This window comes from Pomacea canaliculata, linkage group LG6 (assembly GCF_003073045.1).
Source record: "Pomacea canaliculata isolate SZHN2017 linkage group LG6, ASM307304v1, whole genome shotgun sequence".
Classification (NCBI taxonomy): domain Eukaryota; kingdom Metazoa; phylum Mollusca; class Gastropoda; order Architaenioglossa; family Ampullariidae; genus Pomacea; species Pomacea canaliculata.
This window is the reverse complement of record NC_037595.1, coordinates 7,334,194-7,603,876: the sequence shown is the minus strand read 5'-3', so window position 1 is coordinate 7,603,876 and position 269,683 is coordinate 7,334,194. Positions and strand designations below refer to the sequence as shown.

Here is a 269,683-nt window from a genome sequence, read left to right as displayed (position 1 = left end):
GGATGAAGGAGGGGGCAGGCAGTGAACGCAGGACGTTTCAGATACTAGCAGAATGAATTAAGATTCCGGAAAAGCTCTAAAAGACGACAAGGAGATGGTCGCATGTGAAAAAACATTTATCTGTCACAATTCGCCTGCCCATGATGAAGGAGCAGGAAGAGCGCAGGGCGTGACGCAGGCATCCCAGTGAACAGCGCCATCTATCACCAGCAGCCGCCATGCTGCGGCATACAGCGCACCAGCGCCACCCGACGGCCGTGACGAGCACGCAGGTGGCCACACCACGGAAGGGAGGAAGGGAGGAAGGGTAGGAGGGTGGAGAGGACCTGGGTGCCGGCACCAAGACACGGAGGGCGAGTTGTCGATCTCTGCATTCCGTGTTGGTGAGCGCAGCTCATCGTCTCGTGTGTCCGCCATGCCTCGCTCTCTCACATTTGATTCGTCCATATTTTGGCAGAAGTGTGGGTTGGGGATGGGGGATTTTATATCTGTGTGTGTGTGGGGGGGAGGTATTGAGGATGGGGGAGGGGAATAATATGGAGATCATGGACATATTTTAATCACTTTCTCGGTCTCTAAGTACATATACTTATCTTTCTCTCTCTCTTCGTCCCTTTCTTATGTCTATCATCAATCGACTTAATCATATTTTCCTAATAGTTCCATAGCTTTACATGAAATTCTCGCCTAACAATAGTTCTGCAGATTTCTTGTAAAAAGAAATTATGAAAACCTAGTTCTTGAAACATGCACATTCGGGTTGGTCTTTAAATGCTCATGAGGGAGAAAAGCGGGGATGTTGGTGAAGGGGAGGTAGGGGGTGAAATCAAAAATACTGTTCGACGAAATACAGTAGTGTCATGCCAGAGGGTCTTTTGAGTAAAGACAGCAGCTTTTTCAACGAAAATTGGTTTGTTGCCTGCGTTGCTCTGTTAGTAACCAATCAGAATACAAAAAGAAATTTTCACCCAGATGACTGGGTTTGTTCGCCGCTGAATAATATTAGGAAATAACTGTTTTCTTATTTAGTTTTTCTGTTAGAGTTTTGAGCATATCTTGCAATGATGACAACTAGTTTGTTTGACTTTTTTTTAATACACTTGAGTTAGCCTTTAAACCGAGGATGAGGTGCCAACCAGTGCAGCTCGTAGAAGAGCGATGTGACATGGCCAGCCTTCCGCTTAGAGAAAAAGAAAAAAAGTGCATCAGTATTATTTAAAGACTCACAGGAGAAGCCATCCAGAAGCCAACGAGGAAGACAATATATCATCATGAACTAGAAAAGTACATCTGGGATAATACAAACCCACAGGGGTAGCAACTGTTAAGTAAGGTCATTCTTTTTGGCCTACCTCCTACCCACCCGTCCCACATTTCTACCCAGTCGTAACTTATTTTTCCTGCCCCCGCCTCCTATGTCTGCTACTGCGTATCAATCACACTTTTCAATTCTTTTCCTAAACTTTTATTTCTTTCTTCCTCGACATGACCTTCTTCCCGTATACTAGCCCCGCCAGAAATATCTGCGCCAAAGATAGAAGTCTGTCCTTTCATTCCATTCACTAGTTTCTGACTTTTGTTTCCAAAGTTGAATGGATCAGACTAATAGAAATCTTTGTTTTCAAGTCAGGTCGTCGGGTACTCCAGCTGAAGACCTGTGGCGACTCTTGTCGTCTGCCAGACACCATTGGCTTCCCTACTCGAGATACCCGGTGTGACGGAGGTTTCGGGTATATCTGACACAAAAATGTCTGGAATAGTCATCAACACAGAGACAACACGCACGACCGATGATACACGTGTGATTTGAACTGCTCTTTCGGGTATCCAACATACCCCAGGTACCATCCGCTGGTGTCTACAGTCTCTGACTCATGTTCATCGGAGACAGGACGATAAGCTGGGACGGGTATTAATTTATTATTATTATTACCTGTATAACGTACGCAAAAATATCCTTTTTCGTAAGGAGATGGGCGGGTGGGAAGACGGGTAGGATCGATTTGCATGACCCGCAAACCGAAGCTGACCGTCGCAACGGAATAAATTTGATTTCAGGACGTTTGGAGGTGTTGACTTTCAAGAGTCAGGGTTGGATCGGTTCACACCTGGATTCCCCCTTGTCAGGTTACGGTCACAGGAGTAGAGATGTGTGTATTTGCCGCCTGTGTCAGCATGAAACAAGACTCTGGCTTGAGGCGCAGTTATAGGGCTGACTCATCTCTCAGGTCGGAGACCGCGTCGGTCGGGTGGGAGGTACGGAGGAGGAGCTGGGGGGCAACGGGAAGACACACCCCGAGGACCGATTGTCTGTCTGTCGACAGGATGCACAGGTGGCACCACAGTCGACAGGATGCACAGGTGCACGAGGAGTACACGTTGCTGCCCAGCTGCTTGTTTGTAATCACGTGCATCTGTCACGTGACTGACAAGCTGCGCCAGTTCGTGCTGATAGACTGAACTTGATATGGCTGAAGTCAAGGGAATACATTTGTACGAAAGTTTTTTCCCGGCAATATTGAGTTCCAGAATTCTGAATTTGATAAATAACATCCAGTGTCCCTACCACCTCATTTCTTTCTTTGGTCTCACGTGGTTCGTTGTCGCACCGAGCGGGTCTTCTGATCGTGTTGACCGCTGGTCATGTCCCGGATACGCTTCTTCTTTTTCTTCAAATTTTATTTTGACATCGAACTACACCAGTGTTTATATCTACACAAACTCATTCCAGTTTTTTTTTTGTTGTTGTTGTTTAACCGCAGAGCAGGTGTTAATGTAATCCTAGTCCCGGGTTCAATGTCCTATCCACCGCACCTGGCGATGCAGGCGTGACGAGTACAGCACGATCACGTGACAGATTTGTCATCTCTCCAGTCCCTTGTTTACAAATTTCCTAAACGTTTACGACACTTTAATAACAACACATGTAAATACAGACATTGATGACCAACTACCAACAGACTGTCAGTCTGCGATGTGCATTTGTACTTCGTTTCTTGCCTACACCCGAATGTATGCACATACCCATGCACACGCACGATCCCGGGGTATGAACACCCGCACCAGTACTAACGACTTCATTGCCAGCCAGTCCCACCCGCCCGCTGGTTCCGCCTGGCAATGGCACTGCCCCAGACGTTGTCCCCTGATGGGATTTGAACCCACAGCCGTGATGGAGCGGATTAAAACTATAGCTGGCCTGGGGAGAGAGTCCAAACAAAACACAAAACCTCTCTTCTCCGCACTCCGCACACACCTCCGTCTCCCGGCAGGACCCCCAGAGTATCCAGTCACTAGAGGGCGTGCGGTGAGCCTTACCAGGTCGTCCAGGCAACTTCCTCCACTAGTCTCCGATGAAGGCCATTCTATATGTCCAGCACATTTCCCTTCGGGGTAGCCCGAAAAACAGTTGGTAATGTACCCTAAATTCAGAGTAAGGGTGGTGGTGCTGACGGCGGTGGTGGTTTTATTCTTTCTTTCTTTTTTCCCCTTCCAACCACAATCCCCTGTCGTCTTCTTCCATCTTTCTTCGGAGCAGGACCTGGACCGTCTGGGTGCTGATTGACTTCGGTGTTGCCTTTCTGGCGGGTGCTCTGGCGGGCTGCCCTGCGTCTGGCGAGTCTGCGCGCGCGCATACCACGTGATAAAGGTCAGCAGAATAGGTGGGAGAGGTAGTTGGGGGGATGGGGAGGATTCCCAACCTTCGCTCAGAATCAGACCCAGCTGGTTGCCGAGTGTTTGGGTTAGACCTGTAGTAACAATTTTCCTGAAGTAAACCAGGTGTTGGACGTTAGAATTCTTTTTTCTTTTTTTAAATCTGAAATCTTAGTTCGTCTAAAAATATTTTCATAGAGTAGGATTAACCACAAGAAGTCAGATGAAAATCCTTTTCATTGACGATAACAAATGTGAATCGTTTTATGCTACAGAGTAGTTTAATAAGCAAAGGTAGGTAGGTTGTTTAGATGGGAAAGTGCTTCCACCCGAGGGCGATTTCGCACTGTGAGGGAGAGGGAAAAGGTCAATTTAATAAGCAAATAACTATTTTTCTGGTTTTATTTGGTTTGATTTATCCAGACTAAGTTTAGGTTGCAGACAGGTGTGTCCTTCCCAGGGTCCTGGTGTTTGTGATACCATCCGTGACGGCCTGACGGGTCACCTGATGTCACGTGTTGTGGTCAGGTCACAAGGGAAACTTCATGTCCAGAAAAGAAGGTGCCGATCGTGAGGGAGACACGTGATCGTCGTGACGAGTGATATATTTGTTGCTGAGACTGGACAAGGATGATAACAATAACGGCGATGACTATATAGACGACGACACGATGATGATGATAATGATGATGATGTCAAGACGAATGGATGAGGACAAAGAAGACTATGTTGACGACGAAGAGGACTAAGACGGTGCAAACAAACTCTAACTTTTTTTCGAAATTATACATTTCTGTTTATGTTGAATAAATGGTTAACGCATTTTTTAAGTGGATAAAAATAGCGATTCAGAAGACTGTGTTTCCAGCAAAAGTCTGATAGATGTTCACACGTTACCGCCAGGTAAACACCTTACCTGGTCATGTGGCATGCGAGCAAACGTGATTCATAAACACATGCCAACGACCGCCACGACACTTGACCCCCTTCTCTCCATCAGAAACAAACCGCTGCTACAGCAATAATAATAATAAGAGGCAACATCAAAAGACAAGTTGCCGCTATTAACTCTACTTAAGCCATCTAAGTTGTTGTGCTTTTTTTTTTTTTTTTGGCCCGATGTCAGCAAGCCGGAGCGATAAATTTTCATGATGGGTTACAGATCTCTCCTGGCTTACTTCCCCCAAGCTACCCGACCCCCAGCTCGCCATATCTATTTTACCACCACACCTAATCATTTTAATGCATGTGCGTGTGTGTTCGTGCTTGCGTCGCCAAAATGCGATACTCTCGGCAGTAGAGGGTTCGAATCTCGCTGCCGGCGGGTGTCAGGTGGACCCCGGGTGTGGACAAAACCAATCATCATAAGTTTTACTCGGCGGATTAATCACACGTCAGACTTTCGGCCACGAAAATGAATCGCCGGAGGCCAGCGAGGTTCGTGTTTCACACAGCCCTTTGTTTATTCTTGTGAAAAGTCTTTGCCTTGCTGATGTTCTGGGGTCGTCCTGCGAAGTCTAGCCTTATCATGTGATCATATAACCGACTCAGCTGTTGGCTGGCCTTAAATTTTGCTTATAGGCTTAGAGTTCTATTCTTCTGTAGGTTTACTGCGTGCTTTGAAAATACTTACAGTAAGTCATTTCAGCTGCTGGGCTGAATAAGGAATTTTCACACTTTATATGTGTTAATCAATCTTTAACTACACGTTTAAAAATTACAAATACTGTTCTTTATTATTAATGATTCTTTGGATACGAAACTGCACGCCGGTTGTGTAAACTTTGAGAATCACTGTTAGTTACCTGTGACCCGTGAATCCTGTTTTAAAGATGAGCAAATCATCAATTATGTGGTTGCAATGATTATTTTCTAAATTTTTATTTTGATCCACTCTCTAAAGAAATATTATTCGACTGCAACATTATCATCCATAATATTACCACTTGATATGATTAGTGCTAAGTTTTAAAATATTATTTTCTTAATTTAATTATCATTCTATTGCTGATTATATTGCTAATCATGATATTACTGATTATATCACTCGTTACTCTTAGAGATTAGCAATGTAATATCTGGTATTCCAATTATTCTTGACGATTTAGTAATAATGTCTGTTATTATTTTAATTGCAATAATATTTAATATAAGAAAGTCTTGAATCTTTTGTACACAGTGTCAAGGGACAGGTGAGCGCACACGAGGCTAGACAGGTGTAGAACACTCTTTAGTTCACATCCAGGTATGACAAGTTCGCCTGAAATATTTCAGCCTCGGCGCGAGTTTCAGTCTAGAGTTTCAGTCCCACCCATGAACATGATTCTGCATTTGAGGCTACATTTCGCAGCTTTATGTATGAGTCCATAACTTACACACGGGTACACTACCCGTAGGCTGGTCCTGACAGGCAGACAGGAGGGTGAGCTTCTTGACCTGTAACCCCAGCTGGAGCAACCAGGAACATCTTGTTGGACTCCACCTTGGATGTAGAAGTGATGTAGGCACGGAGTTGTGGAGTGGAGTGGAGTTGCCCCTCCTTTGAGAAAATATTCTGCAGGAAGTCTGTTGGTGAGGAGGAAGGAACTTGAAAGTTTCTTTAAAGGTGATCGTCCGCTGAAGGTTGCAGGGTCAAAGGTGAGCGCTGAGTGGAAAGACTTCGACGCCAGTTTGGGAGGCTTCGAAACCTTTATGAGAACCGAAGCTTGCTGCAAGCTTCATTCACTATTATCAAACTTTGCAGGAAAGTGGACATTTCCAACCACCAAAAATTCTCGAAGCAAATCCTGATGACAATGCTGTTGCATGGAGAGGTGATTAACCTAAGTGTGGTTTACCTGTCTACAGATGAATACTAATGATGCTCTTGTGTCGTGGAACAAAAACCAGAGAATAATAACCACGACTCCGCACTCCACAGTTCTCACAGCGAATAAAGATCAGACAATTAAGAGTTTCTCTGATGAGTATGTGCAAAGTTCTGGCACGTGTATATATTTTGTGTGTGTGCGAGAAAGAGAGATCAGGGGAAGATAATATGGAAAATCACATGACATGTCATTAATTCGAGAAAAAAAGTCAAAAAAAAAAAACCAAAAAAAAAACAGTATCTTATCGGTCCTAAATCTGAGACCACCAGGTCGAGGACACTCAGGTTTGTTTCGGGTGTCAGCAGTAACACGAGGAGGTTGACTGATCGGCCTCGGAATCAGCGATTGTACTGATAAGTTTACTGAGAGCGAATTACCGACAAGGCCCGTCAAGTGTCCCTGACGCCAGGATAATTGTGTTGCGAGAGACGGGCTGACAGTTACCCCACTCCACACCTCCACCCCAACCCACTGACAGGGGGGAATCACTCCAACGCTACACAGAGAAAGTCAAGTTTTAAAGGGATGCTGAGGCAGACAGCAACCACGGATTGCAAGACTGAGGGAAGGCGAGAGGGAGCACGTGATGGAGGCCAACACTGTGATCGTGGTAGAAGGTGTTCCAGGAATGAAATAGCAAACGATAATGAAAAATAAAAAAATAAAAAAAATAATGGAAACCCATCCCTGTGCTCACATGCAGACACACATGACACACAGACAGTCTGATTTCCTTGCGGCTGTCGTTGTGGAAATGTAAGACGCCATGACAGACAGACATCGACACCGGCTTTCGTTTTCCCGAGCGTCGCCGTGGAGAACACGTCACTCATCGACATACGTCACGACCAGAGGTGACATGTGCGCCGGCCAGCAGTGCACGCTGCACGTCAACATCAACAACAAGCCCTCCTCGTGTTGACATTCCACAGATCCCTATCTCTGTCGCCCGCCGACACTGCCCGCCCACTCGGCTCGGGTGTAGGACCGTGACAGGTTGTTCACATATACCCGAGCCCTCAGTCATAACAGGAGCCCGCGGTGTCGGTGGCTTAATCTGCATACACCAGATTCGATTGCAGAAACTGGATCGCCAACAGTCAACATCGTTGCTTGGCTCGTCCCTTTCATCTGGCGCCTCGTTGCTGGTCAGATTGGCTTACCGTCATCGGCTGACGGTCGTCGACGTCCCCCACCACGGAGTCCACCACGAGCGGTGTTAGCTTTAGAGGCTAATGTGAAATGTGAAAAGAAAATACACACGCTCTCGAGGTCATAACGTGAACCCCAGGGGTCACAATGCTATCTCTGTCTCTCGGGAGTCGCAATTTTCCTGCCTGAATAGGTCACATGCGCGCGTGCGTGTGTATTTATTTATGAGTGTGTGCGCGCACTTGCTTGCAAGAGTGGATTTCCTACCCAATCCCATCGGCCCTCGCGCGGGACTGAAAATCTTTCGATCAGATTCAATAAATAATGTGATCAGAACTAGTCGGAAACATAAGTTTCAGGCGATGCTATTATTTTGCAGGTACTGATGAAAGTCAGTAGTTAGTTGTCAACGGACTTCAAATAACTTGAAAAATAAAAAAAAAAAAAAAAATCAGCGCTGGAATGTTGAGAGCAAAACGTGTTGAGTGACGATGTTTACAGAAAAAAAATTGTTGAAAAACACTCGTTTACTCGGACTACATACTGTAGTAAGTATAAATTTTTCACCGACATAAGCTGAGGTGTATGTTGAAATATTTCTATTGTTCACTCATCTGTCAAAGTTTAAACAAACTAATAAAATAAAAATATAAATGGTAAATGTAGACGGAGCCACTGGATTAAAAAAAAATTAGCAATTAAACTTTTAACAAAATCTCTTGCAAAAAAAAAAAAATAATAATAATAAACGGTGTTTAGTTTCGAGTTGTTCAGTTACACGAGCTTCCAACTGCCATGAAAATAAACCGTTTGTTAGACTTCTCCGGAAGTAGTGTTTGGTCGTCCTTGTGAGTCTGTAGCCATGTAACCCTCAAGCTGGTGAGTGTTTACTGCTCAGCATTTAGTTCAGCTCGGAGATAAATCACAATGAAAACACAACTGTGTGTAAGAGTGATACCACCACACACACAGGGTGACGTGTACAGCTGTGTGAAGGACGGGGTAGGTAACCGGTAACCTGACCACCAGCCAGTGAGTAGTGTTGGTGGTGTAACTACTTCACTGTTTGGCAGTGTGGCAGGAACAGACCTGGCGGTACAGGATCTGTGGGCTTTTTGTGTGGGGTGGGAGCAGGGTGCAGGGTGGGGTGGGGACACCCAGGGCCCATGCGATCTCCACGTGTAACCCGAGGCCTGGCACCCGGCCAGTACAGTGCTGCGCCGCTGTGTGTTGGCGACAAGTCTTTCAGTTACGCACGCCTGCGGGCTTGGATTTCCACCTGACAACTTATCAGCCCCGACTTCCCGCGGGGATAAGATTACCAAGCAAGCTTAATCTATGTTTTATCGACTGCAAGAGACTTGAAAGGTAGAGGGCGAAAAAAAGAGAACTTGAAGAGAAAAGAAAGGATCCAAGCAGAAGATGGAGAGGAACTGTGTACGTCTGCAAAGGACGCCGATATCAAATGCGAAGACTGATGAGAAGAATGGGTTTTGTGTTTTAGGTTGTTTTTGTTGTTTAAAGGTCGAGGCTTATTGCTCGTTTCAGACATCCAAGGTCCAGGTAAGCCACGGGGTCGACGGTGATGCCGCGAGCGGATATCGGGTGCGGCGCGGTGACTGCTGAGTAACCTCTGTCAACGAGCTCTTCTTGCGAGCAAACTTGCTCATGCCCCGGAAGTAGAGAGTATGGCGTACCGACCAATCATAATTAAAGTTACACGCCTTCACGAGCTCACCTGTCGCACGCAAACGCACACATGTACTTTGTCATTTACTCAAGTGCACCCAACCATCCCATGACACCCTCACCCACTCCATCAGAAGGGATGGGTCATCGTCCTCAGACCTGGTGTAAAGTAAGATGGCCCGGTGCTCAGTTATCACTGATGTTGTCATACTGTGGCACCCTGACTCCTTACAACATGTAAAGGTCCAGACACAAGTTGATGTCAGGGATCAGTAATTATTCAAAAGCTTCTCTACTATATGCTGATCCATAAAACACATCGATGGTATACTTGGGTTACCATAACCGGCGTGAAGAGCATTCGGTGTTAACGTTAGTAACATTCCTTGGTACAAACGACTATAAAGAAATTCACACCACCAAGACATAAATATAATCTTCCTTCGAAGAGGAAGCCACTGGAACTGTCTACTTATAAGGATTTCAGAGCATTTATTGTTGCTGTTGTGTGTGCAATTGTTTACCAGCAAATGTTTGTGCCACAGTAGAAACTCCATTGGCAAACAACGTCCACTAGAAAGACATCTGGAAAATAAGTTATAATGAATAAATAACAATAAAAACACATTTCGGAAATATGCATAAACCTTATCTGCAAGCACAACATCTGAGAAGGAACTTGATTATTTTACCGTCGTCGTCGTCAAGATGTTTCTTCCCTGTTTTATTTTTATTGTTTGCTTTTATTTTGTATATGTTGACGTCAGTAAATGTTTTAAAGCTTGTATGAGTCTTTGTAATGCCGGGCATCGAGCAAAAATGGAGAATCACGCATGACCTTTGACGAGTACCTCAGGCAGCCATCGTGTCTTCTCAGTTATCTGCCAGCTTTCTCCTGACATGACTGTTTCCATATTGGCACAATAAGAGCAATGTAACCAAACTTAAAAAAAAAAAAAACATGTTTAAGGGCATTGACATATTGTGTCCCTTGGCGAGACACAGGTTAGTCGCATGATACCACAAAGAACTTGCTCGCGATGAAGCGAGAACTATAGAGACCAACAACAACAACAACAACAACAACAGTGTCGTAGGAAGACACTATTGGATCTGTGGTCGTACTTATTATTGTGAAACAGAGATGTATCCGTTTCGGTTCGGTCAGTGATCACAGTCCTAGAAGCAAGCCCTCTGTGACCATACCCGCGGACCGCATGCAAGACAGGGGAGGTCTGAATTATTTATTTGTCAACCTCCTACATCGGCGCCTGGTTCCAGTTACAGGACCGCTTGGGGTCCATGGCCAATCCTGAAGTAACATTAGCTCTGCTTGATAAATACAGTCTTACAATATTGCTAAGACCAACAACAGTCTTACGGATGTAACGACCACAGACCAAACCGTTACAACACCCGTTCTGCACTCCCAGAAATTTCCGACATTCTCACCAAGTGATATATGTTTCCCTCTGTGTGTGTATGTGACTCACTCACAGGTAGGCACGCAAACACGTAGGCGAACAGAAGGAAACAGATCACCTTACGCCCTTTTCACAAAACCTTTTCCCCATCAGAAGAGCAGCTCAGCAACTTTTATTTTCCTTGTGAAATTCGACTTCACGCAGCAAGAGCTCTGAAAAGACGAAGCATTATGAGAGGAGTATCGGAAAACAAAAAGAGGTCTTTATTAAAAGTTCGTAAGGAGCCTCCCCAACGTATAGACAGTTGAAATAACGGAACCAAGCCCCGGGAAGGTCAGGTGACGCAGCCAGCAGGCAGTCGACTCGGATTTCCGACATGAAAAGTCGGCGCTATTTATCTTGCTGTCCGTCCCCTGTTTCGTTTATTTGCACGTGCAGCGTGCGTGGCCGCGCAGACAAGTGTATCGTGTCTCGAAAGGCCTGCGATATTTACAGCAAAGGACCCGACACATGCAGCCCTATCACTTTTCTGCCTGGCGATCCATAGTTGAGATAAGCCATGATACCGAGTCGTTCATCAGTGGAGTTTCCTCCGTCGCCCAGCTTCGGTGATGCGGGGCCGACAGCAGGCAGACCCTCCCCATCAGCAGCCCGATGAGACAGCTGCACCAACTTCGTTGCAGTTTTCTGTCATCTCGCTCTTCATCTGTTACACTGAAGATTTGAGGGGTGAGGGTGTTTGGGAGTAGGGGTATGGGCTATCTCGTGTGTACGTTCGGCGAAGAAATTTGTTTAATTATTTTTTTGCTGAGCCAGGTTCAAGTGGCAGGCAGCTGATGTCAAAGAGAGATGTGGTTGGTTCAATTGACTGCAGAACAATTAGTTGCTGGTTCAAAGCCTACTAGGAACTGTGGCTGGAAAATTCACTCCCTCAGTTCACCCAGAAACTGTTTTGCCGGAAAGGGAACCTGATTTATCAGGGGTGGTAATTGCAGCGGAAGGAGAGCCACGGTGAACCACTCTCACTGCTCCTTCGTTTTCTAGGCTGATACCCATTATTTTCACCTTTGCAAGACAGCTGATGTTTCGACCGTAAGTGAAACGCTGAACAACATCTACAACTGCGGCTGAAGCACAGATGGTGCGGTCAGGGTCTGGTGGTATTATCGCGATTTCTCGTTCTCGTTTAGTATCTCGCAAATTCTCGATGAACTCTCATCATCAGAGTCTCTTTCTCTCACACACTCTCTCTATCTCATGTAGTTCGTAAGCGAAAGTCATTGAGTCGGAGGTTTATGAGAAAATTAACTGGAAAACATCGTATGCAAAAGTCCAGTAATACAAGTTCGTGGACTGCGCCTTAGTCCTTTCCTTTCTGAAATCTCTTCTATTGTACCTTAAAGTGTAGATTAATATACTAATACTGTACATGTTTTTAACACATAAAACTCACATCACTACGGGTAGTTCGTGTATTCGTGGAGCTGTGAGGCAATACACTGTGGACCTTTTCCCGTCTTGAAATTATATTTGGTGTGACATTCCCAAGATATAGATGGTGTCACATTTCATTGTATTGTTTTTGCATTGATTGACTGTCCACATGTAAAGTCATACTAGTAACCACAAATATAATACTTAAAGGCCGAAACTGTTCATGTGAAATAAAAAAAAACAACTGCTTTTGAGTTGCTGCACCTTGTATGGTTTATCACCCGCAATATACTTTAAAATCACAAGAAAAACACAGAATGTTCTAGAAACTATAAATACATTAAGTAGAAAAACAACGAGTTAAAAACATCCCCATTAACTAATCCAAAGCACAGAAACAAAGCTAATAATCAAAGCACGACCTGTCGTGTTGTTTACAACCGATTATTGGCGTCTGCTGCCGAAGGGGAGTAACTCGTGTGAGAGGCGCGGTGGGTTGTAGGAACATGAGGCTGGTCAGCTCCAGTTTCACAAGGCCCGCATGATGCACGATAAGACATTAATAAACACGTGAAGTTCTACCTGCGTTAATATGTTGTTGAAACATTTTTCTCCACCTGGAAATGAAGCACACGACGACACACACGGTGCCAGGCGAGCTTGACACCTGATGTGGCCATTACGGTCTCCATCCCTAGGTTATCAAGATTCCATCGTGAAAACGGATACTAGTGTTTTAAGTATTGCGTCGGAAGGAGAAAAAAAAAGTGAGAGAATGAATGAGGGGTTGGTTGCTGGTGGTTTACAGCAACTGAGGCTAGATATTTAGATATAAGTGCCACATACACATTTCTCAAAGTTTAGTTCTCCTTTCCTCTCTCACCCCCATCCCAACCACGCCCACTTTAGAGTTGCAGCGGGAATTGTTACTGCAAGATATTTCCCAAAAAATGAAAGTCTTTAACGCCCTTTAAAAAAATCTCATGGTTTTTACCGCACGTCCGAGAGAGTAAGAGCGTGAGAGAGGAATAAGAGATATAAGAGACTAATGTTTTTGAATCATTCGTCGTTATATAACGGTTCCAGCCCTAGCGTACGCACTGCAACTACTCCCAGTCATTGAGCATGAAATCATGCAATTTATTGAAACGTTTCATCAACAAACATTAATAAACATGTAACAGCGACTCTTTGAAGTCAATTGGGTGCCGAACACAATCACTGCTAATTAAAACATGCATACATTATGTACAGTCGAGTACAGCAGCACACGAAATGTTAGTGCATTTCTTACGTGTCCTCACCCTGCTTAACAGGTGAATGAACGTTTACTCGCGTGCGCGCATTCATACAATGGTAAAACATTTTAGTCCTTTAAAGCTGTCCGTGATTATCTGATATGCTCAGTGTCGCAATGTGTATTGACTCTCTTTGTGACTTTAATAAATTGTAGGTCGGAATTAATCTCAAAATACTAAATCTTACGACATAACTTACACATGAAGCTTCCGAGAAAGTGGCCTAGGGATGCATGGGAATAAACGAAACACTGTTGCTGGATACTGCAGGACAGCGTGACGGGCTGCAACGTCTGCAACACAACGGACAGCGACAGCCGCAAGGCGATCCGAGATGTCCACTTACACTGCAGCACAACACATGACAGACTTCTGCTGCTCACACCCTAGTAACATATATACACAATCACACACACACACACACACGAGGCAAAACTTGCTGAACTTGTGTCCAGCCTTGACTCTTGACCCTCTGATTATGTCGGGTTTTCTTCACTTGGACACTCTCAGCCTCCAAGCTCACCATGGTAAAAATAAATTAGATAAGAAAAGGATAGTGCAGGACTCAACTCTGGATGGCACTCTGCTAAAGGGTCGGATGGAGTGAACGGTTTACGAAGCAGCTCTCTCACCCCACCCCACTCCACCACCACCATCACCACCACCACCACCACCACCACCACCACCACATAATGTGATTATTTCCTATGCCCTGCCCCATTTCTCCTCCACATCCTGACGTTTCTTCTGTGTCTTGCAGCGCCCTCCGCGACTCGCAATCCCCCGTATGTCGCAACACTCCATCGTCGACGCCAACTGCCCCAACTGTCAGGGTGGCGGTCATTGCACTGTCGACACTTGTTTTCTTGCAGTTGACCGCGCCTGCACTCTACTAACACCTAGTGCACGCACGACATTCGTGGTCACCCGGCTAGTCACCTCATCTGCCCACCATGCCAAGCTGTCCTCTCGTCACCGCGAAAACAAGAGATTAAAACAGACAATTGTGTCAAGGGAGAGCAGCTTGACGAGCGGCCCGCGCACAATAAAGTACAATAATACAGTGCACTAAAAGGAAGGGGGGTACCCTCACCCCAAACAGTATTTGCAAACTCATAATCAAAATTCCCCGTATCGATAGGTCACCACATTTTCTCCTTTAAAGATACAGGTCAAATACGTAATCAGATTATTTGAAGTACATAAAAACCTATTCCGCATAACTCTTAAGGTAGGAGTTTATCCTAACACACCAGACAAGCTAAGCTACTTTATGTAAATGCTTTACTCTCCTCTGCATCCTTTTCGAATAGATTTGTCAAGATTCCCTACCCGACACAAAAAACGACAAAACACATAAAACAGCAGGAAACTTGAAATACAAATCAAAATTGTAATGAGAAAATGAATGACCATTGACCATAATACCTAGAAATTACTTTATCCAAAAGCAGAAATACTTTCTCTCTTAGTATCAGATAAAAAAAAGCAAAGTCTTATGTATGTTAAACTATATTCAAAAATGTTACAAAATAATGCCTGAGTTGGCAAACAGTGTTTGGATAGACACACACATGCCACACCAGTCTTTCAAAAATGTAAAATGTAAGCTTGAAAATGTCAGTAACCAGTTCTTTGTTACACGATCACATGTGTGTGTATATGTTTGTGTTTCTAAATGTATGTTTGAGAGAGAATTAGTGACAACCACAATACACTTAGTAAAGTTTTCTTGAGTAGGTCAACTGTTCAGGGCTCAAAAAGAGTCCACCTTGGCAATAAAATGAAAACCCAGTCTATTCAATCCTGTCAATGCATAGCCTCTGAGACATATTTACAGGTCTCTCCCCTCAGAAAAAGAGAGAAAAGATCACAATCTTTTAACTCATATTGCAATTGCGCTTGATTGCTCAAAATGAGTACAAGAAACCATCAACTTCCATAAAATGCCTTTAGTAGGAGAAAAATATCTGCATGTACCTATATGCTTATTTGCATGCCCACACACACACACAAACCAAATCAAAAACAGAACTTAAGACTTCTTAAATATTCAGAACTTTCAATTACATATTTAACCATCAATAAACGACAAACATATTTAACCTCTGGTGCCAAATCATATGCAACATACACCTCACTTCCTCGTGATCCTTTAGGGTTGGTTTCATGCAAAATCTGGTCAGACCACATTAAGGCCAAGTTTTTTGGTTAAACTTCCACAAAACTTCACTGGCATGTATGTGAGGTCTTGAAAATAACTTTTGTTGATGGTATGAAATGGCAAGGTAACTTGCACTTATGATCTCTGACTTAGGGCTTATTTCAAAGACCTTACATGAAAACCAACCCTGGTCTTCAATCTCTCTTTCGCACACATACACACACCCTCTCTCTTTCACCCACACCCACACCCACACACATGCACAAAAAATGTACCCACATTCACATTCAAAATTTGACTCCAAAGGGTCTAATGAATGGCCATATATTACACCCTATTCACCTGGAGACTTGTAACTGAACATTACCATTTTGATTTTCTTTAAATGTAAAAGCAGCTGAATAATAAGGAAAAATAAATCACCGTCAATGGACACGACAAACAATATGTACAAAGATAACTCCATAGAACAATACAAGGCATACATAGTGAGCATGTGTTTGTATGCCTGCCTGCACACAACTGTCTGAAGACATGAAGACCCATGCAGAAACTCCCTGTTGCACCTCCTACTTGTCCAAATGTTTAGGACTCTGGTAGTGCTGGTCCTACCTGTATGATGTTCACATGCAACAATAACAAAAGCACAATACTAGTGCTGCATACATTAGAATATGAGGGTTTAACTGTGCAGGATGAAGACTTTAAAAATTGAACAGAGAAAAGTAAAGAAAAGATGAAGAATATTACCGTCAAGAAATATTTCAAAACTTGACAATGTTATAAGCTTGCATAAATTAATCACAAATATTAACAGGAATCACAAACTGCACCTTTACTAAAGTTGACGCACACAGTCATTCAACAACAGCTGTGAATGCAATCTTTTCCTAAATGAAGGTAATCCATATTTATAAGAATAAACAAATTTCTATAACTGATCAATGCGTTAAGCATCAGTCTTTTTAACTTCTAATTTAAGAACCAAATTTAGACAATGTATGACTAGATTAAACCACCAGTAAGCTTCCTTAGCTAAGAACAGAGGAAAGTGTTCTTTTAGTTTCAATAAGGATTTTTAACATAATTTATCCTTAAAAAAAAAAAAAACAAACTGAAACCTAAATGAGCATGAAAAGGCACTGACATTTGAAGCAAACAACTATGATTTACAATGGAACCTGTTACAGTTTCCTGGATGGATGTTCAACAGAACAGGGCAATCGAGCATGTGCTTATTAAAAAAAAAAAGTCAATATGCATTCATTTCAAAGTAATCATGAACTATTCACTTATTTCCAAAGGCTTTAAAAATATTTAAGTAGTTTACTACTTAAGATATGATTCAATAATTTAAAATAAAAAGAGCAATCGTTAAAAGCAAAGCCAGAAACATTTTAGCATTTACACTACCATTCTGTTTTTAACAGCAGAATCCTAAGGCAAAGTCCTTGAAGTCTTCTTCTTCACCAGCAAAGGTTCATTTATTTAAAGAGAAAAATACTAATCCGTGTTAATGGCCACCACCAGTACAATTTCTGAGTATTAGATCTACACATTTAAAAGTCAAAATAGTTAAGTAGTCCAGTAAATGATTGCAGTTTCATAAATTCATTGGCTATTGTAACACACTGACAATGTACTGCAGCGTATTTTAACAGCCACTCACTATTAGCTGATTGGGTACTATACAGTGAAATACAATCAAAATTTCTTCATATTTTGAATTTTTAATATGATTTGTCCTGTTTTATCCTCAATTCAGAGTTTTGAAAAAGATGAATAAGATGTGTGTCTAGGTGATTTTAATTATATTCCAAATGAGTTGATGTCCTACCTGGTCTTTTACTTGTGCCTCTCCACAAATTCCTGCTGCTAAACCACAACTCCCCATAAGTTACCAGCAGGTTCCAGTGTTAAATAAGCAGTAGTCCTCTAGCCTTTGGGTGGCTGGGGAATGAGGTGTTGAATGCCACACTTTTCTAAGGGCTTTTCTTTTGATTTTTTTCTCCGTCTCCCCTTGGTCATTGCTTTTCCTTTTCCAACCAACTTTGGACACTGATGCTCTGACTCATGTTATGATTGCTAAAGATTGCTCTCTTTCAACAATCTTGTTCTGGAAGCTTCAGGACAATGCATCTTACCGATACAATCTCTAGCTCTACCCAGGCCAAGTACAAGGCACTAGGTCTGGCATATGTCCTACTATCTGTTAACAAAACACAAAATGCTTAAAGAACTTGCATTATTCTTATTTTTTTTTAAACACTGGATCAATACTCCTCCTATCCAACATGGAATGTGGTTTGATTTGTACTTGAGGGGTTGTTCTTTGGCCTTAGGCAGACAAAGAATCTGTACATAAGAGGGGTAAGAAATGTAATGCAAACAAGATACTTTATCATTTTCACTTCAAATCATGGCTGGGAACACTGATAATTTTAAAATAAATAAACTACTTTAGCTCACTAAAGCTCTGACTACTCATAAAGTGTGTCTCATTCAAAATATACAAAGGGTTTTCAAACCTCTGATTAAAATTAGTTGGGAATTTTATTAGATATAACTATTGCGATTATCTCAAATGTCAACTGTATCACTGACATCTGGTAACAAGTATTAATGAAATACAATATTATAAAATGTCTTACACAAATGAGACCTACAATCTAAACTCATTTTCAAAGATTTCAGACATAAAAAGATTTATGCTTTAGACCCCATCTGACGAATGTTCTTTGCAATCTGGATTTCTCTTGCATGATTTACACGTTTCTATGTGATGTAACACTGTTATTCATATTAATTTCAAACTGCAAGATAAAAATTCAATTGATGATCACAAAAAATTTCAAATTTGATTCTAATCAATGTTTTTATCTGTGTCACTCTCTTCCTTTCATTCATTACGAGGCTGCTTTTACCCAAACAGTAAAAGAACATTCAATCTTGCAAATTATATTGCATATATATATCTAGCCACTGAGGAGTACGTGTGATGAGGCGTGTGTTATGTCTCTGCATACACTCACTCACACACTAGGGTTAGGAGTTAACTGTGCAAACTCCGATTCATTCCAAGCATTACAGGCAACAGAAAAGAAATACACAGAGTTGCTGTCTCTGACAATATTATTGGCATGTGGCCAAACCATTTACACTTTTCTTAGACTGGGAGGTTTTTACCCAAAAACTTATTCCACATCAGCAACACTTCAATACTTGCAGCAGCATTTCCACCAAAATCAGACCATTTATCATCTCTCAACATTCAACCACTCACCAATCACAAAACGCTGGTACAACTGCCATTCAGTTTCTCATGCTAAAGCTGCTGGATTGACTCCCTTTATTGGAAAAGGGTGAGCTTCTGTGTTCAGGACCCACTTGTCCAAGGGCAGCAGATCATCTTCAGAGAAAATCAGATACAGGTATTTTAGGGTCTCGGCCAAGAAAAAGCTCTGCTGAACATCATCCAGTGTAGGATTTTCCTGGTAGACATCACGAATACCTGAGTAGCCTCCCTCAACACGACAATGCTTTTCTAGTGCCTGAAAAATGACAACAAAATTTAGTGAAAACTCTGCCATTCCATTTTCTAGAAAATGACATGAACTTAAAAATAAAATAAAAAACTAAATAGAGGTCATAAACTGACTCATGCAGCAGCCTATTTATAAAAGGAGGTCCTAAAGATTACCACAAAGAAAACACTAACTGCAACCTTCCTCAAAATCAGCTTGTCTACAAAACAGAAATCTCTCCTACAGCTTCTGCAATGACTTGATATTACCGTTGAAAGGAAATAGAAAAATCATCTCTTATGGTCCTGGACACAAGAGCCAATCTGTTGCAATCTCTGAACAAAGGTTACAAATGTCTTTTGACTTAATATTGAACTCTAGAGAGATCGCTAAAGAACCAGTTCGTTGCACTCAGATTCAAGACCTTTCGTTATTGTCATAAATTTCAATTTTATGTTTATCAGCTTTTTTTCACACAAACACTTCTAAAATCAAAGGCAACATAAATCTTTTAAAAAATGGCCTTAATCCTTTATGAATATATATATGTAAGTGCATATGTGTTTACATATATCGATGTAAAAACACATATACAAAAAGTTTTTGTAAGCATATAGACATTAACACACATATATATGACTACAAAAAAATTAAAGTACTTTATGGAAATCAGAGACATATTTCCACACAGTAGACATAAAAAGCAAAACACAGATAAAGCTGCTTGAAATTAAGCTGTAGATGTACCATAGTTGCCTCCCAAGCCCAGTCACGATACTTTTGTTCCTTAGTCATCCGCCACATGTAGAAGTATGTCTCTATAACTTCTGGCCGCAGGATGTAGTATTTCTCGTTGGATCGTGTGGCCTGAGCCTCAGTGGAAGAATCAAATCGGAAAGCTTCTGGCCCCAATTTTACCGCTGAAAAGTAAACAACATGCAGCTACAACTGAGAATTCTAACAACCTGTTGGTTGACAACCTGAAAGTGACAATGTATGATTTACTATTGTCCAACCTCTCTACAATCAATGAGTCAATGAGAGAAATCTTCACTTTGTTGCATGCAAAAGATATATGTTTACAAGAATATATCTTTATTCTCATTAATGATTGTTGTTCAATTTTTAATTTTATTAGCCTATTGTTTTCAGTTTATTAGTAGATGTGCACTAACAGAAGAAGTTGGATTTTTGGAGACAGCACTTAATTACCATTTAAGCTGATGGCAAATGCCTGTGAAAGGTTGAGCAGCTAGTGATAACTTCATCAAGCAATGAAGTAATAGCTGTTTCAATTTCTGGATAATTTTCTGAGTAGATCATCCATTAAAGGAAAATTCATTATTATTTGCATGCTAAATGTAATACATCTTTAGACATTAATGAGTAAAAGATAAATTGTTACACTCACACACATTTGCAAACACATGTTGACACACACTGACACATCAGTAAGTTGCAATTACACTGGATTCAAACCAAAGCAAGGCAGAGATTATGTCTATGTTAGTTACAAAAGAATGATTTTGTAATAATTTCATAACAATCACCTGTTCTGTCATAGGACTGGTGGCAAGTGTGAGCAATATCAGCACCAAGATCTGTATACTTCTTCGAATCGTTGAACTCTTTGGCTCCAAGTGCTATTGTGCCACCTGTTTCACAAAACAAGTTAAAAATAGATTTCCTCATCAAAATGATTTTAGCAGGAACACAGGATTAGAAATATGTGTAAGAAAACAGACAAGATATAGCAAAAAACAAAACGGGTTAAAAACACGCTCACACTCTTCCACGCACACACACAAATACTTTCCCATGCCTTAAAGAAATGTACATGTAAAAATAACAGCTTTGTAAAAGGGCAAAAGTGATTAGCTAAAAAAAAAAGCACTTATCAAAATTATAAAATGAAAATGACAAATGTTTATTAATTTAGAGTTTGAAAAATACCCACGAATAGAAAGAAAACTTAATACAGTATTCCATAAAATCAACGATGATAAAGAAAAGATAGGTTTGCAAAGGTTAAAAATTTCTGTAAAAAAACACAAATATGATAACACAGAAACTAAAGAAAAAATTTTAAATAAAAGAAAGAATAAAAACACATATAGAGGACACTAGTTAAAGAAGCCAATGAAAAAAGTGTACCACCTCAGGATAAGAAAACAAAACCAACAGTAGGCCGACCACACAAAACTGGTTAGAAAAGAAAAGTGAAAAATATATATGAGAGACTGCTCTAACAAAAAAAGATGATCAGATGCCCACTTACCAATAAAACATCCCAGGTGGTCCATTTTGTGTTCAAGTCGTCCTGATTTGTACTCCGCAAAGTATTTCATTCCAGACTTTGATGTCTGAAGCAGTTTTTCTACTACATTCTTTAACAGAAACAGAACACAGCACTGATTTACAATGTCCACGTTCACTGTGTCAGAAAACTTGCTTAACCACAGTTTTAGTTAAAAAAAATTCTTGATTACGTAAAGACCGTTCATAAATGTGTCTTCCCTTGTAGATATACATACAATGTCTTACTCAAGGACTGAACATAATCATTAACTTCTGGTCTTACTTTTAATAAGCTCTAAATCAATAACCAAAGAGTATACACAGCAGCATAGGAATTATACATATAAACACACACACACGTGCTTGTGTATATATATATAATTAACTCGTATGCATCATTCTTTACCTTCTGAGATAAGCATGCAATCCCCCACACCTCTGCATATTTATATGCACACAAGCATGTATACAAACACACCAACAGAATCATACACAAATATGTGGTGAACATGAAGAATGGTCAAAACATGTTAAAAGCTATTTTTTCCAACCTTCAGGGCTTCTTCATACATCTCTTTGGCTTCCACATCCTCTTTGCCAGACAACAGGTATGCCTTCAAAAGGTACTCATAAAAGCTGTCACCCAATGCGCCAATGCTGACATGTTCTGCAACAGGGTATTAAAATATTAGGAAATGTTGCTGATATCATTAAGTTCTACCTATATCCCCATATTAAATAACATTCTTGAATAAACCCTGGGTGCTATTTCTCAAATGTTTAGTCTGTCAAAGTTCTAAACGCATAGCAGGTGAATGGAGGACCCCTCCTCCTGTGGTCTTTTACTTTCCCTGATAATTCAGGATCCATCTACTGGTAGGCAGGGAGAGTTTTGTGGCCACAGGCCTAAATTCACCAAGGTGACCTGCTTTGAAGTCAACAGCTCTAACCATCAGACTACGCTGCCTTCCCATGTAATAAAGTCTAGAATTTTCATTGGATCGAAAGAAGCAGGAAATAAAAATCAAACAACAACAAAAATCACACTGAATCTCATGGATTTTAGAAATGGTTATTAGATGTATTACAGCCTAAGACCCTTTACTTTTAATGCAATACAGACACAACAAATCTGACAACTAAATTATATTGCATTAAATAATACCATGGTTCTATAACTTTATTATCATTCTTATTTTTAAATGATTATTTGTATAATAGAAGTTAATTATATGGTAAATATAGTAAGGCCCATGTATGTACAGCGGTGTTGGAAACTGGCAAACATAGTAAAACAAATCAGAAACACTACAAGATGACAAGAATGGATTCATTTCACTTACGCTGTCCCCATCTGCCTGTCTTGGGATTCAGATAGTTAGGATACAAGCCTCCTGGTTTCTCTAGCTGTTTCAGAAGTTCGCGTATCTTTTGAGCCTGCAAACAAAATATTTGCAGTTAGTCGTAAGTTAATTTTCTTGCAGCACGCATTTTGAGGCTGTGAGAGATACTAACCAGATGGTCTAGATATAAATAAAAACAGGTATCTTTTATCAGAACACAACTCTCCGCCAAGTAACACATGTTAAAAAAAGTTTTAAACTGTCCATTCTGGGTGCAAAGCTTTACCTGAAATATTCTGATAGCACAAAAAACATAATATAGGTGCAAATGTATAAGACCTTTGATATGGCATGCAATCACAGTGACATACTGAATGCACTTCTTATGTTTTACCTTCTCCAAATATTTCTTGTCCTGAGTGATGGCAGACAGATAGTAGAACTCAAGGTGCATAGATCCAAACTCTGACAAGATGGAACAACCACCTGAAGCCCAGCCCCAGTTTCGAGAACTGCCACTATGAGCACAACAAAATTTCCAGCAATATGTAAGTTATTTTAGCTTCTAAACCCAAAATAATGCACAGTTTTCTAGAAATGTTCTTGCTACAAATTTAAAATGGCTGAAAAGGGGAAACTTACGTTTTGATGTTGACCATAGAATAAGGTATTCCAGTAGGGGTATCAAATGCTGGGAGAAGTTTATCCGCTATAACTTTGCTTTTGGTTTTGAACATCTGGTGACAGACAACCCGCACACACACACATTTTTTACTAAGAAAAAGGACAACAGGAATGCAGTTTATTCTCAGCACTGCTATTCAATTTCTTGCCAATTTCTTGGCTGTTTCTGATGTTAAATTTCTATATGAAACACATTTTGCATCAGTACGCACACACAAAAATCCTAAGTGTAAGGTAAGCTTAAGCCTTTTAAAAGTTTGTAACATGTGTCTACAGTTACTATTTTGGAATCTTCTCTTTTAATCTTTGATCAAAAAGGATAAGACCAGGGTGTCTAGGCACCCTAGGATTATTACTGATAAAGTAATACAAGTTTTCTCAAAGCAATCAACAATACATATAAAAATATACTATTTTATAATCAAGCAATAGGTAAACATTTCTTTAGGGATATAAAGGGAAAGAGTTAGGGAGAGAGGGGAAGATGAGAAGGAAGGGTGAAGAAAGAACTCACTGGGTGGAAAGAAGAGTAGATAGTAATTAGATAACATAGATAACACATAACTAACCAGACAACAGATACAAAGACTGATCAAATTGCTCAACATACAGTCAACCTTTGAGCTAGTCTTGAGCATATGAGATCCTTCAAAACAGACAGACACACACACACACTCACTCAAAAAGAGATAAAGAAGCCACGTATGACGCAGCAATCACTAAGATCATCACCTGATCCCCTGTTAGTGCATAGGCAGCCAAAAGTCCTCCCACAAACCGGATGTTCGTCTCGAACACTGACAGTTCAGATGACTGCCAAGAAAAAAAAGTACAACTTGATAAATCCTCTAATGTTGTAAACTGCACAATAGCAAAATAAATGTTATCACTACTAGACAGCAGACAGGGTGATTTTACTATACAATTCGATTCTACCATGGGGTATGTTTGTCCACTTCTTGCAAGAAAAGTCACATTTTCTAATCATGATCAAATGCATTCTTTTTTGTGCCGGATAGTGAAAGATTGGCTTTGAAGTATTTTTGTTAAGATACTCTAGATCTGTCCACAGAGTTGTGATCACATTCAGTAAACTCACAGATAAACTGTTTACTCCATCTGAAATAGATTTACGATAAAATTTAAAAGAACACAGACCATACAGAATAAGAATATCCTATTCTTCTGGTATTTTTTTTAAAAGAGAGAGAGAGCAATCCTTGCATCTGCCATACTGATAGTGAGATCTATTTCTTTTAAAATATAAAGAAATACTTTTTGACTGAGATACACATTCAATAGTAAAGTTTAACACTGGAAAATAGTTTTACCCCTTCAAAATCCAGATGCTCTGCAATCCAGTCTCGAGCCATCTTAAATTCCTCATCCATCTCCATGATGTATAGGGTATCGATGGCATCTACAATTGTTGCCCCTAAGGATGAGGTACCAAAAATACTGGCACTATGGCCCTTGCGAGAAATAGGTCTAAGTTCATTGTCACCCCATGAATACTTCACATAATTGTCCCAGGCATGTTTCATCATCTGAAAATGAAAAACTGTTAGGTAATCCCTATGGGATGTTTATGTCAGTAAAACAAAATAATTACAAATAATAAATTTTTGTTCTCCCTCATGAACTGCAACAAAACTGAGAGTAGGAAAACAGAAGCAAGTGTAAAAGGTTTGGGGATGGGGATCAAGAAAGCATAATGCATGAATAGCTTTCAGTTTTAAGATTACATGACCTTGCCCTTAATAATTATACCAAGACAGTACACATTTTACGCTTCTTTAAAAAAAAAATTCAATAAAAATAGATATAAATGGAGATTAAAGCAAAAAGGCTTCTAATGGTCACACTTTTCTGGAATGTGCCCTCATGTCGCCACTGTTATTTTTAAAATATATTTGAAAAATTCATATTTTTAAATCAATGTCTTCCTGTTTCTGCATTAAGGGATGTAACTATTCAAAATTGGTTTACCCAGTTTATCGGATTTCATCCCTTTTTGTTTATGTAGCTTTGACCCAAAAATTATTGAGCATAATGCACATGCTTGTGTGGCCTACAGAATTTAGTTGCTGAAGGGACTGTAATATTTGTACACAAAGTAGTGAAGGGGTTAAATTTCTCAGTTTTGTACATGAGTATGACTGATAACTAGCTGTCTGCATGCATACCTGTATTACAGACCCCATAAATTTGCAAATGTCTATACTATTTCCATAGTTACTATTGCAAAACCTCTATGTCTCTCATATGAACAGAGTGGCTGATTATACAATTATTTTGTTTTAAATAGGCAGATTAAGTAGGACTAGAATAAAGATGCAAAACAGATATCAACCTGTAAAACAAAGGAAAAAAAACCCTATAGATTCAGTTGATACATGAGTGCCTAGCTTGTGCAACAACTGTCAAAGCAACAATATCAGCCACCCACAGCGACTGACTGAAACAAACTCCCTGAAAATTATGAGTTGCTTGAAGCATCTTCAAGTTCAGACACTTCAAACAATGATTACAGCTACTTGCCATGTTGCAGCAACTATTTCACAATCAAATGATGGTGGATGCACAAAAGTTGTCAGCAATGACCATACAGTGTGGGAAGTGGTGGCAAAATGGGCACCAGTTGACAACTTCAGGCTCTAAGCGTTGTGACATGAGTTCCCGCATAAGTTGTCTTCAGAGTTTACAGGACTAGTAATTTCAGCTACTCTAATGACCATTCTTTCATTCCTAGCAACGGGACAATTGGATACATAAGTGAACTGCCAGATAAAAGCTGTTTGTAATCACAACCTAGTGATGTATGATGTGTACAAGACCCCATCTCGTGGCAAATGCTTGACAAAAATTGACATGGCCTGCACAAGGTAAATGTCTCCAGATTTTTCCTATAAGTAATAAATAAATAAAGATACTTAAATGTTGTCATTTGTGTCAGTTGACCCACCACTGTTAAGGAAAGTTCTGTGCACTGAAGACTACATTTTTTTTATCAGATCTGAAACTGGTTTATCTTTTAAAAAAAAGTCTTTATGTTTAAAACTTTAACAATTTAAGATAAAGATTACAAATGTTGATGTACCTCTTCATCTGTCTTTTTACTAAATAGTGTAGTATCAGATGATGCTGAACAAAGTTAAATAATAAGATAGTTTTGTGTGTATTTATCCATTTAGGTAAAAGTTTAATAAATGGTTTTACATATAGTAACAATAGTGCTAATGCTAGTATCTCATCAATAAAGCAGTTTCAATGAGCGTTTGTGGCAGACCTAGAAACATGTACAAATCTATCATAGTTCAGTCATAGGGGTGGTGGTGTATGTTGTTCTGGATCATGTTTATTTTTATGTTTTAAGACATTATTAATAACTTCAAACTGAAAAATACTACACAGAAGAAGCAGTAATGTACCTCTATCTTTCAGAAGAAACATGGACAGCATTGTAATTTGAGATAGTAATGATGACAGAGAGGGAGGGAAAATGAAAGTGATTAAGGGCGTGACTCATATTCTTTGTTGTTAGGCCCTTGACCCTTACAATTGGATTTGTGACCTTCCCATATCAAAGTAGCTGCACCTATCCATGCAAATAATATTACAGTGTAAGCAGTATAACATATCACACGTTGAATTAAACACAGTAACACTTCAATTGTTAACTATTTCCTGTCATCATTTTAGTTTGTAAATTATGAAAAGTATTTCTATATTTTTCAGGTAACAATTTTACCCTCAGATCATTTAGTGATGTGCACATGAATTAAAAATGTATTTCAACATTAAGGTCAGTGTTGCATAAGGGGCATCTGAGGAACTGAGCATTTAGAGAAGCATATCTATTTATATAAGTGAATTTCAGGAGTATCAATCCTGAATTGAATCACAATATTTGTTGTGTTCATTAGGAATGCAATAACAATAAGGCTTAAGCATAATATCAAATTTAAAAGCCCGTATAAGTGAAGGAGGGAGAAACAGCAAGTAATGTGACAGCATCACTCAAACAAAGTTGTTCACTCACTGCCAAACATAAACACTGCTACTGACATTGCACATGATTAGGCTTGACTCAAATGAAGCAACAGAACAAAAGTTTACAATGAAATCACAGCTGTAGAAGGTAATGGTCTCATACTAATTTGCTGTTGTTGTTGTTGTTTTTTTTAATAAGAAACTTCCAAAAAGAATGAAGAAAAATAAAAAAGAAATTTTATTCAAATATTTCAAACTTTATGGCAGAAGATCAAGAGTTATAATGGATGTGTGGTGAATCATGTACAATTCCTATGAAAACGAAACCAGGAGGAGCCTACATTAAATGGTGTCTGTATAAATATTTCTCCCCATATAGAGAGTTAATATAGTTAATATTGCTATCACAATTCACATCCCTTACATTTTTAAAAATCTAACTTAGTGATATGCATTAAAAAAAGTTTCATAATTATCTGACTGCTTTAGACTTATGACAAAAAAGAACAGGGTTAGGGTTACTATCCTCAAAGACAAAACAGCGGTGCAACTTACCTGCTTGACTCTATCTCTTTTGCCCTTTACTTCTGGATCGGCAGGCTGCCCACCTTGTGCACCTGGATGTCCCGAGTGATCTTTCTGAACTTGCAGCGCCTTCTGCTTTTCTTCTTTCTTTTTCTTCTCCTCTTCTTCGCGGTTTCTTAGCAGAATTTTCTCTTTTTCTTCCCGAATTAGTTTTAGTTCCATGGCATTTTCGCCTTCAGTAATGGGACGATTATCTGTTTGTTTCATATTTAGCACATCATTTTCTATGTTTATTTGTAACCTGATCTTATCATCTATTTTGTGTGGATCGACAACACCATCGTGTCTTTTCATTTTCTCCCCTTTTTCTATATCTTCATGTTTGGGAAAGAATAAATCTTGTCCTGCATTTTGGAACTGTTTCTGCACCGCAACCATTGTCACTCTATCTTGCAAATTGGGAAGAAAGAAAAAAGCACCAAAACATACCGTTCCAAAAGTTACAAACACTAACAATATAATATACTTTTCACGTAATCTGAGGGTTTTTCGACTGGCTGGTACAGGTACGCCGTTGACATAACGCTGGTAAGTGGGGAGCACCCCAGCTGCTGCCATGTTGTCAAAACAGCAGGCCCGCACTGAATGCAATGCCGTGTGTCCGTGTCACTCAACTGACAGCGCGCTGCCAACAGTCGCCTAGCACGTACTTACTGGCGATAGTATCTGCCTGTCGTCTGGTTGGTTGAATTTCTACAAAATTCTATATTTTTCGTTTATTTGAGGAAAATAATTTTTGTTGTTTGTAATGTTCGTTTTAAATACAATTAGATCGACTCATCCCGTTAGTGTCACTCAGATGGCGCTGCCCGACTTTCGCTTTTGATATCACAAAACCAAGGACGACGATTAATTTATTTTTAACCAAGGGAGGACGGAGACCAGTTTTTGATGATAATTAAGCTATAGACAGTATTTTTAATCATAAAATATTAAATAAGCGCGAGTTGCTGAAATTGTAAACGAGTTCAAAGGAATGCGGAACCCATTGATAACAGGATGAAGAGCGCTGTCGTTTGCCCGAAATATTTGCAAGTGTGCGTGTCCGCCTTTAGCTACGCCCCCACCTCTTCTTCCCTTAATAGCCACGAACTTGTATTACGGGACTGCTAGCAGACGATTTTTTTTCCTGACTAAAACGAGGCAGATTTGTACAAAGCTTCCTGTTTGCTAACATATCAGATTACTAAATCGAGGCAGGTTTGTATAAAGCTTCCGCTTTGGTCACATTCATTGTTAAGGTTCGCCGAGACTAACAGCGAAGTTAACTTCGCAAGAGGCTAAGCGTTGGTCTCGGCAGACAGCAATCCACCTACACACACACATTAACATCCACCTTCATATTGATCTACCCTTTTCGATAATTTTGTAATTCACAGGGGACAGCAGAAATAAAAATCATCATTGGATCGGAGCCTCCCATAACGCGCATTATTAATAGGCGCCTACATACACCTCTCGAACCCCCTTGGCCCTTGGTGACAAGAAAAAAATGTTTGCAGGCAAGATCGAGGTAGTATATTCCATATATTATCGCTTTATTTTTAATTGCTAATGTTAATATATAACAACCTTCACATTAAACTCAATAAACTGTCACGGGCTTTATGTAGTTAATTTGCTTGCACCACCACACTCTCAAGTCTGAAAAAAAAAAGTGAATATACCGTGAATGTTTCAACAGGTGGTTCAATGTGTGTGTGTGCGCGCCCGTACATGTCCGTAATAAATCTTATATATATATAATAAGAAAACGTATTTTTGTGGATGTAAACAAAGAATTGAATGGAAAGTTAATATGTGTGTTTCATTGCGTTTCTACCCAGGGCTTCTGCAAAGGCTAAATTCTTTGGGGTCCCAGGGACCCCTTCTTCAGATTTTTAAGGGGTCCCTGTTCTTCGCCCAAATTTGAAGGGGACCCCATTGACGAAAATTGAAGGGGTCCTCCGAACTTTTAATGCGTACTGTACGCAATTTTTTGCGTAAGCAGAAGCCCTGCTACCTATCGATTTTCCCTCCCAAGGCGATTTGTTGATCTCTGTATCCCTATCTTTGATCTCGTGACCGTTTGTTTACACCTGTCTGCGTATTTTTTTTAGAAGCGTTTGGTGATGATGTCGATCGTTGATCGTGATAAGCACACCAGCGATAAGCGGGGACGAATTTTGGCTTTTACTCGGTCGCCTCGATCTTTCTCATCGTGTAAAGGACACATACGTCGACGATGGCGTGTATACCCTCCCCGAACTCTCGCTTTAAATTACCCCCCTCTTCATGTTTGGCATGTCACCATTGTGCAAACTACTGAATATGAATGAGGCTCAATCCCATTTTCAAGGATGTTTGAACAAGGTTTTTGCCTCTTTTTAGCTTCCTTTATGTATACCGTACACACCCGGTGTAGGAAAACTGAAATCTGTGACTTATTTTGCCCACTAAACTACAGTTATACAAAGACTCCATTTTCATTGGTAATTTTGCTTCGACAAATGGCTGTTATTTTTTAGTTGGATTCGTGGTTTCTCTCTTGAACTTTCTTACCTTCTTAATTCGAAGAAACTGCCTGTCTGATGCATTATGTAAAACAAATAGAAGTGCCGTTCGACTTAAGTACAGGAAGAAACGTTTTTCTGTGTTGGCTTATACCTTCCATAAGAGGATTTCGCCACTGCAACGTTCCTTTCTTTTTGTGGTGAACATCAGCAGATAGTCTCTTGCACTTGTGTTTTGATGTAGAGTTGTTATGAAGCCTGAACAGCGATGTTTCATCTTGTTGCACAGAACCAATTTAAATTGCAGGCGTTCCTCATTACAAGTTGTGTTATTAAAATAGTATAATAAAATCAGCTGCTTATGCAAACATTTATATTCTCTATAGTTATTTAAAGGTTCATAATATATTTTCACAACTCCTACTTCAGCCCTCCAAGTATTAAAAAAATTTAACAGCAGTCTGTATAAAGTTTGTTATATCATCTACAAAAAAATTAATTACTTAAGTAATTAAAGTAATGATATGGTGACCATGCAGGAGGCCGCTAACATCACTCGCCTCGAGCGCTGGTCGCGTTCTCTGTTTACAAGTCAGCTTGTTTGCATACAGCTGTACAAACAACGGATTCACAAGAGACACACACATGTCAGTATTGCAAACACGTGTGTCGTATACCCATCAACATGTATTAACGTCCTATAACGGCTCATGTTACACGTCAGTGCATGGTTTCCATGGCATCATGAAGTCGTCTTCACCTGTGATCATGGCGTGTGACTGACAGTAGGTAGATGTATGATCGCGCGTTTTACTGCAGATCGATGCCCCAAATTTTCTCTTCTTATAAATATATGATCCATTTATTCCACCGGTAGCTGAGTTAAGATGAATTTCATGTGTGCATTTCTCGATCTCTTCTACCAATTATTGTGAATATATGATGTGAAGTGCTCAGTGATATGCATGATACTGTGTGTATATCGCTGGTCGATTTAAACACAGCTAAGAGTCGAGTTGACCACATTCGGAGCTAATTCGACCACCGATTAGTTGTGTATACTATTATTCGTATGCGAACACGCGCGCACACAAACATACAACAGCCAGGTGCTATTATCTCCATACAGTAAGTTTTGAAGTCTGGGTTCACACAAGAAAGAGAAAGAGAGCAGATGAGTACAGTGTCCGGGATGAATTAATCTAAAGTCCTTTAAGCGTGTATAATTAATGGAAGTGAATAAATTATGCAGTTATAATTGTTTTCCTTGCTGTCTGGTCGATTTGCCGGGACAGACAATACGCGGTTCGTAACATTTAGCCGACAGTTTGGTTTTAGAAATCAGATCATTATGTACAATTTCCCCTCAGTTATATGTTCTAGCTATCATGCTTGCACGTTTAGTGATATTTTTTTAATTATAAAATAATTTTTCAAGCATAAATAAGGTTTGTGAATAATTGTTATTGACAAAATATGGAAATTAAAAAACTAAGAATATTGTATTATTCATATATATATATTCACACTGCCATATTTAATCAAAATAATTGCAATGTATGATAAAATATAGTAGGTCAAGAAACTCCATGAAACTTTTTTAACAATTCATAGCTTACACCATTTAAACTAAAATATCATCAGCTGCAATATGATGAACAATAAAACTGAAATATCTTTATTTAAAAGAAAGACAAATATATGAAATCTCATGAAATGCAAATCTGTAAATGCTATTCAAGTCAGACTTAGGTTATAGTCACTAAGACAGGGTCAGCCAAGACATGCTACTGCATTATCACCTGCAAGGAAAACACAATTCTTGCAAGACTTGGGAGAGCTGAGACTGTTGTCAATGCCTGTGATTACTCCATGATTTGGAGATGGAACTTGTTATCAGCACGTGAGTCGTGCCCTAGCATTTAATGAAGGTTTTGCACTATACGCTTGCCATGGAACGTTTTGCTTTCCCTCTCTCTATATGTGTGTGTGTGTGAAAGATGATGAGCGTAACAGCTGGTTCATCTAGTGAATGTATTTTGATTTGGAGACAATACTGTTTGCACAGCCTAGCCACGTGCAGCAGTCATGAAAGAGTAGCTGTTGAATGAAGTAGACAGATGTGGAGTGATTGGAATGAGGTGTAACATTGAATTTTTTCTGTACATGGAGATGGAATGGTGACAAGAAGAATGTGTGACTTCATTTATTTTCATAATGAATAGTTTCATGATTTTGCCGTACCTTCTTCTTGTTCCTAATCGCCCCCGATGGAGCATAGGGCCGCAACTACACCCCATCGGACCCGGTTGTGGGCGTCCCTTTCCAGTTGGGTCCATGTCACATAAGCTGTCTGCCTCTCTGTGGACTGATCTCCTCCACGTCTGTCTAGGTCTCCCAACCCTGCGCTCCCTTAATTGTGGGTTCCAGCCCAGAGCTTGTCTTGTTAAATTGTCAGCCGGCTTTCGCAAGGTGTGACCGATCCAGCCCCACTTCCGCTTCTTGATGTCTTGGCTGGTTGGTTGGTTCTCTCTCACAGGCCTGTATTGGAGATCTTCTCAGGCCATCTGATGTTGCTTCTTTTTACCTCTGTTACATCTAAATCTATTTAAAACAAATACAAGTTATCATTTTTTGTGATTTAAAATGTTGGTTTGATATAGTTACAATAATGATTTTTGATACATAATATGGAAATACTGATTCCTGACACTGAATACTGATTCCTTTGACATTGGTTAAACAGTATTAAGAGACATCCATGTTGGCTGTATTACATCATACAGTAGACTCTCAGTTAAGGATTAGTAGATGCTGATAAACTCTACATTGACTTGATATTTAAAATTTAATACAGTAATAAAAAGCAAATTAAAACAAACTTAAAGTAAAACAGTTATAAAAAGAGCTTTGTGAATGCAGTGTGTAGTTTTAGATAAATGGCAGATGTTAAACTTTTCACCTTAATAAACTTCACTAGCATTTTTGTAACCCCAAGTAGCCCAAGAAAAATGCGCACTGTTCAATAGAGGAATTTTACTGGGTAGACATCACATCAAAATCAAGTTTGAATTTATATTCCTTCTGACAATTTTTATTTGAAGTATTATTTCTTCAGACTTTATTTTATTATATTTTTTAAAATATGTTTTGGCCAATTGTTTGAGAGTGCTGATCGCTTGAATTCTGGTTGATAGAGAATCTACTGTACTTCAATCTTGCTGAAAATCTCGGGATTGATCAACTTGTTAGCTCACCAGCTGACACCTTGATCAATAAATGTATTTTCTTTGCAATTTCGTGACTTTATTTTGTGACCTGCACCCTAAAAGGCTGTTGTATTCAAAATACTTGTAAATAAAAGACATTAATCGATTTTATGGATAGCAAATAAGTCAGATTTGCCTTTGTGTTACAAATGTTGCATAGAGTAGAAACTGTAAAACACAGCTGCTACAGTTAAAAAAAGACACGAAGGCACCAACCATGGTCAATCCTGACTGAAGAAGACTGTACGAACTCCCTTAGGACCTTTGTGATGGCTTGAAGATGTGAATGCAACAGCAGCAAGGATCAGAGTTTGGTTGAAAGAAGAAATGCCAAATACACATTAAAAATTCAAAGCTAGAGAAAAGAAGTTTTTTATTCTAAAAATAGGTTTAGTTTGTGGGAGTAAATATGACATGAAAAATGTGCTAATGATTAAACAATTCTATTTCATAAAAAATATGGTGAAAAAATTTAATGAATATAATATAATTAACATAATACAAAAGAAAACAAAACCTGGCATTTTGATCATACTATGATACTTTAAGACACAGTGATAAATATCACAGAGTGTAAATATACATATAATTTTAGTGACAGGAGTGTGATAATTGTAATATGGTCCAACTGGATAAAAATACATATATTTACATGTTTTTTTTCTGGGGTGAAACATTATGCTAAGAAGGTTAATATTATTAGTGGCAATTGAAAATCAGAAGGCACTTCACGAACATGAGCAACATCAGTAAAATGTTTCCAATAGTTTCTACAAGACCTCTTGCACTTTAAAGACTTTTCTCACAGTGATCCCCAGTTCAGACTGTCAGACAGCAAGAAACATAGTCATCATAGGGCGACCAGGAAAACCTTTTGAATTGACTGAAGTAGACTGTTTGAACTCCCTGTCTTGGTGATGGCTTGAAGATGTGTTTGATAATGCTTTGAGACAGTGATGAATATCACAGAGTGTAAAATACATGAAGTTTTAGTGACAGGAATGTAATAATTGTAAAATGGTCCAATTGGATAAAACCTTAAAGATATATATATATATTTACATGTTTTTATCTGGGGTGAAACATAATGCTAAGAAGGTTAATATGATAAGTGGCAATTAATAAGCAGAAGGCACTTCACAATTATAAGAATCATAAGTAAAATGTTTACAGACAAAGGTTACTACAAGACCTCTTGTACTTTAAAGACTTTTCTCACAATGTTCTCCCATCCACCCTTTCAAACAGCGACAAACATAGTCATCATATGGTGATGAGGATGACCTTCTTTTGGACCAGTCTTCATTTTCTTTTAACTGGACTGGGCTTTCTCTTAGCTGACAGTGTTCACGTCCACTGGCCTTCAGGTGAAACTGGACTATGGCCTCAAGGTCCCTCCTAATGCATCGTCCATGCCCACTGCACAGTTTAGAGCTACAAGAGGTGAAGAAATCTGTCAGGTTTTTGACATATGGCCCCAGAATAGTGCTGATGTACTTTTGCAGGAGAAGGCACTCATTGGGTGTGTGCAAAAATGATGATGATCCCCAGATTACTACTCCAGCAGCCCCCATGTTTGCTGGAAGGCCAATGGCAAGCGTAAGATTTTCCTTAGGAAAAGAAACAAAAGATCCCATAATATATGAGCATTTAGCCCATTCAAGATGCAAAGATGATATACTGAGCTAATGATGCTGGAATGCACAAAATAACCCTATTTTCCAAAGCAAACTTACAAGAAATAAGGATAAATCAACTGTATCCTTCCTCAATCCATACTGAAATTGCACTATTATAAATCCAAATGAAATGAGATATGATGGAATTCTGAAAGTCTTTTCATACACAGGTTTATGCAGATGGTCACAGTCATAGTCCTTACTACCTTAAATAGATGAAACTCTACTTATGTTGATGACCACTCATAATAATAGATAACTATGTATATATAAATATAACTACCAGCTCTGCAGTTTGGTGCTTCACCTTTGAATTGCTAGCCATTTAGTATTTTCATGCAGAAAGTAGGGTTGCTTCTTTTATTGTCAAACAGTGCTAGTTTGGAAATGTTTCAGCTTGAATAGTTATGTTTTTACTGCTTCATGTCTAAAATATTTGTGTAAAAATTATAACAGTCTGTACCACGTGTACCAGCTGTCTAAAGTGTAGACCATATATGCACAGAAAAGTTACTTAAGAAAATTAAAAGACAGCTCTTACTTCCCTTTCTACAAAATAAAAGTAAAAACAAAAAAAACTAATTTTAATGCTGTTATGACCATAAGCAGAATTACTATTATCCTTTAACAATGGGATGAAATACGAAACATATCAATGGATGATTATACATTTTAAGTTTTAATTAATTAAATACAAATTTGTTAACTGAATAGTATGCATATATTTATTAGTAAAATAATATAGATAACTTATAAGTTAGATATCAGAAAAAATATAATATATATAAAAACATTTATAAAAGCTTCTGAATGACAAGCCATACATTTAACTCTTTACAGTTCACTTTCACAGGCATAAAAAAAAAAACAAACAAACCCAAAACTCCAAAACACGTTCACTCTGTGACAAAACATGAAAACCTTAGCTGTAACACTACTAAGCTAATAAAAAGCAGTGTTCAGTGCATCTACTGTATACATACATATCCTTCTCTTAACTCCCATAGTTAAAAAGCAATTTAAAACAGGTTTTGTTACATTTTGGGATTAAAATTTAAGAATTAAATAATAAAATTAAAACCTCTGAAAAGAAGTTTGTTCCATTCTCCTGACACAATGTATAAGGCAGAATAAGAGTCCCTGGCTCAGAGTACTTGGCCCAAACTCGTAGGGTTTCGTTGACAGTACCCTGTATGTATTTTTCCACTGGCAGGTATGCTGCTTCATCTGACATATAGATCCTTGGATAAAGGCCTGTACTCTTTGTCCAGATGTATGCCAGTCTAAGATAAATACATGCAAAAGTATGAAAATGAATCTTTTCACCAATTTACTGGTCAAGAGCAGTTAGCCATTTTCGAACTAATGTATTGTGAATAGTCAGAGTTATGGGAGGCTAAAAAACACTCAATCTTAAAAAAATCGATTGACAAGCATGTCTGTATTCCTTCTCATTAATGCAATAATGTTAAATACCAAGATTTGCAGCACTGAGCATTTGACAAGGGCATTTACAGTTCATATTGCCTTTTATTAAATTTCATCTTTTTGTATTATATCACATAGCGATGCTTATTCACACACTCATGTGTTCATTTGTCCAAATATACATGTACCTGCACGTTTTGCACTCAGATATATATGCACTACCACTTGCATGTGCACACACACACACATACAAACACACATTTGCTTGCAGCAAAGTATAAGCAGCGGCCAAGGAACAACCAAGGGGAAACAATTGTGAACTTACAAATCATTCTGTGCTTCGCCACCTGGTCCACCCCAGTTACGTGGAAACCCATAGTATCCCCAGTGTCCTCCAGGTCGAAGATCATATGTGGCATTTAGAGTCCCCTCAAAGAAGTTCCTTCAAAAGCAAATGTACAAGCAAACAAAATTACAAGAGTTCCTTCAAGCTAAATGACAGCAAGCTTGTCTTACATAAGTAATTACACAAATTTCTCAAGACTACCTATTTCCATCAACACATACACAATTGCTACTGAAATGGCTTGTGCAATTTGTTACTAAAATACATCTTGTATGAAACTGTTATTGAATTCATCTTGTGCACAATTGTTATTGTAAATATACCTTGCCCCAGCATCAAATTCTCTTTGGGCCTCCAATTCAGCTGCCTTTTGGCTCATATTTGGATACTTTTCATGCACAATTTCCAAAGACAATTGCTGATAGACTGCTAGTGAATCAAAGTTATGAACATAAAGTGGGCGCCAACTCTCAAAATCAATAACAGATATGCCTGAGAAGTTGGATTTTAAGTTCAGAACTTCTTGTTGAACTTCCTTCAAATGGTATGTCAAGTTTCCAGCCTAGAAAAAAGACAAAATACTATTTAAAAAAAATTATAGTAATTAAGAATTTCATCTAGATTTTCTAAAATAAATCCTTTGTCAAAAAATGAATAAGCCACTTATCACATTTTTCTCAGGTTGAAATAAAAATAATCGACAGTATTAAAAATGTGATGAAAACATTGGAATCAAGATGCGCCCTGCCCTATCCTGATGTCTGTCCAGACTGTGTTACAATAGCCAGAAGAACTTAATCTGACACATGGTTGTAACAGTTTATTTTTTTAAGAGATCCCTCTACCTCACCTGAGGAACACCACCATTGTTTTTCACTTTTGTCTTGGCATCATATGTTGGCCAATCTCCAAGACCATAGTAGATTACCATATTGTCCCCTGAAAATGAATCATTGTTATTTTCCACAATGTTCCAAGCACCGAGATTAAGGTTTATTCCATGTGATTCACAACCTCCTGTGGGTTCGTTCCATACAACAAGGAATGGTCTATCTGGCAGAAGAAAATCAGCTGTGCATGCAGCACCTAGATAGCTTGGGTTTTGGGTGACTACAGCTGATGCAATCCATGGCTCAATGCTCAGAAGGAGCAGTAAGATAAATATAGGGGCAAGAGGAATCTTCTGACATCTCATTTTGCTGCTTGCAGAAGTAAGGTTTCGCTTCAGTAAATTTCAGCCTGTTAATTAAAAAATAACATTAAGAAAAAAAACTCATAGTATTAACTCACACATATAGTTTTTGACATGTTACGAAAATACGAATACAGACATAAAAATTAGGGTAGCAATGCATTGAATTTATTGAAAACAAATTGTGTTGGAAATGATAACTATAGTTTCAAGCTGAACAGAACAGGTACTCTTCTCAAAACAAATCAAATTTCTCATAAAAAAGACAACTAAATAAAACATTTCCCTGTCTCTCATTGGTATTATATTACGTTTCTGTTTTCACAAAATCTATCAAGCAGTCTCATTATTTGGATGCAAAACAAATAAGCATATTCATCAACAGACATTACGGGTAAAAACCGAGCATTAATAAGTTTCGGGTTTTTTTTAAAAAAGCGTTTTAGTGGTTTCTCCATATAAGTTTTAACAAATTACTATTATGTGCTTCTCCTTCTCCTTCTCATATTCTCTCCTCTTGCATTTGACGACTTAATTCTTGGTTTGTTGTATAATCGACTGATCGAATGCAAGCCATTCACATCGGTGACAATAACCCAGACAATATCTAAGAGATTATCAGATGGGGGTTGAAAAGGCCGAGGAAATAATAGGCAGTCACTACTAATACTACAAACTGTATAGTGTGACTATCGCACCTCCAGCAGCACGAGAGCTCTTGCGTCGTCTGCTTTTCCGCTTCCTTTGATCGTTACTGGACCACAGATAGTAAACATCTCGAACTATAATATACGTCCATGGTAAACATTATTTAGCATTATGACTGTACCAACAGACTCCTTGTACTGTGACCACAGACATTGATGAGGATTTTTCTTTTAGATGTGTGTCCTATGGCAACATTGAATCAGCAGTTAGCAGTTTTAGTGCCTTGCACATGTGGGTTACTTGGAATACGATGACCGGTTTTTTTTAATGTTATATTTTTAATTAACAGGATGAAATTTACAGAAGCAAAACATTTCTTTTACAAGCAGCATCACGTGTAAACAACTCTATGTTCAAGTAGTGATGTATGTATCCTCATGTTTCCAGTCTACATCACGTGACTGAATAAAACTTAGATATTGACAATCAAATTGTAAGCATATTTATTTGCTGGGAAAATAATTTACGATTGCAATTACAAGGGGGCAGTAGAGGTCGTTTGCCCCTGTGGCCCCGTGTGTAATGGTATTCTAGATATTTGTTTATACGAAAAAAAAAAAACAACAGAAAACAATGCTAGTCAAGGCCAAACCCCACCACACCTGTGGGCCAGTGTACACCAGCCCTCCCTGACCTTCCCTGCCCCCTTGTCGTCAGGCATCCTTCGACGAACACTGTGTGCATTCTTCTTTCCATGTGTCCTTCAGATTCCCCTTACATAATAGTACCATCAAACAGACTTGCAGCACCGACACTGGGTCTGGAAGTAGGGTGGAAGGTGTCAAGGAACTGTGTCCTAGATGTAGGACCAGATGGATGAAGGCTGCTCACTTCTCACACCTTTCATACAGCACTCGATTAGCTACCCATGGTGCGCTCAGCAGCGCTTATTCATCTGCACAGCATGTTGTTAACGCCCAGCTTCACGTGCCTTTAACAAGTTACAAATGGCTGTAAAATAGACACTGAGATATACAGATGTTCAGTCTGATTGTTCGACACCGGGGATAGTCTTTTTGCACTAAAATAATGCAAAAAACAAAGGAAAGATAGAGAGAAGAATAGAAGGAACGTCGAGGTCAAGAGCACGTCAGTGCATGTACCCTGGGCAACAAGCTAATTAGCATAATGATAGAACCGGGCTTGACACACCTTCGACACACCATCTGTTAAAGGGGGAAAAGAGATGAGTGATTGGTGGCTACCTTTGTTGACTGAACGGGGTGTCTGTGCTTTTTTATTTTATTTTTATTGAATGTCAGAGAGAGAGAGAGAGAGAGAGAGAGAGAGTGCTACACTTCTCTCAAATATTATTGTAACTAAGTAAAATGATTCTTTAAAGATAATTGATTTTGAGTGGGACCATGCAGGAGAAATATGAATACTGATTTTTTTTAAAAATTTTACATACCATTGTTACAAGCAAAATAACAAAACATCAATGATGACAACCACGATCATTAAAATAAAACCACCAACATTTGTCAACTGACACCTCCATCTTTGCATTTAGTTACACATAAAAAAATTAATAAAGTGAAGATGAGGGTCAAAGAGCACCGACATTCACCTGGATTGTCTCCTCACAGACACGCTTTTATTTGCGACAGTCGCGGACATCAGAATCGGTAACCATGGCAGTTGGGCGAGGTAGCCACGCTCGTCACACGCGATGACTCGTCGCCCCACCAACGGCTCAGCTGATGAGGGAGGCGGCGTCGACTTCATCATCGGTGGCGGCAGCCAGTCACGCGTCGACGATGGAGCCCCTGGCGGCAAGGACAGCAACAGTGAAATCACTTCCTCGTCAGCCTGCAAAAATAATGTGACTCCTGTATGACCCTGGGGGTTCGAAGTTGGTGTGTGTGTGAATGAGCATGTGTCTGTGTATGTAGTTAGGACTGAAAACTACTCATTAGCAGTCATTTCTGAAAGGAAAGGGAGGCCAGCTTCAAAGGTGAGTAAGATGGAAATGAGGCAAATTTGCATCCAAATACGTAGCACAAAGTTGTAATAAATGATAGAAAGTAAGACAAAATCAAGACAGAGATAGATAACAAGATTTGATTAATTTCCTTATTTATTAGGGCCTTGTGAAGAGGTGTGTGAAATAACACCACATATCATGACAGGACGAGTATCCAGGATCTCCAAATCTGTCCAAGAAATGTGATCAGAGGAAGATAACTCAGGAGATTCCGTTTATGGCAAAATAAACAGAAAAATCTGCCTTTTCTCGCCAATCTTCATTTCCTTATTCTTTAACTGGAGGTACTAGCATTCAACTGACTGCTCTCAAGGATCTCTATCTGCTTCTTCAATTCAAGAAAATGGTCGTAGTCACTTACAGGAGGAGTCAGCACATGAGAATCTTTGATACCAAGAAGCAGATGAAGAACTTGACGGAGCAAGGAAAGCAAAACTTAGCAGGATTCACAAGGTCAAGATGTCCTCATTTTCACTCACACTGAACACCTTGGACCTATTACAGCCATGGAGTGAAGATTATAACATCACAGCCCTCACTTCTCCCCTTTATCCCCTGTCACGTCAAGGATAGACCATCAAGTGCACACTCTGTCGGCCATCTGCCATGGTTCGCATTCCGAGGACAACTAAAATACAGAACTATAAGAAATGAAAGCCTGCAATCCGAAAGAAAGACATGTAACTCTGCTGCAACTGTTGGTTTTGAACTGCTAAAGAAAAAGTTAGAATATTTTTACTTGTGCACTCATACCTTGCACTTAGACCGTCCATCTACATTCAGAGAAGACATGGACAAGCTTCTTCGCAAAGAAACAAAAATTCTTTGCTCCCATCACCGTAGCAGTTTAAGGAAAGAAGAAAAAAAAACCCAACAAACAAACAAACAAAAATAAAACAAAACAAAAAACAAAAACAAATTCTTACAAACGTGTGTTGTGTAACAGGTCCATGACGCACCGCGCCGCTGACGGCTCAGGTGATGAGGACAGGTACCTGAGCATCGATGGCGGCAGCCAGTCACGCTCAGGCCATGGAGCCCATGGCGGGAAGGCCAGGGACACCAGTAAAATCACTTCCTCGTCAGTCCACAAAAATAATGATGCTAGTTTATAACCCTTCAAAACCACTGCTCGAGGGGTGCATGAGAGAGAGAGAGAAATACGTGTGTCTGGGTGTGTGTGCGTGTGAACACTGTTCCTTGCCATGTCTGCGAGGAAGAAGCTGGTTGTTGTGTCAAAACTGTGAGAGTCAGAGGGAGAAGGAAGGACGGAGGAGGAGAACCAATCCGTCACTGCCACAGAGAAAGTCAGGGTCATGAAGGAGGGGAGGCCAAGGTTGCTTAAAGAGCAAAGCAAGTGCAATCATATTTAATTCGCCGATGTATCAGGTACACGACCACGTGACTCGATAGTGCCTAATCCATGTCACGTGAGAAGATATAAGACAGAAGTGATGCTGAGCCGACCTTTGTGAGTCTGTTCAAAGCTGTGGGTGACGAGGGTCTTATCATGACTGTGTGTTTGCCTCCAGTCCCGATGTCGCTCGTGATTTCATTCGTCTTCACTATAGCGTCGATGGCGACATCGACAACAGGACTAGGAGGACATCCAGGATTCGAAGAATTTGTAAGAAAACCCCAACTGAAGTCTCACAATCATACTGAAAACACAGACCTTCCACCATGTTCGGAATCGCTCGCTGAGTACGACCGTCCTTTTCGTGTCATCTGGAACCACCCGGTGAACTGTGACACCAAGGACAATCCGATGAACTTCGAGGACTATGGGATCGACTTCAACCACGGCATGCACTTTATGGGAGACAAGATCAAGTTGTATTACTACTCTGGTAACTGGCCGGAATATCACGGCAACACACCTGTCCACGGGGGGCTACCTCAGGTCAGACACTTTGATCTTGTTGTGGTTTGCACGATTAGGAAATAATACTTTTATGGGTTACTCTTGTAACAACTCTGTTACTGATATGTTGTGTATAGTATGCGATGTTTTTATGTTTACCTTTTACCCAGTTAACATGGTGAGATACTCTCACAGCTAAATACAATGTCCACTCAGTTAATTTCTCTCAAACTGTTCACAGAAAGTTTTATCTGTAGGTATTGCCTCTGTAGCAGCTATGAAACCATGTCCAGCTTAGTAATCTTTCTTTTTAGCATAATGTTATTTTGTAGATAATTAATTTTACACTTTGAGAAACTTTATATTCCATTGTCTTTAGAAACTGGAAAGGTCACTAAAATCCCGAGCGACACCGAAAATGTGATTCACTATCTTAATATAATAATAATTACAGTACATTGAGAATTTACAAAGTATATAATAGAGTAAGCTATTACAGCAGAATGTGTATCATTACAAAACAACTTAAAATCAGTTTATAAAAAATAGAGGCTTGTCAACAGTTGTGTCTAAGTGTCAAGCCGTTGTTTTACCATACATCTTTCATTTCGAGGAGTGCATAAACAGTTTCAAGTAAAAGAAGTTCGCTGCGTTACATGGGTATCGAACCAGCGCATCTCCTGTCTCCAGCTTCGGACACCAGTTCCTTAACCACTCGGCTCCACAGCAACGATGTGCGCAATGTCCTCACAAAAAATGGAAGGGAGCGTGAGTCGAGCTGGCGATCGTGGACACGAAACAAAGACAACAACTCAGACGAGCGACATCAACATTAACTACATTTCCTTGTTCAGGCACTCCAGAAAACATCAATGAATAAAAACAAGTTTGTTACCACTGACAAAAACTCATGAAATATCCTACATTTAACGAGGAAAAGAAGACAATAAAGATAAGAGCTGGTAGCTGCTGATGTACTTTAGTTGCTCGCCGCAGACAACAAAGATAAATACTCTCGGTCCCAAGGACGACGGAAACAATACAACGAATTACTCACATTTTCTCTCTCTGTATATATATGGTGGGTAGGGGGAGAGAGGTTGTGAGAAGGAATTTTTTTATTTTGTTTTTTTTGCATACACACATATGCTATGCACGTGGAAGAAGGTCAGGCCACCGCCAGGAGGCATTAACCTGTGCGCCGGAAAAAAGGCCATGACCCCTGATAACTGACAAAGAGGTGATGAAAGCAGCATATCCGTAATTTGTAATAAAATGAAAAAAAATATATAAAAACAAAGACGAGAAAAATTGTTGTGGCTGGCGGGACGGGACCAGCTTGTCCACCTGTTGACGATGACTTGCACGCCAACCGCGAGGTCAGGGTTCACCGCAGACTAATGGACAGGGCTTCTGCTTACGCAAAAAATTGCGTACAGTACGCATTAAAAGTTCGGAGGACTCCTTCAATTTTCCTCGATGGGGTCCCATTCAAAGTTGGGCGAAGAACAGGGACCCCTTAAAAATCTGAAGAAGGGGTCCCTGGGACCCCAAAGAATTTAGCCTTAGCAGAAGCCCTGTTGGATGAAGATCATAATAAAGCACTAATGTTCACAAATTGTTGTAAAGTACTTGTTTTAAGACATTAATTTCTGTGCTAATAATCTCTGGTGAACGGAACGGAAGTGGTGATGGTGGTGATCACGTGGTGTGTGGAGTTTAAATTTACAATTAGTTTGGTCACGTGTTTGCCGTCATGCGCCTGAATCTCATTTTTATAGCTTGAGGATGGTCTTTTGCTGCAAAAATTCCTGCCGGGAAGATAAAATGGCATTCGAAACGAACGTGAAAGGTACACAGGTCATCTTGCCCTTTTAAAAATATGTTTTCTCCACTTTTTGTCTCGTCGCCGTTTCTGTGTTTCTAACCGAACTTAAACGATAACGGCTATCGTGACCCTGAGCTAGGATTTCATCTGTTTTCGATTTGAAAATTACAAACTGTCTTCGCCAATATCGCATTACAAATGTCTTCACCATCATCGCAGCAAACATCTGCGTCCAAACAGATTTCATCTCATTTCGATTTCAATTAAATTAAGTTTTATAGTACGCGACTGGATTGGCTTTTTATTTGTTAAGCACGCCGGACCGACTGAGTCGACTTTGAGAAATATTTTGCAGTAAAGGCCAAATTTTTTAAAAAGCTGTTCTTTGCAATTAAGTGTGTGCTACGAAGGTTTCTGTTGCTGAGGATGTTTTTGCATTATTCCCGTTGTTCCAGATGTATCAACCTTGTCAGAGCTTGTGTTGTTAGAAACGGTTGAGTCGTATTTCTTCTTGACTTGAATCCTCCTGACACCTCTGCATAAGTATCTGGGTAATGGTAATGCTCAAACTTGTAATTATTTCAAATCACACGCTGTCTCATTAACAATGTATTGTGGTCCACTTCACTATTGTAAACAATCATTTCACAGTATTGAATGCATTGACAGCTCACATTTCACTGTCTTTAGTTGAAGTGCCACCATCAGACTAGATAAGATAGTTGTCAGCATGTTTGCTTTGTCCTGGGACACTGTCAGCTGTTGACAGATAGTGTTTGTCATGGTATCTGACGGCCAAGTGTTTATTTAGGGATGTAACTCGATTGTTAAGTAAATCAGTCATCTCATGCTCTCGTCAGAAAACCTCGATGACAACTGACCATCGCCGGTAGATGTGGACTGTTTCCTAAAAGACGATTGGTTGATTTGTTCGTTGTCAGGCTGGCTGCACCAATCAACATCTAGGATGTTAATGACGTGTACGGTCGATCTCCTGAAGGAAGTTGGGAAGAGCTCGATTAAAAGAAATGTTCATTACCCGAGTCCGTAGTACTCTTCCTCTGGTGTCCGTGGTCTGGATGATATCTCCGGTCACAAATGCCTTGTTCGATTTACAGAAACATATAAAAGTAAGATTGTGATCAGTGAAAGATAACCACTTGCAAAGAATTCTCTTCAAAGGAACAACAGTGTGTCCGCGAGATACGTGGCATTCTGATGTGGACACGTAGATACAACGTAATGGCGACGTGGTCATCGTTCATTACTTGGATCATCATTCTGGCTTTGCCAACTTTCTTATCAGCTGTTGGGAATCCCTCAGAATCGACTATTGACATCGGGCTAGGAACCCATCCAGACCCTGCTGCTGGCTCTGTTTTACCCTGCACAGACCTGTCCTCTCGGCCACTTCCGGAACCCGTTCATCCATTTCGAGTCATTTGGAACCACCCGGTGAACTGTGACACGAAGAACAATCCGATACACTTCGAGGACTATAGGATCGACTTCAACCACGACATGCACTTTTTGGGAGACAAGATCAGGTTGTATTACACTGGGGGCAGCTGGCCACACTACACCCAGGGCAACCCGGTCAGTGGGGGCTTGCCGCAGGTTAGTCGTCCTTACAGAGTTGTCCAATGTTTTCATTGGTCTTCAAGATGAAGACAGTCGTAGTGACACTCGTCTAGTCACATTTTGATGTCTTCTTTTTTGTTGAAATATTTCGAGGCCAGTTCCCTGTCCTGGTTGTAGGAGAGGGGAGTGGCGGGGGAGGCACAGGACATATGCGACATCTGGTGAACGGTAAAAAGGTGGTCTGGCGTGTAAACGCATGTCTTAATTGGAAGTTGATTGCCTATGACCTGTGTTTGAACTACAGGTAATAAAGTACCTGTATCACCATTGCTTTCTTATTTACCATCGTTATTTCTTTCTCTCTCTCGTTGTATCTCTCACTCACGCATCCACACCCCCCTCCACAACCCCTCTTCCAAACACACACATGCAGGCTATGTACATAAGTAGACATAAGTTTTAGACTCTGAGCCAGAAAGTGGATAAGTAATTAGTAAATCCTCATCAAGTCCCAGTTACTTGTTTGTCAACAGACACTAGACCCTCAGCACTACGTCACGACGCGCAACGACTTCATGACCAGCAGAGGCTCCGGCAACTTCACGGGGCTCGCCATCATCGACTACGAAGGGTGGAGACCGATCTTCACAACCAACTATGGAGGATTGTGGGTGTATCAGTTCAAGTCCATCGACCGAGTGCGAGCAATGCACCCGGAATACAACCAAACGATGGTTCGAGAGGAGGCTATCAGAGAGTTCGAAGCCGGAGCTAGGTAAGACATGTAAACAATATATTTACAAGGTAAAGGTCGCCTCTTACCTTTTCACTTTTACACTTACGACGCATTTAATGAAGGCTTATGACAGCAATATGACAACGAGGCTGTCAGAAAGTTACAAATATTTTACCTGTGTTTGCATTTAACGATAAGCACTTCTGTATTTCAGGGAAATCTTTCAAAAAACACTTGCCATTGGCCAAGAGGTCATGCCACACGGGTTCTGGGGTTACTATAACTATCCTCGATTTTGGACAAACGCCAGGTCGACCATTGACATCAACAACAGGTGAGACAGGCATGCAGGTGTGAGAGTAAAGTGTTTGGAGGGAATAAACTAATGCAGACTGTTATCATGTCTTTTGATTATTTACTAGCAGGGGAGATTATTTATCAGGTGTAAATAAATAAAAATTTACATAAAGATATATTTACATATCCCGGGAGTGCCAGACAACTCGACCAAAGTTAACGAGCTCAAGACAACTTGAGCAATCAACTCCCATGACGACGAAGACAAAGGTGCGAGCTGATGCCCGGATGTTTCTGTCCTAGACTAGCTTGGCTGTGGAAGCAAGCTGATGTCCTCCTGCCCAGCATCTACCTGTGGGGATCCGCCAACATCAGCAGGGAGGCTAAGGAGAGGGTTGTCAGAAACGCTGTCGGCGAAGCTGTTCGCATCCAACAAACCTTTTCGAGGCCCAACACCCCTATCTACCCGTATAGCTGGAACCAGCGAGGGTCGTACGATTTTTATTCAAAGGTCCGTTGTTTTTCTTTCTAATTTAATTCTTCTGTACGGATTCTCAAGGTGTATCATATTTATACATAATTTACATATATATATATCTCATTATTTTAATATTTATGAAAAAATCATTTAGAAAAAAGATTGTTTGCAAATATCATATTTTTTGATTATATGTACACACACATAGCACGAATAATCGACTTACAGAGTAATTATCATCGTTATCAGAGTAAAAGCAATGTCGTTGTCTTGGTATGTATGTAAAGATAAGTTCATCATGGAGCAAGTTTATTTTGTAGGAAGACCTGGACGCCACACTGCGACTATCCGCTGACCTGGGGGCGTCAGGGGTGGTGCTGTGGGGGAGTTCTCTGTACTACCGAGCGCACAACCAGTGTCAGAGACTCCGACAATACGTCCACGACCTTCTGGGCCCCTATGTCAGAAATCTGACAGTCTTCATGGAGACATGCAGCTCTCAGCTGTGTGCAAAACACGGAAGGTAACTTTTACGGGTTTTTATGGTCAATTCACTCTCACGATCAAAGGTGTCGCATCAACGAGACTGAAACTCGTTAAATTATGATTTAACAGAGAAACATCTTTTAAGGAAAAATTGGTTTTATAGTTATTAGTATTTTTTCTTTCATTTGTGTTTTATAGATGTGTGCGGAAGGATGTAGACAAGACATCTGTTGTGAATTCTCTCAATACATCTGTTCCCATGAATTTCGAGGACTATCATTGCCGTTGCTATGCTCCGTGGTCAGGTCCCGACTGTGGGACACGACACTCGGTGGATTGTCAACCTCATTCCTCTGGTCACGGTCGGACTCCGATCTCTGGATAGGGTATATATCTACTGAAAAAAAAAATATCACATGTAGCTCTACATTTTTCATACCTTTATGTTTTCTTGGACTCAAAGCATGTATGCCAATGATGATTAAACATCCTTTTCGATTATTTTTTGCTTCATTGTTATAATTTTGTCAATTAGAATAAGGGAGAGAAATAAATCAGGATTAAAATATGGAAAACGCAGTAGTTGAGGGAAAGATAGAAAACTATGATGATGAGAAGGAGAAGGAGTATGAGAATGGTGATGACGACGACGACGATGATGATGATGACCTATATATAAAACATTCTAACATACTGTTTACTTCAATTACTAATTTTCACTTTCACAATTTTCTTCTGCCCAAATGTGAACTTGACAAAATTAATTTAACATTTTGAGAACCTGACTTGTAGATGAACTTTCTCACACTCACAACACAATGTACTTACACATCCCTGTCTCGTGCACCAGACGGGTAATCCACACTTGTTTTCGATATTTTATTTGCATCTTGATTGTTTTCAATTTATAATTATTTCATAACAGGTAATTTATGTGTATAATGCCATCTAGTTTCTCATTTAAGAATGAACAAAATAAAAAATAGTAATATATAACAACGAAACAAACTATAAAATGTTTAAAAATAATTCAACATCGATGACTATTTTAAAGTGTCAATAGGTTATTTACTAAAGTGAAAAGAAATTAAATATCACAGCTGTAGCAAAAAATTTTGACGATATCACAGAATTAAATAAAATAATATACGAGTGTAGAAGGTCATTATATATAAATTATATATATCACAACAACATTATAGAGTAGAAGTGACGTGCTGTCTAAATGGCACAAAGGTAACGCACACTGTACGCACAATGAACCTCAATACTGGCAACATATGAGAAGGAAGAAATCTCTTTATTCTAAAGCTGTATGACCAATCTTAATGGAGACTGCGTCTGGTTAAAATATAAACACAGTATTAGCAAATAAGACCACAGTGCGGCTGTCACGAACACATGGTTCAAGAAGAATTCTCCAGTAACGCGCCTCACATCTGAAGTCCAAAATCTGGATACCTCAGAGGTACCCATAAACTAGATGTCTAGAAACCGCAGAGGTATCCACTAAATACTCCAGATACATCAGAAGTATCCATGGACTAGAGTTCAAGCTAATTTAAACTGAAGATTTAGATACCGATGGACTGGAGGCATGGAGATGTCAACCAATGGCCAACAGCCAGGAAGAGGGGATCTCGATGGAAACCCGCGACATGGACTCGAGGTCTAGAGACCCCAGAGGTACCGATAGAGCAGAGGTATGTATACCTCAGGGGTCATGGCCAAGCCGGTCACAGCATGTGGCGACCTCTTGTGGCAGACAAGTAGTGTATGGCGTTAATCTGTTCTACATTGAGTCTGAGGTTGGTCAGGTGTTTGATGAGACTAGCAATTATGCAAGGATTTAATATAAAAATTACTGGTACAACCAAATGTACTGTGATCTGTAACAATAGAATGAATGACCTTTGACATTACGATGAACCCAAGAGGCTGTTAATTTGCCTTTATGTACAAATAATTAGCTCGGAGATTGAAAACCCATGTAGACAGTTAGCAATGGTAATGTACCAAAAAACAATAGGAAAGGAAATTATTGCAAAATTTAATTTTCTTTGGTTTCGGTATTAAGTCGAGTTAAAGGAAATTTCCTATTGCTGACCAGTCAGCAGTTCAGCTCTGTGAGACAACAACAACATCTTGTCTCAGCGTCAACATGTAAAGCTTGGCGAGGTTTAAGTACAACTTGCATACCTGGGTTAGAGGACAATGGCCGAGGTTGTTTCTGTAGTCACCTGATGGAATAATATTCTTTAAAAAAAAAGAAAAAAATCTCGTGTCGTTTATTCATTCGCAAATGATATTTACAAAGTTCACGACAGAGTAGGTATTGTTTGCAATACGGTCTGCCACAAATATAAACAGAAAAAGACAAGGGAGAGGCAAAAATCGCAGTCTACAAAAATGTCCAAGTTTGCCGAGCTCGCACAATGGTGCAGTTGTCGTGTCACGTGGTGTGAGACATGAATACATAAAACACACATGTCAGGCATGTAGCACACACAGCCACTTACAACAAACCAGCAAGTTGGGCTCAAACGAAAAAACATCGGTTTTGTGAAGTGCTGAGGTGTCAAACTCCTCAACTGATTGACAAAAACATCGACTGTGTGTTAGTAAACAAGTTTGTAATTATCTCGGCGTGCTGACCAACGGTGTCATGTCACCAAAGTCCTCCTCATTGCCTCCATGTGACCATCAAGACTGTTTGGCAAAGCCGGTCAAACATTATGCTATTATGAATCTTATGTTTTATAAAGCCAGTAATTTCCAGTTCGCCCAATTTTAATCAACATTTTTATGGCGAAATCTTCAAATCCAGGATTCCAGTGCTTGGGTGGGATATGGCAGCCGTGAACATCACTCGACAACAGATCATGGCGACCTACGAGAACCAGCCGCACAACACATTTCTAATTTTAATCACTTTTAAGTCTTTAAACTCTTTCGATGATCACATGTATAAAAACACAATACCCAACAACAATTTTAGAACTTAAAAATAATTAAAATTGTGTTAAAGAAGATAAACCTGTTTAATCCAGTCTTTCATCTTCGTCATCACAATTTCCCTTATTGACTCGCGAAACATTTAAATGGAATCAAATCAATTTCCAAAAGAAAGTTTTGTAAATTTGCTTCTTTAAAACAGTTTTCCGTTTTCGAAACATGTTGTGCAACTAGCCCCAGAGTTCCACAGAACCTTTAATTCTGACAGGGACGATTCACACCACGTGATTCCTTCTCATTTAAGCCCAGCTTGCTAGTTGCCTGGAGTTTCCCTTTAAACGACAGATTTAAAGGGATGAAAATGTCACAATGAGCTTCCAAAACTTCACAAAAATATCAGCTTGGTCGTCTGCGCAGCTGGTCCAACTAGTCATTCTGTGATCTTCAGCACATTCATCACTTTCACACCGTCTAGACATTCTGCATTCTCTGTGAACATTCGTCATTCTCACTTTCCTAACATTACTGCTGCTGAATATGTTGCCCTCGTATTCACAATGTTTGTTACTTTAGTTCCCTGCATTCTGTCATGCTGAACGACTGTCACAACTGTCATCTGGACAAGCGTGACGCATTTAAGTGCATCTGTAAGGGAGAGAACTCTTGTATGTAAACGCAGTTATCTACGAATTCCAGAACAGTAGGTAGAAACTGCATCTACAGACCAGTCAACTATTTAACATTTACCTGAGAACGTGAGTTTTTTTTTCTGAGTCAGTAATATAGGGGTGGATAGGGGTTGAGATGAGAGTCAGGGGGAGGTAATAGTGACGGAGGGACCAAGAGCGTGTCAATAACGAATCTGACGATGACGATTCCATGGAATCACAAGAGGTGGAAGGTCGCGCAGATGACGGAACTCTTTGGGTCTGGTGACAGCTTCTGTCGGCGGAAGCTGCACCACGCAGAACATGCGGAGGAAGATGGCGGAAAGGATCCAGTCGATGACGACGACAGCCAGTGCCAGGGGCGGTAACCAGCTGTGTGTGCACAGACTGTCCAGAGCTTTGACTTGAGAAACCAGGACCAGCACATAGACAGAGTCTGAAAAACACAATAACAGATTGTTTACAACTTTACCCAGGATATTTTTTTTTTTTTTGACACCCTCAACCTAACGGTAACAACGGCTGAATCATGACGTTTCTGTGTTTTCATGCAAATGAAATTATTTTCTGGTGTCGATGGGAATTACGTAGGCTTCTGTTCCTCTCTACTCCAGCCTCTTTTACCACAAAAATTTCTTCGATAATTCGACAATATCTGAGAGCATGCATAAAAATGAACATGTATTTGTGTGCGTTTGCGAGTGTGATTGTGATTGTGTACAGTCGACTCCTACATGCAGCAATGAAGGCGAACCCCAGGAAAAACAACTTCTCCATGCAGCACAACAGGCTGTCGATGTCGTCCGATTTCCGCAGGCAGTTGATGAGACAGAAAATTCCCGATGGCAGCATCCACAGGACTCCGTTGGTGACCAGACAGATGGGCAACAGCCACGAGCCGCTGCACTTGTCCACGTTGACAGCACCTGTGAACACGAACAGCACGCGCCTCGTCATCGCCAGAACTTTATTTCGTGAACTGCTTCTTCTAATAACACTGGTTAAATTATTTTTTTTTTTACAAAGTCATGTGACTGAAATTAAATTAGTCCCTACACCCTACGCTGGCATTCACTCCACTTATCTTCGCAATTAATTAAAACTGAGTTAAATAAAACACTTGCAACTCACCAATTAGAAGAGTTGGAATAACTCAACTGCAAAGGTATCAACAATCATGAAACTTTTAATTACTTTGAAGCTTTTAACTCACCGATCACCAGACCTGTCAGGCCAAAGACTCCCAGGAAGAGGACAAACATTGCTGGAAGGTAAACAAATGGTTCAACGTGAAACTTTTACAGTTTTGAAGGTTAGTATAACCGGTGATTCTTTGGACGGTTGAAAATAATAATGACAATTGCAGAAAGCTCGGACTGTTCTAATGTAACATACAGTAATCAACATTCTTAATATTAAACATGATTTTAATGTCATCGTATACATTTGTCGTTTGTTTGTTTGTTTGTTTGTTTGTTTGTTTGTTTGTTTGTTTGTTTGTTTGTTTGTTGTTTTTGTTTGTTTGATGCCTGGATTGCTTGCTTATGCTAGAAAGAATAAAGACTTTATGGTTATACCATTTGTTCAGCTTTGATTTTAGAAGATATTTCTATAACAATGAAAAACGACAATACATTTTTCAATAAACTTTTATTTTCTTTTTTTACATACCCACTAAAACTTTGTAGAGTGTTTCTTCTTTAGCATCGTTCTTGGCCTAGGGATAAAAAACATAACAGTTACAACCTTTAACCATAATTTCCTTTATACCAACATTTGTAAGAATGTCTTTTGTTCTAGTCATCATCACCATCATCATCATCATCATCATCATCACCACTTTTATTCATGTTTACCTCTTCCCTAGCGTCCCTACCCGACGGTTCTTTTTCTCCGGGTGCTAACAGAAAGCGGTCCCAAGAAGAGTTGAGAAAGCCCGGGTGGGGAAGGGAAACGATCAAAGGATCTTTCATCTAATGTCTGATGCACAATATGTGCTCATACATCACCACCATTCCCCGACGACAGCGGCGACTGTCGAGTGGTCGTTGTTGTCCAAGCTATCGGACTAGTCCGGCGGTTATGAGTTCGTTTGATTGACGGGTGTTTGGGGGGAGCCACCCGCTACTCGTCTGGTAGTCCCCAGTACTGGCACCCGGCAAGGAGCTCAGTTTAAACCTTCATTCGTCCTGACGACAGGATTAACCCTCCTGACCTTCTCGCCCACACCCGAGATAAGACAGACCGTTGTACGTGCTTACATTGGAGTGCAAGAGGTGGTGTGTGAGTTCCTCTCACTGGATGTCTCCTTCTCTCTTTCTTTCTTTCACTCGCACACACACAGAGGGAAAGAGCAATGAAAACACTGCATGTCCACAACTGCTTCTACCCATGTATGTACCCGACGTCAAGAGGAAAGATATAATAACCAGAAAGATCAAAGGCTAACAAGAGATGGAACAGTGTGAGAAGTGTACACATTTTTTTATCACATTTCAAAATATTTTTAAAAAATCACAGACATAATTCCAAAGCTTTAATTTATTTTGCACGGCTTGCATGACTTGCAGGCCAGGCAGGTAGAGAAAGTCTGGGTGGAAGACTTTGCAGGGTGACAGGTGTGAATGAGTAATGTTTGCTCGTCGGTAGGTTTGGTGGGTAGATGGCGAAGTCGCTTGTTATCACGGGTATATCCATGGGTTTAGCGAATCTACGCTTCTTAGATAGAGGGAGAAAATACAATTTAAAAGACATCAATATTTCGATAAGGAAACCCTCTTGAATGGAGCCAGCTAGGCCAGGTCTGGGTAGAGAGGAATATCTAATGAAACAGGCAACAAATCATGGCATATGTGTGTGTGAGAGAGAGTATATAGATATGTGTGTACGTTCGTGTGTGTGTGTGCGCGAGAATCCAAGAAAAGGAGAATACGAGAAAGAGAAAACAGAAAATAAAATGAAAGAGAATAGAAAGAAAACGGAAAGAAACACAAAATATTTAGCTAGCACGTGGGGAGAGAAAAAACACATTGTGTGTGACAAAGAACCATTCCTGGTGTCCTGTACACCACCCTGAAGAACCAGCAGCGGAGTTAGTGTCACTAATGCACCGTGTCAGTCACGTGACCGATTATCAGGTGGGCATCGATCCAAAGACCATCGATCCTGGGTTATTAGTGGGGCGGTAATGACCACAACAAACACACTTGACAGAACACCACCAACGCCAGGCTGCACCGACATGCGGGTATCCTCCTCCATCATTAAACTGACCATAAGTCATGTGACCCTATGAGGTTTATGGATACTTATATGTATGGAAAGGACATACGACCTCTCGCTCAGCTGACGACGGTCTTCGCCAACAGGAACACAACTCGTGGGATGGGGGAATGTTGAGAGGGTATTCATACTACATTTATGTACCCGAACTAAACGAATCCTGGAAGCAAGCTACTACGATTCTTCATCAGTGACACCCTCATTACTGTTATTTACAGGTTTCCTAATGTCTTTTGTTTTCATCTGAACGCCTTCCTAGTGTTTCTTTTTGGTTGCTTGGTTTAATGAGAAAATGTTCCTCCTTGTGACGAGACTGACGAAGTCTGTAGGAATTCGAAATACCGAAGAAAACAAACCACCGATGGGTGGGCCAGAATACTTCCAGAGAGAGTGGCCATAGACGGGATCTGAACTCAGCACCTTACGATTTGTACTGTAGTGGTAACAAGCGGGTGTTTGAACACTGACAAAAATGTTCTAAGAGTACTTTAAATGGGTGGCAGGAGAAGAACAACAACAGTTTACCTCATTGAGCGAATGGGGAACATTAATATCCCCAGTTTTAGCAACAGTCTTGACCTGTGAACTGACGGGTTCAATCTTTGTCTAGCGCAAAGGTTGTTTATATACAGCAACGGTGATCTTTGCCTTGTGTTCAAATATCATTCCCGTGCTCCCTTGTTACGAGCTCACACTGAGAAATGCCACAACAAATCAGAACTTGAGACTTTGTATCAATCTTTCTCATCTGTCCGTCCGTCCGTCCATCTGTTCGTCCGTCTGTCTGTTCGTCTTCTAACACACATCTAGCTGACCATTGACTGTTGATAGTTTATATCCAATCACCATCAAAAGCTACGGTAACCACCGACCTAGTCCACCCTGGAACCCGATGCCACCCCGATCATGGAGTTGCGTGGTTGATACAATAACTTGAGGAGACGCTCGTGTGAAATATTACAATAATCCACACAGCCCAGACTTTGTTGTCTATGACCCAATGGAGTTTATGACAACAGCATTGTACAGTTTGTGAAAGGAAGACGAGGTGTTGTCACGTGACTTGACATGTTCAAACATTTCTAAGTCCTGCACTTGAAAAAGGGGGGAGGGGAGAGGTGGTGCGAAGAGGCGCACTTCAGTAAATGTTTACTCCACTTTCCGCGAACGGAAAATAGTTCGGACGCTAGAAACCAATGAGTTGTATCGAGCGGAGATATTTTAGCCCCACACTTGACTGTAAGGGGGGCTGGAGGAAGGGGGAGTGGGAGGAGGCAGCAGTGAACCATCCCCCTCGCACGAATTTAGTTCCGTCCCGTGAAAGTAGTTCTCGCCCTAGAGACCTTGGCACTATTTTTACAATTATTTTTTATTTTATAATTGATGACAGCAAACAAGCGAGTAAATAATTCATGCTGTCTGACAAAATAAACAAAGGAAAGAGTAAGATGAGTGTCGTCTGCTCACCGTCACACAGAAAGCAAAGCCCGATTGTAAGCGTAGCGGTAGGCGTATGAGTAAGAGAAGACTAATATAAGTGTAACAACGGGAAACTGTTTGCTTTCTAGATTATCACTGATACTCAGGTGTTTGTAAGGGGCGCGCAGGTCATCGTCGCTGTCCTTGGTGTCGTTATCACAGACGGCAGACGCTCGTCAGAAGCACTACACCCGCATTAGGACGCATTACTCGTACACAGGGTTGGCTGGTGCATTGGGATCCTGTAATCTCACGGACTACCTCTACCTTTACTCGTGTTGGCTCAAAGGTCTAGTAGGGTGGACATTTTTAATGAGGCAGTGCAAGATATCATTTCCCCAAATGTTGGTGAATAATCCTCTTCCGTTCTCAAGAAACACGTATATAAGCCTCCTCCTCCTCCTCCTCCTCCTCATCATCATCATCATCATCATCATCATCATCTCTCAGAAATCAAACCCTTATTAAGAGAAATGTTCCCATTCACGATTTCCCTCTACAAACTATTATGCCGTCAGCCCTGCAATTGCGTTGAGTGGATACAGCAGCAGAATTAATAATGATCGATGACGATTACGTGAAGCTGTTGGCAGAAAAGAAGTTCCTACGTGTGTACACAAAACTCTTATTCACACACACACACACTCTTTCACACACGCAATGAGAGAGAGAGAGAGTATGAATAAGAGTTTTGTGTATGCGTGTGTACTCACATGTTTGTATGTGTAGGTGTGTATGATTACATCTACATGACTATACCTACAGAATTAGGGGAGGGTGGTTCATCACGAGATTTTCTTGTTAGTGACTGTAACATTCCGACTTAAGCAACGTTCTGACAGTAAGATCAAGAAAGGTTGTCCTCACCATTCCCTGGCGGAGTTTCTCCTCGTTGTTTTGAAGGAACAGAAAATGCGCCGACTGTGCGCGTGCCGGTGAGTGTGTGCGTGCCCGTAGCACGCTGAACCGTGACGGTCGTGTAATGCCACAGGTAAACACCGCCACACTTCTTTGATGACGACGATCAATCCCACAGACCCGCTCACGGCACGGGCGAGCTGACCGCCTTGTGTCCAAGTAGTGGTCTCGACTGAATTGTCCAATCTGAAGACACAGTAACACAGCTTGTGACAAGCTTGCTTTACATGGGTTCAAGACTGTGTGAAAGAGCACCACGATGGGCAGTCAAGCGGAACATGCTCAAACACCGCTAGCTGGGTTCCGAGGTCGACCAAACACGAAACGTGACTTGTCTGGGAGCAAGCTACCCTCCTATCTGTGCACCCGCTGGCCTTCTTGCAGAGTTTCCTCCCAGGGCAGTCAAGTCGGGTATCAAGGCAATCCTCCAAAGAGTATTCGTCACGTGACCAGCTGCCGATCGTGTGCTATCAGCATGCACCACCTTGTGTCATTAATACCCGCTTTTGTCGGCGAGCCAGCCAGCGCTCCGGTCTGGTGTCACCCAACAATTTCTCCGGTCGAGGTTCGAGAGTTCGGAGCATGATTGAATGCGTCTTTAATATGGCAACCTGAAGTCGCCGAAATAGAAAAAAAAGTCATTCGACTGCAGATGTCAAAAAGCTTTGTGGAGGAGGTTCAATTAATTATTTGGGTCTGAAGATATGATGGTTTGGCCTTATTAATGCATTCTTCAACACTTCGTAAACTAATAACAAAGGAAAGCTTGAGATAACAAATACGACATGTAACTAAAATAAACTTATGGGTACAAATAAACAAAGACACTGCACATGAAAATAGAAGAGTGGCAGGAGAACAAAGCAACTCTGTCAGCCTGCACAGAAAAAAGGTCAACATCGTGAGGTCGCAATATGTCGCATTAAAATGTTTCCTAATCTACCATCAGCTGATGCCATGACAACATAAACCCGATCCATCCCTAGTCTAATGCCTTGTATCGTCGACTTCTGTCTGTACACAGGGATGTTTGTAGAGGTGGACCTCGAGAACAGGTGTAGGTATGGTATTCACCCAGCGTTGAGGCCTCTGATAGTGATTTTATCGTAATTTAATTAATGGCGCGGGTTTTTTTTTCTTAATACCAACATTTTGCACAGGTTATTATCCTTGTTTCTTTATTTCTTCAATTATTCCCCGTACTGTATGTCTTAGTGGACCATTCATTACACTTTCCTCATGCACAACCTGGCAATGAGTTTTGCATCTTGCCCGTCGTCACCCCGGGGTGTACACCCTCTCATTTAACTCCCATGTCACTCCATTAATATTCTCTAAATTCTCCCTCTTTCGTCTAAACTGTGCAACCCGTCAACACCTCCATTAATTACACCCTTTAGTTAAATCCTCTCACAGTACCCAGTCGGGATTCTGTGTCCACCCTGTCTTGAAATCATTTGAAAATTTTTCGATCTTGCCTGTCCGCAAATTTCAACAATTTTGTCATTCACGGACTTCCATACAAGACTAAACTTTCTTTCATTAAAGAGAATACTTACGTTTGGCGAAAATTTGAATCAAGAGGGAGAGTTGGGGGAAGAAAGAGGAGTTGGGGAGGTACCTGGAATCGAAATGCACACATCGACATAAAGAAATGTTTCCTCGCGAGGTCATTGACGTAAGCAAAGGTCAACTTGGCAGTCAGCAGTACAGAAAAGTGACAGTCAGTCACACTGGAACATTTACCTTCAGATAAGACTTTTAAACTAAAAATAGTACTCTCTCCCCACCCAGCAGAAAAAAAGTCTCTGACGAATGACAGAAGGCAAAGGCTGTGGAGCGAATTCCTCTTTCCACTTTCCATGGCCTAGTTACGGTGAACCACTTACATTCACTCGGAGAATACCTATTCTAAATGTAATATATAATAATATTCCACCCTTTTCTCTGAGATCCCACGCTGTCGTCGTTGTCGTAGACGGCGACAGCTTTTTAATTTTCATCACACACACACACACACACACTCCTCTGTTCCTATGCTTCTGAAGGTTCTAGAAATGTCTAACTTTGGTCTTGGGTGACCGACTCTTGCAGTGGCTCGATTCTAAATAAAGCGCTGGCCGCTTGTTAATCAGTGAGTGTCAACAAAGTAGCCATAGCTTTCGCACTAGTTTTATTTTTCTGAGTAACTTTTACAGGAAAATGTTTTATACCTTCGCTCAAAACGTGTCTGGATGTTATGTACGACTGTACACACATCTGTTACAGCGTCTCCTCGTGTCAGAGTTGAATGATATCCTGGGAGGCTTTCTCAAGGCCAGTTCAGTGGGTGTGGGATGGGTGGGAAGGAGGAAAACAACAAGGCTTACATGTCTCAATGAAAGATGTAAATGAAAGATGATAGCGACAACAATGTAACAGAGAATTAAAGGGGAGACGATGTTCATGGCACTGACACGTATCCCCGCCAATGCCGCAACAAGCTACCAGAGGAGCAGGCGGTACCGCCACCTTCGCCGCTGTCACCATAGCGACCGTTGTAGATGATCTGGGTGATGAGGAAGAAGAAATGGAGCCATGGAATGGGAGTCAAGGACTGGAGCTAGGTTTCTGGTACCTGTGTGAATTATAATACGACAGTGAGCGTTATTCCTTGGCTGATGAAACTTTGTGCTATACAAATGAGAAGCAGGTTCCTCTTACTTCTAATGACAATACAATGACACAGTCAGAGGCACAGTCATCACTAACTCTACAAGATCTACAACAGTAACAAGATGCGTTTGTATGACTTCTCTTATTTCCTAGTTTGAATCATCTGTGATCCACAGATAACTGAACAGGAGAGCGCGGCGCACGCACACACACACAAAAGCATGCAGCACACATACCATTAAACCACCATAAATTTTATAAATGAAGTAAACTGTGGCAATGTATATTTATTCAGGGTGGAAGGTCGGTGATTGGGAAAAAAAAACTTCCGATTTTTTTGTCCCATCCCTACCAAATACGCTAGAACATTCCTTTCGAATAGAGTTCTATCGTAGGTTGTGTTTGTTAGCTATAATTACCCCGGAAAGTGTTTATTTTTAATGTTTATGTTCTTCATTCTAAGCTGTTACAGGTGGCTTGAAAAGAAGCATAACTATGCAGAAGACTACGAAGAACAAAGGTATGTGAGAGCGAAAGACACGGATCCGAGCGGCCAAATTGGAAACAAGAAGGGAGACAAGAGAGTGGTGTATGGAGGCCGACAGGCCGCAAGATTTATCTCCCTCTTCCCTGAAAAATCCTGCCGAACACACGCTGTAAGGGAGGACACGAGTACAAGTGTTTCCCTCCTTTCCTTTACACTAATGCCAAGAATGAATAACCTGGATTGAAATTTTCTGATAGTCAAATAACAAGTTTAAAAATCAACCTCGGTGGCCAGGTACCTCTGTTATCGACGCTAACCTACAGATAACATAAATGTATAATATACTATAGCATTTTGATAAATGCAAACCAAACCTTAAAGGAAACTTTAATAAGGAACTGTGACATCCTTAGACATCGCTTTAGCATAGATAGAAAGCTGGACAATAATGGGGAGGGGAACAGAAAGTACTGTCCCTCGTCATGGAAACATCTGGATATATATATAAAATCATGCAGGTTTTTTTTTTCCCTCCCACTGAAGTCCGAGAAAATACTGTGACGCGAGCTTAATATGGTTACTGTCAGTGACACATCAGTTTTTGCATAGTCCCGGACTAATTGTTTGACCCACGCATATGTAGTTAGTGCAGTCTGCATTTTAGAAGGTTTCAGGTTCGAGGCCAAGAGACGTTAAATAACGTCATTTAACGTCTCTGATCTGACGCACCGCACGCAGTCACACTTGAAGGGGGAGGGGTAGCGAGGGGGTTTAGTCCATGGGATGACACACGAACCGCTAAACAATATTTCTGATTTTATCCCAGAGTGAGAGAGAAAGAGATTTATAAGAGAGGCTACAACGGAAAACGTTTTACTCACACTCTCTCTTACTTTTATCGCCCTGTAACTGATATTTTTACTTTGTAATTTAGGTTGATGACCACTATTTTCAATAACTTTATGCTTTAATGCGTATGAACATCAAGACACAAAGACAGCAAAGAGCTGTATTTTTTTTTTTTTTTTTTTTTGGTACATATATATATACATGAAAAGCCTTGACATTTGAATGAAAAGTTATCTTGCTGTCGATAAATACATGGACTGAGACATAGTTTTAAAACCTTTGTTTTGACTTAAGATTGGTAATTCGTGCAGCATTATAATTATTAAAAGATGCTGAAAGAGAAAACATCTACCATCTTACTTTTAGCGCCCCTTACGTCGTATTTTTGCTGTGTAGTTTAGGCTGATGACCCCTAGTTTTAATAATTGACTGCTTTCGCGTGTCATAGCTTTCCCTTTACTATGATTTTGTAAATGCTGAACCCTATAGTCCCTAGAGCAGACCTGGGCAAACGCCGGCCCGCGGGCCGGATCCGGCCCGCCTCCTGTCTCTGACCGGCCCGCCCGCTGGCCAGCCCGCCAGTATATATACTATAAATGTAGTATTGGGTAAAACTGAGTTAACTATATTAGTCCGGCCCTCTAGAACCATCCCAATTTCTCATGCGGCCCCTTGGGAAAATTAATTGCCCACCCCTGCCCTAGAGGCTGGCGTGCCCCCGGCAGATGGCAGGGGGGACCAGCGCCCACTGGTATTATACATACTTCACTGCTTACTGGCTGTTATCTTGTACCTCATCTTTATGTTGTTCACTGTGTTTACAAGTACCTCACTGTCTACTGGCTGCTATCTTGTACCTCATCTTTATGTTGTTCACTGTGTCTACAGACTCTACACGTACCTCACTGTCTACTGGCACTATCTTCCATTACACTATCTTCCATTTGCTATCTATCTTTGTCGTGATGCTGCGCGTTAATAAGCTCCCATTATCATTATTATTAAATAACTTGCAAAGGATAAACTAATCCAAGGGAGGTAAGCCACACAAAAGAAGTAGAGCTTGTTATCTCCCATTTTTTTTGTTTCGGTAGTTACGTTATCCGCAAAGTTTTTTTCGATACAGATAGAAAGAATTAAATCTATAAACAAAATTGCAGGTTTCTCACAGTTTTGAATTGTTTATTTAATTTGTCTGTTTTTGTTATCTTTAGCAAAATGCATCCCGAGGAAAAGTTTAGTTTCCAAGTAAATCACGCAGGATTCACGGGTTGATTTTTTCTGTTCATTTAGTCTTCCTAGTCTTTCCGTTTCTATTCTGACGCTTTTCCTTTGAAAGATAAAGTTATGTTTACACCAGATACAATGTTGTCATTAATTATAATAATTTCTTTTTACGATATCGAGTCGGTTACTAGCATGTGGGTGGTTTACCGTTACCGACAACCTAGGTTCTTAATTGTAATACATGTATATAACAACACACACACACCTACGCACTCACGAACGCACTCACGAACGCACTCACGAACACACGCACGCACGCACGCACGCACGCAAGCACGCACGGAAAGAATAAAAAGATAGAAACGGGAGACAAACTCACGAGTTAAATAGACATGAAAAGATTTTGTTTTGCTAAAACCTTATGAGGATGAAACACCATAAAAAATTTTCTTTCAACAGTAAACAAAAACGGAATAGGGTTTGTTTGCAAGTCCTTTATTTTACCAGAACATAAGCTGTAATAATGTATCGAATATAAATGATTCATTGTAAGAAGTAAACTCACTGCCGTTACATGCTGCCCATAGGTAAAGTATTTTTCTAAGGCTTATGTCGACATGTGGCTTCACATCCTTCAAGTTTAATCATGTTCGTGTACCCCTGGTTAGAATCCCTGGTGGAGAGGTGGATCTCTTTCAATGCATCCACTGGCTTGATGCCCATGCTCTGTCCACGTCAGTGGCAGGCTGGGGGATTCGGCATGGGGCGGGCAGGACCCCCTGACTGGCACCCAGTGGCAGGCTGGGGGATTCGCATGGGGCGGGCAGGACCCCTGACTGGCACCAGTGGCAGGCTGGGGATTCGGCATGGGGCGGGCAGGACCCCCTGACTGGCACCCAGTGGCAGGCTGGGGGATTCGGCATGGGGCGGGCAGGACCCCCTGACTGCACCCAGTGGCAGGCTGGGGGATTCGGCATGGGGCGGGCAGGACCCCTGACTGGCACCCAGTGGCAGGCTGGGGATTCGGCATGGGCGGGGCAGGACCCCCTGACTGGCACCCAGTGGCAGGCTGGGGGATTCGGCATGGGGCGGGCAGGACCCCCTGACTGGCACCCAGTGGCAGGCTGGGGGATTCGGCATGGGGCGGGCAGGACCCCTGACTGGCACCCAGTGGCAGGCTGGGGATTCGGCATGGGGCGGGCAGGACCCCCTGACTGGCACCCAGTGGCAGGCTGGGGGATTCGGCATGGGGCGGGCAGGACCCCCTGACTGGCACCCAGTGGCAGGCTGGGGGATTCGGCATGGGGCGGGCAGGACCCCCTGACTGGCACCCAGTGGCAGGCTGGGGGATTCGGCATGGGGCGGGCAGGACCCCCTGACTGGCACCCAGTGGCAGGCTGGGGGATTCGGCATGGGGCGGGCAGGACCCCCTGACTGGCACCCAGTGGCAGGCTGGGGGATTCGGCATGGGGCGGGCAGGACCCCCTGACTGGCACCCAGTGGCAGGCTGGGGGATTCGGCATGGGGCGGGCAGGACCCCCTGACTGGCACCCAGTGGCAGGCTGGGGATTCGGCATGGGCGGGCAGGACCCCCTGACTGGCACCCAGTGGCAGGCTGGGGATTCGGCATGGGGGCGGGCAGGACCCCCTGACTGGCACCCAGTGGCAGCTGGGGGATTCGGCATGGGGCGGGCAGGACCCCCTGACTGGCACCCAGTGGCAGGCTGGGGGATTCGGCATGGGGCGGGCAGGACCCCCTGACTGGCACCCAGTGGCAGGCTGGGGGATTCAGCATGGGCGGGCAGGACCCCCTGACTGGCACCAGTGGCAGGCTGGGGGATTCGGCATGGGGCGGGCAGGACCCCTGACTGGCACCCAGTGGCAGGCTGGGGGATTCGGCATGGGGCGGGCAGGACCCCTGACTGGCACCCAGTGGCAGGCTGGGGGATTCGGCATGGGCGGGCAGGACCCCCTGACTGGCACCCAGTGGCAGGCTGGGGATTCGGCATGGGGCGGGCAGGACCCCTGACTGGCACCCAGTGGCAGGCTGGGGATTCGGCATGGGCGGGCAGGACCCCCTGACTGGCACCCAGTGGCAGGCTGGGGATTCGGCATGGGGCGGGCAGGACCCCTGACTGGCACCCAGTGGCAGGCTGGGGGATTCGGCATGGGGCGGGCAGGACCCCCTGACTGGCACCAGTGGCAGGCTGGGGGGATTCGGCATGGGCGGGCAGGACCCCCTGACTGGCACCCAGTGGCAGGCTGGGGGATTCGGCATGGGGCGGGCAGGACCCCTGACTGGCACCCAGTGGCAGGCTGGGGGATTCGGCATGGGGCGGGCAGGACCCCCTGACTGGCACCCAGTGGCAGGCTGGGGATTCGGCATGGGGCGGGCAGGACCCCCTGACTGGCACCCAGTGGCAGGCTGGGGGATTCGGCATGGGGCGGGCAGGACCCCTGACTGGCACCCAGTGGCAGGCTGGGGGATTCGGCATGGGGCGGCAGGACCCCTGACTGGCACCCAGTGGCAGGCTGGGGGATTCGGCATGGGCGGGCAGGACCCTGACCTGGGCACCCAGTGGCAGGCTGGGGATTCGGCATGGGGCGGGCAGGACCCCCTGACTGGCACCCAGTGGCAGGCTGGGGATTCGGCATGGGGCGGCAGGACCCCCTGACTGGCACCCATGGCAGGCTGGGGATTCGGCATGGGGCGGGCAGGACCCCTGACTGGCACCCAGTGGCAGGCTGGGGGATTCGGCATGGGCGGGCAGGACCCCTGACTGCACCCAGTGGCAGGCTGGGGATTCGGCATGGGGCGGGCAGGACCCCTGACTGGCACCCAGTGGCAGGCTGGGGATTCGGCATGGGGCGGGCAGGACCCCTGACTGGCACCCAGTGGCAGGCTGGGGATTCGGCATGGGCGGGCAGGACCCCCTGACTGGCACCCAGTGGGCAGGCTGGGGGATCGGCATGGGGCGGGCAGGACCCCTGACTGGCACCCAGTGGCAGGCTGGGGATTCGCATGGGGCGGGCAGGACCCCTGACTGGCACCCAGTGGCAGGCTGGGGGATTCGGCATGGGCGGGCAGGACCCCTGACCTGGGCACCCAGTGGCAGGCTGGGGATTCGGCATGGGGCGGGCAGGACCCCTGACTGGCACCCAGTGGCAGCTGGGGGATTCGGCATGGGGCGGGCAGGACCCCTGACTGGCACCCAGTGGCAGGCTGGGGGATTCGGCATGGGGCGGGCAGGACCCCCTGACTGGCACCAGTGGCAGGCTGGGGATTCGGCATGGGGCGGGCAGGACCCCCTGACTGGCACCCAGTGGCAGGCTGGGGATTCGGCATGGGGCGGGCAGGACCCCCTGACTGGCACCCAGTGGCAGGCTGGGGATTCGGCATGGGCGGGCAGGACCCCTGCTGGCACCCAGTGGCAGGCTGGGGGATTCGGCATGACTGGGCGGGCAGGACCCCCTGACCTGGCACCCAGTGGCAGGCTGGGGGATTCGGCATGGGCGGGCAGGACCCCTGACTGGCACCCAGTGGCAGGCTGGGGGATTCGGCATGGGCGGGCAGGACCCTGACTGGCACCCAGTGCAGCTGGGGGATTCGGCATGGGGCGGGCAGGACCCCCTGACTGGCACCCAGTGGCAGGCTGGGGGATTCGGGCATGGGCGGGCAGGACCCCTGACTGGCACCCAGTGGCAGGCTGGGGGATTCGGCATGGGGCGGGCAGACCCCCTGACTGGCACCCAGTGGCAGGCTGGGGATTCGGCATGGGCGGGGCAGGACCCCTGACTGGCACCCAGTGGCAGGCTGGGGGATTCGGCATGGGGCGGGCAGGACCCCCTGACTGGCACCCAGTGGCAGGCTGGGGGATTCGGCATGGGGCGGGCAGGACCCCTGACTGGCACCCAGTGGCAGGCTGGGGGATTCGGCATGGGGCGGGCAGGACCCCCTGACTGGCACCCAGTGGCAGGCTGGGGATTCGGCATGGGGCGGGCAGGACCCCTGACTGGCACCCAGTGGCAGGCTGGGGGATTCGGCATGGGGCGGGCAGGACCCCTGACTGGCACCGCAGTGGCAGGCTGGGGGATTCGGCATGGGCGGGCAGGACCCCCTGACTGGCACCCAGTGGCAGGCTGGGGGATTCGGGCATGGGGCGGGGCAGGACCCCCTGACTGGCACCCAGTGGCAGGCTGGGGGATTCGGCATGGGCGGGGGGATTCAGGACCCCCTGACTGGCCACCCAGTGGGCAGGCAGGCTGGGGGATTCGCATGAGGCGGCAGGACCCCTGACTGGCACCCAGTGGCGGGGGGGATTCGGCAGGGGCGGGCAGGACCCCCTGACTGGCACCCAGTGGCAGGCTGGGGATTCGGCATGGGGCGGGCAGACCCCCTGACTGGCACCCAGTGGCAGGCTGGGGGATTCGGCATGGGGCGGGCAGGACCCCTGACTGGCACCCAGTGGCAGGCTGGGGGATTCGGCATGGGGCGGGCAGGACCCCCTGACTGGCACCCAGTGGCAGGCTGGGGATTCGGCATGGGGCGGGCAGGACCCCCTGACTGGCACCCAGTGGCAGGCTGGGGGATTCGGCATGGGGCGGCAGGACCCCCTGACCTGGCACCCAGTGGCAGGCTGGGGGATTCGGCATGGGGCGGGCAGGACCCCCTGACTGGCACCCAGTGGCAGGCTGGGGGATTCGGCAGGGGCGGGCAGGACCCCCCTGACTGGCACCCAGTGGCAGGCTGGGGGGATTCGGCATGGGGCGGGCAGGACCCCCTGACTGGCACCCAGTGGCAGGCTGGGGGAATTCGGCATGGGGCGGGCAGGACCCCTGACTGGCACCCAGTGGCAGGCTGGGGATTCGGCATGGGGCGGCAGGACCCCTGACTGGCACCCAGTGGCAGGCTGGGGATTCGGCATGGGGCCAGGACCCCCTGACTGGCACCCAGTGGCAGGCTGGGGGATTCGGCATGGGGCGGGCAGGACCCCTGACTGGCACCCAGTGCAGGCTGGGGATTCGGCATGGGGCGGGCAGGACCCCTGACCTGGCACCCAGTGGCAGGCTGGGGGATTCGGCATGGGGCGGGCAGGACCCCTGACTGGCACCCAGTGGCAGGCTGGGGGATTCGGCATGGGGCGGCAGGACCCCTGACTGGCACCAGTGGCAGGCTGGGGGATTCGGCATGGGCGGGCAGGACCCCTGACTGGCACCCAGTGGCAGGCTGGGGGATTCGGCATGGGGCGGGCAGGACCCCCTGACTGGCACCCAGTGCAGGCTGGGGGATTCGGCATGGGGCGGCAGGACCCCTGACTGGCACCAGTGGCAGGCTGGGATTCGGCATGGGGCGGCAGGACCCCTGACTGGCACCCAGTGGCAGGCTGGGGGATTAGCATGGCGGGCAGGACCCCCTGACTGGCACCCAGTGGCAGGCTGGGGGATTCGGCATGGGCGGGCAGGACCCCCTGACTGGCACCCAGTGGCAGGCTGGGGGATTCGGCATGGGCGGGCAGGACCCCCTGACTGCACCAGTGGCAGGCTGGGGGATTCGGCATGGGGCGGGCAGGACCCCTGACTGGCACCCAGTGGCAGGCTGGGGGATTCGGCATGGGGCGGGCAGGACCCCCTGACTGGCACCCAGTGGCAGGCTGGGGGATTCGGCATGGGCGGGCAGGACCCCCTGACTGGCACCCAGTGGCAGGCTGGGGGATTCGGCATGGGGGGCAGGACCCCCTGACTGGCACCCAGTGCAGGCTGGGGGATTCGCATGGGGCGGGCAGGACCCCCTGACTGGCACCCAGTGGCAGGCTGGGGGATTCGGCATGGGCGGGCAGGACCCCTGACTGGCACCCAGTGGCAGGCTGGGGATTCGGCATGGGGCGGGCAGGACCCTGACTGGCACCCAGTGGCAGGCTGGGGGATTCGGCATGGGCGGGCAGGACCCCCTGACTGGCACCCAGTGGCAGGCTGGGGGATTCGGCATGGGGGGGCAGGACCCCTGACTGGCACCCAGTGCAGGCTGGGGGATTCGGCATGGGGCGGGCAGGACCCCCTGACTGGCACCCAGTGGCAGGCTGGGGGATTCGGCATGGGCGGGCAGGACCCCTGACTGGCACCGCAGTGGCAGGCTGGGGGATTCGGCATGGGCGGGCAGGACCCTGACTGGCACCCAGTGGCAGGCTGGCAGGACCCCTGACTTGGCACCCAGTGGCAGGCTGGGGGGATTCGGCATGGGCGGGCAGACCCCTGACTGGCACCCAGTGGCAGGCTGGGGGGCTGGCGGGCTCTTGGCTTGGCTCTTGGCTCTTGGCTCTTGGCTCTTGGCTCTTGGCTCTTGGCTCTTGGGCTCTTGGCTCTTGGCTCTTGGCTCTTGGCTCTTGGCTCTTGGCTCTTGGCTCTTGGCTCTTGGCTCTTGGCTCTTGGCTCTTGGCTCTTGGCTCTTGGCTCTTGGCTCTTGGCTCTTGGCTCTTGGCTCTTGGCTCTTGGCTCTTGGCTCTTGGCTCTTGGCTCTTGGCTCTTGGGCTCTTGGCTCTTGGCTCTTGGCTCTTGGCTCTTGGCTCTTGGCTCTTGGCTCTTGGCTCTTGGCTCTTGGCTCTTGGCTCTTGGCTCTTGGCTCTTGGCTCTTGGCTCTTGGCTCTTGGCTCTTGGCTCTTGGCTCTTGGCTCTTGGCTCTTGGCTCTTGGCTCTTGGCTCTTGGCTCTTGGCTCTTGGCTCTTGGCTCTTGGCTCTTGGCTCTTGGCTCTTGGCTCTTGGCTCTTGGCTCTTGGCTCTTGGCTCTTGGCTCTTGGCTCTTGGCTCTTGGCTCTTGGCTCTTGGCTCTTGGCTCTTGCTCTGGCTCTGGCTCTTGGCTCTTGGCTCTTGGCTCTTGGCTCTTGGCTCTTGGCTCTTGGCTCTTGGCTCTTGGCTCTTGGCTCTTGGCTCTTGCTCTTGGCTCTTGGCTCTTGCTCTTGGCTCTTGGCTCTTGGCTCTTGGCTCTGGCTCTTGGCTCTTGGCTCTTGGCTCTTGGCTCTTGGCTCTTGGCTCTTGGCTCTTGGCTCTTGGCTCTTGGCTCTTGGCTCTTGGCTCTGGCTCTTGGCTCTTGGCTCTTGGCTCTTGGCTCTTGGCTCTTGCTCTTGGCTCTTGGCTCTTGGCTCTTGGCTCTTGCTCTTGGCTCTTGGCTCTTGGCTCTTGGCTCTTGGCTCTTGGCTCTTGGCTCTTGCTCTTGGCTCTTGGCTCTTGGCTCTTGGCTCTTGCCTTGCTCTTGGCTCTTGGCTCTTGGCTCTTGGCTCTTGGCTCTTGGCTCTTGGCTCTTGGCTCTTGGCTCTTGGCTCTTGGCTCTTGGCTCTTGGCTCTTGGCTCTTGGCTCTTGGCTCTTGGCTCTTGGCTCTTGGCTCTTGGCTCTTGGCTCTTGGCTCTTGGCTCTTGGCTCTTGGCTCTTGGCTCTTGGCTCTTGGCTCTTGGCTCTTGGCTCTTGGCTCTTGGCTCTTGGCTCTTGGCTCTTGGCTCTTGCTCTTGGCTCTTGGCTCTTGGCTCTTGGCTCTTGGCTCTTGGCTCTTGGCTCTTGGCTCTTGGCTCTTGGCTCTTGGCTCTTGGCTCTTGGCTCTTGGCTCTTGGCTCTTGGCTCTTGGCTCTTGGCTCTTGGCTCTTGGCTCTTGGCTCTTGGCTCTTGGCTCTTGCTCTTGGCTCTTGGCTCTTGGCTCTTGCTCTTGGCTCTTGGCTCTTGGCTCTTGGCTCTTGGCTCTTGGCTCTTGGCTCTTGGCTCTTGGCTCTTGGCTCTTGCTCTTGGCTCTTGGCTCTTGGCTCTTGGCTCTTGGCTCTTGGCTCTTGGCTCTTGGCTCTTGGCTCTTGGCTCTTGGCTCTTGGCTCTTGGCTCTTGGCTCTTGGCTCTTGGCTCTTGGCTCTTGGCTCTTGGCTCTTGGCTCTTGGCTCTTGGCTCTTGGCTCTTGGCTCTTGGCTCTTGCTCTTGGCTCTTGGCTCTTGGCTCTTGGCTCTTGGCTCTTGGCTCTTGGCTCTTGGCTCTTGGCTCTTGGCTCTTGGCTCTTGGCTCTTGGCTCTTGCTCTTGGCTCTTGGCTCTTGGCTCTTGGCTCTTGGCTCTTGGCTCTTGGCTCTTGGCTCTTGGCTCTTGGCTCTTGGCTCTTGCTCTGGCTCTTGGCTCTTGGCTCTTGCTCTTGGCTCTTGCTCTTGCTCTGGCTCTTGGCTCTTCGCTCTTCGCTCTTCGGCTCTTGCTCTGGCTCTTGCTCTTGCTCTTGGCTCTTGGCTCTTGCTCTTGGCTCTTGCTCTTGGCTCTTGCTCTTGCTCTTGGCTCTTGGCTCTTGGCTCTTGCTCTTGGCTCTCTCTTGGCTCTTGCTCTTGCTCTTGGCTCTTGGCTCTTGCTCTTGCTCTTGCTCTTGGCTCTTGGCTCTTGCTCTTGGCTCTTGGCTCTTCGCTCTTGGCTCTTCGCTCTTGCTCTTCGCTCTTGCTCTTCGCTCTTCGCTCTTCGCTCTTCGCTCTTCGCTCTCGCTCTTCGCTCTTCGCTCTTCGCTCTTCGCTCTTCGCTCTTCGCTCTTCGCTCTTCGCTCTTCGCTCTTCGCTCTTCGCTCTTCGCTCTTCGCTCTTCGCTCTTCGCTCTTCGCTCTTCGCTCTTCGCTCTTCGCTCTTCGCTCTTCGCTCTTCGCTCTTCGCTCTTCGCTCTTCTTCGCTCTTCGCTCTTCGCTCTTCGCTCTTCGCTCTTCGCTCTTCGCTCTTCGCTCTTCGCTCTTCGCTCTTCGCTCTTCGCTCTTCGCTCTTCGCTCTTCGCTCTTCGCTCTTCGCTCTTCGCTCTTCGCTCTTCGCTCTTCGCTCTTCGCTCTTCGCTCTTCGCTCTTCGCTCTTCGCTCTTCGCTCTTCGCTCTTCGCTCTTCGCTCTTCGCTCTTCGCTCTTCGCTCTTCGCTCTTCGCTCTTCGCTCTTCGCTCTTCGCTCTTCGCTCTTCGCTCTTCGCTCTTCGCTCTTCGCTCTTCGCTCTTCGCTCTTCGCTCTTCGCTCTTCGCTCTTCGCTCTTCGCTCTTCGCTCTTCGCTCTTCGCTCTTCGCTCTTCGCTCTTGGCTCTTGGCTCTTGGCTCTTGGCTCTTGGCTCTTGGCTCTTGGCTCTTGGCTCTTGGCTCTTGGCTCTTGGCTCTTGGCTCTTGGCTCTTGGCTCTTGGCTCTTGGCTCTTGGCGCTCTTGCTCTTCGCTCTTCGCTCTTCGCTCTTCGCTCTTCGCTCTTCGCTCTTCGCTCTTCGCTCTTCGCTCTTCGCTCTTCGCTCTTCGCTCTTCGCTCTTCGCTCTTCGCTCTTCGCTCTTCGCTCTTCGCTCTTCGCTCTTCGCTCTTCGCTCTTCGCTCTTCGCTCTTCGCTCTTCGCTCTTCGCTCTTCGCTCTTCGCTCTTCGCTCTTCGCTCTTCGCTCTTCGCTCTTGGCTCTTGGCTCTTGGCTCTTGGCTCTTGGCTCTTGGCTCTTCGCTCTTCGCTCTTCGCTCTTGATAAATATTCATCAATTATCACCATTAATCACCATCCATCACTCATCCATAATCCATCATTGCCTAATCATCAATTATAATTAATCTCCATCATCAATGATCTTCATTCATTATAAAGAAATCATCAATGATTACCATCAATAATTATCAACCAGCATCAATAATCATTTATCCTGATACATCATCATCAACATCATCGATAATCTTTATTCATCACAAATAATCATCAATCATCACCATCAATAATTATCAACCATCATAAATATTTATTTATCATGATAGATCTTCATTATCAATAATCATCATTAATCACTGTCCATCCATCAACATCCATCATTCATCCATAATCCATAATAATCATCAATAATAATTAATCCCCATCATCAATAATTTTCATTCATTATAAATAATCATCAATCTTCACCATCAATAATTACCAACCATCATGAATAATCATTTATCATAATAGATCATCATCATCATCATCATCATCATCATCATCGATAATCTTCATTCATTATAAATAATCATCAATCTTCACCATCAATAATTACCATCATCAATAATCCTTTATCATGATAGATCATCATCATCATCGATAATCTTTATTCATCATAAATAATCATCAATCATCACCATCAATAATTATCAACTATCATCATCAATAATCATCATCATTAATCACCATCCATCCATCATCAGCCATCAACATCTATCAGCATCCATCATTCATCATAAATCCATCCTCCAATCAATCATCTGTTCTTCAATCAATCATCAATCATTTATCATCACCAATAATCATTACCATCAATAACCGGCAATCAGCATCATCCAATAATCATCCATCCAACATCTATTATCCATCAATCATTAATTTATTATCCATTTTATTATATATCCTTTTATCCATCATCCATCCTTTAATCAATCATCAATCATAAATCATTATCATCATCATCATGGCAGATGTACGGGAGCTCGTGTTTATTTAAGGTGTGGTAACAAAGTTTACATAACTTACATCAAGACACATACATGACTGTAAACATACACAACATATCAATGTCGTAGATGACTTTCAACCTCCGTCAGTCAGTTTACCTAGACAACCGTTATGTAATACTTTCCAACATTCTCCCTCGGTCGGATTCTGTTCAGGGAGGTTCACACTCACACACACATCTACACTTCCTTAAATAATCTTTCTTTAAATTTCATTGAATATTCTTCCTTGAAAACTCTCCTAACCTGGGTGCCGCTGGAGTTAAGAGGCCAACACCCCCTCTCTTGGCTATATCTAGGCTGTCTGCTTGTTTGTTTGCTAATCTGTCCGCATTTCTGTCATAACGACCGACACTCTGCAAGCTTCTTAAACACCACACTCAGGGGTAAGGTGAAGGTAGCAGGGAAAGAAAGACAGAATACAGTATGGACATAAGCTAAGTCCTTACTACGGGTAGAACTCTACAGACCCGTAGACCCCTGGACCTGGAGACGGGGAATAAAACGTGAAAATTAACCATAAACATCAACAGAAAAACCACGTGACTCCTCAAAGGACAATCCTTCCACACAACAACTGTTTACAAGACAGACAGCTCCGCAATCATGTCGGGGTGAGCAATCGTCACGGACAATGGCAGATGGGATGTTTTTTAAGCATGTTCAGGTCAGACGACAACAACACCAACCCTCTGCCCCAATACACGGTGAAATACCAAATAATTCTCGCACAGAGAAAACTCAAAGCTAACTATAGCATCTCGCAGTTCTTAGCTCCACGTCACAAAAGTAAAATTTCTTATATTAGTCCTCACGTCTGTCTACTTGCTGATGAGAAGAAAAGAATATCGCCATGAAACTATGTCCGATGACTAGTGGTCACACTGAAAAATTAGAATAAGTCAAAGATAATACTTACAATTCCCGTCATCTGCCATCTGCCATCCCGATGTAGGATCCTCTCACAAACCTCAGCGCCAGGAATGCTCTTCCTTCACCCAATCACTGCCAGGCAGGTGAGCTGTCACACTGGCAACTACACTAACACACCACTGCACTTTTCATGGAAACACCAATGCTGGTGGACACTTCCAGAATCTTTGGCCAGGGCATTAGTGGAAACGTCGACAGGATGCTTGGTTCCTCGACGACCGACAAGGGAAGAAACTCCAGGACTACCCGGATCAGTTCGAGCTACCCAGTCCTCCCTCGGTTGACAGTCACCCCTGGGTGGGTCCGATGTAGGAAGAAGGCTCTCAGGCCCTCCTGTTGTTAGAGATCCGTTTCAGCGGGTCCTCCTTACCTGTTCCTCCACATGAGTTCCTGTAACTGAATGACTAATGAGACTCTACCATTCACTGCTACTATTAGTCTCCCTGAGTTAAACTCATCACGTGATTTCTTATTGAACGTTAAGATTTTTTTCATGAAACAATTTAACAATACTACCATTCACTGCTACTATTAGTCTCCCTGAGTTAACCTCATCACCACATTAGTTTCTGTAACTTAATGACTAATGAGACTACCACTCACTGACTAATGAGACTACCATTCACTGCTACTATTAGTCTCCTTGAGTTAAACTCATCACGTGATTTCTTATTGAACGTTAAGATTTTTCTCATGAAACAATTTAACAATACTTTTGCCGTGAAATCAGAATTTAGAATTCAGGACAATATAAACACATATTTGCTTACCTTGACTGGCCAAGGAACTAAATGCACAGATTCCCCTGTCCGTATTCTCACCTGTACAGGTAGGACCAACCGTCTCGGCGCCTGCGTTGGGAATGTCACTCACTGTTCACTGAGCGAAAAACCTGGAGGTGAGCTGTCGTTACTAGTGTCATCAGCTATGCTCCTGCACGGGGTTTGCGAATTAGACCCCCCCCCCTTTTTTTTTTCTTTTATTCTCAAGCGGTACACACTCGCACACACTCACGAACTACGTTTACACGGGAAATAAAGCATTTCTCTGACACACAACATTATCTTTATCTTGTAATCCTCTTGTAACTAGCACTTGTTTTGTTTAGTTTATTTTTTTACTCTTTTTTTTAGTTTTGTATGTGAGCACACTTGTTATAGTATCCCTGCAAGATGAACAGCGGTTAACGTAAGTTGTCATTCCAAAATACAGATATAAATAATTATATATATTAAAACAGAAGAAAAAAATTGCTAGTCTCTCACTGTTTTAAATTGTTTATTTTAATTTGTCTGAATTTTTGTTATCTTTATCCTGAGGAAACTTTTGTTTACAACTTATCGTGCGTGCACACACAAAACACTACCACTCACTTCGCTGAGTGTTGTAAGGAGGGTAACTCCGTACATTTTATGCAATGGGTTATGGACGCTAGCCTCCCTTCTTTACTTGGGCTCTCAAGCATTAGCAAAGGATAACATGAATCAACTAATTATTAAAGTCTCGAAATCAGAGTTAGAGCTTGCTGAGAAGTTCTAACTGAAGAAAAGTACATTTTTCAAAGTTCTCGTCTTATCAAGTCTTTCATCTTCAAAAGGTAACAGGTTCAGTGAACTAGACAGACAACATATGAATTGGCGAAAGGAAGGATGGTTGGATAGAAGGAAGGAAAGAAGACATCAATTTCACACCGCCCCAATGTCATTTATCAGCGAAGTCTCACATCATATATTCCCCTTTCTGTCTGCATGCAGAATCAAAACTAGTCGATAAAACCTGGAGCTATTTCCCTCCCTTCACAAACTTAATTCTTTAACTCCTCCATTCTGCTTACAATGAACAGCTCAAGGACTCGCAAACAATGAAGCTGCTGTTTCGATCAGCGACGTGTGCAACAATCTGACCGATTTTCTGGTTCACACCTCGCGGCTGGTAGAATTACACGGGGTATTCATGGTAGCCCAGGGTTCTGGCTGGTAAAGATCGGTTAAATATTCAAAGTTTCATGTTGGCTTTCCTTTCTCATGTTTCCAATTTATCGCTATTTGTTTTGAAGGCATTTCAAATTCGTATGGACGTTTCCTGAATGGGGGTATTGTATTACTGGATTGTAAAACAGAGCCGTTAATGTAATTGTTAACCTTTCCCATAATGCTAGTTCTTTTTCACACCCTTCCTTTTGCAATATCATGTTACTCTCAGCTCTTCTTGTTATTTGGTTCCTCTTTATATTTTTTGGTATTTGATTTTATTCTGCACATGCATGTCTGCAAGTATTTCGACCATCTTGTAGTCTGCCTGTGTTCGCCCATTTGCCTAATGCGTTCTTGTAATGTTTGCCAAGCTAACAATTCCCGAGCTTGCTGTGTAACTATTGCCACGTTGACCAGAGCAGGGACCTCAGTCGTTGTTCTCAATCGTGTGTGGAGCAGCGTTTGGGTGGACGCCAGCTGTATGTACAAAACGTACTTAATACACAAGAGTGACAAGACTGTAACCTGCACCATTCGACTCCGTGGCTTTTGAATGGGTCTCTAGCCTCAGACTGCTCAATTATATATGACTTTGTTTGCTCATATCCACATCAACATAACGTCTTTCACTCTGTCCCACAATCCTCCCAAGGGGAAATATTTGCACATGGATGCATGCTGGCATTGTACTGCGCGTGACCGTACAAAAAGCCAAATGCCTAAGTTATTCCTGCTTCACAAGACACGATTTCAAGAAAACTCAAGCGGCAATGTTAACTGCCTTGTACTGTCCAAATGACTAAGGCACACATTCCGAAAAAGAATACAGAAACTTGGTTTCGATTTGTGTCGAAATTCTCTGATCATCTTCTCTTTTCGAGAGAAAACGGCGTTTATTTCTTAAAGTTTGCTTTTGGGGTTTTAGCGCATAATCCAAAATGAGACTTTTTTTTTTAACTGACATCAATGAATTACATATTACCTTACGAAAAGCAGCTGTAAAAACCTTTCAAAGTTGGTAGACACAAGCAACGGGAAGCATGAGTCGACTTGGCACCTTCGAGATAAAAAAAAAGTAGAAGACTTCAGAGTTTGAAGCAAAATAATGAGATTTAAAAAAAGACACCAGTCTTACAACTTTAACCTTCTTCCGCTTTAATATCTCATCTGTTCAACGCTTGATGCTGTCCATTTTTAAACGAACGACGCAGACTTTTGTCGACGACAAGCGACTGACGTAGTGGGCCATACGAGGTGGGACGCCACATGGGGATGTTGCAGATGTCGATGCCAAGCTTCTTCCTCCGGTTGTCGCTATCCTGGCGGAAAAAATAGCCGCACTTGGGTGTGCACAGGGTGTACCAGGGCGCCAAGGAGTTGGACGTCACGCGCACTGTGGCCACCGGTTCTGGTTCTGGCTCTGGCTCTGGCTGAAGAACAGGTCTCGGGGGATGGGCGAGATCGCGGCGAAGGACCCAGATGCGGGTGTGGCGGTGTTCCCACCCCAGTTGCTTAAGACGCTTGTACTCCAGGTGGCTCCAAGTCACCAAGCGCTTGTCTACATCACTGCCACGCACGTAGTCGGGTTCCCTTTGCCTGAAGTCCCAGGGGATGAGTGGTTGAGGCTTAAACTGCATGGTGGAGGCGAGGACACTGCCGCTCGATCCTTGTGAAGAAATGCTACCTCAGCTGAACTGGAATTTCTTTAGAACACTTCATGCACTACTTAGTCTTGCTTGGTTTTAGAACAATTTAGTGCTGTTTGAACTTTCGAACACTTTTTTTTTACAATTTTAGATCATTTAAATGCACTTTGAACTCTGTGTGTGCTTCTTAGTCTCGCTTGCTTTTAGAACATTTGTTAGAACTTTAAAACACTTATTGTGTGTCTTAGAAAATTTCTAAAGGCAAGAAAAGTGGCCAGTATAGATGACTCGTTTGCACAATCTTCCAGCAGATATCCCTGGCTCTTTATTGAAGTCGGTTGTGGTCCCCTCCGTGGCCTTTCACACGACATGCGTGAGACTGCTTGACGTTGGGCAGAACGTATCCGGTAGTGAGGGCAGAACTGTAGAACCCCACGAAGTACATACAGACGAAGCACACGTCAGTCAAAGCATGAATGATTCTGGTAGCCTTGTGGGTGCTGGTGGGGTTGCTATAAGTTCTTATAACGATGACCGTGCCGGCGCACTTACTGCTCCAAACATAACAATGGGTCTTTGAATCGCATCTATCTAGATAGCCACGGATCTCAGGCAGTCTTCACCTTTGGTGAACACCCTCTCCCAGGTTCACACCCGCGGTTCAGTCCCAGCAGATGACAGTCACCATCGGTTCGCCGTGAGCAGATGTCAGTCTGCCCGGACCATTCCCACCGGCAAAGGAAGGATCCGCAAAGCCAAATGCTCCGCTGCTGCTGAAGATGGCTGCTTGGCCGAGCTCACAGTCAGATTTGGGTTCAAGGTCACAAAGGGAATAAGACGTCAGCAGCATATGACGTCATTGGTGTAAGACGTCACTTTATGACCTAAAATGATTTTGATTGCAGAATGACGTACTTCTCAATGTTTGCAGTGACCCTGAGGTCAACATTGTTTTCAAGTCACCATGATCATTACTTTGAAAAAAATCCAAGGCTGGGCCCCCTTCACAGCCGCGGCCCCGGGTACACCCGACCCCTTGGTCCCCCAGTCTCGTCAGGCCTGATTACCCCGACACATCGGGTGGTTGAAACAAGCAAGTAGGTCATGTCTGGCGCAGAACCGAGAATATATAAATAATGCATGCAATCAATATTCGATCCAGAATACGGCTGGTTTTGGAATCGAACCAGTCGAGAACTTGAGTCAGTCAGGCATACGTTTAAATGTTTATTCTCTGTTGTCTCTTGCGAAGTGCACGCGCTCTTATGTAAACGTGATTCCACCCCTCCTACTACCATCCTTGTCATTCTTTTTTTATTATTATTATTATTATTATTATTATTATTATTATTATTATTATTATTATTATTATTATTGACTTAATCTATGTGTATGTACTCAGAAACGTTTAAAAATCTATAAGTATGAACGGTGCCAACGGTTAGTAATGTCCTCCTAAACTAACAACTGTATTGACATATTAAAATGGTTTTCCATTTGTAAAAATGGCTATGCACCGTGCATGCATGTGTGTCTGAGCGTGTGTGTACGTGCGTGTATGTAAATATGTGCACACGGAAAGTGAGAAACACGAGAGAAGGGCAAAGAACAAATACATAACTATGCTCTTTCAGACATTCACGACCACACACACACACAGAGGGGATAGACAGAGAGCAAGGACGACAGAAGTTTGGGGATTGTGCTGACTGTATTCTACACTCCCTATGGCTTGGGTAACAGCATATCTCACATGATGTCTGACAACAATGACATCACATTCTCGTGGCAGCTATCAGTCTGAACGTTGTGAGATCGCTTCAACTCAGGCGCTGTAAAATTTCATTCATGATCAAACATTCATGTAGCCGCACGCACACATCATTGCACACGGCTGGTGGCGACATCTGTCGGCAGAATCCGACAGCAATGACCAGGTTATGTAACCTTTCCATCCACGTGCTCAGCTGCCAACATGAATAGCTGACGAGGCGGCGAGGAAGAGACAGAATGTTGTCCACAACCAACGGCCCTGCGAGGGCAGGTCGAAGGTTCGCTCGAAGACACCACAGGGTGTGACTGCCACCTGCCTGGCTACGTGTGGTTGACTCCATTAATCACACCGAGCTGGGGACGCCACCTCCACCTGCCCACCCCACCACCACCACCACAACACCAGCAGTGCTGTCGCCACTTTCAATTCATTGGTTACAAGCCCCGCTTGCGTTGCCGTGGTCCATGGTCCTACGTTAGCAACCAGGTGGAGGTGTTGGCGTGTTGCAAGCACTGACTTCGCTCTACCCGCGTCCCTCTTGTTCCATACTTGCTGTGTGGTGGAGAAAAATCAGAGTAACATCGCCGTTTACGTTGCTGACAGCCCCACCAGTGGCTTTTCCTACTGAAACATCATTTCTTCCTTCCATCGAGAGCTGCACGTGAGACCTGTCGAGATCCAACCCCAGTGGAAACGTCGGCTTCATTTTCATACAAACAACTCCTGCAATATCTACACATCACAAGTATTTATGGTGATTTCATTCTTGTGTAAAGATTTTGTGGAGGGTTTTTTTCCCCCAGCTGATGAAAGTGTTTTTCAGTGGTGGACCATAACTACAATCTTCTCAAGGAAGTGTTTTAAAGTAGTGGACCAGAACTACAGGGTGGAAGGGGTGGACTAGGAGACATGATGGTGTCCAAGCGACCACAGGCCTCCGAGCTCCAAACGTGGTCAGGGGCCAAGTCCGGGGTATTTTTTCTGCCCGAAAATGACAGCGAAGCACGCGTGCTGGTGTGGAGCCACCTGGAGCTGCAGCGCCTGAAGAAGCTGGGGATGCCGTATCGCTACTCTCGTCACTGCGTGATGCGACGCGAGGCCACCACCATGTCGCCGCGACAGCTGGACGTCGTTCCCGTCAATGTCGTCGACGTCGCTGTGGCGTCAGCAGTGACCCCGCGAGACCGACAGGGCAACAGGACAGGACAGAGCTCCAACTCCTTGGCGCCATTCTACACTCAAGCCAAGCCCACCTGCGGGTACGTCTTCTCCTGGAAGACAGACAACAAGAAGAGAAGGATGGGCATTCCACCCACCAACGTGGTGCGATGGCGCTCCGCTGTCACCGACAACAGCCGCCGATAGGTCTGAGGAGCATGTTATAAGACTTTCCTGTGTCTCCATGACTACAGAGCAAATAGTGATGCACAGAATTAAATCTTCTTTCTAGACGTTTGAACATTTTTAATTATAATTGTTTTTTATTGTTTTGTTGCAACCGGGAATAGGGATTCTTTATTTCTTTCAAAAATATATCTTTCTCTGTATGGTGAGTCTCTCTTCAATTGTCTCTTGGTCTCCTGATATGTAGTCTCACACCTAAAATCGCAGATTTCGAAGGGAACCCAGACGCAATATTTCCAATGAAATTGTGCTACCACCGGGATTTCTGTACATGTATCATCGGGTTACGTGCCACTTGTCGTCAATGGAATGCAGACTTTAATACATGATTCCTATATTTTTTCAAAAAGTGAGAGTTTGAATGATACCTACTGTTCAAGATCCCTTAGGATACACGAAGTTCAGGTTCTGTAACATGATGCTGAAGACACCCCTGGCATCATATCACCCTGTTGTTGAAGACCTCAGTGGGGGGAGGACCTTCAGGCAAAAGAAGCATTCGGCGAACAAGTTCCTTCTCTTCATGGCGTTTCTCTTAATGTGGTCATCTGCCAGCAGGTGTGTTCTTCATATGTAACTGTATGTGAGTGCAATCATAATTAGAGAAAAAGGGAAGAAAGAAAGACAGATATACATATATAGGGAAAGAGGGGCAGAGAGAAAAAATTGGGGATATGGTACAAAAAGGAGCTCAATGTCATAGCCCAACTGATCTCGACTTTTGTACTTTTGTGTTACACTTATTGTCTCACTGAATCAGTATTACTTTTTTTTCGAAAACACTTATCTGTACGGGATTTCAATACAGAAAGTTCCACCGTTTGTCAGTATTATTTCTTGTTACACAATTGGTGTGTCTGACATTTCAGCAATGCTAGGTGCAGAATACTAGTCCCATTTCTGGTATTCACATGGTCGTGAAAGTGTTTGTACAACTGTTAGTCTGCTTGTCTGTTAGTCTATTCTGTTCTATGCGTTGTTTGCCTCTGTTCTGTCTTTATGCCATCAACAGCACTACTTCTGTTATCTCACAAAGTCAAGACAGTTCTTTGTGGTGATGACCCTATTAATATTCGAGTTGCATGCTTGTCTGTCCTACAATCATTGGTATATTTTCCTACTTATTTTAAATATTTAATAATTTATTACATTGTATATTCAAATTATTTAATGTGCTTTATGTGACATTATTTGTATCTCAGAAAATGTTACATGCACGTCTTCGAATCTCTCTTTCACATTCATTCATCTCCAGAGTTTAACGTTTCTGCCGTTGTTTTCTCACCATCCCCATCTACACGAACACTGAAAAGCACGGTATGTACAGTTCTATCTGGCTCTAAACTTCTTTATTACAGCTGATGATTTGAAAAAGTCTGTCCCCCTGTCTTCTTCTCAATATCATGTTGGCCATTCTGTGTCCATACCGTGCTTTTAAATCCGTCCAAAATTGTGTATATGGTGAAAGAACACCTGTCGATATCAGTGTTATTATGCACTTAATGTTTCGTGTTATCATTTTTAGACGAGCACCAGGCACAAAGCAACACCTGTTGCACACCTGCCAGTACTAGAGTAGCAACTAAAAGCATTGCTTATCCATTAGTTTATTATTTATAGTTTATTGTGTACTTGATATCAGTATTATGCACATCGCTGCACACGTTGTTAACCTGCCAGTATTACACAGTTTTAGTGATGTATATGATTTACATTTTTAACTTTTTAAAAAAAAAGTTAATTCTTAAAAGCAGACGATAAGGTTAAAAGTTGACCACAAACATTTATTTATCATATATTTGCTGGTTTTCTGCTTAGAGTGACTATTTCCCAATAAATCGCTTTCATCTTATTTTTAATGCTTCTTTTATTTGTGAAGGTTTGAATTTATGCACGCACACACACGAACACACACGCACGTATCTGAGTAGGACCAGTCAAGTCGTCTGTGCTATTCCGAGGTTGGATAAAAGGAAAGAACCATTGGGGACGGTCTGGGTCACGTTCTGTGTACAGGAATGTAATAAAAAGTAGTTTAAGTAATAAAGGGCTTTGGCTGAGGTTCAAATCATAGCTGGGAAAATCAATCTTTCTCGTCTAAGCTACATTTAAAAAGTCACAGGTCAGGGGGCAGTCTAAATATCCTTTTCTCAATGACATGGCAAGGCGCCAGACTGGTGGCTACTGGCTATGACCATAACTGCAAGCCTGCTTACATTTACATACTCGGGTGGAAGGTGGAGTTGGTGCTTTACCCCGCACCATTAACTAAGAATACATCACGTGCAGAGAAAAAAAAAACATCAGAGGGATCAAGAGAGAGTGAAAGAGCGGTTTCATGGATATATATCTCATTATATACGTCCCTGGTAGTTGCCCATGCACCACGTGATCTCCTCTCAACTTTTGTTGTTGAGCTGTTTACTCTTTTGAGTGTCTGACCTTTCCTGGACGAAAAGGCATTTGACCTTAAGATCAACGTCTCGTGCTTTATTGATCTTGCCGTCGATCAGCCTTCGATGACAAACGCGCTGCAAAGATCGATCACGAAACCCCGGGAGACCAATCAGTGGTCCAGACTGACAACAGATTAGTCATTAAGTTCTGTTTGATATTCCTCATATATCAGGCCAGTTGAGTGACTTGAGCACAGTCAGCATGGAGTCCTCACAATTATGTCCTGGTCTTGACATTAAACCACGGAGAGCTCTTCATTATACAGACAGCCCTTGATGTCAACCTTATCTCCCACCTGTATTCACGAGCAGATACACAAGCATGTATGAAAGCAGACTCAAACTGTTCGACTATGTCGAGTGCAGTGCTAGAGAGGTTGGGGGTTAAAAGAGTAACATTTATCACCCCCTCATTTGAATATTTATAATAATAAAGCACACACTTGACATATTTTCTGGCTTGGCAGTGGGGTCAAATGAGCAGCACCTGAACCCCAAACAGAATTGCAGTTTACAAATAATTGTAACAAAAGATAGAGAGGGGTGGAAAGATTGTGATGGAAGGGAGACCACCTGTAAAGGGAGGTATTCATAAAACTAATCTTATAAGCCTAAAAAAATTCTAGACACTGGAGAAGTTGCACCATGTGAAACATGCATGCTGGAAGCCTGTGCACTGGACAAGACAGAACTGACAGCCTGTAAGACTTAAGCAACTGCAATATGTCAGAATTAAACTTGAGTTATTTTCTGAGCTCCTTTCCTACAACAACAGTGGGTGGACAACTTTATTGGTGGTGATCACCACCCCTTTCCTGGCAACACATTAGACCCCTTACTTTCTTTCAAAGTGTATCAGTCACAGAGCCAATACCACAAACCCAAAACTGTTATTAAATTCTTAACTGCATTATGCTGGTGTGGTTTAAAAAAACCTCCCAGTGACATACTTATAACAGATCTGGAAACCAAGAAAGCCTGGTACATCAAATTTATCATCACACACACAAAGTCAGGAAGCCAGGCCTTGTGCTGGTCGATAACGACATGTGGGTCAGACCAACTTCCCTCCCAAAAGCAAGAGTTAATCAGAGTATAAATTAAATCTTTATTAAAATGTGAAATGCTTGTTACTTGTACAATAGATTTGGGGAAAAAGTTTAAAATACATATAATTAGCTCATAACTAAAATAACAACAGAGAAAAATAACTTCTGGTAAAATACAGACATTTATATGCATCTTGTTATTCTTTACAATCATAACACAACACTTTTCTGTACCATTCAAAGCTACAAACAAATGTTCCAGGAAAAATCTTCATGCATACTGATGTGGGGCAGAAAAAGTAACAAAATAAGAGTGATGCTCAGTTTAATGAGTAGATGATTTTCTGCGACTGTTAAACTTGACGTCCAAAAAATCAAAAGATTTTATTTAGCTTATTTTATTAGAGTTGATCTGAGGCACCCCTATCATAGTCAGTACTACAGGAGCATAAGTATTGCTGGAAGACTAACACATAACTGTGAACACTTATTAATGACGAGAAGCAGAGAAAAAAAGAAGAAAAAAAAATAGATGCTGACCACTACTGACTCAACACAATTCATTAAATGTTCAATTTACAAGGATATCATGTATTTCTTTTATGTGAAGACTGTAGGACCTCGATGCATATTACAGGTAATTACTGTGGCTATTGCTCCATTTCTCCTACTGAAATAAATTTAAGATTTTTAGAAAGTGAAGAGGAGAAATCAATTCAAAACATTTAAATGACAATCACAATGGACAAATGAAGCAAAAACTGCATTTGCCTTTCTAGACAGGTTCTCAGATTCTGCACAAGAGAGGTCACACACAGTGTGACATTCTCATTTACAACACACATGCTCAAGCACCGCTTACAGCAAAAATACATAGTACAAATACTGTAAGCAAAATACACTAATACTGTGCAGTCAATATCATAATATGCTAAAAAAATATATTCCCATTTGTGCACAGGAAGAATATTCTTTATGCTTGGCAAATCTACAACTACCTACATGGAACTTTAATTAAACTAGAATATGCTCTCCAGTTTCCAACAACCTCTCTCTGAAAGATCTTCGTAATTATTTTACTGTCAAATGTGTAAAACATCTGCCAAGAATGTACAAGTCTATATAAACCTTGAATCACAGGTGAATGTATGTCATGAAACAAGTGTATTTATTATACTTTACTATCTGTAGTAAATGTGATACATTAGAACTGAAAACTTGAGGTGCTCTCATTGTAAACAGGTGAAAAACTGTTTTATCACTTGCTGCTTACATTAAAATATTGATGCATTAAAAATACAGTTTTGTTACTAAAATTTAAATGCTGGAAATTATGCAGCATTATTAGTTTGAATATTGCTTTTTTAATTGTAAAGTAACACAATTTTAAAGTCTTAAATGCTCCTTACATGAAAACTTGCACATGCAAGAAAGTGAAGCTACCTCTGCGTGTGTTAAAATACAATACAGGCAACTTTGCAAGCACATACATCACATGACATCCTCCATGTACAGGAATGAATGAGTTATGTTTAAAATGGTGGACATTCTTAACCTTGGCTGTTGTTCATCATCTGCCATTTTCTGCTGTCACTCTGTTTTTTTCACAGAGAATGATGCTGCTGGTGCACACAAACAGTAAATAAACTGATCTAAACAGTAAATAAAAGTATTCCCATATGGTGAGCTGAATTACTAAGTCCTGATAGACTCTTAAGTCACATCAATGAACTTAACTACTAAGTAAAATGGCAAAACAGTCGTCCTGCCAACTGCGTGTAAAAAACAAAATAAGTAACAGTTTGTCTCCCTTGTACGCTGAATTCCAACAGACATTAACAAATTTACAGACATCAACATAACTCAATCTTGATGCCACATTAGAAAAATAAACTTCAAACTCATGGAGAATTAATTCCACTTCAAAATGTAGTAGTTTTTTTCCTAGATAGTAGACAGTTCTTGAGAAGACAATTTTGATAACTAGTTAATCAGCAGTAATACTCAGGACACTGAAATTGCCATTTCAATGTATTAAGACTGAGTTGAATGAATATGTATGACTACACCTAAAATTCAAAACAATTAGGCAGATGGGCATTAAAGCCAGCATAAAAAAAAATGGATGTGCTTGGTATCTTAGGCAAGCGCTAAGGCTTGATGGGCTGCATGAACTGATTCAGCAACACATTAGAGATTCTAAGTTCATAATTCAAGGCTTTCCTCAGTCGCTGTAAAATTTCATTCTAGTGCAACAAGAAGTACAACAAACAACTGGCTTCTATTTGTAGAAAAAATGGATTTACCTAACTTATAACAGACATTACAACATGTAACTCTTCTCCAGATCATCGGCCATTTTCACTTTAAGTAGATGAAGTTTTTACACACGTTGACGCTGTTTGGGGTTAAAATTGATTTTCTTGGCAGGTTCTGCGTAAGATTCAGAGCCATCAGTAGTTGCAATGAAGGAAACTGTATATCCCTGTGATTTCATGGTGCAACACGATGTTTTCAAGCAGTACATCTGTTTTCGTAATTGTTATTGGTGTTGTAGGCCAAGTCAACCATTAATGAGAGCTAGTCAGCCAACCTCATCCAGAGATGAACTTCATCTTGCCGGGGAGGAGATCTAACCATACTTTTCATGGTCCTTACTGCATAAGTGACAAGGTCTTGACCAAAACACCTTGTATGTCTTATACCTAAGTGTGAGAGGATAAACAGCTGTTTAATCAAGATTTAATCACTATTATGCATTCATAAAATTATAGCAGTATGGAAGGCAAAATATTTTCTAAATGATGTAGCCCTGACAATATGTGGTCAGAATCTAAAACGTGCTAAGCATGCATGGTCCAACATGGCAAGAAAGCTTCCACAACATGAAAGTACAACACTGCATAGCTCAGTTATTTCAGACCATTAATATTTTATATATATATCTTTAAAAAAAAATTAACAACATAATCAACCAAGTACAGAACTGGAAAAATCTCAGTTTTAAGTTTTTACTCAACATATTGTTAAAGTATTCCAACTTAATCTAATTTAGGCCTCGAAAGGCAGAACACATTTACTGCCATAAAGCACTACATAAGCAGCTTGTTTACACCTGAGAACAGCAGGCAAGGGCATCAGACAACAGCCAAAAGAGAAATTTATTCTAAGCAGTAGAAGTACTTAATAATATATTACAGATTTCATGAATGTGTGCATGAATGCTCATATTTTTTGTAAATTACAAATAAATATGTCCACATATTTCTCTCTTGAGAAAACAATAAAACCCTTTGCAACTTTCCCAAGTAAAATATCCTTTTACAACATTTCGTACAATATAACAATAAGGCACTTCATTTTTAATGGCAATGAAACAGAAGCATGCAGCATACAGGTGAAAACATGAAGTGATGAACACAGTGTCAGAAAAATATAAATAAAAAATCTCAATCCAGAGAAGAAATGGCAACAGCCAATTAGAAAATTTCTGTTTCTCAATATAAGAAAATAATTTTCAAACATTTCAAGTACAGTACAAGGCAAGGTTAGTTGTGGAATGATACTATTCTAATCAACATTCACGGTTTCCTAAGCTTGTATTTATGGATAACTGTTTTATGATCTGCTGAAACTTCTGTAATCTGGAAGAGCATGAATCTCCACGAGGTGAATATTTAAACCAAAAGTAAAAGCACCAACTTGATGAATTTAAACGAGATTTTTTTTTTAAACAAAGCAATTTAACATTACAATCAGGGAATAGGCCAACCCAGAGAAGAGTATTAATCGTATGGTGTATTAAAAATGTATCATTTAAATATGTCTGTTATTATACCTTCACTGTTGTACATACATATTAAAATCAGAGCAAAGTTACATTAATTTTTAAAAACTAATCAAGACACCTAAACTGGAAAAAAGCATTTTCATATGTTTATAGAATTTAAAAGTATCAGGTGAATCTAACATCTTCAATAGTTATAAACCATAAAATGACACAACACAAAATTCAAAAACCTATCAAAAGCATTTGATAGAACAGCATCAGAACAGATAAAAAAAAATCAGTAATAAAGACATCATCACATCCTGGATTTCTAAAAAGCAATTATGCTCATTTATTATACATACAACTTGATTTATCCTTACTTCATTTTAGTTTCAGTGAAGATTTTCTCTTGCCAGTCTCACATCATACAGAACACTTAATATTTAAGTATATACATATATAATTGTAAAGGTCTGTAAACAGGTGGCCATAAGGGCAGGGCATGAAGATCTTTTAGGGCATGTTTAGTTGATGTTTACAGGATTGCATGTAAAGGGGGAGGGCAATCATTTTCTGCCACATTAAATCTTCCTTGATAAATCAGGTGTTCATTGCTCTTTGCAGGAGGGGAAACAATCTGGATGTTTATGCTTTCTGGTGTTCAATTTTTGTCACATGCTAGAGGTAGCTTCTCTATCTCTCTGTCAGTGTTTGTGGTTCTTTAACAGTAACAAAGTAATTCTCAAGGACTGGCATGCATCCAAAAAAAGCAATAACTTTATTTTAAAAATACTGTTTTTCCTGATAATCATTGTTGTCGTCCCCTGAAGAACTAACTTGTTTTATTACTGTTTCAAAATGTAAGGAGGGGACTTATTACAAAAACACAAAATCTTAATTATTTTTTCTGTGTGTGTGTGTGTGTGACATTTAGTCCACATAAGAATGGAGCTTCCTTCTTTCCTGTTTACTCAATCCATTGATTTAGTTCAATGAAACTCTGCTAAGTTCCATGTTACTTACTGACACAAAAGTACAATATGGATAATATAAAGGTCAATAGTTAAAAATTAAACGTCCCTCCATGAGTTCCAGCATTAGCAGGACCTCATTTAGTCATTGCATTATAAATTTCAGTTTGCATAAATACAATATCAGTACATGTCAAAAGTATGCTTCACTTTGCATAGTGGGATTACTTCTTGTTTGACTGTTTCTGTTCATCTGTGTTATTTCTTTGGAATAATTCTTTGCCACAGTCACTTTGTGTCCATTGACTCATGCTCTTCTTGGTGTTGTAGCTGCTGTAGCTTCTGCATTAAAATTTCACTGAAGGAGTTTCGGTAAGTAGGGCTTACATCATCAAGTAGACTATATATAGTTTCGTGGAATCTTGCAGAGTCACTCAATATATTCACCGTATCAAATTTACGTCCAACCACCTGAAAATATGCAATAGCTTCTAAATAAAATGTGAAGTTTAAGTAACAAATGGAGATAACTCTATAGTGTAAGACCTAATCTATCTTATCTTGTATGTCATGTTGACACATTTATACCTCCAGTGCTTGTTATAACTATTAAATCAAAATTTTATGAATGAAGTGGTTGCAACATGGAGTATTTCTATTGTTTTAAACGTGAGATTTAATAGATGGCATACTATAATATGGTATATCATATAATGTTGCTAGCAGTGGCAGTTCTAAAAAGCCTTCAAAAGTTGTGAAGAAAAAAAGATACAATCTTTGTTGCATCATCAAATATAACCACATGACATTACACATCACTTTAAGCAAAAAACTGTATATAAAAAGATCGTTAATTCAATATTGGAGTTTGCATTATGTAAGTTTGGATAACAGATGAGCACACTACAAAACAGTATGTCACTTTGAGTTAAAGAAGAGCAAGCAGTTCGACCTCACCCGAAATCCTTTCACAGACAATTCCACACAGAAAGTTTCATTTTCCTTTGTGCACAAATTTAAATACACTAATGACTCTGAACTAGGAAGAATTTTTGATATATCAACAAAGGTGACAGCATATGCCACTTCCTTTATCACTTCAGCAGCTTCTATTCTCAACGTGTGTTCCTCATTTTCGTCTGCACATTCCGCCATGTTTGTTTAAGGGACGGAACTCTCATACCCGTGACTACCTTTTCGCATTTCTTTTAGAGATCACCAACAGCAGCCACCAACGGGTGAGCAAGCACTAAAGGACTGACACAATGAGAGAGAGGACAATGTTATGGGTGGTATCAATGGCGAAAGTTAGGCAATCATTTAGTTTACTGGTGTATGCCAAATTATTGATAAATCGTTTTAGTAATAATTCACAAATTATACTGATTGTAATAGTAAATTTTCATATTCATACATTTGCTTCTTTTTGTAGTATAGAGTAATGATTTCAAATCTTACATCAAGAATTCTAAAAAAATGATAAATCACCAAAAAATTTTAAAAATCGAGTCAAACTTGAAATTGAAATGAGGCGTTGGACATACTGACGGGGGTATCTCACTGCTTGGACAAGTCTCTAGGCTTTTCTTTGTCAGTGCCTTTGAGATGATGTTTGGTAAGGATGCCATGGAACTAGTTGTAGCTCCAGTTGTCCTTTACTTCTGCCACAAAAATCGACTAAGGAAATGGAGGAGGGGTTGATTCCCTTAAAAGTTAACTAAACAACGTGGATTTGTTGGGAAGGCATGTGGTGGGAGAGTAGTGTTTCTGGGAGCTCCAACAAGATGTGATTAAGAAACTCACCCATCGTCAGTACACGCCATTTATAACGAAAACGATAACCCCGACTGTCGTCCTTAAACACTGATGTCCTAAAAGCAAAACGTTTTGTCTATGTCATGCTAAATCTGGCAAATACGATCGGCTTGCACTTTGAACAGTATTGAAATGGATTTCTGAACGTTTAACTTGGGAGATAAAAGACAGAAACTCTACACTCCAGAGGTGAGACAACGGCACTACCACTGGAAACGAACGTTTTCGTAGTTGACTGCAAACGTATGGCTCTGGAAATATTTGATGTGCTTGTGCTATCGGTGATTGATTGGTCTTGTATACGTGGGTCGATTCGATTGTCAGCGTCGGGGAGTAACTCATCTCCAAGTTGATTATCTGACCATTAGGTGACTGTGTTTCAAACAAAGTTTGTTCTTGTTCTGTCACAAGTATTATTCTTTCGTCAACTGTAAATAAAACCCTCGCACACACGCACCCTCCCCGCACACACAACTCTTGCCAGTCTTGCTGAGAATTAGTCATCACAATGGATAACAATCCTTAAAAATAAACAATTTGCTGCTCTTAACACTTGCGCTCAAATTTAATATTGGGACACACCCTGGCAACAAAATCCTATTGCGTGATAGTATTCCCTACATCCCTGCATCCTGGAACTCGTCGTCCTCCTAACTCTCGTCATTAGACACCTCATCACAGGACTCATGTGATGTCACCATCCGGATGGGGAAGTCCCAATGTTGTCGCCATACTGTGGAGCACAATGCCCGACATGACGATATTCGTTGCTTTGGCATGCCGAGGAGTATATCTGAAGTCATAGAAGTATATTCTGAAGCACTAGATATTAGAGGGAGAAGCAGAGACTTCTAGACAATTATGAAAACAAAAGAGTGCAGCAGATCACAATCTTAAACCTTTACACATACCAATCACCCATTAAGAAAAACTTGAATAGTTTAAGTCTGACAAAGTAAAGACAGTATTTACCTTAGCTGTGTCTGAAGGCAATGGAACCATTTTTTAAAGAACACCATTGGTTCTCTCAATGGTGCTCCTTGAGAAAAAGTCTGTACTTTTGACCCTTTCTTTGGCTCTGGTGTCTACATTTAGAAAGTGAGTTGTAAGTCAAAACATATTCACCTAGGCGCCTAGACACAAACACACTAAGGTTCTTCTTTATCTACTAAGCCTTATGCTTACAATCTTAGACATATACTGCAAACAATTACCTTTAATATTGATTAACACCTCTAAGTGTAAAAAGGATCCTAATGATATGTATTATATACAATGCCAACTGTTATGATGAAGTAAAAGCTAGATCGCTGTATGCAATGGCGACCAGTCTTACCTACATCAACAGTGGAATGGAGCCTTTCCGTTGGAAAGGATAGTCGATGTCATTCTCAGCCATGTCCACAAGGTCAGTTATATTAGCTCGACACAAGCGAAAACGATTTAAACACATTACTAAAGTGACAAATTACTGTTGACGAATATTCTATTCTCAAAGTGGAGGGTCTTCTGGTGATTTCTTCCCCAACTTACCATCATGTGTTATGCTTCTGGGTCGAAGTGACTGGCGATCGAATTATTAATCTTTAGATGATGGTTAGATCAAGAGATTTTACTTTTGTTATTGGTCTTGTGATATAGGCAACAGATGGAACTGTTTATATATTGCTCCATTAAGCTAAAGGCAGTACACAAATCTATATATATATAAAAACCGATCAAACCCGTCTGACATGTATAACGACGGTAGCAGACGAGAAGAACACGGAGGTCAGAGATTAATCAGTTGTGCGCTTAACCGAAGAAAGAAATAAGAAATAAGAGTCAGATAGTGTCAAGTCTTTTCTGGGTCAGCAGATAAGCTTTTGCCTTTAAAAGTAATAGTGAAGGAGTGCCAGAAGTCGTCTGCATTTTGTGTCGTCTGATCGTTTGTCTCTTACCGGCTGTGTTTCCACAATGCGACATCCAGTCTTTCCTTGGCTTTTCCTTTATTTCTCTACTTCCTCACTCATCCTGTCATCTGCAATCCTTGTGGATGACAGGGCCAGACAGCCCAACATAGTGCTTGTCGTGGCCGACGACTATGGATACAACGACATCAGCTACCACGGTTCTAGGATTCGAACCCCTAACCTGGAGAAACTGGCTGACGATGGGGTCAGGTTAGAAAACTATTATGTCCAGCCCATATGTAGTCCTACACGCAGTCAGCTGATGTCAGGACGATACCAGATCCACACAGGTGAGGCTGATGTTTGTAATTTATTTGGACTAACTTATTCAGAAGGTCAGTCTCCGAAGTCTAGGACAACAAAATAAGTCGTGTCACTAACAAAAATGTACTGTCTAAAGCGGATGCTATTTTTCAATTCTCATATTTCACCAACCTGGAAAACCCGCTCACACATGCTATACTTTTATGTATTGTATATTACTACTTGCCGTGACAAAACTTTTTTTATAATTCATTATTTTTTATTGTCTTCTTCATACATCCGAACCCAGATGTCTGTAGAATGGCAATGAGGTGAATAGTGTCTCAGGTCCTCTCACCTCTGACACGCGAATACCCCGTTAGCGCAGCACTTATATACTGGTCTTAACAAACAGCACCATCTCCCTCTGATCTTCTCAGGTCTTCAACACTCGGTCATCCACCCAGGACAGCCTAACGGGCTTCCGCTAGACAGCCCCACCCTGGCCGACAAGCTGAGAGAAGCCGGGTACGCCACCCATGCGGTGGGCAAGTGGCACCTCGGGCTCTACAAGAAAGAGTTCCTACCCACAAACCGGGGCTTCGACTCTTTTTACGGGTACTACTTGGGTGCGGAGGATTACTACACCCATCATAGATGTTACACTACAGGTGAATATTTTAAGTTGATAATTTTGTATAGTAGTAACGAAACCTTCGTAAGGAGCCTGCTCTTAGCGCTTAAGAAAAGAACGAGACTGGAACAACATACGAAAGAAGGAATGATGAGCAACAGTACTAATATGGTGACTAATAAAAGACTAATATAGAAAAAGCAAAAGAGAAATTTGGGCGATAAGAACTGATACTTTCGTGAGTCTGCAGAGGAAGACGAGTAAAGAAATAGCCAACAGACAAACTAGGGAAGAGGGAAGAGAAGGACTAGCATTGTGTGGACAGTTGTATGGAGAGGTTCAAGGAAGAAATTTTCTTTTAAAGAAAACATACACCACACCGTTAAGGTGTGCTGAACAAAACATTCACTGAACATCAATTTGTACTAGACACAACAATCACTACACAGCAGGTTGTGATAACCAGAACGTGCCCTGTTTCAAATGCTGACCAACGGCTTTTTAACAGAATCTCACAAGCTTTATATCATCGACGAAAGTTGATTTGTTTATCAGGTTGCGGCCTGGATCTCCACAACAACACGGACCCTGACCTCAGCCAAGACCAGGTGTACTCCACCTTTCTCTTCACCCAACGGGCCGAGGACATTGTCAGAACCCACTCACCCTCCAAGCCGCTCTTCCTGTACCTGGCATACCAGTCGGTGCACGCACCTCTCCAGGTAGGCTGTCTGCACTACTGACTCACACACACACACACACACACACACACACACACACACACACACACACACACACACACACACACACACACACACACACACATGCATACTTAAATACATAATCCATACATGCACACACAGAAACACTTAAAAAAACACACACACAAGTGTAAGGAAGGAGTGAAACTATATACTTACAAAACAGGTTGGGCGAGTTGGACAAATATTACTGGATTGGTTGTAATACAGTTTTGATGTAAGATGACGCTGTTGTAGGTCCCTGAGAAGTACACAGAGCAGTACCACGACATTAACAACCACAGCAGGAGAACCTACGCCGGCATGGTCTCCTGCATGGACGAGGGTATAGCACTCAACATGATTCACATCAACACTACCTTCTGTGTTCACACACACACACAAATGCTAACATTCATCTGCAATTAAATTCGGAATAATGAACATTTACTATGATTGTAAGGAAGGCAGGAGTAAATGATTTTCTCTACTGAATGTAAGGGACGTTTAAAAAAAACCCCAAAAAACCCCGATAACAGACAGAACCTCAGTTATCGGTCCTTGGGACGTGATCAACTACAGGAACTTGTCTATTGTGTTTTTTTTACTAGCCTTTTGAAAAAGATAAGACAGTCGTGTGTCGTTTCAACACAAAAGATTGAAATTTTTTCCAGGCTTAGAATTAATATTTCATTAAAAATTAGAAATTACACCATTATATTTGTAGTTCTGGTAGTGGTGGTGGTCGTCGTCGTCTTCTCAACAATAAAGTAAAGGAAGATGATGACAACGGTACCCTTACAATTTAATAAATATCTGGGCGTTAAGATGTATATTCTAGTTACGTATTCCAGGTATTGGTAACCTGACAACCACCCTGCAAGAAGCTGGACTGTGGGACAACACCGTCTTCATCTTCACTACAGACAACGGCGGTCAGGTGCACGCCGGCGGTAACAACTGGCCGCTGAGAGGCTACAAGGATACTTTGTGGGAAGGAGGAGTGCGAGGGGTGGGCTTCGTCCATAGCAACCTTCTTGCCCAAAAACGGGAGGTTAGCAGAGCTTTCGTGCACGTGTCGGACTGGTTCCCGACATTGGTGAAGCTGGCCGGTGGTTCGTTGAACGGCACTCAGCCGCTGGACGGCTTTGACCAGTGGCCGACCGTCAGCGAGGCCAAAGCCAGTCCACGGACAGAACTCTTACACAACATCGACATCCTCACACCACCTTCTGGTACACGGCTGTACCCGAACCTCTTCGACACTCGAGTGCGAGCGGCCATCCGGGTAGGTGACATGAAACTGATAACAGGAAACCCGGGTGACGGCTCCTGGGTGCCTCCACCCGAGATGCCACATTCTACTCATACCACATGAAATACCCTACATAGAGGCAGCGCCACCCAGAACGTGTGGCTGTTCAACATCACCGCCGACCCCGAGGAGCGGGTCGACCTGTCGCACACCCACCTCGACCTCGTGCATCAGCTGCTCCAGCGTCTTGACTACTACAGTTCTACAGCTGTGCCACCACGGTACCCGCCTGATGACCCCAACTCCAATCCTGCGAGACACGGGGGTGTCTGGGGTCCTTGGCAATAGGAGCGTGATAAACGCAAGATGTCTGTTCCTCCTGAATCGATTCGTCGGATTGAAGTTTGTTTCTGTACACCAAGGGAGAATTTGAAAACCCTGGTATAATAATTATTAAAAAATCATTTAATGTCTTTTAATGAAGAATAAAATATTTTTATTCTACACTGCGAGACACGGGGGTGTCTGGGGTCCTTGGCAATAAAAGCATGATAACTACGGGATTTTCTGTTATCCTGAAGAGAATCGTTGGAATGGGTTATTTTTTCTGAACGCCGAAATAGGCTTTTGAATACCATGGAAACCGTGGGAGAAGCCAGGAAAAATATATGAGTGCTGGATAGAAAAAAATTAAAAGTTCTTCTGGAATTTGTGAATATATGTAATCCTTTTAGCAGCAATGTACTTGTGTGTGTGTGTCTAATAGACATGGAAAAAAAGGGTGGATGGATGGATCGAGAGTAGTTGTAAAAATAATGTTTAAAGGATGAACTCGCTTACATGCAGACACAGATAGGAAAACTAACATTTGTAAAGACATGTAGACAAAAGAAGAGAGCGAGAGACAGAGAGGTGGACACAATCAGCTAACATGTTTAACAACCTAGGTATTGGAGACAGAGGTAGATGCAAAAACCTTAGGAGGTATCTCGGATTACAGCACTAATTATTACACATACGTGCAGTGCACAACAAAACATTCATGATTTCAGTCTGACAAGACAATATTTACCTCAGCTTTGCCTGAAGCCAATGAAACCTCTTCTTGAGAACACTATTGGTTCTCTCCATGGTGTTTCTACTAGAGCAGTGTATGCTCTTTAACCTTCACTTGTTACAATGTGCTCATCGAGATGGTAATTTTGAACCAGTTCTTCAATAGGTAGGCATACTGTCACCACGGAATACTCCAGGCAGACTTCCTATATATGGGATATCCCATCTAATACAACAACCAGTTCGTATTCATGTGTATAAATGGGTGTGTTTTTCATGAATGAGGTGTCTCATTGATCACGTGACAGATTTCAGCAAATAATGAAAAGAACTCTCCTTTTTTCTGTCTGGAGTTTTGTCCGTCTGCATATATATGTATGCATGCAAGTGAGTTCATCTCTATTCAAAATTACCATCGACTTATCTATCCACCATTTCCCCGCTCTGTCCATTATCCACACACGCATCAGCAACTCTAAAGTAAGATTAAAGGGAAGTTAGGTATTCACAAATTCCAAAATATTTTATTTTTCATTAAAAGACGCTAAATTATTTTTTAATAATAATTATACCAGGGTTTTCAAATGCCCCCTTGGTGTACAAAAACAAACTTCAATCCGACGAATCTATTCAGGATAACCAGACATCTTGCGTTTATCACACTCTTATTGCCAAGGACCCCAGACACCCCCGTGTCTCTCAGGGTTGGAGTTGGGGTCATCAGGAGGGTACCGTGGTGGCACAGCTGTAGCATTGTAGTAGTCAAGACGCTCGAGCAGCTGCTGCACGAGGTCGAGGTGGGTGTGCGACAGGTCGACCCGCTCCTCGGGGTCGGCGGTGATGTTGAACAGCCACACGTTCTGGGTTGCGCTGCCGCTAAGTCGGGTATTTCCTGTGGTATGAGGAGAATGTGGCATCTCGGGTGGAGGCACCCAGGAGCCGTCACCCGGGTTTCCTGTTATCAGTTTCATGTCACCTACCCGGATGGCCGCTCGCACTCGAGTGTCGAAGAGGTTCGGGTACAGCCGTGTACCAGAAGGTGGTGTGAGGATGTCGATGTTGTGTAAGAGTTCTGTCCGGGGACTGGCCTTGGCCTCGCTGATGGTCGGCCACTGGTCAAAGCCGTCCAGCGGCTGAGTGCCGTTCAACGAACCACCGGCCAGCTTCACCAAGGTTGGGAACCAGTCCGACACGTGCATTAAACCCCTGCTAATCACTCCTTTTTGGGCAAGAAGGTTGCTATGGACGAAGCCCACTGCTCGCACTCCTCCCTCCCACAAGTGATGTTTGTAGCCTCTCAGTGGCCAGTTGTTACCGCCGGCGTGCACCTGACCGCCGTTGTCTGTAGTGAAGATGAAGTCGGTGTTGTCCCACAGTCCAGCTTCTTGCAGGGTGGTTGTCAGGTTACCAATTCCTGGAATATATAGCTGGAATTAATACCTTAGATATAAATAACATCCAGATATTTACTAAAATATCTAAGAATCGTCGTCACCTTGTTTTTCTTCTTCAGTGCCGAGACTTTCACAATCAAGATAAATACCATATCTAGTACGGTGCTTCTGATATCTTTTATTTTTCCTTCTAGGTATTGATGCATAGCCTTGAAATAGTTCCTCTTCATTTTTTTTTTTTTTGTTTCTCTTATTGTTTTATAAAAGACGTGCGATTTTTTTTTCAATAGGCAAATGGTATTGGTTTACTGAGATGCCATAAACAGGCAGCTAGAACAATGTCAGCTAGTCTTGCAGGACTTTTTCTTTCGTTCCCTGAAATTAAGAAGTTAACAAACTTTAAAGTCTCTTATATCTTTACCACAGACACTGCACAATAAGGGCATTGTGAATCTTAACATCAGTGTGTGGGAATGAGGTTTGACTATATATGACATCAGAAGGTTGGACTATCTCCACAGTTATACCCTCGTCCATACAGGTGACCATGCCGGCGAATTTTCTCCTTGCTTTGTTGGGGATGTCCTGGTACTGCTCTGTGTATTTCTCAGGGACCTGCAACATCACACCCAGACTCCACGTGTGTACTGATACCTGTCTACTAGTATGTGTTTAACCCACTTAACCCGCATCGTTAAGTAAACAGTCACACATCCCAGGAGCCCTTCATGAGTGTATATGTCTTTGTAGGTGTGCAGGTGTGCAAGTCAGTAGTGCAGACAGCCTACCTGCAGAGGGCTGTGTATCGCCTGGTAGGCCAGGTACAGGAAGAGCGGCTTGGAGGGTGAGTGGGTTCTGACAATGTCCTCGGCCACCTGGGTGAAGAGGTAGGTGGAGTACACCTGGTCTTTGCTGAAGTCAGGCTCCGTGTTGTTGTGGAGATCTAGGCCACAACCTGATCAACAAATCAACTTTTGTATATCGACGAGGAAGAGGCTTTGATGCTCTGGCGCACGGTAGGTGGTGATCATTTCAAACATTCACAGTTCATATTCTGCTTCGCACAACATGCTAGGATTGTGGAAAACATTCTGCATTGTGTCAGTTCCAAAGAAAAATCCTGTGCTGGAGTTAAATGATTTGCTTTAATATCTGCTGCGATAAAAACTTATAAAATCCTAGTTCTTGGACTAGTTCTAGTTAAGGACCTCTAACATCCTCTACAGTTTGCCTACAGAAGTAGAAGCAGAGTACAAGATGCTATCCTAGATGTCCTAAAAAGAATTTATGCAAAACCCCAAACATTTACCCAAACAACTATATTCGATTAATAATTGCTCTTACTTCTACAGTGATTTTAATGCAATGTCATTGATAATTCAGATAAACGTACTTAAAAATCTTAGTTAATATTGATGACAAGCAGTTAGGAGACCTATGTTATTGTAGACCTTACTTAAATGTAATAGTGGACCTGCACTAATATCGACCGTAATTACAGGATGTTATGTAAGCATTATTTAAAATATCCCTTAATTGCAGGTAGTTATGAAACGCTTATCGATACATACCTTAATTACAGGTGGGTATGAAACGTCAGATAATATCGACCATAATTAATGCTAATTAGCTCTTAGCTACAATTGGCTATGGCACTTTTAATATTTACCTGGACCCAAACAACTACGGTGGGAGTAATGATCCCCCGAACCAAGGTAGAGCCCATAGAAAGAGTCGAAGCCCCGGTTTGTGGGCAGGAACTCTTTCTTGTACATCCCCAGGTGCCACTTGCCCACCGCATGGGTGGCGTACCCGGCTTCTCTCAGCTTGTCGGCCAGGGTGGGGCTGTCTAACGGAAGGCCATTAGGTTGTCCTGGCCAGATGATCGAGTGTTGAAGACCTTGCAAAGAGATAACTGATAGGTCAGAGGGCGTTTGTTCTGTTTGCTAGGACCAGCACTGCTTAGTCACTGATACTAAAAAAAAAAGTCGTCAGTTTATATATATATCTCGTGTGTGAACGAGTTTTATTTGTTAACGAAATATGAGAGTTGAAAAAAAGTGAGATGACACCCGTTTCAAGCAATGGTTTGCCGTTAATAAAACGACATTAGACCTACTATATACGTTAGGCCCAAGTAAATTACAACATCAGTCTCACCTGTGTGGATCTGGTATCGTCCTGACATCAGTTGACAGCGTGAAGGGGTACATATGGGCTGGACATAATAGTTCTCTAACTTCACCCCATGGTTAGCGAGCCTCTCCAGGTTAGGGGTTCGAATCCTAGAACCGTGGTAGCTGATGTCGTTGTATCCATAGTCGTCGGCCACGACAAGCACTATGTTGGGCTGTTTGCTCCTGTCTCTAACATCGCTTGATGCTAACGAAAGAAATGACAAAAGAGCCAACAAATGAAGGAAAGGCCCGAAAATGACTGGTTGTCGCATTTCCGGGTGAGTGGAAATTCCGGCTGTCCTTCGTTACTCGCTGCTTTTATAGGTGAAAGCTCATTTGCTGACTCACTAAAGTCCTTCACCTTCATCTTTCTGTGCACAGGTGAGAGACAAAGAAAACAAACAGGGGACATAGTACCCGCATTCACTGCGAGTGGCAAGTGTATTGTCCGGTCAAGGTGTAGGCTGACTGAAGTTTGCCCTTTGGCCCTGCCCTGTGTTCCGCACCGCGGGCGCCCACCATCACACCAGACTTCTTTAGCCAGTGTACATAAAATCCCACCATTTCATATTAAGTTGTCCAAATGTAGCAGATTTAAAAAATTTAGTAGTAAAGTATGAAGGCAATATAACTGCGCATTTTGTACCTTAGCTCATGTTTAATACATGTATACGTACATACCCATGCAAACTTTTTCTTTTTGTGTTTCTTCTCCTCCTCCTCCTCCTCCTCCTCCTCCTCCTCCCTGTCTTAATCTCTTCTTCACCATTTTCCTAAAGAGTTAAGTCTTTATTTCGTGCTTTCAACATGTCGATCGCCATTCGCGCATATTTTCTCCGAGTTCTCCATGCCCTCTCTTGTAGTTGTAGCTCATTACTCTTCACTCAAGACCATTTACTGGCCGTCCGCTATCCGGAAAATAACACTTTCTTTGTCGACTTTGTCAGTTATATTGCAAGTAATGTCCAGATTCTGCCGACATATCTGCTCTCTCAGACTCTGTCAGGACTTGTGTCTGCGAGATCGATATACTTTTGTATTCGAATAATGATGATCGAGAGAAAAAAATTATTCAAATCAAACTATTCAAAGCATTCTCTCTCTGACACACTCACACATGCGCGAGCGCAAGAAATTTCTGTTTTTACGCTTTGTGGAAGGCAAGGTAGTTTGTCTTGTTTGCTGTTATTCAACTGATGCAATTTTATGATACATTTTATATGACATATATTTCCCTGTTCACCAATTTTATTTATCGACACTTCATTCAACCAATGTGTTACACCAAAACTGGGCGTAGTTTTAAATTTTCTAACGTACTTACAAAGTATGCCTAATTTTAACAGATGAAAAAACTAGTATGTCTCATAGTTGTGATGTATTACAGCTTTATACACTGTACCTCCATCTTCGACAAAAGCAGACGACAGTAACATCCACCGAAAGCAAAGTGATAAAAGACAGGACCGATCATGTGGCTATATACGTCCGTGGTATTCTCTTTCAGTGCCAGATCGGTTCATTCTGATTTAATTATTTTGAGTTTATATTGTTTTATCTTCTTCTTAGCCATGACGCTATCATAATTTATTGCGCTGGTCTGTTTCTAATCTGTTTGCACGTGCAACATACCCTTACATCTCCATTCTTCCAAAACACCTTTCGATCGCTAGCAATAATAATGATAATAAAAATGCATAAAAGCATTCCACATTTTTTCTCTTCTTAACCCAGTTTAATATATATTATCATTAAAAAAAAAACCCACCGAAAATAGTTTTTATTGATACACAGACATATTCGCTCGGTGACTCGATCATCATCAGATCTACGATCGGCGTCGATTAGAACTTTTAAAACATTTGCTAAAGAACGTCATTAATTATACATGGAGCCACAGCTGTTTCCCTACTCTAATCTCTAACTTACTTATTAATAAAACAAACACTCTAAACTCAACAGAAATTAATTTTGTTTTGATTTGCTTTCGCTTATACATGTACAGTATTCCTTGATGCTTCACCGATTGGCATGCGGACTATAGTTACCTCCCTTTAATAAGCTTTTATTTTATCTATTCTTTTTATTTTAATATTTAAACTTAGGTTTAATTTGTTTTAATAATAGTGAGATCTCTTAACATATTACATACTTTTATAATAAAATCTTCAATTTTAAATAATATATTTGTTTATTTAGCAACTTTAATATTTTATAAAATGGGGATAATTATGACTCTCGCCGCAGAAAGTATGGATTTCATGAGGTGCCTGACTGGCGTGACGTCGGTAAAAAGGGCCTTTGTCTACATGGCACTCGGTGTCTCACGACGCTGGGCGGAATCGCAATCAAGAGATTTCGGAGGCACAATTTTTACAACAGAGGCAGTTGGTGCTCGCTTGGCCTGACGCCTCGCAAAATAATATAATGTCATTTAGAAATTAATGAGTAATTGAAAGACCTACACATAAACTTATTCTATCAGGAGTGTTGCTGTTCGCCTTCCTTCCGGCAATCGTTCACCCTGTCAACATTTCACCTGTACCAACTTCTCCCCTTCGACATTGTTCCCATTTGCCAGTGTCCTTGATGGCTTAATTAAACACAAGAACAAGACAAGAAACAAATACAGTAGCAGAGCTGCGAACTACAAGTTGGGGAGAAAAGGAGACCCCCAGCAAATGCTTAGAAAATTTGTATCAGTCAATGCAAGGAACACATCAAACTACAGGAAATTAGGGAAAGAAGTATTTGGATTCAATCATAGGACATCAGCAAGTCAATTGCAATTATTCATGCATCAGTCACACTGGGGTATTCTTGTGTGGCTGACATAAATAGAAGCTAAAGAATCGTCCACGCAAAACCCCAAACTGTCATAACATCTATTCATTCTTGGCTGGAGTTACATAGATGCTATCTGGTAATAGCTGTTCCTGTCTCTCAATACTTGAATGCTCAATTCAATTTTATTCTGACCAGTTTAGCTGTGTGGTAGAAAAAACATCTTGAATTGTGGTAATCATGCACAAAAGCTGCCTGAATTTGGCTCTGCACACATTATGCACAATGTTCTTCTAAATAACAGTTAACAAGATTTGGATTTCTTCGTCCATAAGCACATCTGAAGGTACTAGATACACAGGTGCACACACAAACACAAAGATTTTTTCTCTCAATTTAAAAATAGTCAGCAAAGAACTTATAAAAAAACATTTTTAATTTCTTTTATATGTGGACATTCCTCGTCACCACACACACACATGCACCCACACATAAATGTATTTACATACAGCAGACTACATTAAACCAATCTTGCATTGCGTGTTGTGCACTGTATCTATGATAAAGTCTCGTAGCAGTTGAACAAGATCTTTTCGTACATCAGGAATGTCTACTAAGCGTTTAAGTTTCACATCTCTCCAGTTCCAGTCAAGCACTACAGCCTGCACAGAATCCATCTTCAAGCAGCCTGAAATGAAGACAACAGGAGTATTAACACACAATTTTACTCCACAAATAGTCTACTTCAAGAATTATACTGCATGATGCCAAACAGCAATAAAAAGCCCCTGTTTGAAATTCTCTGCCCCTGTTTCTTTAAGCTATGTTCAAAGCTCTCAAGTCTGGCTTCGATACCAACTTCCTTAGGAAATATTTTTCATAATTAAACTAACTCTTCTAATCACTCAGTTCTTCATATTTATCCCTGGACTTTGTTTATGCTTTTGTCATCCATTTGTAGATGTCAGTTGCTATTTTATAGTATGACTTTAGTTTGTAGTCTTTCATCCAGTGCATTGAGCTCACCTGCACTCTGCTAAATGTGTTCTACAAATTCTTCTTTTTCTTTAACAACAGAAGCATGCTGCCATAATTTTATGCTAGCGCTGCACACCTGAAGAAATAAATGTAGCCATGTTTAAAAACTTGCCTGCTTTCAGTAATGCCTGGACTCTGTTTGGTGTTCCAACACCTGCATGGCAAACATGCTTTTTAAGAAACCGAGTCTGTTCTTCCAGCTGAAACATTAAACAATAAATATCTGCAACTGTCTTCAAATCTGTAAACCCAGTCTTCAACACATTCACTTAAACATGCCAAGGATGACCAATGCATCACAAAACATATGCATGTCATTTAAGTACTTTAACATCTATATGAACATATATATATGTAAACATCCTACTGTGCTCATACCCATAACCCCAAGCACAAATGAAACAATTTCATTTAAAATTTATAACAAAAAAACAAAAATGCAGCATCAGAATTCTGCAATGATTCAACTTACTTTCATATGTTTTGCAAAAAGCTTAGCTGTTTTGCAGTCCTTCCCAAGAAAAGACTTTATATGTCTGCAAATATAAAAATATTAAATCAAAATATAATTAGTAGAAAAATAGGTAAATTGAATCAAGATAAATATCTAAACATTCAAAAGATTACTAACATAATTCAGAAATTTGAAAAAAAAACATGATAAAAAATTTAAAATGTTTAAGGGAAAAATTTCTCTTTTTGTTCATCCACATACATGCCCACACTTACATTACAGTTTAGGATGGAATGTACTTATCTTTTATGAAATGAAGAAGAAAAGAAAAAAAAAATAATTAAGAAATGTACCTGTTCAACTGCACAGCTCTGATGGCAGAACTAGAAAGGATTAGAAGCAATGGTGAGCCAGGTTGTAGCTCAACCTTTTTCATGGTCTTCTGCCAGTCTGGCAAAATTTCTTTTAAATAAGCTGTCCCTTCTAGCTGGTTCACGTTGGATGGGAAGAAGTCAAGGTCTAGATCAAAGAAACCAAACATATTAAATGTTTACGAGATTGCTTTATAATAAGAATTTTTTCAATAATACCTGCATCAACTTCTCTCTGTCTCATGATTTTAGGGAAATCCATGGAGTAAAAACTATGATTAAATATGTAATGCTGATACTGCTTAAAAATAGGAGTAGGTTAGATTTCTTCCTGCTACATTTACTGCAATTCACACACATTATTTAAAGAAGAAGTTCCATTTGCACAAGATATTTAAGTATGCCTTCATATGTGGTTGTACACTGTTAGTCAATTTAGGTAGAAATTAAAAATTAAAAAACCCCCACAAATCTCATTTTTCATGATACTGTAATCATTCACAACCATCAAAATAATGTGCATTCATACCATCATTTATAAGAAATCAATCGCTCCAAGTGAAAACACTACTCCTAGATACAAACAGCCATGTAAACAACCAATTCAAAAAAAAAAATCTTTTGTTCTTTTTACACCTTCTCACTTGATATTTGATAAAGGTGATGTTAACAAAAAAAGAATAAACCATCATCCATTTAAAAATGTGATGAACAAAGAGATGTCATTTGCCTCCTGTAGCAATGCTGTCTCAGTTGAGCAATTTTCATGACAGACTGAAATGGTTTAAGTAAATTAGTGAATGTGGGTAGAAATTAAATTATATGTTCATCAATTTTTTTTAAAGTAGATAATGGTTTGTTCCGACAGTGTTTCAGCAATAAAAAAAGTCTAAGATTAAATGCCCATGTGTGGGTAGGTGTGCGCAAATTAATATGTGTATGAAACCAAACACTTATATGAGCAAGATGACCAAGAAAAGGAAAAAAAATCTATAAAACTGTTATATTATTATACAATTGCCCATTCATCTTTTATCTGTGACATTTGCAAGCCTTTCATTCTCTGATTAAAATGGTTAAGGTAAAGAAACTAAAAATACGCTACCACAATAAATGTTTTACTGTAACCAGAAATATTTAACTGCAGTGAAACTCCAGAGATCAAAAAAGCACATCTGATATGAGTCATTCGTAAGAGTATCATTTTTATGTGACACCTAATCAAAAGCAGAGCTGTATTTGTTTACTGTTTATTTACCAGGGTCTATGGGTTGTGGAACATTTTCATCTGCAACTTTTTTCTTTGCAGTAACGCTTTCCACCAGAGACATCACATCAGCAGGTAATCCACTTTTTAACAGCTTATCATCATTTTCCTCTGTAATTTTTCTCTGCAAATGAATTAATATCACAAATAAAGTATAACTAAGTGACAATAACAATAATCATGATACATTAAAAGGTAGTGTTGTAGGTCCTTGCTATGTGTTCCAATACATCAACAAGGCAATGAAAATAGTGATATGGTGATGGACAAAATTTAACAGTCTCTTCTCTTCAACTTAAAATGAACATATCTTAAAAAACAGTGAAAACACAATTCAGCTCAAAGAATGTGAACCAAATTATGCCCGGACAGGGTCAGTCATACTGCCATTTTGCCTGTCTTTTGTACTGTAAAGGCATAGCACAGCAACTTTTAAGCAAGGAATATCATTATCATATAATGCGATCAGGTAACAATATTTTTACATCTGTGAAAGACAAACAACAGCTGCATCATAAATTATTATGCTTGATTTTAACATTTCTGGGTTAGGGTCATATATTTATATTTTCACATTTCAACTGATACACTTTATTAGAGCTTTTTTTTTAAAAAATGAAAATCATTCTTTCATATATTATCTTGTCCAAATATTGCTATCAGAGGCAGATTCTAATGCCAATTTTAATCCTTCATTTCCTTGAACCAAAATATTGACATAAGCACAAAGGTAATTACTCGTGAATGCTTTTTCTTCTCAGGTAGTTGTTTTTTCTTCTTGTTGCTTTTAATTTGTAGAGTCTTCTTGGGCTGAGGTGGTGTTGTGTCTTTATCAGACTCAGAAGCAGAAACCTTTCGTCGTTTAACACCTTTTTTCTGGTTAGATGAGCTTTGCTTGTCAGTTTGGTCATTTTCTGTATTTAAGACATCTTCACAAACACACACAAGAGGTTATATTGGATTAGTCTATACAATTTTATATAGCTTTCAGTTGTACATCATATGATATGTAAATGAAGGTAATAACTTTTCTGAAGGACAATCAGTCTCCAAATCCTATGCTGATCAGAGTTTGCAGCTGAGGTTTTGATCAATTTAATCTGCTCTTGATGTCATTGTTTATTAATAAAAGTGCTGCTCAGGTAATCTGGACTTGTCCCTTTTTGGTGATATATGGAGGATGGTAATTGACGCAAAGCATAAAGTGAGTCAAAGTATTGGTGATACTACTTTTGCAAACAACCATGCAAACAGTCCTTGGTCAACAATGACTCTAGTCCTAAAAAAATGGTAAATAGGTTTGATTAAAATGATAACTGTGCTCATATCTATAAATTCCCATATTTTTGCTGAGATTTTCACCACTCAAGTTTGCAAAATTATATGTATCTCATTTCAAAAAGAATGTGAAATGTAACACTCTGGGAATGATACCTATTAAGTAACACATGGCAGTATAACTTAGAACCTTTTTTTTTTTTTTAACCATCATTACATTATTTTTAAAACCTTTTCAATTCTTTTGATACGAAGCGAACAGTTTAATTTTCACAATGTTTTATATACTATATCTATGAAAGTTTTTGGATGCTTACATTGATGAACTGTGCCATTTACATCTGCACACTATAGGATTTCTTATGCTCTGTTATGCTTGTGGCATTTTGAAGAATGAACCATTATTTACAGTAGATGCATTGTTCTGTTAGGCCTGTAAAACATCCACGATATAAATCTGACTTTCCTGGTTTTATCTTTCTAAGCATGCATTTACAGATTCTTTTTCAAGACACTTTATAATGATAATGTAGTAATCAGGCCCATTTAAGGGAATATCAAACATTGGTGGTTTCTTTTTTTCATTTAAGAAACAGTAATTAATAATAGACAATGTGCATTACATTTTTTATGTACTCTTCATAGAGGAAAATTAATCTATCAACATTCTTATTTCTCACAAAAATTAAACCTCGATATGTCTCTATAATCGGTTTTCTCCCCTCGCTCACATGTTACCACAAATGTAACGATGTATGTTACACATGTACGATTTCGATTCTGGAGAAAGACAATCTGGCATGAAATAGGAGACGATTTTATTTACGAATTTTAATTCTTTACAATTGTATCCTAATAACAGTCCAAATTACCTTCATCAGCTTTCCACCACTCTTCTCCAAGATCATCCGCCATGTTTACAACACGCAATGTGTTAGAGTACACACATTCTGATGACGTCAAAGACGCGACATCTCTAAAGAGAAAAACCACGGAGTTGAGAAAACGTTTGCTGCAAAACGAGGATTCAAGTTCTTATTGTAAATAAATGCATGGTTTTGTGCTAAAATAATTGAAGACGACAATATCGCGTGGCAAAATGTTTTAAAACCTATTTATATAAAAAATATGATGAAGCAGATTAGGTAGCTGGGGGAAAACCCGTTTCTTTCAAGGAGGGTCCATCAAAGTGATCACTGGCATGAAAAATTTGTCTGACCTCTTGAGTCGACGTTCTTCCGTGAGTGTTCCTCTATCTCAGGAAAACCAAAACTTCCGGCTTACTTCTAAATTTAGTTTCTTTTGATAGCTGTGAATTGAAAGGTAGAGATAATATGAACTCGAAAGATGTAGTTTTAGTTGCAAACCTAGCGCAACTTTTGCGTTTTATCTGCGATTTCCGAAATCTTTGGATACAGTTATCACTTATCAGCTTTTCATTTTAGCGGAGGCCAGTAAATTGGCAGCGTTGGCTAGTTTGTTTGTAAGGTCACAAAAAATGTCGTTCGTTTTTAAATTATTTTTATTTGTTTCTGTTCCAATTTTGGCCGCAAGGAGAATGGATTGGGTCCCCACCATCACCCAGCGTTTGGACCATTTGCAGACACATGCTGTTCGTTTTTATAACAATTTAAAGATTTTAGTGAACAGAATATCTTTAGGGTAAACTTACAATTCATAATAATTACCGCAGGAAGCTACAAGAGTGCTTGCCAGCTGACCGACACAATGCAAGCTTCAAACAGCAGCCGTGAGCGCACCATGTGACCATGCTGTCTATGGGTCACGTGATCTTCAGCTATTTATCGTCTGCTCCCAGCGGGAAAGCCACACATCTCTAGAGTCCAAGTTGTTGCAGACGACCACTCGTCTGCCAGTCTTCAAATCAGAAGGAGTGTGTGCGTGTGTACGAGAGAGCTACTGGCGCAAAGCCTAAGAAGAGGAGGAGTTGTGATTTATTCTCTGACCGAAAATCAGCGATCTGCAACATGCCAACCTTCAATCCGAACGACAAACAGGGTAAGGAGACACGACTGTGGTCGTTTACTTTATAACTCCCTCCCTTTTCTTTGTCGTCCTTTACTACTGTTCATTTTGCAACTGCATTTTTTCCAGCAGACTTCAGACTCTGATTTTCATTAACGTCCGTACAGATGCTTCAGAGCTTTGTTTATGACCTTGCGATCGGCGGGACTGAAAGACCTCGACAGTCATTTTTTTAAACATTTCTGCATAGAGCAGACGGGAGATTCAATTATTATTTTTTGTAAACATTTGACAGCTCTCGTATTTTCCTCGTGTAAACAACCCCTCCCCTCTCCGATCACCCTTCTCGACCGTCGTGTGTGTACCGTGCAACCACTTCTTATTACCCAAATAGGTGATGTTCCTGGTTGAGGCCTTTTTAGCACTGTTTGACTTGACTGTAGTGATTTTGAATCAAACCTTTTCAAGCAGACATACATAATATGACATACTTCCGGATCGAAGTTTCGCTATCTGCATATATTGTACGATCTCGAAACTCTACTGATCATTCATTTTCTTTTTTGTCGACTCAGACACACTAGGTTTTAAGACGACCCACAAAAGTAGTGAGATCGCATTTGAACAAGGAAATTGAAATGCCTTAATTTTAGACAATGAACCCCCTAGACTGGCTAGAGCATCGGTAATGAGAGCCTAGTTCCTCTATTTCCTGTGTCTTGACATCCTTCGTCTCCGACTACCAGTCTGTTTCTCTATTTGTTTATGTGTGTGTGTTCTGACCCTTCTCATGTTCCCTGTTCTCCCCCGCGTGGCAAGACAAAAAATATTAAATAGTGAAAATGAACTCTCGACCCTTCCTGTTTGCGGTTCGCAACGGGCAGTCGGGCTTTATGTTGTATGAGCAAGTGGAGGGAGGACTTTAGTAATATTTAATTAATAAATTTCAGAAACTTTCCAAAGTTCTAAGACAGCATAACAAAGAAAAAGCAGAAGAAGAAGAAGAAGATGATGATGATGATGATGATGATGATGATGATGATGATCTCCATGCCGTAGCGGCAACGATGCTGTAACAGTTGTTACACTTGTAATGTGTGATGTTTGTGATGAGAACAGCTTGTTTGTAGTTACAATAATGATAGCAAGAAAGAGAGTAACACTTTGTGGGTTTTTACACTGTCGGGAACCTTTCTACAGCACAAGGTTGCACATTACTCTGTATCTGCCGATGAAATTTACTTCCTCGAACTTTGACACCGGCCTATAGCATGTAGCTGAATTATAATGGTCCTGCTGCGCGCGAGATCGCTTTGCCGAGTGTCTTCTCCACTGGGTCAGTTTTACAGCGAGGTCATATATAGTCGGCTTCGAAGTGCCTACCCTGTCATTTCTTTCAGCACGTTGGTAGTAACACACGTGTGTGCATGCGTGCGAGTCTGCAGCGTCGGTTGCTAACGGCTGGCGGCGGGAAAGCGATGAAGTCGTAAAAATGCTCGTGAAGTGAACAGGGAGCTCCATCAGGTTCCCATGCCACGAGTGTAGAATCGCGATGCGTAAGCTGGTGGTGCATTCTTAACATCGTCGGCATGGTGGGTGCGAAGGAGAATGGGCATTGAGGTGCATTCTGCGCGTGCATTGCGTTAGAGAGAGAGAGTGTGTGTAAAGGTCATTCATAACCTGAAAAATATGGACGAATATTTGATCTAGTGTGGGAAAAGTTTTACATAACTTTCATGTGAAAACTTTGTAAAACTTTGTCAGATGTTTGTCCATATTTGTCCAGTAAAGAACAGGTTCACATAAACATCTAGATAGCAAGACGTATTCAGGAAGTTAAACTAGTTGGAGTACGCACACCCCTCTCCCCTTTATCCAACACAGAGAGAAAGAGCGCACGTCCGCACACACGCACAGAAAAAGACTCACTGTCTGCACTTTTGTGTATTTTATTCACTGAATGGTGCTTAAAAAAAAACTCCGTGGAACACCCCATGTGGACTGACGACCTGTCATAAAAATGATCTTTCACACACCTGCGCATGCGTGCCTTTTGACTTTGTCTCCTCTCACGGCGTGCCGGAGAAGGTAGTGAGCATTTCATTCACTCTCAACGCCAGGCGTTGAAAGCCCGACCACAGCCCTTGAAATCCTCAAGTCTGGAAATGCACTATTCTTCTGTGGCTAAATCCTGACCCACTTTCTCTCCTGCTGGGAAAATAAAATTACTTTTCCGGCTTCTTTATAATTGAAATTAGTGCATGTGTGTACACGTGCATTCATGTGTGTGTGTGAGAGAAATCCTTTCTGGGTCTATGAACACGACTGATGCCCATTCGATTGTAAAACTGTTTGGTTTGTGGCTCGTGATTCTTCACCCAGGACCGTCTGGTGGCCGTCCGCTTTCCGGAAACTGGCACGTGGTATCATCGGTTATAATGCAACATGAAAATATTCTTCAGAAAATACGCGCCTCATTTCTTAATCTCCGGTTCGCACTTTTGTCAGGAATGTGCTTATGCATAAAGATGAATGGTTGACGCATTATTAAAATCATTCAGTCGAATGATTCAGACGAATAGCTTTTTTCTTTGTCTGCCTGGACTGCCTTACCTTCCCGAACTCCCTACCTCTCCCCCATTCCACATTTCCTTTTCTCTGGGTTTTTTTTTTCTTTTCTTTCTTTCTCGTACACACGCAGACAGAGGCTGCAGGCTACAAAAAGCCAGCCCGGCCAGTCTTGTACTGCCACTTGCAGATTTGCTCGCTCTCTGTGCAGCAGGCATCGTCTGATGTATGGCTCCAGACAACAAGACACATTCCCCTGTTTCAGCGTCTCTAAATTCAGCAGACGCTGCTGCAGAAAATAGTCTGGCTACAGCCGCCCTCTGACCTCTGCCGCTGGAAGAGTCTTGATCAAGGAAACAGGAGAGCCTCGATGCCTTCTGCAGTGTATTTTTGATTGCGGGGTGGTGTTCTATGTGGCGCGTGCCAGAAAGCAACCTGTTTCATAGTGTTAAACACATTCGTGTGTTTATTCAAAGGATGCAGAATATATTTGTAATAATTAGGTCAAGTTCGGTGCAAGATGCTGTTTCCAAAATCTGGGTGAAGATATCTTTTCTGTTCTAGAGATAGAGCCACACAGATATCAGTCTGCACAGAAAGCAGTCAAAGCTGTGAAGTCACTTTTTCACTCAGATACGACCAGTTAACATATCAGCCCCAGCTCTCTCAGTGGCCGAGAACCTCGCAACATGTAACGTATCCATGTAATACAACCCTGACGTCTGTGTTGTTCACCCGGACTTGGGGAAATAGTATCTTTCTCTGAGCTTTGCCCAGTTATTATGTGAAAGTTTGAGACCCCACTAGTCCTTTGAGGTCAGCGGTAGTTGCGGACAAATGTCCAATCATTACAGGGAAAGAGGAAGTCTATTACTTAGGCGATATCATTCTGTATTTTGCCAGTGTTCTGACACAAAGAATGCCGAGAACTTTCCGTTCCACAAAGTGGTTGAGATCATGTGATGGTTGCGATTTAATTTTTTGTCCTAACCTTTAGTCCATTTTACTTATACCTTTTAACCATTTAAACTACTTGGATGAAATAGCAACTCCCTGGAGTTTAAAAAGACCCCATTTTTCTAAGTGAAAAAATTCAGAATTGTGTAATCTACAGATAAGCGCTCGTTTAAAAATAACAGCAATCGCGGCGGCAGTAACAGCAGGCCTGTTGTGCGGATGTACCAGTACTTCTACCTGCAGTTACCAGTCCCGGTAGAACAAAAGCACGTACGTCCTTCAATAAATAAAATTCTAAAGAAACATTAACGATTTTATAACATATCTGTCTTACAAAGCTCTCTGTCTTTTTGTTAAAGTCTTTTTGAAGCCCATTAATTAAAAAAAAAGTTAAGTGTCCTATTCATAATACAAATACTTCCGCAATGCTATTCTAAAATTAATTTTTTTTTCAAACTTGACTTCTGTTCTTTATTTAACTTGAGGAAATCTTTGCAAGAGTGCGAAGAAACTAGGCGACTCGGATAGTCGCGGCATAGTTCATGATCACGACGGGGTGAGTAGAGTTCACTGTGAAAGAGAAGAAAACAGGATCCCTGGAAAATTGTTAACCAGACTGTAGTCTTTGGGATTTTTTTCGTGTTACAATCATAACAGCTTTAATACTTAGTAATAAAAAATCATGGCATGCAATTGTTCGTTTAGGTAGTCATCGCATTGTTATAACAAGGAGAAAGGAGCTCACATAATGTTAAGATGAGCAAAGATTATGAATGATTTTTTTCCCGTTGAGAAAACAAAGTTGTGAGTCCAGACTATGGTTCAGAATAGCAAAATTCTTGAACCGAGACCTAAAGTACTTACTTAAGCAGTTGTGACTCGCATGCCTTGTAGACTTTAGACTGTCGATGCGAGAGTGCAGGTCATCGTAGGGGCAGCCAGAGGGTTAAAGGTCACGCAGTAATATTGCTCTGAGCCGTCAAGTCATGCACTGGTGAGGTGCGTGTTTTTGAAGATGGACTTTCAAAAAGCTTAGGTAGTTACAGCAGTCTACCGGCTTGTGTGAAATGTCAGCGATACCTTTACTCTCGTACGATCATTTTTTCCTCCTTCCGTCAACACTTCTTCCCTATTTTACAGTTTACATCTCTCTTTCCACACACACACATTGATTTATGACTTGGGGGAAAATTCAAGAATAACATTAACAAAGCAAAGCATCATAATCAACCTACACCAAGGAACATTTTCGTTCTATTCGAACCCAGGAATATACCTGTGACTATCAGGAAGCTGTGTATGATCATCATGCATTTATATTCTAAGTGGAGGTATTTTGTTCCGTCTCTCAAGAATGCAGGATATAAGCACACATCCTCTATAATATTATATCTTTTGTTAATATATATTTTTACGTAGAAAGAGATGGGGTGGGTGGGTGGAGTGTGCTGCCCACTTGGCCGTAAAGCGAAGTGCTCGGCGTTTATTCAACAATAAACACACACACATGTTTGTTGTCCTCTTTCTTTCTTTCCTCATCTCTTTCTTTCATGCGAGTGCGAGGTTTAAAGGCAGTGAATAAAAAACTGATGACTGACATGAAGCACATGCCACAACTATTATCAGCCTCTAAACTTCCCTCGAAGATGTTGACGGAAAGCTTTGAGGCAAGGGTCGCCACTCGAGACTCGAGATCGGTGTCACATTGCGAGGCTACTGTAACATGCTCAGGAAATGAATCTTGTGGCATTTGCTCGGTCACCGAGAAATTTATTTCTCTTTCTCTAGGTCAGTCACTTGACTACAAAGATACAAAACTGTAGGCTAGTGCCTTATTAATGCATTCCTTCCGATGCATCTTTCAACGCTTTTACTCTACTTTCCTAATTCCCATTCCTGATCCCGGTCTGTTCTAAGTAAGTGTGAATTTCGCATTTCACGAGTATGACAGGGCATAGTGATGTAGGTGTGAAGTTAACTGGCATGAAAAGTCTGAATTAAGTCGCTCGTGTCTGTTACTACATTAATCACTTACAGGTGTTAAAGCCCAGCTTTGTGTAAGTTGGACACTGACAGGAAAGTTTGTGAAACCATAAGTTCTTTTTAGCTGATGTACAGTAGAGTTTAAAATATTTCTTACTCTTCTAACATCACGAGTTGTATTACATTCACATGTGAACCTCCATGTAAGGGTTAGGCCCCTTGCTGGAGACAGAAGACACGTGGTGACGTTTGTAGAGGGCGCTTGACAGTCGACACCGGACGACAGACGGCATGACGCAGTTTACCTGACATTCAGTAAGCTGAAACAGTTTGCTTTCTCAGTCTGGAAAAGTAATACTCCTCCCCCACTCTCTGTCTCTCTCATGTTTCGTTACTGAGAGCTGAGGCTGTGTCGGTATCGTGCGGACGATTCAAACGAATCCGCTGAAAGCCAAGCTCAAGGTCCGTTGACATCTTGATGGCCATTCTCAGATTGTTCCTGCAAATATTTTACCCGTTTCGTGTATTAAGTTTCTGGCCGTGCAGAAGGCTGTGAAAAGACTGTTGCAAAAGAAGTCAACCGAAAATTTTACTCTTTAATTAGGTTGTTTTTTTTTTTTTTTTTCATCTTCCGGTCATTTTTGGCCACGTAATTAAATAGTATGAGGTCGGATGGATATTATTGAAAGGCGTGTGCTGAGAGGCGAGTGTAAATAACGCCGGAAAAATATTTTTGTTGAAATCATATTAGATCTTCTGTGCTGGAGCAAATTATGGCTGTAATCTCGGGAATGGAACCCTTCGACTGCAGTTGATTATATGATTACAACTCAGCGGCAGTTCTGCTAACAGCGCTGATCCCGCGAGAATTTGCGCTAATTGAAAGGTCTGTCGACAATATCTTCTTACATAACAGCCTCGAGAAGGATCAAATGTAGTATATGCAAAATTAGTAGTTCTCAATCTTTAGTTATAAAAAGAGCTTTTGTGTGTATAGGGTATTCTGGACTCTGTATGGGGTATTCTGGACAATCATTCAATGAGTCTTGACACAACAGTGGACAATACACTTGACGGAGGGAATACAGTTTAGAAGAAGGTAATGAGGAACGCATGTTGCTGAAGTCAACGTAGAGTCCACTACAAGGATGTTGAAGAAGTTGCGGATGTTGCTACCGGGAAGGGGCGGATGTTGAGCAAACGGATTTTCCTGCTCTGCGTGACATGTCTGTGAGTAGCTTTACTATCAGTCTGTGTTATAAATAGAAGTCCCGGCAAAATCCCTGTCATCAGGTGTTTCACTGACTAACTGACGTCACTCTGACCGAAATCTCGTTTACCTGGTCCGCACCCTCCTTTTCCCCCACAACCCAACATCTGACTATGAGGGGGAGTGCGGATGACCATTGAGAGTTTGGTGGGGGGGGGGGAATAATTGGTGGTTTACGTCAGCAGCTATTGAAAGCGGTGTAGAGCAGTTGCGTATTAACGAATTAATAAATATTAATAAATATTAATAAATGTTGTGTAGCCCAATATCCCAACCAGCAGGCAAGCTTCTTGCTGTGCACCTCACAGTAATTCACGATAATCACAGTAAATAATGTAAAGCGAGAAACGATGTGAAGACTAGACGAGACCGAGAGGTTAAAGGGTGAACACTACAGATTAAACGGCAGAAATTTTGGAAAATCTGCAAAAGAAAGCACGAGTTACCCCCAAAATTACCAGTCTAATAATAATGTTGAGATTTATGAGAGAGAGAGCTTGCATGTGTAACCATCAAAGGCTGGCTCCAAGCGCTGTAATAATAACGGAGCTGGTCTCAAACCAAAGAGTTCATCGTGTACCCGGATAGGGTAGCTACTCATATTGGGGAGAAAGTGGCTGCCATCAGCACTGATGTGTCTGCAGCCTTGCTGTTGCATGGAATCTTCGATAAGTCAGTAAAGTTGTGCATGGAAAAGTAGCTAACCGTTATTTTGATGTTTATATGGAAGCTCACTTCACAATCTCTGGTATGGACTCGCTGTAGTCTACTTTTCACGGAGAGAAATATCCCTCCACCAACACACTTCTTGTTACAGCATCACATAACGGTCATTGTAAGTTTAGCTTCCTGGCGATGTACAGTGTCAGTCCAGTCAGACCTATCTTTCCTGTGCACCAAGCTTGCTGTGACAGCTTGACATCACAACTTTATGTTGCTGAAAAAGGAATCGGTCTGAAATTAACACTGCTAATGAACACATCCAAAATCTTAAAGTAATGGCAAGATGGTACAGATGTGTCAGTAGAGATAAATACATAAAGGATGTTGGTTCGTGTTTACGAGGTCCGGTCCGCAGTAACTTGTGTCTGGCCCAGAATGTGCACTCTTCCAGTGTACCACTCACTTATGTCTTGTTCAGCTATATATCTCTGTTTTCCTTATTCTCAGCGAGAAATATATACAGAGTCCATATATGCATGGATATACATGTAATTGCGTTCTCTACCCGCCCCATACTCAGGAGAGTGACAGCTCACGTAAGTGTATGTGACTCGACAACAAGTATGGCGGCCTACTTGAACCTCCTCCGACCTGAGTTTTAATTTACAGTGTCTGCCTGGACTCTGGTCGTCATAGTAACACAGCGAACTCTGTCGGTATTTTGTTGACCTCAGTGTACCGCAAGCCTGTGCCTGTGGTCCCCCCTCCACCTCACCTGTTCAGTGACAACGGTGTGTTACAGCAACCATGTCCTTCAGAAGTAAGGCTTGTTTTCATCACCTTTTCTTCCGAAAAAGACAGTGAAAAAATAAAAATTAAAAACTGTGACACCGTCACTGTCTTCTTCATCCTCATCCGTCTCACCAGCTCCCCATGCACGTTGACACCATGTCTTCATCGATGTTAAAGTTTACAGAAAATTTTGGTGGTGGATCTTCATCATTTCAAGATATCATTCTATCAAAGGTGAATGAGACATCATCGATTTTCAAACCTGTGAGCGGCGATGACATTGATCAAATAGGAAAGATGATTGCCATCTTTGCAGCAGCCTTGTCATCGGTAGTGCGCCAGGTAGTTAACGGGGTGTCTGCCAAACTGGACAGTCGCTTACGTGGGGTGGTCTGCCTGTAGGCCCAGCATCAACCGGCATCAGAGAAAGTAGTTCCTGCTGTACGAGCATTGACTTATGACAATGACAGACTCCAACAATACAGTCGTCGGGAGTCGGTCAGAGTTTTCTTCATGCCGCAGGGACTACAGAACAAGTGGAGCGGAAAGCTGTTAAAGTGTAGAGCGATGCTAGTGTGGGTGTCTCTGTCACTGGCATCGCTCTGGTTCACCGCACAGGAAAGGTAGAGGAGCTCGACTGATGTTGGTTAGTTTGTCTCTAGGCGCAAGCACAACGAAGTGATAATAAAAGAAACTTGAGAGGTAAGACCGGTTATGAGCGCCTCTTCATCAATGATATCACTCCCATTCGCACCAAGCTGCTCAGTCCAGTCGTTAGATAGGTTTTATGTGGGGTGGGCTGTGAACGGCAAAGTCACGTGTGCCAACAACTCTCCCGCTGATCATCCGAAACTCACAGTCATCGAAACCCTAGACGACCTCGTGAAGCTCGGGGTGACAGCCGCTGACCTCGCTTCTGTTGATCTCGGGTACTTGTCTGAAACTCCTGTAGTCGGCGTTTCCTTCCAACCTGAAAATGAAACTCTTGTGATCGGTCCATGGGGTCTAGTTTTGTTTCCCGTACTAGCCAGCCATCTGTGTGCTATTATGTGCCACCAGCAGATACACTTTCTATCAGTTGATGTCACTGTCGTCGAGGTACAAGTCTTATAGTTACGATGATGATGATGATGATGATGATGATGGTGATGTAGTTACTGTATCCACCAGTGATTGAATACATACATATGGTATGCAAGTGGTAATGGTAAGCCGAAGTGCTCTAGTGACAAGGGTGTAAATAATTTTGGACATGCCTTCCTTGAGCTCTGTAATGTAAGGCTTGTTATGATTGTAAATGTTGGGCTGGAGAGGATGTTAGCGGAGGCAAACACATCTGCAAAGGAGTGAGTGTGGTTAGATACACAGCTGTCTCCCCATCTGTACAGTGTGGGAAAGTTCCAAAGGCCCGATCTGTCCATTGTATAAGGGTAGAGGCGATATATTGAATGTAGAAAACTACAGAGTTATAGGTGTATTGAGCTGTATTGGCAGTATATTTACTAGTATTCTTAATACAAGACTATATAACTTCCTGAAGGTCCACGACCTACCAGAGAGTGAGGAAGCTGGCTTCAGAAAAAAACCAACTTCACTGTCGACCATTTTTTTTTTTTTTGCAATACATTGTCTAATTGATATTTATGTAAAGCACAAGAAGAGACTGGTGTGTACTTGCGTAGATTATAAGAAGGCATTCGACAATGAGCAAAGGAGTATTCTGTATGAAAAGAACTGTTTAGCTGTGGCATTAATGGTAAATTATTACTTCTTTCTCGGTGTGTTGATGTATTAGTATTGCCACAAACCTTATCAACTGAATACGAGTTTCATAATGCTGGTCATTATGTTGAATTATTTCTACTTTGTAATCTGATGGTGTATCACACTTAGGGAAACTGAAAGTGATATGCAGACATCACTGGGTGCTCTAAGTGTTTACTGCAAAAACACAGTCTGCAAGTGAATACTGAGAAAACAATTGTTTTTACGTGGCAAGGGTAGACAATTTCCGCATTGTTTTAAAAACGGAAAACAATTGAGATGGTGTGGAATTATAAGTACGTGGGAATAGTTTTTAATTACAATAATAGATTCAATAAGGTTATTAAATTACAGTGTGTACTTTCAAATAAAGCATGTTCTCATTGATAAAGAAATGTAGAAAACTTGCCCTTTGATGAGTAAATTGATCGTTTTGATAGACATACAAAACCTATTTTGTTATATAAGAGTGAAATCTCTTGATGTGACAGGCTACAACTGGGATTTATGAATGTAATGTTGAGTGTAGACACTAGTACACAGTATGTGTGGTGAGGGGCGAACAAGACGGTTTTCCTGTTCTGTCTTCTCAAAATATAAGTTACTGAGCTTCTGGTGCAGGGTCTGTAAACTGTTTCGCGTGTAGCGCTGCTTCCAGGGTATGTTATGCGCCACCCGAATATATTTACATTTTTTAACTCACGAATAGTGAACCTAACGGTCAGTAACAAACGTTAATTTAATTAAGCAAACTTATTGACCTTGCATTGTCACTCTTTAAGTTACTCTATACTCCTTTGACTTTTAGTATGATGTGACTGTTTTATGATAAGAATGTCGTGTTAATTTGTCATATTGTTACTATTGCAGTTGCAAAATGTATGTTTAGGATTGTTCTTATGTGATCTCTCTCTGCTTCGTATGTCTTATTGTTTATGGCAACACGTATCTCTCTGGGCATTTAGCCAAATAAAAAATCGAAATCTTCCGTTTATCTCAGGACGTTTAGAAATAATAAAAGTTTTGTTTAATTTTATTTTGGTCACATTCTCCAGTAGCTGCAGTGTTAGTGAACTATGTCTAATTTATTATAACTAGAGCCAGGAACCCAGCATACTCCACTCTTCCTCTCTCGTTTACTTTCCTCGATAAACCAGACGGTCATTCGAAACTTGTATGAGCGAGGGATTTCCTCAACGAACTTTCCGCCAAGCTGCCATCGAGACCCTCTGTGATCTGAGACAGCAGACAACTTGGTTTTCACACACGTTGAGAGGCTTTTGTTAAAACTGCAAGATATGATGGATGTTTCGGAAACAACGAAATAATGTCACATCGCATAAACCTTTCATCACTGAATTGCATCCCTTTATACGATATTTATACAACTCTTTCATCATTTAACAATGACAAGGTACACGCAGGCAGTTTTTTTAATTGGTGTAATTAGATGTAATGTCACGTGTGTTACACTCCTTTCTTCCCAGCACACACCATAATATATAGTTGGTGTCCTTTTCATCACTTACATTTTTTTTTAAAAAAACCGGCATTTTGATTTTCATAATTTTTGGGCGCAGTGATTTCATTAGCATTTCGTGATCATCCACAAAGGATAGTCAGCTCAGAAACCAGTGTTGTTGGAACATCATTCAGAGCGATTTGTAAATGTTCCTTTGACAACTTTTTCGTCCATCTTGTAGGACATGGCTCCTGTCTTTGTCGAGTTGACTGCAGTGCAAGACAAGGCTTTGGCCACACTGACCTCCTGTGAGGGAAAGTGCATGGGCAGTCTCGCGGATGCTCTTGTTATGTTCCTGACCTGTCCAGACTCCGATCCTGTAGTCAGGGACTGATAACTGAGATCAGACTGAGGAAGGATGCTGATCGTTTTCAAATCCGTGTGTCGTGTGTCGAGTTACTTCCCCCTTGTCCCTAAAAGGGTGGCCGCTGCATCCCTTCTGACGGCCGAAAGTTCTTGTTCTTGATGACTTTTCCTCGTTTCCTGTATTCTGAGTGTTTATTATTCTAGTCATTATTGTTGTGGCTTCACGTCTGCAACAGATCAGCTCAGGCTTTGTCCCTGCCTCTCGACGGGATGAGTGGACGGATGCAGCAGTTAAGTGGAGACTGATCGCAATATCTGATATAAACCTGCACCTACCGCCTACGCACTATTATTAAGACCCTGATTTTGTCAGCTTTTATCAGTCAGTACAATATTACTGTTTTGTAATGCACGTGCCACGGCCACCACAGAAGAAAAGATGAAACTACAGTCGCCATCCACGAGAAATGGTGGCAAGACATCAGCACCTTCCCACTTCCTCGACAGGACAAGACACATCACGGACTGCCATGACATTGTCGCAGTAGGCGTCGGTATGTCACGTAATGCAGTTGGACACAGATGATAGTCACGCAGTGACCTCTGGCCTCAACAGTCATTTCCCATAATAATGGTTACGACGAAAGGTCATCACCAGGTTAATGATGATCACGTGACCTCACCGAATTTCCCGAGGACTCCGACTGGTTATCGACATTTATTTTGATGCTGTCAGTTCATCTTCTTCTCGAACATCTTCATACCTCTCCAACCCTCGAATTACGGCCTGAATTTCTTGGGAGTCCATTTCCCGTTGAATCAACGACCGTTATAATTTATATTATTTATTTTAAGCATTAATGTAATAATAATTAATATTTGATAATTCAATGTCCGTCGTGTGTTTCAACGTATGAACGAAATCCGTCTGGCTGACGATCTTACCTAGGGCTAATAACTGTAAGACCTGTATCACGAGCGTCCTGAAAAATCTGTCTTAGGTTTATTCTGGGGGAAACACGATACATGTATATTGTATGTAAAGCCCTAGTTGATGGCCTGACCTAGCGTCCTGTGTGCTCCTCGTCTTTGGTCCCCTGCACGTGGTGGTAATAGTCCCCTGAATCTTGGGGCGCGCCGACCTGGACATGAAAATACAGTGGTACCTCGACATACGAGTTTAATTCGTTCCGTAACCTTGCTCGTATGTCAAATTGCTCGTATCTCAAAGCAATTTTCCCCATTGAAATTAATTGAAATGCCATTAATCCGTTCCAGCTCCCAAAACACCACCTCAATTGTTTCTGTTAAGTGTTTTTGAATAAGAAAAATGTATTTACAAGAAGAAACATTTAATAATAAATAACAAATACATATTCTATAAAAACATAATAAAAGAAAAAGTGCTTACGGAAGCGCTTAATTTTCGTCACTGGTCTTCGCTTTTTTCGTCAAGCTGTACTCATTTTCACCTGCAGATCGTTTAAAAAAACTGTCCATCTTTTTCATGGGGAGAGGTCCGGAGCTCAAAAATTATTGTAACGCCTTTGCTGGCGTTATGCCCTTTATCAACTCCTTCTGTTAAAGCACAGTTCATATCATTGATGTGCTACACCCATACATCCTCACCAAGTCAATTACTCGCACACCTTGCTCATGTTTTTCTACGATTTCGCGCTTTAATTCAATAGACATCATCTTCTTCTTCGGACCCATGGTTACAAAAATAAATGGGATAATGTTTTGTAAATGTACAAAAAGCAAAAAACGCAAACCCAACTTATCAAAAATGCTTCGAAAACGAGGGAAACAAGCACACAGACTGAGGTCTAGTCTGAGGTGGGAGAAACTGTTAGATGCTGCACACGACACCAACATCTGCCCCGCATGCTGGGGTCGTGTGCAGCGGTGTAGTGTGCGATTCCTCGTATCTCAAATCTTGCTCTTATCTCGAAGCAAAATACCGCTCGCTCGGCGGCTCGTATCTCAAAACACTCGTATGTCAGGGCACTCGTATGTCGAGGTACCACTGTACTGGGGTTGGTTTTTTGTCTCCCTTTCTTTCTGTCCTCTTTCTTTTCCCGTCTCTCTCTCTCACTCTGCATGTACAGTGATACCTCGGTTCTCGAACGCCTTGACTTTCGACCAAATCGGTATTCGACCAGGAAATTCGAGAAAATTTTGTCTTGGAATCCGAACAAATATTTGGAACTCGAACATCCGAACGTCCGAGATGAGCCGAATGGCGTTCATTCTGCCCAGCGCGCCTCGCTTGCGTCATCAGTGTGAGTGCAGAGAGAGAGAGAATCACGTTTTTGTGGAGAGAGTCATGAAATGTGTGCAAAATGGGCAGAAATCGCAAATTTTGTTGACTAACTTCACCCTGATAAAGTGGTAGCAAATAGAGCAGTTAACATTTTTAATGACAATGTTATGTCCACTTTCCGCAAAATTTTGCAAAGGAGAAAAAAACAGCAAACAATTGACAAATTCTTCCGTAAAGAAATCAGACAAGCAACTGCAGAGCAAGATTCTGATTCTCCTCAGCAAAAGATACAGAGAACAGAAACACCCGAAGAGCAGTTACCCTCTGTTTTTATTGAAGAGGACTCCCCTTCAAAACAATAACCATCCCCCTTCCCTCCTCCCTCCACATTCATTCCCTCCTGCCATAAAGTTTGGTACAGGTACAGTAAATGAAACACAATTTACTGTACTGTACATTTTTTTTTTAATAAATACACTTTTATTTCTTATTTCTTGTTGAGACTCATGTTTTTCTACATATTATATACAAATTAGGCCAGTAAATAGGCATTTTCTGGGGCTTGGAACGAATTAATCCAGTTTCCATTATTTCCTATGGGTTTCATTGCTTCGGTTCTCGAACAATTTGGTTCTCGACCGTCTTCCCGGAACGAATTATGTTCGAGAACCGAGGTATCACTGTATATGTGTGTTATAATTTGTTTATTTGAGTGCTACAGAAAAAAATAACAGCATTCAAAACAAGAAAACAGAGCGGCATTGAAGAATACCTCTGATAATTAAGATGATATGCTTGTCGGGTCCTGTGCAGTTTTTTTTTTAAAGAGTGTGTGAGCCAAAAGCAAATGATAAGTGGAGGCAGCAGAAGAAACCGAACATTCTAGTCAACGGGGAAGGTAAGCTTGCGCCCACCGACCTCCAGCAGGCTTTGATTGAGTAGGACCACATGGCGCTAGTGGAGAAATGAGAGCGCATGCCCCAGGAAGACACTTTAGCTTCTCTCATTTGTTCATCCCCTCCTTTTCTCCGTCATTTTTTTTTTCCTCGCCACTCTTCTGCAGCATGTAAACATACGCACACGCGCCTGTACACGCGTTCTGTCACGAATGCTACCGTCGACCAGCACCGTCCACACAAACAGCTGTTGTACATGCAGTTTGTTGTCTGGTGTTTTGCTGCAACAACTGAGAACTACAACAGAGAAATACAGGATACCTCGGTTCTCGGAGGGCTGTATAGAAAACAGCATCCACAGCTGACGAAAAGTGCGCAGTTCTAAAATGAGGATTTTTGAAATATTTTGTTTCTGCAGGATTTTTGTGTGCTGAGCTCGCACACACAGTCCTTGCCCTCCTCTCTCTTTCAAACGTGCAGCGCGTGCGCCACTGGCCACTGAAACCCGCTCAGTGTGTGTGTGAGAGAGAGCATCTCTGAGGGAAGGTTGGCCACGTGACGTGCGGGCTGGTGGTGGGTGGTGGTACTTGGAGACATAGAGGCCCGTGGGTTGCGCAGTTTGCGAAGGCGAGGATCCACAGCTAACAAGCTGCACAAGTGTGTTTGTGGGTATTTTTTTTTTCGCCCAGCAGGACTCAAGACCTCAACACGATGAGCCTGACGATCAATATGGCGGCCTGGTCTAGTTTCCAGACCGGCACTGCTCGCCACCCGTCCTCCTGCCTTTTGGAGGCCAGTGCGCCCTGGGTGGAGAGAATTAGGACGACACGGGGGAGTGTGGCTCACCACTTCTGCAGACCTTAATCAATAATTTACTAAGGAGAGATTCGCTCTTGTCGCACTGATTTCCTTTGTTCTGGTGAGCAAGGAGGATCCCAGTCCACCCAAGAAATAGGAAGAGATCGAGAGACGTAGGGTTCCGTCGAGAAATTGTTTACTGTCGTTATGGCCATGTACAGAATTGGTGTTGTGTTTTATATGTTGTAGAGCCACGCACACCGGAACTATATGGAGGGGAAATACAGTATCCTAATTATCTAAACGTCGGCACTTTTGTGAGCGTGCCCAGCACATTCAGTTTATGTCACCCTCCCCTGCCCCCTGCCCAATTTCCGATTGAAGGTTAATTGCTGCCCTTTCCACTAAACCAGGATGTCGGCCTCTGGAAGTGAAGTCGGCACGTTGACAGATGGTGTGATATGCTGGTGCAGGGCACAGTGCTAGACTGCGCACCGCCGGGAGGGAAGAGAGGATGAGGGAGGGCCGTGAAGCAGTGTGTTCATACGCCATGACTGATGGCGGACGCTGGTGTCAGACGCGCTTGGCCAGTCTGACCTGGGGTCAAGAGTGCAGCACCCTGCACTCTACTGGCACAGGAAGATGAATGTAACCACTCATACAGCATGGGAAGCATGTTGTATCTATTTACATTTACATGTATATATAAACATGCACATATACATATTGTATCTATGTAATACTTATTGAATCTGCATAAACATGCACATATCTACATGCATACTGTATCTATACAAACTTACATTTTGTACCTATATGTTTGTACAAACATGCACATATACATTAGAGATAATGTTGGCGGTTTTGGAGCATGTTAGATGTGGCAAAGCACAGGCATGCTGCAGAAGTAGTTTTCATTTAACTTTATTAAAAGCATCATTGTCATTTAGGATCGATACAGATTTGTTTAGTTCTGTATGACAGCATTTATTAATATTATGTGTGATATTTGTGTGTGTGATTTCAGGAGGCAAAGCCTTTGGAGAATATATGGCCAAATGGGAGAGTAGCCTTGATGAGATAAATAAGGTATGTTTTTGACTCTTTTTTTTAACTGTAAAGAAATTTTTATGTTGGTTTACATAAGTATTTTTTTTATAAAGTGTGCACAATTCAAATTATTTAAATTTTTTCCTGGATAAATACAAGACAGTAGACCATAAAGACCCCCTTACATACAGTGACCACGTAGGTCAAGGGACTTTGCTCTTGTTAGGAACTGTTTCTTGGTGCTGTTTAAAAGTATTATATCAAAACTAAATTCTCTGCTGGCTTGCAAGAAATGCTACTTTGGTGCTCATACCATCACAAAGCATGGTAGACAGATACAGTCTTGTGGCTGTACTATCATTAAGCTCTCTTTTATTACAGGAGTTTCTGGAAAATGAACAATACAATAGTGATGAGGAACTGCCACAAAAACTTGGCGAGTATAAAAGTGAGTAAGCTAGACAATAGGCCTCATATTCGGGCTCTTGTGGTCATTTGAATGAATCATGCATGCATGAATCTATGCACCGATGTGGATACACCAGAACACAAACTAAGGCAATGACATTCCTGTAAATAACACAGATCTAGATAAATCTTTGAGCGTGGTTTGAATTCAGAAAGGTATTGGTTTGAAGCCTAGTTTGGTCTGTATCTAGAAAACTCTTTCCCTAAAAATGTTATAGGTTAGTGGAAGGATAGGGCTGGTCTTTGCTGTGCCATGCTAAGTAACGCTAAACGACTTCCAGTTTATTCACTGCCCTTCTTACCACCAGAACATTCGATGTTTACCTTTATCTGGTCTTTCGTTTTTATTTTTTACCTTGATATAATCAATACATTTTTAGTCTTTTTGTTGTGCATTCTGGGTGGGAGAAAGTAGCCCCATTACTTGATAAAAAACTATCATTTTTTTCAGAAAAATTTATTGAATGTGACCAGGATCTGTCTGGAGACCTGAGTGAGTAAACATTAGCTGGCATTATTGCATACAGTTCATGCATGCGTTGTAATGATTGCGTACAGTTTACGAATTTGTTGTAATGATTGTGTACAGTTCAAGAATGTGTTGTAATGATTGTGTATAGTTCATGAATGTATTGTAATGATTGTGTATAGACTATAGTTCAAGAATGTGTTGTAATGATTGTGTACAGTTCATAAATGTGTTGTGGCATTCTTCACTATGTTGATTCACCCTCTGACAAATTGTCAGCTAATTTACAATCAAATGGCTTAAAGGCTAAAACTTGCAGTGTAAGAGCCACTTACCACAACATCAGCTTAGACATTGTGTACTAAAAGGACTATTTGTTTATAAACAATACTTTAACATAAATTTTAACAAATTTCAAAAAAGTATCATGATCCATGCACTTTTGCCCACCACTTCATCTTTTAATTTATTTGATGTCTGTGCATATAGAGATCAGGAAAAGGGTTGAATGTGGTTTTAAATGAAGCTGGGTGCTTCTATAACTAGTGTTTCCTTATGGTAAGGTAATAAAATGACAAAGAACTGCCATGCAACAAAACTCTTGCTTAGGTTCTACTCTCTTTATCTCAGTCCATCATTGTGTGCCTGCTAATTTCAGATATCATGGATGTCAAGTACATGCTGGAGAAGCTTGGCCAGGCCAAAACACACCTGGAGCTGAAGAAGATGATAAAAGAGGTTGACACTACTAACACAGAGGCCATCAACTACCGGGACTTTGTCCGCATGATGCTGGGCCCTCAGAGCGGTGTTTTGAAAATGTATGTAGATGTAGTCTTGTGGCCTGAAAAATACACCCAACTATCCACTTCCTCATATCTATATATATGTGTATATATATATGTCCACCATTTCTTCTTCCTTCCATCAATCTCTTTCTCCACTAAGTTATCATGTTACATGTTCATACATAATATTATGTGAACATTTTGGCTGGGACTTGCCTTTGCTGAGCCATTCAAATTACAGCTTTTGAAGTTCTTATTGTTACAGCTTGTCTGCACCATTTTGTTTACAGTTAGTCAATAGTTTTAGCTACACCTTCCATAATGCCAATGCTAAACACAATTACCACTCCACATAATATTCCCTGTATACTTTTCATAGGAAAATTGTTTATGTAGTCTGTCTTTTCTAACTGCACACCCTTACTCTATTTATAACTGGTTTAAATATCTCACTGTCCACATACTCATCTGTTTACCCTAACCAGAATTGTTGTATGCAGCAATAGGAAATACAATCACCAAGAATGAATTGTCATTGTCCATTTTCTTTAATCTAAAAATATTGTCACATTTTGCAGGATATTGATGTTTGAAGCGTTTGGCAAAACTCCAGACAAGCCTAAAGGACCTCCACCAAAACGAGACCTCTCTAGCTTGCCATAACAGTTCTGGTCATCTCAGCATAGTTTTAAGAAGCTCAATGGACAGATCCCCCAACTGTCTACTTCCTTCTGATCATTTTTCACTCATCATTATAGCCAACATTTTTACCTTCTCTGCAGTTTATGGAATCCCATTTTTAATCATCCAGCATTTTCCTGTTTCCTAATACCTCACCTGTGTCAAGGTGTATTCATTTTTGTGAGAAGTGAATCAGAAAATGTGTACGTGTTTTATGCTGTTACATGGAAAGTATGGGTCCACGAATGCATTAAATACTTGCAGTTAAATGCAATGTTTTAAATATTTGTTGTGAAAAATAAAAAACGACCAAAGGCTTACAATGAACAAATTTGAAGTATTTGTGTTGAGAGGCTGTTTATAAACCAGTGAAACATATTGGCAGAATGCCTGTGCTGATCTTAAGATTTTATTTAAAAGCTCACCTGGACACCTCAGTCTTTTTTGCTCAAACATCTCGTCAATAATTAACATGATATATGTATTGCAAAATAAAAAGGATCTCATGAATGCTTCATAGGAACTATGCTTGTTTGAGATGAATTGAATAGCTCGCATTTACTTGTACGATACTCAAATGAAAAAATAACGTTCAGGTGTTCTTGTCTGATTACTTTCAGCAGTATCTTGTAAACAGGATGTGGCTCATCTTACATTAATCCTCAGACATTCAAAACCCAGAACAGCAAAGTTTTAAAATGTGAAACATAGGTTTTTCAGGCAATGTATGGTTACAACTTGTTTTTCTTTGTAAACTTGGAATGTGTGAAGTTTGATGACAATGAGTTATCCTGCTTTTCTCCGACTTGTTGCTAAGCATTGAGTGATACCGCAATGATGACCTTTTGACAAAGGTATTATTAGTTTTAATCTTTGAGGCTTTATAAAAACACTTAGAATGTCTATGCACAAACAGTACCTGCCTTTAAATTAATTTTGTTTGCACTTTAGATTAATCCTGGATTGTATGTAGTTACTACTAGTGTGTAGTTACTACTAGTGTGTAGTAAGTTAAGAAACAAGAAAATCTGAGGTGATAACTTTGTTTTTATTATTGTAAGTAATATATAAATCTGATAGATCCTTTAGGTACTGTACTTGAAAATTCTTGGATAACTATGAGATGTCCTTTGTTCAAGAAATTAATTCAGCCAATACTCTTCATCACCGTTTAGATTGCTGTTCTCAGACAAAATTCCAACAATGGTGTATATTTGCTGTTCCCTTCCCCTCTAAAATTTAAAAAAAGCCTAAAATATAGTTTCAGCACCTTTATAAGAGTATGAACATTGTCCATGCATTAATATTTTCTGCTCCTGTGAACTTGTTACACTGTTTTGGACCATCACTGGTTTAATCTGTTAAATACTGTATGTGTACAGCAGTCATCATTATGGTTATCAGTCACTGGCATTGTTGTAAATAGTGAATTTCTCAACAACTGCAAGAAAACTGCTTCAGAGAATATGACAAAAGACTGCTGTTGCTTGTTGGGACTTGGTGAATTAAACCACGATGAATTAACTGTTTCAAACTGTTGTTTTTAGTAAGAAACTTGCATGCATGGACATATCAGGTTAGGACATATGAGTTCGGAAATCAGACCAGATGTTAGCAGATGTATGTTATAAGCATCTGTGACATGTAGGTGCTGGAACCAAGTGGTCAGATGTATATGGTGAATAACAGAGGCTCAAGAGCAGACCTAAGGCACCCCCTACTTTAAGCTTGCATGCAATACAGCAGTCTGGATGTAGTCATTCAGAACTGGAATCAGATTAAAATTGAGCCAGAGACCGACTGACAAGGCACTGGAGAAGGATGCTATGGTCAAGTGTTTCAAATAAAACTGACATTGATAGTAATGAGATGCAATCCTTGGTGCTAGCAGTAAGTCATTGGTCACCATTTGCAGTAGCACCATCTGATCGGTGGACTGAAACAGTTCAGGTAGACTGTGCTTGGTGAAATGGTGCAGGAGTTGAAGCAGTCACATATTTTGTAGTTGTATGAAATGTTCCTGTTAAACACATGCATGCACTACTACATCTGAATGTGCATGAATATGTCCAGGTGCACTGAAGCATATGGATACATGCATGCTCTCTCCCTGACACAAACATGCATCAGACATCTATCATCAGACATCTATATCTGTAATAATAATCACAGGATTACTTATAATGATAACATGACCAACAACATTTATAAACATTTTTTATGTCTGTAAAATTCAATCATGTCACTTTTAGTGATTTGCCTCCAGATACTTTCCAATAAAAAAAAAAATTATACCGTGTCTTAAAATCTCCCACACGAACCTTTCATTGCTTCCTCCCATTACCCCTCCATGTGGCTTCTCAGAAATATTAAAGACATAAACATGTCAAAAGTTACTTTCTGCAGCTCTACAATCACTTTTTCCATCTCATTACTTGGAATGTAGAACTACCAAAACATCATTAACACCAAAAAAAAAAAAGAACAACTAAACAAACTGTAAATTTCAATTACAACCATGCTGTGTTAACTGAAAAACCTTAAAACTATAAACATGGAAACATTTGAAGAGAATAGTGCATTGCAGTATGTCATACCCTTGTGATGTCGTCATTTAAATTCCCACAACATAACATACAGTCCGCAACATGTGGCTACAATGCTGAGAAAGCCACAGACAAAAGTGTAAGACTGTTTTACACATGGAGCTTTATTTTAAGGCCACCCAGACTGGATCAGAGAATTTTTAAGTCATATTTTAAGTGAACAACTGGGATGGTATAAGAGTTATATTATTTGGTCAAACTAACTGCATGAACTAAAGAAGCTTTAAGAAGTAGGAAGGGGAAGAGGCTTAAACTACTCACATGAATAGTGTTGCTTTTCTTGGAAATCAAGAAAATAAATAGCACACCAAAAAGGTGTTTGATGATGTCACAGGTAATGATGGATGCTACAACAATGGAAGGATTACAGCACAAATATGTTTTTTAATGATGAACTTAGTATGCATAGAAACACACAGAATAAACAGTGGAATTTATGAAAAAAATAGGATAATATGAAATCTTCAACTTTTGATGGCCAAGCAATACCATTAATTTTACAATAAATGTTTTTTTCATAACAAGCAGTCTATCAGCTTAACACATTTACAGGAGAATATTACACTTGGCCTCCGAGATTAAATTAAGCTTGGTAAAGCAGATACGAGGTTCTGACAAATGGCTTCTATACTGACGGCTTTCGCTGTAGATTTTTTGACAGTTGTTCTTTAACACACCATTTGTTTTCAACTATAATACAAAGCACAAGTGCACAATGCCTATATATCAGCAAACTGGATTCACTGTACATAGGTGAAGACTTCATAAATAATAATACAAAAATTAAGAAGTGGACCCTGATAATTTCTCTGCAACATAATGTCCATTCTACACACGTAGACTCAAGAATAATGCATTATACGCCATATAATGTTACAGTCCCCAAAATGCATAGTGTTCTATATAACATCAAACAGCTTTTCACAATCACAAACTTCATGCAGCTTGTTTATTTACAATAATTAGGACGAATGACCTCATATTTACTGGATCATAGACCCATCAATAAATAACCAGGAATTAAAGCAGAATTCTTGTCTCGTACATTTTCTTTCCCTTCTGACATTCAGCCAAGGACGGTCAAATGAATAACAAAAAATTAAAATTAAAACCATGGAACTTGCAGAATACTAGTTTATCTGCATGTTTTCCAATGCAGACTTAAAACATACAGAAAAATACTATATAAATATTTACACATCTTATATACTCACTGCTAGATGCATTAATACAGATGAGGCAGGAAACTATGTACAGTTTGATAGTCACCTTCCCACTGTTTTCCCCAAAAGATTGTGCAAGAGAGTTTAGTTCCACAAGCTAAAATAATATTCTGCAGATCTTACTGATCCCCTCCATTTTTACAGATTCTAACCGCTTTAGATGAAACAAAAATCCTATCTGCTAACATGAGCACATAAAGGGGTCACGAGGTGTCATCACAACGTGTTTCATGTCTGTGTTTAAAATGTCTGTACAGCATTAGATGCTCATTTGATCTCTTACCATATCTCACCCATCAATGCAGCCTCCCTTCTCCCAGTACATACAAACATACAAAGATTCACCATATGAGAGAGATCCTCAAAAACAGTTTTACCAAAATACTTTATCTTTTAAGAGTGAGCTCCTACTAACTGAAGAGTCTATATTGCCAGTCATGGATAGCAGCAGTATTATTTTTTTGTTTGTTTCTTCATGAATAAAAAAACCTTGGCATCTGCATAGCCTGCATGTACACTTTCACACCTGAAAAATTATGCAGGTGCATTTTTTGCATGCATGTGCATTCACACACCCAACACAGCACATGCATGTGCACACACACCATGCCTGGAAAACAAGGTAGCAATAAGATTTCAACCATGGAAAACACAACATCCCCAGTCTTCACAATTTCACTTTGTGCACAGCAAATTCAGCTGGGTTATAAAATTTTTATCACCATAATATCAAGAAAAATGCTTGCCATATTATCACCATTTCTCAGCCAAACTGTATCTAAGCAATGTTCTTCTTTGTCAACTTTTGATGTGGAGCTGCTCTTCGCCTGGCTTCATTACATTAACAACATTATGGCACGATCCGGACACAGCAACACCATCACAACTTGTAGAACTATCCAAGTCTTTTTTTTTTTCTCAGCTCAACGTTGACAGTCTATTAGTTTTATCTTCTTAAAGGTCTTAGTTTTTGTCGAGTCTGTATTTACAATTCCTATGTTTTTGCCAAATAACATTTCCCTATAATTTACTCTACCAGTCTTCATCCTCCACCTCCTCTACTTCCTGTAAGGTCTGTATATTTTCATCGTATATGTTTTTGGCATACTTGATTTCCTGAGTGACCTGCAAAGCAGATGTGTACACCTTGACCTCCTGTGTTCATAACCATATATACTGATCAGAAATGAAGAAACATTTCACCAGACAATTGATAAATTGTGAGTGTACTCTTATCAACAATCTACAAATGGCTGAGCAACCAAAAATTCACATTTTGAGAGCACAAATAATTTTGAATAATTAAAAAAAAAATTAACTAGCATATTTAAGTCAGGTGACTGATGTCTATAATGCTTATTTATTTTTACATTTAGGAAAGGATATTTACAAATCACGAAAAGTGAGACTGATGACTGCCTGGGCACATTGTTCTATCAGTAAGATATAATTATTTATAATTACAATTATTGACAAACAAGAAATGTAAAGAGGAAAGTAAATTTGTGACAACCATTCACTACAACATCAGAAGAAATTCTGAAATATGGAATGAAAATTGGTGTTTTTTTATGCAAGCTCGTGATTATACCTTCATGGCTGTCTGCTGACGGTCACATCTGACTTGTGGCTCTTTTAAGTTTGCTCCACCATTGTAGTCTGATTTCATGGTCAGCTTGACATAGTAACGTTTGTCTGCAATGTAAAACAGTCACCAAACATCCCAGACTTTTATGTCATAAATTTAATCAATGGCTAAATTTGCTTTGTTTCAACAACACTAACGAGAAGAAGAAAAGACCTGATCAGGTGACAATTTTTTAAAAGAAATAAAGATTATTAACTTGGAATTCATGGCCATCACCTGTGGAATTTGCTGAACAAGACAAACAGCTATTGAAAACAAATCAGTTACATATATATGTAAAATAATGGTAGCCACAAGTGCGTAGTAAACAGAAAACTGATGTTACACATATATGGAAAATAATGTTGGCCAAAACTGCCTAGTAAGATGAAAGCTGATGAATCAGATTCCCTTCTATCACTTCCTTCACTACTGCATGAAGATGATTGACAGATTTATCTCCCATTTACATGTATTACCCTCCACATTCTTGACAAAGTAGACCAACTTTGCTTACCTTTCTCCACACACTGGCACTGAGACAGCTGACTTAAAAGGATTTGCAGGACAATGTTGTCCTGGTCTGGTTTCAGCTGGTTCACAAATATCACCTGACGACTACTGATGAGGGCATACAAGTTGTCCCCCTTTTGTGGACCACTTCGTAGTTGCTCCGCAACAATAAGGCTATTTTGGGAATATGAAACAAGAAACATACATTTAAAGTAGCCTCTTTCAAATCTGGCTATAAGAAAGATATTGCTAGATTAGTTTTATCACATCAGTTAATGACTTCTTTTTATGCCAAAAGGTGAAAAATGACAACTGAAAGGTTACATCTGCTTACAATTCTGAGTAATCTTGATGATTGAAATCATAGAAGAGTTGCTGAGCTAAAGCCTGGTTTGCAGAATATACTGGCAGCAGATCCCCTGGGCCACGGCAACATCGTGGCAGCCGTCTGTGGGGTGGGGGTTTGTGGGAGGAGCCTCGGCTGGTGTCCCGGAGGGCATTGGCCACTCCTGTGGTTAGGTCTAGCACTCCTGACACTGGCTTGGTTATGGTGCCTAGCACTCCCTTCCCTACTCCTTTGAAAAGACCCTTAAGAAAGAGAAAATATTAATTGCACCTTGCATAGTAACAGTGATACCAACATCTCACCTTACAAAGGCCAAGCTATGAATTCTTAAAGAATGCACTTTGAAAGCAAAATCTCTGTTAAACATACTGCAGTCTGCACACATAAAATATTTTGTCTGAGGGTTAAAGAACTTCACACATTATAAATTACAGTATGATCATTACTGATGCAAAGGCTTACTGACTGATAGGTTCTAATGCTAGGAAAGTTCTTAAAACACTCACACATTGCTCCTCATCTTTCAACTCTGGTAATAGCACATCAAAGATCACTATACCTCAAAACCTTCATCACGCGTTCCCTTATATGCCTGATGCACAAGGGATGTCACTCCACCAAACAGCCCATAACCAAAGCCCTTGATGCCTGCCACCAAATGATCACTGGACCGTCCAGCCTGAACAGCACGAAACTCTTCTCGTGTTTGATTGTGACTGTCATCCATCGACAGTGTGCTTAGCCCGTCGGACACTGTGCTGGCAAACTGCAAAAGGGTTCAAGTTCCAGTGAGCTATGCTGCCATCTAGTTTATGATGCTGAAATTATTTGAGCCTGACATATAGAATTCTCACGATTCTTCCAAAAATGTAAAAGAGATATGCAAAGAAGCACTGTAATTCAAAGATGCACCCTTTTTTTTTTTGGGGGGGGGGGGGAGTGTTTTTAGAAATGTTTTCTTCTAATATGTTTTTCCCTTGATCAAATACACCTCTTCCCTGTTATCTCCCTTTTTGTAGCAGTTTGGCATCATTCCTATGAAGTCATTTGCTAAAGGTATCCCTGTAGATCTCTGACTCTGTGACACTGATTTCCTTACCACGGTGTGTAGAGGAGAAATTAAGCATAGTTATTGCAGGAAAACGTGCATTTCTCACCTTAGCTGTGGTGTTGGAAAGACCATGTGTCACATTCTTGAACAAGCCACTGAGGTTGCCATCATTGATGAGGCCTGAAATGCCTTCTGTAACATCGTTGACAAGCCCCAAAGGGTTTCCTAAAAAGTCCACAGAGCCTAGGATTCGAGCAGCCTGGCTCTTCAGCTCCTACAAATAATGCAATAGGCTAGATTGTGAAAGTATGCTCGATGAAAAATGTGCTTCTGTTATTAGAAATATTTTAAAATGCGTTATGGCATTGGTGCATGGGGAAATGCAACCTTTGGTCAATAAATCCTATAATGATAGCAAAGGTTTGGAGCAAAAGTGTCAAACAGTTGTTACCTGTGTATAGTGCTGAATGACATCGGTAAGCAGAAAATCACTGGTTTCAAAGGGATGGTGCCGTACATAAGGATCTACACAAGCAAAAATGGGCCACAAAATTATTCATGCCACAGATGGGTTGCAGCATAAAAATGTCCTGTGAGCTTAAGTCTGATCAAATAACACTGATATATTTTACTGATCTTCACGCTGAAAATATCCATGTGGCTCACACATAATGGGGTGAAACAAGGCCACTGTACGTGAACACATTTTTTTCAACCCTAACCCTAAACCCAATTTTAACATGGCTCTTCGCAAAGGGCACTGTCAAGTAAAGGAAAAGAGTATTTGCTTTTATGTGCCTGTTCTTTAGGGTACTATAGGGTGATCAATAAGCAATTCACAATAAATCTATAAACAGAAAAAAAGAAGCCATGGCTCACCTAAGTCAACCTTGGCCTCTTCAAAAGCGACCAGTGGCACAGAAAGAGAGTTTTTGACAACTTTGAGGTCTGAGGGAAGTTTGCTGGAGGTTGCCATGCTCAAGGTCACACGTCCCGTCGACAGGCGCAGGACTCCAAAGTAGTACCGTGTAGAATGGATTAATGTAACTGCTGACACAGGCCTAGGGAAAAATGTCACATAAAGATAAAGGATGACTTCATGCATAACTTTCAGCTTAAAAACATAAATCAAAGGTTTCCTCTTACACTCACACTCACATGCACAGGCACCACACCAATTATCCTGTAGTTAATCCACTTTCTCTAGTTCATGTCTGCAGTCACATGAATGCTGGTGCACATACAAACAGGTATCTAATGATACATTTTTTGTTTGTTTGTTCCTATACTACCTTTGCATGTCATACACATCATCCATCTTGTGCATGTCTGTGCTGCCTTTGCCAAAACCTGCAAACTGAAGGAGTTTCCAAAGCAACCGCTCCTCGATGTGAACTGTAAGCCTCTTCGTGGAGAGGCAGAAGTGCTGGAAAAAAAGAAAGATGTGAAACAATGGTTTGAAATTAAATTCACTTTTAGCAAAGATGGATTTCAGCAAACTATTCCTCATGACAATATTTTTCACCTTCAGTTTTCCCTCTCTCCCAGTCTTTTTCTGTATGTGTGCATACTATAAACATATATAGACCTGTGAGAGGAAGAGACCAAAGCTGAGCACCAGGTCTGTGGATTGTCTCACCTTGAAGATTTCTGCATTCCACTTGGCGCTGGGCACCTTTGCTGCTGAGATAGTCAGGAATGGCGTCTTGTCAGCTTGATCTTTACGTGTGCTTGGGGTCATGTACAGCATGACTGGGTACAAGGCTCCAAACAACTGGTTGTCCATCTGCAAGAGATTTCAAGGATGATTCTTCTGTATTCCAGTAACTTCTATCTTAAATTTGTGAGTAAGAAGCACTGCTGCGCCCCTGTACCCAGACTGACATTTAACTATTTCATATTTGAGCATACCACATATGCCATTCAGTACTAGGGACATTCCAGGAAATTATGGATGATTCATGTTTAGTAAGGCATTGGCTCTTTAAATACAAATGAAAGCACAGACAATCCACTCATCTACTCTGTGTGACTTAGGGAAACTATGCTGTGCAACTGGATGTGGATAAGAATTCAGGAAAGTCCCTTCAGTCACAAATGCTGTCGATTCTATTTGATACTGAAAATAGTTACTATGAAAAACTTTAAAAGTTTTGTATTTTATGAAGACCAAATAAAACACTTGTCTTTGCGATGTAATGGTTGTGAGGTGGGCATAGGACTGAGGTAGCTGTGAGGTGGGTGTTGGAATGTGGTGGTTATCAACTCACCTGTACCCCGCCCACACAGCCCTCGAATGTGATGCCTGAAGAGGATGAGTTGACGTCCATCTGAATGTTCCATAGGGTAATGTACACCAGTTCTTCTGGCACGCTGTTCACCAAGGAGATGCCAATGCCATCATGAAATGATACTGAAATCTGGTCAAGAAAAATACACTTTAAAAAGATTATTCATTTTAAAAAAAGACTGTTCAAATGTCTGAGACAAACTAGTGGATAGTGAAAGCAAACATCTAAATTCCCTTTTGCATTATGACTTCAATGAATATGAGGCTGCAAGAAGGAATCAAGAACTTGTATTTATCTAACCATTACTTATTACAGTTTATCCCTGCTTATCCATCATCATGCCAGGGAAGTAAGTAATAAAGAATGGTGCTAAACTCTTCAAGAGCAGAATAATTAGAGTTACCTCTAAACGGCGATATTTTGACTTCTGGGAGCTAGACTGTACAGCTTTTCCTCCTTTAGTGACTTCATCATACACCTCCCAGTCTTCTAACTCTTTTTCCTCTACTGGCCGACACACAATTCGCTGCAAAGAATGAATGAATGTCATCAAAATACACAAGGGTAAAAAAAAAAGGATATAACACATGAATATTAAAAGTATGTAACACCAGCACACAGCTCTAGATCCAAGCGAGAAGACACTTAAATCTTACATATGGCTTCAGCTACAGTGTAGTGTGACATGCATGCTGAGTCTGATTTGTTGAGTTTCATGGTTGTCACCTACTGCTCTTTTCCTTACCTTGTCAATCCTTTTAGAATCTACAGCTTGTTTTTAGATTATCTGTCCGCTCTAGAACTGTTCATGCTTAAACATTAATTAGGCTGTTATAGAAAAAAGCCTAACTAAAGTGAGACAGACTGAGAATGATGGAAAACAAAATGTAATCTCCTCTGTCAATAATAGTAAAACAGGAAGAAAGTGATAAAAATAAGTTTCAAGGATGAAAAGTCACAAACAGCTAACAGTTTTGTGTTTAATATCAAAGATAAGCAGCTACTAGTCACGATCACTGTAGAACAAAAAGCCAATCAAGACAAACTCTTGTCCTCTTCTGAGCTGTTTACTGCTCACCACATTTTGTTCCGTATGATTGATTTCCTGCAAAAGATTTCAGTTACTCATCTATCAGGGCAGGTAAAAACAGCAAAAGGAGAGAGTTGAGGTTTGTCAACCACACACCATGGCCTAGACATGATGAATCACTTACAGTGTACTGCTCCTATAGCCAGCAGGCCACATGACGTTTACCTTTGATATTTCCACAGGACTCCTGCATTTGTATCAGAATTGTTTTCATGCCTTGCAGTAACATTCCACCTACTGAACTTCCATCTCAACCAAAAAAAAACTGTGAGTGGCACACTACATGGACTGGTTTCTGACCACAGAACATATGCTAGAAACCTAGTTGGTTCTAGATATGTTCAGAAACTATGCAGAAATATTCAAAAGTTGAACGAGAAAGGAACAGGGAAACAAAAATGTACCAGCTCTTATTTGAAGGAACTAGAAAAGCATGTAAGCCCCTTTCTGATCTTATTGCAGTTTTTATATTTGGTGTTGGAGTAGGGGACAGAATATTTCAATGGCATGCCACTTAAAGCTGCCTACAACCGAAGTCAAATTCTGAAACAGTCGGGTGGAGTTGTGTGGTTAGGAGCTGAGAGCTTGAAGAGGGGGAAAAAAAAAGCTTTTGTTTGTGATCATGTCATCCAACAGACTTAAAGGAAAATGAAATTAGATACACCACAGATGTCACAAATTAATTTAACACTAACACAGTAAATAGATTAAAATAAATGAGGCACATCCAAGCTCTTTTTTTGTTCTCTTTAAATTTCACAATTATTGCTTTCTCTTCTCCCCAACTTCCACTGTATTCTAAATCTTACACTTGTACTGTTTACAGCCTTTGTTTCCCCTCCTTTTCTCATACTTATCTATGAAGTCCTACATTTGTACTCCTAATCCTTATGTCTTTCATTTCCCCTCCTTATCTTGTCTTTATCACATACTAAATCTTACAATTGTACTCACATACTTTACATTATAGGTGTGGTAAACTTAAAGTTCCATTAAATGGTATTCTACACATTAAATCTTGCTATCTCTTTTTCCTTGGTTACTAGAATTCTCTGGTCAAAAGCAGAATATCAAGCTTTTTGACAACAAAAGCAGCAAGTAAGCAGTAATAATAAAAAAAAAAACTCCACAGAAACATAAACTAAATTTATACTCAAAACAGCCTGACAATTCAAAAAGAAGCCTGTGTTAGTGTCTAAGCAACTGTAGGATTAGTATCAGCTGTGACTAGCAAGACACTTAACAAGCACAGAACCTACATCAGCTAGGGTTAGACCTAGATGAGGGCAAGGGACTGCAAGACTTCACAATCCCACTTTAATAACACCATATCACACAAGGATCAACAGATTTAGGGGTTCTCACCCCCAAGAAGTGAAGGCGCACAGTAGCTCTCAGGGTACAGAGGCAGGGGTCTACAAAGGTTAAACACTCTCATTTCATTCCTGAATCTGGATCATTTACAGAACTCTTGTTTTCATGTCCGACATCATTCGATATACTGATGCTGGGATTAAATTAAATTTTAATATTTGCCAGAACTTGCAATCTGTACTATGAATGATGTTTAGTTCTGTAAAGCAAGGACTTGTTAATTTATGGATCCAACTCATACCTCTTTGCCCAAATCCAAACCGATAGAAAATTCAGACAACACACACACACATGCATATCACTCATCCACAATCATATTCATAAACATAAACAAAAGGAAGTGAAAAGGTATCAGCAACAGATTTATAAATAGTAGCCCAAAATGAAGACTGTTAAAAAAAAATTCTTTTCTTCTTCCTTTGCCATGAACATTTCAAGCCACACATTTGTATGCTGCCAAAAAGAAACAAGCTTTGATTAACAGCAAATTAAGCATTTATAGGCTTCCTACTTCAGCCCCCTCCCCCCAAAAAAAACCTATTTAAAATTTTAAAAAATCTTTTCTGTTTACAATGATGTCCATGGCAAAATGTAGTCTGACCACTAGGACTCGTGTGACAAAGCAAGCAAACAGTAAATCATTCCTGATACTTTTTGACTATTCCTTACAGATATTAGTCAGTTCTGCAAGCATTGAAAGTTTTGCTTGTATAAGCTAAAGCCATTTACTAGCTGTTGCGCACAAAAACCCCAAAAATGGACCTCAGTAATTAGCACAGCTTGCCTCATGGGAAAAACAGAGTCCATAGCACTGTTTCTGTTGCTGCCTTCTGTAAGGGAGCTTACTGGGCCAAGGATACCTCAGTGATGGCTGCAATGATTCATGTTTACAAAAACTTGGGGTCAGGAAAGCAAGATGTGTTTTTTCTGTCTCATAATTTGTGAAGCTATTTGAAAACACTGAAAATGGTCAAAATAAAAAAAATAGGAGCTATAGAAATAAAGTCATTATTAAACTCTTCAATGCCAGTTGGTTTGGTGGATGGGTGGAGAAGAAAGAGTTAGGAAGCTGTTCTTTCTGTCCCACAAACCTAAAACATCACACTTTGTTCTTTCTGTCCCACAAACCTAAAACATCACACTTCCCCATTACAAACACAACAGATAGGACAAATGAAACAAAATTAGGTATTGAAAAACTGGTCCTGATTTGGCAACTGAATTTGGTGGCATCCAAGCTCTTACTACTTAATTACATCTGCGAGTTCTGTACCTGATTATGGTGCACATTTTGTGAACAACACAGTTGCACTGAGTATAAGTAGCAAAAGTCAGCACTTGCACTAAAATATTTAGTGAGAGAGGTTACTGAGAAAGAGTTCTTTGATTTCTTTGTTTTTGTTTTTTGGGTCTGCACTGTTACTCTTTGTCACTGTTGTCCTTCCGTCAAGGCAATGTCTAATTATGAAAAATCTGTCCTTCTACAAAAAAATTGTCACACTCAGGAACAAAATTACATGTGCAAAAACATCAGTTTCACAATATTTGGCCAGTTAATTATATCCCCCATACCCATTTCTCAACATCTTCCAAAAAAATTATTTCCACCAATTTCTTGGGTTGGTTTGTGTATTCTGACACAATTCTGCATGCAACCGAACACAAGTTAGCATCTGTATATTTCTCACATAAATTCTCAGAGGTGACACGCCATACAAAAACATCAAAATCTTAACATCTGCACTTCCTTCTGTTTAAATAAGACTTTACTCATGCTTTCTATGAGGCGAACAGTGCCACCTACTGCAAGCTACACTGGCAGACAGCACACGTAAGTCTTGATGAGAGGGGTTTCTTTAGGTCTCCACTCTACCTCAAGCAGCAAACCTACTAACCTTCTGTACCCACAATAGTGAATACTCTGCAACCTTGTAAATTTCATTTAGCCACTCCTGAAAAAGTTGGAAACCTTCTGCAATGATGTTGCTAAAAAAAAATAGTTCTGAAGCTGAAGGAACTCAGTGTTCTGTGCAACATCAGTGCTCAACAAAGTTTTGGGAATTAAATAACAGAAAACAACTGCCTCTTAATAACGAATTCCATCAAGCTCGCAAAAACTGAGAACCACCACACCACTTAAAGGCCAAGGCCAGATCAAAGTAGTTGACATTTTTCCAGGTCAACAGACTCTAAGTGGGCATTGCACATACCACTGAAAAGAGGCAAAATAAACTTCTTGCCTGGACATTGCAGCATGCATAATGGAGCAGCTTAAACAAAAGTGACAAACAGGCCAGCTGAAAATAATTGTTGAGGACCATGCAATCTTCTAAATCTCCCAGTCTGCTAGTTGTATTGCTGCAAAAGCACCCTTTCTTTATCGTATTTGAAACTTACACTCAGGTCTCTAGTTATTCCTAGAATTACTAGAGGCACTTTTATAAGCATAACTCAACACTAGGGAAGGTTATAGATTTAAAAACTGACTGTTGTATTAAAGAACGAGGCTCTAGTTCAGTAAACCACAAATTTCTTGTCCACTGCCTTAAAAAAAAAAATCAAAATGAAATGCTACAATACTCTAGTGATCACTTTCATTTTTACAATTTTTACATCTCATATTTTATTTACAAATGTTTATAGTAGCTCCATGAGCATTAATATATAGGAATACTGACTAAAAAAATGTCTAAGTAAATAAATATCACAATTACCCTGTCTCTGATATCTGTGATCTGAAGCACCCGAATCGGCCCATCCATGGTGACACGAACAGACAGGCACCCTGAGCCAGCTCGTAGCTTGTGGCGAGAAATTCTCATGTGTGGAGGCACAGGGCTGAGCAACTTGGTGTCGACATCACTGCCCTGGCTGCAGCGACCCTGTGGCCCTGGACCCAGCACAGCTATTGCTCCTGGAAAACCAAAACAGATTTTCATAAAAATCCATGGAATACGACAGTATCTCTCTTTCATGCAACACACTTGTCTTTCCTGTCTTGGTGGGTTTTTTTTTCACAATACAAAACCTTGTGACTGGTAAATGAGTGATATGAACAGTATATGACAGGCCTAAGATTGTTAACTTACCAGTCATGCTCCTTTGGCATAAGCCTTTCTCTCCAAAGCATGAATTTTTATCACTTTAAAGTTGTTAAAAAATAACAAGGTACAACTGCAGTTTTTGTTTTTCTACATATATGTTAGTTTCTGTGTTAAGGTGCATCTCTGTGAAGCTGGAGCGTAGTGATAAGGAGTGAAAGCAGGGGTGAGACAGGGTGAGGTGTGGTGTGACAGTGAGATGGGGTGAGACGATGTGATAATTTATTGATTGGGAAGAGACGAAGTAATAGTTTAATGAGAGAATGACACACAGATAAGTCTACAATTCTATGCCATGACAGGCATATGGTGTTGATTGAGCTTCAACTTTCATTGGGCTGCTGATTCTGTGTACCTGCATGCGGGACCAACAGACTGAGGCTGTCCTACCTTGTTTTGGCCATGCAACTTCTAAACGCTACTGTGTTACACAGAACCATGAAAGTCTATTTCGTGAAGCAAATATGACTGTGTTGCGGTATTGGTGTTTTGTTGTTGTGCTTCCATACAGAGCTGCATCCAATTGCCCTGTGGAATAAATAAAGTCTTATCTCATACACACACACAGGTGAGACAAAGGAGAAAAAGTGATCTATACCATCCTGCAAGTTCTCTACTCCATCGATTGCCTGGACACACATCACACCAGCATGGCAACACAGCATTCCGTCCTGAAAATAGTGCTCACAGATAGAAACACATCACAAACAGGAGCAGTTCTCATACTTCACTAGCAGCCGCTGTGTGTCAATCTTTAAACAGCATCTTGCACAATGCTACAACAATGATTTCTGCATTCTATGTTCTTATTTTTTAAAAAAACGGCTACTGAAATCTTATCATACATTTTAAAATGTTACTTTTCTGAAATGCTAATCTCATGGAAGAGTCATATTTTAAAATTAATAGATAACATGCAACTTAAATTCTTGTATGGGTGTCAAAGACTACACACAAACCCACATTTATATATATGTGACCCACTACCACAAAATGAGTTGTAACTCGCACACAGCAGTTTGGTAGCAGAGCCCCGTTAAGGTGACTAGGACCAGCTTTGTGCTGTTTCACTTTTTTGTAAAAATGAATTCTTCGGTCATTAAACATGGAAATAGATTGTTGTGTTAAAATAGAAGTGATTAATACATATTAATCATGGTACAACATAGCGATCAGTTTCAACTTCTGCAGGAAAATGATGAAATTCAACTGCTACCTCTGTGAACCTCCAGGTCTGTGTAGACTTGCGACGCTCATCAGGTTTCTTAAGCATCAGAGGAACGGATCGCCCAGGTTGGGGGGCAATGTCTGAGATGTCCAGGACTGGTCCCTGAGGGGCAGAGGATTGGGGCTTGCTGGGCTCTCGTGGTGACACAGAGCCCTCGTGTTCCAGCATACCACTGCTTGTCATACGCCATAGCTGACTACGTTTTCCATTCTCCTGTATGGCAGTGATTTGGACAAGGCTTTTAGCACTAGCACCCCTAAGGCACTAAGATTTTAATATTAATAGCCATCAGAAATAAAGGGAGTGAAAAAAACTTAAGAATTTTTAAAGAAGCTACAAAAGCACTAAAACTAAAAATAACTTAAAGACATATAGGTGATTGATAATGTTGAAATCTAGATGTAATTTGGACAATGATGTTCATACATATCATGTAAAAACTTCAGTACATGTTTTAGAAACACTGGTATACAAACTGCGACCAGGAAAAAAAAACCCACAAATTTTTAAATACCTTATCCTACTATTGGAGCCACTAAATCCTGCTATAAGATACTAGAGTTCTAACATTAGATTGTAATATGGTGTGTGAGCAAATTCAAAATCACTAGGAAGGTGGCATCTAAACAGGCAAGCTTCAGTGCTTGACTAAATGAAGCATGGCATTTTTCTAAAAAAAACAACAAAACAAAAGAAGCTTTTATTTCTGTTGTAGCTTAATTTTAAAGTAAATGCTGTTTATCTTCTTTTACGTTATTTTATGTTTGATAGTTACACAGCTATACTAATTTAAAGTGTGCCACTTTATTTCAGGAAAGTGGATATGCAGGATTGTAGTATGCCAAAAAACTTTAAAATTATATATATATAACATAGGAAATATGTCTCCTATTATCAGAATATTTGTTGATTATCTGGAACGAGACACATTTTGACATTAAGGTTTGACTTTAACTAGTATTGTACATATATGATTATACATGCATGCACTTCCACAAACATAAAGAGTTCTTATAAAAAAAGCATGAAAGACCTTGCGCTTAAAAACAATATTGTTGCCATGGACGCAGTCAAGCACTAGTTCTCTGCAAGGTCCAGACCAGTTCCTAGCATCAATGAAGAGAAAAAGAAAAACTTAATTTGTGACAAATCTTATCTGAACACACGTTTTACAAGATTTTGTTTGCTTAGTGATTAGATTGACAAAAGAATTATATTCCTGCTTGCCAACTTGGCAGGAATACAAACAGCTAAGTCTAAATAAAAAAACCAAAAAAACACAAAACAGCAAAAAACCTTAACATGTTATGAACCTTGAAATGTGTGTAACTTTGGGTACTGAATTACAAAATGATCTCAGGCAGTAATATATATGTGTGCATTTGTATTTTCTTTTTGTATGTTGAAATTATAACAACTCACTTGTCAAAAGTACATGATGCCACAAGGTATATGAAGTTCTCATAGTGTAATTGTGGCCCTTCTCCTGGGCGGTCAAGGCTGTATGTGGCAGAGGTCCCTCCTGGGATCTGAAGCTGCAGTTCAAGAGGTTGCAGCGTAGGCTCATCCCAGGCATATGGAGCTGTAAGGAGTACTCCATTAATGATTTATCTTGAGGGTGTAATTATTACTAAGTTGAAAGCTGATTTCCATTCGTGATTTAACTTGCACATACACTTAATACTAAGATTTGTCTGTGGTAGTATGTTAATTGCAAAATTCTGTACATTTTAGAAGTATCGTACAACTGTTTCCTCGGTAACTTAAATAGGCCTTGTGATTATAAAAGACAAACAAAAAATGATGCCTGAAGCAAATGTGACTAAGAAATAGACACGTTACAGATACAGCCACAAAGGATATAAACACACCATGATAATAAACTGAATTTGTACAAGTTTCCCTGTAGAGCTCAGTGTGCTAAAATAGCAATACCAAAAATCAACACACACCCACACAATCCAACACAAACAATAGCAAACAGATGGCAACATCATCAAAGTTATTGAACAAATATGAAGAATTTAGACACTGGAATATGAATTTCTTAAAAGGGTAGTTTTGAGGGGCGGGACTTCAACATTTTGAACATAGACACATGATTCAAAGAGAAAAGGTCAGAGAATTCAACCAGTGAAGGAAAAGAAAAGCTTCCCAATTTCTCTTACACCTGACACATGGCAAGAAAAGGTCAGCACCAGAAGACTGAGGAGAACAAATGGGTTGCAGTAGGACATGAGTGTTGATGTTCACTACTTACTTGATGAGCGTGTAGGTAAGAAGGCCTTCAACTTGTCATCACTTGTGCCTGCCTGACAGTATCGCACTTGTAGCTGTACAGGACATAATATAAATTGAAATATAGATACTGTGAAATTGAAACCTGAAAAATCTCATAATAATACAATTTTAAACTTAGCTGGGAAAGGCATTCTAGGAACCAAATTAGATGTGAACATCAATAAAATCCCCCAACACCAACATAAAAAAAGAGGCGAGGGAACTAGGACACCAAATAAGCAAACAACTGACCCCCCCCTTAATTATTTTCTTGGAGAATGAAACTTACATCTGTCATATTATCAAGGCGAAAAGGAGGTGGCATGACATCAGCATTAGCAAAGACCACAAAGTAGGAGGGACCTTGCAGTACAACTTCCACCTTCAGCAGTTGACACTGTCCAGAAACGTCCCTGTATTTGAACAAGTCAACAGCATAGTGATTATTAAGCTAGCAGTAAATAATAATAATAAGTGGTCAAACGGTAAGAAATTTTCCTCAATTTCAGAATGTACAGAGTTAGGTGAAAAGGAATAAAAATCGTAAGAAGTAAAATTTTGCCTGAAGAAACCAGCCGATGCCTGACAGATCAGCCTTGTTGATCTACTAACCTCATGTTAATATGAAAAGAGTCCACTCGGTCAATGTGAAATCCACCAGACCACCGACAGGAAGGGTTGTCAAGTATGCGCACGCATAATAGCTGATCCAGGTCAACTCGCGGCCAGTGGAAGGGAAGTTTACACTGGGGGAGAGCTGACAGGTACTCCTCAGACACAGAACCTGCACCCTGCAAGTGACAGCAAAGGCACACAGTTTGCTGCTGTCAACACCAAATTATTTATATTACATAAAATTTAAGCTGCCACAGTAAATGAACGAGTCACAGGACAAGCCAAGAGATAAAGTACCTCTTTCTGTGTGAGATGTTTCTGTGCAATAGCCAGTTTCCACTGTGACTGGTTGTCAATTTCAAATCGGGGAGCAAAGGTCACAACGTTGGTGTCTCGGTATCGGCCACGTCCTGGAGTCACTTGGATGCCAACGTTGTACACCCTGTAATACATGATGGATGTTTGAAATGATGATTAGCATCTTTTTTTCTGACATATGCCAGAAGTTGTGAATGTGTGGTGTTACAGTGTTTGTGAATATGTGCTACAACGTGTTGGTGGATGAATATATGTTGTTTAAAATAATTAAATTTGGAAAGGAATGCATAACAAACACTCAGGAAAGAACACATACTTGCCATTGTTAACGAAAGATAAATGATATAATTTCAACAGCAACTAATAACTATGTCAGACTATGCAATAAAGTGTCATGCAGAAAAAAACAGCTACTGATAATAACACAAGACAAGGTTATAGACCATAAAAGTTATTGCATAATCCAGAGAACTCTTGCAGGCAACCTTCATAAGAAATTCATGATGACAAAATTGTACACTGAGCTCATGCTGTAATATTCTGCTTAAGATAAGGAAACAATTTTAACATGCATATTTCTAAATGCAAACCTTTCCCACACACGTGTGTGCTCACACACAGATATTATCACATTCCCTTACTGCAAAACAACACATTTATTGCCATTCAAGATGCATTTAAAACATTGAAAACAGCCTGAAATATGAGAAAAAATAACGAGTTAAAAAACGAAACTAAAAATGGATATGATGAATTAGACAAACACAAGGAACCACCAAGTTACATAGATATTAATGATGACACCCTGTCAAATGGTGCACCCTGCTACCAGTGGGCAACATAACTGAATGCAAAGTAGCCGATGCTCCCAAAGTCAAAACTTCTCACCACTTTTAAAATGCAAGAAGATACGCTGATGCATAAAGGCAAAACAGTAGCCATTTGCAAGGTTCCAAGGGAGCAAAACCAGCGACTCAAGGGTAAAGATGCAGAAGATACAGGCAAGCAGGTCAGCAAGGATATGATAGTGTTTGTGAAGCAACTTACTGCAATGTGTTAGGTATGGGTAGCAGTAGGTGCAGGCGAGCCTGTGTTTGCAACTGTACTAACCAGTCAGGTCGGTTGCTATGGCGAGGCACCACATGGAGCTGTCGAAAGGAGATTCCACCCTCTAAGGAAAACCGAGAGCACCTGAAATGTGAAATGATCATATCCTGCTTTCTAGTTTATTCAGGTTAATGGAGTTTCCTTTTGATTAATCAATCTGCATGGTATTATTCCAGCATCCACAAGGAAGCCTAACAAAAATGAGCTGACACACTTGAGGACATAGAAGCACTATTCTCTCCTTAAATTCATATTCACTCAAATGATGATATTCCAGCTTTCATCTTTGTCGCTGTTTCAAAGAGCAAGTAAAAATCACAGAAAGGAAAACATTTAGTATTTTCAAAGAATGTTAATATCTAATGCTATTTGCTTGCAAATATTAGAACTTGTACGGCTTAGAGAGATTTATAAACATTCTGTGGAGGAAATGAACACTTGACATTTTAGTAAAAACAGGCTTACCACTGTGGTGATGAAGAAGAGCCGTGCACGGACTTTCCTACTCTCATCTGACACCTGTGGGAAGTCATATTTTAAGTATATTATCAATGACGTGATCTGCTGAAAGGTACATTCCACTGCCAATGATAGCTTCTAAGAAGCAATATGCCCTCTGAGAGCATGAATAAAATAACATGTTCTTAGCCATACTTGTAAATGAAGACAACTTTGTGAAATCATTTTGTTGGAGCATGCTGTTGGTATATTCGTATGTTAAATCACATTCCCTGGAGAGAATGGCATGTGTTTGGAAAAATAGAAACGTTTTAATTATGCTGATGACTATCATATTGTTCAATTTATTACATACAGATTCAGGTTACTCTTAAGCTAATTTCATGTTCATGCACTGGAAAGTAGTTCTTGCCTGTGCTGTTCTATCTGCATTAACTGATGAATTATTCTAACTAGTAAAGTCTGTGCTGTCTTCAGTGGACAGTGCATGATGGCCACGTACAAAACTTATGAAAGGATCCTAAAAGCCAAATTATAAAACAACAAAAAGTCCATTACTAGGCCACATTTTGATTGCTATAACAATAATGCCAACCACGGATAAAACTGTATTCATTTTCAGGGAACTTGGTTTTGTGTATGTCCTGAATGGCACAGTGTACTTTGTAACTGATTACTACAACACTAATGTCAACCACAGATAAAACTGTGATCATTTTAAGGGAGCTTGGTGTTTTGTGTGTGTTCTAAATGGAGCAATGCACTTTTTGAGTTGCCTGGCCTTCTCTTTCCCTTAGCTGTTTCACATTTCTTTGACAACAAAATGGTGGTTAACTCTTTGTTCACTCAAACATATAAAAAAAAAAATCATGTCCACTAGACGAGTGAGCAAGAAAGTGGACTAAAAAGTGAACAAAATTACATAATTTTCATGAAATACAACTGTAAAAAAAACTGACCACTATCAAATCAAATAATATGACATGAAAAATGACTAGGAAAATATGAACACAATATTCCTATCCTTGTGTGAGCATGCATGTGCATAACCACGCATGCATTTATTTATGGTATACATGTACATACAAATCAATTTGTGTGCAGACACATAAATTCTAAACACCTGAACCCATACTGTATGCATCTTCCAAACCATATGATAATTCAAAACATATGAATCATTAATATAGAAACTGGTTGCTTACTAAGGAATTAATAATTCAATTAATAATTGAATTAATAATTTAACTCAAACTTTTGATTGCCACTTAAAATAAAAATGTTTAAAAGATTAAATAGAAAAATGATATGGTGTCATATAATGAAAAATCATAATCAACATAAACCATAATTTACATCATAGCACTTCTTCCAGTAACCTAATGCAGAAAACAATGCTACAGAAGACTGAAAATCAAAAATATATATACACACATATAATCTGGAAATAAACATGATAACACAACAATCACTCACAAATCCATACAGCCAATGTTTCCATCGCTGAAAGAAAAATGAACTGTCATAAACACTAACCTCCTCATTCTCTCTCGCTTTCACATGCACACTCAAGTACAAAACAACAGAGATGAAAGGTTAGTGCATACACATTCACTGCTGTGTGTTGTATAGAAATTTGTGAGAAGTTACCGGGTGATCTGTTATCAAGCACACACAAAGTTCTAACACTATGATACCACACTATTTCCAGTTTGTTATAACCACTTACATAGTGAGCAATACAATTGAATTTGTGTAAAAATGATCTATTCAAAGTTTTAATAGTGAAAAAAAACAATATTCAACTGTTGTAATTCCCATATAAACAACATGATAGAAATAAAAAAAAGTTAATACACCTTATCAGTTTGTGATTCTACTTTACTAACCCTGACCATAGGAGGAGTTACACTTTTACATCATCAACCTCTCTAACAGCAAAAGTGAAATGAACAATGCATAATCCTGGTAGCTGCTTCCCTTGAAATACTACCCCTGCTTGTAATAGACCATATGATCGATCAGCTCACAATTTCTATGACTGTTCTTGCAATCATGTATGCTATTGTCTGGAAATTCTGCACACTGGTATTGCTGTTCACAGCTCAAAGTCATCTCTGTTTCTGTTTCAGTCCTGTAAACCGTGGATTTTATTTCTGGACTGGCTGTGCACATGCAAAATCCTTGGCAAATTAACTCACTGTTTGTTATTTGTGGCTGTTCACCTAATAAAAATGTGCGTGTGATGTTTGTGATGTGGCCCAACAGCCGATGGGGGCAGGTGAAGAGGGAAGAACTAAGCTGGGTAAATATATCTACAAACATCCCCATGCATTGAAAGAGGTCACAATCATGACATCACAATATGCCTAATTAAAATATATTTCCACTTCCCCTATTGGCCAAGGCCTATACGACATTAAGCATCCATACACTATCCTAGTCTCTATTGTTGACCTCTTTCTGTGGTGTTTGTAAGGGTGTCTGTTAAGAATATAAGTGAGAAGAGGAATTCAATTGAATATGGGGAAATATTATTTTGCATCAAGTTTGACCCAATCATTAGGGGAAAAATTGCTCTACACTAGTCTTTCCAAGTGTAAATGTTCTGGTCTGCTCTTATCTTTTCAAGTGTAAATGTTCTGGTCATTCTCTTCATAAGTCAGGCAGGTGTAAGGAAGTGGAATCTCCTCAAAAAAAGACAGTGAGGTTAACCTTTTTTTATTGTTGTTAAGAAAATGTTTAGTTGTATGTGACCTTTTTAAAGATATTGTACTTTAGTTCTGTGCTCTATGAAAAAAATGGTTATGTTTATTTAATAGGCGTGTATTAAAAAAAAAAAAATTAGACAGGGCCTGCAGAAGAAAATTAGTTGTTTTGTGTAGTAAGAAGGAAAATGCATATGTCAGGCTGCATGCTTGAGAGAATGATGTGACAGGCAGTCTTTCTCAGCTAAGGTCCTGCTTTGCAAATTCCCCATCCAACCTTCACTTTATGAATAAATGCCTGCTTGGAAGGTTGGAGGCACTTTTAATTCATTTGACCAGCAGATGGTGGCTAGACTCAGAAGCATCAACATCTATTAGTGTTCTGGAAATAAATGCACTGCGGAAAGCACTACTGTGCTGGAAAAACAGTTTTTAGAATTCCACGATTTGTTCAGACGATAATAATCTCCACAGACAGGGAGGCATGATATCCACAGAATTATGGGTAAGGATGATAAAGTTCTCCATCTGTGTCACATAAACACTGAAGTGATTCCAGATCACACAAAATTTTTAATTCAGGATTTGATAGTAGCTTTCCAGACCAATGGAAACGATGTACTATGTGCATGCATTAATTTTCAACGTATAATATTTAGGATTTGTTTTTACACTGAGCTAGTCTTGACTGTATAATCAGCATCTCAGTTTAACTACATTCTCAGACAAACATTAACAAAACAGTGTTGCTGGCTTTTTCTACCTTCCATGAAGATATACCTGTGTACCACTACTTTACATACTGTCTTGTAATTGTGAGAAGAACTGAATGCAAAATGTCAGGAGAAAAAGACCCCAAACTCACAAATTAGGTTCCTCATGGTCTGCGAAGCTGAAAAGCAGGGGAGTAACGCTGCGTGCTTGTTCATGCTCCTCAAACTGGCCAGCAGACTCGCTGTTGGCACCCTCCTGTTTGAACACCAGGGGAAGTCCCGACTTGTTTACCAGCCAAAAGGGCACCGCAATCATAAGCTGTGCCAAAAGACAAGTAACAAAAGTCTATCACCTTGAGTCTATGCAATATAGTCAAGATAAAAGATGATGGTGTACTAGCCATGCAGAAAGCCTAGACACTTTTACCCTCCCTGATGATAAGAATGATAATAACAAAAATGAATACAGTCAAATCTCCCTACTATGCCACCCCGCTACTATGCCACTCTCGGTATTATGCCACTTTTGCTCGGTCCCGACTATAAATTCAATGCAAAATAAATTTACTATGCCACCCCTACTCTCGCTACTATGCCACTTTTTTGTGATTGTTAAAAGGCACAAGTTGTGAAATTCCGTGCAGTGCTCAATCTCGATTATTACATGTATATGGTAGTGTGGGACATCGCAGTTAGGTTGATGGAACACAGCACGCACACAGGGAGGGTGGAGGCTGGCGATAGGGGGTGGTGGTCGCTGGCCGGGTGACGGCCCCGTGACAGAGGGAGAGCGGGAGGGGGTCAACTAGCGACAGGATGCAGGTGCGCGGATGTGGTTGGGAGGGGTGGAGGATGAAGAGGTGAGAGGAGAGTGAGAGGAGACAGCTAGCGCGAGCAGACGATTCTTGAGAGCTCTGGAATGACGGGTAACTTGAGCAAATAAAGCCTTTTTTACGAACCCTCGCTACTATGCCACTCTCACTACTATGCCACTTTTGCTCGGTCCTGGTAGGTGGCATAGTAGGGAGATTTGACTGTATTTGTATTTAGGACACATAAACCTATCCTTGTTTTGGAAGCTCATGGTGTTTAACAAGGGAAAGACTTTATATAACCCTTAAACTCTACTAATAATACACGTGTTTATTTCATCCATACATGATACAGCTCTGACAAACCATTGATAAATGTGAGTACTTCACAACTTTTTAAACAGTGAATCTACAAAAGTTTTGTTCTTTTAAAATGCACAAAATATCAAGCTGTAAGGAGGGTAGATTTTAAAAAAATAAATCAAATGTCTTTTGCTCTGGCCTAAAATTGAACTTCTTAACTGCGTTGTGATTAACTTGTAAGGAAGAGGCTGTCACTAAGACTTAACTTCCAATCTACAGACAAAGCCATTCCCTACTTAAGGTTGTCAATATTTGACATGAAATTTACCCGTAGTGCACCACCTTGATGTTTGAGGATACGAACAATCAGTTCCAACAGACGGTTTTTTAGGTCAAAGAGGCGTATCTTAACTTTGTACCGCACAGTATTAGGAGGAATGACGAGCTCTCGGCAGGTGGGAAAATTCTCCAGGTGAATCCCAAGCTCAAGACTGCTGGCCAAGTCGACCTGCTCACCAATATTAAAAAAAGTATAGGCGTCACAGTTACTGCATTACTCCCAACTCCCCAATAAAACACAACAAGTAACTAGATACAAAGCTAGATACAGTGTGTATTAGAAATGATTCCTAGAATAAAATATAAAGCACGCAAAGTAAAATAAGGATTTCAGTCTTTGATACCAAGCAGCTAAACCTAAAAGCACCTGAGGCAAAATTCACTTGCCTACACTAGTAGATGTACTGTATAGTTATACAGAGGTCTATCTCTTTCTCACACGCACACACACATACTCAACACATCCACAAACACACCCCTTTTTTACAAAGGTGGTAGAAGTGTGCTCACTCCATGCAGTGCTGCTTCTCGCCCTGGCTTGAGATTGCCAGACACCTCGGTCCCTCGTAAATAAAAGTGCAGTTCTAGAGGCAGCAAATTGATGATGGTAACAGGAGACAGCAGTGTCACTCTATGACCCGGCATACTGGTGGTGCTGCTGACAGGATCTTCTGGGTAGTTTTCTCTCAGGACAGAGACGCAGAATCTGCAAGAGAGGTCTAATACAATCAAGATAACTAAATGATTAACTGTCTACTTTTTTAACTGATAACAACATGACAAAATAGCTATTATCACAAGCACAAACATTTCCCACAGACCTCATTCTCTTATAAAAATCTTTGAGTACATAGGCGTAGAAGAGGGCAAACAAATATTGTAAAACCTCCTTCTTAAGACCTTTCATATTACAACTTCCTCTTAGATATGACCCAAAATTTTTCACAGACCTATTTCACCATATAAATGTCATCTATATCATGACTACCTCTCCAAACTAATGAACAGTTTGTGCACTATATATTGTTTAATGCATACCAAACTAAAGAAAAATGAATAAAACTTCATGACATTGAAAAGAAAAACAAAGGAATCACAGAAATTCAACTATCCTTAATTTAATTATGAACATGGTCTGCTAAATGCCAATGTTCTACATTACAAAGTTAGTCTACCACAATTTTATTAGGTTCTAATTACATTTCCCTAAGGTATTGCTGTTTAAAGGTGAATAGTGTTTTGCTGGCCTCAGCTGCGTTATTTTTGGGTTATACAAAAATTGTCTTTCCAAGTGCAAAATGATGACAAAAATGGTCTAGGTCATATAAGTGCACCACAGTGAAATTTGTTTTTGTAAAAATTAATGCAAGATGCATTATTTGAGATGTTATTAGTAGCTGTTAGTGATTATAAATAGTAAGCAAGAATTCATCATGAGAAGAACAACCTCTAGCAGCAACACGAGCGTTCAATGGACCTTCGCCAGATCCAGGGGAAGGGGGGAGTTGTATTCTCTGGCTGGTCTTTCAGGAAGCAGAAAACTCACCGATAACAATCGGGGCCACCCAATGAAGCACAGGAACGAAGTCCATCACTGTGTTCTCCTGGTTTGGTGACATGCTGCCACTGAATAGGCTCATCACAGAAGTGCACCTGCCAGTCTGCAGGACGTGCAAACAAGCGCCTGTGCACACAGGTAAGGGGTATAGGGGTGGGCTGGTCGATAGGTAGGTTGATGATCTGGTGCCTACCTGTTAACAATAATAAAAGGTGGATTACAGCAGCTATGTTTACTTTATTGTATTCATAGCATGATACTGTGAAATTTATTTGTATTTTTGTTTGGATGCCAAGAGGATTGCAAATTTTAATCAAATCTTTAAACAAATGGTTAAAAAAAAAAAAGTTTAAGGTACTCTCCCAGTCTTTCGGTTGTTAGGGAATAAGATGTTTCATGAGGGAAGTGTTGATCTCCTTCCCATTGCTAGCAATCCCTTTGGAAATCAGTTAGTTAATTCCCACCCTGGGTCAGCTGGGATGTGCCACACTAGAACTGAACTGGCTAAGGTGCACACATTGGGTATGGGCTCTAACCACATGGCTGATTCCATAACATCATCTCTGATAAAAGGATGACGATGTCTTTTGCGCAAGTGTACAATGCATAACATTAAAGGATTTATATTGCACATTTTGCCTTTTGTGAATGAAATTCTATGCACTTAAAAAGCAGGAAAAACTGTCACCTGTCTCTTCATATCTTGCATACTTGCACACATAAACATCAGTACAACAACGATAAACAGCACAACATGAAGATATAAATGAGCAATGCACATTGTCCTATGAAGGGAAAGAACAATGAAAGATACGATTTGTCCGACTAGATTGCACCACTTTTTCAATCAAAAAATAAAATTAAAATTAGAATCTGAAATTTATAAATTAGCAACATATTCTGCCATCATAACAAAATTCCACCTACAGTTAAAAATAACCTATGGATGTTTAGTTTACTGATTATTATAATGAAAGCATTGCATCCCACAGTGATGTAGATGTTCCCTAGTCTACAGGGGGTGGGTGTGGGTCAAGGAATCAGGGGTAGGGTGTGAAAAGTTGTGTGTATTAGATACAAAAACTAGTAACACAGACAAGTGAAGGTTAGGTGGATTTGGGTTAGTGCATTTTCTTGGTGGAATTTGATAGTTGGAAAGCAGGTAATGTGTTCAAACCAAGGTGCTGTTCATGTAAAAAATATTTTTTAAAAATCTGGAAATCTTTCAAGTTGACTTTTGGAAATGGAAATGTCAAAGACAGGGACTTTTCCCGTGTTTGTGTTTGGCTCATGTGTCCCCAATTTATGAGAAATATATGTGTGTGTGTGAATTTTATGTCAGCATGCTTGTTTACATAGAAAATTTGTAATTTCAAAAATTTTAAATTGCCTTAATGCCTGATCATGACTTAACATCAACAAAAGGGTCTTCTGTATTTTAAGTCTGAGACAACTCACCCTTTTCAATGGAGTTCTCCAGCTTGAGCTCAACAGCGCTGTCAAGCTTGTTAACAAGCATCAGGGCCGAGCGAACAACAATCAGCTTACGAGCACTTCCCTCCTGCTGAACATCCAGCACAATCCTGGCAGGCAGTGTCTGGTGACATGAAAACAAGTTCCTGAACAAACTAACATTCAATATGGAGTCTCAATATGACCAATAACATTACAAAAACACCATTTCCTATTGATTCACATGCTCGCTGTATGCACTTTTACCAAGATATCACAAGTGAGTCGCATGCATTAGACAAGTTCAATCTTGATCCAAACAATTGAGACTAACTAAATGTCATTAATGACGTGACTTGAAAACAGAGAGATGAGAGATATAAACCACTCACATTGGTCTTGTTTGGCTCTGCATGTCGGAAGTAGATACCCATCTTGTCCACAGACACAGGTGACAGCTTCTGCCATCCATCCACCATCACCACTAACTGGTTGATGTGCATGTCATGTGTTTTCTGTAACATTTTACTGTGCTTGACACATTTACAACAATAATTTGCCAGCTAAAAAAGAATAAAGACAAAGGCAGTTCAAGCATTTAGGACTGAACCATATCCTCCTCAAGTAATATCACCACAGACTCATTTATCAACTTTTTTCCATATGAGACGCTGAGACAGGCAAACCAGAATGTTATAAGTCAGAACATTCCCTCAGAGCTAAAGTGTCTTTCAACAAATGATTGAACCTATTGAATTCGTCTATATATGTGCTTACTGAATGCAGCATTCTTACAATCTAACTTAGGAATGAAGCCTTGTATTCCAAACCTTGTGCCTAAGCTTTTCTCTTCGGTGAAAATGGAAAGGCTTGGCCTCTCCTGGTGCCACACGTTCCCAGCCTGACCCCTTGATGTAGCAGGAATCATTAGACAGGACACTGCTTTGCTGAGTCTCTTTGGGCAAACTGTTATAAGAAAAAGAAAAAAACCAGATGTGAGACATGGAATCATAACAAAACTAGAAAGAAATCTACATGTAATGGGAAACGCAATGCAAAGACTGTAAATGAAAATTGAAAATATCATGTGATAGACAGCCAGTTGCACCCCCCTCCCAAAAAAACCACCACCACCACCACCACCAAAACCAAAAAACCCCAATAGGATCAGTCAACAGAACTGCAAAAGCAGTGACAGTACCTTGATGGTGTAGATGTTGCAGTCATAAACCAGAGAGGAGACCCTGTGTCATTACGTATCTTGTAGGGGATGAAGCGTGAACGTCGATGAAGAATATCAGTGCCCCCTAAACGTTTCTGTTTCTTCTGGTCCTCTCTATCATGGAAAAATAAAAAAAAGGGACAATGAGTCAGAGACAAAAAAAGAAAAGAAAAGAAAAGAAAAGAAAAGGGTGGCACTGCCCTGTTGGAGCATTTATCATATTCATCAGACTATGTAATTTAGGGATGGTGCCTGTCTGGTAATAAAATGGTACTGATTTAAACAATGCTATTGATGTGGATGGTCAAGTTACTGAGTTCTTGCAACATTTTGTGTCCTGATCAGTGAGCTGCATTGACATTTTGTATGCTAGGCAATCAGGCACTCCATGCATGCACATCTCTATTTCTTCTTTGTACTGTACCAGATGACACAACTATATGAAGGGCAAGGCCAAGATGGGGAGAGGAAGCTGAGTTGGTTACTTTGTGTTCTTTGTGTTCATTGGTAAGGTCCATCTGGGAGTTGACAGCTGGAATTGAGGTAGCTAGTCGTGATAACTCAACACAACCATATCTGGTAAATACTTGAAGAAAGGAATTTTACCATAAAAAGGTAATTTTCTGCAATAAATGACCTGCTCTAAAAGAGCCCGGATAATGGTGGGTCAACACATCAAGGCAGACAAAATAATTCCATTAAAAAAATCTATCCCATCAACCTTTGACAACACTGGCTCTGCTGGCTGCAGGTCAGTCCCACAATAACCGTCTGAAGAAGCTCACCTGTACTGCGTTAGATAATCATGGGTCCAGGTGCCTTTGGTCTGACCATACAACTCCAACAGAGTGCGGGTGATGTTAAGGTTCAGAACATCGGCCGCTAAAGAGCATAGACAGCAAGAAGTTGATGGTATGGTTAGCGATCTGAACACATTATCGTAGCACATCAATGAAAAATCACAGAATTAGTTGGTAGATGTCAGCTGATAATGGCAGTGTAATATGCTACAAGCATGTATAAGGTGATAATAATAGTGCTACATGCTACAAGTGTGTATTAGCTGCCAACAGTGGTGTTATATGCTAGAAGTATTAGCTGATAATGGTAATGTAATACTACAAGTGTGCACACAAACAAAACCTTGTTTTTTTGATTGTGAAGCATGCTATACAACAGCACTCTTATTACAGTCAAGCACTTGAGTCCTGCTGTTGCTGGAGAAAGGCACTATACAAATGCGTTTATTATTATTATCATCCCCACTCCCTACACCCAAATTCACATGCATACCTACACAAAATTCTCCTCTCCAATCTGCTAGTATCCTACAGATTTAAATCAAATTGGTTCTGAATTTTAAGCTTCATCATGATGCTCTTGTTTTAATTTTCCAAAGTGGCCATGGTCCTGTTAAATAAAGAGCTTGTATTATTGCATTTTCATATTTTCTCTTTTTCAGTAAATCCTTTAGCAAGCCTGGCAAGTCTTCACATACCTAAAACCTGCACAGCCAGTTTTTTCTCAGCATCATGGTATTGCTTCCACTCAGCATTGCACCTGAAATGTGACAAAAACAGACAAATAAGCCCTTACATTCAAGAACCACATAAATATGTGTACATATTTTCCAACATATTATACATCATTTGTATAATCAAGCATCTGTTTAAACTAAGAAGACTAGCAAGCTTAAATTACTTCTCAGTAAAGAAACATGCATGCAGAAAAATATCCATGACTTGTAAAATAGTGCTAAGGCACATGAATTATTACCCAGTAATTGTTTTCTTTTACTCTTGGTGACAGAATTGGAGAGAATATGATAGCAAAAGAGCAGGAGCTTCTGTCATTCATGCTGTAAGTGGGAAGTTCAGAAAAATATGCAGCACAGACAGCTAAGAAGTTGTGTAATAAGGACACAGATTATATCAGCATCTGTTGAAATGGGTAGCCAAAACACAACACACAGCAACGGTGTTTCCTGATATGTTTTGTGCTCTGAAATCATGATGTTCAGCTCAGGTTTGAACCTTCTGAACCTTATTAGGTATGTCAACCAGAAAGAAGAATTACACTAGTCAAGGTCAGACACACACACAAAAAGACAGACTGATCTTGTAAATATACAGATGTGTAAATCATGCTGTGCAACAGTCCTAACCTAACCTAACCCTGTTTTATAGTTGCTGGCATGGCATAAAACACCAATAAACAAACTGTGCAACAGTCATGGTACCACCATCATAAAACCTCAGCACTAGAACTTCAGGTAAAAAACAGATTTAGGTTGGTTGGGGATGAAACGTTATTTTCTTTGTACAGAGCATAGCTTCAGATTTATTAGTTTTAATTTGTTATGCCCCCTCAGTTGTAATACAAGTTTCTGGGACAGAATGTACTGCAAGTTACAGGATGGATTCAAGGAGAAAAACAATTACTTCCATGGCTCAAGGAAGGGTTCCCAGCCTGAAAAACTGCGATTGTAGTATTCTCCAACAAGCTGCAAACTTGCTTTGCCCTCAATGCTTGGTTCAATGGACTGATCTATGATGATACCTTCAGACAAGCAAACAACAAGACTGATTCAAGTTCAAGTACAAAGTACACTGCCACTGTCAATCTGGTCAACAGTCTATGGTCTACTTAACACAGTGACAATCATCAGTTACTCATGCTGGACATCAATGCCTTCTTAAACTGGAAGCTTAAATGAAGCTGGGTTTAACAGCACCCTTATCTCCTTGTCACTAACCCTATATTACCAAGGCTTGGAATTTTTTGTAAAGATGAACAGTTCTCAGCTCAACACTGCATTTGGTTTTACGTAAGGGCAACTCCAATTCTATATACAATATCAAGCCCAAGTAACACTTGGGTTTAACGCCGTAGAGATTAATGCTGGTCGTGAAAAACTAAAATAATTCACCAAAAGCTGGCTAACTCATGCTGTCCCTAGAACTGTCTCAGGAACAGCAGCTTTTCTTTTCTTAGGGAAAATTGATGTTACTTCAAGTATTACATTCTGCTGTCTAGTAAGTCTAAACTACTAGCACCAGAAAAGGTCTAAAGTTTCTGAATCTGCAGGATAAGAAAATACTTGCTACTTACCATTGCAGGAGATTTCAGCCAGCGGCACATCAGCATCTCCACAGTCATCAATTAGACATAAACATATGCTGTCTGCTTTAAGCTGTAAAAGAAAACACAGTTTCATACATTCGGAAGTCTTTAAAATTTATGTTTGTTAGCGAGCACAAAGACATACTATTGACAAGGGAACAGGGAACTAATATGTATATCTAAAAAAAAACTCATACATATACTTTTAATACTTTCAGTGTATGTTTAATTTTAACTGTACACACACATACCTTTCCATACAGACCCAAATATTCTGATATACATTATTCAAATACATCATCCAAAACAAAGTTAATTATAATAATTATGCTTAACTCATAGCTTTTGTGGTAAAGAATAAATGACCATTTCTTCCCTGCTTATACCCTTCAGGTGATTTTTCTAACAATCTATAATTGTAGCATTGTCTTGCTCTTTAATCTGTAACTTTTGCCTTAGAAGGAAGGAATGGACTAAGATAAAAAATTTTATAAATCAGGGCACTCAGCCTTACATAGATGCAATCACTTGGGAAGAATGACTTGAACCACTGTGACTTACATAGATTATGTTCGAATAAAATCAAAATTGAAAAATTATGGACATTAATCTTTTAAACATATCAGAATTACAAAACTTTATAAAATTAAATTTACTAACTATTCACAGCATAGACAATATTTGTGAATAGTTGTTCACTTTTACTAAATAAAATTTCACACCGAATAATGCAGATTTAGGACAGTAAATGGGAAAAAAAGCAACGAAATTAAGCCCAATCCTCCAAAACAATTGTTAATGTAGTATGACATGGCAAAAGAAAAAAAAATGAAACAAACAATATGTTAAAGCCAGTAGCAGGTAAAGGTGAAGTACTATTTTTTTGTGGATTGCTAGAAAGTTATGATTGCATAACTGAAAAATATTCAAAACACAATAAAGGTGTCAAAATTACAAACAGGGTCCAAAGTGGTTTAGGGGATGCAACAAAATGCTGTTGCATTAAAAAAAAAATCCACATGCCAGTTTCAACCTTTGTTCCTCTCACCCACCCACCAATGTTTTGTCATTTTGTGCTCACCTTAATGGCAGTGACCAAAAAACCACCATCACTTTTGGGCTGTGAAGCAGGGTGGGTTTCAGACATTTTCTGGTTACTGGACCCAGCCAGCCCCTTTGTGGTGAGAACATTCCCACCCACCCAGTTCTCTGGGGAGGTGGCACCTAAATGTGTGCCTTGCGTACTGAGCCAAAGAGCAGCAAGGTTCAAATCCTGCTTACAATTTCTCAATGCAAGCTTGCTGTCCTCCATGCTGAAGCCCATCTCTACAAGACGTTCCACATCCGTTTCTGAGGAGGAGGTTAACATAAGACATGATGGACTAAATGGGATGCTATCTATGCAATTTCAAAAAACAACAACAAAGCCAAATTTCTCGTGCAACCAAGGGAAACGACACAAACTAGCACAAAAAAGAGCCATGCTAATAATACTATCATTCATGGAAAGAAGCTTGCTCCTTACTACATCATTGACTTAATCTGTATACATGCATGCACTTACACGCATGTGAAAACAGCAGCTAACTAATAAATCTTGAAGAACATCTGGCACAGATGGTACAGAAGTTTTATGTGGAAGATGTGGCATGCACAGGGATGCAGACTAGCTGTCTTTCTGCCTTACCTGTGCATTCACAAACATTTTCTCCCACCAGTATTTTTTTCTACTGCCTGAAAATTGTAATGATTGTGAACACAGAAGTCAGCAATACTATCCTTGAAACAGTTTTCAATATGACAAAAAAAAAAATTCTTGCACTACTGGGAAAGACTTTTTTACGATTTTTCAAAATTCTGTGTTAACTGATCCTAGAGACAGAAGTCATTATTATGGTGAAGTATTTCAATTGTTTTAAAAATGCAAATAAATGTATACGACAAAAATCCCATTCTGGACAGAATGATGGTAAAAAAATCAATTTATGACAGCACTGTGAAGAGATTTCATGTTATATTCTACCTATATTTTAAAGTTTTTCTCTTAATGGAAAGATATTAAATTTGTCACTAATATGTGGCTCATATTTGCATAGTTAACTTGATATGACAATTTTCTTATTTGCAAAAACCTACATAATGACAATTGCAGACATCAAATTTCCACTAAGAGTTAAAATGCTACTGGTGTTTACCCCGTCTAAACAACAGACGGCAAAAGCAATCAATGCAAACAACATTAGAAAACATCTCAGGTCTCAAATCACCTTTCATGCTTGATCCACCTTTTTCTGAAGTGGCAAAAGCAGTAGCAACAGGAGTTGCTTCATCCAGGACAGCTATGGCTTTTGAAGATGGTATCGTGGAAGATGGCAGATGATTAGAAGCTGAGGTTTGGCTCTTGGCCCTTAAGGCCTGCGCAGGCAGAGAGTTTATGATGGCCAGAAACATCATCATATCATGGTAGGACACACGGATGTTCATGGTGTTGAAACTGATCTGAGGTTGGAAAGAAAGGAGTTCAAAGGATACAATATTACAGAACACAACTGACCCACATTGAAAGGAGAAACTGATTGAAATAATTAAATACAGTAAAATTTCCCTATTAAAGGTCGAACTTTTACTGTCCGGTAGAAAAGAACACGCTCAACCCCAGTGAAGAAAGGTAGGAAGACACAGTGCTTGCATCTTGCCTGACAGTTACACAGGGTGTTCACAAGCAATGCCCAAGGCATCTTTCTTGCCCAACCAGTACTTGCACTAAAGTTGTGAACATAACTGGGTGAAGAAAAAGCTGAGGAGAAATGGCTTGCTGTCAGATTTAGGACTGTCTGTGTTCTCCATAGTATTATAATGATAATAAACAGAGAGAAAAAAACAAAAAAGGAAGAGAGAAGCATGAACAGTGCAAATGACAAACAAAAAACTGAATATTTTACTTTAATTTTATCGGTCTTGTTGCCCTTTATCCTTTGTTCCTTATTTTTAAAGCAGGGATATTCAATATTTTTAGTTCATTCCCGCTGGTGTCTGACACAGGATACTCTGGGTTTGGGTACAATGTTCTTACTTTTTGAAGGATGCAAATGGGTAGTAGTTCACGCCTGTGAGAGTGCCCATTCCCCAACAAACTTACCTCAAGCAGGAGCTGCCTCATTTGTGTCTCTGGCACTGCCAGTAGCCCCATGCCTGCTGCTGACTTAGTAAAGCAGGGCTCAGGAATGGGGTTGGCATTCAGATCAATGCTGATTTTCATGGGGTCAATGATAGACAGGGCTGTGTCTTCCTCGGCCATCAGGCAGCATGAGAAGACCTCTAGTGGTTTCAAGCTGCAGCTCAGCACCTTGTCCTGAGACTGGGGCTTGTACAACAGGACTGCTGTGCTCTGGTTAGAATGAAAAACTGTCCATAGGTGAACGATTTCTTTTTCTTAGAATGTTTTTAAAATGCATAACTTCTCTTTTGAAAGTGTGGGAAACTTAAGTTCATCATTTTTCTTAGTTGTTTTCAGTGTAATCCCACTGGCTGTCACAACTGATGTCATAACATTTGTGACAATTACCTACCTTCAGAATGACAGCATTAGTGTCAAGCGTTGTACAGTTCTCCACCACTACAAACTGTGTGTTGTCCACTTTCAGCATCAGCTCAAATGGCACCTTCATCTTCAAAAAAAAACCAAAACACCATAGATTAACCTCTATATTTAGAAAAACATTACAGTTTCCTTGTAAAACTGTATGCCAAATAAACATCAAATCATAATTATCTAAGGGAATTTACACTATTTTATTAAAAGATGTGGTGAATAAAGAATTTTAAGAAGGCAGTTTTCAAAAATCAAGGTGGAATTCTGCTCACAAAATGGTTAAAAAGTATAATCAACATTCTGTGACCCCACTTCACCATTCTCAAGGTCTTTTCTACACTAATAAGCAGGTGGAACATTCTGGACTAACCTCTTCCACCAGTGGTCCACGTTTAGTAACGATGCCACGAGACACAGCCAAAGGACTCTGTGTACGACTGGCTTTATTCATTATGGCTGATGGCTGTTGAGGAGCCCGTTCAGGCTGAGGCACATCCTCTACAGAAATATCATTGCTTATTTCTTTTCCTCATGTTAATAACATATGAAATACATATGATTTTATGGCAAATGTGATTAGACTGTATCAAGACATATGGCAACTGCTCTAAGGGAATAATGTGCAATGTCATATCAGGAGACTGTTCACAGGGCTGAAAATCTGGATATCAAGGAGTTTTCTGCAGACTGTGCTGTAAAAATTTATATATTTATTTTTGTGAAGTGCCTTGAGCTTACCCTTAGGGTAGAGATAAGGTGCTATACAAGAGACCCTTATTATTATTGTTGAGGTTAAAAAATAACGTTGTAAAATGGTTCTGGGTCACGATAAAGATTTATTTTTAAAACACAGCCACAACCACCACTCACCTTCAACAAAAGGATTTACTGGTTCTGTCATGAGGAACTCTTGTACGGACATAAGCCAATCAAAGATACACATTACCCTCATGTTGTTTAACAGAACAGTGAATTTTGTGCTATCAGGAGCAGACCGGAAGTGCATTTCAACCTGCAGGCCTCTAGACCCAGTGTCAGAACCGACTGGCGGCTGCAAGATGCTTGTGAACACATTGGGCCTGGAGTTGACTGGCTCTTCTGCCCAGTCAGGAAAGAAATGGTAAATAAAAATGAGGACCAAAAACACTTGCATCTTGCTAAAGGTCAATCATGTTTATACTTACAGTGGTATTACTTACAAAGACAAAATACCTCCCACATAAAAACAGCAAGATTTTAAAGCAAACAGAAAATCAAATGTTCGAGGTATGAAAAAGACGTGCACTACAAAAAGTATCAGAAGATGACATGCTTAAATGGCAGAAGACACAAGTACACAATCTCTGGAGAAAGTGTACTTAATGAACAACTTATACCAATGTCAAGTTCTCTAACAGAAAGCTCTACAGAAGTAAAAAGGACTTAAAGGATGATGTGTCCTTCATCCCAAAGGCTAAGTTGAAATTTTAAGCCAGTAAATGAAAAGATGAATGTACCTTTGAAACGTGTGTCTGAAACCACAATTTCATGTGACACAAGATCTATGTCTTTAGACTGGTCAGAGAAGCTTTCATATGACAAGCGAGAGCGGATGAAGTCCAGGCGAGCCAGGGAGCGTGGCAGCTGCCCAGTGGTGGCATGTGATGTCAGCAGCTCCACTGTCACGTTGTGCAGCTGCATCACCAGGCTGATTGAGCGCCACACCTTACCACTAAGAACTGTCTACAAGATGGACAAGCACCAACAGCAGGCTTCTTATAATTAGCCCATAGAAATCTGACTTCAATTTTAGAACTGCATGGTAATGTTGCTTAAATGAATAGTGAAGTTCTGCTTGTAAAACCTTTCTCTGTTACTACCCTCCTTTCTTCCACATGCATCCAAACAAGTGTGCTCACAGAACAACAGAATAACAACAGAACAAGAACAGCAACATGCATCAATCCACACACACACCACCCTACACAGAAATCTCTACATATTATACAATTATACATAAGGAAATGATGATGATTCCTCATATGTTACCTGTATGCTGGGATCTTGTAGATGTGACATGACAGGCCTTTGGAACTCCTCCACTTTCTCCCCCAGGTTATGGGCAAGGATGCCACGAACCAGAGAGTACTGGTCAAGGTCCAAGTGACAGTACACCGATGATAACTGGCCTGCTGCTCGCCAGTCTGGGGCTGTGTGGCTCAAATCTCCCTCCAGATTTCTTTCCACATGCAGGTTCAGCTGGATCTTTTTGTGAAGTAGCCTTCCTGGCTGTGAAAGGTTTGGGTACACTGATGTTTTTGTCAACAACTTTTAAAACACACTCTTTCTGCTCACATCTTTGTCATCATATGACTCTTAGCATTTGACTTTACTAAATAAATTGCTATGTTTGTCAATGCAAGCATCAAAAATATGGTTTAAATGAGTTAACCATAATGAACTAGTTAAATCTTTTGTTCTGGGTGATGGCATAGCCAGTTTTCCAGTTAGTAGTTCAATGTAATAGTATATCCAGTTTTCCAAACAATAGAATGCATTCTTCAACAATTAAAAATAAAATCCATTAAATATGAAATCAACTAAAAAATAATGACATTAAATAATCTTAAGCAGGAAAAGGCAGTAAGAAAAAATATTACAATAACACACTTCTTACAATCTTTAAAACTGCTTTAGTTTTATGGATTCACAAAATGCATATAGCACAGTAATACAGCTTGTAAACTGTGACCTTCATTACACATTCCTATTAAATTCTGCAAGAACATCAGTGCAGAAACAATTTATGCATCCTAAGGAAATGCCTGATGAGGAACATCTGCTCACCTCAATCTGTATAATGCATGATGTAAACTCCATATCAGAAGCACCTCTGTTATGGCAGTCATTTTTGGCTACCCGACGGGCTGTAAAGAGATCCATGTCTGTTAGAGTCACCTTCATGACATCCAGCAGGCACTTATAGGGAGAGTTACTCCCATCACTGGGACTTTCAGACTCTGTAGCATCTTTATTCTCAGTCTGGCCAAGTTTGCTTTGAAAAGGAGAGTGCCCATTGGTGAAAGAGTGCATAGTTCTAGCAATCTTGCCATTGGGGTCAACACTTGAACCTGTGTTTATTTCGCCAGTGAAGTCTGTGTCTGTGTTTATCAGACTGCAAGCTATTTCTAGTCCATCATGCCTTGTGTCTTCCTCTAGGTTGCCATAAACGCTGGCTGTCATGGGGTCACCTTTTATGGGTGGGTAGTATTGCTCGAACAAGCTCTCTGTCATGCTGTGTACTTGCTTAGTACCAGTGCCAGGTCTCTGTGCCTTTGACCGAACTGCACTGGCTTGGTCCTTGGCCATCTCCAGCTCATCATGTCGCAAGGTGCCCACATTTCCATCCAAGATAAAGCTGTTTGTGATTCGCAGTCTTCCTAGGTCTGTCACCAGCACTTCGTCCGCCTGAGAACTCTGAGGAATCAAGAGGATGGGCGAGTCGGCTTGAATATCCAGTTTGATGCGGGCTCCTCTGGTGGCTGTTTCATTAATCTGCAACCATCAGATTTCAGCTGATCACTGTTCACCCTTTGGACTGTACATAGACATTTCTACACCTTGCTTTTTTTCTCATGCTTGAAATCTTTTTTGAAACATTATTGTTTTCAACTAGAAGAAACTCAAAACTAAAATCAAAACTGGAGATATTAACTTATGCAGAATCACCTTATCATTCAAATTATCAGTAAGTTTTGTAAGTTTAATGTCCATACAAAAATTTTGAACTGATGCTGACTGTATTTATGATTTACAAAGTTGTTCGCATTTCCAGTCCTTGCATGATCTTGTGTTAGGTTTTGCTTGTTCGTGTATGAACATACGTCATCATGAAACTGCATTTTCATGACCAGGGGAATTCTTCTCAAGACATACATTGTTTATGCTGCTCTTCTCCCCCCTTCCCCCTCGTACCAGGATTGGCCCAAAAAATTCTGGTCACCTTAGTCCAGTATTGATTTCACACAAGTTTTAATTTTATCAATGCCCAACTGTTTGTTCGCATAAAACACTTGCTTACCAACTAAGTCTTTATGTCACAGCATTAGCATTGCGTCATTTAACCCATTCATCTGTTACCCTTAGTAACACAGTGCACTTCCTTCTTTTTAATTTTTATGTGTATTTTGTGAAGTATGTAATTTTATTTAAACTTATTACTATACTACTGCCACAAAAATACATTTAGTTTTAAATTGTAATGAAACAAATGCAGCAAATTAAATTTGAAATTCGTGGTACAAAGTGATTTTAGGCCTTATTGGTCTATCATATTTTTTACTTTAGTAGAGTGGTCGAGGTTTGAAATACTTTGAGAACCACTGCCCTTCCCCTACACACACACACATGGTGACTAAAATGTACCCTTTGTCCTGCAGAAGCTGCTCGCATACGCCCCAGCACGTCCTGAAGTTGCAGAAAGTGCTGGCAGAAGGCCACCAGTTCAGACTGAAATCGATTTGTGTGCACATAGCGAATTGATGACATCTTCAGTTCCACCGATATGTCAAAGTCACGGACTTGGGTAAAATCTGGAAGTCCATACCTAAAACAGACAGCCATACAGATTAAAATGTGTTAAAGTTTCTTTTTAATAACAGTTGCATACTATCTTGTAACTATCGTGCAAATTTACACAAAAATGAAAGACCTTTTTCAAGAAAAAGAAATATTTATCTGCAAAGAAGCAGAAAAAAAGAGAAAACAATGAATAGAGAAAAATTATACAGACAAAGAAAAATAGGAAATGAGATAACAGAAAGACTAAAAGTGACTGGACACAAAATTTAAAACTGAATAATGACCAAGAAAACCCCTAAAGGGAATGGGACAGAAGAATAAAGCAAATGATCTGCTTAAAAGAAACTCACTTGAAGATCTTGAACTGCATGACCTGCTTGCCCACAGACACAAAGCGCTGTGTGTAGCGGGAGCCATGGGGAGACTGGTCCAGCAGGGACAGACTACCCAGCTGCCCACTCAAGGACATGTTGCCCTCCCGCAGAGAGATCTGTGTACTTAGGTTAGCAGCTGTTGCTCGGGCCAACTCATATTCAGGCTTGTTAAGGATAAGGGTGAAGCTCTCAACATGGAATTTTATTTCCGAGTTGATCACCTCTTGTAAATCACCTGATGTAAAGAACAAAAATAAAAATACAAACGGTTCACAGTGGTAGAAACAAAACCACCTAGTGTAACCACCATCCACTGTAATTCTATGACTGTCATTGTTATTGTCATTACTATCACTATCATCACCATGTGATTTTTGACAGATTTTGAATTATTATTAGAATAAAACTTAATAACAAATCAAAAAAATTAACATGAACAAGTGAAAAGAAGCAAACACAACTTGCTATGGAAACAAGAGGGATGACAAAAGACATAAACTGGTGACGTCTCAACAGAAATATAAATAAGTCTCTTGGGTTCTAGTTTTATTAAAGCTAATAACCTTTTCTGTGTGATATAATAATTTATAATCATTTAGAGAGTGCAAGTTCCTGCATGAAGGTGAACTCAACTCACCGTGCACAAAAGACTACATACCAATAATCAGTTACTGAGTTAACCATGCAATACAGAAACACAAGCATCAGCAAATAGATAACCCATGGCAAACATGAATAAAGTGCAAAAATGAAGATGAGGAACTGAAGACCGGGAAGAAGAATTCACTTGATTATGATATTTATTTAAGAGGTAGGTTTTGAGGTTCTTATCAAATCTCAATTCCTTTCATACCACTTGCTATGACAGTTGCACTTTTGGCCTCTTCCTGGGCAGCACTGGTGGGCTGATTATCGGCGCTTGAAGCCTGGGTTGGATCATGCACTCGAGCACCCATGCCAAGAAAGTCTAGCAAGACTACCCATGTTTGAAGGTTGATGCTGGTGTCCAGGCAACTGAACTTGACATTTATAAAACGATTTGTCTGCAAGGGAACCAAACAAGGGCTTATTCCACAAAAGTTCTGCAACAATGAGCAGTATCTTCAGCTCTTTTATATCACACACATGTGAGTGGTTCACTGGGTCTAGAGAATGGAAGGGAAGGGTAGAGTTCATCTCTCCTCTGCTTTCACCTCCCATAATAAATTAGGTACCCATTTCTGCTAGACAGCTGCTGGGTGGGTAAAGGGAGTTTTCATGCCAAACGCCCAAGCAGCCTCAAAGAAACCTTTTGCTTTACAAATGAGTGCACTGACAACTGGTCTACAAAACCTCCCTGACAGAGCAAATGACAGCAATACAGCTCAGAAATATTAGTAGTAAGAGGTCTTATAAGGCTAATAAATATGGCAAAACTAATGCATCTTACTTTGTTGTACTTGCTGATGAATTCTGGTTGCTTCTTGTCAACCAGGATAACATCAATGTGGACGAGATCCTCAACATGTAGTTCTGGCTCATGCAGCATCTCTTGCAGGTGGGGGGTGGGTGGAGGAGTGTAGGGGTAGTCACTACGACTAATAGGGAGAAGTGACACTTTACATCAAAAGAAATTTGTGCATGCTTTAATTATACTGAGCATTGTATTTCACTATCAGGTCACTCCTTAGACAACTGATTTCCTACCCAATCCAACTGCCTTTGTATATTACACTTGAAGAAAGGCCTTTCAATTTTTAAGGTGAGTAACTTCTAATAAATATTTTGAAATATAAGGCAGGATTTTATAATGGTGAGAGTGTTGGTGGCTTAATGAAGGCATAGCAAAGATGCAGTTTATGTTTAATAACTTTTGCAAACAGGTTGTACTAAAAAAAAAAAAAAAAAAAAAAAACAAAAACAAGAAGAGCACATTATTTTGTTTCGATTCAGCATTTCTTGCAATTTTTTGTTATCACATTAACTTCCAATTTTACAGAAAAAAGTATTAGAAGCATTGAGCTTACCTGGAAGTGGGGCGCCTCAATGTCTCTTTCTGTCTGCCACTGGACAAACCAGGTGTTGTCTTTGCATGTGCAGATCCAGCATGAAGATCATGGAAGCTGGATGGCAGGGAGCGTGGCATCTGGGGCACAGGTACTATGATGGTGCTGTCAGGACAAGAGGTGGACATGAAGGTTTTGTGCTCATAGTGCCTCTCGTGCCTCTGCTCCAGCTGCGGACTGCGGGAGATCATGATCTGGCGATGAAAGGACTCGGGTGGCTCTAGCAGGTCATCCATTTGCAGTGATTTCAGTCGGACTTTAAGATGAGTGGTGGCTCTGTCATTCTTCTCAAAGTCCACAGCAAAGTCATAGAGCTGCAGGTTAACAAGGCCCTGTTCACCTTCACCAAAGTCCCCACGCAGTTCAACTTCAAAAAGAGGCACCTGGAACTGAATGCGCTTAGCCAGGAAACTGGATACAGATGGCTCTCCTTCAACATGCACAAGTCCTGGTATTGAAGATGCCATACTGCTGGCCTTTTTCTCGTGCTGTCTTGTTACCTCTAAAAGAGTTCCATCTTGGTGAAGGGTCTCTCCAGAGCTTGACCCATCCCTGCTGCCTTTGGTTCCATTACTAGCCAATGAAATGGGCTCCCCTTGAACAGTAACTGTGCTACTTACCTCAGATACATCCTTGCTTACTCTGTTCACATCTGTTAACACCTCTGCATCATAAGTGAGATTGTCCATCGTCTGCAGTATCTGCTCATATACCTCTTTAGACAGCCCTAGTTTGATGGGAGAAGAGATATTAATGGAAATGTCAAGAACTGAAGACACTTCTCTATATTCGTCTCTTTCAGGCCAGAATGTAGAGAAAGATGATGGACGGCCTATTGTAAATGGCTTCAGGCCTGGTCCATCAAGGTTATCCAAACCACTGTTGATAAAAAATGCATCCAGACTTCGCTTGTGAATTGTCAGGTCCACAGCAGTATCATACAAGATGGGCACACCTAGCTCGTGCGTAAGACCAGAAAATGATGACGATGATAGGCTGCGACCAAGCTTCTTATTTTTGTCAAAATCAACTGAGAAGAGATTCATGTTGGTGAGAGAGATGTATATCTTGTCCCTGGCACACATGTCAGCAGCATGTAATGACATAAACTGGGACAACTTCAAATCTTCACGGTTCTCATTTAGATTCATGTGGTCCCGACTGCCTGTGTTGTCCACAACAATCTCTCCAAGGTGAGCAAGAAGAACCTGGGGTTAAACAGTTCACATCAAGATCTGTTACACTTGATTTACAAAATAGCCTTACGACTCTTTCTAGTTCTTTTCCTTGCACAAATGAAAAGTACATACATACCTGCATGTATAAACACATATTTGCATCAAAACTTTCCTCCACAACTACCTCTTCCTATCACAAATTAAGCATACCTACATAGTTACAGACTTAAACACACATCCATTCACGTAAACAAGCATATATGCATGCACATATACACTCTCTCCCTACATGCCAACTACCTGTGGACTGTTTGGTGTGCGTGGAATGATCAAAACAGGAGTCTCCATGCGGGCAGTAAGCATGATGCTGTTCTTGACCACACCATCCTCTGTGATTTGTGCCACTCCATCTCCTCCTGCGTGGCTCTTGTCAATAATGACATCCTCATCAAGAAGCACTGTGGTGGTGATGTCTCCAAATGAATGTTCCCGCTTGAGTGAGGTGGTGGAGTGACCCTCCACAACGTCTTTGTCTGCTCTGCCACCCACCATGCCCATGGCAACTTCTGTGGCAGCAGTTTTGATGGATGTGGCCACTGATGACATATACTCTTTAAATTCTGACACACAGTCTAGAAGTTCATCCAGAAACTTTGGGCAGTGGACGTACCACAGAGAGGCCATGTCAAAGGATGCCTCCACAACTTCTAGTTCGTTTAAAGACTCAGGATTGCCAGTACTGAACCCTGCACCACTGCTGTTGGAGTGTTTTGTGATACTAAATTGACATGCAACTCTTCCACTTGGTTTGATGGGAAACACATCAGAAAACGCCCGCTCATCAAGAGCTGTTCTAAACATGTCTGCATGGGGACAGAAAGAGGCAGATGTAGACAAGGGAGTAAGTGGCAACATGGTGGTGTTAAGGGCAGGTAACTGTGTCTGACCAATGCTGATCACCTTCTGATACCGTGTGCCTTCAGGCACCACATCCAAAAGATGCAGGCCACCTAGGCTCCCTTCCACCTGCCAGGTAGCATCTGCAAGTAATGAAGGAATAATTACAACTCAAAACAAGCAAACTAACCAACAAAGTAATAAAGATCTGCCTCTACCTCAATTCTCAAGCTTGAAATTTTAATTTAAAATAACTATATCACAATTGAATTGACAACAAGATAAGCTGATATAAAGAGAATACAAGACCACTATGCCAATATCTCTTGCGGCCATATGCTCCTCAAGGAGTAACAAGGAATAAACAAAAAAACATGTCGATATTTTATATTTCTGCTGTTCTTCACAAGATGTGACAAAGACAGTGCAGAAGAATCATGTTTCTAGCTATACAGATGAGTGATGGCAAGTAAATTTAAAAAGCTTCCCAATCCCATGTAGCAGTAGATGAAAAACTAAGCCTTTGCACTTAAGAATAAAAATAAAAAAAATAGTACTGCAGTTTTCAGCATGTCTCCTTGTGCCTTCTTCAGTGTAAGAAGAACAATTAAATTTTCTTTCTTTGATACTCACCCAATCACATGTCCATAGAAGTTAGTCTATTGTCAATCAAAATGCCTGCCACAGTTCCATCCCTCACTATAAACTCAAGTGAGGTGTAACCTACCTGGCCAGTTACTTCCCCTTGAGACTTAGTATATACCCTTAAATGGCCCCCGTCTATCAGCTGATGGCCAGTTCTATGTTTCTGAAAACTGAGGCAGCGAAGAGAAGGGAGGGAATCCAAGTCATGTCATCAGGTAAGTAGTATGTTATTTTTTTTTCTTTAACTTTACCCAGTGACCTGATGTCAGGATAACAGAAAATGGGCAAAGGGCTCAGGCTAAGGTAAATCCTGACAAGCTAATGTCCTGACCATAAGGCTGCCCATTTCTGTCACAGGCAGACTCCTGGGTAAGAGAAGAAAGGTTGCAAACCAAAATAAAAGAAGCCTTCTGTCTTTAATAGGACCACCAAAGGAGAGTCATGTGACCCATTCAGGACTGTCCTAACAATTCAAAACCATCAAGGTATGCTGCCCTTTGTGTTACCAGCAAAGATTGTAATGACCAACAAAGGCTGAACTGAGTAGCTGCATGGTCCCTTCTGTCAGCACCAATCATTGTATTCAAAAAGACGTTTCCAGCAGAATGAGTTGAAGGTCAGATGGGTGAGTACACAACGGGAGGGTACTAGCCACCTTGCTCAGTTGAGTTTCTAGCAAGGGAAGGAACTACAGCTGACCAACTAAATGGTAGCAAAGTCTTACGGTTGTTACATCATCAGGTGAAACTGAAGGGGGAAAACCCTACAAAAACAAAACAAACTTCTCACCCAGTGTGCATTGAACTTTGGCACAGGACATGGTTGCTGTAGCTACCTTTCTGGCAACCTTTTCTCCATCTTCTTCAAGTATTCGTAGCAAGAGTACGTTAAGTCGCTTGAAGTTTGCATTAATGAACAGGCTGCTGCTCTCCTGTAACATAAGCATCATCAGAAATCTCCCTTTTCAACAGCTGGAAAGTTATAGAACTACTTTCAGTTTTTTTTCTATTTTTCTGTCTTTCATATGTCTGTGGACTGACAATCATGTTCAAGCTGCAGGTCATAAATGCCCTGACTGCTGACTGTATTTCATTTCACCTGATGGTACTTTACTTGCCTTTTCTGATTTCCCCATGGTCATTGTTTGACTGGCAGAGTGACTACTTCCACCATAAGTTCCTCTGGATTTAACAGCTTCGTGGCTGGGAAAAGTTCGTTTGAGGAATCCTAGAATTTCCACCAAGGTCTCTTGATTAGCTGTAAGATGCAAAGATAGAGTGTAGCAAGAACTAATAGTCTGACATGATGTAAATGCAAAAGTGATTTTGAATTAAAAAGTAAGAAACTACTATTGATAATGCCATAATCTCCTATATGCATTCATCCATTAAGATAAGAAAAGTTTATATTCTCCTATGGAGGTACTCAGAATAGACATATGTAAGTCAGTCACATAAATCAAAAGGGCAAAATATGCATTTCTTGGCTAACCAATGAAATCTAAACTGTTGAACTGCAGGTTCAGAATGTGCATTTCCGTGGTATTTGCTTGGTCTTTAGTTGAAGTTGTCCCATGTGGTGAGGAGGGGGTTTTAATGATCTCAAACTCCAAGAAAATCAGTGCCTCTGATCGTGGTTCACCCCCACTTTCATCTGTCAGGTCTTGCACACAGGGCTTCTGGGCCGCTGACCCTGCATAAAGAAGGACCAGTGCACTAAATCACAAAAGACTGTTAAGGGAAGGATATGACATAGGAAAACATTTCACTGAAAAGCCTAACAGCAGATCTGTACAGGCATGCAGGAACAAGACAATCTCCTAACAACTCATGGAAGATGCACAAGGTAAGATCTAAACTGAATGTCTGAGATAATGATACAATATAAGGGGTTCAGGAGCAAAGGAGCTTCACAAACAGGAAAAGAAAACACAAACACTTTTTCAGTCTGATGGACATTAAATATATGCATCAAATAAACATTCAAAAAGGAACTCAATGTTAGCTGGCAGGAAAAATGTTCATTTAAAATGGAGAAATAAATCAGTCAGACAAAATCATCTGTCAATCTGGTAGGAAATGTGACCATAAAAAAAAAACAATTCTTGTATTTATGCTGTTGTCTATATCTTGCATGTTGACAGACATACCTCGATGCAATCTAACAGCAAGTATATTTGAAAGACATGGACTCATCCAAACACAAGCATCCTATGAAACTCAATGAATATAATTCATATCCTAAGCTCCTTGCAAAAAATAAATAAATAAAATAAGGATAAATTTTTAAAAAAATTGAATGACTGATATGACGGAGACTCAGTTTTGATCTCCCATATTGACAGACACACTTCAGCACAATCTAACAGCAGCTACATACAAAAGACATGGACTCATCCAAACACAAGCATTCTATGAAACCCAATAAATATAACTCATATCCTAAGTTCATTGCAATATATATATAAAATAAAAAATTGAATGACAGAGACTCACAGTTTGGCATCACAGAATGGAGAGCACTGGCAAGTGCATCATGAATGGCCTGCAGGCCACTAGATGAAGCAGACGCTGGCACACCAGGGGATGGGGAGCGTGGTGAGGAGGGGGAGGAAGGTGACTGTGGAGACACAGGAGAACTGATCTCGGATCCACGGATACTTCCACTCAAGCTGTCTAGCCTGCAGCAACAGTAACAACACTTCAAAACATAAGTCAAATGGAATTCTTAAGTCCACAAGCATTAGTACAATCCATCTTCCTTGTCACCATTGATAAAAAACTTGTCAGTACTGCACATACCAAACACCCACTGATCCATACAGTTTATCATGGACTTCCAGTGGTAAGTGTCACTGCATTAAAGATTTCATAGAACATCAAAAAAATTAAAGGAACGAAAGCCTTCTACTCAAAATCAAAAATGCATGTGCACACTGAAAGGTTTTTTTACTATGTGGTTGTTGCGCTATAACATGAACTGGAAAGCAGCACGAGAAGTATGCAGACACTGACCCTCTCACACATTATGTCACATAACTCAACAACAGAAGTAAACCCAGCATACTGCACATTGTGATGAGAGGCAACTAGCAGCTCAAAGTCCTGTCCATAGCTCTGCAAAGCATCCACCACTAACAGACTGTGAACTGTCAAGGCCAGGGAAGATGTGTCTGGTTTCTTCTGGACACTTGCTTGAACCCCAGCCACTCGCAGCTCAAGCAAAGCCTGGCCTGCATTTGGAAAGAAAAAATCCATGTTCAAAAGTAAACCTTTAAATTCCTGTTACTTCTTAAGATGTATCCAGCATTGATTGAGAAATGAATATGCTAGCTGTGACCATCTGTTGTACTGGACAATTATTCAAACTCACTACCTATTGGGAAGTGTGAAAGCCTTTGTTATGCTCTAGAAATGAAATTTTTATTGTTACTTCTCTTTTTTTGAGATGATGTAAGTCATTTAAAAAAAAAAAAGACTGAAAAGAAGGCACTGCACCTTGACTTTGGATCTCTAGGGAAAGACTGTTGATACAAAACTGAAGCAGAAAGAGTTTGTTATCCAAAGGCGTTCCACTGTCTTCTGTCTCCACAGTGATGCTAAACACAAGTACAGGAATTTGTGTGTGATATATTCAAATCATAGTATGGCCCTATTTTTTTTAGTTTCATAAATATTTTAAGCTTTAAAATGTGCAGCTTGTATTTTAAAAATCAAGTAATTTCCCCAGTAGAATGTGCCACTCTTTTCTTGGCAGTTACAACTCTGTAATTTCTGTACAAAAAAAAATTAACAAAAATAATCAACCAACCAACAGTTGACAGATCTGACAATAAAACCAAGTGTAATAAGGTATCAGATCTTTAAACTGCAAGGATTGCTAACATTCAAGTTAAAACTAGCTAAGAAAATGCACTTATGAAATTCATATGCTGGGTACATTCTGCTTGTAATAAAATTAAGAGAGGGATGAAGATACCCAAAAAAGGAAGAAACTGACAGTATAGAAAAAGAAATAAAGTAAGAAAAACAGAGAAAGAAGGAAAGTAATGCACAGGAAAGAATTGAAAAATGTCAAAAATAATTTGGAGAAAAAGAAAATGAGAGAACATGAAAGTGACAGTCAACAACCTTCCAAGCAGACCAGAGCTAAAATAAAAGGTTGTAAGCAGTGCTCACTCAGTCTCACGTGGAATATCACTACTTGATGGTGCGATGCTCATTCCAAAGTTTGATGATGACAAATTATGGGATGACATAAGAGAAGACGAGCTGCTGGAGGAAGACAGGTTGTCTGCACAGGTTCGTAAAGCCTGAATCTGAAAACCGTTCTCATAAGGTTAATGTGATACCTCCTAATGGAGTTAAAGGAAGGTGATTAAAAAATAATACAGCTCAATAAAATAAAACAAAAATCTTACTTTAATGAAAGGCCCTTAAGTCTTTGCATGAAAATATATGCTTAAATACTCTATGGATTGTCTGTTACATAACCGGTACAACTTACAGATTAACCAAGTCAAACATCAAACAAAATCTAAGCACAAAGTTGCTAGCAGATTAACAGACTGTTTGTTATTGAAATGTGGTGTGAATATCTCAATAAAATTTTATCCTAAGGCAGATACAGACTGATCTAAATTTTTATTGCCACAGTTACCAGACATTTCCAGTTCTTCCATGTTCACAAAAAAGCCTTCATCTAGTTTAGAAAATTACACTTAGACAACCCGAGAGAAAAGTGACCAGCTGACCTTTCTCTCGTTAAGGTGAAAGGTGAGAGAAGGTAGTGTGCCCCACATAGTGGCAGTTGGCCATTGTGGGTCAGATGTCACTATCAGCCGTCTGCAAATCACATTTCAACTCAAATTTAAAATCCTTATCATAGCAATAAAGAAAACAATACTAGCTACTTTGAATCAATGAATCTGATGTTTGTTCCAACAGTGTGTAAGGCAGAAACAGGAAAAGCATCTGATTAGAGTATATTTGTATTTATAAATCCTATTAAAATAATGGGTGACCTACACAGAGCTAGAGAAATGGCAAAATGAAAAAAAAAATGCCAGCAAACCTTTCAAGCTGCAGTGAGATACTAAACCTATCCAAGATGTGCATGAGACTGGTGCCACGAGCATATGCATGTCGCCAGTTGTCATGGAGACGTCCAGTAAGGACTTGCATTTCAGTCAACTCTATTTTATATCTGCAACATCCCCCAACCCCAAAATCAAATAAGCAAAAGGCATATTTCGTGGCTACAAATGATGTAGCACAAATAATTCAGTAGATGTCTGTCATGTGGAGAAGATGTAGGGAGTGACAAATCATCAGTACATCCATGCAAAACTAGCAGGTATATGTTAATCATGTACAACACTAAGTTATATGAAAAATAACATATAAAAGCATTTTTTAACATTAACACAAAGCTACAAATATTCTTTACTCCTCTGCAGGTTCTCTGGAGATCACTAGAGACTCCTAATCTCTATTTGAACTTTAAAGTACTGAAAGCACAGCTGAATCTCTCTCCATCACAGACTAATATTTTTTGTATTCTCATAGTCATCTGCATGCACTTCTACACACATATCATGCAAAGACCCTCCCTTTACCCAGTTATAAACACACACCTGGAAATTTTGAATGGTGCAGATGAAACTGTCTTTAACCCTAAAACTCACTTTTCATAGAGTTTGTCCATCATAGCTGCATCAGTAATGTTCAATGAAGGTGCATCTTTTTTGCCAGCATCAGCGCCTGTCTGCATGTCCTGACTCCCCTCTTCATTAGGTGGTGTGGACATGGGGGTCTGGAAATCTTCTATACAAAAGAAAAAATTATCTTCAGAACTAGCTAAATATTAAGAAACAGTCCAACACTGACTATACAGTTGTTACACAATTGTACCACTGATGCATTAGCAGCCAGTATTATTCACATTAACTACCACAGAAGTGGTAAGTACATCAATAAATAAGCTAGAATTGAGAGAATGAGGGCAAAATGCTGGTCAAAATGCCATTTTATTTTGGTTTCAGCTTACTCAACCCAGTCAACACAGCATAATCGTTACTATAGGCAAGGCCGCTACTAGCCCCAGCAAGAATAATTCTGACCATACAGTGGAACCTCGGTTAGCGAACGCCTCGGATAGCGAATATTTCGGTTAACGAACAAAAATTTTGTTAAAAGTTTGTCTCGGATAGCGAACAAAATTTCGGATAACGAACAGCCACGTGAACCACACGTGACCGACCAGCATGTAATCATTCGCGCTCGAGACACAGTTACGATCAGTTGTTCCTTATCTATGCGCATCCTTCTTATTTAGTGATTGTTGTGCTTTATTTTAATAAGATAATCCTCAATAATGGCCCCAAAGAAGATTAAAAGCAATTAATAGCAGTGAGGTAATGACAAGGAAGCGGCCAACAAATGAATTGAAAAAGGAAATGATTTCAAAGTATGAAGGTGGCATGCGTCTGTCGGATATGTGATGTCGTATTACCGAAGTGTTTTACAAAAATGGCAGAAGGAACACACACTGCACAATTTTTTTCATTTAACCTCAAAGCTACAGAAAAAGGAAGTCACCCCCGATTTTATAATGTCACGTGTGCTCATGGAGGGGGAATCAAAGCAGTAATTCCACCCCTTCCTCCCCACACCTGCTTCCATCCACGCCGTCAAAACGGCAAGTGTTCTGATGTTTAAATGCTTTCGTTAATGTTTTTATGTTTATTTAACACCATTTATATTGCATTATAACTGTTCTCATTAAAACAAATACCTATATAGCCTGTAACTTTCAAATATTAGCGAGTCAACAGGGGCTGGGAACCAATTAAATCTATTTCCTTTATTTCTTATGGAAAACATTGTTTCGGATAACGAACATTTCGGATAACGAACAGCTTTCGAGAACGGATTAAGTTCGTTAACCGAGGTTCCACTGTATAACTCAGGGTAGCACTCTTGGTCTGCTAATCATCTGGTGCCTTGATAGAGTTCTCATCCAGTGTAAGTTGTACTCTTCAATCAAAAATCTTTGCTTGAACCATTAAGATTTAGGATCAGTATATGTAACACACTGATACCGACCAGGCCATTTGACTTGGGCATCAACTAAGTTCACCTCATCTCCTTGTGTAAGAGAGGCATTGATGTTCTCTGACAATGATCAACTTTATTTGTCCCAGTGGGCAATTTGAACATTGGAAGGTGTTCTAGTTACAAAGTAAAAGTTAAAAGCTGTCACCAAAATCTTATAACTGTTTCTGCCACTTGTCACCAAAAATTTATAACATATTTCTGCAAAAATGCATGCTGCATGCATGTATTCATCCATCCAACAACAAACAGTCTGAAAACAGGTGATGTACACAGCTGATCTAAACACCAAATACCTAATGTTTACTTACCTTCTGTTTCTTCATGACTGGTTTTGGTTTCTACTGCCTCATCTTCTGCAGCTATTGTCTTGAAGCGAAAATTGCCCAAGTCCATAACAACAAGTGGTGGATTGGCTTCATTCAAGTGTTCTGGTACAATCAGCTTTGGTGCACTTATATCAAAATCTATAAACCATCGCCCCTTCCGGTTCTGTAAAATAAATTCTACAATGTATAGAGTTTATGACTGTAAACAAACAACTGTAAAATTACAGCATGGTCCTGACGTAGGCATTGTTACCACATGCATTATAAAATTGATAAATACAAGACTTTCCCGGATGAGGGGGAGGGGGAAAGGGGGGAAGGGGACAGCTGTGTGGTTAAAGCTCTGGCATCTGAATCAAGTGTCGCTGGTTTGATTCAGACTTCACAGAGGGTTGGGAAAGGTGAGGCAGCAAGGCAAAGATGTGCACCGCCCTTGAATAAAGCTGCTGCTGAGAAAAGTGAGGTCTCTTAGCACTTCATTCCCTCGACCTTAAAAAAGGGTTAGGGGATGACATTTACCTTCATGGTACATCTTCATGGGCAAAGTCTTCGTGGGGCACAGTGCTACCTATTAAAATAAGGGAGCTGTTATAAGCATCCAGCATTGCAAGTCAGATGTACAATCATAGCATTTTGTTTCACAAAACCACTCACTTCCGCTTCTAGCAACTGATCAAGTGTGTGTTTCAACTCATCCTGGGTCTGCTTCCGCAACTTCTCAAACTGCCATGATGTCACTGCAGATCATCAATGAACAAGCAAGTACAATTCTTAGTCAAACATCCTAGACAAGCCTGCTCTGAATGATCTTAAATTTGCAGATTTTTCTGCTTGTGGTAGTCAAAATGGAGAAAAAATATAATCTTTGATCTTTGTTCACATCTGCTTTAGTGTCCACATAATTTTTCACTCTAAGAAATGAGAAAATTCATTCTTTTCAGTTTTTCACCATCAATTTTAATCTGCACTAAAAAGAGTGTATATGCAGCTAGCTGCTGACTGAAGCACTGGTCCATAAGGTGAAATAAGCAAAGGCTCTAATGTCAAGCAAATCAAACTGAGCATACTGCTTACAAGCATTTGCACTCTTGTACAGAGATGTGCTGGGTACAGTAAAGACCTCCTTCATTCTATGCAGCAAGGCTGGGGTATACACAATATCAATGGGTCGGGTGGTCACCAGTGCCCTGCAATTGTCATCAAACATTCGCTAGACTGAAATGTATGCAAAGTTAATTAAGACTTGTACTTTAATCTCAATCACGAGGGGGGAGGGGGTGGAGGGGGGAGGGGCTGGAGAAAGCTATATACTAAAAATCTGCTGTTTATATTTCAACGAGTAGAATGATACGTAGGTTAACATTCTGTTAAAGAATATTAGGAGCAAAAAATGGACAGGAGGGCTGGAGGGAGGCATAACCAAACATACAAGTACATGCATGAGGAAGGAGACTGTTGTCATCACTCACTTGTATTTAAAAGAGCTGTTACTGGGGTTCTTCTCATACACCAGCTTAAAAAACTGCCAGTTTGGATCCGACATTTCTTCCTTTGTCAGCAGTCTCCCCTTCTCTGCTGCCCTCAACTGTACAATGGGGTTCGCTGAGCGGCTGTTAGGGTCCTTGGAAAAGACAGTAATTAGTTTTGGCAAATTAGGCTATGCACAGTCAGGAAAAGTAAAGATCCACACACAGTGGTCAGTAAACTTTGTAAGCAGTTCATGGTGCCTGGAACAGAGCATATGGAAGACAAAAGCCCAACCCTTCCCTTTCACTACATTGTATTTTATCCTGATTTAGAAGGTAACAAATATCAATGTAAGTTAAGCATACACCAATGTCTGGAGTTTTCCAGTAACTGGTCCAAGTAAGCCTCAAACCAATAACCTTCTGCACCAAACGAGCATAGTCCCATAAGGCTAGTGAGCCTCATTTCATACCAGTAGCTGACAACATATCCACCAATTATTTAAAAAAAGAAATCCTTCTTCTGGATAAGACCCTTCATGTTTCCCTTCTTCTAAAGATTTATTTGGGATTTAAATGCTCTATCTCATCATCACTTTACAGAGAGGATGATAAAAGGAGATTCAAATTACATCAGAACAAGATCTAAAATGCAAGCATGTTCTTTAGTCTGTTTTTGCGTGTGTGTGTTGCACACATGTGTGAAGTTTGAAAATGCAGACAAGCTTTCTTTTCACACTAAACTTATATGTCCTTGGAACAGATCAGAAAGTTTACAAAGTTCTGCACATTTGCTTGGTATCCTTAGCACCACTGGTCTTACCTTGGTCTGTGGGCAAATGAGATAGGGGAAGACTGAACTCTTGCTGCTGAGGTCCTCCAAGAAAAGGCTTCCAACTGTGGCTGAGAAGCGCATGGCACTTGTTCGTGGACGGGACTCAAACTCCATGTTGATGGTTGCACACTGCATCTCCGCTAGTGAGCAGCTTGATGTTTCTAATCAAAATGGAGCGTTCAAGTCTGAACACTTTATGCATGGGTATAGCATTTAAATCCATCTATTCCTCTGTGATTTTGTTTCCTTTTTCAATGTTCTCCCTATTCTACCGCTAAAGCTGATGTGTTTCCAAAAGAAAATGGAGTTGATGAAGACAACTAGAACAAGCTATCTTGATAACATTTGCTTGGGTTCAAGAATGAAGAGAAAGCAACAGGTAAAGGCAAGAACAAACCCCAATATAAAGACACAGGAATTGGATATACTTCAAATAATAACTAGGATAATATCTCTTTCTCCATCTCCTAGTATTTAAATCCTTACTTTGAAGTCTAACTTTGCCGGGGCCTTAATCAGTGCATCATCCATGTGATTAGCTACTGTCCAATGAAAATGAAACATATCTATAAACAAAAGTTATGCTGGCCAAGCAGCTATTGGCAGCAGGCATCCACCTAGCACTTCCAACTTCAGATAATTAAAAAATTAGGTAGTATAAACATCTAAATATAAATGTGGGTTAAGTGATAGTTACATCGTTCAAACTGTAATGTTTGTGGGTATCTGAGGTCACAGCAAGCAACGCAAGCAACGAATGATAAAACATAACATACTAACAGAAAAGAAATCTATCATTAAAGAACTATGGGCTCTTTCTTACCCATGTCACCAATGCAGTTTTCCACCAGCTTGAAGGACCCAGTTTTCAAGGCAAATGACATCCGAGCAAACACAGTGTCTTTTCGCAGGAAAGAGCTATTTTCAGATGATTCGTGAATGACATCCAAGATTTCTTGCTCTACAAGAAATATCACGCAATCCAACACCAAATCAGCTACTTTTAGACTGTTTAAGCTTTCTCAAGCCATGATATTACAGTTGAACATATAATGCTTTCTGAAATTTCTACAGTTATTTGGACCTCTTATGTTTTTGTCAAATGTCGACAAGGGAACACTACTTTCATTAGGAAGCAGTAGTTATGCTTATTTCCACAGCCTGTTAATTAACCTTGTCTAATGGGAGAGGAAAGGGGTGTCATTAAACTTGACAGAAAAGGTAAAAATGTGGCATCCAATTACCTTCCAAGTATTCTGTTATAAATAAATGCAACTAAGCCTTTACCATGAACTCACCTCCCCTTTTACAAAAAATTGCATCTACAATACATCTTTAGTACCCATAATATATCATTTGTATTACAGATCTGTACAGTTAGCTTCAGTGTTGGGAATTTCAGCCAGTTTCGTGTGAACTTCACACCAAATGTGAAATGAGCTGTTGTAAGGCAACTCACCAATCTCAGACTCCTCCTCGTATGATGTTACAGGTCTTGGCATTGCGCTGGCTTCTTCTTCTTCTTGGACCACTGGAACCACTGGGGACTCTGCAGCTACCTGTGAAGCTTCTGATGCAGGGGATGGCTGATACCATCCAGACCAACCTGGAAACCACCGTCTGAAAAGACCACCTCCACCGCTGTCAGTGTCTGGACTCTGCTGTTGTTGCTGTTGCTGTTGCTTGGCAGTCTGCTGACTAACCTGTGCTCCATGTTCACTAGTCTGCCCCCTCCTTGTGATCTCAATAGACTGTTCAAGCACACAGCATATGATGCATAACAATAGGGGTATACATGTAACCGGGTGAGAATGCACTACATGCAAATTCATAACAGCACATGTGTACACATCATACACAGAATCAAAATATACATAGAGCGCTCAATCTTATCTCAACACATAGCTGCCTTCCTTTTTTCTTTTCTAAAACAAACAAAAAAAAAAAAAATTTAAAAATAACAACAACAACAAAAGAACTCACCAGTTTATTTTCTCTGCGAAGCTTGAAAAATATTCGTTCTCGGATGACCTTTAGTTCCTCATAGTCCCACTCCTCTTCAATTTTAGCCTTATCCATCTAAAGAGGCCACATTCAATATAACACACTAGCCTCATTAAGAACATAAGACATAAACCACAAAATAAATGCTGTACTATGTGTTATTGCCTCTTCATTTATTCTCCCTGATTCCCCTTAACTTGACTTATAAATGTAATATAATCTCCACAGTGGGCCCAGTGTATGTGATTTTTCTGAAGCAACAAAACTATGAATGGAATTAAAACATTTAAGAGTTTGCAAGTGGTTTCCCGAACCATGGCACAAGCATTGAAAAAGATCAAAAACAGAATTTGTACAGAACACAAATAATCTCTAGATCTCCTGACAGTAGTTGGATTCTTTAAACATCTAAATAGGTTCTAAATCAAAAGAGAAGCCCCCATTTTGGAATTTGTCAACAATAACTAAATACAAATTCAGAGGACAACCCATCTAGCACATGTATGGACTCATGATTCATGCATCATGCAGATCAGGGGTGGGCAAAGTTTTCTTTTAGCGGGCCGCTCTAAATATTCTAAGCTATGCAGCAGGCCAGTAAAATACCAAAAACTCAGGCCAGTTTTAGTGGGATGCAAATACTTTTAAATGACTGCAAAATATTATTTCACAAAATTTGAGTGAATACAATTTCCATTCTCAAGATGCTCACCTCCTTGCATGTGTAAAGTGAAGGTGTTTGAATTTGCTCACAATAAAACTTTAAAATCAGCCTTTCCTTTGAAGGCAGATGCCCTCGATGCTCTCAAATGACTACATCAGACATGTCAGCCGTGTTATTTGTTATCTTTGTACTTTTTCTGTGTTAGAATGCTGCGGACTGCCAACTTCTAATGCTGTTATACTTGATAAATTTCGATCAAATTAACCTAGGCTGAATAAAAGTATGTAAAACAAGTGCCCTTCACATTTTGGCAGATGGGCCGGTCCAAAGACGTCTTTCTAGTTTGCCCACCCCTAATGTAGACAGCAGAAAAATGGCAAAAATGATCAAACCTTTTGCAGTGCTGTAAGTGGCTCACCCATTAGGTGATTTGCATAAAGTCTACTGTATAAGACGACTTGATGAACTCGATCTGTCAGGAAAGATTTTGTCTGCTTTTGGTTTCGGTCATGGATCTGACTGACATGCGACTGAATGGCAAATTGCCACCACCTGGAAGCACTGTTACCACAGAACATAAAGCATCAGAACTATGAAAATATAGAAATTAAATGTTAGTGTATTATCTAGTTTTATAAGTTGGTGGTAAATGGAGTCTTTAACAGCCAGGCTGTATTTTGGATTCAGAAAGTATGCTAAAGAAAATGACACACACTATGTATGCATATTTTCTCAAGAAAACTGTGGCACCACCAAACCTGGTCCATTTTTTTTTCTTTGTGGAGGTAAAGGGAGATAGGTAGATCCCGAATGAACAAAAAGTAAAACTGTACACAGCTGCCTTCTCAAAGTGTGCAGAAGACTAGAAATCTTTTAAATACAGAAAAACTATTCATATGCTGATATTTATAGCATAGAACCACATCCAAACATATGGAGATAAACGAAGTCTTCCATACCTGCATATGTATCTCCATCAGACATGCATACACAAACGCAGAAATGCAAAGACTTACTTGTTTCTAATGCTGCAGCTAGGCCTGAACCGTCTATATCTTCGCCGACGTTCATGGCGCGAGAACTCTCTCTGCCACAAGAGAAGACTGCGGTACTGAGAAGTAGCCAGACAGAAGGCCATCTGGTCCAGTGTCAGCTCCACAGTAATTCTAGGAGTGGAAGCAGACCTCAGTGGGAGTGCCGATGTATTGCGGGTAACATGTGCTTGTGCATTGACAGGCCTCAGGATGTACTCATGTTCCTGTTTCCAAATATGAGAGTGAGATACAGAAACAGCATGCCAAAGGTAAGATAAATGGAGTTAACTTTTTTCCTCTAAGTGCTGAAATACAAAGTACAACAAAAGCAGGTGAAGAAAAACTTCGTCAATGGGACAGAACTTGCACCAGTTTTAGCATATCATTTCTGTTGCAGAATGCACATTTTAAGAAGGAAAAAAATGCATAAGTTTTAATCAACATTCTCTGTACTTACTTTAAACTGACTGTCTTTTGTACGGAACATCTCCCTCTGCAGCTCATCCTGTGCATGAACAGGTATTAAATAAACCACATTTTTCATGCAAAAGCAACTCCGAAATTTTCCATTTAAAAAATGTTAATTGGAAAAAATATAAACTGGCACAAATATTTTATCTTATTATTAATTACTATTAACAATAACTTATTCTCAACACCACTTTGCAGATAAACATTTCAAAAAGTATTGAACCTACTTCTACAATTCTTGTTCCACTTTCCTTTAAAATAAGATATTTAGCTTTTTTTTCCTCTGGAACTATTTAGCAAGCATATTTTTAATTTGTCAACACTTCAAATGTTAAACACAGAAGTGGGACTTACAGCTAGCTGGGAGGGAAGTAAGTCTCCAAGCAGACAGATGTTTGTGTCACAATAGACTCCCAGATCCTGAAGGTCTACTAACTTGTGCAGAATATCAGCCGAGTCATTGCTCACAAACTTTGGAACCTGACAAGCATATTACCTTGTTCAAAAATAGTTTGGCCTGAGACAGACTACAGTCCACATCATTATCTGTAACACTTTTACAAGGACCCTACACAACTGCCTAATATATGGGAAATGACTGGCATTTACACATCAGTAACGATGGCTTTAACAAAGCAAAATCTATTTCTATGCTTATTTAACAGAGAATTACTTAAATAAGAATGTTCTTCCTCATACAAAGGATAAATATAAAAGTGTTAAGGTCTATGCCCACTTTGGTAATAGTGAAATTACATTTAAACACGTCAAGCCCATAGAAATAGGGTGTTCACTTAGCTCTCTTATCCACCCTGACATTTAGTTTAAACACTTACCCATGTGTTGTCTGTACTTTGTACACTGAGGGCTTTGATGGTCAATCCACAGGCAAAAGGGCATGCAGGGTTCAGTCGCTCATCTTCGTAACGAAAGTGCACATCCTTTACATTCAGCTGCAAACAGGTGGCACACAAACCGATAAGGAAAACCCTATTCATCAAGCATCCCAGTAACATTGCTTACTCTTTGTTTTGATTAATGTCAACATTTAAGATAGAGCAGTAAAACCATTTCTCCACATATACTGATCTTCTCCAAACGTAATGTTTGTTACTATTAGCTATAAGTGTAATATAGTTTGTTTGTTTGTTTTTGTTTTTTTTTACTAAATCATGCAACCATCAACAATAGATTTAAATTATCAAATGCACAACCATGCCAAGAAGTTTCTCTTAGATAAAGCTATGTCTGTTTAGCCTGCTCTACTCTTTCAAATCAATATGAATGATGAATAAAGTTGATAAATAAAGGCATTTATGTGAGGTGTCTCGTACTTGGTATCAGCACAGCAGCTTACTCTTGAGATAAAAGCATTTACCTGTATGTTTTCTAGAACGTTAGCTGCCATTGAAGCACCATAGGAGAACCAAGACCCACTGTCAGATTGTTTTGTTTGTCGCAATACCTGTAAAGGAGGTAATAAAATAAGCATTCTCCTGTATAATAATAATTATAAAAAAAAAAAATTCACACAACTTCAAGTGCAATACAATCACAAAGAACTGCTTCATAAGACACAGCACCTTCAGATGGATAGATTTTTTAATACATATCAGAAGTCATTACAAAAATTGCAAAAAAGTACCCCATCCTTGCTGACTTCCTCCAAATGAGCCTGTGCAAAAGTACATTTATTTTAATTTTAACATTTATCATCTGAATCATCGCTAAAGCTGCAAATGCTCACCTGCCATTTTCTTTCAAGAGTTTCCAGCATGGCCTTCTTGAGCTGTTGTTGGACTTGTTTCTCCACAGCTTCATCATACTGCACAGGTAAAGAACACGTGCACATGAAAAAGCTGGCCTGTCATTCCCATCATTCACATTGTTTTATGTTCTTGAAATTATTCACGTCTTTGATAATTATTAACAATGAATCCCTTTAGAAAGTATCAAAATACACTGAAATGAATTCTTTCATGACTGAAGAAGAAAGCTGCATTTATGTCTGCACGTGTGATTACTAGTGTGAGAGAGATTTCTACAACACCCTTTTTATTTTTGCTTTGACACAACAATATGCCATCATGCTGGTTTCAACAGATGTTATATGGTGCATCTGAATCAATTTGAAAATGGTTTTTGCATGTGTGTGTGTGTGTGTATGAAGAGAAAAAGAGTTAAAAATAGGGCAGAACACATTTATAGAAACAGAATTATATATGCAGCCTGTGCATTTAAAAATCATCCTTAGCTGGTACAGTTGGGGCAAGTCTTGTACTGTTATAAAACTTGCACCTGTAAATTTTTCAGTGGTCCAGCAACAAGATAGAGCTTTTCAATTGAAATGACCCAGGGTTCACTGCGAAGACGACGCAGAGGAATGTGAAGTGTTATTTTTCCAATCACACCTATCCCACAAAGAAACATGCATGCTTTACATTTTTCAGGTTTATTTATAATGAGTGCAACAATCAAAACAAACAGTTCAATTATTACCAACCACTATATGGCATTTTACTGAATTAATACAAATTTTGCATCATGAAAACAGTGCCTGGTATTAATTCATATGCATAGTGAGGGGTGCATTTTTACAGATAAAGTCACCCTTGATGGGTCTCTGCTGGAATTAAGAAACACCAACATTCATAAACCCACCATCAACTGGTGCAACGAAATAAACTAAACATTCATAAACACCTTAGCAGAACAAATATTATTAACAATTAGTGCTTTTTCCCTTTCACAGACATCTGAACATGGCATAAATTGCAAAGTACCTGACTTTACTTCAAGAGGAATGTCTAAACTCTTGAGGGCATCTTTTTTAAGTGGCAGATTCTCCAGCTCAACTGCACCTATCAGTTCACAAGTTTAAAAAAGTGTGCAAGAGTTAAGTAAAGCAATAAAATCATTCATATTTTAAAATATGTTGTACTTGACTAAAGTCCATTTCAGTAGCATTTACTTTCTCAATTTTCACACAAAAAGAACATTGGTTACAAAAGCCACTGAAGATTACTTTGTTTTTTTTGTTTTTTTTTTGTGTGTAAAATCTATTAATAGTAAAAGACAGCTTGCACAGTATATTAAAAATTAATGTAATGAATTAATGAATGAAAATTTTACTTAAAAAATTTTAAATTAACAATCACAGTATTCTATAGGCAGCAAGATCAGGGTATCAACTATAAAAATACTCTTTTTTTTATTTATTACACTGTAATAACGATGCTCTAATCTGAAGAAAATATGAAGTTATATAATAACCTAGGCATAGCTATTAGATAAGGATGCATGCAAAGTCTTCTGAAATTTTGGCAACTCTCCCAAAACAAATTTGCATAAATGTAATCTGTAACTTTATGCTTTTTTTTTAGTTGAGGTAAGTTTACAGAAATGTGTGTATACAAAACTTTTGCTGAACTATGGTTACTACTATGAAGTTTATATTGATAATAATAGGATTCATGTAGTGCATTTCCCCACATGGAGGCAAGCTTGATGTGCTTAACAAGAGACCAGGGGGAGTGGGGAAAGAGGCTGTGTGATACAGACATCACAACTGAGCACAAACAAGCACAACATACACTAACGCACCAGTAAACAATACAAGAACATGAAGGAATGCATAGATAGGAGTGTGAGGGAGAAAGTTCCCTACTCAAAGAAGAAGGCTCCAGTTTCTGATTGGTGTAAGTTAATTTTGCAGCGGTTACCAGGTGCTTTGTTCTCTCCCTTAGTCTAAGATTCTCAGTACTGTTAAGTCCATCATCCTCCAAGTTTGGATCTATATATTCAGCTCAGAAAGGTGCTCAATAAACACAAGCAGAACTAGGGACAACTACTAAAGTGTCTGAAAGTCTTCATAATGACAGGAATGTTCTGTCAGGAAAATTTTCCCAACTCCCATAAGGTCAACGATTCTGTGTACCTGCATGTAGGATCAACAGATTGAGGCTGTCCTTTGTTGCTTCAGCCATGCAACTTCTGAATGTTACTGTATGTGAATGAATGCAGCTTTGTGAACCATGAATGTATGAGTCTATTTGGCAGACATAAACATGTTGTAGTATTGATTTGTGCTTTCATGTCGAGCTGACCTAATTGCCCTCTGGGATAAATGAAGTGGCATTTTAAAGTTGAAAAAAAATAAGTTTACCTTGAAGCAATGCAATGGAGAGCTGGTCAGTGTTAAGATTCTCCACGTATTCCCCAACATAGGTGTTGAGGACCCATGCTGCCAGCCCTTCAAGCATGATTGAAGGGTTGTTTTTTTTTGCCTTCAAATGTTTACTATACAAATACAAATCCCTTTCTCATCATGAAACCTGCAATTATACATGTGATGATAAAGGCAAGTCAGCAAATCCTTTCATGCTATTTGTATTAAACTTTCTGGTAAGAAGGAAATGTCTAGCTACTTCTATACTATAGCTGTTCCTCATAGGGCTGCCTGTAAGGACTAGTTTATAGTTAAATCTAAACCTTGCTGATAATGCCACAAGTGACAGAATTAGCTCCAGAAACTGGCAGGAGGTTATATAATAATTATATTCTTAGCATCTTCGTCAGCTCTCGTCGTTTTTGTTTACTTCTACTTATTATAGGGTTATTTACACACTATTCTACCCTTATTTTGGAGGGTGGAAGGTAGAAAGTGTGGTCTGTGTACATAAGGACGTCTGCTTAGAAACAACATAACCCGCAGAATACACTAAGAACGTACATTTGAAACAGTTAATGAACAGTACAAATAAATGCTACAAAACATGATTGAAAGTTTATGACACAAAATCATGTGCTGCATGTCTAATGCATAAACTAAATATTAGAGACAGTAATTGATAAGTTTTCAAAGCCTACCATTATCCACTTAGGACATGTGATTCTAAACTACGCATTTTCTGACTTTATAGAGCGTTTTTCTGTGACGCTGAAATTCTAACTTGTTATTGCAGTATAACGATCCAGAAAGGTTGACGGAAGTGATTAACGGTCACACCAAGGGTAGATTACTCTCTGAAATCTACTTTCTATTTCGACATAACAGAAAAAAAGACAGCAAAATTCTTGTTACGATCGAGGCGCGTAAAAGATGTACAAACCCCTCACAAAAGTGACATCCACCTAGAAGCCATTATCAACAACACAAAAATCTATTGACTCAAATAGTCGAAAGAAAGCAGCAGACGTAACACCTGAGAGGCTAAACTAAGCCCTTTCAATGCTTTTAGAGTAAAACAATGTTTTTATGAGTAAGTCAAGCCATCAGTCCTATCGTTTTCATTTTCCAAAATTGGAATTCGCGTCTCATGTAGAGCTTGGGGGAGGTGAAACCCCAAGCATATTTTTTGGACGAAAAGTTTAAGCATATTTAAAAAAGTTACAGACGTATTGTGCTATTTGCTGTTTCGCTCTCCTTGACAATGAGATTGATTATGTAGCACTTCCGGTTTACAAGTGTGAGTACCTACCTCTGTTGTTATTTGTTTTTCTAAACTCATTTCCAGCAGTTAAATGATAAAATAAGGCCTAATCATTAAGTATGAAATTGATGTTAATTTTCCTAAAATTAGCATTTACCTCTTTTAATAGTGCTTGGGCATAAATGCACTGTTTAATTTCGCATGAGTTTCATTTTAATCTGGAATGAAGATATTGTGATTATAACTTATGCTATATATCTTTACTACATCCTGAAGAATAAAAGTAAAGATCACAGGGAGAATGAATTCATATAACTGGAAAGTGCAAAAGAAGTGTATAAGTCACTTTTTTTTAAAGAATATGGGGAAAAGGTACATTTCAAGCAGTTATTTTATGAGAAATGAGAAAGTAGAGGGAGGGGAAAACTAAACTGTTCGTACAACATTTGTTCACAGCTTGTTAAATTAAAAAAAAAAAACATCTTTCACTCTTAAACACACGCGTGTGCGCCGTGCGCGCATACACACACACATAACACACACACACACACACACATCCTCTCTTTTAGTTTAAGCCTGTTTAGGTGATGCTGAGAAGTTAAAAACATTCTTGGAGCATAAATGATCAAACTATGTTTATTTATTGTTACTCCTCGAGGAGCATAGGGCCGCAACAGACTAAACCATAATAAGTTATATTGAACTTATTAAATAATTGGGCTTCTCACAATATGGTCAGCATTATACTTTACTGTGTAAAAGAAATAAAACCATTTTTTAATTTTTTTTTTAATTTTTGTAAGCCTATCTTAGATTCATTGTTGAATCAGGTTACTTTTTTACTGTCATAAGTATTTTTTTTATGTCACATGCATGCACACAGTCACTTTGTTTCATGTTTGTGTATCACAGATTCTTAATATAGTCTAGACACCCTCAAAAAGTTTAAGTAAAACATTATTCAGGAATTGTGCACTTGTTTGTATATGCCAACAGTAACAAATTGTGTTTATGAAAAATGGTACTGCTTTATAAAGGCATTTCAATCTCATGATAAATGTACAATTTATAATATAAACTTACATTGATATAAAAGTCTTTTCATGAGCAGTTTATTTATTTATGTTTACTTTAAAGTTTCAGAGCAGTACAATGGTAATGTTGTGGTTGACAGCTTCCTGTGGAGTGCAAACAATGGATGGATTATGCCATACCAGTAACATAAGTGGACAGAGATGGATTATGCCATGACAGTAATGTGAGTGGACAAAGATGCAGCTTTCGTGTGTAATGAAGGTGGATATATGGGTGTACAGTTATTCAATATTATTAAAGTTATTGTATATATTGGTTTACAGTTATTGAAAACTTCCATATTCATGGACTAGCATAGAGTATTTTGTACGCAAATTTATTTTTTGTGGAACTTTTAATGTGCATAGTGCCATAGTCTCAAGAAGTATACTTCTAATTTTAGTATTTTCTTACTGATAGTTTTCTGGAAACTTTACAATAATATCCTTAACTATATATTAACTGTGTTATTAATACAATCCTCCATTTTGTGCAGACTTCTAAACATGAAGTGAGGTAACTAAATGTAGAAAATGAGCTTCCATTAACATGGGAGACTTGCTGCCTGCCATCAATGTTGACCAGCTGACTATGTCAGTCAACAGTGCTGTTAGTGGTGGTGTGCTGCCACCTTTCCCTCTTCTTCCACCTCCTCCCACTTCAGTCTTACCCCCAGCATCTTTTGCTGAGGTCTCCCCTGCTTTGCCATGTGTGCCAGTAGCTCGCTTGCCCCCTCTTCCCGTGTTCTCCACGCCTTCTGCATTCCAGATCTCACCACCAGAATCAAGTGAGTGCCTCCACTATACACTGCTTTTTCCATATTGGTTTGAAAGTTTGAAAGTTAATTTGATGCTTTTCAGGAGTTGAGAGGTTTTATTGTTTTAGGTATATCTTGGTGTCCAGCAGCTTAATGTTGATCTATCAATTTTAAAAAGAATGAAATAAGGCTCAGGATATATTTTCAAAACAGAATAGGTCTTAATAAGGTGGCAAGTATTGTAATCTTGGGTGAGGGCAGTCTTAATATGTCAAATGAAAGCAGCGATGGATCAGTATATTTAGTTTATATGCATCATACATGAAAACATCCTCACTCTTGCTAAAGGCCCATATCTCCATCTTTTACTTGCTTTCTCTGTATATATGTAAATACACATGCACACACACAGATGCATACACAGTATTTAATGCCATATATATCAGTTCAAAAATCAAGTAAGAACAATCCAATTCATGTGAAGAAAATTTTACCAAAAGGTCTGAAAATGTAGGATCAGAGAGAAATCTCATCACATGAAACATTTTGCAATAAGCCAGACATATAAAAGCTGATTTCTTGTCATCAGATGTTAGTGACACATTTTAATTGTGTAAAACAGCACTTATACTGTAAAGAATTTTTTTAACATCAAGATCGCTATAATATTGAGACACCTACATTGATTTGTATTTTTTAGGGGGGATGGCTTGATGATAAATATACCAGTAATTTTAACAGGATATCTGCAAACCTTTTGCATCTAATGGATGTGGACTGATACATGTATATGGAGATGGTTTTCAGACAATAAATTTTGAGTGTTTTTGAAATCACTTTCAGCTTGCTCTAGTCCTGTCTACTCAAGTACCTGCGCCAGCCATTTGACAGGTACAGCAACATGCAATTCCATGTCTATCCCCTTGCCTGCAACTTCCTGTGTTCAGTCAGAACATGGGCAACAGCAGTGTGTGTGCACCTCAAGCAACAGCATCACCAACAATAACCAGGAAGACAGCAAATGCAACCGTACCAATGACAGGCCTCCTTCAGTGCCATCATTACCCATGACTCTACCTGTCTCTATGCCTGGGTGCCCACCAATGCTTATCATGTTCTCACTCCGCTTGCCAATGCCGGACATCACTTCAGGTATGGAAAGAGGTATAATGTTTCTTCTTCGTACTGTACCAGATGACATGACTGTATGGAGATCACCCTTTAGCTACCTCAAATCCAGCTGTCCAAACCATGCAACACGGTAGGACTGAACTAAACTCAGTCCCCACCCTACCCCCACCTGACATATCAATGAGCACTCTACTCCAGTTTTCGCCGGGCTCTGACCGCGTTCGGTTGTGTGGTGGCTACCTTGTCCCAGCACCTGACACGCAGGAAGATATGCTCGGCCAGCCTGAGGTCACCTTTGCATTAGTGCACTTAGCACAGCCTCACAACCTTCAGCCTGGCTGGATTTTTGTTCTGCCTCACCTAGAATTACTAGGTTGTTATCAGGAGGGGGGGATCACCCTCCATCCATTATTCACCATATAGTCATGTCATCTGGTACAGTACAAAGAAAAAATACTATTTTTGGTGGTAAAATTTCTTTCTTCGAGTACTTACCAGATGACATGACAGCTAGGTCCCTCCTGCCTCCCTGCAGCGGGCTCAGACTGACTCCAGTTGAAAACTCGAGTGCTCATTGATGTTTCAGGTAGGGGGTGAGCTTTGTCCTACCATGTTGCATGGTTTGGATAGCTAGAGGGTGATCTCCAAATAGACATGTCATCTGAAGAGTACTCAAAGAAAGAAATTTTACCACCAAAAATGATAATTTTTAGTTTATTCTTGGTGGTAAAAGCCTTCTTTTCCCTTTGTACTTTTTTTAGCTTGTGGCAAGTCAAACATGTGTGTGATTTGGTTTTTATAGATCCGTCTTCATTGGGGTCTACTAAGCTTTTAGGCTAGTCCCATCAATCTCTGTAGTCTGTGGTTTGTGAAGTTCATGTTGGTTGGCTAGTGGCTAGTTTTGTAGGCTGTGGAGGAATTTTTATGATAAATGAGATATTCATTCTTTGTATCTCGTTTCTATTATGTTCCTTTTCGAGTCCTTTGGTTTGTTTGTTTTTTTTAACAAAAGCTTATAATTAAACATTGCTAACAGCATAGTTTAATAAATATTTAATAGTTTTTGCTAAAGCATTTACTTACATTTTTGCTTTGCCTACATTGTTATTACAGGTGTCAGTAGAGAAATGACATCACCTTCTCCTTCAGTTGGCTCAACCCCTCGGCTGCCACCATTCCCCCCTCCTTTTCCCTTGCTTTTTCCCATCATGCCTTCTCAGGATGGTCGCCATTCCAGGCCTCTCCTACCCTACCCTGACCTTCCTCCCCCTATCCAAGCCTCCACTTCTCCACAAACAAGCAGCTTACCTTTGCCACCTGTTTCGTTTCCACAAGGTGGACTTCCCCTGCCACCACTACCTTTACAGCTTCCCTCATCACTGACCCTTCCTCCATTGCTGCATCAGCCTCCAGTTCCTATTTCCGATGGCACCTTAGCGTCTTTGCCCTCTCTTCTACCTCAGCCAGTGACCTCAACTCCCCACACAGATCTCACTTTGCCCCCTCTAGTACCACTTCCATCAGTGACCCATCCCCAGACTAACTTAACTTTACCGCCTCTTCTTCCAACACCATCCACATCTGAATCCCACAACAGTCTCCCTTTGCCTCCATTTCCACCTCAGTCCTTTACTTCCTTTGTCCAGAGTGGCCTACCATTGACTACTTTGTCGCCTAGTAGTCTTCCTTTGCCACCCTTGCTACCTCATCACCCACCAGCATCAATTCCTGAAGGCAGCATCGGCTTGCATCCTCTGCCTCAGCTGACGCCATCTACAACAGAGAATTGCTTGTCAAAAATGACAGCACTCTCACCCAGTAATATTCCTTTGGTGTCCTTGACCCAAGGATCATTCCCACCGCTGCCTCCACTTCCAGCCCAGGATGAAACTGCAACCTCTCTACCTCTTCCACCCCAAATATCCATTCCTTTACCTCCACCCTTAACATCACCAGCTGTTGGTGGCCCACAGAGCAGTGTTATGTTCAGCCTGGCAGGGCAGAATGGATTTCCTCCACCTCACCCTCTGCCAGGACAGCTTTTTCACCCACTGCCTTTTATTCATGGTTCTCCTGGACCTCACTTTGTTGGCCAAATGTCAAGACGCATGGCGGAAGACTGTAGCAGACAGGAAGACTGTAGCCAGATGGGTGAAGAGGGAAAAAGTGAGCCTCATACGACTGGTGCCTTGAGACCTTCACCGTCTTATGGTCAGCAGTTTGAAGAAGCAGTATCAACTTTGGCCGATGTTGAGGCAAATACTGCAGATTCTTTTGACAGCTGCGAGTCACGAATGTCTGATTCCTGCAAAGAACAAAATAGTCAAAACGCTGGATCTTTTGATGCTGAAGATAAAAGCAAGTCAACCTCTTTTGAAAGAGAGATCAAAATAGATGACCTTCATTCACCTAGCACAGACCTGGACATAAGTGACAAACAGGTTTCAGAGAAGCCTTCTGCAGTGTTGAGAGTACAACCTAAAGACTGCCACACCGGACTTGAAAAATTCTCGGAAGGAGAATCCAACCATGGCTGCACTTTGCCAGAGACTGCAACCATTCGAAGTCAGGATTTGGTGGAAGAAAACCTGAGGACTGTCTGTGATCCCACATTCATGGATCTGGCTGGTCAAGAGTGTGTCCCAAGGGAGGGTCATAAATCCTCAAACCAAAATTTTCCTCACTTCCCTGACAGTGGCAATGACCCACAGCTGCTGCCTTCCCATTTAACCTCATCCATTCCATCTAAGGCAACAAGGAGTAGTGAGCAGAGTCATCATCCTATGCTGGACCAACTGTCCGGTTTTGTGCAGACTTTTGGAGACCATTCCATTAGCAAACTTCGGCAAGAAGTGTGTCTTTCCAGTCAATGCATGGAGACACAACACTGTTCTCAGGCTGAATTCTTGCCCGTATCTCAGGAAGAAAATTACTCTGCCCGGCTGGCCAGCACCTACCCACAAATGGCACAAAACCAGGTTTTTGATGCCAGTGGTGCAGGAAATGGAACTGGAGGAGTGCAGCCTTCCAGGAGAGGTGAAGGGCACAATATGGCTAGTCATTTCCTGGAACAGACTGAAAGGACGCAACAAACGACATCACATCCAACTATATCCCAGCTGCAGCAGTCCTTGTCCAACAGACAGCCTGCCCATAGTTTTGATTTGTCATCACTGTCATTAGAAGCTGAAAACCAAGGCCATACTCTGCTTAACCATTCACTGTCCTCTGTTCAACAGCTGAGGGAGAGCAATCAGTCCTTGGCAGGAACTCTTACAGACCCACTGTCTTCATCATGTGAGGTGCAGAATTGTTCTCTCCAAAATTCCACCATCCACAGCCACCTTCCTCAACCTTCAGCTAATCTGCTGTCCACTCTGTCAGTCACTCACCATGGCACATCTCATTTAGGATCCTCTTTCACAGCCTTGACAGGGGAGGATGTTGATGAAGGTGACATGGGTACAGCAGTTTCTGCCAGCATACGTATCAGCACTGCTGGCATTAGCTCGTCGGATTCTTCATATCCATTCCAGAATGGCTTACCATCAGACTTTGGTTTTCCAGCTCCGTGCTCATCATCTCCACCACTGATTCAACAGCAGCAGCAGACTCTCCTCCCAAGTGTTGGCTATTCACCTCCTGGTCTCTCTAATCAGGGGCTCTCACCAAATCTTTTCAGCTCAATGGGGATGGGGGGTACGGAACAAAGTGCGGTAGACAAAGACAGTCAGAACCTTCAGCTTGTGAGATCTTCAAGTTTGAATACCAACCTTGGATTACCGAATATGTCTGGTAGGTTGCAAAGTCAGTTTTCTTTTGCTTCCTGCTTTACTAACTGTTGTTTTTGCATGTGCGTGTGTAAATATGTATGTGTGTGTGTTTTTGAAATCTCATACAGTGGTTTTATTTTTCTGTTTAGTTTTTGATTTGGTAGGGAGTGGGTGGATTTATCTGCAGTCACACTCATGGATTCTTTTTTCATCTTGATTTGTGCTATACAATCTCTCAAAGCAGTTAGTCGAGGGGTTAGAGCATCCAAACCCAGAGGTGCACCAGATCAATACCCGTGTGGTGTAGTAAACTTCCCTTCAGTCAGCCCACCAGTCAGGAATGGGTACCTAACTCTGCAGAAGGTTGGGGAAGGTAGGGTAGTGAGGGAGAGATGGGCACTGCCTTCACAAAGCTGGCTTCAAGAAAAGTGTGGTCTCTAATGCCTCACTCTCCAACAACCTAAACAAACAAGTTTCGAGACCACCTTTACTTTATTTCATCTATTTTACCTCTTCCCTATCCTTTTATGTGTTTTTAGTTAAGTAAAAGAAGCATATTCTTAAAAATTAGAGGGCTGATAGACAATTGTTAGTTTTCATTGACCCATATTTGCTGTTTATTACCCAGAAAAGAAGTCGCGGTGTATGTGGGCAATCTAGAATAGGGATTTACCTGAGTAGCACGTGCTTTTGTCTACAAGTCCAGGTATAATTATGATGCTTATCTAGGTTGGAGTAACTGTTATATTTATGTTACAGTTTTGGACATGCTGCTTAAGACAGATTTGACAGTAAGCAAGACTTCAGATGCAGTGCCCAACAGCTCTGTGCAGAAGACAGCTTTGTTGGACAGTGAACTTCCAAGCCTGACACCATTGTTTGCTGGCCATTGTAAGAGAGCTGAGGGATTTACAGAGTCTTGATTTTATAACATATCACCTAGTTATTCAGGTTTCCCCACAGTTATAGTTGGGCTTGAAAATAAATGATTTATTAAGAAGCCCTTTTTATCACATTTCCTAGCCTGGCAGTTAGCTTGTCATGATTTATAAGCTTTATATGTAACATTTTGGTGAGATTGAAGTATTGCAGAGTGCTTTATTCTCCCTTCTCGCAGATTGTGTGGAGTGCAACAAAATGTACCAAGATATCTGTCAGCATCATGGGGCAAGGTATTACTCGGTATCAGATGCACCCCTGCTGTCAAAAGCTAGGGCAACCTTGCCATCCTGCCTCACTTTGGGAGAGTCCAGCATTGTTGGTCATTTGAATAACACAGGTGACTCTTAATTTCATGCTTGTACAGATATGTATTGAGATTCGTCCACTTGTGACTCTTTACCTTTATTGTACAGTGTAGAGATGGTACATAATAGTTTATTCCTTGTTGCTCCTTTGAGGAGCATAGGGCCGCAATAACACCTGGTCAGCGTACCCGGTTTTGAGCGGACCCCTTCAGTTGGACCCATGTAGTTCCGATGTCCTTTGCCTCGCTCTCTATTGTTCTTTTCCAGGTCTGCTTTGGGATGGTGCATAAGGTCTACTTTTATTTGGCCCAAAATATGTTCTTATAATATTTTTATTGTTTCAGATGCTAAACTGCATGTGTAATTGTGTTTTAATTTAATATTTTACAGTATTTACATTTCTAATTTGATAATGTGTATAAAAATAACAATGTGAAGTATTCTTTAATTTGTTTTTAAATCAGGAGTGTTTTCTAAAGGAAAGATACAAGCAAATACAGAATTTGGTCCTCTGCAGGGAAAAATTTTAACTACATCAGAAACGCCAGACATCAAAAGTTTTAGCAGACTAAAAGTGAGTTGTGACACAATTTTCAGATTACTTTCATGTGAGATAATTACTTTATATATTAATATTAACTTATTTTGTTGTTATTCCTGTCATAATTCATTACCAGACAGACACCCCAGTTTAATGTGTTTGGCTTTTGGCTAGGATAGCATTTTAGTTTGCTAACGTGTTACTAAAGCAGCAGAGAGTTAAATGATTTTGAGTGTTGTTTTGAAGTGTTTGATTTTTGTTCTTATCGCAAAAAATTTGCTTAAGATTATTTTTATGTCATACAAGTGCAGTTGCCTTGTCTGTTTCTTTAGATGTTATCTTTCGAGAATTATATAGAGATAATTTTATTCCCACAAATGTTGTCCATAAAAAATAACACGTCAAAATCTAATTTTTCTTAAACTTTGAACTGTAAAAAAAAAAGCGTAAAAATTTGGAAATGTAAATTGCATGTAAATCATTTGCTTCTCACAATATGCAACTTAGTTTCATTCTGGTGGGAAATTTCAGATATTCTATGAGGAAGCAACACAAGTTCTTGACATCAGTGATGAGAATCTGTCGAATTGGCTTATGTTTCTTAAACCAGCACGCAATTCTTTGGAACGTAACGTAGTTGCCTTTCAGCGTGGCACCAGCATTGTGTATGTCACATGTAAGGATATCACTCCTGGTGCAGAACTTCTGTTTTGGTTCTCCAACGAGTATGCCAGAATGATGGGTAAAAAAAAAATTCACACTGCTCACGTGTAGTTTCTGACGTAGAGATTTCATTATGAATATTTAAAAAGTAGTGTTCTTTTTATGGCTGTGGTTGTGTATTAGGCCAACAATTAAAAGTTTTCTTACATTTTTGAAATGTGTTACTATGACTGTCAGTTAATCAATAGCCCTAGATATGTGTGTGTACATTCATGTGTGGTGAGCTAAGTAAAATACTTGGTTGTCAGCAATGCATTGACAGTTGTAAGCTTCTGAGTGTTCTTGGCTTTTCTCCAAGATTTTCACTTACATTACCTTAATCTTTCTCGACCACTTCATGTAAATCACGGCTATGTTGATTCACTTTCCTGCAAGGTAACTCCACTAGCTAATGCATGCATTCATGTATGTTTGTGTGTGTGTGTGTACCTCTTACAGGTCTTGCAAGCAAGCGTGCCACGGCCTCATCGCAGTATTGCCCATGTTGCCCAGTGTGCTCACATGTGTTCATTGATCAGAAACAGTTACGCCAGCACCGTATGAAGGAACATCGAGATCTGGAAGAATCCAAGTGGCCATGCACACTGTGCACAGCTCGATTTCAATCTTCTAGCAGACTAAACTCTCATGTTCGTTCACAGCACATGCATCTCAAGCCTTTTTCATGCCAAATGTGTGGGAAAGCTTTTTCTGATGGTAGCAACTTAAGAACCCACATGGCCCTCCACAGAGGTGAGTTTTATTTTTGTACTTATTATTCAGTTTTTCATCGTCATTTTTTTTCCTCATATTTTTAAAACTTTATATTGATACCTCTAAAAATTTCAAGTTAAGGAACTGATTTTACCTCTTTTTATGGTCAAGAGTGTTTTGGATTATTTCCTGTACATCTAAACTCATAGACCATCTCCCAATTCATATGGAACTCAAGTATTTCATTTTGTTCATTGACGAAGAAGTTAAGAGTAAAAGCTTCGTGTATAATGTTTCAGGATAAATGTAACATTGTTTAACTCTTTCTGTACACTTCGCTGTAGTGGTTAAGTGGTTAAGCAGGCAGCAGTCATGTTGCTTATAGCTCTAATAAGCATTATGACAAATGGCAACTACAATAGTTTACTATAACAGTGTCACCACAGTTCTTCTTTGTCTTGAAAGGTGTGAAGAAATTCACCTGTGATGTGTGCAACCAGAGTTTCATGCAAAAAGCTCACCTGCAAACTCACCAAGCCATTCACACAGGTGCCAAGACAGCTCAATGCCGATACTGTGGAAAACGCTTCAGCCGTACTTCAGACATGCGACAACATGAATTTCAGCATTCCAAAGAGAAGACCTGGAATTGCCAGCAATGTAGCAAGACATTCCATAGACCCACACTGCTTCGGAGGCACATGAAAGTTCACAATAATGAAAAGAACTATGTGTGCGAATTTTGCACCAAGAGATTTTACACAAAGTTCCATTTAACAAGGCATTCTCGGAGCTGCAAGGGCTTAAAACCAACACAGCAGGTGTCATCATCCATTACTTCATCAGTGTCAGTGATGATGTCCTCCGTGTCAGCAGAAGTAGCTTCAGTTTCGTTTGTTGCTGCATCAGACATTTCTTTGCCCCTGTCCTCTGAGGAAATGGGTGAGTTGCCTTCATTGCCAAACACATCATCGATGCTTTCCTTGTCAGCTTTAACAGTTGCTTCGCAGCAGGAAATGTTTAATCCTGTGAGCAGTGGCAACAGTTCAGTTGCTATACCAGCTGCAGAAGAGCAAGGACAGACCCACTTGTATGGGAATGCAATGACAACAGTATCGACTGATTATTGCCAGTCCAGAGACAGTGCTGGACAGTGATTTACAAGCAGTGCAGCCGCAATCTGCCAAGACAGAGCAATATCACAAACATCCAGCATGTACACAGCTAGTCATAGAATAATATAAAGATGTATGACAGCTTATAATTATAATCATCTATTTATCCAACACTGCCTCTGTTTGCCCCAAAGTGACCCCTAGTTATGGATCATATTCCTTCCTCCTATGTTGCTACCATTGCTTCTTGCCCAAAGTTTGTGTTGGATTGATGGTGGTGACCTCAGGTTTGGACTTTTTATGGATCAGTGAAGAGACAGACTAGTGGGGATATTTCCCAGTTATGCATTTACTTCATGGATGTTTTTAAATTCTTCTTGTCCATCAGTTTTCTAAAGTTTTATGGGGTTTTTTGTGGGGAAGGTTATTGCTTCTTGTTCCAGAGGATATGACTTTTTAGTGGGAAGGGAGGGGGAGTAACAGAAAAAATTAGCTTTTCACGATTGATTTAAAAAAATTTTTTTGTTGTTTCAGAAAATGTAGTTAATATGTGAAAATAGTGCCATATAAGAGAGTGGAGAAAAGTAGACCTTTTGTATTACTTGATACGTGTTGATTTAGGAACATGTCTTAAATTATTGAGATGTAAATATTTTGATTCTTTAAAGTCAAACAACTGTCGCTAGAAAATGTCATGCATCTCATGGCATATATTTACCACTCGTTTGTACTCACTTAGTCAATTTTGTAGATTATTGTACATTATTTATTTGAATATTTCTTGTCAGTGACTTTATTTGTAAAACTTGTGATTCCCAAAAAGGCAGATGGCTGCTATGAGTTGAAAGCTGCTGCATTTTCTATCTGTTCAGACCAGCGGATCTGGACAAGCACCAAAACTTTCAGTGTTATGAGGAGGACATAACTCCATCCTGACATCATATAAAAAGTAGACCTTAATAGATTCCTGGAATGTATTCAGCTTTTGATTGCAGGAGTCCATTCCTGGAACAGTTCATTGCTATAAAAGAAAGTATTAAAATTACTGTGAGCTGATAAAGTAGGTTTGTATGCATTTCCACAATCTGTGCCTGGGTGAAAATAAGTTGTGACATCTATGAGTGACAAAGTAAGAATCAGGTAATATTTTTTAATTTTGGAAAATGTGTGAAAGTCTGCATAAAAGTTTGAAAAATCAAATATCCTCCCTACTCTGTCCTAGGGATGTGAAATGCATTAAAATGTCATTTTCCATTTTAGGACCATCTATTATTAAAAGAGTATTCTCAGCAGACTATTCTGTGACAAGTAAACTAAAGATATTTGTTAAAGCAAACATTTATTTAAAGAATTTGTTTCTTGATAAAACTAGCAAACTACCGTCCTCAGTCGTGCACTATTAGTCTCATTAATTCTGAGGAAAATATTTTTGAAATGTAATAATAATAAAGATTACTTACAGATCACTGTTCCCTAATGGCTCACAGTGCTTTACACAAAAATGATTTCTGTGAAATCCACAGCATCAATACAGTAAGGTTTTATAGCATGGAAGTTAATATCCTCAAATGTGGAACAGAAGGTTCTTGTTTCCATGTTTGAAAACTTCCCCTGCCCACCAAGTGGAGATGTGGGTACCTGATTTTATCAGAAAAGGTCAAGGAGGTGAAAGGTGAGGTATGGGGTTGTATTCACTCCCTTGCAACCACAAGGGTTTGTATTCTTTCTTTTACTAACTCCACAGGCTCATTGATTTTATTCCTCCTTTCCCTGGCACCCTTGCTTTCTTCTAAACTATGTCCAAATTCTTAATCTCCATCTCGGTTTCAGTACTAAGGCTCAAGTCATGGGTATTTACTGAAAATGAAAGAAGTAGAGGCAATCACATTTTTCTGTTTAAGAGGGACATTAGAAATGAATTATCTTGGGGCCAGCCATTTGTGAAGGGAGTGGTTCTCTCCTATCCATTGCCAACTTTTTTCACGGACCAGTGCAATATCAGCTGTCATCATTCGTCACAGTTGTGTATGTGACTGTTAAGGATTTTCAAGCATCACCTATCATAAATAATTGAACATGATGATTTGCTCCTCAAACATGTTAAGTTTTTGTGGGGTGTTCATTTGCTGAGTTTGTAGGTAATCAACCGTGAGAGGGGAGGGAAGAAGGGTAAAGCATGTAGGATCCTTTTTTTTCTTGTTGGAAGCAGATCAAACTGGTAGCTCTAAACAATGAAAGAAGTGCAAAGGGTGATATGAGAGGAAGTTCTTTGTGCATACATGTGTTTTTTTTTAATTTCAAAATGCAAATTGGGGAACTTTTTTAATTGTGTTGTTGTTAATTAACAGACAAGTTTGCAATTTTTCATTTGTCTGAGTATGCAAAATAATTATGCATCATTACATGTGAAGAGAAACCGCAATGAGATTTACTACATAATTATTAGTGGAGAATGCCATAGAAATGGCTACAGATAAGACACTTAAGGGAAGTCTATCTTATCCTTTATTTGTTGCATTGCAAAAGTTCTTAAAAATACTTGATTTTGAAAACAAGACAGAAGGGTGTGAAGAAATAGAGTTTGCTTTTGGAAAGTGTATAATTCACCTTTTACTTATGATCATGTGTGATGAAATGTGTGCCCGCCAGCCTGAAATGCTGACAAGTGCTAGTCAGTTGTACAATACTCAGTATTTCAATCAGATGTAGAATTGATCAGGTCAGCACATCATTGCTTTAATTAAAAAGAAAAATGTTCAAGACACTTAATTCAGTCTCCTCTGTTGAAATTAAATAGTGCTACAGGGCTTGCATGAAGATTTTTCTCATTGCCACTGTGTGTGTGTGTGAAACATGGCTTACCCACCCATATAATCGCTAACAGGAAAATTAATTAAGACCAACACAGAGTGCTGGTATAGATCAGCATACAAGCTGTTGCATACGTCATATGCACGTGCTTTGAAAATTATCAGATAAGCTTAAGCTGCAATGACATGTGATTGTGAGTGCTGTTTTGGCAACTGTCACAGCTAGAAATATGTTATGCCACTTCCTTTTGTGTAAAGTTCATTTCTCGGCATGTCTCTGACTGCTTTTTGTAGCAATACTCACCTGATCATAAGACATGTAGAAGTAAGTTAAAATATATATGCACATTTTCGTTTTAGTAATTAGTCACCTGTTCCCACTAACCCCTCTCTAAATCCACTTTGGTGTTTCAGCTTTTGTTCGAAGAATAAACAGAAGAAACCGTCGATTCCGAATTCGGAAAAACAAAACGAAGATAAAATTTTGGATGGGGGGTGACACTGGGTAACAGTTTCTGCTACTGTTTCTTCCTCAAGAGATGGACAAACATAAACCACGAAGTTCACTCTTGAGCACATCTAAGTCAAACATTTGCATGTTTTATTTTGTCATTTTTTTAACGAGTAGTTTATGATTTACAATGAGGTGCTCTTTGAAGTCCAGAAGATTGCAGATCAACACCCACCTGATAATTTTCGTTCACGCCAGCCATAGTTAATGTGTATCTCTAATATCATCTGCAGGAACCGTACTTAGCACCACCCGGAAGCCCACACACGATCATAGTTCGGATGATCTTTCAGACTAGTAGGTGGTTTGTCTTCAGCGGGGACTAGAGTCTGGCGAAGCTGGTCCAGTCTAGCTTTCATCTCCTCTAGCTTCTTCGGCGCCTTGGAGGCGAGATCCTCGTTCTCACCTGGATCCTGCGCGAGGTTGTACAGGTGATACTCGTCACTCTCCTTGCTGTTCTCGTCGCTGGCGTCGGCGGCCCGCGATTGGATGAGCTTAAAGTCGCCGACGCGGATGGCGGACTGATTCAGGTCGATGTTGTAGACCATCTCGCTCCTGGGACCAAGAGATCTGTCGCGGAGAGCTGGCCACTGGTCGACACCGTCGATGCCTACTGGAATCTCTCCGCCAGCCACCGAGAGAATGGTGGGCAGCCAGTCCACGGCGTGAAATAGGCCTTGGAAGACGTAGTGGTTGACGACGAGGGTCCGGCTGGATATGAAGGAAGGAACTCTGGTTCCGCCTTCCCACAGTTCTCCATGATCACCCTTAGAATAAATAAAAATAGTAACACATAAGAGCAAGGACTCTAAACGTAAAGAATAGTAAAGAAAGGTAAATATAGTAAAGAAAGTCATCCTCCTCATCATCACCTCTTCCTCCTTAGCTCTGTAAAGATTGGAAGTTTGGGATGACGATGATGTATCGAATCGTGGCTTATTCACCTACTCATTCACTCTTCGATTTCCAAAGGCACTCGCACTCGCCCAGCTGACAGTAATGCTGCAGGTTCAGCGAGCCGTGACCGACAACTCACCCTCAGGGGGGCATTGCTGCTCCCTCCTGCCGTCAGGCCGCCGTTGTCAGAGGTGAAGATGACGAGCGTGTTTTCCAGCAAACCTTTCTGGGCCATCGATGACAGCACGCCGTCGATGGCTTTATCCAGCGCCGCAGCCATGCCGCACACGTCGCGTCGTGCAGGATCAGTCACGTGACTGCAGGACTGGTTGACGTACGTCTGGATACAGATACGTTATAAATGTAGAATGACAGAAGTACACGAGAAGACGAGTACAGAGGAAGAGAATGGCTGAGGTAAACGTGAACACAGACACACGTATAGGCTGTAGGTGGTACAGGTGCAAAGGATGCAGAAGTACAGGTGGACACAGGCGCTGGGTTACAGAATAATAAGCTCTAGTGGGCATGCGCTCTGAGAGGTAGTTATAGTCGTTGGCGTTAGAGCGGGAACTAGTAACAAATCAACCTACACAAAGAGTGATGACGTAGCGAACTATTTTTAAACATCCGAGTCCTTATCAACTGTTTGTCAGTTCGTCTTTTACTTATAGCGGGACTTCCGGTCTCTTTCCCGTCATCCTGTCTGCGTACTGTATATATTCAGTCACCGAGCTTGTCGGTCTGGTCTCGTGACAGAAGGACACGGCCGTTACGTCAACGGTTTCTCAAGTACACCACGTACCTCTGGTACTTGAGCCGGCGAGTGCATGGCCTGGAAGGACAGCATGAGGAAAAGAGGGGACCCCACGTCATGGTTGGTGACGACCTCTTGGGCCCACTTCCCTAAAATCTCGGTAGAATAGTTCCCTTGGTCTAGGAAGTCCTCTTCTCCGTTGTACCTTCGGGAGAAAAAAAATCATTCAAATGAGCAAGTCGTTTAATAAAGACATGTTTTTAAAGTAAGGTGTGGGATATCTTTCTAGTCTTTAAAAGGTGTTTTCTTAATTAAAAATCTATCAGAGCGCTAAATTTATTTTGATATGCCTGAGCTAGTATTCAAGGTATACTATTTGCCAGACTGTAGGTGAGCACCAGCAGGCATAGACTGAGATGATAACACTATCCACTTGTCCCTCTTTCGTCCATAGCTCACCCAGCACACCCAGTCCTGTTACTTTTCACTCAGACCTCTTGCAGTCCAGGTGTCCCGTTATACACATGGTTGGCACTGTCAGTGCTTTCATGCCACTGATCCAACACCACTACACCTTGCGCTCCCCTCAAATATACATCTTACTGGTCGCCAGGCAGCCATCTTACCACTCGATATGTAATAAAACACGTAACATGAACAGACTGACACCTACCTCCTTAGTATTAAAGTCAAAGAATTAAAGCAACTGACAGAGCAAACAAAAATTTGTAACTTTGACTGTTTAAGAGAACTGTGAAAATACAGTGACAAAACATTCAAAATACCGCATAACCTCTTTATACAGAGTATACAAGTACATTTTGAAAGACTGATCTATGAGTTACCCGTCACTTCGACCCAACCCATATCACTCCAGTCATTAGTTATAACTAAACATATCGGTGTCAGGTGGATATGAAACAGGTGTTACACCTCGGGTATTCATTTAGCCTGGGCGCGGTCAATTCGACTTTCGGTGTTGGGATGATATGGTCATTCGATCTGAAGATTCAGCTTCAAAGAACAGATTTATTTATTAATTTCCAAAGGGACAGACTAATTAAATATTTTACCTGAAGTCATAGATGCCATTTTTGTCTCGATGTGTGTAGTAATCCAAGTCGTCCGTAAAAAATCCTACGAAAGAATCGAACCCACGACTCCTCGGAGTGTACGCAAAGTTGCAGAAGCCCAGGTGCCATTTTCCGATGAGGTTCGTGCGATACCCGAGATTTTTCAGATACTGCGGCAGGAGGATGAGGTTGGCAGGGAGGAAAGCTGGCGTGTCAGCCTCCATGTTCTCGTGTTGTAGACCCATGTGAAACGGGTAGATACCCGTGAGAAAGGCGGCTCGAGTAGGACTGTCAAGCGGGTGGACGTAGGACCAGTTCAGGAAGACGCCGTTGGCGGCGAGGTCGTCGAGGGTGGGAGTGCGCATGTCCTCGCTGCTGCGGCCAAGATCGCTCCAGCCAAGATCATCAGCGACGATGAAGAGGATGTGTGGGCGCGCAGCACTCTTGCGCATGGTAACGGCCAGAGCCACGAAGGCGACAAGCACGGCGATGTAGATGAAGATGAAAAGGATGAGGAGAAGCGGCCATTCGCGGCGAGGTTTCTCGGGCATCGCTGAGTGTTGTACTCCAGGGTCAAAAGGTCAGTGAACTCTAGCAACTTTGGGACGCAGGAAGACGTGCTCAGGAACAGAATTGTTGTCAGGTCCTGTCAATATTTTTGATGTGCTTAGTGAAGTGTGAGGATATGGATGCACTTCTGTGTCTTCGATGAGTTTTCCCTCTGTTCACCGCAGTATTCCTCCACTTAAGATAGTTCCTCTCAGTATATCAGTCGTCTGTAGAGTCCCAGAGCAGAAGAAACCTGTAAATAGGAAACTATCTTTCTTTTAGATGATAGACACTGCCCAATAATCTACACAAAGTGGAAATTCGGGTTTATTAAATAAAATTAAGCATGATAAATTTTGTAATTTTTTTGTTTTAGTTTTTATTGGTATTCTTCTAAACTCTGTGGTCTGGTAGAAGTCTTCGGGAGATAGAACAATGGTAACGATAATTTTTTTAAAAAAAAAAAAAAAAAAAGGTCAATGCACGATTGAAACTTTTTTCTGTCATCGGCGGCAACCTGATCTAAGTATCCAAAACAACATGCTTTTAAAACTGAGAAATAAAAGTTTCTTTTCCCCTACGAAAAAAAGGAGTGAGCACTCTTTGAATAAAAGTTTAAGAATTTCTGGAAGCTTCACACGATTTGTTTATTATAACACAATATCAATTAACTGAAATCAAAATGTATACAGTGATACCTCGGTTCTCGAACATAATTCGTTCCGGGAGGACGGTCGAGAACCAAATTGTTCGAGAACCGAAGCAATGAAACCCATAGGAAATAATGGAAACTGGATTAATTCGTTCCAAGCCCCAGAAAATGCCTATTTACTGGCCTAATTTGTATATAATATGTAGAAAAACATGAGTCTCAACAAGAAATAAGAAATAAACGTGTATTTATTAAAACAAAAACAAAAACAAATGTACTGTACAGTACAGTAAATTGTGTTTCATTTACTGTACCTGTACAAACTTTATGGCAGGAGGGAATGAATGTGGAGGTAGGAGGGAAGGGGGATGGTTATTGTTTTGAAGGGGAGTCTCTTCAATAAAACAGAGGGTAACTGCTCTTCGGGTGTTTCTGTTCTCTGTATCTTTTGCTGAGGAGAATCAGAATCTTGCTCTGCAGTTGCTTGTCTGATTTCTTTACGGAAGAATTTGTCAATTGTTTGCTGTTTTTTTCTCCTTTGCAAAATTTTGCGGAAAGTGGACATAACATTGTCATTAAAAATGTTAACTGCTCTATTTGCTACCACTTTATCAGGTGATGTTGTTCAACAAAATTTGCGATTTCTGCCCATTTTGCACACATTTCGTGACTCTCTCCACAAAAACGTGACTCTCTCTCTCTCTGCACTCACACTGATGACGCAAGCAAGGCGCTGGGCTGAATGAACGCCATTCGGCTCAACTCGGCTCATCTCGGACGTTCGGATGTTCGAGTTCCAAATCTTTGTTCGGATTCCAAGACAAAATTTTCTCGAATTTCCTGGTCGAATACCGATTTGGTCGAAAACCAAGGCGTTCGAGAACCGAGGTATCACTGTACTTTAAAAAATAAAACTTACTTGGTACTCCTTTCAGCTCCTCGTTTTATCATCATCGTCATCATTATCATATTTACACAGGTGGACAACACACTGTACGATGATTATCCTTTTTGTAAATGCTGCCTTTTCGTCTGACGCTCTGAAGATTAGTTATCCCTTTCCTCTTGATTTTTCTTTCTTTTCTTGGTCTTCCTTCTTCCCTTCTTTCTTAACACAACAAAATAGAGGACCTCTTCTGGAGGGGAAATGGCGTCTTGTAGACTCCGAGAATATGTTCTCCTACACGTGGGACATCTGGTGGACTGTCAGGGTGGATAGGTTGAGGAAAACAGCTGTGTGGAGCTGGTGATGAGTGGATCGCATAAATGCGCAATATAACATGTGACATTGATTTTAATCAACGATGAACCAGGCCAGGACATCTTGACAGCATCGAACACCAGTTTGTTTTGGGCGCCCAGCAGGTAATTAGCAGATAATTATTCCACAGGACACGAAAATAGTAGACGATGCTGCTGTGCAATATACGAATATTTATTAGATAGGTTTTTTTTCCACGAACAGATTCGAAATCAGTATGATTGAACATGAATATGTATGTGTGAGAGAGAGATAGAGTAGAATACTTGTATGTGCCAATACAAATGTGTTTATACACAAGATTAGTTATTTTAACCTAATTATCTGTACAAACGTGTTTAAGTGTAATTGTTTGTACGCATGAGCATATAGATATATGTACAATGTTAATGTTTAGTGTACATGAGTATGAGTGAGGGAGTGAGAAATCTTTTAGATTGACAGGCAAGTGTTTCAACCACCGGGTGCTCCAGGTTTGTTTTTTTTTAATCTCTCCCCAAACCCGTTACTAGCCCCACCCTCCCTTCATCGTTGCCCTCCTGGAGAAGCGGGACAGGGGAACATAGTGGATAGAGAGAGAACCAGAGGTGACATTTTGTTTATTGTTTCTAGTACCTGGTAAAGATGTGAGAATCCCCTCAGTGCAATTATATATAGTACAAAGAAGCTTTCGGGCATATACTATGGATATTTCATAGCCTGCATACTTAAATACTCTCTTGGGCACAGACACATACTCCATGTGATACATATAAAATAGTTATTACAAAGGTTAACGCCTTATTTCTACCCCTTGACCGCACCACGTAATAACACCTACTTAATACCTTTGCTTACCCATCAATGAGAGAAGGACAGAGAAAGAAAAAATAAGAGAAAGACAAAGAGAGGGAAAACGTGAGTCTGCGTGCGTGAGGTGGACTTTGGGGTCGTTTAGAGAGAACAGCGAGTGTTTCAAGAGAAGAAATTTAGTTTTGGAGGCAAACCATTGACCTTCTTTTTCAGATCATGTTCTTATGATCAGGACTAATGTATTTCCTCTGTATTCACGCTTTATTTACTAACCTTTTAGCAAAGTCTCTAAAACGGTTATGAAAATAAAACTGCTTTTAGCAATACAAAACTTTTATACAGCATTGTAATGGTGGTGTATAGAATTTTCTGTAACTTTATCGTTAACAAATAGGATGAACTGCGAAGAAGGCGTGTTTCCTCATCTCCCTTCACACATCTTCCCTCTTCCCCAGTCATTGATGCAGTAGTTTTCCTGTAGGAGCAGACAATTCTGATTTATAGCTAAACAGAAACAGAAATCTTGTTTTGGAAGCATAAACTAAAACATGTTCATTTGTCACAGCACACTAACCCATCAAGAGAACACACTCAAACCGTGTATCATAAACATTTATATCACAGATACAGGAGTATGCAATAAGTACTACCATTTCAGAAATATCCACAGATATTTTCACAGCCTTAAAATACACGAGAGAATTTAAACACAATTTAGCTATTTCCAGCATTGAAGATGATAGTTAACATGAGACTTAATGGACATCTAATGAATTTCATCGATAAGATCTTCTGTCGAAGACTATAGCACATGCAATGAATTCAAAAGCTGTTTTAGAAGTTTGCACTCAGTTCTACAATTTAAGAGCTAGCCATGGTAATTTCCTATACATAAAAAGAGATAGTAAAAACATGTTCTTCATTTTTTACAGCCCGTAATAACAGCTAATAGTAGACTGATGGCTAAGGAGCTTTATGAGTAATAATTTTCTTCAAAAACTGTCCAAACATAACAGATATAAAGAGCATGAAATTAATCCCCACAGCAATTAATTACAAACAGTGACAGCAGAAACAGATAAAATATTCATAGGAAGAGTACTCATCAATAAACCAAAGAAATCAGAGTATTCCAACTACACACACTGCTTCATAACTACATTTAGCATATACATGAAAGACAGGTGAATAGAATGACACAGGTGATTATTGTAGCAGGGGAAAAGATATGAAACTTGGTGACTATACAGCTTTATCTATTAACCCATTTATGTCTAAGGTTGAAATGCTTGAAGCAGAGCTTGAAATTCATGTATGTGACCCACAGATATTCAAGGAACAAGAATTTGAAGAGAAAAATTGTTCCAGAAATGGAATGTGAAACATAAATGGCTTAAATTCCTCAAGAATGTCACAAGCAGTTGTTTTATAATTTGGTTACATTAAGCCTTGTGTCCATGAATATACCTGAGATACTGTTTCTTAAAACACTAATACCTTGAAGGATTTCACTTGGATGTAAAACTTGAAGCTTCAGAGATATTCACCACGAGCTTAATCATCACCAAAGACTAACAAGGAGAAATACTTTTTCTATTCCATCCCCCTTTTTCTTGTTTATATTTGGGAGAAAATAGTTGTGCGGTTCCCTTGAAGATTTATATATAGATAGATAAGGTGGGCACCAGCTGGGTTTAATCATTTGCACAGTGATATTCATCATCCTATCTGGCAACAGGTATGTTAACAGTAGGGTAGTGCCCTCTGATATACATTCATTTTACCTTCATCTCTAACGATCATATCTGCAAGATTATTAATTACCAGAAGAATTTTCGATAGTATTATGAGTAATCCTTTTTTTAATAGGGACTTAACTATCACACCACCAAATGACGAAAATTCTGTCAATATATTTTGAAATTTCATGCAAACCTCTCTCTTTTCTTTATCAGTCTATATTCTCCGCTACAGTTCATTGTATATTTTCCTCTTTACAATGCACAAAGGGAACAAGAAAAAGGGGATTTCAATCAAATGAAAACGCAGCTCAGATTTAAAATGCTCTGAATTTACTACTCATCTCTCTAAAAAGTCTGCTTGGTAGAAAAAAGTCGTTAAGGTCATTGTCACCATCTCCATCTTGACTTGCTTTTGGTACAACATTATGTGTACCTTACACAGATAGCATTTTAGGAACATAGCATTTCAAACACGAACACAAACACAAACAAAACACAAACACAAGCAGCAGCAGCACTCAAAAACACATCCGTTGATAATGGTCAGAAGGATCTCCTTTGCAGTCTGGGAAAAAAGTGTTTGAGGTGACGGCGGTGTGGTAATTCAGGTGGCAGTAGGATCCACGATGGTGGTAGTCGATAGACAGACAATCCCTGCTGTAGACACACAGCTTTATGCACTCCTCGTCTCTTTTTCCTCGAGCTGTCTCCTTCTGATAACCTCCGATGCATGCATTGTTGTACTTCAGAAAAGTGTCTTGTAGGTAGAGAGGGTTACATTCTGTGGGTATTAAATAAAAATTCAGTTAAGTATCTTGCTTAATTAAATTTTGAATCAATGTTCATGGTTTCATGCACAAAGTTGTTAAAAAACTGATGAGTTTAAGCCCTTTATAGTTCTTTGTTCAATAAGCATGTAAACATTATGCACAAAACACACATAAATGCAGAAGCTTTAAAGCTTTCAACTTGCTGGCATTTACTCATCCTGATGCTTCAGAAAAGCTGCTCACTAACTTAGGAAAATTGCTGGCTAAGGTTTATTTCCTAATTTACAAAACACACTATAAAACGAAGATTTATTACAGGTTGCTGTAAATGCTTGCCACAAAAAATCACTATGGACCTGGATGAAAATGTTAGGTTCTTACACAATTGAACATCAATTAGATTTCTAATTTCAATCAGGGGGCCACTTATGACACATCTATCAATAAATGTACAAGAGACTGATGTGTTTATAAGCAGAATGATCACTCGAAACCACAGGGAAATCAGTAACATTAATTACTGCTGTTAACATTATAATGCAGTAGTAAACACAAAAGTGGAGCAGATAATGACAGCTATGATTACTCTTGATACCGTGATAATGACGAATAATGGAAGGCTAATTACGGGTGAAAAGTTAACAAGAATGTTCAAAAGTAAAACACACAGTTAGTGTTATTATGAGAAGGCTTTGTAGTCGGATCATTGGTCAGCTCAATTTCGGAGTAGAAGATCTCCGGTTCAAGTCTCACTTATGTCAGGAAATCTCACCAGCGCCCTCTCCTGGAGCCGTATTCATGATACGAGGGTAAGTCGTTGCACGGGGCTAAATTAGTTGGGGAGTAGAATTAAGGACAGACTTTTTTGTTTCTGTCTGTCAAGACCCCACCATTATTGCTTTAAGTTTTTCCACCCCAGGGAGTCTTTGCCACTGGTTGGTAACTTCGCTCCCAGGAGCTAAACAACAAACGTGGAGTCTGACCGCCTTGTTTTAACCCCGGAGATAAGAAGCTTGTCCTTGATTTCTTGCCCTGACTTATCATCACTTCATGAATAATGTCTCAGATCAGCAACTAACTTATCAGACAAGATAGAAAGCAAAATAGAAGAGTTGATCTCTGCGTTTCGTTTGCTCTCACTGAAAACAGCTAACCCCTACAAGATAGTACATTCTGGGACACTTTAGATATCTTTCTCTTATTGTTTGTCTGTTTTTGAATATTGTTTGTCTATTTTTATTTCGGTTTGAGATAAAAAGGGAACTTACTTCGAACGCAGGTGCCAAAATTGACTGAATAATAATATCCAGGTGTGCAGAGACAGGTAGACGTCGCCTTATAGCATATGGAATGTTTTACTGGGCAGTCGGCGACGGTAGTGCACGATTTGTTGAGCCACTCGGAACCTTAAACAACATAAAAGGAACAATGTGAGTGCATATCTCACTACAATAGCTAAGTGTCATTTTCTCTCATAAAGGGACGACCATTTTAACTGTTAAACTGCTGCTACTTTTGATCACTGAGTGTCACAAGTCATTTTATTTTAGAAACAGTCATTATTCCATTTACAAATGTTTGTAGTTCTTAGTCATGACTCACCAGGTAGGCCTTTGTCTACAATATTGATGTAAACTGTTCCTGAAGGTCTGGTGGTGCTGATGCATGCTTGCACACTTGATGCCAGACATACACAGGAGCCACTGTCAGGTGCCAGATCCGTGTAGGTCAAGCCAGTACAAAAGGTGAGACTGAGGCAGCGACGGACACAGTCCAGCTTGGACCTGACGGAGTAGTTCTTCAGTATGCATCCTGGATATGGTGCAGACGACTGGGACATGGACTGCAAGAAGACAAACTCGGGTTTGTTTGGTGCAAGAGTGTCCGACAGAAGTAGATAAAAAATGAAGATTTTCGAGAAGAAAAACATCGTGCTACGTGGAGTGTCAACGACACGCTCTCATTAAACCCGTGGTTAACAGAATTATGAGACTAAAAAGTCCAGTCCCTGTGTTTTTGAAAGTATTATTATTGCCAACAGGGAGCGGTCTGATGGCAGTAAAATTTAAATGCGTCCAAGACAATACAATCAACTTTCCAGTGTTCTCAGACCCTGTTATGTGATCGAAATTATTGTTATTGAGATGTGTTTGTATTTCCACAATTCTCACGCTTCGTTGACGAACCTTTTAGCAAACATTTATTTTCTCGGCAAAGTGTGTGCAGTGCGAAGATGGAATAATAATATTTATTATTTATAGAACGCGTATCCCGCCTACAAAGGTGGACTCAAGTCGCTTATACACATGAAAACGCTCAAGCACGTACTTATAAATAAACATCAAATGTGGTTTACAGATTCATTCATCACCTTTAAAATCACAACTACTCACTCGTTTACTTCCTCTCTTCCACACACACACACAGGGTAGAGGAAACCGAAGTACCCTGATGGCCAGGGGTCACATTCAGAGAGAGGTACGTCGGAGCTGAGATACGATCCCACGACACACGAATCTCACTGTCACGGTGACAGATGCTGTAGCCGCTGCTCCAGTAACCATGGTTGCTTATATCACTTATCACTAAGTGCAGCCGATTTCAAATCTTTAACAGCTTAAAGAAAATGAAATATAAGTAGTAGAATTTTAAAGTTTTGGAGTTTACAAAACAGTCTTGCACATTTTTTTGTCTTAAATATCTTTCAAATGAGTTATAAGGATAAAAAAGAATTCTGAAAACAAACAGTTCGTGTGATTTTACAAGATTCTACCGTGTCCTAGTCAAATAAGCAAAAGGTCTGTGTGTGTTTGTTTTTTTTTAATTTCGTTTTAACGAAGACCATTTTCCTCTCATGTAACACCAAACAAGAATGGCGTACGTGTGTCTGTGTGTGTTTGGGGTGGGGGAAAAATGAATAATTTAATTCTTTAATGAATGAATTTTTCCTTTTTTCAGACATGTCTTATGATCAAGTATACTGTTTGTCTGATGCGTTTTTTATATTTGTGCACTTCTACAATCCACTATTCTCATGCAACTTTTAATCCTGACCTTTGACCGAGGTCCCCGTGTTTACTCCCGCCATGAACACTTATTAAATTTATAGTGAGTATGATGTGTGGAATTTTCTGTGACTCCTATAAAATATTCTTGTCGCTTATCTCCTTTATTTTACATCAGCGACACGTACACTGCAAACGATTATTGCAAACTCCTTGTCCCTTGGTGCCAACGAATTTCAGAATATTTTCAGACACAGTTCGAGTCTACAGATAAGATACAGAGAAACAGCAGTCTCCCCTGAGATATACAGTTAAAACAGTCTACAACAATTTTTTTGACATTTTTTGTGTCAGAAACGAATAAAAATCTGCTTTATTTACTTCACTTCACCATGCAACATTTCAGTTATGAGAACTGACAACGAAGAGTATAAGACATAGTCTGCAGGTAATATTTAAAAATTCTCAGTAATACGAAAAAACTAATGGTATAAATAATCAACCACAAAAACTAACGAGCAGTAAGGGTGAGCATCTACAAGATTTTGAGGGAATATTGGCAAGGTTAAGGTAATGTTGTCTATTAGCTCAGTCACTACCTTTGTATTTATTTATCCACTATATGTGTCTATCTGACTCAATACTTGCTCTTCTCATTCATTCGTTAATTTATTCACTTAAATTTTTTCATAATATTTTCCTTTGCTGTTTCTGTCAAAAACTCCCCTTATTGTAGAAAAATGTTCACTAGGCATGCAGTAAATAAAAAGAAATACATCTCCCAATATTTAATGGTGTCTGACTCATCAAAGTGCAATATCTGATTTTTATTTCACACAAAGCAAGACACTGCAATATTCATAAAAAGCGAGTATTTCCTAGAAGTAAGCCATCCTTTGAGATGAAAAATATACTCAATAGGACTTCCATAAAAGTCACTCAATTATTTTTAATCCTATGTAGCTTCAGCATTCAATTTTTTTAAACTCGCCTTTACTGTATAATTTTCGATCTGGTTAAGACTTGTTTATCGTAATTATTTCACACTTCTAGTTTGTTTATAGTTTTTGAATAAAAGAATTATTTGTGGTTTTATGATAAAAGAATTATGGCTTTATAATAAAAGAATCATTTAATTTTATTTTAATTATTTAGTTCAATAGTATTTTATGCTTGAATTATTTAACTCTTATTTCATGAGAGAAGATGCCACAAGCTGCGGCATAAATGAGAGAGAGTAAAGGCGCAAGAAACGACTCGATGATTAAACAAGCAACTACAACAACAAACATCGAATAATAACAAAATCATGTCTCATTCCAGGTGATATATCCAGGGTTTTTTGGTCTGGTCACAATCGCCTTCAAAAACACATCCTTTGATAGTGGTCTCCGGTATATCCGTTGCAGATGGGCGAAAAGGAGTTTACTGTCAGAGCAGTTTGATCACTCAGGTAACAAGTGTCGAAATCAGGGGGGTAGTCGAAAGTCAGGCAACGAGTGTCTTTCACGCACATCTCTTCACACTGTTGGAGAGTGATGCCCGAGGTTTCACGGAGGTCATTTCCTGCCAAGCATCCATTTGTGTACTTCACGAAAGTGTTGCGGAGGTTGCGAGGGTCACAATCTGTTGGACACAACAAAACCTTCAGGCTGGTGTCTAGGTTCATAACTTTGGCACTAAAATCTAAGAACCCCACCAGAGGGCGTAGATATAGAGAGGCTGCACTCTGGTAGCATCAGAGAGTGTAGATATAGAGAGGCTGCACTCTGGTAGCATCAGAGAGTGTAGATATAGAGGGGCTGCACTCTGGTAGCATCAGAGAGTGTAGATATAGAGAGGCTGCACTCTGGTAGCATCCCGTTTGGAAGGGACGCAACTGCGTCACTACTTTTCTTAACAAGTAAGGACAAAGAAAGAGCGCAGCCTCTCTATATCTACCCTTTCTGATGCTACCAGGGTGCAGCCTCTGTATATCTACCTTCTCTGATGTAAGTCAGGGTAGATATAGAGGGGCTGCACTCTGGTAGCATCACGTTTCAAAGGGACGCAACTTTTACTCTGGTAGCATCACGTTTCAAAGGGACGCAACTTTTCTCAACAAAAAAGGACAAAGGAGTGCAGCCTCTCTATATCTAAGCTCTCTGACCCCACTATCACCTGATCATTTACACGCTTTGTGGACCAAAATTTTATATTCTTGATGTTTGACACATCAGACTGATTGTAAGCTGGAGGAAGCTTGTGACATCCACATAAATAAATGTACTAGCAACTCATCTTCTTACAAGATTAATTACTCTGTATTTCGGTAACTTAAAATTAATAGCACATTAATGATGTTACTTTCGTAAAGGTACAGTGTGATGCACAGAACAGAGCAGATAACTCAATGAGGATTATGATGTAGACATAAAGAAGGGATGACTATATTTTTTTTAAAAAAAAAAAAAAACCTTGATTGTTATTTTTACAACATGTGTTATGCTTGGTTTGTGTAAACAGTTTTATTTCAGCTAGCCGTAACTACAAATAATTAGCGAAAATGTTTGTAACTGATTGCTGGTTGTTTCCATTCCTATGAGTTCTCATAATGTTTTCTTGTGGGGTTAGAGAAACAGTGGACGTACCTCGAACGCAGGTGTCAAAATTGACTGAATAGTAATATCCAGGTGTGCAGACACAGGTAGACGACTGATTGTAACACTCGGAATTATCAGCTGGACAGTCACCATTGCTGTCGCATGATCTGTTAAGCCACGCAGAATCTGAAATAATGTTAATGAAAGGTACGATGAATGAAGTATCTGGTTGTAAAAATAACATTTTCAATTTTTACCTTTCCGAGTAAAATTCTTGTTTGTTCAAAGTGGGGTTACATAAAAGTTAAAAATAAATACGTTTTTAACACAATTTTCTATCGTTTTAAACGAATTTCTACTCCCTAAACAATGTCACTTAGTGCACGTTAACGGGTATAGAACATCAAAAGAATACATCTGGTTGGATATTTAGATGACTCACCAGAGACCAGGCTGCAAGAATTAAAGTAGACCGTTGCTGGAGTTGTGATGGCTTTGTTGTTTGTCATACATGATGCCAGACACACACAGGACCCTCTGTCACGTGCCAGGGTCGTGTAGGTCAACCAAACACAAGACGTGAGGCTGAAGCAGCGACGGACACAGTCCAGCTTGGACCTGACCATGTAGGTCTGTAGTGCACACCCTGAAAACCCGGGGACAGACATGGACTTTAAGTAGACAGACTCTTGGGTATGCACTCCTCTGGTCTCGGTCAGGAGGAGACAAATCATTATTATTTCCAGGTAGAAAAACATCTTTAGCTGGAGTACTGGCGACAAACAGAGAATCAACCAAGTAGATACACGCAACTAAAAAGCGGGAAGTTCGTGTATTTTTCTGAACCAAAGGCAGGCTACGAAGAGAGTGAGCTGAGCTTTTATTCTCCACATCATGGATTGAAACTACTTGATGTCTCTTTTATTATGGTCATATGACACTTCCATGCCACCCGTAAAGAGAGATGAAAAGAGAATGAATGTGTTGGAGAGAAAACAAAGTAAAAGTTAAAAAGAGTGCAAGAGGGATTGCTTACTAAGATTACTTAACAACTTATTGATTAAACATTTCACAATATTGAGGAAAGCGATCCACATGGTGTAACAATGAGAGAGAGAGAGAGAAAAAAAAATGTTTGCTCAGGAGCTGAGTAATATTGATATACTTTTAATTTATAGCACTGGGGAATATTGTCTGATATCCCTGTAGTATTTCTTCGTCGACACCTAGAAGGAATGTGTGTGTGTGAGAGAGAGATAGAGAGAGGGGGAAGGAGAGAAAAGCGAGATTATAAGTTTTAAATTAAAATTTAGCAATCCATGCAATCTAAAGTGTGTTTGTGGGAGAGAGAGAGAGAAAGAGAGAGGGTGTGGGAGAGAAAATAAGACTACTTGTGTGTAGAAGAGGGTGAATATAATTTATAGTAGTGTTTGGTTGCATTATTCGATGTCACTTTAAAAAAATTGTTTTGCAGCTGAAAGACCGCACGCGTGAACTGCGAAGCATGATTGTTGCTGCTTTTATGTCTGGTGCGAGGTTTACTCAGTTTCATGGCATTCACGTGTTTTTGTCAACTCCTTTTCACATACAGGAGAGAAATAATAGTCTTGTGATTTGTTGCCCGAATTATCCAGATGATGTTTCAGTATGTTGATGTTTATGAGAAAGAAAGCGAGGTGTGTATAGAAACTGCGACAATGCGGATGGCTGGCCAACACAAGGGAATGATTCCATCACCTTAAAAAAGAAAACAGATAAGAAGAAAAGAATAGAAAAGTAGACAGCGGGCGCTTCAGTATTTGCTTTTGGCTCTCTCCATGGAGGTGAAAGAATGGTGTAAAATTATTTAATTTGTGTATAAGTGATGATAATGGAAAGAGTTGGTGTGGTTGTTATTGAGCCAATAGTGATAAAGTTCAATACAAATAGTCATTAGCCAAGTAAGCATTTCAGGAATTACCCAGGAGAGGAATTAACGAGGAGAGGAACGACGATTGGAAGAGTATCGTCGCCAGCCGGGTGTATCTGCCGTCAGCACGTGCGGCTCGTGGACACTGAAGTGTATCGTCAGCAGTCAGATGTGTCATCCTCGTCAGCCCTCACTGGTCAGGAGTTTGCCAGTGTGTATCTCGTAGACAGGTGTGTCCGCCTAGTCGACACCCGCTGCTCTTGGATGAGGACATCGACAGCCCGCGGGGAGGGGTGCTGGCCTCGTCAACCCCAACAGCCCCGCCTTAGAGTTTTCAAGCAAGAATATTCAAGGAAGTTTCAAGAAAAGATTATTCAAGTAAGTGTAGATGTGTGTGAGTGTGAACGTCCCTGGACAGAATCCAAACTGTAAGTAAGAATTTTGAGTGTTATTGAAATAAGTTATCTAACTCAATTGAATGACGGAGAAGTTGAAAGTCATCTATGACATTGATATGCTATTTACGGTTTACAGTCGTGTATGCGTTTTGATGTAAGTTATGTAAACATTGTCGATCCATTTTGATAAAAAAAACACGAGTTCCAACACATTTGCAATCTGCCATCTGCCATGACTGATGATGATGACTGCTGATTGGTGATTGGTGATGGATGATGGTAATAGATGGACAAATGATGAATGATGACATGATGTTGTTGTTGATGATGGATGATGGATGATGATTTATTCATTGATGATAATGTAGATGATGTTGATTAGTTGATTAGATGATGATGATGATGATGATGATGATGATGATGATGATTGACTCTTTGATGATGATGTTCATGATGATGTTGATTGGTTGATGATGATGATGATGATGATGATGATGATGATGGATGATGGATGATGGATGATGATGATGATGATGATGATTGATTGATGATGATTGATGATGATTGATGATGATTGACGATGATTGATGATGATTGATGATGATTGATGATGATGATTGATGATGATGATTGATGATGATGATTGATGATGATGATTGATGATGATGATGATGATGATGTAGTTTTATAGCGCGCTAGTATCCGCATCACAAAGATGCGCTCAATGCGCGGTGATCCCAGCAGCCACCAAACTGCAGGTCAAATGAAAACTTCAAAAAAGTTTAAACAAGTGAGTCTTAAGATTTTTCTTGAAAGATCCAATACTATCAGACTCCTTGGTCGAGAGGGGAAGCGAGTTCCACAAAAGCGGGGCTACATTGGAGAAGGATCTGAAACCCGCAGTCTTCTTATTAGCATTCCCTGACTGAACAATCGGTCGTTCAAGTCTGAAGTGGGCTGCTGAACGAAGGTTCCGCTGGGGTTGGTAACATCGAATGAGTTCTTGCAGGTAGACAGGCGCAAGGTCGTGAAGACAGCCATAGGTTAAGGTTAACAATTTATGCTCAATTCGCTTCTCCACAGGAAGCCAATGTAGGTCACGAAGTACAGGAGTAATATGGTCAGTTTTTTCTTCCTGCCACTATCCTCGCAGCCGTATTCTGCACTCGCTGTAGCCTCGACAACTCGCTCTTTGAAATCCCCAGAGGCAGCTGTTGGCATAGTCTAATGTAGAACCGATGAGGGACACAGCAACTGCATTTGCAGTCTTCTTATTAAGACTGGGTCGGAGTCGTCCAAGAGTGCGGATATGGAAATAACATGCCTTGACCACAGAACTGACATGATCAGACATAGTTAGAAGATTGTCAACATAGAGTCCAAGGTTCCGTACGGAGCTGGAGAGGGGATTCTAGCTTGACCCACTTGGATGGAGTCTAGAGACTTGCTAAGGCTAAGCTTGGAACCACATAGCATCGCCTCTGTCTTCTCATCATTAAGCTTGAGTTTATTCCTCAGCATCCATGACTTGACCTCTAAGCAACAATCTTCTACAGCACAAACTGCCTCACGCACCGACTCACTGTCAGTACTACATGAAAAATAGAGTTCAGTGTCATCTGCAAACATCTTACGGTTCACATTATGCTTCTCAATGAGAGGACCAAGCTGAGATGTATAAATAGAAAATAGAACCGGGCCCAAAACAGAGCCCTGCGGGACACCGCACAGCAATGGAACTGTCACTGAAGAAGCTTGATTGACCATCACCCTTTGTGTGCGATCACTGAGGTAGGAATGGAACCACTGCAAGGCGGAACCACCAATGCCCACCTCCATCTGGAGACGAGTCAGAAGAGTGGTGTGATCAATGACATCGAAGGCCGCACTCAGATCAAGGAGGACCACAAGAGTCACTTTCCCTGCATCCGCACTGCACAGAAGATCGTTCATAAGACGCAGAAGGCTGTCTCACAGCTGTGCTTGGGTCTGTACGCCGACTGGAATTTATCCAATAAGCTGTAGCGGTCCAGGTGGAATGTCAACTGCTGAGCAACGACACGCTCCACAAGTTCGAAACAAAAGGCAAAATTCGACACAGGTCTATAGTTTTTACACAAGCTAGGGTCCAAGTTGTGCTTCTTTAAGATAGGCTTGATCACGGCTGTTTTAAATTGTCTGGGTACAGAGGCAGAGAAAAGGCTAGCATTGACTATGCGAACTAGTACAGGAAGTAGAATGTCAAGGTGCTGGAGAAGAACACTAGTGGGGATAGGATCATCCACAGACGTGGTTGGGCGACAACGCCGAACTAATTTCAATAGTTCATCTTCTGTCACAGGTTGATAGTTAGAGAGGGGCGTGCCACAAAACAAGTCACTGGTTTGCTCCACAGTATCAACCGAGTCACTGAAGCTGTCCATGATGGTCTTTATCTTGTCTTCAAAGTAAGCACTCAATGTACTGGCAGCGGTCTGGTCATCCATCTCTGGAAGAACAGGCTGAGTCACATCTTTACCCAGGAGACCATTCACAACTGCGAACATCTTGAGGGAATCAGAAACTGCAGAGCTTAGAATATTCATAACATACCGCGACCTAGCTTTGACAATGATGGCTGAACACTGGCTCCTTGTATGGCGATAAATCTGACGATCCACCTCCAGTCTACTCTTGCGCCATTTGCGCTCCGCCTGACGCCTGACCTTCTTGGCTCGGCGTACCTCTGGAGTAAACCACGCGGTATCAGGACCCTCAGTAATGCACCTCTTTTTCACAGGCGCAAACTTGTCAAGAAGAGCAGTCAGGGTGCTGTTGTACAGAGCCACAAGCTCATCCCACATTGTCAGAGGGAGACCAGGAGAGCAGAAACGCTGAAGTGCAGTACGAAAAGAATCAGAGTCCATGCCCCGCACATTTCTAGTGTACACAGTCTTTCTCGGTAAGCCAGGCCTTGACATGCTGGTAGTAAACAACACAAGAAAATGATCCGAAAGTTGCAAGTCTTCCACAACAATAGACCTAACAGTGTGATGGCCGGGTCTCGCAATAACCCAGTCCAAGGTGTGACCCTTACAGTGGGTAGAGGAGTTGACATGTTGAACAAGATCAAGGGAATCCAACAGCTGACAAAGTCTCTTCGTATCAGGGTCAGATGGCACATCAAAATGAAGATTCACATCTCCAAGAATTAACAAGTATTTGTTGGCAGCAGCTAGGTTGGAGACCAGGGGAATAAACTCTTCACAGAACGCTGAATTAGTCACTTTGTTGTTTCTAGAGTAAGGAGGGCGATATAGAAGCAAGACATGAAACGTCAGTGAACCACGAGTGAGGGCAAAACTGAGTGACTCAAAAGTCTTGAACGTTTCTGACACCAAAGGCCTCAGAAGCACGGATTTCTTGTATACAGCAGCAATCCCACCACCACATCGATCTCCAGACCTGGGATTGTGAATGAACGAATATCCTACGGGAGTGATTTGCCTAATAACAAATTCATCTCCAGCCTCCCTAAGCCACGTCTCAGTGAGCAACAGCAAATCCAGTGACTTGTCAATAATCATATCGTGAATGTCCACAGCCTTCCTGACGACCGACTGGGCGTTGAGAAGGCCACATAACAGTTGAGTCTGAACTATCTGACTCTCAGACGAACTTGTAATATCTAGCGATTCTGATATAAGGGGGTCAACACTAGACCCATCTTCATTCACAATAGATGTACAGTGAGGGGACAGGTCTGTAAACTGGAAAGGGAATGCCAGAGTAGGGGAGGAGGGCGGAGTAACAGCAGGAACACTGGTGTCACAAGAAAGTAATGAGATGTCAATAGGCACAGGGTTGTCATCATTCACCAACACAGTGGTGAAGGGGCCATCAAGGACAGATGTACTGTGATGAGCTTATGCTCACTGTACTTGGGGTGCTCACTTTCTTTCCGTTTCTGAGACGATGATTCTAACCACGCTGTCAACGACATCTTGGAAATAAGTTAAATAAGCTGCACCTGGTGGTGGATGCGAGAGGATGTATGAAAGTATGAATGCCTCAGATGCCATCATTCAAGAGGAAGTTCTCGACCGTAACCTGGCAATTAATAAGTTAGTGAGAACTAGAGTTGTAAGAAACATCAACGAGAGGTGGCACGTTGCTAAAAGTATCAAAGTTGGGATAAAAAAAAACTGGCGCAAGGTAGAAAAGCGAACCTCGGCATGACGTGGCGCCCACAGCTCAGTTAGATTCAGTGGATTCTGACTGTTACGTAAATCATGAGATGAAGGGGGATCGAAGGTGTTTGAAACTGTGCAAATAAATTAAATGAGTTTCAGTTGCAAACTATATTTAGCAATAAAACGCCTTTCTCAGCCGACTAGTACTTGATGTAGGGTCTAAGAAAAGTGAGGCGAAACGGCTTCTATCTGAACATACTGTCTTTCCTTACATCTTTCTTTACTCATAAGAGGGGATAATACTATTTAATATTTTCAGTTCATTCCTCCTGATGACTGACCTAAAGTACACCTCGGTTTGAGTCCAATCTTTGAGCTTTTACAAATAGCCAACAATTCACGACTGCAACATAGTGCCCTCAAAGTCTTTTCTTCTGTTATCTAACCCTACCATTATGCGATCAATTCAGTTGTTTTTATGTTTGTGTCATTTGCGCTGTTCATTCTTCTGTCCTTTATATAGTCTAGTTTTGTTTGTTTGTGGAGAATACAGTCAGTCCTAACCCCGACAGTATGTTCAGATAGAAGTCGTTTCGCATCAGCGCAGTCCACACCTCGTGTACTCCTACCTTCCCTCGCACGGACGATACCCCCTCATTTCCCCCCGGTGGGAAGATATCGGCCTTTAATGGAACTCTTCTTGGTAAGGGGAAAAAAAACCCAGTGCAAGGGAAGTTACTCTCACCCTGTAGCAGACGACAACAATAGCTTGGGCTACGATGTCTGACACTATACTTACCCGATTTTGTATCTGTTCTTCCCCTGGGACCCCACTGACAAAAATTGAAGGGGTCCTCCGAACTTTTAATGCGTACTGTACGCAATTTTTTGCGTAAGCAGAAGCCCTGATGTAGCTATATTAGTATTTCTATTGAAATATCATGGTAATTTTGTAGATAGACGAAAGAAATAATTGTGTAGGAGAAATCCGTTGCTATGCGTAAGCGACGAGCCATGATTGGTATCTCCCATCTCGCAGCCAGTTCGCATCACTTTTTTGGGTTTCTCTGAGTACAGTTATAATTTTTTACACTTAAGTGTTATTGTACTGTATTAATACCATGATTAATATATTACTTTACACTAACATGATATTGTTTTACATGTATATATTATTATTGCATGTATGTCCCTATTTCGCGGAAATTCGTTTATCGCGGCTGGTCTTGGAACCTATCCCTCGCGATAAACGAGGGAACACTGTACTACTAAAACGAGGCGGATGTGTACAAAGCTTCCGGTTTATTTATACTTCAGATTAACTACTAAAACGAGGCATGCTTTGAGAACCGCGGCCTCACACCCTTTCCCATTGCTAGTCCTTTATCACACCCTTCCTTTTGCAATATCATGTTGCTCTCAGCTCGTGTTCTTGTTATTTGGTTCCTTTTTGTGTTTTCTGTATTTGATTTTATTCTTCGTTTAGTACGGTTTTTTTTTATTGTTTATAGTTCATATGTTTGTTTGTTTTTCTGTCACTCGTATGCTGTCCATGTTTCGTTCTTTTACATAGGCGCCAAGAGTATACTCCTTTGTAGTGAGAGTATGCGCTTTACAAATTTTGTATTATTATTATTAAAGGCCCCTTGTTTTACATAAAGGGCCGAGAATTAATTCCCACATTATTTAATCAAGCTAATTTATATTAACTGAACAATAGATGAGATGATGATGATAATGATGATGATAACTGACTGGCATACGACATTGTCCCGCGACGAGAGATTCGAATGGGAGAACACTCGTATTTTATATCACTTATTTCCCTTTACACAAATTCAGGTCAATGGCTGATGGCTCTAAAATTCCTTTGCGCGTCATGACGTGATGCAATTCATAAAAGGCGTCACATGGTCACGTGACTTCCATACATCTATAACGGCATACTCAACAGGAAAACTGCTGTCCTGAATCGTAAGTATGCCACGCTCTTATGTATTATCTACAAATGGTGCTTTCAAAGTTTTTAAGGACTGTTACATGACAAAAGCACATTTCAGTAACCGGGCAAAACGGGTAGAACGAGTAACAATGCGAAGATTCAATGCATTCCGTCAGTAAAAGGGTGATCACTGCACGGTAACGACTCCAGAGAATGTATAGAAATACATAAATGTAGTCCTTATCTTATCTTATCTTAAAAATTCTTAAATGTTTCCAATGTAATATTTTATAATTTTGAAATTACTTTTTTCTTGATAGGAAATGAGCCCAAGAAAAAAGGTACGTCCCTCGTTTTCTGGTTTTATGTACAGCCTGGGGGAAAAAAAATAATAAAATGTGACGGCTGTTTACTTTCCATGCTTGTATTTACTTTGCATGTTTGCTCAAAAAAGCATTTAATGTTGCTTTTTTTTTTTTACTTCTTTGTGACAATAGTAAAACCCATCTCCTCTTGTTATACATGCATGCTTTTCCTCTTCAGGGTACATTGTGATTGTAGACTTATGTTCATAAATCTTCTTCAGGATACATCGTGACCCTGATATCAATGATTCTTTTTATTCCATCTTTTCTGTCGTTGATCACTTCCGTTTTAGTTTTAGTAAGTAAAGAGTATGGAATCATAATTAGAAAAAAACATGGGTCTTGAAAGAAAATGAAAAAGGGGAAAGCTAAAAATGAATCATCTGTAGCATTTGTTACAACTTTCAGATAGCTAGAAAATCAGGATAATTGAGATTCATTGCTTTCTAATGATAAGCTTTGTTATATGTCATATTACTGTATTCAGACTAACTGGTGTCCTTGTCAAAGTTCAAGTCTGATCAAGAACTGGAAAAAAAAATATCACTAAACAATTTTTTAAGCAACTTTATTGATAAAACAGTTACTTTAAATGCTGTTTTCAGCTTCAAAATATACTGCAATAACAGCTTGTGAAAATCACAAAGCATTATCTTGCCTCAATTAAATGTCATTCCAAAATTTCTTATTTGTGGCTATCAAACACTGCTGTTTCCTTGCAGACTACAAGCCCTTTTGTTCAATGGCTTGACCAAACTTAAGCACTAAATTTACTCTGAGAAGATATATTTGTAAAAGAGATTGTGATGGGTGAAGGATGTGTAAAACCCATCTCCTCTTGTTATACATGCATGCTATGTTCATAAATCTTCTTCCGGATACATCGTGACCCTGATATCAATGATTCTTTTTAGTCCATCTTTTCTGTCGTTGATGACTTCTGTTTTAGTTCTAGTTACATTTGGCATGAGCGCAAGATGACTTGCGAGTCCTGGTTTCCGAGGTCCTTGAGCTCCTCGACGGGCACGACGTCCTGGACGGCTAGGACGTCCTGCACGACGAGGACGTCCTGGGCGGCGAGGACGTCCTGGGCGGCGAGGATGACGTCGTCCTACAAGGCTGCCTGCGGCTACACGTCTTAGACGGCGAGGACCTACAAGGCTGCCTGCGGATACACGCTTCTCGGACCTGGTGCGTCGTTTTTCCTTTGGATGCAAATACAGTGATACCTCGGTTCTCGAACGCCTTGACTTTCGACCAAATCGGTATTCGACCAGGAAATTCGAGAAAATTTTGTTTTGGAATCCGAACAAATATTTGGAACTCGAACATCCGAACGTCCGAGATGAGCCGAGTTGAGCCGAATGCCGTTCATTCTGCCCAGCGCGCCTTGCTTGCGTCATCAGTGTGAGTGCAGAGAGAGAGCCATGAAATGTGTGCAAAATGGGCAGAAATCGCAAATTTTGTTGAACAACATCACCCTGATAAAGTGGTAGCAAATAGAGCAGTTAACATTTGTAATGACAATGTTATGTCCACTTTCCGCAAAATTTTGCAAAGGAGAAAAAAACAGCAAACAATTGACAAATTCTTCCGTAAAGAAATCAGACAAGCAACTGCAGAGCAAGATTCTGATTCTCCTCAGCAAAAGATACAGAGGACAGAAACACCCGAAGAGCAGTTACCCTCTGTTTTTATTGAAGAGGACTCCCCTTCAAAACAATAACCATCCCCCTTCCCTCCTCCCTCCACATTCATTCCCTCCTGCCATAAAGTTTGGTACAGGTACAGTAAATAAAACACAATTTACTGTACTGTACTGTACATTTTATTTTTATTTTTATTTTTTTAATAAATACACTTTTATTTCTTATTTCTTGTTGAGACTCATGTTTTTCTACATATTATATACAAATTAGGCCAGTAAATAGGCATTTTCTGGGGCTTGGAACGAATTAATCCAGTTTCCATTATTTCCTATGGGTTTCATTGCTTCGGTTTTCGAACAATTTGGTTCTCGACCGTCCTCCCGGAACGAATTATGTTCGAGAACCGAGGTATCACTGTAATAAAAAAAAGGACTTTATTAACTCATTCCATTCAACAAGCTGCTGATGACGTCAGGGTTGGGGGGGGGGAGAATTGGTGTTTTTACGCCGTGTCAGCAACTGAGGCTATATTACGGCAAGCAGCCAGCCCTGTAGACTACACCTATAATACTGTAGGATTTTTTAATGGCTTACAAATTATGGGGAAGATTATAAATGTGATGTGAAACCGCTGGATGAAGAGAAGCTAAGAACTTTTTGTTTCAAAGGATGATTCTTTTCATTATTTAGAATCCCATAAGAAGAGACAGCACTCAGTTTCTCTCTCTCTCACCTCACACACCCACACACATAGAGAATGGGAAAAGAAATTCTGCTTCTCCACATAGAAAGGAACTCTCATCTCTTATCAGCACCCCCCCAAACAAAGATTTTACTATCAGAATCAATACACGAAAATCATGTTATGTCAGACTTCAATGAAGTCATCAGACATCAAAGGTTGCCAGAGTTACACTGATCCCTATAGCCAAACAAAAGCACGATAAGGAAATATAATTATTGAAAAAATAAAGTATAATTTACCGTTTAAAAGATTGTTGATCCCACCAAGGCGCAGTTTTGTTGCACCTAACTCCATCTTTCGTCGTATTAACAATCAGTCTGGCGAAGAAAAATGGTCAGGCGAAACACCATCGGTGGCAGCCTTAGCCCCATTAGCCCTGACTACATCCAAGACGTACGCTATACACGATCACCCTTTAGCGACTGTTGGAGTCTACCTTGCTCGTCCACCTTGATTCAACGCGCCAGATGCGTGCTCGTCTATAGCTAACTTCAGTGCAGAAGATCCAAAAGTAGCAGACGACATTAAGGAAGAGGGGAGAAAAAATGGACTATAATAAACACGACCTTAGTCAAAAAACAGGTTTTTCAAGAATGACGTTTTCACATGGAAAAACTCACAGAAAAAAAGAATTACGAGGAGTTTTTGAGCTATCGTCGTAATTACCTATCAATGTCATTAAACTGAAACGAAATTTGAAAACTTTCTACTTTTCCATTTTTTTTACAATATGTGAATGTTATATAATGTAAAAAAGCTAAAATACCTATAAAATTAGCTCCATTTCATTATTTGTTCAATATATTACACAGTTTTCTTAATTATAGTACGCCGTACACACTTTCTTCCTATTTAATCCTCCATTCTTATATGGTCAGGTCTAGCTTCTACACGCTAGCTTTTGTGTGCTTTGCACGACGGGAATAAATACCATTCTTCTAGACTTCAGTAACTGAAAGCCGAATAGACTGGGATTTGACTACACACAGCAGGTATGCTGATTCATTCATCAGTATTGTAATACCAGTAAAAGCATTAAAAAGGAGAAGTCAATCAGTTTTGCTTAAACTGTTTTATAGAGACCACAACTAGGGACAAAGTCAAATTTGTCATCAATAAATACGTTAACCAGCGTAAACAAATCTAAGCGCTGACATCAACACCCATAGCACTCAGCAGCATACTTGAGAATAGCATAGATATACTTCTTCATGTACTGATTTAAAACTTTTCTTCGTGAATCAATTGCAATTTTAGCAATAACAGAACGATTCTTATGCCTATTTTCCCCCCTCATTCCCCTTCTAGCTCTCAGAAACATATATAGGAATATATTTATTTATTCAACTTCATGTATTAGTTTAGAGCTTTTTCTAAATGTGTAAACAGAAGCATTTCATATTAACTGAGTATTCTCATGATGCAGTTTTACATTAATTTCTTGTGGGGTAAAAAAATTGTTAACTATTTTGATCAGACTCACAATTCTAGTCCAGGAGACTGTTAGGAAAATGCTGAATAGATTAAAATTGTAAGGGTGTTTGCATGCATCTGAATTTTGTCAACAGTGAGATTCAACCATGACTGGGTGTAATGGATGGTTACGTGGGTCCTGCTGCGCATTGGATACTCTTTTGTTCATACACTCGCCCACACAACTAATTACAACAATTCACTGTAGTTTGTGATAATAATTAAAGAATATAATTTCAAAAATACATGGATAAATTTATACACATCACACATCTGGACACCGGCAGCGAGATGGTTGTCGCGCCAGCCAGAGATGTGCCAGCTTGGCCCGCACACGATGTTTTGTCCAACTAACCAATTTAACCACTCTAATCAAACATTACAAAGTAACTAAACACAGTAAACACACTACACCTTAAAAAAGATAAAATGTAGAAAATACATTTTCTACATCACCCCTTCCTCCGGGGAAAAAATTTTGCCTGCTAATGCACAATTTTTTCGAAATACAAATCCATCCGATAGCCAAAACGATTAGTACACATGCCTAAATGTATAGCACAGCCAGAAATCAAAATATAACAACTAATCATCAATAAAGCATAGTCACCACAAACCAATTCACCTCAAAAAAAAAAAAAAAAAAAATTGCGTGTTGCTAAGACTACTCTACATAATCGGGCATTGTCTGTTCACACGTACAACCATCTCCTCGTGATAAAAATGTGCGTTTTACACAGCCTGTCCAACAATCTGTTTCATGCAGCAGTAAAGGCCCTTTTTTTTTTCACACCTGCCTAGTCACTGAGGCTCTGACACTTTAGCCGTGCCGGTTTATATTCTTCTCTTTTTGCTGTTGGTCACAGTGTCTTGCTTCGTATGCTACTTTGGGAATTCTGATCCGTAAAGGAGGGTGCTGATGACAGTTGACTGGAAGATTCTCAGCTTGATCTTCTTACTGATGTTTGTTGCCTTCCATGTGCTCCTGAGTGAGGCACGTCTGTTGGCGAACCACCTCTGGAAAGGAAGAACCAAAATGTTAAAACGTGTCTCTGAAGTCAAGACTGTTTAGTTAACAACTAGGACTAGACACCGAGCCTGTTTACTGTGCTTACCCTAATCCAAATATAATTCAAATGGGTATGCCTGGAAATAGTTGCGACGACTTCTGCAGTCGCATATTGATTTATATTAAATTGATCTTTCAGCATAGTCGACTGCCATGGTTTGAGTATTTGTCGTCTTCTGTGTCTTCTTCTTGGCTGTTGTCTTCTCACTCTCTGATTATGTATTCTGGGATGTTGATTTCTTCCTTGTCTTTGTCTTGGATTTAACACGTTCCTAAGTCTTCTTGGTCTTTGTGCCTGTCTCCTTGCTGGTCTAATTATTTGTTGATTGGCTGGCTGTTGTTGGCGATGCCCAATGATGTATTGAATTCCGGCTTTGACAGCTTGGAAAGCAGCTCTGAGGATGTATTCCATACTGAAATGATAAAGCAGAATGAGTGAGTCAGTGAGCTGGTGTACGGAAAATTTTAGTTTTTACACGTTTATTTTGTGTAATTCTTCAATGGGTTAGACTCGTACAAATTAAAAAAAAATGTTCAAAATCAAAAAAATCAAATCAAAACAAACTTTATTGTCTGTCGAGGATACCCAGGACAGAAATTTGTCTTCGCTCACAAGGGCAGGCATACATATACAGACATTTAAGACACAGCAGTAAAAACTAGAAGTGCATCTACTTACCTCTAGTTAACTAAGTAACTAAACACAGTAAACACACTACACCTTAAAAAAGATAAAATGTAGAAAATACATTTTCTACATCACCCCTTCCTCCGGGGGAAAAATTGTGCCTGCTAAGGCACAATTTTTTCGAAATACAAATCCATCCGATAGCCAAAACGATTAGTACACATGCCCAAATGTATAGCACAGCCAAAAATCAAAATATAACAACTAATCATCAATAAAGCATAGTCACCACAAACCAATTCACCTCAAAAAAAAAAAAAAAAAATTGCGTGTTGCTAAGACTACTCTACATAATCGGGCATTGTCTGTTCACACGTACAACCATCTCCTCGTGATAAAAATGTGCGTTTTACACAGCCTGTCCAACAATCTGTTTCATGCAGCAGTAAAGGCCCTTTTTTTTTTCACACCTGCCTAGTCACTGAGGCTCTGACACTTTAGCCGTGCCGGTTACACTAGGGGTACGCCACTTTACCACTGAGTGGACTTAGCTGGCAGTCATCCCCCGTCAGAAAATAAAACTCGTCGTGACCGTACGTCCCCGACGCTGCGCAGCAACCCCTAGGGTTCTGCTGGCGCGCAGACGCTTACTCTGCCGCCCTTGGGTACCGCATGTTCCGCTTGGTGGAAAAAACGGCGGTCAACCCATCACATACATTACATATTACAATTTATGCAGCAACCCCTTGGTCTTTGTCTGTCAAACCCGTCAAGTCCCTCCAGAATAAAGTTACCGAGGGTATCACCACTATATCCCCTCGTTTCCCCCTCTCGCTCTAGCTGTTCCATAACCTCGAGCGCCTTTTCTAGAAACTCTATGTTATTGCCCCCCATGGTTCCAATATCAGGAAAATAATGCAACTTCCACTTATAAATGTTAACGCACTTTGAACAATAGCATAAATACAAATGCTAGGGCACAAATAATCAGAAAAAATTCCACAGTTCGCATCAGATTAATTTAACTTAATAAATGAATACTCTACGTCAGGCTCGCCAGTTGTAATGGATGGTTACGTGGGTCCTGCTGCGCAATGGATACTCTTTTATTCATACACTTGCCCACACAACTAATTACAACAATTCACTGTAGTTTGTGATAATAATTAAAGAATATAATTTCAAAAATACATGGATAAATTTATACACATCACACATCTGGACACCGGCAGCGAGATGGTTGTCGCGCCAGCCAGAGGAGATGTGCCAGCTTGGCCCGCACACGATGTTTTGTCCAAGTAACCAATTTAACCACTCTAATCAAACATTACAAAGTAAATAAACACAGTAAACACACTACACCTTAAAAAAGATAAAATGTAGAAAATACATTTTCTACACTGGGCTCACTCGGCTTAACATGATGGAGCATATTCCTCCTGCTGGAGAAGAAGAGGAGGATATTTATGGAGGTTTTAATGAATACAGTGCTGCTCTGGATACAGATGTAAGTTTTGACTAGCTAGGTTATATAGCAAAATAAACATACAACACGTTTGTAAATTTGCATCTCATGTTAATGCTACAATGTAATAAAGAAAAATGGTAGCATTGAAAGAAATTTGAGGAAAGAAAGATTTGTGAAAGTAGACAATGTTCTGACCAGGTACAGGTAAATTTTTGTAATAGTAACTGTAACAAAATGCAATGTATTTTTCTAACTATGAGATGTTTTGTCTGAAATTGCAGGATCTGTTTAAGTAGCCTCTGTCTCAAAGATAGATTATTCTTACTACATTGTTTGTTCGTAAAACATTTTTCAGGATCTTGCCCATGATGAGATTTTCCAAAAGGCAGTCTTAAGAACAAGTCATGGCAGACGGCCACCACCAGTAAGCAAATTACAACACTGGGATTGAAAAGTCATCAGCTTTTCTTTTTGTTCTAGGTTTTCTACTGAAAAGATGCTCAGACTTGCAGAAACAAAGAGCAGAAAAGTTTCAATGGACCACTAGATACTGATGCCCTAATCTTTATGCTATCATTGTAACTGGGTAGCCTACTACATGATACGTACTTGGGAATAATTTGTGGAGATAACATGAAACAAGTGGTTGTTAGGTGTTACAATTTTATTCTGGCGATTGCTTGCTTGTTGCTACAGCTTTTAGCATGATGGTTGACAATACAGCAGAGCAAACTTTCATAGTCTCATAAGCCAAGAGTGTACATTGATCAAGTCCTGGCCAGTACACTATGTGGTCTAGTGTGCAAAGTGAAACAGTCAGGGCTGGTGATGCAACCGTGGCATTCAGGATGATGGATACCCATCTATTGGTTCCCTTTGTTATCAACCGAGCGACCAATGAGGTGGCAAGAGTTTCTTCTTGGCATGTTTTATATATAGATATAGAGTGATGTCGCCTTGCCTAACTGGCTGTAGGGGGCAATGTTCTGTTGTTTTTTTGTTTTATCTGAGGTCTTCCTCATGTTGGACTTGTGATCGTGCGTTTTTGATGGGCCTGCCATCGTGTGCTTGGAATATGTGCTGTCTCTTCCATGTTGGTGGCTTAATTTTCCGATGTGCAGACTTCATGATCAGCACAGTTGTGTGGGCTTCATGTCGTCTTTAATTCTGTTGATCAGAGAACTTTCGTATGTGCTGGACTCGTTCGTCATTCCAGTCAGACATTCTCTCTTGGATGTGTTCCATTTGCCATGGAGTGTATTGTGGCGGGTATGATGTTTTGATATTTGGACTTTGAATTGTTACTCGTGCTGTATGTGGATGCTTCCCTATGGTGTGAAGGACGGTCCGCTAAACACCGACATTTTGTCATCATTTTATTTTGTCGTCACCTTATTTTAACATCAGATCACCTTCTGCACTTCTGCACCTTCTGTCATTTGTGAAGCGCCTTGAGCTGTCCACAGCCCAGGATAAGGTGCTATACAAGCTAAAACATCATTATTATTCTTTTGGTGGCTATGTAGAGTTATGCTGCAATTTATGACTCAGAGAGCAGTACTTAGGGAATCTGGAATCTTGTGCCATAGATGGTTGGCAGCATTAGAGGACAATGCTGTTTGCATTGCTGGGAGTAGGGGACGCTTTGTCTTTACTCTCTGGACCAAAAAGGCATGCATGCCAAACACTTGCTGACCAAACACTTCCTCTACCACATCTGCAGGTAGTGTGTTCAGTATGCTGTACAATCAACTGGTGCTTTTCATAACTCTATCAACTTAAAAGACCCATGGGGAATTACCTGCTATCATTAGCTAAAAAAAATCAAAGATGAAGAAATGACAAATTCATATGCTGTTTGTGGAAATGCTTATGTTTAATAACTGGTGAAATATTATTAAACTACTACTATTTTTTGAGTGGCTAATAAATCACTTTTGGGGTCCATATTTCAGATAAAAACTGAAATTTAAAACAGTTTAATGCAAAACATTTAACAATGTAAGTGCCAATATGCACTTTAAGACAAGTAACAGTTAAGTTAAACTGTAAAGCAAAGTCTAACATTATTTTCTATAGAGCAGGGAAAATGCCTTGCTCTTTAGGTATAGGTTTGTTGTATTATTTGTTATTGTTTAAGGTGTTGCTTTTTTTGTATTTGGAAAAGCATGTGCCTATAATATTAATTGTGTGCAAACAGACAGCAGCAAGGGGTGGCATGGCCATGGGAGGAGGCATTGGGGGGATGGCACCTGGTGGAAGACTAGGGACTGCTGCTCGAATGGGAACAGCTGCCAGAGGACGAATGGGGCTGCCATCATCTTTAGGCCGACCCATCACTGGGAATATAGATGGAGAGGGTGCCCCTAGACCTATGACAGCAGTCCGTGCAGCTGGTTTTACCACAGCTGGAGGGAGGGGTACATTGTCTTTCTAAGTATTTAAGAGATTTTTATTTCTAGAGGTGTTAGAAATATATATATATTCATTGATCAAACCTATTTCAACAGATATAAAAAACAAAGACCAAAGAAGTTTATATTCTTCTCTTTTTGCTGTTGGTCACAGTGCCTTGCTTCATATGCTACTTTGGGAATTAAATATTCTGATCCGTAAAGGAGGGTGCTGATGACAGTTGACTGGAAGATTCTCAGCTTGATCTTCTTACTGATGTTTGTTGCCTTCCATGTGCTCCTGAGTGAGGCGAAGGCGTCGCTGGCTTTTTATATTATTATTATTATTATTTTATATTATTACTTTATATTATATATATTACACATATTTTAGTGTATATAGCAGGCAAAGTTCAGTGATTACACCAGTTTACTGAAAGGCGACTGGTCCTGCTTGGAAAAGCAGTAAAACTTTGCTTCTCAGTACGAGAGTAGCACCATTTTACCTCAAGGTGTCTTGATCCACATGGAAAGCGGCTCAAGTCACTCAAACCCCTCTCTTAGTAAACCTTTAGTCCTGTCCACCCTGAGTACGAGAGTAGTACCAGAGAGGATATCTAGCCTCTCTTGTAGTACCGATTTGTCGCAAGGTGCTTTGGTCCCTCTGGAAAGCGGCTCACGTCACTCAACCCCCTCTTTTCCCACCCTAGGGAATTAGGTGCTACGTTTTAGTAGGCTAGGTAGGTAGGTGAATCACCGCCCTCTTCTTGCTGTGACGGATAGGAACTGTATGTCAAAGTTGTAGTGAACAGATCGATCATATGGACACCAAGGATATTATTTTTGCAGTTGGTAAGACTCATTCTAGATACATGCTACAGTTTCTGCATGATGCTGAATGTGTACATTTTCAAACTACTTGGCAGTGTATGTGTTCCTAATTTTAATACCTCCATGTAGCCAGACAATTTTATCTTTAGTTTGTCATATTCACCAGTATCTTTTACCTTTTCAATGCTGGTTGGTGTTAACAAAGAAAACAAATCTCATTTTTAGAACTTATTAGTACTGTAAAAGTCTAGAAAATTTGAGAAAAGAAAAGTGTAGAAAAAGTCACTATAAAAAAATGACATTGGGTTATTAAATTCGTTAATGGCTCAGTATCATGCTTTATTTATTTAGTGGCAATAATAATAAATAAATCTTGGCTGAAATGGGCAGCACTACAGTACTAATAAGTTCTAAAAATGAGATTTGTTTTCTTTGTTACCATGTACCTATAAGGAAAACCTTGAAATGTTATATTTTCTATTAACTAGTCTTAGCTTTCTCTTGTATATGCATTTTCTTCCTTATTCTAGCAACACAAACTAGCTGGCAATATTTTAAGCTAGTAGAGTTTCAAATTTCTCTAATAACACAAATATAATTCTCAACAGAAAAAAATTATATTTAAACTAGGCATCATTTATAACCACTTTTATCTTTATGTTGCAATCAACAATTAATGACAAGCATTTGTATTTTTTTTAAATCTTGAGCCAAAATTTTGTTACAATTGTTGGTGATGTTTAATACATAAGCTTATTTACAGCGATCAACTCTACAGCTGTCTACAGCCCTGTACATCCCTGTTTGTATAGAGACCATATCATCGATGCCTTTAGAAGAAAACACCAGATCACATCCTGCTAGGGAACATCATTAGTGCCATCAAAATGCATACTATAACCAAACAGCAGCAGTTACAGTCTATAGCAGTTGTTTATTATAAAATCAAACAACAGATCTGCTTGTAGTGGTTACAATGAAATAGTGTAAAGCAGCTGCTGTCAATAGCAATCACATTGTAGACTTATGTGCATGCACACAGCAGCAGTTACTGCTTACATAAATCACTGTGTATCTATAGAACTTACATAAATTACACTGAATATAAAAAAAACTAAACACTTGTTTAAAGGAATAATGCATCAACTGTTTCAGTGCCTCCTATGCTGTATGAAGTGCTACATAATGCTACTCAAAGTGAATATGCTGATATTAAGGGAAATCCTCTTCAGGATACATCGTCAACCTAATGCCGACAATCCTAGCGAGTCCGTCTCTTCTGTCTTCTACGACTTCAGATCTTGTCATACCTGCGACATAAGGCACCGTGGCCAGATGACCCATTGGGCGTGCTTGAGGTGCTTTGCGTGCTTGACGTGCTTGACGTCGTGAATATAAAAAAAACTAAAACTTGTTTAAAGGAATAACGCATCAACTGTTTCAGTGCCTCCTATGCTGTATGAAGTGCTACATAATGCTACTCAAAGTGAATATGCTGATATTAAGGGAAATCCTCTTCAGGATACATTGTCAACTTAATGCCGACAATCCTAGCGAGTCCGTCTCTTCTGTCTTCTACGACTTCGGATCTTGTCATACCTGCGACATAAGGCACCGTGGCCAGATGACCCATTGGGCGTGCTTGAGGTGCTTGGCGTGCTTGATGTGCTTGACGTCCTGGATGGCGAGGACGTCCTGGAACCCTGACTGCGGCTACAAGACGGGGGACCTCCACCCTCCTCCCACCTTCTCGCTGCTGGGCCGTGGGGCGTCGTTTTGCCTTTGGATGCAAATAATAAAAAAAGGACTTTATTAACTCATTCCATTCAACAAGCTGCTGATGACGTCATTTTCGTTTCGTCTCAGCTCTGCCCTTATATACCTCTGGGAAAGGGTAAACTTTGCGATGCTCCGATACGGTCGGGGCCATGTTGTTGTTGAGCTTGAAAGGGAGAGGTCTTCCACCTCAAGGCGATTTCGCACTATGGGGGAGGGGGGCCAGGGATTTTCAGGGGAGGGGAAGGCTTTGGAGAGGGTAGGTGACGGTGGTAAGGAGGGGAAGGGAGTGGGAGAAGGGTCATCATCACAAAATCCCAATTTTCCCATTTTGTTATCTGCAGAAACTGTACATAAGCTTTATCATAAATGGTCAACATTTGTTGTACATGTAAGATTAATTATGATGTAAATGTTTCCTGGGTTTATGCTCAATGACATTAAATATGTTTTCATGAAAAGGAAATGAAAATCTGTGTATGTCATTGTTGCCATGTTTGAAGTGGAACTTCAGAGAGTATGCGTGGTTTAAAATTTAACATTATGAAAGGTTTTTGCTTAAACCTTTGTAAAACATTTATAAAAAACCTACTATTAAACTTTAAAAATATATGGAATAAAACTGTCACAAAGAAGTAAAAAAAAAAGCAACATTACATGCTTTTTTGAGCAAACATGCAAAGTAAATACAAGCATGGAAAGTAAACACAGCCGTCACGTTATATTATTTTTTTCCCCCAGGCTGTACATAAAACCAGAAACGAGGGACGTACCTTTTTTCTTGTTCTCATTTCCTATCAAGAAAAAAGTCATTTTAAAATTATAAAATATTACATTGGAAACATTTAAGAATTTTTAAGGCAGCCAAAGGACCACCTATGCATTAAACCAAACACAGTGTCTACATTTATGTATTTCTATACATTCTCTGGAGTCGTTACCGTTAAACGTGCAGTGATCACCCTTTACTGACGGAATGCATTGAATCTTCGCATTGTTACTCGTTCTACATCTGTGTGACTATTTCATGATATTGTTCCCCGCAGTGCGTGTGCCTTTGGCTGAGATTTTCGCTATATTTCTCACATTATTATTAAGGCCACAGGAAAACAATGGTTTGAGGCGATTGTTCGGAACATTCAGTCAATGCCAGTACAATGGTGGCTTTGGGGCATATCGGAGAGTTTGACGCTTCATGACTTTGCCCAGTTACTGAAATGTGCTTTTGTCATGTAACAGTCCTTAAAAACTTTGAAAGCACCATTTGTAGATAATACATAAGAGTGTGACATACTTACGATTCAGGACAGCATGTGACCATGTGACGCCTTTTATGAATTGCATCACGTCATGACGCGCAAAGGAATTTGAGAGCCATCAGCCCGTGACCTCCTGAATTTGTGTAAAGGGAAATAAGTGATATAAAATACGAGTGTTCTCCCATTCGAATCTCTCGTCGCGGGACAATGTCGTATGCCAGTCAGTTATCATTATCATTATCATCATCATCTCATCTATTGTTCAGTTAATATAAATTAGCTTGATTAAATAATGTGGGAATTAATTCTCGGCCCTTTATGTAAAACAAGGGGCCTTTAATAATAATACAAAATTTGTAAAGCGCATACTCTCACTACAAAGGAGTGTACTCTTGGCGCCTATGTAAAAGAACGAAACATGGACAGCATACGAGTGACAGAAAAGCAAACAAACATATGAACTATATATAAACAGTAAAAATAACCGTACTAAACGAAGAATAAAATCAAATACAGAAAACACAAAAAGAAACCAAATAACAAGCTGAGAGCAACATGATATTGCAAAAGGAAGGGTGTGATAAAGGACTAGCAATGGGAAAGGGTGTAAGGCCGCGGTTCTCAAACGCGGTTCTCAAAGCATGCCTCGTTTTAGTAGTTAATCTGAACTCTGAAGTATAAATAAACCGGAAGCTTTGTACACATCCGCCTCGTTTTAGTAGTAAACTGGAAAAAAGCTCGTCTGCCAGCAGTCCAGTGATACAAGTTCGTGATCAGACGAAGAGCGGAGTAGTTTGGCCTGGATGGACAAGAAGAAAAGTACAGAGAAGTAGTCATAGCCTGCAAAGACATTAAAAGACAACAGAGACAGTTTGTATAGAAAGCGACAAAATATGGGTATCAAGTTAAGAGAACGAAGGACAGGAGTGATATGGTCCCAATTAGTGACAGGAGTGACATATGGTCCCAAGTGACATGGTCCCATATGACAGGAGTGACGTAGTCTCACACCAGACGCCGTCGATCGTGGCCTCCGCTGGTGGTGGCGCTGCTGCTCACGCGCGAGCTGCGTTTGAACATATATCTTGGTCAAGCGATCTTATCGACCTCGTCCTGGTTCTTGTCGTCGCTGCGTTTCTTCTATATCAGTGATGCCCAACCTTTTTCGGCCTGGGGGCCATATACATTTATGACACGCGTGTCACGGGCCGCCTCACCGCAAAAATACAAAAAAAGAAGAAAAAATATGGCAGATACCATTTTTATTTGAAACAAGTTGTACTTACCATTAATTATGTAGGAATTAGTGGGATATTTGAATAATAATATAAAATAATAATAATATAAAATAATAATAATATAAAAAGCCAGCCACGCCTTCGCCTCACTCAGGAGCACATGGAAGGCAACAAACATCAGTAAGAAGATCAAGCTGAGAATCTTCCAGTCAACTGTCATCAGCACCCTCCTTTACGGATCAGAATCATGGAAGATGAGCAAAACCATCAGTAACAGACTTGTCGTCTTTCAAAACAGATGTCTCAGGCGCATACTTAACATCTTTTGGCCAAACACCATCACCAATGAAGAACTCCACCGAAGAACTGAAACCGAGTCCATCAACACACAAGTTCAACGATGGATTGGACATGTGCTCCGCCAGCAGACAGCAGACCTCTCCAGAGTCGCCCTACGATGGACTCCAGACGGCCGAAGAAAACGAGGCCGCCAAAAGGAAACTTGGAGAAGAACAGCGGAAAGGGAGATGAAAGGAAAGGGCTGGACATGGGGTCACCTAGTGCGGGTTTCAGCCGATCGACATCGGTGGCGGACTCTGGTCGAGGCCATATGTGCAACCTGATGCACGAAGAGTAATAGTAGTAGTAGTATATACACTAAAATATTTGGGTGCAACGTCATCCGCTGCATGGTCTGCCTCAGGCTGCGCAGCTCGTGCGACCAGTGATGGGGTGGCAGGGGGTGCGGGGTAGAGGGAAAAAGTAATTGTCAGTGGTACACGCTGACTAGCACTCCCGCTACATCACCACTGTAGTGCATGAACAGTTCAGGGTTATGGGGCGCCGAGAGGGGCATTTTCTTAATTTTCTCTTTATAGCTATACAATACATTTTATACGTATACAATACATTTTATATTTATGCCATTCAATTCTATAATTATAGAATGCATTCTATAGATATACATTTCATTCTGTACTTATAGATTTCATTCTATAGTTATATAGTCAGTGGCGTAGGAACCAGGGGGGCAGCCCCCCCCCCCAAGGAAAATACAGGGGGGGGGGCAGGAATATCCTCCCCCCCCCCAATATTTGAGACGTAATTCCTCACAAAGAGCAAAGAACTGAAGAAAGGTAGGGGAACGTAGAGAGGAGACGGTCATCACCGTCACAAAAGCGGGCCCTGAGGCAAGTGGAGGCTCTAACACCTCTGACGATCAGCAGATCGGGGACAGTCTCTTGGTATTGTTTGCCATGCTAATTGCAGGCTGTGTTGAAGCCTGAGCGAAGAAAGCAGCCGGACAGTACATCGGTACATCGAGTGTGGTCTCCCTCCCCCCTCCCCCATAATGCGACGCCTTTTCTTTGGCGGTTTTCGTTTGTCCAACATAAAATATCCCCCACCCACTCGCTGTCACCCTAAAATTATCTGCTATCGCTTACAACCAAAGGGGCCGCACTGGCCATCGGGAACACAGAAAGCCAGTAACGAATTAGTTGCATACCAATACCCCAGTCTTGCCAATCAGACAGGAACCCTTACACTTTGTGAAAAGCTAGCGAAGCACGAGGACTTCCATCTTACTAGGCACCAACGGTTTAGTGCGAATGGACGGCTTTGACTTCACCTAAGTAAGGCAAAGACTCTGAGTCCCTATATTGGTAGTTTTCTTTAGAGACAGAGAGACTGGTATTATTGCTATCTACGACTCAGGGGGAAGTGCATAAGTAACATTTCTAAAACTACACAAGGGCACTCTTTTATCATCAACGACTGTGGCTGGTACTCAACATAAGTTATCTGTGTTATACTGTTTGGTTTGTCTATATGTGTCCGTGTTTCGGTAGATGGCATAGAACGTGTCGCATCGCTGGCTCAGCACCGTCGGGTAGCGGAGCGAGGAAGGGGGTGGCCCTGCGGCCATTCCCACCCTAGTTTCGTCCCCTGGCCACGGTGGTCTGGCCAGTTTATACGGTAGCCTTGCGTCCCTTCCTCTCAGTCGGAGCAGTGAATCGAAATGTTCGTCCATCGAAAAAAAAAAAAGATTGAGAGACACCCTTACGTAGGGATAAATACTACTTCTTCCCTTTTTTTCGGGTTTTGTTTTATATATATATATTACTAACATGCCGATTTCCTGTACTGTGGGCAGAAGTTTCGCGGGCCGGATGTGACCGCGTCGCGGGCAGGATATGGCCCGCGGGCCGTAGGTTGGGCATCCCTGCACTAACTGATCTTGCCGCCATTTCTGGCGCCATGGCTACGTCACAGCGCACTTTTCCCTGACGCTCGTAAACAAGGAAGTAGCTTATCACTGGGCTATGCGACTTCGCGAAATAACATGTCTGACTCATCTCGAGATGGAGCAACAAGCACGCATCAGAGACCTAATTGGCGGCCGCCCCGAGAATTTTTCAACCGGCGAAACGGATGTTGGTCATGTCACACGGGTCAAACATGAAATACAGTTGACAAATGATACACCGTTTAAAGAACGGCATCGCCGAATCCCACCCGGCATGTACGAACAGGTGAGAGAGCAACAGCTGCTGGACAGTGGGATTATTAGACCATCACATTCACCCTGGTCATCGAATGTTGTCTGGGTTAAAAAGAAAGACGGTAGCCTACGGCAATGTGTGGACTACAGACAGCTCAACGCACGGACAATCAAAGACTCATACGCACTGCCGAGGATAGAGGAATTGCTCGACGCCTTAGCGGGGTCCAAGTATTTCACTGTCCTCGACCTAAAGAGCGGTTATCATCAGGTAGAGATAACCGAGGAGCACAAAGAACGTACAACATTCTCAGTTGCGCCCCTTGGATTCTATGAATACAATCGCATGGCAACGGGGCTGGCGAATGCACCGACCACATATCAACGCCTCATGGAAGAGTGTTTGGGGGACCTACATCTTCACATATGCCTGGTGTTTCTCGATGACATCATTGTGTTTTCCAGTTCGTTTGATGAGCATCTGGAAAGAGTGGAGAGAGTGCTAGACAGACTACGGGATTGTGGCTTGAAATTGAACCCCAAGAAGTGCACATTCGCACAGGATCGAGTGAAATGTGTGGGACATATCGTGTCAGCTGCTGGAGTCGAGACAGATCCGGAAAAATGTGAGAAGGTGAAAAACTGGCCAGTGCCCAGGACACCTGAGGAGGTACGACAGTTTCTGGGATTCGCAGGTTATTATAGGCGTTTCGTGAGACGGTTTTCGGCAATCGCCAAGCCCCTCACCGACTTGCTGCCGGACGTGCTGAAAGGAAGAAAGAAGGGAGGCAAAGATGAAAAAGCTAATAAATCCGTCAAATGGGTGTTGGGCACGAGGGAAGAAGAAGCGTTCAGGAAATTGAAGGACTGCTTGTCGCCACCTCCAGTGCTGGCATTTCCAGACTACGCTCAGTCGTTTGAACTGCACACCCATGCCAGCATTCACGGGTTGGGAGCAGTGCTGTACCAGGTGCAAGACAATCAGAAACGGGTGGTGTGTTTTGCAAGCAGGGGACTGAGCCGCTCGGAGCGGAACTACCCGGCGCACAAGCGAGAAATTCCACGACTACGTATATGGTCACAGCTTCTCTGTGTTGACGGACAACAACCCCATTGGCAAGGAATCGGTACAGGCAATATGCGGCTCGTTGCAAACACCCGCGTATGCAGAATGCATAGCATGCTCCGCCACTGTATAGCCACTTAATGTGAGCAAAGTTCATACATAATAAGACTGACTAGTGACTACTCAACCAACTGCTTTATTCGGCAATAGTCCCTTGCCGTAATATGGCCCTAGTTGCTGGCACGGCGTTAAACACAAACAAACAATGGACAATAGTCCCGGACAAGTTCAAGAACAATGGATGTTATTCTCTTACTCCCAATCACTTTCGTATGACAGAGCACTAGCCACTCGACAATCCGCTTCCCCGCCCCTCTTTGCTTGACCTTCACAGTTCAAACTGTTCCATATATGGCATCAGTGCCACCTACATCAGATGATACAGTCTGCCACTAGAAATGGTGGACACAAAATTGCTGTAGAATTCCACAAGGTGAGCGGGTGTACGTGCCTTCCATAAGCAACCCAGTTGCAAGAGCCGCTGGCAAGGAAGGGATGGTCTCTACGACAGAGGGCTGATGACTAGATGGACTGGCTCTGCTGTTCCTGGACAACTTTGGGTCCAGCGCGCGGAACCGTCACGTGCATACAATGACCTGGAAGCTGCACTTGGCGACTGGAACTGTCTATGGGCTACTCCTCCCATGTTTGCTCAGACAAGTCGGAAAGCTTCTAAGTGAGCCGTCCTGTACATTTAAAGTAGAGATGAACTTCATAGTTCATATTTAAAGAACATATGAACTTCAAGATGTGATATTATACTTTTAGTGTCCTGTTATTTTGATGCCTTGAACTGCTGTCCTATTCGAGAATCACAGTTAAATTTTGTGTCTCACAGGCTGATTTGTGAAAAGAAATAACTTTAGTGGCGTCAAGAGATCACAAGCTCCCACCATCTTGCTCCTTGCTTTTATCTGTTCCTGTGTAACCGGGGTGAATGGTGAATTTTGCCGACGGGTAATACGAGTTTAAAGCATTATTAGTTTCTGATGGGGTTGGAGGTGATTTAATGATGTAATACACACAAAGACATTGGTGGTCAAGGAGAGTACAATTCAGCAACCGTAATTATGACGTAGACTTGATCCGTTCCCCGTGGGTGTGTTTTACTTCCGTTGAACCCTAACAAGCTGAAACTGTTGGTACGCAAGATAAGGATTTCTAGAGCAAAGATTCTCAACCTGTTTTCGCGACCGTGCCCCTAAAAAAGGGAAAGCATGGCCGCGGGTACCCCTCGCACGTAAGTTCGCGCATAAAAGTACTTATTTTCATAATGGCGTGTACTTATTTATGTCACTGCGTACCCCTGTACATCAGCTTTCCTGCATCACGTAGCAATAATAATTATGTACTTGTATCGCATTGCATCCCGTCTAAGATAGGTCGCACTCTCTGCGCTGACCAATGATGATAAACATTAGATAACAGTGAACGGTAAGATGCATATAGACACACTGAGCAGCATAAAGATAAAGCACAAGATGGATAAAGGTGTGAATGGATATATATAGATACTATAAACAGTGTACAAAAAGAGTAGTTGCACAATGGTTTACATTGCAGACAATAATGATTGCAAGAGAGGAGTATGACGAATGGAGCTGATCTTCTGGAGTTCATAGCACTGGTTTGTAGCCGATGCTATTTTTCAGAACTGCCTATGAACCTAGCCTTATATTAGCAGTTATCTATGTCAGAACTGAGTAAAGCACGTGTCATCGGTCAGTTATCCCATCACGACCCAGGTCTTATTGTGCCTTTCTGCGGCATCAACCCTCTGTCATATAACATCTTGGTCAGTTATTTCGAGTTGTGATTAAAAATTGACGAACAGCATGTGGTTAAACTTTAGAATATGGTTCTGATCTGCTCTCCTATTATCTAAGGCCTTCGCAAATTAAACCTATGTGTCATCCTTACAACAGTGTTGCTAATCCCTTTGTCTACATGGTGATGTTCGGGAAAATTCCTAACTGACTATTTGCTTCCAAGAACTCTGATTAAGACCCCAAATACTAGACTTGTCATGTAAACATTGCTTAAAACAGCAAAACTTCCTGCAAGCATTTCAGTGTGGTTCACTGTACTAGGTGTGTCTATTATTATTTCACAAACACCTGATAGGAAATCCCCGTAATGACACTTAACACCTTACGTCCACGAGTGCATCGAATTGATAACCAGCAAGGCAAGCTTTCCTGGCTCAGTAGCCACACGTGCCTTGCAGCTTCAACTTGCCAGAAATTACTGACAAACATATGTAGCACTCTAGTAGTGTACAAAGTAGAATATTTGCCGATTTCTTCTAGAATGTTCAGCACGGCAGTAATGTAACAAGGTAGCATGTCTTTGATTGCGACAAAGTAGAATAGAATGTCTTTGTTCCTTTGCATCTGGACTCTAGAAGGTTCTGCAATGTTGAACACTGTTAAATGTCTTTTTTGCTACAAAGTAGAATGTCATTGTTGCGAGGGAGGTCTAGAATGTTCCAGGGTAGGGAGGATAAATATAGGAGCAAATTATTTTTCTTTCGTTTTCGATTGAAAATAAGTAGCCTGTTGACTGCAAGAGTGGAAAACGTCTTTTGCAACGTCCCCAGTTTAGGCAGTTGATCAAAAAGACGAGAAATGGCATTGTGATTGACAGCATAGGGTTCTTGTCGCAGTTTATTTGAAAAGAGAACAATAATTTCTTCGATGTGTGTCATCCTTATTCCTCCGGTCTGATGCTTTGTAGAGGTAAATGGCTAAGCAAAGTGTTATGCCTAGATTTTTATCAGCCGTAAGTACAGAAAAGATAAAGTGAGATGAAAATTTACAGAGCTTGGGAGGAATACACTCTTCTCTCAACTCGGTATACCTACGACAACCAAGTACAAAGTAAAGTTCGATCTCATCACAGTAATATAACAAACTGCATAGAGAACTGCTGTTTAAAGTACCTAAATTTATGACACTTAAGATTCGTCTAGATCTGGCTAAGGTTTCTCTAAATGTGAATGACGAAATACTGTGACGAAAGTTTTCAGAATGCGTGTATCAATGACGTAAAAATGAAGTATAACGATTACTGTACATTGCTCTGCCAGCCGCCTAGCCAGAAAGAGGGAAGATTGTACCAATTGCACATTGCAAATTTCCAAGTCAAAATATGTGAGTAAATGTCCCTAAAATGATATTCTAAGCATAAGTAATAAGTTTGTTTGTGTTTTTAGTTGTTTAAACTAGAAAAGCTAACGTAATATGAGGAGACAACAGAAAAATGAATGAAGTTATGGAGTTACACTACTGGCATCATTTCAGGTTCGGCTGGATTCGGAAATCTCTGGTTCAATCCGGTTTAATTAGTCCATTGGCCCAGCTTATCTGGAGAAGTCACGCAGAACCAGAACCACGTGAGTACTTAAACATGAAACGGGAAAGAAAAATGGAGAAACCAATACAAGTGAACAAAAAAAAAAAAAAATGAGCCAAGAAATTAAGGAAAGAAAAAAATCAAGCAAACAAAGAAAAATTTGATAAACACGCCTCTTTAAGTGGCGTCTTATTACATCTGATTCATCTACAAATATCCTGACGCCTTGTCTGATCCTGTCTGTCGCAGGACCCACCGCAAGCGCTCCTGCCCAGCCACAGATGAGGGTGCGTAGGCCACGGAGGCAATATACGGCCGACCAGCTACGCATCCTGAACACCGAGTTCGAAATTAATAAGTATCCTAGGCTGGCAAGGAGGAAATATCTCGAGCGCGCGACCGGACTGCCAGCAGCCACGGTCCGGGTAAGCACAGTAAACAGTAAACGCCTAGTCCAGTGGTTCTCAAAGTATTTCGGACCGCGGACCACTTTACTTAAGTACAAAATATGGCGGACCACCAAGGCCTAAAAATCACTCTGTACGATGAATTTCAAATTTAAATTGCTGCATTTGTTTCATTACAATTTAAAACTAAATGTCCTTTTGTGACAGTAGAATAAGTTGACATAAAACTACCTACCTCGTAATTTGTAATTAAAATGTTAATGCGAGGAATGCATCACTTTAAACATCACTTTGCTGACATATGACGACTGCAGCCGCTGACCACCTGACTTATGCCCTCGGACCACACTTTGAGAACCACTGGCCTAGTCCACTAGTTTAACTAAACAGCCCTGACTCAAAGAGACACATATTAACATTGTGGTTCTTCCTTCCAGGTGTGGTTCTGCAATCGCAGAGGGAGATGGTGGCGGCGGAGAAAAGCGAACTTCACCCGGTGGAGAAGGACAGCTTCCTCTCGGAGGAGACGGGCTCCGTCCTGCCGGAGGAGAAGGGTTACCTCCACCCGAAGAAAAGCCTCCACCGCCAGAGGAAATTTTTCCCTGGAAGGTAGGCCCACGAATCAGGATCGCTTTCTTTTTCAGTATATATATATATTTTTGAACGTACGTAAATTTGTATTCAAGAGGCGAAAAGAATCGCCATTTCCTTCGTCCAGTTGTTTCCCGGTTAAAAACAACACTAAAGCACGTCTTACTTTTGTTTGAACAGCTTCTATTAAAATAAGAGGGCAGCTTTAACAACCAATTGCCGTACTGGATGCCTTGGACCTGTCCTGTGACCGGTGACCCATGACCCACGATCTGAGCAGAAACTGTGTCTCCGTTTTTCGAGGCTGTTCCCCAGAGTACATCCCGCTGGGTCCTCGTTGAAGAACCATGTGGTCACCATAGTAAGTTGCCAGCTGCAGAGCAGCTTGACCTGAAAGTGATGCTTAGCTGTGGAAGCCGTAATTTAAATATTTGTGTGCGTGTGCTTGTGCGTGGGACATACACCAATAACGACGACCACCACCCCTTCCCGTGCGAATGTCGTTATGACTCAGCACAAAGGGGAGGTCTTTGACAATCTCTCGTTGCCAGAATGTTCTTGCAGGAGCTGATCATCGCATTTTTTTCTGCTGTCTTCTTTCTACCCGAAGTTTGTTAACATGACTTGCTAATGTCCCGGTTCTGTACAAATTTATTTATTTAGGAGGCCGCCTTGCACGTGTCCAATTACCATGGCGACAACATGGTCCTGCAACGGGGTCCCCAGCGAGCCATCCTCAGTGGAACAGCGACTAAAGAGGGCGACAAAGTCACTGCCCAGATCGTGGGTCATGGGTCACCGGTCACAGGTTCACAGCGGCAAGTGGAAGGTGAAGCTGCCCGCTTCAGGGAAGGCGAGCCACATGTACCTTTGCTGGTCGAGGTACTTAAAGGTGCTAAGACACACACCTGTAAACAACAGTTGCAGCCTTCCACTGTCAGTCCAATAGGAGGTTCTTCTTCCACTGTGAGTTGCTTAAAGTGAATATAAGTAGAAAATTATTGTATGACTAAAACTAAGTGCTAAGTTTATATTTTATGAAAAATGTCTCAGCGGTTAAAATGTTTCTTCCAAATTGTTAAACATTTGATCTGGTTAAATATGTTTGAATTGCAATTTTTTCATCATTACACACTTTTATTTAACTCTCCATTCATGGGTGTCAGTGAATTTTTTGTAATTGATTTTTCACCCACTTTTCCTATCATCCTAGAGGTTTGAAAATTTCACCGGTTATTACTCGTTTCCTATAGGCCATCTCCCAAAATTTTTAAGAAGGAAATAAAGTCACAAAGTAAAATGAAAAAAATTCTTTCCTTCCTGTCCCTAACAGGCTGAAAGAGATTTTAACAGTCTTCAAAAGGTAACATTTTTAGCTTATTACGTGGTTTCCTCCCCTATTTTCCATGTGCATTTTTCATTTTTTCCTAATTGAAAACAGATAAATTTGATTTTGAAATCAATCATAAATCCATGTTTATCCATCCAACTGTTCGCTTGAGCTCTTTATAATCACCTTTAATTTGAAATTTAGAAAAAAAATGTATTCATTAAAAGTAAAATACAATCAAGAAATTATCATTATAGAGTATTTCATTTTCTGTGCACTATTTAAGTTTACATGAGTGTTTATAAACCACCTGTTGCATATAGTTAACAAACTCAGGTTGTTAGGGAGTGAAGTGTTAGAGACCTCAATTTTCTCAGGGTCCTGCTTTGCATGAGATGTAGAGACCTTGTTTTTTGTCATCAGGAACATCCACTGTTTGAAGTGGTTTTTTTTCAACAGTTACCTTTCAATCAGTATTGTGCTTAAGAGATCAATCTCCAAGTAAGACAATTTATGCTGTTTAACTCTTCACATGCAATTCTTAACAGATATGCTGAATTTGAAAAATGGGTTTAAGTCACACTTTGAATTTTGTTCTGTTTTGCAGAAACATGTTGGAAAAGTATGTTCAAGATGAATTTAAAGCTATCGACAAAGACTTCAGCAGCAGTAAGTATGGTAACATCTACTTGAATGCATTTATATGAAATTCTTGTACACATTTTTGATCCAATGTTACCTAGTTGTCTTTGCTTCGACTTTGTGACAAATGAATTACTTAAAAAACAATGTCTGATTTGAAAATGATATATTAAAAAGGTTCATGAGAGCTTCATGTATATACGAATATGTATTAATAGAAATAAAAGGGTTGTTCCGTACTTTCACACCAAGAATAAGAAAGATGCTTATTTTTTGGCAAAGTTATATTACAAGGGAGCATGCAGCGAGGCAACGGGGGATAAAACTAATATTTTAGTCTTTTCTATTTTTTATTGTGGGAATAGCCGCTCCCTGCTGTTGTTCTTGCCGCTTTGCTGGACCCATGGCTTTCAGTCGCCGGGTTTCTGAGTTTTTCATCTCAGGTTTGTTTGTTGTGCAGACTGTGACGTCACGATATCTGCTGCCAACGGCGCCCCCATCAACGCCACCTTCACTTCTCCCGAGTACCCGTCCTTCCCGAACAACGTGCACTTCATCTACAAGTTCATAGGACATGAGGACCAGAGGGTTCACATCCGCTTCAACTCCTTCGCGTTGCAAGGGCGGTACCCGACATAAGTACCCTGTTTACTTCCATGCTGTGTGCGTGACAGGGTAACAAGCAGATCCACACGACCAACAGACATAGTCATTCATCACCGCTTGCTCTGTCGTCAAATTATCTCCTTGACGATCGATGAGTTGTCTTCTCGTCACCACATCGCTTCTTGAATAAAAAATCTTGAATGTTGTTAGTGTATCTTTATATACCAACTGACCTGTAAATTATTTTGTCAGCAAAAATATGGATGATCTGGACAACAAGCGAAATGAATGTTTAGAAGATGCCCGTTGGTCTCTACCGGTAATGACTGAACCTGTGAAGAAACCAGCTGATTAGTTATCGTGATTTTAAATTAAACAATAACACTTAAAAGCTGTGAAATGTTATTTTAAATAGGAAAAAATAAGAATAGTTATGCAGTTACAAAAGTAAGCTATTGCAATGATTGCCAATACTTACATACGGTAGGAACAATGTTGAAAGTAAAAAGGCATAAAGTTGTATACTCACACACACGCAGGCAAACACAAACACACACAAACACACACTCACGAAGGCAAACCCCCAGTGATGCAGACGAAGATCAAACACCTGATAACGAGGCTGTTTGAGGCGAAGACAAGGAAGATGTGTGCGGCAGCACGGAGGAACATGCTCGGTCAATTTGTCTGTCTATCAATGCTCCTCAAATACTACATCGCTCACTAAGTTGCCGATCGCCCGCCTGATAAAGTAGAAGCGGGGCAACTCATCCGTCAGCGATATACCAGCTATTAGTTGCCTCCCTTGGCTGGTGGCCATCACACGCACGAGGTCAGCACGTGGCCGATGTACGGAGCACAAATCTCATTGGCAGCCACAGGGACACACGTGTTAAAAGGCGGGGTTTGTGTGTGTTTTTATTTTAGATCGCCAGTCCGTTTGTCGGTGTCTGTACACCTTGTTGCTATTCTGTGCTTCAACATTCAACAGGAGTGAGAGAGTTATGCCTCTTCGCGTAGTCGTTTACAGTCTTTTGTTTTTGTCTTTTAGATGTGTTTCGATGTTTAGATGTGGAACATGGAGTAAATTACATTTATCAGGCTTCTGACAGAGCTTTTTGTCCTGATCTGCAGTTTTGCCACAGATACTTAATACCTGCAGCTGGTTTGTCAATATAATTAGATGTTCATAGCATTTTACACATGACTTGACCATAATTTCACCCGTTCTACATAATCCTGAAGTCCCTATATATAGTGTTTCTTTACTTGTGCATTCTTATATGTTTACTTTACAATTAAAAATAAGTTCACATAAATAAATATGTGCCTTGAGCATTAGAGCACAGCATACTTGATAATGTTATCCCCTTACAATCATCTATCTCTCTCTCTGTCTCTCTCTGTCTCTCTCTCTCTGTCTCTCTCTCTGTCTCTCTCTCTCTGTCTCTCTCTCTCTCTCTGTCTCTCTCTCTCTCCTCTGTCTCTCTCTCTCTCCGCATGTGTGTTTCTATATATATTACAACTAAAAACCATTGGCGCCTCAGAATGGAAACGGCAAAACTAGAAGAATAAATAAACAGAAAAAGTCACCTCGTGCATTCTTTAACTTTTCTGTGTGATATATTTGTGTTGTAAAAGTTACATCAGGATGCATCTTGTTAAAGATAACAAAAACAGTCACATTGAAACAAACAATTTAAAACAGTGAGAGACTAACAATTTTTTTCTTCTTTTTATACATTTAATTGTTTATATCGGTGTTGAGAAAAACTTTGAGTGTGGATAACATAACTACCAAAGCCTAGAACCCCCAAGACCATAGTACCCCCCTCGCTACCCCTGCCATCTGCTAGGGGGTCACTGAGGGGGTCAGCATCAAGAAAATCATAGTAAAGTGAATTTTTTCTCAAAATGTTAGCAACACAGGATGAAAGTTTTAGGGTAGCCAGTGGATTGAACAATGTCAACTTAGAAGTATACAAACTTACAGACATGTAACGAAACTGTCGGTGAAGTGAGAGATGGAAAAATTAAGAAGAAATATAAAATTCAAAGAGTTTTCGAAAATATAAAGCTAGAAAAAAAAAAACAATAGATGCTAGAGGAGAATCTAGCATTCTAGCATAAAACTAAGTCTTAGAAAATAGAAAACAGTACGAGCAGTATGATAATAATTAGTAATAATAAGTAATAATTAGAATTATTGTAAATGTCAAGGATGTAAGAAAATATACAAAAAGAAAACATCCCTTTTCTGTCTTTCTGTCATGGAGTTCATAGGCATTAAAGCTCATGTCGCGGATCGCCCGTAATGTCGCCGCTTACACACCCACACGAACACACATTAGCACGAGCACACACTCACACAACGCACACTAGCACGAGCACACACTCACACAAACGCACACCCAGTCGCTCATCCACAGGCGGGGGCTGATTTAATTTGCCGTCTGCCGTCTAGGTGGAGCTACTTTTTATGTTTTTTTTGTTTTTTATTCATTCTTTCCATAATATGAACAATTCTGTCAACCATTTCATGAAGACCCACTACTATATACACAACCTTGGACAATGGCTTCATTAACTGGGTATGAATACCACTCCATACTTTTATGTCAGTTTTTGAAAAGAGCAGGATGTAAATTATTTTTGCGAATTCTGCTGGAATATTCCAATCTCACACAAGTTTAAATATCTGAGAACACTAAGCAAGATGTTTGTACAAAATTTATGTTTAATCTAACTGCCAGCATCATAGCAAATTCGGTGAAAAAGAATGAAGATCAAAGTTGTTATTGTGCATACATAATAATGGAGAAAAGTATACAACTAATATATCTCCTTGGTTAATGCTCTTTCTGCAGTCAGTAAATTCTACGAAGAGGGGGAGAGAGAAAGCTCTGAACTTAGCAACTTGCACACCACCACAACAGAGGTGCAGAAGAATGACACGTTGATTTTTTTTAAAAAAGTAACGACAATAATAAAAACACTAATAATGAAACTATGAATGTCATTCCTGTTTTGAATTTACAGGTGACGCCTGACATAATTTCTAATGTTGCAGACTTGTCTACAGTCTGCTCCCAACTTTTCAGCCGGCTTTTGTTACATGTCTACTACATGATCTTTAACAACACATCCGTTGGTAATGGTTCGCAATATCTCCGTCGCAGTTCCAAGAAAAGGCACTTGATGTCAGGGCAGTGTCGGAACTCAAGTAGCAGATGTTTTCAGACGGGGCCATGTCGAAAGTTAAACAACGGGTGTCGGTGGCGCACCTGACTCCACACTGCTGATGGGTCAGGTTATACAAGGTACGGTCGTCGTGTCCTAGTAAGCAGCCTCTGAATACTTCACAAAAGTGGTAAGTAGGTTTCGAGGGTCACAATCTGCGGGAAACAAGAAAAAGACTCTAGTCAGGTGTAGCAGAGTATCAGAATTTTTTAGCAATTTTGTTTACGCACTTTATTCCTCTAATCGTTGTCTGGTTCAGATAAAATCAATTTCCCCCACTCCCCATCGTCCTAGAGGTCTAAACATTTCACTAGTTACTCAGTTCCGGTGACAATGCAATATACAATAATTTCCAGAAGTCCACAAGAAGTAAAACTTTTTGTAACTTAATTTTCTATGAAAGCTTGAAGGCCGAACTAAGGGAGCTAAGTCCCTGCTGCACTCGAACTAACAAAGTTATGTCCCCTAATTAAGATCGGCAGAAACCGTGAAATCGTTCAGTCACATGACCAGACTTTTCACCCTAGATGTAATAGCTCGTAAGAGAACTTATAATCTAAATTAGGACGAAAAAGATTATTATGAAATAAGGAAAAATGTCGAAAGCACTTTATGTGAGCGTGACAATGGGAATCAAAGTTAAAACGTAGGTGGACTTTATTTTGTTGTTTGGCTGGTGCCTCTATTGCAGATATAGCGCACTTTTGCACTTTAAGTTTTTATTCACAAAAATCTACTGTTTGCTATAATCCTCAATGATATATATATATAAATGTAAACTAAACATCATCTGGCAAACTGCTTACTAAAGAAAGAGCCGACGTTGAGCTAGAGATAATTAGGAATAAAAGACGGCCATTCTAATACTTTTCATCTAAACAGAGAAGAGCGCGAACCAGGCCAGTAAACAGAAAATACAATTTCTCCCAACGATTAAATTGGAAAATGAGAATCAGGATGGGCAATCATTACTTAACACTTCCAACATTCACCACATGTACAAAGAACAGAAATGGAAAGTCGTAAAGGTTAGAATCGCAACTGGTCTTAATATATATATATAGATATATTATAATTATGAGCGACATTTAGCCATCAGTCCAGTAAACTAGATTTCTCAACAGAAGTTAGTTTGTTCTATGCTTGTCCAGGTCTATGACAAAGGAACTCGTTCTGTTTCCACAACATGTTTAAAACTTGAAGTTTTTGCAGGCAGATGAAGGGAGCTATGGTTGAAATTGAAATTCACAATGTCAAAGATACACTTCTGTGTTTAAGTATAAGAGGAACTCACCTGGAAAGCAAGAGTTGCCTTTGATGGAATAGTAATATCCAGGTATGCAAAGACAAGTAGACGACGACTGGAAACACTCTGAATTCGGCGCTGGACAGTCGTCATTGCCAGCACACACCTTGTTCAGCCATGCAGAACCTGTGATGACATCCACAAAATACACAACAGACTGCATACTCACGTGCAAAACGGTTAAACTATTTTAAATTATATTGAACATTTATAAAATTCTATTTTGAAATTATAATATTTTACTTACGTGTAAATTGTTTAAGCAGAAAGTAACATAATATTCTTATTTATTATCTTACACTGCTTAGATATCTGTCAAATGGGTAAATAAATAACCAAAAATAACTGCACTACCATTATAAAGTAACAACAACAACAACAACAACAACAACAACAACAACAACAACAACAACAACAACAAAATCGCAAATGATGCGTCAACAGAAAATAATCACAAAGACATCAAAACAAATCAATTGTTTATCAGAACTTCACTGTCATTTTCTATGACATCTAGTGCCATTAAAACTATATACTCGTTAAGCTGCATGTGGAATCCTACAAGAAGTAACTCTCTGATGATTGCAGTATAGTCATTACATAATTAATAGGAACATTCACCGATCAAGCAACTGATAATTGCAGACATGCTTCATTTTAACATAGAGCCACTTAGTATGTCCTTGTACTTTTCGTATGTAGTTATTAGTGGACGATTACCAAAAGTTGTGTTGTACAAAGTGCTGCCACACATCTTGAAGTAAACTGTTGTCGGAGTTGTGGTGGCGATGGTGGTGGTGTCTGATATTACACATGACGACAGACACACACACGAGCCGCTGTCAGGTGCTAGGGTCGTGTAGGTCAACCAGGTAGAAGATGTGAGGCTGAAACAGCGACGGACACAGTCCAGCTTGGACCTGACCCTGTACGTCTGTAGAGTACAGTCTGGAATCGAGGCTGAGGGCTGCAACATGGGTCGTAAATACACGGCCTCCTCCTTGTTCATTCCTCTGGCACCAGAGGCAAAAAGAAGGAAAGACAAAATCCAGACACGAATCATGGCGGAATAAAATCTGAAAATAATCCAACAAAACGCGAGCGAGCGTAGAATTATGAAACTGAGAAAAACCAGTTGTTCGTGTTTTCAAAAGTCTGTCGTGGAGGATGCACGTATGTGAGCAAACTGTTCTCTTCCACACAGGCAATACGATGTGTCCAGTTCTCAAGTAACAAAGTTATGAATAGATGTTTGCAGAACTGGTCTCTACAGTCAGGACTGACTGTTTATAAGTCTACTTTTTTGTTTGTTTGTTTTTATTACGGCATTCAAAACCTCCTTTCAGCAAAGTCCGCTTAAGTTTCAAGGATCGCGAATGAATCAATCTTTATTTCACGCTTTTATTTCTGAAAATATCCAGCAATGTTTTGTCCGGAAGCAGTGAAGCACAGAGAGGCACACATTAGCACTCACTGGTCTGGCATTTTAGTTCTAAAACAAAATGCACAGCCATGTTATAAAATGAAGTGGTTTCATTAAGTCGCTAACCATATCTTTGTTATTTTTAATTACTTTTTTATCACTATTAATTATGGGGACTACGGACGAGAATGTGCGGAGGATGTGCGTGTTTTCTGACATTTATGATGCTGACACTTGAGACTTTGGTTTTGGGTTAGAGTTGGGTGCACGATGCATCGTGCTGTGTAATTGGCTTGCCTATCAAGGTTATCATCGAAATAAAACTAAACCAGACACACATGCAGCAGACCATATTTCTCATATGGCACTACTTTCATGGCGGGCTGCTAAACGTATGACAGCTAATCTCACATCAAAACACACAGAGGCGTTGAATAAAGACGGATTCAAAAGATTTTTGGTGGTGAACACAGGCGAGGACAACTCTTTGTCACGGTAACTGCTGACATCGGGTTTACGATAAGTGATATTTTATAGTCAATGCTGCAGTTTCCTCTCGTGAAACGAAAGAGACAAAGACAGAGAGAGGCAGCTTAATGGTCTAGATCAGGGGTGGGCAATTAATTTTCCCAAGGGGCCGCATCAGAAATTGGGATTGTTTTAGGTGGCAGGACTAATATAGTTAACTCAGATTTACCCAGTACTGTATGTATAGTATATATATACTATCCTTCGCCAGCGGGCGGGCCGGTCGCGTATCTTTTTTTCTTGAACAGTGAAGCAGCTTCGGAAGCCTTCGGAAGCGTGACGTCAGCGACCTTGCACACTTCCCTTCTAAGCCAACCTCCGCTTCACTCTTTGAAAGCTATGAAACTTGTTCTGGGGGACTAATTCTACAACTTTAAAATACTGTGAAGGGTGGTATAAAGTGAATTGTGACAGGCAAAATAGCTCAAGGCCTTAAACTGATGACAGGTAAAGGTAAAATCACTGAGGGCCCATCCAACACAAGCGAGACGATGTTTCTACAAGTACGTTAGATTGCAAAGCTTTGTGAGCTTCGCCTCTGTAGTCTAGTGGTTAGGTGTGAGGCCTGATGTTTGAAAGTAGGTGTGTTCGAAACTTGGGATGGCGGTTGTTTTTATTTTGCTTTGGAATGTTTTTGGTTCTCTAATATGATCAATTTTCTATCAAGCCTTTCATTAAAACCTGTTGATTGCCCAGAGAAGTCATGTAATCTAGCTGCGTATAGTCTTAAAAGTGATATAATGTTCTCAAATGTTCTTTACTCAATTTTGTTGAAGATTCAACAGCATTAAATAATTGCTGATGAATCACTATGGTATTCCGCCTAAATTCATAAATAAATAAATTTTACTTTCATAAGTTTTAGATTCAGAAATATAAGTATCACATCAAACGAAAAACATTCCAAAGCAAAATAAAAACCCCAAGATTCGAACACACCTACTTTCAAACATCAGGCCTCACACCTAACCACTAGACTACAGAGGCGAAGTTTACGAAGCATGGCAATCTAACGTACTTGTAGAAACATCGTCTCGCTTGCGTTGGATGGACCCTCATTGATTTTACTTTGACCTGTCATCAGTTTAAGGCCTTGAGCTATTTTGCCTGTCACAATTCACTTTATACCACCCTTCACAGTATTTTAAAGTTGTAGAATTAGCCCCCAGAACAAGTTTCATAGCTTTCAAAGAGTGAAGCGGAGGTTGGCTTAGAAGGGAAGTGTGCAAGGTCGCTGACGTCACGCTTCCGAAGGCTTCCGAAGCTGCTTCACTGTTCAAGAAAAAAAGATAAGCGGGCCGGTCAGAGACAGGAGGCGGGCCGGATCCGGATCGCAGGCCGGCCTTTGCCCATGTCTGGTCTAGATGGAGGTAATGTCGAAGAAACAAAACACAAAAACGTATTTGGCACAGTTCTTTTTAGTTGGGAGAGTGCATTATCTCCGACTGTTGGATCGTAGGTCAAGTTTATGAATGATTTAAACGTGGATAGTCTTTGAACTTGTTATGAGAATGCGAAAAACAGTAAAACAGCAGTCTAACAATAGGAGAATAGAATAACAGTGAGAGAAAAAGAAAAACTTTCCATGAGGTTTCGATGCAGCAAGTGGATAGAACTCGAGCACTCATTCTTTACACGTCCGTCCCTTAAGGATTTATTTTGAGTTCATCAAACCAATCTTTCTTCAACAGTTAAAGTTTATTAATACAATGTGTCTATACATGACATGTTGGTGCACCATACATGGCGTCTTAATCAACAACGTAACTGATGTGACAGTTATATATTTGTCTCTAAGCAAACAAATTATTTTTTTTTCGTGTCTATTTTTACCACACTCCGACAAAGTCTCGTCTGTCAAGAGAAACAACTTTACACGCCGGGCCTATTCCGGTCGTTGGCTACGTTGACCTCTGCTCTTCTACCCAAGAATATCTAGCTCCTAATGAATTGCCTATCACCTGTACACTACTGTACACTGAAGTCGTCGTGGGGCTTGTAAGTTTATGAAGGTCTTTCTAAACTTTTACAGCAACATGAGAATGTCTGTTTGACAGAAGCTTTTATGTCAGTTTTTGAAAAGAGCAGGATGTAAATTATTTTTGCGAATTCTGCTGGAATATTCCAATTTCATACAAGTTTAAATATCTGATATCACCAAGAAAGATGTTTTAACAAAATTTATAAGATTAATCTAACTACCAACATCATAGCAAATTCGGTGAAAAAGAATGAAGATCAAAGTTGTTATTGTGCATACATAATAATGAGAAAAGTATACAACTAATATATCTCCTTGGTTAATGCTCTTTCTGCAGTCAGTACATTCTACGAAGAGGGGGAGAGAGAAAGCTCTGAACTTAGCAACTTGCACACCACCACAACAGAGGTGCAGAAGAATGACACGTTGATTTTTTTAAAAAAGTAACGACAATAATAAAAACACTAATGATAAAACTATGAATGTCATTCCTGTTTTGAGTTTACAGGGGACGCCTGACATTTTGTCTAATGTTGCAGACTTGTCTACAGTCTGCTCTCCCAACTTCTCAGCCGGCTTTTGTTACATGTCTACAACATGATCTTTAAGAACACATCCGTTGGTAATGGTTCGCAGTATCTCCGTCGCAGTTCCAAGAAAAGGCACTTGATGTCAGGGCAGTGTCAGAACTCAAGTAGCAGATGTTATCAGACGGGGCCATGTCGAAAGTTAAACAACGGGTGTCGGCGGCGCACCTGACTCCACACTGCTGATGGGTCAGGTTATACAAGGTACGGTCGTCGTGTCCTAAGTAAGCACGCCCCTGCATACTTCACAAAAGCGTTAAGAAGGTTTCGAGGGTCACAATCTGCGGAAACAAGAAAAAAAAAAAATCTCTAGTCAGGTGCAGCAGAGTATCAGAGTTTTTGAGCAATTTTTGTTTACGCACTTTATTCCTCTAATCGTTGTCTGGTTCAGATTAAATCAATTTCCCCCACTCCCCATCGTCCTAGAGGTCTAAATATTTCACTAGTTACTCAGTTCCGGTGACAATGCAATATACAAAAATTTCTAGCAGTCTACAAGCAGTAAACATTTTTGTAATTTAATTTTCTATGAAAGCTTGAAGGCCGAACTAGGGGAGCTAAGTCACTGCTGCACTCGAACTAACAAAGTTATGTCCCCTAATTAAGATCGTCAGAAACCGTGAAATCGTTCAGGGTCACACGACCAGACCTTTCATCCTTGATGTAATAGCTCGTATGAGAACTTATAATCTAAATTAGGGCGAAAAAGTATCTTATGAAATAAATAAGGAAAAATGTCTGAAAACACTTTTAATGAAAATGCACTAAAAGGGCTACAATATTTGTTTTCTTAGGTACTTAGGAATGTTTCTAATATACATATAGAATATAAAATTGAGAGGCACTCTCTCAAGCTATCAAAAATCTTTTCACAAGTTTCAGAATTATCTATTCATTTATAAGATTATTAATGAAAGAAAGTTTATTCTAAAATATTTGTAAGAGTACCCCTTAAACTTTTATATTTTAAGTTCAATGTATTAAAGAAAATCCCAAGACCTAAGGAAAAAATTTGTTTACTTTTTTTGCACATTTCCAATAAAACTAGTTATAATGAAATTATTTTTAACTTATTTTATTTTGAGCGAGCTTTATAAAAGAGTCAGCTTAAGGAGCTCTGACGAGAGAGTTCGGAAAATTAAAATGAAGACTGTAAGTTCGTAAATGTAAATTTCTATGCAAAGACTTCAGTTTGATATGTCGCTCTTCTGTATTTACATATACAGCACACTTTTGTACTTTAAGTTTCTATTCACAAAATCTACTGTTTGCTATTTGCTATAATCCTCAATGATATATATATGTGTGTGTAAGTTAAACATCATCTGGCAAACTGCTTACTAAAGATAGAGCCGACGTTGAGCTAGAGATAATTAGGAATAAAAGACGGCCATTCTAATACTTTTCATCTAAACAGAGATGAGCGTGAACCAGGCCAGTAAACAAAAAAAAATACAATTGTTCACCACGATTACATTGGAAAATGAGAATCAGGGTGGGCCATCATTACTTAACACTTCCAACATTCACCATATGTAGAAAGAACAGAAATGGAAAATCGTAAAGGTTAGAATCGCAACTGGTCTTATCATATATATAGATATATTATAATTATGAGCGAAATATAGCCAGCAGTCCAGTAAACTTGATTTCTCAACAGAAAGTAGTTGTTTCTATGCTTGTCCAGGTCTATGACATAGGAACTCGTTCTGTTTCCACAACAAGTTTAAAACTTGAAGTTTTGCAAGCAGATGGAGGGAGCTATGGTCTCTATTCATCAGGCCTTCCCATACATCAGTCTCGTATATCTCCGCCTATTACAAAGCCCTTGATATTTTCTAATTTTATTTCCACTGCTCTAGTAGGTAATGATCACCGAAATTATTTATCAGTGTGATTTTTGTTCTTACATAGCCATTCACAATGTCATAGATACACTTCTGTGTTTAAGTATAAGAGGAACTCACCTGGAAAGCAAGAGTTGCCTTTGATGGAATAGTAATATCCAGGTATGCAAAGACAAGTAGACGACGATTGGAAACACTCTGAATTCGGCGCTGGACAGTCGTCATTGCCAGCACACACCTTGTTCAGCCATGCAGAACCTGTGATGACATCCACAAAATACACAACAGACTGCATACTCGCGTGCAAAACGGTTAAACTATTTTAAATTATATTGTACATTTATAAAATTCTATTTTAAAATTATAATATGTTACTTACGTGTGAGATTGTTTAAGCAGAAAAAACATAATATTTTTATTTATTGTCTTACACTCCCAGATATCTGTCAAAGTGGTAAATAAATAAACAAATAAATAACTGCACTACCATTATAAAGTAACAACAACAAAAAAACAGCAAAAACGCAAATGATGCTTCAACAACAACAACAACAACAACAACAACAACAACAACAACACCAACAACAAAATCACAAAAACAGAAAATAATCACAAAGACATCAAAACAAATCGATTAACAGAACATCACTGTCATTTTCTATGACATCTAGTACCATTAAAACTATATACTCGTTAAGCTAGATGTGCAATCCTACAAGAAGTAACTCTCTGATGATTGCAGTATAGTCATTACATAATTAATAGGAACATTCACCGATCAAGCAACTGATAATTGCAGACATGCTTCATTTTAACATAGAGCCACTTAGTATGTCCTTGTATGTAGTTATTAGTGGACGATTACCAAAAGTTGTGTTGTACAAAGTGCTGCCACACATCTTGAAGTAAACTGCTGTCGGAGTTGTGGTGGAGGTGATGGTGGTGGTGTCTGATATTACACAGGACGACAGACACACACACGAGCCGCTGTCAGGTGCTAGGGTCGTGTAGGTCAACCAGGTAGAAGATGTGAGGCTGAAACAGCGACGGACACAGTCCAGCTTGGACCTGACCCTGTACGTCTGTAGAGTACAGTCTGGAATCGAGGCTGAGGGCTGCAACATGGGTCGTAAGTACACGGCCTCTTCCTTCTTCATTCCTCTGGCACCAGAGGCAACAAGAAGGAAAGACAAAATTAAGACACGAATCATGA

General features: G+C 40.6%; 14 protein-coding genes, 1 long non-coding RNA gene and 1 other non-coding gene across 37 annotated transcripts; 7 read left to right on the top strand and 9 right to left on the bottom strand.

The window, feature by feature from the left end:
• Nucleotides 1-13,342: 13,342 nt before the first annotated feature.
• LOC112566007 (mannosyl-oligosaccharide 1,2-alpha-mannosidase IA-like) lies at nt 13,343-28,713 on the bottom strand. Of its 3 annotated transcripts, none has more exons than XM_025241928.1 (12): nt 28,083-28,713; nt 24,866-25,081; nt 24,267-24,347; nt 23,493-23,587; nt 23,245-23,368; nt 22,851-22,944; nt 22,059-22,174; nt 21,488-21,596; nt 20,760-20,864; nt 19,957-20,129; nt 18,969-19,236; nt 13,343-18,040 (listed from the first exon to the last, which is right to left on the bottom strand). In XM_025241928.1, the coding sequence occupies exons 1-11, from the start codon at nt 28,668-28,670 to the stop codon at nt 19,006-19,008; spliced, it is 1,932 nt and encodes a 643-aa protein (XP_025097713.1). In that variant the 5' UTR covers nt 28,671-28,713; the 3' UTR covers nt 13,343-18,040; nt 18,969-19,005. The 3 variants fall into 3 exon arrangements, with proteins under 3 accessions (XP_025097713.1, XP_025097714.1, XP_025097712.1); XM_025241929.1 differs by having other exon boundaries at nt 13,343-16,297; XM_025241927.1 differs by having other exon boundaries at nt 13,343-19,236.
• Nucleotides 28,714-34,229: 5,516 nt separating this feature from the next.
• Nucleotides 34,230-39,230, bottom strand: LOC112566661 (hyaluronidase conohyal-Cn1-like). 3 transcript variants are annotated; one of them, XM_025242955.1, is made up of 6 exons: nt 38,996-39,230; nt 38,177-38,565; nt 37,650-37,888; nt 37,306-37,422; nt 36,634-36,835; nt 34,230-35,483 (listed from the first exon to the last, which is right to left on the bottom strand). In XM_025242955.1, exons 2-6 carry the CDS (start codon nt 38,519-38,521, stop codon nt 35,076-35,078), a joined length of 1,311 nt encoding a protein of 436 aa, XP_025098740.1. In that variant the 5' UTR covers nt 38,522-38,565; nt 38,996-39,230; the 3' UTR covers nt 34,230-35,075. The 3 variants fall into 3 exon arrangements, with proteins under 3 accessions (XP_025098740.1, XP_025098743.1, XP_025098741.1); XM_025242958.1 differs by having other exon boundaries at nt 38,177-38,265; XM_025242956.1 differs by having other exon boundaries at nt 38,177-38,569; nt 39,022-39,230.
• A 3,348-nt stretch (nt 39,231-42,578) lies between these two features.
• LOC112566660 (hyaluronidase conohyal-Cn1-like) lies at nt 42,579-48,984 on the top strand. Of its 2 annotated transcripts, none has more exons than XM_025242954.1 (6): nt 42,579-43,116; nt 47,020-47,261; nt 47,437-47,556; nt 47,823-48,030; nt 48,318-48,520; nt 48,682-48,984. In XM_025242954.1, the coding sequence occupies exons 1-6, from the start codon at nt 42,724-42,726 to the stop codon at nt 48,866-48,868; spliced, it is 1,353 nt and encodes a 450-aa protein (XP_025098739.1). In that variant the 5' UTR covers nt 42,579-42,723; the 3' UTR covers nt 48,869-48,984. The 2 variants fall into 2 exon arrangements, with proteins under 2 accessions (XP_025098739.1, XP_025098738.1); XM_025242953.1 differs by lacking the exon at nt 42,579-43,116 and adding an exon at nt 45,725-46,522.
• Nucleotides 48,985-49,358: 374 nt separating this feature from the next.
• Nucleotides 49,359-58,318, bottom strand: LOC112567244. The gene is made up of 5 exons (XM_025243865.1): nt 57,735-58,318; nt 53,778-53,823; nt 53,320-53,370; nt 52,841-53,032; nt 49,359-52,542 (listed from the first exon to the last, which is right to left on the bottom strand). Exons 1-5 carry the CDS (start codon nt 57,735-57,737, stop codon nt 52,289-52,291), a joined length of 546 nt encoding a protein of 181 aa, XP_025099650.1. The 5' UTR covers nt 57,738-58,318; the 3' UTR covers nt 49,359-52,288.
• Nucleotides 58,319-84,740: 26,422 nt separating this feature from the next.
• On the bottom strand, nt 84,741-90,709 carry LOC112566598 (GSK3-beta interaction protein-like). The gene is made up of 2 exons (XM_025242848.1): nt 90,402-90,709; nt 84,741-89,915 (listed from the first exon to the last, which is right to left on the bottom strand). Exons 1-2 carry the CDS (start codon nt 90,597-90,599, stop codon nt 89,733-89,735), a joined length of 381 nt encoding a protein of 126 aa, XP_025098633.1. The 5' UTR covers nt 90,600-90,709; the 3' UTR covers nt 84,741-89,732.
• Nucleotides 90,710-92,342: 1,633 nt separating this feature from the next.
• LOC112566597 (arylsulfatase B-like) lies at nt 92,343-96,773 on the top strand. Its single transcript, XM_025242847.1, has 5 exons — nt 92,343-93,501; nt 93,895-94,125; nt 94,644-94,810; nt 95,087-95,174; nt 95,683-96,773. The coding sequence occupies exons 1-5, from the start codon at nt 93,216-93,218 to the stop codon at nt 96,204-96,206; spliced, it is 1,296 nt and encodes a 431-aa protein (XP_025098632.1). The 5' UTR covers nt 92,343-93,215; the 3' UTR covers nt 96,207-96,773.
• An 870-nt stretch (nt 96,774-97,643) lies between these two features.
• On the bottom strand, nt 97,644-101,051 carry LOC112567238 (arylsulfatase J-like). Its single transcript, XM_025243854.1, has 5 exons — nt 100,694-101,051; nt 100,203-100,433; nt 99,322-99,488; nt 99,061-99,148; nt 97,644-98,553 (listed from the first exon to the last, which is right to left on the bottom strand). Exons 1-5 carry the CDS (start codon nt 100,980-100,982, stop codon nt 97,805-97,807), a joined length of 1,524 nt encoding a protein of 507 aa, XP_025099639.1. The 5' UTR covers nt 100,983-101,051; the 3' UTR covers nt 97,644-97,804.
• Nucleotides 101,052-103,000: 1,949 nt separating this feature from the next.
• LOC112567395 lies at nt 103,001-103,125 on the top strand. Its single transcript, XR_003099826.1, has one exon. It is a non-coding gene; the product is annotated as a U11 spliceosomal RNA (small nuclear RNA).
• Nucleotides 103,126-103,912: 787 nt separating this feature from the next.
• On the bottom strand, nt 103,913-109,691 carry LOC112566075 (protein CMSS1-like). Its single transcript, XM_025242020.1, has 8 exons — nt 109,575-109,691; nt 108,775-108,878; nt 107,363-107,553; nt 106,616-106,748; nt 105,340-105,505; nt 105,005-105,068; nt 104,645-104,732; nt 103,913-104,182 (listed from the first exon to the last, which is right to left on the bottom strand). The coding sequence occupies exons 2-8, from the start codon at nt 108,815-108,817 to the stop codon at nt 104,010-104,012; spliced, it is 858 nt and encodes a 285-aa protein (XP_025097805.1). The 5' UTR covers nt 108,818-108,878; nt 109,575-109,691; the 3' UTR covers nt 103,913-104,009.
• Nucleotides 109,692-109,732: 41 nt separating this feature from the next.
• Nucleotides 109,733-130,654, top strand: LOC112566076 (allograft inflammatory factor 1-like). The gene is made up of 6 exons (XM_025242021.1): nt 109,733-109,921; nt 126,701-126,762; nt 127,105-127,171; nt 127,643-127,684; nt 128,319-128,481; nt 129,027-130,654. Exons 1-6 carry the CDS (start codon nt 109,891-109,893, stop codon nt 129,109-129,111), a joined length of 450 nt encoding a protein of 149 aa, XP_025097806.1. The 5' UTR covers nt 109,733-109,890; the 3' UTR covers nt 129,112-130,654.
• A 679-nt stretch (nt 130,655-131,333) lies between these two features.
• On the bottom strand, nt 131,334-194,824 carry LOC112566074 (vacuolar protein sorting-associated protein 13D-like). Of its 5 annotated transcripts, none has more exons than XM_025242016.1 (81): nt 194,667-194,824; nt 193,963-194,131; nt 192,581-192,658; nt 192,096-192,208; nt 191,545-191,622; nt 191,176-191,262; nt 190,634-190,750; nt 190,152-190,277; nt 189,784-189,831; nt 189,309-189,550; nt 188,685-188,853; nt 187,608-187,703; nt 187,084-187,375; nt 186,448-186,585; nt 185,613-185,785; nt 184,793-184,944; nt 184,398-184,510; nt 183,978-184,060; nt 183,306-183,486; nt 181,566-181,704; nt 180,953-181,084; nt 180,633-180,723; nt 180,058-180,197; nt 179,377-179,477; nt 178,946-179,111; nt 178,375-178,559; nt 177,371-177,571; nt 176,997-177,136; nt 176,669-176,810; nt 174,638-175,377; nt 173,121-174,367; nt 172,544-172,691; nt 171,968-172,157; nt 171,091-171,349; nt 170,585-170,765; nt 169,007-169,714; nt 168,209-168,448; nt 167,677-167,902; nt 167,051-167,278; nt 166,551-166,678; nt 166,158-166,256; nt 165,728-165,976; nt 164,856-165,087; nt 163,670-163,938; nt 162,577-162,658; nt 161,907-162,024; nt 160,964-161,025; nt 160,251-160,347; nt 159,445-159,579; nt 159,074-159,209; nt 158,636-158,758; nt 158,250-158,388; nt 156,780-156,984; nt 155,744-155,939; nt 155,223-155,402; nt 153,932-154,098; nt 151,835-151,861; nt 150,365-150,418; nt 149,840-149,983; nt 148,772-148,916; nt 148,472-148,650; nt 148,149-148,272; nt 147,840-147,912; nt 147,002-147,161; nt 146,613-146,685; nt 145,568-145,792; nt 144,950-145,022; nt 143,965-144,164; nt 143,146-143,202; nt 139,190-139,312; nt 138,766-138,915; nt 138,135-138,281; nt 137,788-137,921; nt 137,375-137,556; nt 136,947-137,020; nt 136,602-136,769; nt 136,004-136,210; nt 135,433-135,686; nt 135,103-135,272; nt 134,550-134,653; nt 131,334-134,083 (listed from the first exon to the last, which is right to left on the bottom strand). In XM_025242016.1, exons 2-81 carry the CDS (start codon nt 194,057-194,059, stop codon nt 133,991-133,993), a joined length of 13,944 nt encoding a protein of 4,647 aa, XP_025097801.1. In that variant the 5' UTR covers nt 194,060-194,131; nt 194,667-194,824; the 3' UTR covers nt 131,334-133,990. The 5 variants fall into 5 exon arrangements, with proteins under 5 accessions (XP_025097801.1, XP_025097799.1, XP_025097802.1 ...); XM_025242014.1 differs by lacking the exon at nt 143,146-143,202 and adding an exon at nt 142,035-142,121; XM_025242017.1 differs by lacking the exon at nt 143,146-143,202 and adding an exon at nt 142,035-142,121 and having other exon boundaries at nt 149,903-149,983; nt 194,667-194,822.
• Nucleotides 194,825-195,246: 422 nt separating this feature from the next.
• Nucleotides 195,247-209,094, top strand: LOC112566069. Of its 3 annotated transcripts, none has more exons than XM_025242004.1 (11): nt 195,247-195,265; nt 196,367-196,487; nt 196,800-197,090; nt 197,904-198,212; nt 199,305-201,986; nt 202,724-202,855; nt 203,082-203,243; nt 203,676-203,785; nt 204,284-204,494; nt 204,914-205,207; nt 205,634-209,094. In XM_025242004.1, the coding sequence occupies exons 3-11, from the start codon at nt 196,853-196,855 to the stop codon at nt 206,323-206,325; spliced, it is 4,830 nt and encodes a 1,609-aa protein (XP_025097789.1). In that variant the 5' UTR covers nt 195,247-195,265; nt 196,367-196,487; nt 196,800-196,852; the 3' UTR covers nt 206,326-209,094. The 3 variants fall into 3 exon arrangements, with proteins under 3 accessions (XP_025097789.1, XP_025097787.1, XP_025097788.1); XM_025242002.1 differs by having other exon boundaries at nt 197,904-198,224; XM_025242003.1 differs by lacking the exon at nt 195,247-195,265 and having other exon boundaries at nt 196,367-196,525; nt 197,904-198,224.
• A 154-nt stretch (nt 209,095-209,248) lies between these two features.
• On the bottom strand, nt 209,249-215,225 carry LOC112566070 (arylsulfatase I-like). Of its 3 annotated transcripts, none has more exons than XM_025242008.1 (5): nt 214,452-215,225; nt 212,332-213,151; nt 211,307-211,463; nt 210,641-210,841; nt 209,249-210,371 (listed from the first exon to the last, which is right to left on the bottom strand). In XM_025242008.1, the coding sequence occupies exons 2-5, from the start codon at nt 212,880-212,882 to the stop codon at nt 209,847-209,849; spliced, it is 1,434 nt and encodes a 477-aa protein (XP_025097793.1). In that variant the 5' UTR covers nt 212,883-213,151; nt 214,452-215,225; the 3' UTR covers nt 209,249-209,846. The 3 variants fall into 3 exon arrangements, with proteins under 3 accessions (XP_025097793.1, XP_025097792.1, XP_025097790.1); XM_025242007.1 differs by having other exon boundaries at nt 212,332-213,147; XM_025242005.1 differs by having other exon boundaries at nt 212,332-213,133.
• Nucleotides 215,226-216,195: 970 nt separating this feature from the next.
• LOC112566071 lies at nt 216,196-235,295 on the bottom strand. Of its 4 annotated transcripts, none has more exons than XM_025242009.1 (5): nt 235,104-235,295; nt 225,645-225,917; nt 224,127-224,330; nt 223,733-223,870; nt 221,433-222,728 (listed from the first exon to the last, which is right to left on the bottom strand). In XM_025242009.1, exons 2-5 carry the CDS (start codon nt 225,769-225,771, stop codon nt 222,466-222,468), a joined length of 732 nt encoding a protein of 243 aa, XP_025097794.1. In that variant the 5' UTR covers nt 225,772-225,917; nt 235,104-235,295; the 3' UTR covers nt 221,433-222,465. The 4 variants fall into 4 exon arrangements, with proteins under 4 accessions (XP_025097797.1, XP_025097794.1, XP_025097795.1 ...); XM_025242010.1 differs by lacking the exon at nt 235,104-235,295 and adding an exon at nt 230,793-231,003; XM_025242012.1 differs by lacking the exons at nt 221,433-222,728; nt 223,733-223,870; nt 224,127-224,330; nt 225,645-225,917 and adding exons at nt 216,196-218,108; nt 219,366-219,503; nt 219,700-219,940.
• LOC112566072 (intraflagellar transport protein 88 homolog) lies at nt 231,428-244,968 on the top strand. 6 transcript variants are annotated; one of them, XR_003099530.1, is made up of 8 exons: nt 231,428-232,137; nt 232,426-232,446; nt 233,420-233,661; nt 235,743-235,856; nt 236,433-239,541; nt 239,858-239,926; nt 241,703-241,922; nt 243,882-244,968. XR_003099530.1 is itself a non-coding variant. In XM_025242013.1 (4 exons), exons 1-4 carry the CDS (start codon nt 239,455-239,457, stop codon nt 243,974-243,976), a joined length of 471 nt encoding a protein of 156 aa, XP_025097798.1. In that variant the 5' UTR covers nt 237,816-239,454; the 3' UTR covers nt 243,977-244,968. The 6 variants fall into 6 exon arrangements, 1 of the variants encoding a protein (XP_025097798.1); XR_003099531.1 differs by lacking the exon at nt 233,420-233,661 and having other exon boundaries at nt 231,430-232,137; XR_003099533.1 differs by lacking the exons at nt 231,428-232,137; nt 232,426-232,446 and having other exon boundaries at nt 232,487-233,661; nt 243,882-244,084; nt 244,374-244,968.
• Nucleotides 244,969-253,626: 8,658 nt separating this feature from the next.
• LOC112566440 lies at nt 253,627-256,343 on the top strand. The gene is made up of 7 exons (XR_003099589.1): nt 253,627-253,780; nt 253,931-254,022; nt 254,232-254,407; nt 254,827-254,998; nt 255,161-255,341; nt 255,644-255,946; nt 256,314-256,343. It is a non-coding gene; the product is annotated as an uncharacterized LOC112566440 (long non-coding RNA).
• The last annotated feature ends 13,340 nt before the right edge of the window (nt 256,344-269,683 follow it).

Excerpts from the sequence above, each read along its gene's own strand:
- LOC112567244 (XM_025243865.1), bottom strand. Across the intron at positions 53,371-53,777 it reads ACTCTACAAAGTTTTAGTGG|CAATGTTTGTCCTCTTCCTG; the intron begins GTATGTAAAAAA and ends TTTACCTTCCAG. Across the intron at positions 52,543-52,840 it reads GTTCGCCTTCATTGCTGCAT|ACTCTGTCTATGTGCTGGTC; the intron begins GTAGGAGTCGAC and ends TGTGTTTTTCAG.
- LOC112566007 (XM_025241927.1), bottom strand. The coding sequence starts at position 28,670 with ATGGCAGCAGCTGGGGTGCTCCCCACTTACCAGCGTTATGTCAACGGC. Across the intron at positions 25,082-28,082 it reads AAAGAGATAGAGTCAAGCAG|ATGATGAAACATGCCTGGGA; the intron begins GTAAGTTGCACC and ends TTTCATTTTCAG. Across the intron at positions 23,369-23,492 it reads TCTATGGTCAACATCAAAAC|TGGCAGTTCTCGAAACTGGG; the intron begins GTAAGTTTCCCC and ends TTGTGCTCATAG.
- LOC112566075 (XM_025242020.1), bottom strand. The coding sequence starts at position 108,817 with ATGGCGGATGATCTTGGAGAAGAGTGGTGGAAAGCTGATGAAG. Across the intron at positions 105,506-106,615 it reads TCCACAACCCATAGACCCTG|ACCTTGACTTCTTCCCATCC; the intron begins GTAAATAAACAG and ends TCTTTGATCTAG. Across the intron at positions 104,733-105,004 it reads TTTTTGCAAAACATATGAAA|CTGGAAGAACAGACTCGGTT; the intron begins GTAAGTTGAATC and ends TTAATGTTTCAG.
- LOC112566072 (XM_025242013.1), top strand. The coding sequence starts at position 239,455 with ATGATGGAGCATATTCCTCCTGCTGGAGAAGAAGAGGAGGATATTTAT. Across the intron at positions 239,542-239,857 it reads GTGCTGCTCTGGATACAGAT|GATCTTGCCCATGATGAGAT; the intron begins GTAAGTTTTGAC and ends AACATTTTTCAG. Across the intron at positions 241,923-243,881 it reads TACCACAGCTGGAGGGAGGG|TGCCTCCTATGCTGTATGAA; the intron begins GTACATTGTCTT and ends CAACTGTTTCAG.
- LOC112566074 (XM_025242014.1), bottom strand. The coding sequence starts at position 194,059 with ATGCTTGAAGGGCTGGCAGCATGGGTCCTCAACACCTATGTTGGGGAA. Across the intron at positions 187,704-188,684 it reads CACTTACAGCACTGCAAAAG|ATGGATAAGGCTAAAATTGA; the intron begins GTTTGATCATTT and ends TGGCCTCTTTAG. Across the intron at positions 135,687-136,003 it reads CGCGTGATGAAGGTTTTGAG|GGTCTTTTCAAAGGAGTAGG; the intron begins GTATAGTGATCT and ends CTCTTTCTTAAG.
- LOC112566076 (XM_025242021.1), top strand. The coding sequence starts at position 109,891 with ATGCCAACCTTCAATCCGAACGACAAACAGG. Across the intron at positions 109,922-126,700 it reads CAATCCGAACGACAAACAGG|GAGGCAAAGCCTTTGGAGAA; the intron begins GTAAGGAGACAC and ends GTGTGATTTCAG. Across the intron at positions 126,763-127,104 it reads GCCTTGATGAGATAAATAAG|GAGTTTCTGGAAAATGAACA; the intron begins GTATGTTTTTGA and ends CTTTTATTACAG.
- LOC112566598 (XM_025242848.1), bottom strand. The coding sequence starts at position 90,599 with ATGGCGGAATGTGCAGACGAAAATGAGGAACACACGTTGAGAATAGAA. Across the intron at positions 89,916-90,401 it reads TGTCTGTGAAAGGATTTCGG|GTGGTTGGACGTAAATTTGA; the intron begins GTGAGGTCGAAC and ends GCATATTTTCAG.
- LOC112566661 (XM_025242955.1), bottom strand. The coding sequence starts at position 38,521 with ATGAGATGTCAGAAGATTCCTCTTGCCCCTATATTTATCTTACTGCTC. Across the intron at positions 37,423-37,649 it reads GAATTTGATGCTGGGGCAAG|GAACTTCTTTGAGGGGACTC; the intron begins GTATATTTACAA and ends TTGCTTTTGAAG. Across the intron at positions 35,484-36,633 it reads GAACAAACTTCTTTTCAGAG|GAAAATCTTACGCTTGCCAT; the intron begins GTTTTAATTTTA and ends TCTTTTCCTAAG.
- LOC112566597 (XM_025242847.1), top strand. The coding sequence starts at position 93,216 with ATGCGACATCCAGTCTTTCCTTGGCTTTTCCTTTATTTCTCTACTTCC. Across the intron at positions 93,502-93,894 it reads ACGATACCAGATCCACACAG|GTCTTCAACACTCGGTCATC; the intron begins GTGAGGCTGATG and ends TGATCTTCTCAG. Across the intron at positions 94,126-94,643 it reads TCATAGATGTTACACTACAG|GTTGCGGCCTGGATCTCCAC; the intron begins GTGAATATTTTA and ends TTTGTTTATCAG.
- LOC112567238 (XM_025243854.1), bottom strand. The coding sequence starts at position 100,982 with ATGCGACAACCAGTCATTTTCGGGCCTTTCCTTCATTTGTTGGCTCTT. Across the intron at positions 100,434-100,693 it reads ACGATACCAGATCCACACAG|GTCTTCAACACTCGATCATC; the intron begins GTGAGACTGATG and ends TCTCTTTGCAAG. Across the intron at positions 98,554-99,060 it reads GGTCACCTGTATGGACGAGG|GAATTGGTAACCTGACAACC; the intron begins GTATAACTGTGG and ends TATATATTCCAG.
- LOC112566071 (XM_025242009.1), bottom strand. The coding sequence starts at position 225,771 with ATGACACATCTGACTGCTGACGATACACTTCAGTGTCCACGAGCCGCA. Across the intron at positions 223,871-224,126 it reads TTCTTGCAGCCTGGTCTCTG|ATTCTGCGTGGCTTAACAGA; the intron begins GTGAGTCATCTA and ends ACATTATTTCAG. Across the intron at positions 222,729-223,732 it reads TTTTGACACCTGCGTTCGAG|ATTGTGACCCTCGCAACCTC; the intron begins GTACGTCCACTG and ends TGTGTCCAACAG.
- LOC112566660 (XM_025242953.1), top strand. The coding sequence starts at position 46,124 with ATGTGGACACGTAGATACAACGTAATGGCGACGTGGTCATCGTTCATT. Across the intron at positions 47,262-47,436 it reads GAGTTCGAAGCCGGAGCTAG|GGAAATCTTTCAAAAAACAC; the intron begins GTAAGACATGTA and ends TCTGTATTTCAG. Across the intron at positions 48,031-48,317 it reads CGTACGATTTTTATTCAAAG|GAAGACCTGGACGCCACACT; the intron begins GTCCGTTGTTTT and ends TTTATTTTGTAG.
- LOC112566070 (XM_025242008.1), bottom strand. The coding sequence starts at position 212,882 with ATGCCCGAGAAACCTCGCCGCGAATGGCCGCTTCTCCTCATCCTTTTC. Across the intron at positions 211,464-212,331 it reads AATGGCATCTATGACTTCAG|GTACAACGGAGAAGAGGACT; the intron begins GTAAAATATTTA and ends TTTCTCCCGAAG. Across the intron at positions 210,372-210,640 it reads GCAGCAATGCCCCCCTGAGG|GGTGATCATGGAGAACTGTG; the intron begins GTGAGTTGTCGG and ends ATTTATTCTAAG.
- LOC112566069 (XM_025242002.1), top strand. The coding sequence starts at position 196,853 with ATGGGAGACTTGCTGCCTGCCATCAATGTTGACCAGCTGACTATGTCA. Across the intron at positions 197,091-197,903 it reads GATCTCACCACCAGAATCAA|CTTGCTCTAGTCCTGTCTAC; the intron begins GTGAGTGCCTCC and ends AATCACTTTCAG. Across the intron at positions 198,225-199,304 it reads CACTTCAGGTATGGAAAGAG|GTGTCAGTAGAGAAATGACA; the intron begins GTATAATGTTTC and ends TTGTTATTACAG.